Raw genomic sequence first — 229,387 nt, 5'->3', positions numbered from 1 at the left:
TGCCTCATGTTTTCTCACAGCTCTACTCAGTCTATGTACAGCTACTCTGTCCAACCCTGCAGAATTATCCTCATTTTACCTATCTTTATTTCAGTAGCCCAGACTGCAGTGATCATTATCTCCAGTTTCTGGGATTAATAGGTACAGGACCAAATTTGCTCACTGCTGAACTCCCATCCCCTTGAGGGAGAGAAGGGAAAGGTCCTATACACAGTTTCACAAAGCAACAAGCCTTATGAAGCAGTTATGGTGCCTGTAGCATTATGAAACTGTGGACAATTAATAATTCATAGAAAAAAAGATTTCCAACATTTCAGTATAGTATCATATCTTTTTAATGTGAATTAAGCTATTTAAATAATTTACAACTTTGCATATTAAATTACATTCAAAGATTAATGTACACATTTTCAACATTTAACTTGTAACAACTTGTATATAAAGTATGAGTGCTGAATCATCCATAATATTCATTTAATTTGAATATTAAAGTCATTGTTCTGTGTTTGACTCCCTTGCCAAGTCATCCTGAAAACCTGAAGTAAAAATGTTACAAGGCTGAGAAATAACTTTGAACAATTGCTTAAGATATGGCTCCAGTTTCTCCTGAATTCTATCATGTATATCCAACAGTAAAAAAAAAATGTCTCTACCATGGACTTGTAGCTCAAACATAACTCAAGTATATTAAAAATATATTAATATAATCTACTCAAGTATATATTAGTATAAATTATCACCAAAAAATAAGTTTGTCTGTAAACATTTTTATTGCAAATATTTTTAAAAGAGGATCACCATGCTTATTAAAACTACTGCAAATGAACAGTGTAATCACACAGCCTAGAAGGCTGTGCATTTAGCACTAACCCCTTTTATTAAAAAAGCAAATAAAATAAAACAAAAAAAAAATTTACCACATAATTTGTTCTAAGCATATTAAGATAACGGGAACATGGTTTCAGATGTCATACCTATAGTAGTAAAAGAAGATCAGTTCCCACTATTACATCACCACAAAAGCCCTAAGTACAATTTTCAAATCGTGATTAGGGCCTTACCAATCAGCTGTTTCTTGAAATTTTTTATTAGTTATACACGAGTCAGTCACAGCTATCTGAGGTTCATTCTGCTATTTAGTAGAGCCCTACATATCACATTAAAAGCAAGAACAGATCTGTAAAAATCTTCCTATTCAAAAACACACAGCTTCTGGTACCAGGTGTTTAACAACAGCAATTCAAAAATATAATCTGTTTTAGTCTTTCTGAAAGATAATTAAGAGACTGCAATTTATATGTGCTATGCAGCCTTCTTCAGTGAGTTGACCAACAGCCATATTCAAATGTTTACCATCCATACAAAATTCTGGAGTTCTATGATATAAAAAACAATCCCAAGAATCCTAAAAAGCAGGATCCCAGAATTAATGCTCAATGTACAGTTCTGGCATATATACAATTAGCAACACTGATGAAAAAGCCTTTGTGCAATTTCACATTTCAATTATATTTAATAAAGAAAACAATCTAGGGAGACTGCAGGTCATAAGGTAGCAGACTTGAAACCAGTAGGCTAAAACTCACCAGAAACCAACTGGGTCTGTGCTGGCAGGTTTGCGGTGGCTGAGTATTATCCAGCAAGCTGATAAGAAAACATGGGGCAGATGAAGGAAGCGCAACCTCGTAACACTGCAGGCCACAAGGTAGCTGGGTTGGTATGGACAGGCATCAGCTCTCCAAAAACCAGCTGGGTACAGTTCAGGTCATGGGACACAGGTAGCAAGATGACAACTCCAAAGTTTGGATGCAAGACACAGGAAAGAGAGGGAGTGAGTGGACAGAGAAGAGAGGGGCATGCCTGGACATTAGATAATGTATGGGAAATTGTACCCATTTACATAGCATGGTAAAAAGCTAAAACTGACTTGGTAGTTGGGATATATCCTTAGTCAGGCCAGAATAACTGGGCAGACTGGATGAATCCATTGGCCATCTGTTGTCATTTCCTAGGTTACTTTTCTTGAAAGTCTTTTTCACTGTAAGGCAGCGTTTCCCAATCAGTGTGCTGGTGAAATCTTTCCTTAGGCCAGCCAAAGCCAGCAATAGGGAGATGAGCTGCATCGTGCAACAGTCACTGCAACTGTAAAATCTGGTCTCCCCCAACCCACCTCACCCCACCACCACCCTCACTCTCCCTGGACTGCAGAATCTCCTCCAGCCAGCAAAGGGAGGCAAGGAGGTGTGACCCAGGAAACTATAGACCAGTGAGTCTGACATCTGTGCCAGGCAACATGGTAGAAATTATCCTAAAGAACAAAATTGCTGAACATATAGATAGGCATAGTTTAATGAGACAAAGCCAACATGGATTTAGCCAAGGGAAGTCTTGCCTCACGAATTTTCAACATTTTTTTGAGGGCATAAATAAATATCTGGATAAAGGTGAGCCAGTTGATATAATAGATCTGAATTTTCAGAAAGTATCTGACAAAGTTCCTTATGAGAGACTTCTTCAGAAATTAAAATGTCATGGGGCAGTGTCCTAGTGTGGATTGCCAACTGTTAAAAGATAGAAAAGAGAGAGCAGGGCTAAACAGTAAATTTTTCCAATGGAGAAAGGTAAATAGTGGAGTGCCCCAGCCATCTGTTCTGGGTCCACTACTTTTTAAAATATATTTATAAATGATCTGGAAATGGTAACAAGTGAGGTTATCAAATTTGTCTGACACAAAATTATTCAAAATTCTTAAATCACAAGAGGACTGTGAGAAATTGCAAGAGGACATTACAAGACTGGGCATGCAAATGTCAAATGAAATTTAATGTGGACAAGTGCAAAGTGATGCACTTAGGGAAAATAACAACCCAAAATATAGCTACAAAATGCAAGGTTTGACAGTGCACTGTGGCAGGATGATCTACTTTGGCTGCTCTGAAGCCTTGAGAATGCAGAGACATTTGTCCACAGGTAGAATGGTCATACTCTGGATCTAGGCAATGTTAACATTCTGAGAGGGACATCACTTCAGGAAAAGGATCTAGGGGTCATTGTTAATATGTTGAAATCTTCTGCTCAGTATGCAGCAGCAGCAGCCAAGAAATCAAATAGAATACTAGGGATTATTAGGAAAGGAATAGAGAATAACAGAATATCATAATGGCTATGTATCACTCCATGGTGCAACCTCATCTTGAGTATTGTGTGCAGTTTTGGTCACCACATCTCAAAAAAAGATATAGCAGAATTAGAAAACTTGCAGAGAAGGGTGACCAAAATGATTCCCCTATGAGGAAAGGTTAAAGAGGTTAGGACTTCTTGGAGAAGAAAAACAGCTGAAGGAAGATATGATAGAGGTTTATAAAATAATGAGTAGAGTGGAAAGTGTAAATGTTAATCAGTGTTTACTCTTTCAAAAAGTACAAAGACTAGAGGGACACACAATGAAGTTACTATGTAATACATTTAAAACTAATAAGAGAAAATCTGTTTTTGCTCAATGCATAATTAAGCTCTGGAATTCATTGCCAGAGGATGTGGTGAAAGCTATTAGTGTAGCTGTGTTTAAAATCGGTTTGGACAAGTTCCTGGAGGAAAAGTCCATAAACCATTAATAAGATGGAGCTGCAGATTTCCACTGCTTATTCTTGGGATAAGCAGCTTGGAATCTATCGATCCTGTCACATACTTGTGATCTAGATTGTAAACAGGATATTGGGCTTGATGGACCCTGGGGCTGTTTGGCATGCTCTTAGGCCTTCTCCTCTGCTGGGGTTCTGCCTGCCTCCAATTGTAGAATGAAGTCAATAGTAGAAGAATCAGTGGCAGCAGGTAAAGGCTGCTCCTGATTTCCCTTGGTGGTTGAAGGATATCATAGGGAGAGGAAGAAGGATGAAGGGACAAGATTACCCAGGGGGAAGGGGGGGGAGGGGAAGTGCTTTGGAAAGTGATTTGCCAAGGTGATAATTATGCCAGGAATAAAACTTTTGAGGCACTTCCTGCGACCGTGGCAGTCAACTACAAGAGTTGTAATGAAAAATGTTTGAACAATGTCCTCAGGTAAATAAAACTTGTCTATAAATTATATTAAAAAAAACCCCAAAAAACAACCCCCCCCCCCAAAACCAAACAAAAACAAAACAAAAAAAAAATCATCTACAAAACTGTGTACACTAATTCTTGCAGAATGGGAAATAAAATCCAGGATCTAGAGGCAGTCATGAGAGGCTGACTTGGATGTACTGGCTGTCATGGAGATATGTTACATGGAAAACTATGACTGGGACACAGTTATGCCAGGCTATAACTATTCAGGAAAGACAGGGTAAGGAGGACTGGAGCTATATATAAAAATATTAAAGCAACAGTAGGGTTTATGAGGGATGAAAAACTGGGCATAGGTTTATGATGTGCATGTGGTGTAGTCATAGGCTGATGGTGCTTTCGCTGCAGATTCTGACACAAAGTGACTGCTGAGGTTGGGCTAGAAGAGGCGATAGGCAATATTGCTGACAAGGCCGGAACTGTGAAAGTATGACTGTAAGCAAAAAAGGTCCTTCGGGAACTTTGAGAGGGTTGGACTGCTACACTCAGTTTCTTAATTTGTCACAGAGATCAGGCCGGTCGGGTGACTTCTTGTGAACATCAACTTGGAAGCCACTAGCCATGTGCTGTCATACACTGAGCTCCAATTGAAATCAAGGAGACGCATGAAATGGAGCTGAAAAATTTGTAGCCAGAAACTTCTGCCTTCAAAAGTTGTTGTGGGTAATAAGACACTCCTTCTACAGGTTATAGAAAAGCCTACAGATTTAGAATTCATTCATGAGGATATTGCACCATTTAGAACTGTGAGCAGCAAGCATGAAGCTTTGGTAGACTTTCTTGCCAAAACTGTCTAACAGACATTTTCAGTGTAGACTCAATGACAGCTCACTGATTGGGCATGACTCTGAACCCAGAAGATTTGTGGACTCTGTATTTCTTAGTTGTAGATCAGTCGTGGATCAGACAGAGCATCCACTATCTGGAGGGAACTGAAGACTTTCAAGTGGGAGTCTTTTCCAAGAACTCTGAATATGACAAGTGTTCCACGGCAACGTATGGTGAGGTGTATCTGGAAGGAAGTTTCTCACTAGACCTAATCTGGTTCAGCAACTGGCATATCCTCAGACCTGGTGTAGTTAGTGGAACATCCTCTTCAGGGACAAGGATAGGTTCCCACATCTCAATAGGAGCTTTCTTCTTTTTGTAGAGAGAAGACGTAAAATAACCCTTTCAAGCAGCTGGCCTAGAGTGGCTTGCATACAACTGTGTAGGCAATGCAACTCGATAATTTTGGTTCAGGGCTTGGTGTAGCGAATGCTTCAATGGTGTGTACAGAGAGAATATTTTTGTCAATTCATGTATCTGTTGCATCAAAGTGATCAGCTTCGAATGGGCAACCACACTTGTTTTGTGCTGTATATCAATGGGATTTTAGGATGGCTGGTTGATGCATTGAGATGTGAGGGAGTCCATCGAGTGCATCTTGAAGCGCATCTTGGACTTCGATGCTTCCTATGTCTCAATAGCAGACTTATGATTGTTTGAGGCAGGTTCCAATGCCAGCAGCTGATGTTGAGTTTTCCTTTATTGCAGGACAGATTTATCACTCAACCTTGAGGCTTCAATTTGGGTAAATGAGAGTGTCTAAGAGGAGCTTCTGTTCAATTTATGTCCTGGAGAGGCAGCTGCCCCTACTGTTTCCTTGACAGCGTGCGTCCCAGCATCCGTTTTCTTAACCGGTGCACATCCATGAGTTAGGGAAACGGGCGCTGATAAATTCAGCATCCATTTCCGAACCTGTCTGCCCGCACCCGTGTCTGACCTGCCCTAGGCTCCCTCCTCCTGAGGAGCTTAGGGCAGGTCAGAACAAGTGAATAAATCAATATTAAAGTGTCGGGCACTTAATATTAATTTATTCACTCCTTCATTTATTGCCAATTGGTCTGTTCCTGTCACATGTCCGTGAAAGGACCAATCCTCTTTCAGGACAGAGGGAGGGAGCTTAGGGCAGGTCTGACAGCTCTTTGTCAAGGAGGGAGATTTTTTGATATTAAGTCAGAGGAAATACAGAAAAGCAGTATTTTCTGATTTTCTGTACAATTGTTTGGGGTGCTCAGAAATACATACATAAACTTAAGAACATGCCATACTGGGTCAGGCCAAGGGTCCATCAAACCCAGCATCCTGTTTCCAACAGTGGCCAATCCAGGCCATAAAAACCTGGCAAGTATCCAAAGGTATCGCAAAAGCATCTGGTGCTTTTGCGATAGCTCTCCTGAGCTACGTTTTTGCAGGAATAAAGGGGTAGTTTGCGGTTGAGGGGAGAAGCAAAGAGGCTAGATGTGGAGATTCCCCATGGAGAAAGATTTTCTAGTGCTCATAAGTTTGAAGGTGATAATGCAATATATAAGCTATTGTTTTTGCCCTGGAAGATAAATTGCCCAACAGCCAAATGTTTCTTAGCAGGGCTCAATTTCATATTCTGAGGGCTTCCTTGCATGGCAACTTTGAGCCGGTTCCTCCTTGTTTGTTTATATAAAACATTGCTATTTCATTGTCTGTCTGTATATAGACTATAGAGTGTTTCAACCATGGAGTGGAGGTAGTCTAGTGAATAGAGCTTCAGGCTGTGAATCAGGGAAGCCAGGGTTCAAAGCCTACTGCCACTCTTTTTGACCTTGAGCAAGTCACTTCACCTTCCAATGCCTCATGAACAAACAGATTGAGAGTCCTCTGGGGACACAGAAATACCTACAGTACCTGACTATAATCTGAAGTGTCTGAAAGGCAGAATATAAATTGAATACTTAAATAAATGGGTTGGAATACCTTCAGTGCCTTGAACATGGCTCTTATTATAGGAGGTTGAGATGAAGAGATGTTTCCCATTTTGTGCATACACCTTGGGAACATAAGATGTCCAGAAGGGCTCCCCATCACTGATTGGAGGCATCCATTGTTAAAACCTTTTGCACTTGAGATTAGAAAGGTAAGTCATTCATGTAAGATTTGAGGCTTGGGTCTGTCATTGTGATTCTTCTCTCACAAGACCATTACCATTTGAATTTTGTGTGATATATCTAAATTTTGATTCCATCAGAGTTCGATCATGAGACAAGCACAATGGCATGTTAAATAGGCAAAAGGGCTGATATGGATTGTAGCTGCCTTATCGCCTAATATCTTCATGAAAAACCATTGTCTCGCCATCAGCATGAAGTATGGAAACTAAATGTCTTTATTCTAGAAGGAAAGCTTTCCTTAGTACAGTGTTCAGATGTGTTCCTAAACACTCTTAACTGATGACATGGTATGAACTGGACTTTTTGTGACTAACTACAAATATCATGCATTGTAAACATTTCTAGATGTAAGGAACATTCCATCAGGCTGATCACAGGAGGTGCCTGATATGAGCCAGTTGTCCAAGTATGAAAAGAGAAAAACATTGTTCATTCTCATATGAGTTGCTAAAACCATTAAGCACTTAGTTAATACTCTTGTTGCTGCTGCCAAACTAAAAGGAAAGAATGCTCTAGTGGTAGTGATGACCATAGAGACTGAGGCAAAGATGCATCCTAGGTTTCTTGTGTATAGAAATGTGAATGTAAGCATCCTTTAAAGTTGGCGTGATCAACCAATTCTCTTAGCAAAAGTGAGAGAGATGAGTTAAGAGTTCACCATGATTCTCTTTATATATGAAATTAAGTTCTTGAGGTCTAAAATTAGACAAAGGCTGCTTGATTTATTTCTGAATTAGGAAATATTTGGAATCCTGTTCCTCTTTTCAGATGAAGAATAAGCTCAATTTGTTTTGTATGAAGTAGAGAGGTGATTTCTTGATTTAGAATTTTTAAATTGCTCTGAGGAGTGATAAAGCTTTGGACTCATCGGAGGGGTAAAGATAGGAAATTTAGATAACTATTTTAAATTATTTTTAAACCCCATTTGGCTGCAGTAGGTTTTATTTTTAACCATTAATGGTAAAAATAATAAAACCCCCCCACCAGTACTATCCATACTTTGGCATGATTAAGCATGTGGCAGTCAAAAAAAACAGTGCTTGTTTTTTTGCCAAACCTGATGAGTTTGTTTGCTGATTTTTATCCCCAAGTTTAGATCTAGGTTGCTGTTAACATGGTTGAGGTTGTGCTTGCTGAGAAATAATATGTTGCCTCTAGTAAGAATATGGTTGCTATCTCCTAACTAGATAAGTTTATCATATATATTTTGACTGATGAGAACATCTTAGAGACTGTTGCTCCACATCGCCAATGTTAAGGTTTGGAGGACATTTCCTTTTCTTATTTGGAGAAAAAATTTTCTCCAGCAGATGAAATATTCACTAGAATTTCGTGATGTCTTCTCAGAGTCTTAATGTTCTTAACCATGCTAGCCTTCAAACTCATATTAATGCAGCTGACTATCTAGAAGCTGTGTCAAGAGTTGTAAACTGAGCTTGGTAAGTGCTTCGTTCATTGCTCTTCTTCGGGCTGGAGAGATGACAATCTTGTTTGCTTTTTATCTTGAGAAACTTCATCTTCTGTAGTGTATTGAACATGAAATGTACTATTTGTAGTGGATGTACCACAATTCGGGCTCGTAGACTGGCTGTCTGGAAAAATGTTTACCTACAGAATCAAGAAGTTTGCATTCTTTCCTTGGTAGTACACTTGAATGTGTTTTAGATCTTTTTGCTTGTCTCATAGCTGATTCAGGGGAGAATGAAGGAGGAGTTTTCCACATCGTACGTTGAAGATGTAAAACTATATAAAGAGACTTTTGCTCATTTTGGTAGATATATAAAATTTCAGTACTTTCTGGACTTCTTCTGAAGTTGGAAAGCCCTCTTCAAGTTTGAAAAGCACTACCTCAGACATGTATATACATTTTAAAAAAGTTTGGTATGTCATGTTCTCTATGGATCAGTACTGCTAGGAGGCTCTGGTGACATCTGATGGTAATCCAGCTGATTTTGCCAAAGACTGATATTAATAAGAGGCCTGAGAACAAGCAAGCTCCTTAGAATCTGAAATATTCATTGGAGACTCTCTTGTAGCATGTGATGTAGGAGATTTGAAATCCTGTGACGTTTGAAGTGGGGTTAAAGGATATTCTGCTCTAATTTAGGAATAAAGTCTTTCTGGTATGGGCTCCGAGAGTCACACCTAGAGAAAGATGGAAGTTATAACATAGGTTTTAACAAAATCAGACCCCAACTTTTGAAAGAGTGGCATTCTTGAGGAGGAAGTGGAAGTGTAGACTGCACTTTCTCTCATAATAAATCTGACTCTGGGGATTGATATAGATTGAGAGGCTTTGCAGCAGCGAGTACCACAGTTGCCTGTTCCATATTGATTGGCCTTGGTGTGGATGACAACAGCATTTTCACTATTGGTGCAGTCTGCTCCATAACATCTGAAGATTTATCCCTCAGACACCATACCCAGAATGACTCTGGGCATGGTGTCTTATTCCTTTGGCACCGAGGAAAAGCGATTACATGATCTTCTCTTTTTGGCATGGTGGGAAGGGAAGGTTCTTTCCTTCTCCCCTATGGGTCTGACAAATCAGGTGCTGGTCCCTTCAGAGATGATTTCTTTTTTGGTTTAGATAATTATCCCATACTCAGTTTCATTCTGCCATAGGGACCACATTCTTCAGGGTTCTGTGATAGACCCATTTAAACATAAATCATGCTGGTCTTGATTAGCCATCTTCTGAAGACATTTGAGCACAATTTAAAATGGTTTTTCCCTGTTCTTGGTGATTTCTCAGACATTATGATGGTAGATAAAGAAAAAAAAAATCTACATTTTTTTTTTACTCTGAAGAACAAACTGGGGAGACAAACAAAATCAATCTTTTTGAAGAACTTCCAATGTTTGAAGAAAACTAAAAAATGCATGACCGAGAAAAAACCCACCATTGAAGAAGCGGACAAAACAAAACTGAGAAGACCCCTGTGAGGGCAGCAGCATGGGAAATCCTACACATGCTCACAATCTTAAAATGTGCTCCATCCTGATGCTGTGGACGCCGCCACCCACTTGTGTGGCTATTTGTCTGCTTGTCCACGAGAAGCATGGCATTAGAATGCTAAACTAAAGTCCTCAAGGGTTAAATTAAGTGGGCCTCTTCTGTGCCTGATCCACACGGAGTGCTGATCATAGTAGAGGTATGAAGAGCATAAATTAGTGTGCCAAACAATGTAGAATTTCATTATAATCTTTTGTGGCAATAAAGTTTCATAAATAAAAGCCTAAAGTTAGACCTTTTTATTGGATTAACAATGTATTTCTTGGCTAGCTTTTGGGAAATATTCCTTTCATCAGGTCAAAACAAAAAGAGGAGGTTCCCCAAATATACAACTAACCATACATTACATCACAATAGGCTAAATGGGAAAGTGAGGTAATTTTGCTGTGTTAAAGGGGCAGCAGAATTATGTCCAAAAGCAACTTAAAAACCCCAAGTCTGTTAAATCCTTATTTTTTAAGCATTTAAGCATTTTAACTTCAAACATCTTATATTCCTGGATATTTCTGAACTTCCCTTATAATACCCTGCTCATTTTGTTTTGAGCTGCCGAAAGCTAGACAAGAAATGTATTAAGTAAATCCAATAAAAACATATCATCTTATATACTTACTTTGACCTTTATTGCCACACATTCAACTATACTAACTTGGCAACCATGCTACTTTAACTGTTATAATCTTTTAAACAAAAGCCATAGAAACATGTACCATTATACAATAACAATGTTTTTAAATAGTATTTTTTTAAACATGTTAAAAAGAGCTATACAAATTCTTGATCTCTGAAGGCAGTGCAAATCAAGATAGGTAGGATTAAATTTATGCCAACTAGTTCAGACTGGTTTATATGGTTGTTTTGGTATACGAAAGGACATCGCATATACTGCATGAACTAGTTAGAAGCCACTGCATGTAAGGTCATTAGTGATACTGTTCTGAATATGGCCACCCTTAGGGATTCAAGAGAACAACGTGAAGATTTTCAGAACTAATGATTTGGCAGTAAAAATATTTTAACTGCTACAGGATGGGTATTACTGCTTACTGAAATATGACTTCTCATATTTGGGTGCCTAATGGATTTGCTATATTCAGTATATCACAGCAACATAACACTCCTAAATAGACACTTCAAAGTCTGTTGTTGATCAATTATTCTACTTGCTTATGAGGTAGAATTTTCCTTCACTTTAATGCTACTGTATGTTACTTTGAAAAAAATGATTCTGCTAGAGGAAAGGGCTCTAAAGCGTTTTCTGCATTCTTCCAGTTGTAGAAATTATCTTCATACCACTCAACTAAAATGAAACAGAGAAAACAGAGTTAAAATATGCAGATTAAAAAATAAATGGTAAGGATGACATATATTCTTCTTTTAACAAACTATGGCCTAGATTCATCAAAATATGATAATTTTTGCATGAATAATGCCCGTGATAAGGAAAAGAAGCGTGGCTATAATTCAAGAGTTACAGCACCATATCGCTTCACATAGATACTTTATCGCGCTGTGCATTAAAGTTATCATACCCTGCGATATTTGTACTTCGCATGTTGAAGTGCCCAGACAGGCATTTCTCACTTTTGGGCGAGACAGAGACTTGTTATAAGGCTCTCATAGTAGTCAACTCTTTATACTATGGGAGGGCCAGCTAGTAAATGGAGGTGATATTTTGTTGGTGGTCTAGGGTTTTGGGGCGATAAAACATTGTAGAAATCTCATCTTTGTGTGACTTTCCTCACTCCAAATCATGTCAAATCTTCACTGATGTATACTGTGCTGTTTGTACATCTCACTGTGCATGTAAAACTGACCCCAAAACCCTTGACCACCACCAAAACCTCACCTCCAGTTACTAGCCATCCCAGAGGCGCTCTCTCACTCCACTCCACCCTTCTCCCTCGCTCTTCTCCTCACCCCTGCCTGAAAATGCCCAAAACTGGATTTGTGATATCGCAAATTCCACTTCAGGCATATCGCACAGCTTAATGCCAGGAAAAAAGGTGTAGTTATTTCCGGTGTTAAAAGCGTGAATTATGCTATCGCACGGTGTGATAATGCCCCTCATTTTCATTTATCCTGCCTAAACCCCCGCCCCTTAGAATAAATTCAAAAAATTTGCATTCGTGCCACACGTTGCAATAAATATTGCATGTTTTATGGCGTTCTCGCAGGCGTTAGGGCCCTAACGCCAAAACTCATTTTGGTGAATGACCCGGTATGAATTGGATGGATTTATTTCTGTTTGTCAAAAAGACAAAAGCCTGCAGGAATATCTTAAAATAAGCCTTATTACAGTTAATGTTCAGGACTATCATGCCTGTTTTTGTCCAGACTTTTCTCCATTTTCTTACTGGTTCACAGATCCAATAGTAACACAAGCATTATAAAGAAGATAAGCAATTTTTTTATTTTTTTTTTTTTTAAGAACCCTGGTTAAAAGACAGGGAACAGAGAGTAGGATTAAATGCTCAATTTTCAGAGTGGAAAAGGGTAAACAGTGGAGTGCCTTGGACTGGTACTTTTGAATATATTTTTAAATGATCTGGAAAGGAATACGATGAGAGGTAATCAATTTTGCAGATGATACAAAATTATTGAGAGTAGTTAAATCACAAGCAAATTGTGATAAATTGCAGGAGGAGATCTTGCGAGAGTGGAAAATTGGGCATCCAAATGGCAGATTATATTTAATGTGAACAAGTGCAAGGTGATGCATATTGGGAAAAAGAACCCTATCTGTAGTTACACGATGTTAGGTTCCATATTAGGAGCTACCACCTAGGAAAGATCTAGGATAATACATTGAAATCATTGGCTCAGTGTTCTGTGGCAGTCAAAAAGCAAACAATGTTAGGAAGGGAATGGTGAATAAAGCAGAAAATGTCATAATGCCTCTATTGCTCCTTGCGGAGATTGCACCTTAAATTCTGTGTACTATTCTGATCACCACATCTCGAAAAAGATAGTTGCGATGGAGAAGGTTCAGAGAAGGGCGACCAAAATGATAAAGGGGATGGAACAGCTCCCCTATCAGGAAAGGCTAAAGAGGTTAGGGCTGTTCAGCTTGAAGAGACCGCTAAGGGGGGATATGATAGAGATCTTTAAAATCATGAGAGGTCTAGAATGGGTATATGCAAATCAATTATTTACACTTTCAGATAACAGAAGGACTAAGAGGCACTCCATGAAGTCAGTAAGTAGCACATTTAAAACTAATCGGAGAAAATTCTTTCATTCAACGCACAATTAAGCTCTGGAATTTGTTGCCAGAAGATGTGATTAGTGCAGTTAGTGTAGCTAGGTTTAAAAAAGGTTTGGATAAGTTCTTGGAGAAGTCCATTAACTGCTATTAAAGCAAGTTGACTTAGGGGTAGATTTTAAAAGCCCTGCGCGCGTAAATCCCGCTGGATTTACGTGCACCGGCGCGCCTAGTTTGCATAGGCCGCCGGCGCGCGCAAAGCCCCGGGACGCGCGTAAGTCCCAGGGCTTGCTAAAATGGGCGGTCCAGGGGGGTGTGTCTGCGGCGGTCCGGGGCATGGCCCAGTGCCCCAACACAGTGGCGCGCGCAAGCCAGCGGCAGGCGTTACTCCATCGAACAAGGTAGGGGGGGGATTTAGGTAGGGCTGGGGGGACGACAAAAAAAAAAAAGTTGATTTCGGAGCGGCCTCGGAGGGAACAGAGGCAGGCTGCGCAGCTCGGCGCACACAGGCTGCCGATTTTGCGCAGCCTTGCGCGCGCCGACCCCAGATTTTGTTTGCGCCGGTTGCGCGAACAAAAGTACACACACGCGTATTTTTTAAAAATCTGCCCCTTAGAGAATAACCACTGCTATTACTGGCATCAGTAGCATGGGATCTACTTAGGTGTTTGAGTACTTGCCAGGTACTTGTAGCCTGGATTGCTCACTGTTGGAAACAGGATGCTGTGCTTGTTGGACCCTTGGTCTGACCCAGTATGGCAACTTCTTATGTTCTTAAATTATGAGGCTGATGCAATAAGACATTATTTGGCAGGTTGGTTGTATTACCTTGGCTATTTCTTTTTTAGCTCATTGTTAATTTCTCTTTCACCTTCTCTACAATCCAAGTTGCATTATGTCCCTGTTTTATTGTAACTGCTATCTTCCTATTCTATCACATGTTAATGTTAAGTGTTTTAAGTATTTATCCTTTTGTCACACCCTGTTTATTGTAAACCGGCATGATGCGACTCCCATCGCGAATGCCGGTATATAAGAAATGCAAATAAATAAGACATGCATTGAAAATGGGCACTTGTATTGAACGCCCTTTTTCCTAACCTGTGAATAGTGACATCCCTGTTCACCCTGATGCAATATTTAAATGAGAGGCAGTGTAAAAAAAGGGGTGCACTATAGGGTAACTTTGTGTCTCTGGTGCTCAAAAGAAGTTATTGCATCGGGTGCGCAATGCGAGTGTCCATTTTGATTGTGCTTCCTTTGATTATTTTGCTAACGTGCTGATTTTAATGCTGCAGTTTATATCAGGTGCCCATTACTACGGGCATCTAAACTGTGCAGTCATAAACATGCACTTCTTTTTTGAGCACAATTTTGAGCACAATTTTTCAAACACCGCAAAAGGAAAATTAGTTCTTACCTGTTAATTTTCGTTCCTGTAGTACCACGGATCAGTCCAGACAGTGGGTTGAGCCTCCTTTCCAGCAGGTGGAGACAGACTAAAACTGAAAGGATATCCTATATGAGGACAGAGCCTATCCTGTAACCCTTCAGTATAACTATTGTCAAAGCAGAAAAAATAACAAGACCCAAATAGGATCAAGCAAGTAATCATAAAGCTCAATAGAGCAACTATAGAACAATAAGACAAACATGGTATATCTATATGCTCTTGCATATACTTGGTATGAAAAAACGACCAAGGCTTCCAGTGTAATTGCTCAGTATTTTTGCACAACACAGGGAGTAATAGAATCTGCAAACCTGTAAGAAACAAGCTTCGAGAGGACATAAAAAAGAGACAGGGAAAGGCGTCTGGACTGATCAGTGGTACTACAGGAACGAAAATTAACAGGTAAGAACTAATTTTCCTTTCCCTGTACGTACCCGGATCAGTCCAGACAGTGGGATGTACCAAAGCTTCCCTAAACCAGGTGGGACCGAGACAGTCTGGCTTGAAGCACTTGCCGCCCAAAGGAACCGAAGACCGGAGCATACACATCCAGACGGCAGTGCCGAGCAAAGGTATGCAAGGACGTCCAAGTGGCGGCCCTGCAAATCTCCTGCGGAGAGACAGATTGACTCTCCGCCGAAGAAGTAGCCTGAGAGCTCAGAGAATGAGCCTTCAGGTCCTCAGGAACCAGTCGACCTTGACAAAGATATGCCGAAGATATGGCTTCTTTCAACCTCCGTGCAATCGTGGTCTTAGAAGTCGGTTTACCTTGGTTGGGACCACTCCAAAGGATGAAGAGATGGTCCGAAATGCAAAAGTCATTGGTAACCCGGAGATAGCGAAGCAGGACTCAACATTTAGATGACTGAGATCGCCCCAAGCCGTACCCGCAATCTCCTCTGGAGAAAACGCAGGGAGTTCTACAGACTGGTTGACGTGGAAAGCGGAAACAACTTTAGGCAAGAAAGAAGGAACCATCTTGAGAGAGACCCCTGAATCAGAAAAACGCAAGAAGGGCTCCGACAAGACAACGCCTGAATCTCGGAGATCCGCCGAGCGGAAGAGATAGAGACCAGAAAGACAGTTTTAAGTGTGAGGTCCTTGAGCGTAGCGTGGTGAAGAGGTTCAAACGGAGCCGCACAGAGAGTATGAAGGACCAGGTTGAGACTCCACGACAGACACGTGGCAGGAGAGGGAGGACGGAGATGTTTAATGCCTCTCAAGAACCGAGTCATGTCCGGATGGCCCGCTAGGGAATGACCTTCCACCTGACCCAAGAGAGAGCCGAGCGCCGAGACCTGGACGCTCAGAGAACTGAAGGAGAGGCCCTTGGAGAGACCATTCTGAAGAAAAGAAAGAACCATAGAGACTGAGGCGGAGCAGGCTGGGATACCCGACTCCGCACAAACAGACTCAAAAACTTTCCAGATGCGCACGTAGGCCAGGGAAGTTGACTGTTTCCAGGTCCGCAGTAAGGTGGAGATGACCTCCTCCTTATACCCTTTATGCCTCAGGCATCGCCGTTCAAAAGCCAGGCCGCTAGACAGAAGCGATCGGCCTGGTCGAAAAATACAGGCCCCTGTCGAAGGAGATGAGGTAGATGACCGAGGCGCAGGGGTCCGTCCGTCGCCAGGTTGATGAGATCTGCAAACCACGGACTTCGCGGCCACTCGGGTGCTACCAGAATCACTGGTCCCCGGTGGAGTTCGATTCTTCTGAGAACTTTTCCCACCAGGGGCCACGGGGGAAACACATACAGGAGGACGTCCGCTGGCCAAGGCAGGGCCAGAGCATCCACACCCTCTGAGCCATGCGACCTCCAGCAGCTGAAGAACCGATTGGCTTTGGAATTGCGCAGAGTCGCCATGAGGTCTAGGTGGGGGGGACCCCACCTGTCCACTACCAGAGCCATGGTCGCAACCGAGAGTTCCCACTCCCCCAGATCGAGCGATTTTCGGCTGAGGAAGTCGGCCTGGATATTCTCCTTGCCCGCAATGTGGGAGGCCGCCAAGCACTGCAGATGTCGTTCCGCCCAGGTGAAGAGATGGCTGTCTTCCTGGGCCACCAGGGGACTGAGAGTGTCCCCTTGGCGTTTGATGTAGGCCACTGTGGTAGAGTTGTCGGAGAGGACTCCTACTGCCTTGCCGCGAAGAAGGGGGAGGAACTCCTGAAGGGCCAGGCGTACCGCCAGGGTCTCCAACCGATTGATGTGCCAGCGAGACTGAGTTGGGGCCCAGGTTCCCTGGGTGGACTGGGAGATACAAACCGCACCCCAGCCCGACAGACTGGCGTCCGTGGCCACTATCGTCCACTGCGGCACTTCGAGAGGCATCCTCTGGAGGAGATGAGGTAGCGACAGCCACCACTGCAAGTCGCCGACTGTAGAGTCCGAGAGCGGGAGAACTATGTGGAAGTGTCCGACACCGGCTGCCAGTGGGATAGCAAAGCTTTCTGTAACGGACGTATATGAGCAAAAGCCCAGGGGACGAGGTCTATGGTGGAAGCCATGGATCCCAAGACATGCAGGTAGTCCCAGGCCGTCGGGGAAGATAAGGCAATCAGGTTCTGGATCTGCCCAATTAGCTTGAGAGCGCGCGCACGCGGTAGGAAGACCTTGCCTATTCGGGTATCGAAGTGGGCTCCCTGGAACTCTAACTACTGGGAGGGCTGAAGGTTGCTCTTGGAGAAGTTCACTATCCACCTGAGGGAAGCGAGAAGAGATAATACGCGATCCACCGCCTGTTGACTGGAAGCCACCGACTTGGCCCTGATGAGCCAGTCGTCCAGGTAGGGATGGACAAGGATTCCCTCCCGGTGCAGCGCCACCGCGACCACCACCATGACCTTTGTGAAGGTGTAAGGCGCAGTCACGAGACCGAAAGGAAGTGCCCGAAACTGGAAGTCCCGATTGAGAATGTGGAAGCGAAGATACTTCTGGTAGTCGCGGTGAATGGGAATATGGAAGTACGCCTCTGCGAGATCGAGCGAAGCGAGAAACTCTCTGGGATGAACCGCCGCTATGACAGCTCGCAGGGTTTCCATGCGGAAGTGAGGAATTTTGAGGGCCCGATTGACCCTCTTGAGGTCCAGTATCGGGCGAAAGGATCCGTCCTTTTTGGGAATGATGAAGTAAATAGAATACTGGCCGGCACCAAGCTCCCTCTCCGAGACTGGAACCACCGCGCCCAGATCCAGGATTTTGGAGAGAGTTTGTTCCACCGCGTCCCTCTTGGACCGTCCGCATGGCGAGAAAGGAAAAAGATCCGGAAGGTCACGAACAATCTCGAAGGTGTACCTGTCTCTGATAATGTCGAGGACCCACTGATCAGACGTGATTTTGACCCATTCCTCGAAAAACAGGGAGAGGCGACCGCCGAGGTAAGGGACCGAGGAATGAGTCAGCTGAACTTCATTGCGTGGCAGGCTTAGGGGTGGTACGCGCGGGCTGGCCCTCACGAAAAGGCTGCCGCACATAAAAGGACTGCGACCAGGACTGAGCACGAGAAGAACCCCTCGAGGAACCACCCCACCCACGCGGAGCGTAACGACGCTGACTCCGGAAGCGAGAACGAGAGGGTGCGTAAGACCGGGTAGGTTTAGGACGGTCCTCCGGGAATTTATGGACCTTGTTGTCAGCCAAGGAATCCATAAGCTTCTCAAGGTCCTCTCCAAAAAGCATCTTACTTTTGAAAGGCAACGTGCCTAACCGAGCTTTGGAAGACTGATCGGCCGACCAATTGCGTAGCCAGAGGAGCCTCCGGGCAGACACCGCTGAAGCCATCGCCTTCGCCTGAACACAGACCAGATCGTAGAGGGTGTCTGCCCCGTAAGCGATTACTGCTGCTAGACGTTCAGCCTGCTCTGCCTCTGCAGGCGGAAGTTCTTGAGTGCAGAGTAATTGTTGAACCCACCTGGGGCCTGCCCGCAGCATGAGGCTGCTGCAGCAAGTCGCCCAGACTCCGAGAGCCAAGACTTCGAAGATGCATTTCAGGTGAGCCTCTAGCTTACGATCCTGTCCGTCCTTGAGAGCCATCGATCCCTCTACCGGAATTCGTGGTGTGCTTGGTGACCGCTGAAACATAAGAATCCACAGAGGGATACTTCAGCATTTCCAAACATTCCTCCGGGAGGGGACAGAGTTTGCCCATGGCACGCCCCACCCAGAGAGCTCCCTCGGGGGCCTCCCATTCCCACAGGATCAGGAGCTTAAGCATGGGGTGGAAGGGAAAGGCGGTAGCCGGAGCCCTGAGCCCCCACAGGACCGGATTCATATCCTTGGGCAGGGAGTCCATCAGGTTATCCAGAGTGGGACCCTCCAAGCCCAATTCCTGCAGGACGAAAGGGATGAGGGGCTCTAATTCCTCCTTACGGAACAAACGAAGGGCTCTGGGGTCATCTCCCTCCAGAGGGGGGGGGGGGGGTATCCTCCAAATCCGGGGAAACGGCGGGGTCCGGGAACTCTGGATCCCCCGGAGAGGCAGGGCACCCCCGGAACCACCCGCACACGAGCCGGCCCCTGGGGCTCCGCAGCCGGGCCAGGAGTCAATAGCGCGGAGCGAGAGATTTTTGGCGGGGGGCATGAGGAGGACGAATTCCGCAGAAAAAGGGAGCCTGGATTTCCCGCAGGTGGGGTGGGGGGAGGGGGGCGAAGGGGGTATTTCAACAAAATCCGGCCCCCCAGCCTCAGGCAGCTCCGAAAACGGAGCCGCTGAAAAATCCAAAATGGCCACCGTTCCCGGGCTTTGCCGACCCGGGAACGGCCTAGCCATGCCGGAGGAAGACTATCCCCGGGCTAGATTTTCTTGTCCTGCCGAGGAGGGGCCTTCCCCACCCGGCAGACAAGCAGAGCAGAGGCCCTGACGCGAAAAACAAGGAGAGGGCAGCCCACAAGAGAGGCAGGCTGCCTGTCGTGGCAAAGCAGAGCCACGAATGAAGAAAAAAAAGTAGAAAAAAAAGCTTTGACAGCCTGCAGGCCCGGAGTGAAGCAGGAGGGAAACCTGCTGACTCCTGCCTGTCTGGCTGCCGGTTCAAGGCCTGCTAGGACCAGAAAAGTAAAAAATACTGGTCTACTGCTGCAAATAAGTTAGAGGTAGGGGAATACCTGTAACTTATTGAAACTTTTAAATTTACCTTTTTTTTTTTTACTGAGCGCAACAGCGGGTTCTAAACCCTCTTGGCAGCCAGATGGAGGGGAGACGAGACTCGGAGAGACTCGGTCCCCACACCTGGAAGCGTTTACGGACTCAGGCTATGCAGCGCACAAGGGGCAAAGCCCCCCTGAGCCCGGCAAGAGCTGGGAGACTGAGCCGTCTCCCTCACAGAAAAAAGAAAAAAAGTCACTAACAACAAAAACTTTTTATTTTAAATAGGAAAGACGACTACAAATAAGTACTTGCTTGAGCCTAAGGAAAAGAAGAAGGAAAGGCTGCTAGCCTAAGGCAGAGAACCGAAGGGTGAGCTGCTGCACCTGCTGGAGACAGACGAATACTGAACAGGATAGGCTCTGTCCTCATATAGGATATCCTTTCAGGTTTAGTCTGTCTCCACCTGCTGGAAAGGAGGCTCAACCCACTGTCTGGACTGATTCGGGTACGTACAGGGAACAGTAAATTCAAGAGCTGGGGTAATACTAAGGAGGAAGACATTTATTGCAACAGAGGACCATATTTTATAATGTTTCTCATAAGCCCTTGACTGCAAATTAACTTTACTCCACCTCCAGGGCTGGAGTTAAATTCCCCCGTGTTAAAAAGTATGCATTGAGCGCCTAGCATGTTCCTGCATCAGGCTGTAATAGCTAACGTCCTCATCTATATGGAATTTGCATGTGTTGGGGGCACTAGAGAGTTCATGTTTGTTAGGGCATGTTTTAAGTGCACTAATCTCCTTACTGCATTGGGCGCTAGTCTTGTATGTCCAAAACAAGCACCCAACCACGAAACCCATGTGCTAGGCTAGGTGAACCTTACTGCGTCATCCTGCAAATGGGTGAAAGAAGCATCTGGACTGATCATTCAGATGCCTTAAAGATAAAAATTGAATGAGCAAGATGCATTGCTACTTTAAAAGGGCTGTAAAACCAGTAACAAGATTTCTGAAAAAAAAAAAGTTTAAAAAGTCCTTTGAAATATAGTACAAACACATGCATTAACAACAAAAAAAAGTTATCGTACTTGTTTTTTTTATTCCTTCATTCCAAGAAACCTTTGGTCTCCATCCTAAACGGTGCATTTTCTCACACTTCATGGGATATCGCATGTCATTTGAAGGTCTTGAGCAAAAACAAAAATGGAACAAAATGCAAAGAGAAAACAAATGCAAACTTGAAACACAGCCTGAAAGTTTTACAGTTCCCAATATTGTACAGGTAATTCAAGCAAAATAAGTCAATGTAGTTCCTTGTAAATTAATAGTCCCTTAATTCCTTTTTTATAAATCTCTTTAACAGATGCAGTTTTAAAGGCTTTAAGACAATTCCATTATATTATGTTGAATTTTAAAGTTTGCAAAAATCTCAATTTATAGCTGTCCTAGAGTCTCAGTGGCACACTGTGTGCTGCTGCTGCATGAAAGACTGGACCCTGCTTCCCAGACTAGGGATGTAGTAAAGTCTGCATTCACATCTTCTGCCCGGAGAGTCTTAGTTCAATGGCAACACCTGCTGGCAGGAACTAAGGTGGATATATGCCGGGGTCTAAAAAGAACCAAGGACCATCATTGCAATGGCTGGATTAGGTGGTGGTAATGCTGCTGAGCATTATAAAATAGGGGGAAATATCCCAGGTATTTACAAATGAAGATATTTGGTGCCACTGCCCAAGATCAAGCTGGAAGCCCAAAAAGAAGAGCCAACCTTATATCTAAAAAATGAATTGAATTCATGATACATAGAAAAATCTCCACTGCCTGTTCTGCAGTACATGTACTCCCCCTCCCTCAACCCCAACACACATTCCAAGACAACAGAGATAAATTTTTAGTAAGTTTTCTATAGGCTCGTGTCATGTAATACTCAAAGAAATACACCATCTGTTTTCAATTGTTTTGTGGGAAAAACCACAAACAAAAAACTAAATTTCCTTGAACACCTGGTAAATTTTATTGGGAAGAAACTATTTTATTAATGGAGAAAACACTAGGGAAAGAAAGTGCTGTTTCTTGGTCTGGTTAAGTGTTTGGTAATCCATTGTATCTTTCAGCATCTTACTCTGCACACAAAGGGCCAGATTTTCAAAGGGATATGCATGTATCCTCCGAAAACCTGGCCGAAGTACCCCCTGCGCGCGCTGAGCCTATTTTGGATAGGCTCGGTGGTGTGCGCAAGCCCCGGGACGCACGTAAGTCCCGGGGCTTTCCAGGGGGGCATGTCGTGGGCATGTCGGGGCCGATGCGACATTTGGGGCGTTCTGGGGCACTGTCCCCGGCCCGGGGGCATTTCAGGGGCATGGCCGAGGCCTCCGAAACGGCTCCTGGGCCGGGGAATCGCGCACCAGCAGCCCTTTGGTAGGCGTAACTTTTAAAACACAGGTGTTTGTGTGGGTTAGATAGGGCCGGGGGGTGGAGGGAACGTGCTTGCGCGTGCCGACCCCGGATTTTATAAGATACGAGCGGCTACGCGGATCTTATAAAATCCCGCATACTTTTGTTTGCGCCTGGTGTGCGAACAAAAGTACTCACGGGCGTAGATTTATAAAATCTACCCCAAAGTGTGAATGAAGCCTTCATAATTGTTGCTCAGGAGATACATCTCTGGTCTGAGATTTAAATAGATCCTATTATTGCAGCAGTTCTAGTAAAACGTTTTTCAGATAATGAATTTTCTTTGTGCTAACTGAATTTAACATCTGTTCTCCATTTCTCGGGATTTTAATTTCATTCCTTAGGAGATAAACAGCATACCTGTCACTGACATAATCTACCCAGTGCTCTGTCTCCGATTCTGAATCAGTCTTTTTCATCTGTCAAACAGGAAAGAAGGTGAGTTTAGGTTTCTGAAACAAGTTCCACCCTCCCCCCCCCCCAAAATACAATACACTAATTCTGTTTGAATTCGTTTTTCCTTATTGGTTTCACCATAAAAGGGAGAAAAGTGGCCACTGTCTATGCAGATGTTCTCATATTGTACTTAAAAATGGTATAGAGCCTCTGTTCCTTTCAGACATCACAACCACACAAGAGCATGCATGGTGTTAATTTTACTAACCTGGACACAGTCCCATATTGAACTAGGGGCATAAGATCAGACTGGTGGGAATGATCTCAGGAGTTAGAAATATTAGCTCCAAAGGAAATTTTCAAGGAAGCATGAACATGCAGAGCTGGGCCTGGGCAGCAGAAGAGCTATGCCTGGCGAGCAGGAGCCTAGCTGTAATTAGAGTGGGTGCAGGGAGAGCAGCTGCCATAGGCTGGCCACCAAGAAGAGGTTGGAGAGGAAAGAAGTTAAATACTAAGCAAGAAAAATAATAAAATAAGAGATCTTTTGAATTATAAAGCACAATCAATTTTTATAAAATTAAAGCATTTAGACTGAGCAGAATTCATTCATCTCCTGCCTAAATGAAAAAAATCATAGTTAATATGCTCTTATGTAAAAAGAAAACAGATATGAAACTTGTAAATGACACAAGTGGCTCCTTTGTGTCATGCCCTCACACTTGGAATATTCTAGTTTTATTAATTTAATAATTATTCAGTTTTAAGAATTAAAGTTTGCTAAATATAAAACAGACTCCTATATTAGTCTGCTTTGCATAGATACTATACACATTTTTGTACATCCTTACAACTGATGAATGTACTTATTATTATATTATTATATTATATATTATATTATATTATATTATATTATATAAGTTATTGAAACTTAATTAGTCATGATTGTTTTACTGTAAACTCCTCTAAGTTCATTTATGCTCCATTAAGCTCCTTTATGTTTCTCTGTTAATTGTTACAATGTAAGCTGCCCCCGAGGCGACAGTTTTACTTCCTTGTACACCGGTGTGATATGTATATTATACAGGAACGTCGGTTTATAAAAACTAAAAATAAACAAACAAACAAACAAATAAATAAATAAATGTTCTTTACATTTTTAGGAAAATAACTATTTTGATACATGTTTGGTTTTGCCACTGTCAGTAGGCCAAGCTCTGCACCCATGCACTATGCCATCATCATGCCCAGCAACATTACATGAAAAGCTGACCAGCAAAATAATAAAAAAAAAACAAACCAAAAAAAAAAAACAATCCCCAAACAGCATACTCTGTTTCATTCAGGAAACTTTATTGACCTGAAAAGTAGTATATATGTGTTACAAAAACAATACTTTGGGATATCAACTTTCAAAACTACAGAACTTGCAGTACACCATTTGTGCCCATAAATGGAGATGTGGAGATTTGTTAGTATTTTATAAACTGTGTGGCAGGAGCCGCAGAGTTTATAAAATACTGCATATCTGTGAGTATGCATGAATATTTCCAATTAAAAAAAAATGCATACTTTATCTTCACATTTTATAAACATATATATGTATATTTTATGCACAAAATAATGTGAAACACTCAGAATTAAACACTGAGGCAAGTGTTTTATAAAAGTGTAGATAGTGGAAGAAAAAAATAATAAAATACCTGGATTCTGGGGGCTTGGACGGTGACACATGTAGGTTAAGACACCCGTTTTTTGTTTTGTGTGGGAGGGCTAGCTGGCTGAATGGGACGGGAAAAAAAAAGCAGCTGAAACGCTGCATTTTTAAGAGTAAAGTGGCAGGTGCCGTGATGGGACCTCTGGCAGCAAGATCGTCGCGTTAGGGAGGGGCCGTGAGAGGAGCCGACGGCAGCTGAAGTGCCGTGTTGATTTTTTTTTTTTGTGAGCGGCTAGAGTACCACGCATGCAGGAGGATTCTGTGAGTGGCTCGAGCCGCGTTTAAAGTAATAGCGGCGTGACTGTCGCAGGTGAGATGGCTGCCGAGAGTGCAGCGTCTGCTGCGTGTATGAGTAGAAGGCGGCAGACATCGGGTCTGGAGCAGGGGGCTGTTTTTAGTACTGTGGCTGCTCCGGGTCGCCTGGTGCCTCCCCGGTGTGGTCTCGATGTCTTCTGACACGCGGTTATGGCCGGCCTTGGTTAAAGGTGCCGCGGGAGAATGGGGACTCCTGTCGGCACAGGAAGCAAAAAAGGTAAAAAAAGAAAAAAAAGAAAAACACATGCTGAGGGCACCCAGAGCAGACAGCAAATGGCACTGCTGCTGCTGCTTCGGGTCTCTTCTCTGCCTGCAGCCCAGAGCCGATGTAAATTAAAATTAAAAAAAAAAAAAAGAAAGTGTGCTAGTTATGAAAGATTAATTATAAAAATGAAATAAATACTCTGTGCTCTCAGTGCATGGGGAGTTAGGAAACTGGGCAATGTCATCAATGACATCGGGGGATTACTAATGTATTGCCTGAAGGTTTCTTTTTATGTAAAAAATAAAAGTTTTGGAGATATTTTAAGATTCCAAAACTTAGCGTTTTTAATATACAAAAGTTGAAGAGGCTCACATAACATTTTCATACTTGTTGGGGAAGGGGGTCAGAGAGCCTGGGTTTTAAAAGCCCTGCGCGCATAAATCTGGGCTTTTCGCGCGTGGCCAGGACTTGCATGCGCCGAGCCAATTTTCGAAGGGACGCATAAAGCCCGGTATGCACACAAGTGCTGGGCTGCCTCGAAGGGGTGGGCTGGGACAGCGCCAATATTCGCTATCCTGAAGACTCGCGTGCTGGCAGGAGCTAAAGTTGTAAAACAATGAAAATTTTAAAAAAGGTAGGGTTTAGGTGGTGAGGAGAAGAGGGAAGTAGTATGGGCAGGGAACTGGGGAAGGCTGGAATGCGTCACCGCATGGAAATTGCTAAAGTGCCTCCCCTTGCACACCACCCGCACATATGCACGTAAATTATAAAATCCGGCGCGCATGTTATAAAATCGGCATGCGCATGCACATGGATGCGCACACATTATAAATCTACCCCTCAGAGTTTTGTTAGTGGTGGTCATGAAAAGACAATTAGAATATGATTCATGTAAAAATGAGACTTTGAAAAAGTTTATTTAAAAAGTTATATTTATAAGTACTTCTGGAGTCCAGATAAAAATACAGATTCACGAGAAAAATTTGCTCTGTATTGAGAAACATCTAAGAAGTGTTAAAAAAAAAAAAAAAAAAGAAAAGCTTTTGGCTGCTTTTAAAATTGTTCTGAAGTGTTTTAAATTCAGATTTTGAATTGAAAGGGATTCTGAGGTGTTTCATGGGATTTTGAGTAAATAAGTGCTGTGGTAATGTGAGTGATGAGAGAGTGATTTGATGTGTTTATTTTGTATTTTGGGAGAAGTGACATTTTGTTTGCAAATTACAGATTTTAGTTTTATTTTAAAGTTTAGTCTCTATCACTTGGAGAGAATGAGTTCCATTATTTCAAATTTCAGAACAGCTGTGGCGGGGGAAGCTGTTACTATGGAGTCTCCTTGACAACAGAGTCTTTTTGAAAATTCTGGAAGTGAAAAGGTAGAGTAATGTTACTATTTTAAAGTCAAAGCACTTTTAAAATATTTTTATTTGTAAAGATAAACAAAACTAAAAGTAGATTAAAAATCTCTAACTTCATTGTTCACTAATGGGATGGTTAATTATTAGATACTTGTCTTTATCTCAAATGAAGAGGCAAGGAACTATTTTGTTTAGTGATAGCTTCAAGATATTATTACTCTGGATGAGAATATAGTGGTTCTCACAGGACAAGTAGGATGGTAGTCCTCACATATGGATGATGTCAGTGGACAGAGCCCTGTCACGGAAAACTTTTGTCAAATTTTCTATAAAGCTTTGACTGAGACTGGCACACTGAGTGCACAGAGTATACTCAGCCTGCAATTATCCCTGGGACCACAAGTGTCTCCCCTCAGTCTTCTTTTTTCCGCACTGCAGTTAGCATCACCGTGAGGAGCTCTGTGAAGTTCTCACAACTTTTCCTCACAGAAACACTTGCAGTTTTACTTCACAAACAATTTTTCCCTGCACCGGTCTCCCTTCGCGTACAATTAATCGATGCTCGGTGAGTACTATGCCCTGTTTTTCGGTCGGTTCCTGTCACCTCACTAACGGTTTTCCAGGCCTACCAACCTAATTGCAGTCTTCCCTCTCCCTGTCTTTTCATCCTTAGTTAGCCCCACAAAGCTTGCGAGTGTCTTCCTGCGATCCTCCACCTGCTTATTAGGGCTAGTGGGATAGGGACATCCACAGCCAGGACCGCTGTCGAATCCATGTCTCCATCGATTTCCTCGGTACCTTCGTCCGGTCGATGCCTCCATCGATACCGTCGGTACCTCCATCCATGCCGTCCTGCCTCCATCGTTGCCATCTATTCCCGCTTCAATTTTGTCAGTGCCATTGATCTCTCCATGAATTTCATCGATGCCCGGGGCTATTCCATTGACGCCCCGCGTCATTTCCACCGGTGCCACATCGATTCCATCGATACCCTATGCCGATGCTGTCGTGGTTTCCGTCAATGTTATCGTTGCTCTGCCCGGGCCATCGACATTTACATTGATGTTTCAACGATACCATCGAGGCCGCTTTCAATGCCGCCATCAATACCGTCAGTACTGACATAGCACATAATCTCAGTGCCCTCAACTAAACACAATGCTCCATACTTCGGGTTCTTAACTAAAGCCCCGTATCATCCTATAACACTACATAGTGTCAGGAGCAGTGCAGGCATGCTGACAGTTTGTCACCACTCGCCATCCAAGACAGCGAGGGCATCCACCTCGGTGATGGGGAATGACCGGGCCGAGCAACATCACTACTGCCACTGCCTCTGCTCCGTGCAGCGGTGGCAGTCCTCGGTGCTGGAGAATGACCGGGCCGAGCTCCGAGGGATTCTGCACTGGCATCAGGGTACATTGAGCCAGTTGCGAAGTGGGCCCGGGTTCATGAGTCATGGGCTCCTTTGCTCTGGAGGCGTTCCCCACCGACATCGGTGCGGGGTTCTGAGCCACCACAAAATAATGTGGAAGCGCCAGACACGCCTAGCCTGTCTCCTCTGTAGCTGCGCTACCATACCAGATTACAGAGTTGAGTCGGACATTACATCCTTCAGGCTGTCTTCGCTGTCTCCCGAAATCCACAGAGCCATCGAGATTCACAGACTCGTCCTTCTGCGATCCACCACGAAGGTCGGTAAATTCTCTAATCCCGCGTCAGCTACAATCCCATCTAGACCCGGTCACTAAATCGGACTACATGGTTTCGTAAGGGGACAGATTCTACTCCCTACACGTGTCTCAAAATGTGTTCCCATGGACGCCTTTGCTCATTCTACAGCAAAGGCCTCTCTTATATGTGTCTCTTTTGATGCCTCTTACAGCCAAAACTCATTGGGCTGCACCAGGACAGGGTTCACTGTTTCTCACACCCACGTCCTGACCGAGACCGAGACCAGAATGTTTCCCATACTTCTCAATCTATCACACCAGTAACCTATTCGCGTTCTTACAGGTCAGTCTCATATCACGGACTCACTGATGTTCTCAGGTACTGGTAGCGTCACAACAGCCTTCCACACATAAATCTTACCATTCAAAATGGCATGATTTACCACATGGTGCATGCAAAAGGGTAATACCCCCCTTTTTCTATGCCACTCTTTTTCTCTTACTCCCTCGGATTCTGGTCCCCAGACATCCTCCACATAGGTACACCTCTGTTCCAATTTGGCGTACCACTTGGGAGTGGGGATACCAGATTCACTGTTCAACCCCTTCTGAGTCAGCTTACCATGGGTCATCCATTGATTAAGCCGCCTCTATTTTCACTGGTTATGGAAAGGGGCCTACGTTTAGTGCTTATAAGACTCATACGTTTCCCGTTCGAGCCTTTCATTTCCTATCACTTAACAGTCTGGCATGGGAACTCTTTGCTCGTAGTCAACACTTCTGCCAACAAGGCCAGTTAATTCCACACCTGGTTACTTACTCACGACCCTGCGTTTCTCCATGACCACGTGATCCTACGTACTCAACCTCATATCCTTCTTAAGGTAGACGCAGCATCTCTCCTTACTCAGATTACACTGTGCCCACTTTTTACCAACCCCTCTCTCTCTCACCAGGGCGAGAGGGTTTCCACTCCTTGGACTGTAAAAGTGCACTTGCATTCTATCTAGACTGCACTACACTCCATAGGAATTACATCTAACTCTTTCCTTCTTTGGCAAAAGCCAAGCTGCGAGTTTGAGTGGGCAAACAGACCTTTTTCCTCCTGATTGGCGGTCTGTATCTCCTTTTGCTACCAACAAGCAGACATTCCGCTACAACACTGTGTGAACGCACACTCTGTTAGGGAAGCGCCAACCTCAGTAGCGCACCTACGGTCGGTGCCACTTGTTGATATTGTACGGCTGTGAACTGGAGCTTTCTCCATACCTTCGCAGCCCATTATTGCTTAGGTAAGACTGACCAGCAAGCTTCCGGGTTTGGCCGGTCTGTTTTACTCAACTTCTTTTTAGTTTACCTACCCAACATCCTTCCACCAACCCGTTAAGGGTTTCAGGATGCCCTCCTTACCAAATTCCACCCTCGTCGTTGTGCCTGTTGCATGCCTTTGGATGCATTTGGTGCACTGCTCAGGCATCCTCAGCTCGGTACTCACCCATATGTGAGGACTACCATTCTGCTTGTCCTGTGAGAAAGCAGAGTTGCTTACCTGTAACAGGTGTTCTCACAGGACAGCAGGATGTTAGTCCTCACGAAACCCATCTGCCACCCCGCGGAGTTGGGTCTACATACATTTTATTTTATTTTTCGCTTGCGCTTTTTGCTATACACGAGACTGAGAGGAGACACCTGTGGTCACAGGGATAATTGAAGGCTGAGCATGCTCAGTGCACTCAGTGTGCCAGTCTCAATCAAAGCCTTATAGAAACTTTGACAGAAAAGTTTTCCGTGACAGGGCTCCGTCCACTGACGTCACCCATATGTGAGGACTAACATCCTGCTGTCCTGTGAGAACACCTGTTACAGGTAAGCAACTCTGCTTTACAGTTTAGAATATTGGGGAATTCCTGAGCTGACAGAGAGGCCTAGTAAAAAAAAACCAAATTAAAAAAAACCCAAAACCACACACTTTTAGCTGAAGATACTTAGGAAACACATTGAGGGGCAGATTTTTAATCCTACATGCGCGGGGTACATTTGTGCGCGCTACCCGGCACGCACAAATGTACACCAGATTTTATAACATGTGCGCGCTGCCACGCACATGCTATAAAATCCAGGGCTGGCACGAGCAAGGGGGTGCACACCGAGCCCTAGGGGAGCCCCGATGGCTTTCCCCGGAGCGGCCTTGGAGGGAACTTTCCTTTCGCTCCCTTCCCCATCTAGCCCACCCCCCAGCCCTACCTAAAATCCCCCCCACCTTATTTTTTTTTTAATGCCTGTCTCTTGCAGGCGTATCTTGCGCGCGCTGGCTGGCTGCCGGCGTGCCATCCCCTGGCACAGCCACTGTGTTGGAGGACTCAGGACCGCCCCCGGACCGCTGCCCCACCCCCGGCCCCGCCCCATTTTCAAAACTCCGGGACACACGCGCATCCCGGGGCTTGTGCGCGACGCTGAGCCTATGCAAAATAGGCTCTGCGCGCGCAGGGGTAGGTTTGCGGGATTACGCGCGTAACCCTTTGAAAATCTACCCCTGAATGTTTGTGAGAGTGTGTGAACATTTGAGTATCCTGAGCTAGGAAGTTTAAAATGAACTTAAAATTGACTGACCCGTGGGAAATTTCTGTCGGTCTTGATAGTGAATGATTGTTAGAATAATTTTAAGGAAATCCACAAAGATTTAGAAAAATTTTAATTAATAAATTATAACATTGAGAAATAAAGCTGGTGTAGATAAACCAGTTTCCTAATTTAAAGGAAAGGGTAAAAAGCTAATGTAGATAAATTAGTACCTTTACTAACTTGTAACTGAATATTTAAATTTTGCCAGAGAGGAATAGTGACACCCTGATACCCAGAATCCTGACATTGAAGATCTCCTCCTCCAGGAATCAAATAATCAACAAAACATTTAGATAAGTTAGGTCACTGAAAGTGAGGGAAATATTTGTTTTTATTTTGCAATAGCTAGAATTCTAGTACACTAAGGGGTAGATTTTCAAAAGTGTTACGTGCGTAACCCTGAAAACCTGCCCCTGCGCGCGCCAAGCCTATTTTGCATAGGCTCGGCGGTGCGCGCAAGCCCCGGGACACGTGTATATCCCGGGGCTTTGAAAAAGGGGCGGGAAGGCGGTCCGGGGGCGGTCCTGAGTCCTCCGGCACAGCAGCTGTGCCGGGGGTTGGTGCGCCGGCAGCTGGCGGGCAGGCATAACTTAGAGATTTCGGAGTGGCCTCGGAAGGAACAGGGAAAGCCCTTGGGCCTCCCCTAGGGCTCGGCGCGCGCAAGGTGCACAAGTGTGCACCCCCTTGTGCGTGCTGCCGCCGGATTTTATAACATGCGCACAGCAGTGCACGCATGTTTTAAAATCGGGTGTACATTTGTGCGTGCTGGGTAGCGTGCACAAATGTACCCCGCGTGTGCTGCTTTCAAAATCTGCCCCTAAGATTCCTGAATGCATACACATAGCAAGACAGTCATCAAGAAAGAACTGGATTATGGAGACAGGGTTTCTCTTATTGATTTATTATGCAAGGATAGTAGGTAAAAGAAATCAGACTACGAGTTCAAGAGGTGCCAGACTATAAGTACCAGAATTCCAAGTTGTGTGGGTAAAGAGCTCAAGCCTGCGCTAGTCAGCATCACAAGCCCTGAATCCCTACCAGTTTACCCACAAACTGTAAACGGACAAATCTGATTTCACTTCCGTGAGTCAATTAAGAGGTGTAAAAGTGTATGAATAAGTTCAGTAATATATACATACATTTCTCTTACAAAATAGCAACTATCACACATGCATCGGAACCCCGCCCTAGAATGCCCAAAGTCTATCCCCTTCCCTTCCCCCTCTCCCCACCGATAAAACAGCAAATATATGCCTACTCTCAACATTTATAAACTAGCATATATATACGCGTACATGCCAGTTATGTACATATGTGCCATTTTTACATGTGGAAGTCCTTCGAAAATTCACTCTCAATCTCTTTGTAAAAAATGTTTTAAAAAGACAAATTTTAATCTAGGACGATCAGAACATAGCAAAAAAAACCAGCACCCCTTTCAACATGTTATAGCACAGCAACAAAGTAACCTCACCTCCTCCCTTTCATAAAAACAGAACTGAAATATATACAAGTGGATTTTCCTTTTTATGGGTTTAAATACTTAAACAGTAGGGTATAACATTCAGTATCTCTATTCTGAGAAGAGTTAGAGGATCCATACATTCCCACCACACATACCTGGCTCTAGAATCTAATATTGCTTAGATATTAATGGAGAAATTACTTACCTGATAATTTCATTTTCCTTAGTGTAGACAGATGGACTCAGGACCAATAGGTATAGTGTACTCCTGATAACAGATGGGAGACGGAGTCAGATTTCAAGCTGACGTCAGCCTACATATATCCGTGCAGGAAGATTAGCTTTTCAGTATTCTTGTCGAAAAGCAATTGTGGATATATGTGTGTTTTAATAATTTGATTAACTTGTTTAACTTGATTAACTAGGACTGGTTAAACTGATTTCCAAATTGGAGACCTCCAGTGCATTCAACCGAGAAATGCCGACACCTGGCAACTATGGGTGTTTTGAACTAGGGGTAATACCTGGCTTACCCGTGCTTGTCTTGTTCTAGGGGATTGTCATCTGAGGTTTCCGGATTTCGGGGCAGCTGTGGGCGGAATGCAGAGTCCATCTGTCTACACTAAGGAAAACAAAATTATCAGGTAAGTAATTTCTCCATTTCCTAGTGTGTAGAAGATGGACTCAGGACCAATGGGATGTACAAAAGCTACTCCAGAACCGGGCGGGAGGCTGCCCGTGGCCCACTTAGTACTGCCCTTGCAAAGGTTGTGTCCTCCCGGGCCTGGACATCCAGGCGGTAGAACCTGAAGAAGGTATGTATGGAAGACCAGGTCGCCACCTGACAGATCTCGGCAGGCAACAGCATCTTGATTTCTGCCCAGGACACTGCCTGGGCCCTTGTAGAATGGGCCTTGACTTGTAGAGGTGGAGGCTTCCCTGCCTCTACGTAGGCTGCCTTGATTACTTCTTTGATCCAACGGGCTATGGTTGCTCTTGAGGCTGCTTCCCCTTGTTTCTTCCCGCTGTGAAGGATGAATAGGTGGTCTTATCTTTCGTACGGATTCCAATCTTTCCAGGTATCGGACTAGGAGTCTGCCGATGTTTAGATGGTGAAGACGGCGTGAGTCTTCAGAGTCCTTAGGTTTGTCTGGAGATGGTAGCAATATGGTTTGGTGAAATTGAGAAACCACCTTCGGAAGAAAAGAGGGGACCGTGTGTAGCTGTATGTTTCCCGGTGTGAACCTGAGGAACGGTTCTCGACAGGATAGGGCTTGAAGCTCAGAGATGCGACAGGCTGAACATATTGTCACTAGGAATGCAGTTTTCGAGGTCAGTAACCATAGGGACAGACCGCGAGTAGGTCTGAAGGAAGCTCCTGCTAGGAAGTCTAGTACTAGATTGAGATTCCATAGGGGCACCGGCCACTTTAATGGTGGTCGGATTTGCTTGACCCCTCTCGGGTCAAGCAAACATCTGGATGGGTTGATAGACTGATGCCGTCCACTTTGGCTCTGAAGCAGGCCAGCGCGGCCACCTGAACCTTGAGGGAGTTGAGAGACAACTCAACTCCTTCTTCAAGCCGTCCTGCAGAAATTCCAGGATCATGGGATTTTTGACTGTCTGCGGAAGGATCTCGCAGTCCTCACACCAGGCTTCGTATAGTCCATATTCGTATGTAAGCTAGAGAAGTGGAGAACTTGCGTGCTCGGAGCAAGGTATCAATCACTGACTTATAGTATCCGCTCTTCTTCAGGCGAGTCCTCTCAATGGCCAGACCATAAGAGAGAATAGAGTTGGGTCTTCGTGGAGGATTGGTCCTTGCCGGAGAAGGTCCCTGTGTGGAGGTAGGCACAGAGGGTTCCCCGCAAGAAGTCTTCGCATGTCTGCGTACCATGGTCTTCTTGGCCAGTCCGGGGCCACTAGAAGTACTAACCCCCTGTGGTGTTCTATCTTGCGGATAATCCCGCCCAGTAGTGGCCATGGGGGAAAGGAGTACAGCAGGACTTCCTGTGGCCAGTTCTGGATGAGGGCATCAAATCCCCGGGATTGCGGTTCTCGTCTGCAGCTGAAGAACTTGGGCGTTGGACCGGGTTGCTAGGAGATCCATGGCTGGGGTTCCCCAGCGGTTTACTATCAATTGGAAGGCTGTGCTCGACAACGTCCATTCCCCTGGGTCTAGACTCTCTCTGCTGAGGTAGACCGCAGTGATGTTGTCTTTTCCCGCAATGTGGGAGGCTTGCAGGTTTTCTTCCGCCCACGCCATTAGGGAATCTATTTCCAGGGACACTTGTTGGCTTCTGGTTCTTCCCTGGTGGTTGATGTTGCGTTTGATACCCTGAATCATCAAATACTCTTATCAGGTTTACAATCCATAGGTATTCAATCCTCCGTTCTTTCTTGGTTTCAATCATTTCTAACTAATCGTCATTTACACATACAAGTTAATAATCACTGCTCAGACTCATACATTTCATCTACTGGTGTACCACAAGGTTCTTCGCTATCCCCGATACTTTTTAATATATACTTGCTTCCTCTCTGTCACATTCTTACAACCTTAAACGTTTACTTCTGAATTTATGCAGATGATATTCAGTTGCTTGTCCCCTATAAAAATTCATGGTCAGAAACTTTTTCCTTAATATCTCTGGTTCTCTCTACTATTAATACATGGTTAGACCACAACCGTTTAAAATTGAATCCTTCAAAAACTACCATTACTCACCTCTCATCCATCTCTGAATCCACTATAGGGCCTCCTTCTCATTTAAATTTCAAAGGTATTCTAATCCCTATTAGAACCTCTATCATCAGTCTAGGTATCACAATTAATTCTGACCTTTCTATGGCCAATCACATTTCCAATATTACAAAAAAATCCTTTTATAAATTACATTTATTGAAAAGAATTCGACCTTTCCTTTTTCTCAATGATTATCGTACTGTTTTGCAGTCTCTAATTTTTTCGGGTATGGACTATTGCAATGCCCTACTCTTAGGCTTATCTGACTCTGCTTTATACCCTTTGCAATTAATTCAGAACTCTGCTGCTTGGCTGCTCGCAGGTACCTCACGCCAAAATCATAACACACCTGTTTTACTCTCCTTTCATTGGTTGCCAATTAAATACCAAATTCAATTCAAAGTATTATCAATTATTCATTCTCTTATTTATAATACTTCATCTATCTGGCTATGCACTAATCTCCGTATATACAAACCTTCCAGACATCTCAGATATCTCTCCAAAAATCTATTAGACGTACCTACTATCAAACTGGCAAAACATGAATTAACTAGAAAAAGGGCTTTTTCAGTAGCAGGCCCTGTTTTATGGAATTCACTCCCAGATTTCCTCCGCCTTACTCCTTCTACACAACAGTTTAAAAAATCACTAAAAACCTACTTATTTCAGAAAGCCTATAGTTTATTCTCTAACTCATAAAATTAACATTCACTTATCTGCCACATTGTCACTATCTATCTTCAAACAGACAATATCCATAAGAAAAAATACTTACATTCAATCCAATTTTACTGTTTAAAGTCGTAGGGCATGAATGTTTATTGTGCTATTATTTTAATGTTAGTTTTAATTTGTCTTATTTTTTTAAGTTTATTCATTATGTATGTTTGGTTGTAAACCGTTTTGATTAATTCTTTTGAATTGTAAAGGCGGTATATAAACATTTTTAAATAAAAATAAAATAAAAATGTAGACAACTGTTGTGGCATTGTCCGACATGATAGAGATTCGCCCCAGAATCTGTGACTGAATTGCAGGCAGGGTAGTCTGACTGCTCAGGCTTCCAGTCAGTTTATGTTCCATCCCGACTCTTCCTTGTCCCATTGCCCCTGGGCCATCAGTTCCTGGCAGTGGGCTCCCCACCCTTGCAGGCTTGCATCTGTGGTGAGCAAGATCCAGGTCGGTGGGGATAGTCTTACTCCCTTGCTCAGATGGTCTTCCTGTAGCCACCATTGGAGCTGGGTCCGAACCTCTGTCGGTAGCTGGAGGCGAATGGAGTAGTTCTGGGACTTCGGGTTCCATCATGACAGTAGCGAACGTTGTAGGGGGCGCATGTGGGCCCTTGCCAATGGAACAACTTCTAGGGTTGATGGCATGAGACAGAGGACTTGGAGGTAGTCCCATACCTTGGGGTGAGCATAGTTCAACAGTTTTCACAACTGGTCCATCAGTTTCCTTCTCCTTGTGGGGGGAGGGGGGGGAGAATGACCTTGTCTTCCTTGGTGTCGAACTGGACTCCCAGGTACTCCAGCAACTGGGAGGGTTGCAGGTTGCTCTTAGCTGTGTTGATGACCCACCCGAGATTCTGCAGTAGATTCTGGACTCTGGTGGTCGCCTGGTAACTTTCCTCTGGAGATTTTGCCCTGATCAGCCAATCATCCAGATACGGATGTATGAGGATTCCTTCTTTCCTCAGTGTCACCGCCACTACCACCATGATTTTGGTGAATGTCCGAGGAGCGGTAGCTAGACCGAAGGGTAGCACCGGGAACTGGTAACGATGGTCCAGTATCGCGAAGCGCAGATTGTCGTGGTGAACCAGGATGTGGAGATAGGCTTCGGATAGATCCAGTGACGTCAGGAATTATTCCGGTTGTACTGCCCTTATGACTGAGCGTAGGGTTTCCATGCGGAAGTGCGGTACCCTCGGGTAGCGATTGACGGTCTTGAGATCCAGGATGGGCCTGAACGTTCCCTCCTTCTTGGGGACGATAAAATAGATGGAATAGTGACTGGTATTTTGTTGGTGCGTGGGCACAGAGGTTATCACCTTTAGGCTGAGTAGTTTTGTCAGTGTGGTTTCCACTGCTGTCCTCTTGGAGAGGGAGTGGCACCGTGATCTCACAAATTTGTCTGGAGGGATGCTGTGGAAGTCCAGATAGTATCCTTCTCGAATGATGGTAAGGACCCAATTGTTTGACGTTAACTCGATCCATCTTTGGTAGAAGAGGGTAAGTCTGCCCCTATGGCTTCTTCCTGTGGATGATTCTGTTGATTCTCATTGTGGGGTGTGGCCGGGGGCCTGTACCTGAGCCAGCTCCCCTCTTGTTGTGTCTATTCCAAAAGGACTGGGTGCTGCCTGCGGGCCGAGGCGATTGGTATGTGCTTTTGTATGGTCTAAAACGCTGTACTCCTCTGCCCTTGATTCTTCGGTGAGAGCAACGCTGGTTTCTTTTGTTCCTGTCCTCCGGTAACAGAGGTACTGGGGATTTGCCCCATTTGTTGGCTAACTTCTCCAGTTCGCTTCTGAACAGGAGGGATCCTTTAAAAGGTATTCTCATGAGCTTTGTCTTGGAGGTCGCGTCGGCTGACCAATTTCGGAGCCATAGTTGCCTTCTGGCTGCCACTATGGAGGAGACGCCCCTGGCTGAGGTGCGCACCAGGTCAGAGGTCGCATCCGTGAGGAAAGATATTGCCGGTTCTAATGTTTTGGCAGAGGTGGTTGAGTCCCTGGAGAGAAGCAAGCAGGCACGTGTCACAACGGCGCAGCAGGAAGCGATCTGCAGGGTTATTGCTGCGCCATCAAAAGACTGTTTAAGGATAGATTCCCGACGTCTGTCCTGGACATCCTTGAATGCAGCTCCTCCTTCGACTGGGATGGTGGTGTGCTTTGAGATAGTGCAGACCATGACGTCCACTTTGGGAACCGTAGGAGTTCTTTGGCCGTGGGTTCCAGGGGGGTATAGGGCTTCTAGGGCCCATCCTCCTTTGAAGCTGGCCTCCAGGGCATTCCATTCCAGGTCAATCAGCCGATGTACGGCCTGCAACATTGGGAAATAGAATGAGGCCTGACTGAGACCGACCAAAACTGGGTTCGTCTTTGGCTCTGCTGTGGTACTTGTGCCTGAAATGGCCAGCGTCTTCAGGGTCAGACACACGAGATCTGGTAACTTGTCTTTGGAGAAGAATTGCATCATGGTTCAGTATAGTTCCATCCCTGGAGGGATTTCCCCTTCCTCCAGGGAGTCACTCTTCCCCTGAGGTGTCAGTGTCCCCTAGGAGGCGGCTTTTGCCTGGATGGGGCATGTCTCAGGGGGTCTGAGAGGTGCTTGGAAGGTCTTGAGCTTCTGGTGGAGACTGGGGCTGTGTCGCAGGAGGTACCGATTGCGCCTGGACAAAGGTTTGCAGCCCTCTGAAGAATTTCACCCAGGAAAAGATCCCTGGGTCCATATTGAATCCAGTGGAGGCCCCCGAGGTGCCCATCTCGGTAGGGGTTGAGTCGGAGATACAGAGGTCCGGGGTACTATCATTGGTGGAGCCGGATCCCTCTATTGGCTGAGGGGGGCCTTGCTTCGGTTCCTCCTGAGTCTCTTCCCACTGCAGGCATAGGGCAGAGGCCACTTCGGGTTGCGCATCTCTCAGGTAGCAGGCTGGGCAGAGGGCTTGTCTCTTGGCCAGCAGTACCATGATTTGTGTGCGTGGAGTGGCTCAACACTCATCTGTGCGCGTAGGTGTGTGCGCCGGGAGAATTAGTTGTGCGCTCCGGGTGCGCAGTTAATGTGCGTGCAGACCGCTATTTGTGCGCTTGACGGGGATGTGCCTGGCACCGATGCGCACAGGCCTATCTGTGCACTTAGCACCGATGCACGCACGGCTCGCCGCTATGCGCATGGCTCAGTTGTGCAGACAATACATCGATCAAGGGGGGGAAATGGCGCCAATGACCAGGCGGGCAAGATGGCAACCCCCCCCCCCCCCGGAGGGTCTCCACGTGTGAGGACCCTCACACCGGATTGGAGTCTAGCCTGGACGGGGCTGCTCAACCCGATTTAACAGACACCGTAAGGACGATCTGTGTGGCTAACCGAGCCTCGGAGACCAGAGACTTTAAGAAAGTTTTCTACCTTACCTTTTCTCAGTGCTTCCTGGTCTCGTGCCGGGCAGTCTCCGGCTGCGGGGGGGGGGGGGGGGGGGGGAGGGGGGTGGGGGGAGGGGGGAGGGAGGGAGGAAAAATGCTTTCATTGCCGCGCTCGGTATTGCACCACTACCTCTCAGCCACTCTGGGGGCTATGTCCACGCTGGGAACCGGCTACCGGACCGAGGCTTACCTCTGAGGGATCTCAAAAATCACCTCAGGAATTCTCGACTGGGGGGAGGGACCCTTAGGTATCACCACAGGAGAGCGGGGCTCGTCTTCTAGAGGTAAGATTTCTTTCTTTGGTTTTGATTTTCTAACACTGTGTAAGTGTGTGTAGTGTCCCTTCTGCTTAGGAGACTGAAAAATACTGAAGAGCTAAGTTTTCTGCACGGGTATATGTAGGCTGATGTCAGCTTTAAATCTGACTCCGTCTCCCATCTGCTATCAGGAGCACACTATACCCATTGGTCCTGAGTCCATCTGCTACATGCTAGGAAAATCTATTTGATCTATCCAACTGTGGGGGAATGTATAAAGAAACTCACTAATAACACCTTAAAGGACCGGACACAGCTATCTGGCCTTCCTTAAGACCCAATCCAGCAAAGGATTCTGGGCCAGAGAGAGGATCCTGCAGCCATGGATAAGAAAGCAGGGGCCAGAACTCTGGGGAGACCCCAGAGAGAAGGCAGGAAGCCAGTCTAAGCAAGAACTATATTAAACTGTTGCGAGACTGTTGAGGTAAGCAGCTTCTGTGCAGTACTTTTGGTTTTGCTTGTAAATAAAGAGTTTGTCTGTGTGGAATCAGCTGGAGTTTGGCCTCCTTTTTGTACTCTTGGCTGTTCCTTATCTTGTGGCCTCACCCGAGAAACCACGTATGGGGAGAGAAGTAGGGTCCCTGTTCTAAACGGAAAGCACTGACATTAGCCCAAAGAGAAAAAAAAAACTTTTTTTTTCCTGGGGCCTGGCTGCAGAACCAGCTTGGGAATATGTTATAGCAGGCCAAGAGGGGGGGCTAACCCTACCTGGACCAACACGGGAATACCCAGTTAGTAATGGCTGGCAGACCAAAAAGGGTTTTTTTGTTTTCTCTCTCCTGTCCCAGAGACTTTCCAGGCTTCACAGTTTGCACAGTTGGAGAAACAGAAGATGGAGCAGGGAATATAACTCCTCGCTACAGGGCAGCAGCAGCTACAGAAATTTGTGCAAAGTTTACAATGAACAGTTCACCCAGCAACAGGGGACACTAGCACAGATTGCTGAAGCCATGCAAGCGGCCACAACTCAGGTGAATCCATTACCTCACGACTTGTTTAATGGGAGAACACAGATCTTCCTGAAAAACTTCAAAAGGCCTGCCTGCCTATCAGGTTGGCCATTTGCCAACTGGAACACGTACCTGGCAAATTTGCTCATGGGCAAAAGCCAAGCAGCCTTTCAAAATGGCCAGTTCAGATGGAAGGGCTACCTATGTGGAAGTAAAGGCCACCATCCTAGAAAGAGCTTGGCATAACTTAGAAACATACTGAGGCATCTTACAGCCTGAGGAAAGCCCCCGAAACCTGTTCCATCATCTAAAGGATGCCAGCTGGAAGTGGCTGCAGCCAGAGGCAAAGCCCAGCCTCAAGGTAGCCAAACAAGTGCTTCTAAGAACAGCTCTTAAATGGGCTTGACCAGCCCATGTGGAAGTGGGGCTGCTGCCACCCAGGGCTCACCTTGGAAAAAGCAATAGAAGTGGCAGATGCATTTCACCAGGCATAAATAATGCCCGATGTGGTACAGAGGCTAGAAAGACAGCCTGCACAGTCACCATGGTGCACTAATTAGAATGGAGGACCCCAGCAACGATCCTCCAAGGTGGACAGCCCATCTTCTGTAACCAAACCACTGGCCACAGTCTCTCCTTGATTGCTTCATCTGTGGAAGAGGAGATCATTTGGCAAGAGACTGTTATGAGGGAAGTTAAGTTATGGGCATCAGTTTAGTAATGCAGCCAACACTAGAGAGTAAAGTCCACTTGGATAAAGGCAAATCTCCAAAGCAGGGATGATTCTCAAATTGAAGGAAATAGGGAACCTCTGAGATACTGGCAAAACCCAGGAACAAGCCTACATAAACTTTTTTCTTCTATGCCCTCTGTGTGGGGAAAGGACATGAGGAAGACTGCTACCCATATGGAAAGTTGGAAAAATGAAGAGGAGGAGCGGCTAAAGCCAACAAGAAAGCCACCCCGCAGGAATGTTCTTTTTATAGGACAGAGGATCATACAGACAAAGAATGCCTATGGCTTGAAGATATGGAGTGGGAATGCAAGCTGGCAGATGAATGCAAGAAGGAGCAGGAGGTGGAGGCAGAGCCCTAGGAGGAGAATGAAAAATGGGAGCACAAATGGGTACGCACTTTTTCAAAGCTCCAAAGTTACAACTTTGTAGACATTCTTCATTCAGGACTTAAGGAGTTTGTGATCCCGGTGGAAATGGATGAAGTTCCCACCCAAGTTTTGGTGGATTCTGGGCCTAGCAAGACTCATTCATGAGGACCATAAGAGGAAAGATACTTGCCTGTATACAGCAGGCAAGCCATTATGGAAGCAGGAGTCCTTCCCAAGCTTGCATACCTGGTCGTTCTGGGATGCGATTGCCCCATTTGCTTCTCTGTGGGACCAGCTCACGGGTAGCCAGGGCAGTCCACCCAGAGGCAGGACAACCTTGAGAAAAACTTGTCCATGAATCAAGATACACAGACCATAGAGGAGGAACTGTGAATTAGGCCAGGCACGGCTGAACACCCAACCTGACGGGAAGGGATTGTGAGGGAGAGTATAAGAAATTCCTTCAAAACTCAGCTATCTGGCTCACTCCTACTTATGAGTCAACTTAGCAAGAGATTCTGGGCCAGGGAAGATCCTCGCAGTCTTGGATAGGAACGCAGGGCCCAGAAGGCTGGGGAGGCCCCAGAGAGAAAGCAGGAAGCCAGCTTAAGCAAGAACTGCATATATTGGACTATTGTGAGATTGCTAAGACTATTGTGAGACTGCCTCTGCACTGCACTTTAGGTTTTGCTTATAAATAAAGAGTTTCTGTGGAATCAGCCAGAGTTTGGCCTCATTTTGTACTCCTGGCTGTTCCAACTTCTGGCCATGCTTGAGCAACCACACCCACAAAATAGATATTTGAATGTAATTGACCTAACTACAAAAAAAAATAAAGACCACCTCCTCGGTGAATGAATATTGTTGATCCAAATTAATTTAGTGCTGAAGACATTTCTCTGATGACAAGTTGTGCATTATAGGCCACGTACTGTTTTTGCACTTCTTTGATAATTAAACATAGGGCCTGATGTAAGTTATTATAATAAAATCATTGTTTAAAATACATCTGAAATACTATTAATTTAAGCAAACATTTTTGGGTATGCAAGATTAAAGATAACTTCAGTGATCTTTAAAGAGAAGCTTAAAATAAGGATGTAGAAAACTTTGTAAATATACAGTGAAAATTTTGTATTTGCAAGGGATGAGTAAGGAGAGGTATAATTGGAATTTTAGAGTGAAAAAAAAAGCAGCTTATGTTAGATGGAAAGTGAAACATTCACCAATTCTGTGTGAGATGCTCTTACAGAAATAAAAGGAAGAAAGTATTGATATCACACTTGAAAGCAAGAGTGTGAAAAATAAATTCAAAATCAGTAGATTTTATTACATTAATGCCATATGACTAGTGATTCTGTAATGCCCTCTTTGGATAGCAAGGATCTGTCATTCACTTTTGATATCAGAGCTGGTTTTATATTAAAAATACATAATGAATAAATTCTTGCAAAGAAAAATTATAAGAATGAGCTTACCAGCTGGATTAGTTCTTTTGCCAGTTGAGCAATGGACATCTCAAAATTTGTGCCAATGTTATAGATTTCTCCAGGCTTCCCATCCTTTAGGACCATGAGGACTGCATCTACCACATCTGTGGCATAAAGGAAGTTTCTCTTCTGAAGACCTGAACCATGGATGCAACTGCAAGAAGAAAAGACCAGAAGAAAAATACCAAGTATTCTAGAGGATTTGACTGTCAAAACAGTAATGGACTGAGTTTTGACAATTCAGAGACATAACAAGTACTTAAAGTAAAAATTCCAAAGATGTATCTTTATGGGGCAAAAAAAAAAAAAAAAGGCCCAGAGACAAATTTCAGCTAACACATACATAGGCACTGTCTACTGGTGCCACGCCGCCCCTCCTCTCTGAACTCTTCTCTCCCAGTGCCATCTGTTCCTAAAGTATATCGGACTGCAGTGATCACGGGGACTAAGTTAACCCACATTCATAGAGGCCAAGTGTCCCTATTTCCTATGGTCTTCCATGCAGGAGGAAGAACCTGTGAGCGTGGGCCAAAAATCTACATACTTACTGCAGTATGATGATATTTTGGGCACGGGGAGGAGTGGTGATGGCAGCAATGGCACTGAGGGTAAGGATTCGGAGAGCTGGGGTAGGATTTAAGATCAACAGAAAAGGGGATGGGATGAAGAGAGGCAGGAACTTTTACCACCTCTAAAACGTTGCTGCCCTAAGAACAGGCCTGGTATATTCACACAGCCCAACCCAAAATGGACACCCATAGCCCTACCTTGAATTTTAGATAGAGGTTTCATATACTAACACACTAGATAAGCCAAATACAGACTACCAGGTCCAGTTTTCAAAGGCAAAGCTAATTTCAGGATGGGGGAAAGAAAGAAAATGAGAAGGCTGTCCTTGGGCTAATGGGAAAAATTGGGGTGACCACCTTGAGCTCTGCACTTTATAGTAGTGCAGCCTAATATTGACCAACAGTGCTGCAGGAGGCAGAGCAGGCGCAGCTGTGGCTCACACGGTGGATATCAGAGTGATGCTTAGCCAAGGGTTACAGGTTCTACACCCCCCCACATCATCTCAAAGAGGGACAGGAGCCCATGCCCCCCCCCCAATTAATGCTTCAATTTTTTGGAGTGGGGGGTCCACGCAGGCTGAATTGCCCAGGTCCTGCACTCTGTTACAGTTAGCCTTGGAAGCAAGTAGACAGGGTTCTTCAACCTGCTGACAGAGGAACTGATCCTTTAGCTCAGGGATAGAGTCCCTGCTCTGGAGCCAGAAGATAACCAGTTATAGTTCATATACTACAACCAAGGGGGAAAAAACCCCAGAAGCACACTAGCAGTCTTATTGATGGTGGTAGGTGGGGTTTGTGTGCTGCTAAACCATCCCTTCCTTGCAACAGTGCAAGGATACAACCATTATTGAGGAACCACCTTCCTTTGCATGGATAAATGTTACAAACAAACTTTGTTAAAATTATTAAGCACTTGTACAGAAATGAACAATCTTCCTGATCAAGACAAAAGAAATATAATGGCAATGATACAGCTAGTACAATCACGCCTACCATAAGAAAAACAACACACTTGGCATTCCTTCACCTGTCTCCCCCCAAAACAAAAACAACAAAAAAAAGACCACATACCATTTCCTGTTATGCAGCAGCAAAGAAATAAACTTTGGAATTACCTAAAATACACAAATAATTAATTTAATTTATTATTGGAGAAAACTATGAATGAATTCTCTACAAGGTCATAAGAAGGATGCATCCTGAAAACCCTGACTGTAAAGTATTAGGCCAGAGAAGGGGGAACCTACAGTTCTACAGTGTCAAATGGCTTTGTTTTTTTCAGATACCTGCAATAAGTACTTGTTTATGTTCATTTACATAAAATGCTCTTGACGATCAGCTGCTAAATTTTGTTTATCTGAAAAGCAGACCGATTGGCTGCTGTTGAGATCTTCATTGTCACTAAAGTAAGCTTTATGGATAAGTCATTTCATAGTGTGATATGTTAAAATAGGAAATGTCAAAATCAAATCACTGGCAATTTTACCTGAGATTTTTAAACAACTATTTATGGCGATTATTTGTTACACAATACAAAAGATAAGAATGTTTGTACATATGGCAAGGATACAAACTACATATTATACATTTCAAATATTTATATGACAGTCTGCTTAAACTAATCTCTTTCCCTTCTTTCATTAAACCAAATAAAAACTAATGAACTTCAGAGCATTCATTTTTGAAAAGATGAGCTCAAGCAGGGAAAATAAAAAGCATCAACCAAAATGAAAAAAAATTAAATACATGAAGTTGTCACCTGAGAGATTATTCTGGTGCTCCCGCTGCCCACTATATATCCACAACTGAATTATATTTTTCTTCACTAAAAAGTAAATGTATTCTAAAGGGGGGATATTTTAATGAACCAGATGTTTCTCCTCCCAACCTTCTCCTCTCTGCCTCAAAGAAAAGCCAACAGTCACAAAATGTGTCAATGAATGTCAGCAAAAAAAGAAGTGGACTGCTATGATTTACATATCAGAAAGAGTTCATGTTTCATTGGATTACCATATTTCACCATACACATTATTTAGTACATCCAAACATGGGAACAGACTTACTTTCTCTGGATACTGATGTGGTCCATAGACATTGCTGCTTCTTGTAATAACAACTGGAAACTACAAAAGAAGAAATTTGTTTTAAATGTAAAATGAACACACTGCAGTGAAATATCTGTTTCGGGATTTAAGCAAGGACATTGTCAGATGGTTTCTGCTTAAGAACATTTAATTTCCCAAATCGAATGTAAGCTTGGGGGGTAGCTAGCTTTCAGGGCAAGAAGAATAAGCATATATGCTTTACATTTTTTCCACGCATAGACAGTGACCATGGCATGGCTATGACACTATTTATCCCTGTGGACACTGCCACCACAGCAACAGTCTACACACTGTGCTACATTATAGGATTAAGGATTTTCTACTGGATTTTAAAAAGAAAACATTGTTTGTGTTTTATTTGTAAATAACTGATTTTTGTCATATTGCAATCCATAAATCAAATATATAAATATACGTATAAATACATTTATGGCCTAATATAGTAAGTTTTTAACCTGGGGGGGGGGGGGGGTGAAAAACTAAGTAAACCAGGTCATAAATGTTGCACTCTATTTAATGGCCTGGTTTACTAAGTTTTTTCCTCAAGGTAAAAAAAAAAAGCTTACTATATTAGAGCTATAATGCTGGTCTGACTATACTTTATTATTCGTGTGTGATAATGTGATTTGTGATATGTCTCTCTCAAGAAAGGTTTCCATTATACCTGTATGTAGTACTTACAAATCACGTAAATATTAGGACGTCCATATTCAGACAATCCAGCTAGCAAAGTTAGCCAGATAAGTTTATCTGGCTAACTTTGGAGGTATATTCAATACTGAAGCCACTCTATTGAATATAGCCGGCTAACTTTAAGATAGCAATGCTATCTAACTATAGCCTCCAAACTTTAGGACTACTTTTTGGCTCGATCAGACTTACTCAGCCGGTTAACTCAACTCCTCACAGTTAGGTCCTAGGAATGCCCCTAACTTAGCTGACTAAATTCTAGCTCCCTAACAAGTGGCTAGAATTTAGCCGGATATGTGCCCAAATATTCATTTAGCAGGCTAACCTCTGAGTTAAACCAAAATAAATCCACGTGAATCACCACTGTGCGTCAGCGATGCTAATGTAATCAAAAATAAATCAAAAGCAACATCTAGCTGCTATGTCGCTGCCAAATTATATTTCACTGTGAGTTCTCTGAGAATTATATATGTATTCAAAAAACTTCAAAAATCTGCTGGATTATCCTACATTCTGTAAAGCAAACTTTCAAAAAAAGCTTTTTCAAAAATAATGAAAAACTTAAAAAATATTATTGTGGAGAGGTAGAAGTTTCATATATAATGTAGGCAACTCTGTACCAATGCATAATTGGTTATAATCATCAGCCCCTACCGCCTCCACTCGGACAATACTTTTTTTTTTTTTAAAGAAATTTTTGTAAATGAAGATTAATAATTTCATTTACAAAAATGTCTTTAAAAAAAAAAAAAGTATTGTCCGAGTGGAGGCGGTAGGGGTTGATGATTATAACCAATTATGCAGTCTCCCTTAATCCTAGTACTATTTCAAGGCATAAATAACTGTTCTTTATTAAGTTGTTCCACATCACTCACGTCTATCTCTTTGTTCTTATCCACATTAAATTTCATCTACTATTTAGATGCTCATTTCCAGTCTGCAATTCTTTAGAACCTGCTTGTGTTGCAACTACTTTGAATAATTTTATTATTGCCAATTTGATTACCTTACTTATTCCTCCCTCAATATGTAGAACACTGCTCCCAGAACTGATCTCTGGGGCATTCTATAAATCCTCTCTCCCCACTGGGAAAATAAACCATTTAGTCTTGTTTTTTTGTTTCCTATCCTTTAACCAATTACTAGCCCAAAATTGGACATTGATCCTATGCCTCCTATCCCATGATTTTTTCATTACTACAGTGACAGTCTCATGAGGGACTTTGTCAAATGCTTTCTGAAAATTCCGATACACCATTAAATCAACTTACCCTTATCCACATGCTTATTTACATTGTCAAATAATTAATAGATATGTAAGGCATGACACTTTTACTAAATTCATATTGGCTTTTTTTCATTAAGCTATCTTTATTCATATGCCCAGTAATTTTGCCAGCAATTGTATTTACAATGGCACCCAACAGTCAAGCGAGCCTGAGTAACCCCTAGAGTCCTTTTTAAAAACTAGCATTATATTGGCTATATATGATTGCTACTGGTAATTGACTTTAATGATTGCTACTGGTAATCTGTAACATATCATATTTGAATTCCTTCAGAACTCTTGGGTTGAATACCATCAGGTCCTGTGATTTGCTATTATATAGTTTGCCGCTTTGCTCTAGCACTCTTCCAGTGTCACAGCGATTTTCTTCAGTTCTTCTGAATCATCTACAAAGAACGGTTCCAGTGTGGGTATCGCACCAACATCTTTTGTAGTAAAAACTGAAGCATCTGCTATGGCCTTAGTCTCCTGCATGCCCCTTTCATCACCTGGTTATTTAGTGGTATAAATCCCTCTCTCACAGGCTTGTTTTTGATATATTTGAAAAAGTGTTTTAGATTTTCCCTCTTTGCCAAATTTGTCTTCATTTCCTTGGCCTGCCTTTGTAGCCTTTTACATCTAAATTGCCAGGGCACATGCTCTTTACTTTCTAATGAAAAAATAGGAGAGTTGCTTAACTGTAACCAGTGTTCTCCTAGGACAGCAGGATGTTAGTCCTCGCACACAGGTGACATCATCGGATGCAGCCTGGCGCAGAAAACATATCAAATTTTCTAGAAACTTTGACTGGCACACTGAGCATGCCTAGCATGCCACTATCCATGCGAGGTCCCTCTTCAGTCTTGTAACATAGAATTACGAAAAAGTAAAACACATGAGAAACCCAACTCCACAGGGTGACAGGCGCATTTCATGAGGACCAATATCCTGCTGTCTTAGGATACCTGTTACAGGTAAGAAACTCTTTCTCCTTGGACAAGCAGGATGGTAGTCCTCACACATATGGGTGAATCTAGCTACAGGCTACTCCCAAACAATGAGACCAACAGGCACCTAACCAGGTGCCAACGGGCACAACAACACTGGTGCTTTTGGTAACAGAGGGAGATTTGCTGCCTAGGGCCCATTGTTCAGGGTGAGTTGAGTTCTACAGCTGAAAGAAATTCCAGAGGACAAACTAGCTGAATCTGCTATCGCGTTGGCCATCCCTGTCCAGACAGTAGTGAGAGGCAAAAGTGTGGAGGGAACTCCATGTCGCAGTCTTGCAGATCTCGTCCAAGGGGACCGCTCTCAAGTTGGTCACTGAAGTTGCCATGGCTCTGACAGAATGAGCCTTGACATGGCTCCCAAGTTGCAGCCCTGCCTGAGTATAGCAGAAAGAAATGCAATCTGCCAGCCAGTTGGACAGGGTCTGCTTAGCAATGGCAACCCCCAATCTATTCCTGTCAAGAGAGATGAAGAGTTGCATAGATTGCCTATGGCCTACCATTCGCTCCAAGTAAAAGGCTAAGGCTCTCTTACAATCCAGTTCAGAGCCTGTTCGCCCTGGCGCGAATGAGACTTAGGAGGAAAAAAGGGGGCAGGACAATTGACTGGTTAAGATGGAAATCTGTTACCAAAGAACAAAGAGATACCTAAGTAAAAAGGTTTGAATAGTTCAGCTCAGTTACTCACCTTGGAAAGGTGTTGAGGTAGTGTGATTGGGTTTGAATAGGTACCAATATTTGTTAATCGAGGGAGCAGTGAGTCACTCGGGCTGACTAACTGAAGTTAGACTGTTTGTATTTCCCAACCCTCCCACCCCCACCTCATCCTTTAATTTATAGGTAGGTGCCACTTTAACAAAAAAAAAAAAAAAAAAATCAACAAAAACTTTGAGAATTCGATCAGACCCCGGTAGGCCACTACCAGACACATAATGAATTCACTAATACATTTAAAGGACGTTAGACATATTCCTACTCCCATAGCAACCTAAAACTTAACTAGGAACTGATCAAAATTGAGATGAAGGGAGCATCCAGCAGCAAGAAGGGGGCTTCCCAGTCTTTTGCATCGAGTGTCACATGTATGATTTTTTACCCTCTGGTGAGAAGTTGTACATGTGCATGCGATGCATAGAGCTCCTGGCTCTCAGAGAAAGAGTCCAATCTCTGGAGGCTAGAGTGGCAGACCTGGAGGAGCTGAGGCAGACAGAGAGGTATATAGATGAGACCTTCAGGGACATAGTAGTCAAGTCCCAACTTCAGACTGGCAGCCCTGGTGCTGCCTTGGAGGAAGAAGGTCTTATTGATGAGAGAGCATCAACCAGGTGCAGCAGGAAAGGATCCTGTAGCAAGGACCTGCTCTCCAGGTGATGCATTGTCCTTTCGCACTGAGGATATCTCCCCAAGGCCTACTGCCTAGGAGGGAAGGGTTAGGTCAGCCGTCATAGTTGGTGATTCGAATATTAGGAATGTAGATAGCTGGGAGGCTGTGGGCTTGAGGATCGCCTGGTAACATGCCTACCTGGTGCGAAGGTGGCGGACCTCACGCATCACCTAGATAGGATTTTAGATGGTGCTGGGGAGGAGCTGGCTGTCGTGGTACATGTGGGCAACGACATAGGAAAATGTGGGAGGGAGGTTCTGGAAGCCAAATTTAGGCTCTTAGGTAGAAAGCTTAAATCCAGAACCTCCAGGGTAGCATTCTCAGAAATGCTCCCTGTTCCACGCGCAGGTCACCAGAGGCAGGCAGAGCTCCGGAGTCTCAATGCGTGGATGAGAAAATGGTGCAAGGAAGAGGGATTCAGTTTTGTTAGGAACTGGGGAACCTTTTGGGGAAGGGGGAGTCTCTTCCAAAGGGATGGGCACCACCTTAACTAGGGTGGAACCAGACTGCTGGCGCTAACCTTTAAAAAGGAGATAGAGCAGCTTTTAAACTAGAACAAAGGGGAAAGCTGACAGTCGCTCAGCAGCGCATGGTTCGGAGAGAGGTATCTTCAAAGGATACTAATGATGCATTAGAATTAGGGCATCCCGACAGTGAGGTTCCAATAATAAGAAAAGTAGTCCAAGTGCCTGTAACTAAAAACTCACCTGAGCTAAAAAATTCTAACTTATCCCTATCAATTAAAAAGCAGAATGAAATTACAAACAAAAAACAAACTTTGAAATGTTTGTATGCTAATGCCAGAAGTCTAAGAAGTAAGATGGGAGAATTAGAATGTACAGCAGTGAATGATGACATAGACTTAATTGGCATCTCAGAGACATGGTGGAAGGAGGATAACCAATGGGACAGTGCTATACCGGGGTACAAATTATATCGCAATGACAGAGAGGAGCACCCGGGAGGAGGTGTGGCGCTTTATGTCCGGGATGGCATAGAGTCCAACAGGATAAACATCCTGCATGAGACTAAATACAAAATTGAATCTTTATGGGTAGAAATCCCTTGTGTGTCGGGGAAGACTATAGTGATAGGAGTATACTACCGTCCACCTGGTCAAGATGGTGAGAATGACAGTGAAATGCTAAGAGAAATTAGGGAAGCTAACCAAATTGGTAGTGCAGTAATAATGGGAGACTTCAATTACCCCAATATTGACTGGGCAAATGTATCATCGGGACACGCTAGAGAGATAACGTTCCTGGATGGAATAAATGATAGCTTTATGGAGCAATTGGTTCAGGAACCAAACGAGAGAGGGAGCAATTTTAGATCTAATTCTCAGTGGAGCACAGGACTTGGTGAGAGAGGTAACGGTGGTGGGGCTGCTTGGCAATAGTGATCATAATATGATCAAATTTGATTTAATGACTGGAAGAGGAACAGTGTGCAAATCCAAGGCTCTCGTGCTAAACTTTGAAAAGGGAAACTTTGATAAAATGAGAAAAATTGTTAGAAAAAACTGAAAGGAGCAGCTACAAAAGTAAAAAATGTCCAAGAGGCGTGGTCATTGTTAAAAAATACCATTCTAGAAGCACAGTCCAGATGTATTCCACACATTAAGAAAGGTGGAAAGAAGGCAAAACGATTACCGGCATGGTTAAAAGGGGAGGTGAAAGAAGCTATTTTAGCCAAAAGATCTTCATTCAAAAATTGGAAGAAGGATCCAACAGAAGAAAATAGGCTAAAGCATAAATGTTGGCAAATTAAATGTAAGACATTGATAAGACAGGCTAAGAGAGAATTTGAAAAGAAGTTGGCTGCAGAGGCAAAAACTCACAGTAAAACTTTTTTAAATATATCCGAAGCAGAAAGCCTGTGAGGGAGTCAGTTGGACCATTAGATGGTCGAGGGGTTAAAGGGGCACTTAGAGAAGATAAGGCTATCGCAGAAAGATTAAATGATTTCTTTGCTTCGGTGTTTACTGAAGAGGATATTGGGGAGGTACCCGTAATGGAGAAGGCTTTCATGGGTAATCATTCAGATGGACTGAATCAAATCACGGTGAACCTAGAAGATGTGGTAGACCTGATTGACAAACTAGTAGTAAATCACCTGGACCGGATGGTATACACCCCAGAGTTCTGAAGGAACTACAAAATGAAATTTCAGATCTATTAGTAAAACTTTGTAACCTATCATTAAAACCATCCATTGTACCTGAAGACTGGAGGATAGCAAATGTAACCCCAATATTTAAAAAGGGCTCCAGGGGAAATCCGGGAAACTACAGACCGGTTAGCCTGACTTCAGTGCCAGGAAAAATAGTGGAAAGTGTTCTAAACATCAAAATCACAGAGCATATAGAAAGACATGGTTTAATGGAACAAAGACAGCATGGCTTTACCCAAGGCAAGTCTTGCCTCACAAATTTGTTTCACTTTTTTGAAGGAGTTAACAAACATGTGGATAAAGGTGAACCGGTAGATGTAGTATACTTGGATTTTCAGAAGGCGTTTGACAAAGTTCCTCATGAGAGGCTTCTAGGAAAAGTAAAAAGTCATGGGATAGGTGGCGATGTCCTTTCATGGATTGCAAACTGGTGAAAAGACAGGAAACAGAGAATAGGATTAAATGGACATTTTCTCAGTGGAAGGGAGTGGACAGTGGAGTGCCTCAGGGATCTGTATTGGGACCCTTTCTTTTCAATATATTTATAAATGATCTGGAAAGAAATACGATGAGTGAGATAATCAAATTTGCAGATGACACAAAATTGTGCAGAGTAGTTAAATCACAAGCAGATTGTGATAAATTGCAGGAAGACCTTGTGAGACTGGGCATCCAAATGGCAGATGAAATTTAATGTGGATAAGTGCAAGGTGAAGCATATAGGGAAAAATAACGCATGCTATAATTACACAATGTTGGGTTCCATATTAGGTGCTACAACCCAAGAAAGAGATCTAGTCGTCATAGTGGATAACACATAGAAATCGTCGGTTCAGTGTGCTGCGGCAGTCAGAAAAGCAAACAATGTTGGGAATTATTAGAAAGGGAATGGTGAATAAAACGGAAAATATCATAATGCCTCTGTATCGCTCCATGGTGAGACCACACCTTGAATACTGTGTACAATTCTGGTCGCCGCATCTCAAAAAAGATATAATTGCGATGGAGAAGGTACAGAGAAGGGCTACCAAAATGATAAAGGGAATGGAACAGCTCCCCTATGAGGAAAGACTAAAGAGGTTAGGACTTTTAAGCTTGGAGAAGAGACTGCTGAGGGGGGATATAATAGAGATGTTTAAAATCATGAGAGGTCTAGAACGGGTAGATGTGAATCGGTTATTTATTCTTTCGGATAGTAGAAAGACTAGGGGGCACTCCATGAAGTTAGCATGGGGCACATTTAAAACTAATCGGAGAAAGTTCTTTTTTACTCAACGCACAATTAAACTCTGGAATTTGTTGCCAGAGGATGTGGTTAGTGCAGTTAGTATAGCTGTGTTTAAAACAGGATTGGATAAGTTCTTGGAGGAGAAGTCCATTACCTGCTATTAAGTTCACTTAGAGAATAGCCACTGCCATTAGCAATGGTAACATGGAATAGACTTAGTTTTTGGGTACTTGCCAGGTTCTTATGGACTGGATTGGCCACTGTTGGAAACAGGATGCTGGGCTTGATGGACCCTTGGTTTGACCCTGTATGGCATTTTCTTATGTTCTTAAGAACTTAAAGTGCGTGCACAGAACCACCCTATGGAAGAATTTTGTGTAAGGTGGATACGTCTCTAGGACCTGAAGCTCGCTGACTGTGCGTGCTGAAGTGATTGTGACCAAAAAGATGACCTTCCAGGTCAGGTATTTCAAGTCACAGGTGTGCAGCAGCTCAAAAGGAGCTTTCATGAGCTGAGCCAACACCACACTGAGGTCCCAGGACACAGTGTGAGGCTTCAACTGTAGTAGACCCCACATAAAGTGACCCACTATGGTTTGTGCACAGAGATGGGAGAGCCATCCACACCCTAGTGGTAAGCACCAATGGCACTCTGGTGCACCCTAACAGAGTTGGTTTTTAAGCCAGTGTCTGAAAGGTGCAGAAGGTAGTCAAGCAGTTTCAGTGTGGAGCAGGAGAATGGGTCCAAGCCATGGTGTTCACACTACATGGAAAACCTCCTCCACTTCAGGCCATAAGCTTCCTATGGAAGACTTCCTGGAAGTACTAAGACCAGAGATACATCATCTGATAGGTCAAGGGGCTGCAGAACTAACCTTTTAAAATCCAGGCCATCAGGGACAAGGCCTGGAGGTTGGGATGGCGCAGCCTTCCCTGATCGTGTGTGATGAGGTCTGGGGAAGTTCCCAGATTGATTGGTTCCCGGAGGGAAAGATCCTGCAGAAGCGGGAACCATATCTGCCTTGGCCAACAAGGGGCTATGAGGATCATGGTCCCCTGTCCTGTCGGAGGTTCAAGAGATTCTTTGTCACTAGAGGAAGTGGATGATATGCGTACAGAAGGCAGGCAAAGGCATCTGGGGCTGGCTTGCTGGCCCCCCTGTACAGTGTCACTCGCCCACTACAAACTGGAGATACTTCTGATGACCACAGAAGATCCCGATGTGGGCAAACATGTCTTTTAGATTGAGACAACAAAGCCAGTCCCTGCTTTGCAGGAGAGGAATCAGGGTGTCCACAGATACCATCTTGAACATTTCTCTTTTTAGAAGTTTGTACAAGTCTCTCAAGTCCAAAATAGGATGGAGTCCCCCAGTTCTCTTTGGAATCAGGAAATACCGGGAGAAGAATGCCCCTGCTGCTGTGGCAGAACGGGCTCCACTGCCCTGGCCGTTATAAGGGTGGAGAGCTCCTGCAAGAGGACTTCCTGTCTGAAGACGGCGGGTCAGATGTACTGGCTAAGAGGTGTTGCAGGGTCTCATGGTGATCTTCCAACTAAGTCGCAGCATCCCTCACCTTGTCACCAAAAAGGTTTTTGCCAGTACAGGGCAGATCTGTGGGCTTCTCCTGAACCTCTGGTTGGAAATCAGAAGCCCGGAGCCAGGCCATCCTATGGGCTCCAATGCCGCCGACTCAAAATCATCATATGTGGAATGCACCTCTTGTTTACCACATTCAAGGCCCTGCTGGACGACTGTCAAAAAAGCATCCTGCTGCTGCTGAGGGAGGCACTCAAATGTTCTGGACCTGCTTCCAGAGGTTTCGAGAAAATTACGTCATGTATAGTTGGTATGAAGCAATACAGGCAATCAGCATAGTGCCCTGAAACACCTTCCTACCCAGTGTGTCCAATGTCTTGTGCTTCCGTCCCGGAGGGGCTGAAGCATAGGTGCGAGAACACTTAGCCTTAAGGGCAGACTCCATCACAACCGACTGGGGTGGGAGTTGACACTTCTCAAACCCCAAAATGTAATGGACTAAGTAAACCGCCACCTCAGCCTTCTTATTCACTGGAGGCAGAGATGAGGTGTTCCCAGATTCAAAGGAGCAGCTCCTTGAAGATCTCATGAACTGGAACAGCCATCACCTCCTTCGGGGCATCCACAAACGGGAGACCCGCCAGTATTTTGTGTCTGGCATCCTCTTCTGTCAGAAGTTGGAAAAGAATGGCTTCTGCCATGGACCGCACGAATCCAGCAAAGGTTAAGTCCTCAGGTGGGGACCGGCGCTGCTCCTCTGGAGGAAACGGGTCCAAGGGAAGGTCCCCAGAGTCATCAGAAGACAACTCAGAGGTATCATCCCCCCATGGGTCGTAAGGGGCATCATTGCTGAGATCACCCAGAGACACCGGTGGAGGCCCAGTGGCTTGGGCCTGAGGCCCCTGAAGGACCCAGAACCGGACTGGGCAACGCCAGCCACAGAACCAAGGGCCTTGAAGGTGCCGCGGGCTGCAATGGGACTTCCTCCTCGGAGGACCCCACAATGGGGAATAGCATCGGGAAGAGGCAACGGTGGCCGCTGTATCATCGATGGACCCCCAGGTAGGCTGCATGGGGAAAACAGCAAGAAGGACCTTGAGATGCTCCGGCAGCAGTGTCACCATAGAGGGTGCAGGCTCTGGCGCCGGGTGGGGCCGGCGGCTCGATGCTCTGCAGAGTTCAGATGACTGCCAGTTGCACCCTGTGTTCCAACTCCTCCTGGAAATCTGCCAAAGACAGGACAGACAGAGGAGGAGGGAGGCATCACCAGATCATCGGTGCCCAGCACCAGCATCAGTGGGGAACCCCTGGGTTTTGATGGAGGGTGGTGTCTACTCTTCGCGGGGTCACTTCTGGGGCATCACAGCAGGCACCGATGGCAACCAGAGTCTGGTATCATGTGAAGATGAAGACTGGTAGCAATGTTTCCTGGACTTCCCACAGTGCTCAGCCTAGTCTTTCCCTGGCGCCGAGGAGGAAGGAGATGATCCAGAAGTCCTTGAGCGCGAAGAGACCAACGATAGTCTAGCCCCGGCACCGCACTCCATCTAGGGCCTGGTGGAGGCCCTAGATGGAGTGAAGGCTCGGTATCCGGTGGTTTCCCTCGGCCTTTCAGAGTCGATGCCCCCAATGCCAGAGTTGAGGGGTCGGACTTCTTCAAACCAAAGAGCTTCTCCATTTTGTCCAGGCAGACGCACTAGCCCTTGGGGTCATCTGGTCAAAAAAATGACACCCCCGAACGTCATACGATATTCCAAGGCAGAGGATATACACCTCATGCAGATCTGTGAGGGACATAGTCAGAGGACACTGGGGGGCACTGAAGAAAACGAACGCCACCATAACAAAAAGACCCCGGTGCAGTGTCGATGACCGGCGGGCACCGAAGGAAAACACCACTGGGAATCGACCACATAGAAGGAAGAAAACTTACCGTGCTGGCCCAACTAACTAAGCCGGGGGAATGGAGAGGGACCCGGTGCAGGAAGAAGACTTGACTGAGAAAAAAAGCTTTCCAATACCAAAAACAGCACAAGCTCCATAACCGCGAGACAATAGCTCCACAGAGAAGAAGAGACTGAAGAGTGACCCGCATGGACAGTGGCATACTGGGCATGCTCAGTGTGCCAGTCAACGTTTCTAGAAACTTGACTAAAGTTTTTCGTGCTGGGTTCCATCTGATGATGTCACCCATGTGTAAGGACTACCATCCTGCTTGTCCAAGGAGAAAAGTGCTTTTCATTTTTTTTTTTTAAGGATCGGGGAGAATGCTAGATGTAGTATACTTTGATTTCAGCAAGGTCTTTTGACATGGTTCTAAATAGGTGATTTGTAAACAAACTGAGTGCCCTAGATATGAGCCCTAAAGTGATTAACTGGGCTAGAAACAGGTTGAGTGGGAGTCGACAAAGGGTAGTGGCAAACCTAGTTCCCTTAGAGGTAAGAGGGGTTGCCAGATGTGTACTCAGTTTGGTTCTTTTCTATGCTTTTGTAAGTGATATTGTAGAAAGGCTACTGAGAGAGGTTTGTTTTTTTGCAAATGATACCCTGTTGCAAAATTTGGTAAACACGCTGGAAGGTATGCAAAACATGAGGGATCTAGTGAAGCCTGATGAATTGTATAGAGTCTGGTAGATAAGATTTAATGCCAAAAATGCAGAGCCATGCATTTAGGCTGCAAAAAAGGGAGCAGTATAGGGAGGTGAAGTTTTTTCTGTGCATAAGAGAGGGCCACAATCTGGGGGTGATCATAAATGATCTTAAGATGGCCTAACAGATAAGGTGATGGCAAAGGCCAGAAGAATGCTTGGGAGCATAGAGAGAATAGCAAGTTCGAAAGGGGAGGAAATAGTGCCTATATACAAGTCTTTGGTGAGACTTAATTTGGAGTACTGGAGACTGTTCCCGCAAAAGGATGTAAAATCAAAAAGGTCCAGAAGGCCACTGCTAAAATGGCCAATTATCTTCATAATGGCATAATGGGGACAGAAAGTTATAAACATGTATAACCCAGAAGAAAGGAGGGAAACGGGAGATATAAGACCTTTAAATACCACAAGGAATAACTGGAAAGGAGGCTCTAGAATGAGGGGGTCGTGAGGGCGACAGGGGTAGTGTCTTAGGAGAAGTGGGCACATGGAACGGGCCCCTCTTTGTAGAGATGGTGAAGACTAGGATCTTACTGGAATTCAAAGAGGAATGGGATACGGAGGACCCCCATTGGGGGAGGAATAAAAACTATCAAGTAGAGCAGTAGATAGTAGATGGGTCATATGGGTCTATCTGCCATCATATTCTATATTTCATAGCATTTTTTTAAAGCCATGTTGGCAGTTGTTTGGTCTTCTTTTTTACCTTTTTTTCAATTTGTGGAATATATTTTACCTGGGTTGCCAATGGGATTAACAAATCACCATGCCTCATGCAAACTCCCTCACAACTGCTTTTTTCAGTTTTGTTTTAACTAATTTCTTCATCATAATCTCCCTTTTTAAAGTTACATGCTACTGCAGTAATTATATTTATTATTGACGGCATTGTGATCATTACTCACAAGTACCTCCACCATTAACCCTTATATCGAGTCCTGAATTTCACTGGGAATTAGATGGAATGAACCACCCTCCCCTATGTCTCACTAGTACAATTTATCATGCAATCTAGGCATATAATAACAATATTTTTGCACATATGGGAGAGAGAGAGAGACTTTCAAGGAGGTAAACAAACAACTAGGGCCTGAAAAACTGAGGTCCAACTGCAGTAATCAAAATAAAATTTACTCACCCTGAGATTAACAGGAATATTTATTTAGTTATTTATATTCTTTTATATACCGAAGTATAGCTGAGTGCCTTCACCCCGGTTTATAGTGAAACAACTTCATACAGAGAACGAGATATAAAACTTCATACAGTGAACGAGTTATAGGTTGAGGATAAATACAAATGATAGTAAATAACATCTCGGCAAGAGGCAGAGTAGAACAAGCTAACAGTAGGCAATATATAACTTAAATAAACAGAAAAGGCTTGTTACAGAAATCAAGAAGTGAGATAAACCAAGATTTGTCATATCAGTCTGTAAATGATTGTCTAAACATCCATGTTTTTAGTTCTTTTTTGAAGGTTTTGGGGTCTCTGATAGAGCTTAGGTGTCCTGGGATAGAGTTCCATATTATCGGTCCTGCTATCGAGAAGGCTCTATCTCTAGTGGCTGATCGTTTCGCAGATGACAGGGGTGGAATGATTAGAAGTAGTTTGTCAGAAGATCTTGAAGTATGTGGTGATTTGTGTATTGAGATCATGTTGTTCAGAGAGGAATTGTTGTCTTTGTAGATTTCATTATGGAGAATGGTTAAGGACTTGTATTTGATTCTTTGTGGAATAGGTAGCCAATGAAGATTTTTTAGGGTTGGAGAAATGTGATCAAACTTCCTTTTGCCAGTGAGTACTCATGCAGCGGCGTTTTGTAGTAATTGTAGTGGTTTTAGAGTAGCTTTGGGTAGTCCTAAGAAAATTGCGTTGCAATAATCCAGGCTTGAGAAGATGAGGGTTTGAAGAATTGTTCTGAAGTTATTTGGGTACAAAAGAGGTTTGAGGTGTTTGAGAATCTGGAGTTTATGAAATCCTTCTCTTGTTTTTAAAGCGATACAATTCTTAAAGCTCATATCATTATCTATCCAGATGCCAAGATCCTTTATTGGATTCTTCATTTGAATATTGGCGTTATCAATTTGAATATAGGGTATTTGTGAGGGTTGGCCTGAGGAATTTCTTTTTATTAGGATCCATTCAGTTTTATTCATATTTAAACATAGTTTTAAGTTGGTTTAGAAAAATTTGGATAGATTTGAGGTATTTTACTGTTAGGCAAATGGCTTCTTCAATAGTAGATGTTATAGGGATTAGTAGCTGGATGTCATCGGCATAGAGGAAGAATGAGATGCCTAGATTAGAGATGAAGTGGCAGAGTGGTAGAAGATAAATGTTAAATAGAATGGCAGACAGGGCAGATCCTTGCGGCACACCTGTTTCAAGTGGGTAGGGATCAGATGAGCAATTATTAACGGTGACTTTGAAGAATCTGTCCTTTAAAAATGAGGTGAACCAATTGAGGGTGTTTCCAGTTAGGCCTATGTTGGCAAGGCTTGATATTAGTAGATTATGGTCTACTGTATCAAAGGCAGCAGATAGATCAAGCATGACCAATAAGTGATTCAGTTTGTTATCAAATCCTCTTGTTAATTTATTAGTTAAATTTATCAGAAGGGTTTCAGTGCTGCGGTTCTTTCTGAAACCATGTTGAGCGGGGTGAAGTATGTTGTTGTTTTCAAGGTGCTCATTTAGTTGAAATAGCACAGTTTTCTCGATCAGTTTGGCTAGTAAAGGAAGGTTGGAAATTGGACGATAGTTATTTAGATCATTGGGATCAAGGTTCTTTTTCTTAGGGATCGGAGTAATGGTTTCAGTTTTCAGGATGGTTGGGAGGAAGCCTTCTTCGAGTGACTTGTTTATAATTGCGGTTAATGTAGGAGAAATAATATGAGATATTTCCTTTATAATTCGAGTGGGAATAGTATCGAGCTCATGTCGTGCTGGGTTTATTTTTTGAAGTATCTTTTCTAGTTTGAAGTTGGATATTGATTCAAATTTTGACCAGGAAGTAGATGATGATGTAGTGTGAGGAATATTAAAGGAAGAGGTGTTGTTAAGAGTTTGTGATTTTGTCTATTTTGTTTTTAAAGAACTTTGCGAGATCTTGACTTAGATTATTAGTATTGGGGGTTGATTTACTTATGCAGTTACTTTCTATTAGGTTCTTCTCTATGTTGAATAGGGAGTTTGATTTATTTGTGGCGTTTTTGATCTTTAGACTATAGTATTCGCGTTTGGCGTTTAGGATCGCTTTCTTGTATTCAGCAAGTTTTGAGCGATATCTTTGGTTGGTTATTTGGCATTTGGATTTGCGCCATTCTTTTTCCAACTTTCTGAGGTTAGATTTCAAATTCAAAAGTTCAGAGTAGAACCATGGATTGTTTTTTGCTCTCTTGTGTTTTATAATTTTTGTTTTCTCTGGATTTATATTATTAGCAGTTTGTTTTGTGAGACTGAACCAGGACTGGGTAGCATTCTGGATGTTGGATAGATCTAGGTTTGTGAGTTGTTTACTCAATTCTTGTTTGAGGGAGTTGAGTTGGAAGGGGGGTCTGTATTTGAAGGATAGAGGCGTTTTGTGTTCATAAATTTGGTTTGTGATTACTTGGGCACTACATTTAATGAGAAAGTGATCAGACCAAGGAACTGGTTTAATAGATGTTGTGAGAGTATTAAAGTAATGGTTAGTGAAAATTAGATCTAGGGTGTTACCAGCTCTGTGAGTGGAGTTGTTTATAATTTGGTTCATGTTGAGGCTGGCAAGCATGTCAAGTAGCATTTGATATTTTTGGGATTTAGGTGAGTTGTTGTTATGGAGGTTGAAGTCACCAAGTATTATAGAAGGTTTTTTAACACTGATGTTAGTTATAAGAAATTCGATCAGTGTGGAGATTTCATTGTCAAGGAGTTTTGGGGGACAATATATTAGACAGATTTGCAGAAAATCAGATTCTAGCAGTTCAATTTCGAATTTTGAGGGGAGCTTTTGAGGAATCATTTTCATATTAAAATGTTTTTTTTATAAGGAGTAGTAATCCGCCACCTCTTCGGTATTTTCGAGGAATTGAGAATAAATCATACTCATTATTAGAAAGTTGATTTGTTAGAACCGTGTCAGTTTCTTTAAGCCACGATTCAGTTATTGCAAAGAAGTCAGGGTTCTTTGTGTTTATCAAGTCTGATATGATCATTAGTTTCTTCGTTAGTGATTGAGCGTTTATCAGGAGGAAAGTGATGTATAAGAGGTTTTTGGCTTGTTTTAGCAGTGGGATATTTATTAGGTGGTTTCTTTTTGACTTTTTGTGGGAGTCGTGGTGATCCATTGTGGTTTAAGGATTTTTAATCTTAAAAACTTAGGAGCTTTTGGTGTATATCAAATTATGTAAATTATGTAAAGTGTGTTCTTTTGGAATAATTGAAGATATTTTGAAGTTACCAACAACAAGGAGTGATGTTAGGTTATGTATTATGTATTATTAGGTTATGTATTATGCGTTTGCAAATCGGAGAAAATTATAAGCATTTTCTAATACATATGATAATGTTACAAATCACTGTGTAACCATCGATGGAGCTTGTGTGTAGCTAGGAGCCACCAACAAGGCAAAATGAAGAAAAGAAACACCTCATGGTTGACACCTACCAGCATGTAAGGTGATTTCTAGTAATCAACGCCTGAGCCAGAGGTGGACATAGGGGTAAGGGAGGGAGGCAGCACTTCCCTCGTGCTGCTACTTCCACCTTCTTGCAGCCAATTGGTTATCAGTACTCATGTTAACAGCCAATGATGGGGACAGCAATGCTCAAGAAAAACATTTCCTGTCTCCAGATTCTCATAACACATTCTGGATGGAGCAACTTGCAGTTTTCTTTCTACTCATCCGTGGCAAGCGGGTGACAATTTTGTGCCCTGAATTTTTTTTCTTTTTAAACATATTCATTATAAAGTATTTTACAGTATATTTTCCCCAAAGTCTTGCTGGAATATCTGTAGAATATTAGAGATAGAGATACTTTGCAGGAATCTCAGTAACCCTTGCTATTCCTTTCTGAATCAGCCTCGACATTTTGCCTGCTATTGAGGGTAAATATTCTTTTATGAATGGTACACTATGAAAACAAGAAGTTTATTTACATATTGTCTATAGCGGTTGGGTTTTTGTTAGTCATTGTGGCATACATAGCCTTCTTAGTGTATGAGCATTAGAAAAGATTAAAAGCTGTTAGAGCCAATATGACTTAGTGTAGCTTCTGAAATCTGCATAAACTTACCTTGTACCTCTCCCAGAAAGACTGTACAAAACATTCAGCTGCTGCTTTAGATGTTGCATATGGATTTGTTGGTCGCTTGAGCGAAGCCTCATCAAATTCCTAACAAAATATGCATACTGAGCATTATTGGACTGAGACAAGGTTTCAAAAAACAAACGAGTCAATATTCAACAAAAATATGGAACTCTGTGCTTCCTCTGAAATCCCAGCTTCTGTGACTATACAAATGGCTATAATTTTTGGTGGTACAAAACAGTGGGATAAAGAGGGTGAGTAAGACTGAGGGTAGGGAGTTTGAGTGGGGGCAGGGGAGGGAAGGGGGGGTGAGTGACCGAGGGGGGGAGGAGGATGAGTGACCAAGGTGAATGAGCGAGGGGAAGGGGGAGTGAGAAGCCTGTAACAACGGGCTACATTAAAAAATATTTTTTGGTTCAGTTTTTGGAAAGGCACTCTTCTACACTTCTCACTCCCCCTTCCCCTTGCTCATTCACCTCGGTCACTCATCCTCCTCTCCCCTCGGTCACTCACCCCCTTTTCCCTCCCCTCCCCCCACTCAAACTCCCTTCCCTCAGTCTTACTCACCCTCTTTATCCCACTGCCTCTCTCCTCTCTCACTGAAACCCCCTTCTCTCACTCTCACCTCCCCCCCCCCCAGTCTCACTCCCACTCCATCCCCTTCCTTCCTCAGTCATTGCTGTGTGACTCGAGAATGTCAGTCTTCTACAATTCTTTTCCCTCATCCCCCTTCCCCTCGGTCACTCATCCCCCTTCCCCTCACTCATCTCCCTTCCCTCCCCCCACTCAAACTCCCTTTCCTCAGTCTTATTCACCCTCTTTCTCCCACTGCCTCCCTCCCCTCTCACTGAAACCCCCTTCCCTCACTCTCACCTCTCCCCCCTCAGTCACTCCCCACCCTCTCCCAATCCCATCCCTTACTCTCATTCCCTCCCATCCCCTCTCAGTCACTACTCTATGTGACTCATTCCTTCCCCTGCGGCACGGCACGTCTGTCAGAGCTCTCGACGTTCCTCCGGTCCCAACTCCCTCCCCCCCGATATTCCTTGTCCGCGCGGTAGAGCTGCTCTCTACTGCGCATTTGTGGGCCGGTCAGAGCCTATCCTCTTCCCTTTTCCTGCCATCCCCTCTCACCCCAACCACAACCCCTTCCCTTCTCCCTCAGCCCTCCTCCACTCCCTTTTTCTCTTCTCCACAACTTCTTACCCTTCCCACTTACTCACATTCTCCTCCTTTTTCCTTCCATACCCTCTCATCTTCCCTTTTCCTTCCCCTCCCACCTCCTCCACAACACCTTCCCTCTCCCTCAGCCCTCCTCCACTCACTCTTTTTATGTTCTCTAGAACGTCTTACCCTTACCACTTACGCACTCATATCCTCTTCCATTTTCTGTCCATTCTCTCTCAACTTCCCTTTCCTTCCTTCTCTCACCTCATCCACAACTCCTTCCCTCTCCCGATGTTGTCACTCCAGTGGCAGACGCAAGACGTCGGCCACTTGCCCACCACCCCAGGGTCCCATTAAGCGCGGTCCCACTGTCGCTGGATGGCGCAGACACAGAGATGGGAGGTCTCCGGGGGTCTCTCTCTCGCGTGCGCACCTCACCACTGGGCTCGTTGCTGGGCCGCCTGACGCTCGGATACCACCGCCGCCGCGCTAAGCACATATCGTCTGCCTCAGCCCGACTCCACATCACCCGGAGCCCGCAAAACGCCACGTCCGCCGCTGTGACCAACGTGCTCTCTCACCCGCGCATGAGCGGCACGTCGGGCAGAGCTCTCTGTTCCGTGCATGCTCAGTAGAGCTGCTCTCTACTGCGCATGCACGGAACATTTGCGGGACGTCAGTCAGAGGCCATTTATATTGTAGATATATATATATATATATATATGCTGAAGAGGGAAGAATGGTAGCGAGGATCACACCAGTATACAGTTGCCAATACATTCAGATTACTGAATCTTGCACAATTTTTGATGGAAATGCTCTGGATAATAATTTGAATAAAAGACTATTTCTTCCCTGCACATAACCATCTTGCAAAATTCCAAACCTACTGGGGTCAACAGTATGTAAATACACAGTTGTGTGTCAATGTTCGGTGCTGGGATTTCGAGACATGCAGTTCGGAAGGAGCCAGTTCTTTTAGCTAAAAGTACTGTGCTTCAAGTCCTTTCAGAACGCTCCAGTCTTGGAGGAAAATGTGAATTCTGTGCCGTGCACGTTGCTTTCAACAGGATGCAAGTTTACAGAAAGCATTCACCCTTTTCACAGGTCTTCTATCACACTCTTATGCTTGGATGCCTGTACCTCCCTCAATTGCTACATTAACCTTTATATTGAAGGGCAGGACAGTAGCTCACCTCATCAAGACTGCCCCCATAGACTTCATCTGTGCTAATGTAAACAAACTTTTTCACTTTGGCTTCATAGGCAGCACCAAGCAGGACACGGGTGCCATAGCTGTTCACATACATGAACTCAAAGAAATGCCAAAAGGACAGGTCTGAATAAAAACAAAATTATATTTTTAAAAGTAATACTTTTTTTCAGTAACAAAGCTCAACCTGAAAGTGTTATACTTGAGAAAACTCCAAGCAGATATTTATTTTATTAATGTAGCAATATCCAAGATGTCAAACATCAATCACAAGACAATTTCCAAACTTGTACTCAGCAATCTCTCAAGCATGCTGTTGGGAATAGCATAATATTTGCAGTACCCAGTGGATTAAATTTGAACTGTGGTATTTCCTTGCTGGAGGTGATTAGACTCTTGGATATTGTTAATATCTTGTGTCCATTAAGAATAACGTTCTCTTTGAAAAGCAAAAGGTTTCTGTAGTCAATTAATGCAAACTGTAAAATTAAAAATAAAATAGAAGATGAAAAGCAGCAGCCAGCAGGACAGTCAGTAGGCCACAATACATTTGGAGGAAGAGAGACTTGCCCTCCTTCAGACTATTTACACGACATATCTCAAAAATGTCATGGGAGGCTCCTGCAATATACATCTCCTAAGAAAAAAATACTCTGTATTATCTGTATTATGCATGGTTTTCTTTTTTGAGGAACCGTTGTAGTAATGGTGGTGGGGTGGGGGGGAGGCAGGGAGAGAGTCGAGCGTGTCAATTCTTTGGGTACAGTTTAACCCCTGTATGTGTGTGAAGTAAAAAATAAACATTTCTACAGCTTCAACATGCTTTGCGGATTGAAAAAAAAAAATAAAAAATAGATATATTCATGCAACTTAAATGAGACCTTAAAAAGAAAAACCTTCTCCTGCAGTCTCACTGGATATAGTGGTTTCTAGAAATGAAAAAAAAAATATGGGATTAAGACTGCTGTGGTAAAGAAATGTTTGACAAAAATCAAATGTAGTCATGCCACTGCAGATAAGCTGTTAGCGCAGTGCTACTTGTTAGGCGATTCTTCAGCAACTGATGCTGTACCGGGACGTCATCAGGACTGAATGTCACCATCACCAAATTACTACAACTGGTGCATCAGCACTCAGGAAGCGCTTTCAAAACATGGTAAAAATAAAAAAACTTCAGCAGACACCACACGGGAGTTGGCCAGGGAAGGGATGCACTACACTAAGGGGGGTTTGCTAATGGGCATGGTTCGACACAGTGATATGAGCCACAAACTATGAAATGCCGCTTGAAATGTCAACTGCTGGCAGGCCAGTGCTCTGCCAGATCCTAAAGAGATAGCTTTTGCATATGCAAAGAACGGTGGAGAGACATGAGGCAACAACCATAAAAAAACCCCCCCAAGAGAACAGAATTTTGAGGGCTTCAAAGACATCCTGAAATATTTTATAACTTACCTACATGGGTTTGTGCAGCAAAATGTAACACAATATCAATTTTCTCAGTTTCAAAGAGATGTTTTATAAAGTGCGAGTCACATATGTCCCCCTAAATAAAAAGCAAAAGGCTTAAAGTTATGAAGCTGTGAAAAGTCAAGTTTCAAACTGTTGAAAAAAAAAAAAAGCCATCATAAGTTATTTCACAGGTCAGATCTTAAATATGAGGTTACAAGATAAGAGCTACACATAGAAAATACACAGCACATAGATACATAGCAATATGCAAAGAGAGATTCATGAATACAAGTTTAAAAAAATCATAGATATCAGAGGTTGAAGCTTTGAGGGTAGCGTTATTGCTTAAGTGCTGCCAACTTGTGTAAATGTGACTGCCTTTCTGTGAATGAGAACTACAAGAGGAAATAATAATTATAAAATTATGCATCTTTCAGTTAATACACAATCTCTTTCCCAACTTCACTTATACACAACTCCTACTTATGTCAGGCAGTCACTTTAGCAGTAAATACTGTCAATCAAGATTCTTCAATCATGTAAAAATAAAATGACTGGGTTGAAAAAGATCAGCAAAGATCATGGTTACAGGATAATGTTCAGAATATTAAAAAAGAGAACCCCCCCCTCCCACATATGCTCCAATTTCATGGCTTTGCTCCTCTCATGGCACAAGTCAGTCATGTGAGATATTCCGAAGAGGAAGGGCAATGAAAGAATGCTCTACCATGAGACTATCTCAAGAAAATCTAAGCCTGGGTTATTAAGACTTAAGGTCAAAGGAGATTGGCTACTTGCAAGTATACAAACTGAGAACCAAAATGTTGAAGATTAGGACTATGCATTAAATGTCACTGAAAAATCCAAAGAAGAATAATTAAGTGACATATTTAAAGGATGATTCATTAAGGTGCAGGAAGCTGCATTACATTTTGAATGTGGAAAATCCCAGTCATTAATGGCAATGGGGGTTATTTCACTAATAACGCGGGTTTTCCCACATTCAAAACTTAATGCAGCTTACTACACCTTAGTGCAGGGGTGAGCAAACCTTTTGAGCTGTGGCCTCCCCTGCCATTCTTGTCAGTGGATGAGGACCCTCAAAACGGGTTAAGCAGTTGCTTACCTGTAACAGGTGTTCTCAGAGGACAGAAGGGTCCACAGGCCTCAGAGTCTTTGCTAGCCGAGGAGGAGATGACTGGATTGGCAAGAAGAGACAGTGGTGCCCCACAGGGTGTCAATTCCTCCCTGGGAACCAACATCAGCAGGGTACTGGTGCCATGCCACTGCCCTCTCAACAGCCAGCTGCAAGTGCTTCTCCAGTTCCTCCTCGAACATTGCCAATGCCAAAACAAGTTGGGACAGAGGATGTGTGACCAGAACAGAGAGAAGGATCGGAGGCTGTCATCGGGACTGATGGAGTCCATGGCGAATCCCCAGCATCAATAGAGGATTGGTTCTCCTTGCCATGCAGTCGCTTTGGGGGCATCACAGCTAAAGCTGGTGCATCCCCATGCCCAGCACCGTGCATAGACTATGACTGATGCTTCTTTGGCTTCTCTCAGTGCAGAGACCGAAGACAAGATACCCATCTTTGACCTGGAAGAGACAGACTATGGCAGGTCTCCGGAGTCCCTGTCAACTAATGAATTTGACGGAACTTGGCTCGGTGGCCATCGGTGTGGCTCAGAGATCCCTTGATGCTGATGCATCAATTGTCTCCAGTCCTAGCAAACAGATGCTCCAACTTGTTGAGCTGGATCTTGCGTCCTTTCGGTGTCATCTTGGCACACTTGCTGCAATCCTGGATGTCATGCGATGCCCCTAGGCAGATGGCACATCTATCACGGGGGTCCATGATAGACATGGCCCTTGTGCACTGGAGGCATCACTTAAAACCTGAAGTGGACATGTCATGAAATAAAAAGGATGTGAGATTGAAATCAATTCTGGTGGCCATCAGGTACCGCGGGCCTGAGGGTATTAACACTGAAAGGAACCCCCCCCCAAAAAACTTGTCACTAAATGTCGAAAAACTTCAAGTCACAAATGGGAGCACTGATGGGGGGGGGGGGGGAGGGGACCTTGTGTTCACCGTGTTGAGAAATAGACATGAAAAGACAAAGAGAGTCTTTTTTCCTGCAAGTAAGCCAAAAAATGGACAAGCTCTCACCTAACCGCGAGATGACAGGCTCCATGGAAAAGGAGACCAATGGGACCCCGCGTGGATGCATGGTGTAATGCATGCTGGGCATGCTCAGAGAGGCCAAGTCAAAGTTCTAGAAACTTTGACAGAAGTTTTCCATGCCGGGCTCCATCTGATGACGTCACCTATGTATGAGGACTATCATCCTGCTTGTCCTCAGAGATACAAATGGGGTCGATTTTAAAGGGTGCGTGCGGGTGTACATGTGCGCGTGCTACCCGGTGTGCACACATGTACGCCCAATTTTATAACATGCATGCGCATGTTATAAAATCGGGGGTCGGCACGTGCAAGGGGGTGCACAATTGTGCATCTTGTGCACGCCGAGCAGCGCTGCCTTCCCCCGTTCCTTCCCAGGCCGCTCCAAAATCGGAGCAGCCTGTGAGGGATCTTCCCTTCCCCTTAGCCTGACCTTCCCACCCCTTCCCCCAACCTTTCCCCCCCCCCAGCCCTACTCTAAACCCCCCTGACCTTTGTCTTACCTTTTACGCCGGCAGGCGCATGTTGTGTGAGCCGGCAGCCTTCCGACACAGCGACAAATGGCCGCTATGTCGGAGGCCTCTGGCCCCGCCCCCGGACCACCCCTTTTTGCAAGCCCCGGACTTATACGCGTCTCGGGGCTATAGGCCCGGTGCACGTAGGGCTTTTAAAATCTGGCCCATACTGTATGTACATATTCATGAAGGGTATTCACAAGGCAGCCACAGTGCCAATCAGTGACTCAACACTCTTATTTTGTTTCTCTTCACATTGCTGAAAGGAGTAAGCTTACACATACACGGGTACAGAAAGGTGGACATCCTGTACCCAGTCAGAGTGAAACACCGAGACAAACAAACACAGACATAGTTACCCCATACAGACAGAAACCAACAAACACACTACTCCCAGAAAGAAGATAGACACAGAGAAGCACAGACCAATACACCCCAAACAGACAAACACAGGCAGACAGACTAAAGCACACACACAAACCAATGCACACCAGACAAACACAGATAGATACTCCACAAACTGCAATGGCATGGTCTGGAAAATTAAAAAAAAAAAAAAAGCCCACACAAAAACTTCGGAGTCAGCCAAAATTTTTAGGAGCTGAGAAAAAATATCATGCTCAACATTTTTTTGATTTTGCTTTTATACTGTTTACTAATTTTTCCTCTTTTTGACATTTTTGTGTTTTAATAGTTTTCTCATCTTTTTAAGTTCTCATGCTTTCATATGCTTATTTAACTTTACACTTTTTGCCTTTATTCTCCCTTTCCTTCCACAGCTCCTCCCTCTCTCCTCTCTACCTCCTTATTCTCTAACATCTTTGCCCGTTCCTCTCTCCTAACTCACAACTTCTTTTCTCCTGGCAGGAAACAGCAGTGATCTCTCTCCATGGCAGCAGCAGGAACGTCCCCCAGGCCGAGGCTTAAGGCTGGCAAGCCTTTCTGGGTTATGACCACCACAGTGGCTGCTCCCATGTCCTGTTCTGCCCCAGAGCAAACTGCTTCCCCCTTGGGCCTGCCGCAGCAGAAGCTGATCCTCCTTAGTCCATCAAAAGAGATGCATGTCTGAGCCATGGCAAGCTGACATTCTGGCAGCTCCTTCTATCCTGAGCTTGCAGTGCCTCCCAGCACCGTATTTTTCTTCCTTGACTGGGCAGCCATTGTGCCCCCTTCAAAATTGTTGAAGCCCCCCAGTTTACTTACCCCTGCTTTAGTGAATCAGCCTCATGTACAAAATGCTTCATTTTCTACAGTTTAGACCACTCTCTTTTTATATAACACACAGCGTAAGGAAGTACTACAAGGCGTAACCTTAAGGAAAAATAGTTATTTATAGAAGACTGAGCTTCCAATCTGACCAGCATAAAGCAGCAGAACCACTTAGATTCTTCAAATTATGCACTTGCTCATTTCTCCTTTGTTGTTTTTCCTTTTCCTCTTATTCCTAGATCACCTCTAATACATATTAGCAATGTTAACAATTTTTGGAATATAAAAAAAATAAATAAATAGTATGCACCTTGTTTTATGGCTTCCCATCTGTTCATAAAAATCTCCTCTCACGTCCTTTCTCCAGCTCTTCCTGCTGTATATGTAGCAGTGTCCCCCACAGTGTGATGCCGATGAGGTTCTGATAAGAGTCAGCACATCCGCACCACAATTTACTGATCTGCTTGGGGCCATTTTTCCCTCATCTTATAAACCCAATGGTCATGCCAACCAGAACAGATTCTCACCATGGCTACTTTACTAACAAAACATGTATTTTCTTCTAAAAATAAATAAATAAATAAATCGTAATATGTAGTGCTGTAACAACTACCAGACAAGTGACACTATCAAAATTTAGAAGTGCGATCTATAACTTCATCTATAATTTGAGTATAAGAGAGCAGGCAAAGGATTTCTGCATCATGAGTGTTGTTTTCCAAAACAATGGTGGCAAAGCTATGGCTGAATGTGAAAAGTGTTTTCCGAGGGAGCAGTCCTGCCATGTTAAAAGCACAGTACCTCTTTACCACTAGGAGACCTGGGAAGGGGGACATGCCAACATGCCATTGCTGCAATGTGAACTACATCCTGCTCAGGGGTGAACAAAATCTGATTACTGGCATTCATGACTGCATCAATCCATATGGAGCACAGGAAATGGGGGTGAAAGAGACAAAACAGAAAAGCAAGAAAAAACATAAAACAAAGTATCCCCCTTCACCAAAAAATGAGTAAAAGACAAAAAATAGTAAATCCAAGCATTATAAGCAAAATAAATAAAAACATAAGCAAAAAATAAGATTCCCCTTGGTACCTGAAAAACTTTGCATGGCACTTAACTTCTCTAAATATTCCACCACCCCTTCTCTTATCCTAAGGTCTCATGGCTATTTTTAAATTATGGAACCAGCTTAGGTTTCTGGGTGTGACACTGTAAAAATGAGAAGTCCCCCTAGAGTTAGCAAATTTTAAGAAATTCATAATAATCCTTGGTGCTTTTCTTAAGAATGAACAAATAAGATGGAAAAGCCTATTTTCAACATGCAAATCTCTCCTTGCCACCAACGCATACAAGCAGCTTCAGCATAAGAACTAATCGGAGAAAAAAAAAAAGACTGCACATTAAAATGAGTCCCTCTCCTATTTGTTACCGTAGCAAAAGTTCAGTTTGGAATGGACGCCAAAACATTTCACACACCTTTAAAAATAAAACGGCTATAGTAGATTAAAAACGATTTTACAGTTTTTAACTTTATGCTAAGAAACAAGGAACTAAACCAAGAAGAGTCACATTTAAGTTAAATGTGAATAGTTTGCTGTTCTAACCAAAGTGGCAGTCACCTGTCAAGTTTAGAGATCCCTGTGCAATGCGTTAGCATTTCTGTTTTGTCAGCACACGTTTAACTGAATGAAATCAAAAGATCTCCCTTACTAGAATGCAAATGAAGACATAACTTCTTCTGTGGTAATCCAGGAGACTGTTTAATTATAAATAAAACTCAGATATCAGGGGCAAGGTCTCTCACAGCCACATAGGGTCCGTGTCTGGTCTCAAAGAGGGTCTTTGCTAACAATACACCGACTAGCAAAATGTGTTGTATTTGCTAAATCACCACTAGAAAAACAAAACCATACCTGTATAAACTTGTAGTTTGGTTTCTCAGAAATTCTATCAAGATTTTTCAGACTGGCAGAATAGTCAAGCTGCAAAGAAAAAGAAATACACATAATACTTATTCAGTTTATTGTCATCATAAACCTAAATATGGAGGAAAACTGCAGAAAATCACCACCACCTCAGGTCCTGTAGCAAAAGTCTTCCAAAAACATAGCTTTAAAACCAACAACTTAATTCATCACACTTGCTTGCCATTTATCATAATACATCTTTTTTTTTTTTTTTTAATAGATTACTTGCCTTATCCAGATTTATGATCAGATGGTCTGGGTACTTTTCTACAAGCAAGATGATCATATGGGACGCTCTGCAAAGTAAAGACAAGAACATAGACATCAACTCTTGTAACAAAATGCCACAAGTAAAAGCCAGTTAATAAACATAAAAAGATTAACCTATGGTCCAGAAAATGAATTAGTCCAATACAAAACCGTATCATTTTACATGTTTTGTTTTTATTTGTTAACCTTTTGTGAGGGAGTATACTTTAAAGGACCGGCCATAGAGATCTAGCCGGGTCTTCTTTAAGGATCAGCTCCGCAAGGGATTCTGGGTCCAGGGAGGATTCTTTCAGCTTAACGTAAATTGGCAAGGCGCAGAAGAGTTAGAGAGGCCATGGGGAGCAGAGACAGAGAGAGAGCTACAGTATGCAAGGACCTGCTATGTTTAAAGGACTGCAGTACCTGAAGTGAGCTGTACTGTTTACTTTGATGCCTGATGTGAAGGTGTGCTGCCATATTTGTTTCTGAGTTTGTTTCACTGTAAATAAAGCAGAGTTGCTTACCTGTAACAGGTGTTCTCACAGGACAGCAGGATGTTAGTCCTCACATATGGGTGACATCATCAGGATGGAGCCCAATCACGGAAAACTTTTGTCAAAGTTTCTAGAACTTTGACTGGCATCTACTGGGAATGCCCAGCATAGCACCAACCCTGCATCCAGCAGGGGTCCTCCTTCAGTCTCGTCTTATAGTAATAGTACATGTGAAAAATAAGAAAACGTAATGAACCTAACACCGCGGGCTGGCGGGCGTGAGGACTAACATCCTGCTGTCCTGTGAGAACACCTGTTACAGGTAAGCAACTCTGCTTTCTCACAGGACAAGCAGGATGGTAGTCCTCACGTATGGGTGAGTACCGAGCTGAGGATGCCCGAGCAATACACCAAATGTACCCAAAGACATGCAACAGGCACAACTACTGGGGTGGAAATTTGGTTAAAAGGGCATCCTGAACCCTGAGGGGTTGGTGGAAGGATGTTGGTACATTAATTGGCAAATAGGTTGCGTAGGACAGACTGGCCGAAAATGGAATCTTGTCTGCCAACCTTATCTAAGCAATAATGGGCTGCAAAGGTATGGAGAGAGCTCCAGGTAGCAGCCTTACAAATGTCAGCAAGTGGCACCAAGCGGAGGTGCGCTACTGAGGTCGCCATGGCCCTGATAGAGTGTGCTTAGACATGGTCTTGGAGCGGAATGCCTGCCTGCTGATAGCAAAAGGAAATACAGTCCGCCAACCAGGAGGAGAAGGTCTGCTTTCCCAGAGGTTTACCCAATTTGATGGTATCAAAAGAAACAAACAATTGAGTGGATTTCCTGTGGGCTGCTATTCGGTCTAGGTTGAAAGCTAGAGCTTGTTTACAGTCGAGAGTATGCAGAGCCTGTTCTCCTGGATTTGAATGGGGCCTGGGAAAGAAAATGGGTAGTATAATGGATTGATTAATATGAAACTCCGATACTACCTTAGGCAAAAACATAGGGTGAGTACGGAGTACTACCCTGTCAAGCAGATGTTTAGTGTAAGGTGGGTAGGTGACCAAAGCCTGTAACTCACTAATTCTGCGGGCGGATGCGATCGCCAGAAGAAAAATCACCTTCCAGGTGAGATAGCGGAGATCACAGGATTGGAGAGGCTCAAACGGTGGTTTCATGAGCCACCCCAAAACCACATTAAGGTCCCAAGAAGGGGCCGGAGGGCGCAGTGGAGGTTTTAGATAGAGTAAGCCTCTCAAAAAGCATATTACCAGGGGTTGTACCGATATGGAGACATCCCCAACACCTTTAAGGAAGGCGGTCACCGCACTGACATGCACCCTAATAGAGAAAGTTTTCAGGCCTGACTGACAGGTGCCAGAGATAGTCAAGAAACTTCGCTGTGGACAAGTGAAGGGGGGGGGGGGGGGGGGGTCGATGGACATGGAGTTACACCATACCGTAAACCTGTTCCATTTATAATAAGACTTTCTTGTGGAAGGCTTTCGTGAATCTACCAGGACATGGGAAACCGGCTCTGAAAGGTTAAGAGGTTGAAGTATTAACCTTTCAACATCCAGGCAGTCAGAGATAGGGCCTGGAGGTTGGGGTGATGTAGGCATCCATCGTTCTGAGTGATAAGAAGCGGGTCCTTCCTCAGAGTAATGTGCCGGCAAATTGATAGGTCCTGGAGTATTGGAAACCACACCTGGCGTGGCCAGTGAGGGGCTACGAGAATCATCAATCCCTTGTCCTTTCGCAACTTCATGAGTCTTTGAAATGAGTGGAAGAGGAGGGTAAGCATAAAGGAGACCGCTGGTCCTCAAGAGGGAAAAAGCGTCTCTTGGCTGCAGGTGTTGGTTGCGAGTGAGAGAGCAGAAGTTTTCTACTTTCCGGTTGTGGATTGACGCAAAGAGGTCTATGTGAGGGTAACTCCAACATTGGAATATTGAGTCCTGTACTGTGGGGTTGAGGGACCACTCGTGCGGTTGAAAAGTGCGACTCAGCTTGTCTGCCGACACATTGTCCACTCCCAGCAAGTAGGTGGCCCTGAGGCACATCGAGTGGGAAAAGGCCTCCGCCCATATCTGTGCAGCTTCCTGACACAGGAGGTAGGAGCCCATTCCCCCTTGCTTGTTGATGTACCACATGGCCACTTGGCTGTCTGTTTGAATCAGGATGACCTTGTTGGTGAGGTAAATCCTGAAAGACCCTGAGGGAATATCTGATTGCATGAAGCTCTAGGAAATTTATCTGGTATTTGGCTTCCTCTGGAGACCAGATGCCCTGAGTTTGTAGGTTTGCAACATTTGCACCCCAGCCGAGGTTGGAGGCATCTGTTGTCAAGGTTATTTGAGGTTCTGCAACCTGAAATGGAAGGCCTTGAAGAAGATTGGATTGGTTCTTCCACCAAGCTAGCGATAAGCGGAGCTGGTTGGTGATATGGACAATGGTGGACATTGGCTGAGAAGACTGAATCCACTGCGATTTTAGAGTCCACTACATTACTCTCATGGCAAGGTGGGTCATCGGAGTGACATGCATCAAAGTGGTCATATGACCTAGTAAGATTAGAAAGTGACGTGCAGTTGAGTGTTGACGAGACTGCAGTTGATGGGCCAGAGAAGCGAGAGTGAGAGCCCGATCCCGGGGTAGGAAGGCTTTCGCTTTTAAAGTGTCCAAGTCGGCCCCTATGAACTATAGGGTTTGAGATGGAACTAGCCTAGATTTCGGATAGTTTATGAGGAACCCTAGGGAGATCAGGGTGTGCAAAGTGAGACGTAGGGATGTCAGCGCAGTTTGATGAGTGGGAGCCCTGATCAACCAATCGTCGAGATAGGGGTAGATGTGGACACTGAGTCCTGAGATAGGATGCTACCATGATGAGACACTTGGTGAAGACTCGTGGGGCAGATGCCAGGCCGAATAGCAACACTTGATACTGGAAGTGCTTTGGGCCTACTAGGAACCACAGGAATCTGCGATGTGACGGAGTGATTGAGATGTACATGTAAGCTTCCTGGAGGTCTAGAGAGCAGAGCCAGTCTTCCCTTTGCAGAAGGGGAAGTAGAGAGCCCAAGGTCACCATCTTGAACTTCTCTTTGTAGGTATTTGTTTAAGGTGTGAAGGTCCAGTACTGGGCGAATGCCACCTGACTTTTTTGGGATTAGGAAATACCGGGAATAGAATCCCTGGCCCTGCTGGGAGAAGGGTACTGGTTCTATTGCCAGGGACTAGAGGAGGATGGAAACTTCCTGATCGAGAAGGTGAGAGTGGTCGAATGTTCCCCACTTCAGCTGAGGTGGGGAATCCGGTGGAATAGTGAGGAAGTTGAGGTGGTAACCTTGAGTCACTACAGCTAGTACCCACTGATCTGTCGTTATCGTGTGCCTCATGCTGGTGAAGTGGCACAATTGACCTCCTATGGATACGGAAGAAAAAGGAGGCTGGGCATTGCTCTCCAGGAAGGAGTCAAAATCCGGATGCTAGGCCCGGCTGAGGGGCTGGCTGTGTCTTTTGGGTCTGAGGTTGTCTGGATTGGCCTTTTTGGTAGGGCCTGGAGGGACGATCTCTGGAAGCCGGAGGGTAATATCTCCTTGGTTTGTACGCAGGCCTCTTGGAGTCTCTTCTGAAAGATCTCTTGGAAGAGGAAGAGTAATCAGAAGGTACTAAGGAAAGTTGGCGGAGAGTCTCATGGTGGTACTTGAGCTGCACCACTGTTTCTTTAATCTTTTCCCCGAAAAGATTATCACCAGTACAGGGTATGTCAGCTAACCTATCCTGTACTTCTGGTCTGAGGTCTGAAGACTTGAGCCAGGCCCATCTTCTTGCATGTATTCCTGCTGCAGAGACTCTAGAGGTAGTGTCGAAGATGTCATATGCAGCACAGATAACCATTTCAGTGCTCAGCCAACAAGAAACACTGGGCTCAAACAAAGAACCTATTAATACTAGTCTAGGGACTGGAACAACACGTGCAATAACCCCTGGAACACAAAGCCACCCAGGAGGACCATAGCACAATCAGTAGCCAAGGGCGAGAAGCTGGATTCATCTGACTATCTTAAAAAGGAAATTATCAGGTAAGTAGTACATTTCTCATTTCTTAGCATCTAGTCAGATGATTTGAGAACCAGTGGGATATACTCAAGCTAATCCCAATCAGGGCGGGAGGCTGCCCACAGTCCAGTCAAAATTGCATGTGCAAAGGCTGCGTCCTCTCGGGCCTGCACATCCAGTCGATAATACCTGGAAAAGGTGGGTAACGAGGACCACATCGCAGCTTGGCAAATATCGATGGGAGACAATTTAACTTCCGCCCATGACTCTGCCTGAGCCTTAGTGAAATAAGCCCTAACCTGACTAGGCAACAACTGTTCAGCATCCACGTACGCGGCCATGACCACCTCTTTAATCCAGCGAGCTATTGTAGCCCGCAAACCCGGCTCACCCTGTTTACTACCACCAAGAAAGACAAACACAGGCTATACATCTTCTGGAAAGGTTTAGAAACCTTCAGATACCTCACGATATGTCTCTGCATCTCTTTCCTTATCTAGAGACAGCAGGGAAATGGACCAATTCAAGTGAAAATCTGAGACCACGTTTGGCACAAAGGAAGGAACAGTATGCAGCTGTATCGCTTCTGGAGTCACTTGGAAGAATGGCTCCCAGCAACATAAGGCCTGAAGCTTGGAAATTCGACATACAGAACAAACCACCACAAGAAACACCGTTTTCAAGGTCAGTAACCTCAAGAAAATGTTACCCATCTGCTTAAACATAGGGCCTGCTAAGAAATCCGAAGCCAGATTAGAACTCCACAAGGGCACCTGTAACTGCAAGAGAAGATGAAGATGCTTCACTCCTTTCAAGAAACGGGCCAAATCTGGATGAGCTGACAAGGGACCACCATTAACCTGACCCCTGAAACAGGCAAGAGCTGATACTTATACCTTTAAGGAATTAAGGGCCAACCTTGTATTCAAGCCATCCTGCAAAAATTTCAAAATGAGTGGGATCTTAACTGAACGAGGAAGAACACCTCGATCTTCACACCAAGTCTCAAAACACTCACCAAACTTGCACATAGGCCAAGGAAGTGGAGAACTTTCTTGCTCGTAGCAAGGAGGCAATCACCACAGTAGAATACCCATGCTTCAGCAAGCAAGCCCTCTCAAGGGCTATACCGCAAGGCAAAATAGAGTTGGATCTTCATGAAAAACAGGTCCCTGCTGCAACAGAATCCTGTGTGCCAGAAACCGGAGGGGGAAGTCTACCAGGAGCCTTTGCAGATCCTCATACCATGCTCTCCTGGGCCAATCTGGTACCACTAGAAGCAGCAGCCCTCTGTGACCCTCTGAACCATTCTGCCCAACATGGGCCACGGAGGGAAAGGCATACAGCAGCTTGTCCTCCAACCATTCCTGCATGAGAGCATCAATATCCAAGGACTTCGGATCTCTCCTGCGAATGAAGAACAGAGAAGTCGCCAGCAGGTCTAGAAATGGAAGGCCCCAGCGATCCACTATCAGCTGAAATGCTGCATCTAAACATAACACGCCATACTGGGCCAGACCAAGGGTCCATCAAGCCCAGCATCCTGTTTCCAACAGTAGCCAATCCAGGCCATAAGAACCTTTCAAGTACCCAAAAACTAAGTCTATTCCATGTTACCGTTGCTAATGGCAGTGGCTATTCTCTAAGTGAACTTAATAGCAGGTAATGGACTTCTCCAAGAACTTATCCAATCCTTTTTTAAACAAAGCTATACTAACTGCACTAACCACATCCTCTGGCACAAATTCCAGAGTTTAATTGTCCGTTGAGTACAAAAGAACTTTCTCTGATTAGTTTTAAATGTGCCACATGCTAACTTCATGGAGTGCCCCCTAGTCTTTCTATTATCCGAAAGAGTAAATAACTGATTCACATCTACCCGTTCTAAACTTCTCATGATTTTAAACACCTCTATCATATCCCCCCCCCCCCCTCAGCCGTCTCTTCTCCAAGCTGAAAAGTCCTAACCTCTTTAGTCTTTCCTCATAGGGGAGCTGTTCCATTCCCCTTATCATTTGGTAGTCTAACTTGTTTATTCACTGCCTTACTGACTATTAAAAGCACAAACACAAAAAATAATATTCCCAAATAGTTAACTTTGCCACAATACTTTAAAAAAAGACAATGTCCCAAGCAAAAAAACTTACTGATTCCTTTCAGCCACCAGCAAGGTGATCCTCTCCTCTCAGTGCTTCCACTAGAATGTTCCCATTCTCCTGGGTCCAGACTCTCCCTGCTGAGAAAGTCTGCTCTCACATTGTCTTTTCCTGCAATGTGAGGCAGAGATCTCTTGAAGATGCACTTCTGCCCATTCTATAAGTTCGTCTCTCTCCTGTGACACTTGCTGACTCTTGGTTCTTCTCTGCCAATTGATTAAAGCCACTGTCACTGCACTGTCAGACATTATCCAGACTACTCGACCCTGAAACCTGCCGCTGAGCTGCAAGCACGCCAACCAGACTACCAGGGCTTCCAGCCAACTGATGTTCCAGAGATACTCTTCTATACTCCAGCGCCCTTGTGCTGTCAGTTCCTGACAGTGCGCTCCCCAACCCTAGAGACTCACATCTGTCGTGAGTACTAACCAGGATGATATTTTTAGGTGAACTCCGTTTCTTAGATGAGCCACTTGTAGCCACCACTGTAGTTGAGAGCAGACCTCCATTGGCAGGTGGAACCAAATCAAAATAGTCCTGTGGGCTCCAATGAGACAGCAGGGATTGCCGAAGAGGATGTATATGTGCCCTTGCCCACGGCACCACTTCCAGAGTTGCCGCCATTAGAGTACCCAAAGATAGGACCACGCTGTCAGGTGTCTAGTGTTCATCAACAGATGCACCTGCACCATCAACTTCTGAATACGAGCTTCCGGCAGGAAAACTCTGCCCTGCTCAGTGTTGAACTGAACACCGAAATACTCTAGCGACTGAGAAGGCTGAAGACTACTCTTGGCCAGGTTCACCACCCAGCCGAGCTCCTGCAACAGGGAAATCATCTTGCTGGCCATCAGGCAGCTCTCTTCCAGAGACTTGGCCTGAATCAGCCAGTTATCCAAATACGGGTGGTACCAGGATCCCATCCGCTCTCAACTCTGCCGCCATCATCACCACAGCCTTGGAAAAAGTTCTGGGTATGGTGGCCAGACCAAAAGGCAACACCTGAAACTGATAATGGCATCCCAAAACTATGAATTGCAAAAAACATTGGTGTTCTAGTTGGACTGGAATATGCAGGTACACCTTAGACAGGTCAAAGGGAGGTCAGAAATTCCCACGACTGCACGGCCACAATCACTGAGCGCAATGTTTCCATGTGAAAATAGTCACCTGCAAATGACTGTTGACCCCTTTGAGGCTCGGGATGAGACTAAAGGAGCCCTCCTTCTTGGGCACAATGAAATAAATGGAATATCGACCTGTATTTTCTTGAGATGTAGGCACTGGAACCACAGCCCTGAGACTGAGGAGCCTTGAGAATGTACAAGTCACTACCTGCTTCTTCTGTGGGGAGTGGCAGGGAGAACACCATAAACAAATCCAGAGGTACACTATGAAAATCCAGTCCATATCCCTCTCGTATCACCTCCTGGACCCACTGGTTCAATTTGATTTTGACCCACCTCTGATAAAAGAGAGAGGTACACCCCCATCTCCTGTTCCCAGGGATGGGTCAGCAAACCTTCAATGGGAGGCTCAGGGGGAGAGGGCATATACTGTCACCGCCTTACCTGGCTTCCTGCACCCGCTGCCTTTCAGCTGTTTTAACGGCTAAGTCCACGCCAGCTGAGAAAACCAGCTACTGGACCAAGGCAATCATCTGCGAGACCATGGAAATCACCTCAGGAATTCTCAAATGAGGAAGGACCATTTAGTATCACCGCAGGAGATTGGGGCGACTTAAATTTCCTTTTATTTCTCCTTCTGAAACTTGAAGCAATCCCCAAATAGGGAGATGCACGTCCACTATCTGCTGAAGATGGAGAATACTGGCAGGCTGTCACTGCAGGAGTATATGTACTATGATGTCAGCTTTGCTCCATCTCTATCTGCTAGTAGAGGTGCATAACCTACTGGTTCTGGATTCATCTGACTAGACGTTAAGAAAAGCATGATTTACCATTTCAAATACTAAAACAAAGGGTTACTCCATAAAACTAACAACTATCAGATTCAAAACAGATCATTGAAAGAGTACTTGCTTTCTTCACGCTATCAAGCTGTGGAATTTGTTGCAAGAGGATGTGATCAAGGTGACTCAATAGCGGAATTACAAGATGTTTAGACAAGTTCTTGAAGGAAAAATCCATTACACGGTATTAGCCAGGTAGCCTACAGAAAGTTATCACTATCCCCGGGAATGAGTAACAGGAATTAGATCTACTTTAGGGGATTTTCCAGGTACTTGAGACCTGGAATGGCCACTGTCTGAGATAGGATGTTGGGTTCAATGGACCTTGGTCTGACAGTGCATGTCAGTTCTTATGGCTGGTGATATACCAGAGTTTCCTAACACTCAAGGCAAAGTGTCCAATTTCTCCTTGTTTTCAGTTTCAAAGCAAAATGGATGAATTATAGTAAATTCATCTCTCTTTTCACTAAGCACTTGGAATTTGATTTTGAATAATATACTGAGTTCTCTCATTATTATAGCCAGAAAAATACATTTTATGCCGGCAATAAAAATGTAGCAAATTTGTGAGACAAGACTTCTCTTGGCTAACTCCATGTTGGCTTTGTCCCATTACACTATGCCTATCTATATGTTTAGCAGTTTTGTTCTTTATGATAGTGTCTACCATTTTGCCTGGCACAGATGTCACTTACAGGTCTGTATTTTCCTGGATCACCCCTTGATTTATGATTTACAGAGCAAAAAGAACGAACATAATATGGGCAACCAGTACCTCACTCGCTCACATCCGCCCTTTTACAAATCAATAACAACACAGACCATAGTTTGGGTTAACAGGGCCACAGCTTTAATAACACCAGGGAGGCCCGAGCCTCGCAAATAACATGCACCAATTTTCCAATGACAAAGTCCCCTGACCGTCTGCCGCTTCCCCAGCAAGAAGCCAACCCGGTGGACCCCCGCCACTAACCAGCAAGGAGCCAGGCCAATGGACCCCCGCTGCCTCCCAGCAAGGAGCCCGTACCAGACAACTGCCCCGGTTGTCAACCATCATAAAATTGTAGCAGGTAACCATCTTAACAATTACAGGCTGCAGCGGCTCGGGCCATCCAAAACAACTCCCCCCCCCCCCCCGCTGCGACAACGGCCAGCCAGCACACAACAGCTCCCTGACTCTGCCCAATCCCGGGCCGCCTAGCCCAGAGCCTAGCCACTCCCCCCATATCTTTGCCTCCCACCCCCCTCTCTGCCCTAACGCTACCCAGCCTGACCTAAAACTGACCCCCCCCCCCAGCCTACCCGCCGCGGACTCGGGCTTGCTCTCCGAGCATGCCTGGGCCCATATTACCGTGACCAACTGGACACTAAGTCCAGCCGACTTTCCAGAAGGTTGGGTGTGTGATGTCTTGTGATTATTTACAACTCAAATAAAGAAGCCCACAGAAACAGAAAGAAAAATGCTATGAGCTCAATGGGATTATACTACAGACACAGGAAATTTGTTTTTGGTAAAGTGGGGGAAGAGAAAGGAGGGAGAAGAAAAGTTTTGCTGACATACTAATTTTAAAAAGGTGTACTATAAAATAAAACAAAAAAAACTTGGGAACACCAAGAACAGATAAGAACTTCATGTTAAATTATTTTGGTGTGCCTGCCTTTTATTTTATATCACTTACTCAGAAGAGACACACACATGCCACTAATGGCAACATTAACAGAACGGCCCTCATCATGTTGACTAGATTTTAACCTGTTACTATATAATCTTGAAAATAGAAAATTATAGTTGCCTACTTTGTGTTGCTTTATCATTCACAACACTATTTCATTGCTCAAGGCTATGGCAAGTCTCTTTTCCTAATGCCACAAACTCTGGTAACTTCTTGTAATATAGAATGCCAAGCTGAAAACTTTACATATTCTCTCTGAAGATCTTTCTGAACATACCAGGTGTGAGAACACTTGACTACTCCCCAATCCAGACTTACTGCTCATGCACGATACAACACAAAAAGGCATTCATAGTAAAAAGTCATTGCAAGAAGCACATGGCACGAGCATTCCAAGCTCCGGTCATAAGCTTCACTCTTATCACAGGATCCCCAGCCCTGGGGGCTAGCACAGCTCTATTTGTGGCAAGTTTCTTCATATAACAGAGGACACACTGTCAATAAATTAGAAATGAAAGCTTCTGTAAGGTTCTCAATCTGCAAAACATTAAGATCATAAAAAGATGTGTGAACTCTTTGAAAAGAGAAATGAAACTGTGCAATATGAAAATCAGGAAAATTCTGTATTCTAGCTGAGGAAAGTAGCTAGCTAGCTCGGAAACAGCTAGCTCGGAAACAGAAAAACAGAAAGACATTCACCAAGCAAGATATATAAAAAGGCTGCACAGTCTCAAGTGGCAGGCTGGGCAAAGGAAGGGTCCCTTGGCCTTCTTGGATGGTGGTGCCATTGTTGTGTGCGCGTGTAGGGTTTAAAAATTTGTCCGTGCGAGAGTCATGCGCGCGGATGCCCTTAATTGTGCTCGTTGAGAGTGCAGAAGTTATGTGCAGTACTTGTGCACAAGTTGTGCGTGCAGGCGTCGGGCTTCGCGCGCGGGGCACAGTTATGCACGTCGCTGAGCGTACGGTCTAGTTGTGTACGCCGCTGTGCACACAACTCAGATGTGCGTGCAATTCAGTGTGTATCCCTATGGACGCGCTCAAGTTAGGTGCCTCGGGCTTCTGGCCTGCTCCGCATGTACCAAGGGCGAGTGGGGGTGGGGGGGGAGATGGCGCCGCCAACCCCCAGCAGCAAGATGGTGACCCCCCCGGATCGGGGCCTAGCCAGAGGGAGGCTCCTCAACCCGATTTAAAACCTTGTCGGAGGAAGGCTGGTATAGCTATTCGAGCCTTGGAGCCCGGAGACTTAGAAGTAAAGGTTTCTACCTTACCTGGTCTCGGCGCTTACAGGTCGCTTTCCGGGCAGTCTCCAGCTGCAGGGGGAAAGGGGAATACCTTCACCGCCGCGCTCGAATCTGCACCCACTGCCTTGCAGCCACCCTGGGGGCTACGTGCACGCCGGGAATCGGCTGGCGGACAAAGGCTCACCTCTGAGGGATATCGAATCACCTTAGGCAAGTCTTGACTGTGGGAGGGACCATTAGGTTTCACCGCAGGAGAAGCGGGGCTCTCTTCTTATCAGGTAAATTTTCTCTCTTAGTAGTTGTAAATGTTACACTATTCTCTTTTGGATAGTGTCCGCATCTGCTATGGGAGATGGAGAAATACTAAAGAACTAAGCATGCTGCACGGGTATATGTAGGTTGACGTCAGTTTTGAAATCTGACTCCGTCTCCCATCTGCTAACAGGAGAGCACAATACCATCGGTCCTGAATTCATCTGGCTACACGCTAGGAAATCTCCTTTTGCAATTTCTCACAATGTTCTTATGATTTAACAACTTTGAATAATTTTGTGTCATCTGCAAATTTGATCACCTTGTTGTTCCCATTTCCAAGTCCCAGAATAGATCCCTAGGGTCCTCCACTGTTTTTCCATTGGGAAAATTTATCATTTAGCCCTACTCTGTTTTCTATCTTTGAACCAGTTGGCAATCCATAATAGGACACTGCCCCCATCCCATGACTTTAATTTCCTAAGAAGTCTCTAATGAGGGACTTTGTCAAATGCTTTCTGGAAATCCAGACACTATATAAACTAGCTCACTTTTATCCACATGTTTATTTATGCCCTCAAAAAAAAAAAAAAATGCAGCAGATTGGTGAAGCGAGACTTCCCTTGGCTAAATCCATGTTGGCTTTGTCCCCTTAAACCAGGGGTGGGCAATTCCGGTTCTCGAGGGCTGCAAACCAGTCGGGTTTTCAGAATATCCTTAATGAATATGCATGAGAGAGACCTGCATACACACTGCCTCAGTTGTATGCAAATCTATTTCATGCATATTCATTAGGGGTATCCTGAAAACCCGACTGGTTTGCAGCCCTCGAGGACCGGATTTGACCACCCCTGCCTTAAACTATGCTTATCTATATGTTCGGCAGATTTTGTTCTCTTTGATAATTTCTACCATTTGGCCTGGCTCAGACACCAGATTCACTGGTCTGTAGTTTCCTGGATCACCATTTGATCGCTTTTTTAAATGTTGGCCTTACATTGGCAACCCTCCAATCTTCAGATGATGTTACTGCTAAGTGTAAAAGTTTCTCATACCAGATCCACAATTTCATTTCTCAGTTCTTTCAGCACTCTGGGATGTATACCATCTGGTCCAGGGATTTGCCAGTCTAGTTTGTCAATTTGCTCTAGTACATCTTCCAGGCTAATTGAGATTTGTTTCAGTTCCTCTGAATCATCACCTTTGAATTTTCATTTCTGGCATGAGTATACCTCTTACACCTTCCTCAGTGAATACTGAAGCAAAGAATTAATTTAATCTCTCTGCTATGGCTTTGACATCCCTAGGTGTTGTGTACGGCCTCGAAAGGCCTTGCATTCTGTTGTGTAATGGGGTGTTTTAGTGTGCCCTTGGGCCTCAGCCCGAGCCCAGACCTTCAGGGCCGAGCCGAGGGTTGACGGCATGTCCCACGATGGCAGACTGTCTTACCCTCTGCCAGGCCTGCAGGCTCCCAAGGCCAACAACAAGATGATGTTGGAAGTTGAATGGTTCTCCGACCATTCCGAGCCCTTTCGGACCTGCTGCGTGGAACAGCATGGAGCAGCAGGCCTGGCCTGAGGTTGAGGGCAGATGGGCCTTGACACGTAGACAGGACTATGGTCGATGCGACGGCATCACGGACGAAGACACTTGGGTTGATGCGACGGCATCGCGGATGAAGACACTTGGAACTTGACAACATCTGGGAGGAAGGACATTTGCACTGTCTCTCAGGGCGCCCTACTCAGGCCACCCGCAGGACTGAGTCGCGGACCACCCTGTCCCACTGCGCGCCCTACACAGCCCTTGGAGGCTGGTCACGGACCACGAGGAGAGCGGGACAAGCGCAGGGAAGATCCAGGTGAGGAGGAACTCCAATGACGGAGCCGATGTCAACCAAAGCTCCACCTATGACTGGCGGAAACAGAGGCTCAGGAGCACAGGGACCAATCCCACCTGCAGACCACTCCATTCTCGGGCACACATCATCTGAGAAGCATGGCTCTACAGGAACAGAAGGCTCAGGAGCTGCAGACGAATATGCAGGGAAGAACATCCGGACAGGCAGGCACATCAGGATGTGGAAGATCATGACGAGACATCAGGACATGGACAGGGACCTCAGGCAAGACACCAAGATGTGGTACGAAGGCAGACGAGACGAGGAGCTCCACGAAGGACAGTAGACCTTACAAAGCTCTGGCAGGCAGAAGCCTCCAGAGGGATGTCACTCCGATGCAAGGCAACGACAGACTGACGGAGCAGCCCTTTTATAGGGCTAAAGCAGGAAGTCCACTTAAAGGTGGGGCCAGAACACTTCCTGTGTCTGGCCCTTTAAATCTGGCAGAGGGGCGCGCGCCAGCGCCTGCGCCTGCGGAGCAGGAAGCAGGGCTGTGCAGGACCATGGACAGCAGCCTGCACAGCGTCTGTGCGTACAGACGCAGGTTGGGCCTGAGGAGCAGGCCCTGACGTCGGCAGAGGCTCCAGCCGCTGCAGGGAGCCCCGGGGGCGGCTCCAGCTGCCGGATGGGACCAGGGCTTGCGGCCTAGCGCTGCGAAGATGGCAATGGCGTCGGGGGTGGACCCGGCCCCGCAGTTGGCAAAAATCGGAAGCGGCACCGTGTCGCGAAGGAGGACATCCAGGGCGGCATCTGGGCCGCGTGGGCAGAGACAGTCCGCGGCTCCAGCTGCGCAGGAAGCCCGACGGCGGCATCCTGCCATGTCAGGTGAAGAAAAGCCACACGGTGAGTGAGCCTGCTCATGGGGGGACCCACGGGCAGCGGAGTTCATAACACTAGGTGCCCCCCTTTTACTCCTTGATCTAACGGTTCAACTTATTCCCTCAGTCTTTTTACCTCAAATGTACCTGAAATTTATTATGTGTTTTTGCTTCCATGACAAGATTCTTTTCAAATTCTCTTTGCCTTCCCTATCAATGCTTTGCATCTGACTTGCCAGTCCTTATGCTATTTCCCATTTTCTTCATTTTGATCCCTTTTCCATTTCTTGAAAAATGTTTTTAGATATTATAGCCTCTCTTACCTCACCTTTTAACCCTGATGGTAGTTTAGCCTTCCTTCCATCTTTTCTAATGCATGGACTACATAAAATCTGAGCTTCCAACATGGTATTTTTAAAAAAATGTCCATGTCTGAGCTAACCTTTGCAGTTGCTCCTTTCAGTTTTTCCTAACCATGTTCATTTTATCAGTGTCACCTTTTTGAAAGTTAAATGCTGACATTTAGATTCTTTTTTTTGCACTCCCTCCAGTCATTACGTCAAATTTGATCATGTTGTGATCACTATTGCCAAGTGGCTCCAACCTCTCGCACTAAACCCTGTGTTCCACTAAGGACTAGGTCTAAGATAGTTTCCCCTTGTACCAATTGCTCCTTGAAGCAGTCATTTATTTCATGTAGGAACTTTACTTCTGTAGAATGTCCTGATAAAACATTCACCCAGTCAGTACTGGGATAATTAAAGTCACCCATTATTGCCGTGCTGCTGATTTTGTTAGCTTCCCTAATTTCTTTTAGCATTTTGTTTTGTTAGTTCATTCTAGCCAGATGGGCAGTAATATACCCAATCTACTATTTTTTCCCCCCTTTCACCTAGAATTTCTATCCATGCATTTTGTTTCCTGCAGAACTTTTATCCTGTTTGACTCAATGCTCTCTTAACATATAGTGCCAGCCCTCCACCAATTTGATTCATCCTATCATTTTGATATAATTTGAACTTTGGCATTACAGTGTCCCATTGGTTATCCTCCTTCCACTAGGTCTCTGAGATGCCAATTATATCTACTTCTTCATCCAGTGCTATATGCTCTAACTCTCCCATATTTGTTAGACTTCTAGCATTTATATGCAGACATTTCAAAGTATTTTATTTTTATGGTTTATAACATGATAGGAATCGTAGGTCTCCGCAAAGTCCTTTTTTTATTCAGTTCCAAAGCGTCTGATTATTTTAACTTCAAAAGTCTTGCTTTCCTGCATGTTTTTAAAATTTCCTTTGGATGGTCATTGATGTAGTGGTCGGGTTCTGGAAAGTGCTTGTATTGTGCTGCATCTAGGCACTTCATAGAGTACTGCCTGAATAAGCCGGGAAACTCAAGGAACTAGGCCTGATGGGAGAGGCCATTCTAGATCATCCCTGCACCAACTCGTACCAGTACATCTCTTTCTTGGGGACATTCTCATACACGCTTTGGTCCATCATTACCGGATACAGACAGTCCCTTTGGATACTCCACTCAAATCTTGCCCATATATGGAGGATCTTTGTCTGGACACATGAGAGCCACTGTACCCGTCACCATGTACAGATTGATTCTGAATAGCGAGCAAATCAGTCTGTGTTACTCAAAGCAGTCCATGCTGTTATCCTGGACCTACCGTGGTTCTGCTACATCAGCTCCACAGTGAGTAGGCCACATTACAGATCACGAAATAAAGCTCTAGCAGTCATGAGCAATGCCTTGTCAAAGGTTCAGACTGTTACTTCACAGCTTCCAGATCTACCGCCACAATATACATAGTTTGCATATACATAGTTTGCAGATTTTCAGCAAACACCGGGCGGGGTTCCTGCCACCCCTTCACTCTTACGACCGTGCCATTGACTTGGTCCCTGGCAAGGTTCCACTCAGAGGCAGGATATTCCCACTCTCTGCCTCTGAAACAGAGGCTATGTCCAACTATATTAAAGACAATTTAGATAGAGGCTTCATTCACATTCATCACTTGCCGGAGCTGGATTCTTTTCTTTAGGGAAGGACAGGTGGTCTCAACTCCATTACTAAGAACAACAGCTATCCTTTTCCTTTGTTCTCCAAGCTCTTTGATCACTTCCGGGGCACGCAACCTGATCAGGATCTGAGAAGGCGATGAATGGAAGACTGCCTTTAACACACGTTACAGACACTATGAGTACCTAGTGATGCCCTTCGAGTTTTGCAATGCCCCTGCAGTCTTCCAATTTATGGTCAATGAGATCATCTGGGACCTTCTCTACTCCCATGTGGTAATTTAGCTGGATGATATCTAGTCTTTTCTAAGTCTTTGCTGGAGTATCGATGTCATGTGAAACAGAACATCTAGAGATTCCGTGAGCATCACCTCTACGTCAAATTAGAGAAGTGTACCTTTTGAACAGGAAGAACTCCCCTTTTTGGGATATATTATCTCCTGCCAAGGCCTACATATGGACCCAGGAAAATTAAAGGCCATACTGGAGTGGCCCTGGTCCATGGGCCTCAAGGTGCTGCAGCACTTTCTGGGGTTCACAAATTACTATAGGCAATTTATTCACAATTATTCCTCCTCGGCAGCTCCCCTTATAGCCCTAACCAAAAAGGGTACAGACACTAAAAACTGGACCATAGATGCATTCTAAGCTTTTGAGCGTCTCAAAGAGGAGGAGTTCACCTTTGATCAGTGTACATACAACCCAGAACAGTTCAAGCCATTCATTCTGGAGGTAGATGCGTCTACCCTTGGGGTAGGCACTGTCTTGCTGCAGCATAAGCACAATGGTACTCGTGACCTGCTCCTATTTCTCGAAAAAATTCTCTCCTGCAGAGAACTATACCATTGGTGATTGTGAGCTGCTAGCAGTCAAGCAGGCCTTAGTTGAATGGTGACAACTGTTGGTTACTGGGTGCTTAGCTCCTTCCATATATATGGATCATAAAAACCTAGAACGCCTAGCACAGGGACAGAGGCTGAATCCCTGGTAAGCCTGCTGGTCATTGTTCTTTTTAATCAGTTTGACTTCAAGTTGTGGTACCATCTTGCAGGGAAGAATGGATGAGCTGATGTCCTCTCATGCTCCTTTGATATTGAGGGCTCTATGGAGTCTCCACATCATATCATTGACCCTGCGAAGACTGTAATCGCTGCCACATTCACAGTCCCTCTTGAGAAAACCATGGCTCCCCAGCATCTGTGTCAAAATATTCTTCAGTGGGTTCATGACTCCTGCCTAGCGGGCCACCCAGATATCACCCGGACCTTAGTATTAGTCTTCTGAAAGTACTGGTGGCCCCAGATGAAAACTGACAAAGCATTATGTGAAGTCCTGTCCCACACGTGCCATGAATAAAAAAAAGTGTGCGAGCTCGACTTTGGGGGTTGTTACAGCTGCTGCCAGCCCCAAGGAACCCTGGACCCGCTTGGCCATTGAATTTGTCACTGACTTTCCCCTGTCTGGTGGCACTACCACCATATGGGTGGTAGTGAATAGATTTTGTAAGATGGGAGCATTTAACACTCCTTCCGTGCCTCCCATCAGCACCAGAACTGACTAAACTCTTTGTCCAGCATATCTTCCCCTTGCACAGACTGCCCCTTTATATTTTCTCAGACCAGGAAGTAAGTTCACAGCTCGCTTCTGGAAAAGCTTGTACAGGAAGTTTGGAATTACGTTGAATTCACTTCAGCTTACCACACCCTTTATCTACATTTTTCTCTTAATGGATAGACAAAGTGAGACAATTTTCTCTTAATGGATAGACAAAGTGAGTACATCAGATTCAAGGCCTTTCCATGAGCCTATGTGAATCAATGGCAGGATAACTAGGCCTCCCTTTTCCCATGGGCCGAATTCTGCCATAACCACCACTTAAATAGTTCCACTGGCTCATCACCCTTTTATGTAGTGTTTGGACATCATCCCTATACATCAAGACAAGCTCCAATTTCAGTCACTTGCCCAGCAGCTAACCTGATGGGGCACAAACTCCAGGAACTTTGGCAGAAGACACACAGACTCATAGAACAAGCAGCAGAGCAGTTTTGTCACCCAGTGCCTCAAACTTTGCCCGAGAAGCTTGGTTTGGCTCAGCACTAAAAACCTGGAGGTTGAAAATGCCTTTGTTGAAATTTGCTCCGATTTGTGGGTCCATTCTCCATTGAACGACAAATTGGTCCAGTAGCCTACAAATCTAAATTACCTCCATCTTTGCACATCCATGATGTTTTCCCACATCTCTCTGTTTAAAATCTACAATTTTCTCTTAGCGCTTCTGAAGTTTCTACAGAAGAGGAATCCCAATATGAAGTCTTGGATTCCTGACTGATCCAAAATCAGTTGCAGTATCTGATCTCATAGAATTGTGGATCAGAGGTAAATTCTGGGGAGCCAGAGTCCAGCCTCCAACGCAACCAACTACTTTGTTAATTCCACTCGAGATTCCCCAGGAACCCCAAGCCCAGAAGACTGGAGAGGGGGCTTTGGAGAGGAATTTTACATTTGGCAGCTCATGGGAAGGCCCTGCGAGCTGCTTCACTCACCCCCAATGTAGCCGGATCCATCCTGAGGACAGTGCACAGCTCTGTCCCAAACACTGTCCACTGTGGCCTGAAAAACTGCCAGCTGCTGCACCTCACTGCATTCCCCTTAGGCACCCATTATATAGGCCCTATGGCGGGGCACACTGAGTAGCACCTTCAGATGATGTCAGGCCAACCAGCCTATTTAAGCAAGGGCTTTGCAGATTTATCTTGCATGTTGCCTTCGAGTTCCTGGTTCCTAATTCCTCATCCAATGTCTTTCGTGTGTCATTGTCCACCCTTGGCCTGACTTCCAGATTCTGATTTCTTGCTTGGACCTACCAAGCATGTCTGCCGCCTGGACTTGACCTCTTGCCTGAACCCAAATACCCTTGTCTGCCGCCTGCCCTAACCTTGGCCTGTCTCAGTTAGTTTGCTGCCTGTCCTAACTTCAGTGTGCCATTGGACTCTTGCTCTAGTCACCACCCTAGGGACCTGCTAAGCTCTGCTGGCCAAAAGAATCTAATGGCTTAACTTGCAGGCAGGGTGGCTTGTATAGGTGAAGCTCCAGTCTATCCTTTACAAGACTGCTGGCATAAGCCTATGAGGATGTGTCAACTATGCCACAGCACAAAGGGCTCACATCCATGCCATCCTTTGCACATTTAGCGGGAATTTTATTTTTGATTTGGATAGTTTCACTTGAGTTTGATTAAATATTTGTAAGGTTACAAATAAAACATTCATATATTTATGAATTACACATAAATCACAAAAACAAAATAAAATCATAATTCCCCCCCCCCCCCCTCTCAAGGGAAGATAACATCTTTCCTTGGATTTTTGTTTCTGGGGAGAAAGCCCATGGTGTTTTTTTCCCCTTTAAAAACCGGAGTCCCTAAAATCATTTTAAGAATCTATAGCAGTCTGCTGCATCACTTATTTTTTTGTTGGAGAAGCAGTGCGTGTCAACTAGGCCAGCCAGCATGCAGGTACCCTTCAGGTACTGAAGCAAAGAGGAATAAATGACTCTCTGGCACTATAATGAGAGAGCAGTGAGGAAGAGGGAAGCCAGAGAATTCAAGCAAGCCTCAAATCAAAATTCCAAAACAACCACCAAGCCATTAATCTTGAAAATAAAATTATTCAACCTTTACGGACATCTTTTGACACTGTATCCAAACTTGAAACAAACTAATTATCAAGACGAAACCAGCAACTCACTCCCTTGATCCGATTCTAGCTACTACTCTAAAAAAGGTTGATTCCTTAACGCCAATTATAACCCAATCATTATCACAAGGAAAAGTTCCCTTGATGACTAAGCAAGCTATTGTTAAACCTACTTTAAAAAATAAAGCTGTAAGAACTGATGACTGGGACAACTAAAGACCTCTCTCAAACTTACCATTCACTGCAAAAAGTCTTGAAAAGGCTACTTTAACTCAGCTAGAAAACTTCCTTGATGAAAACAATATCCTATACTCAAACCAATTGTTTCAGGGAAAAAAAACTCTTCAACTGAAAAACTAATAATTTCCTTAATGACAACATTCTAAAAGGATTTGATAATAATGAATCTTATTTTCTAATGCTTCTTGACCTAAAAGCTGCTTTTGACACAGTTGACCATACTCTCCTATGCAAACAAATAAAGAAAATTGGAATTGGTGGAAATGTATACAAATGGTTCTCTACCTTCCTAGAAAATAGATCTTTCCAAGTCAAATTGGGCAATCAAATCTATGATCCCTTTAATATTAACACAGGTGTTCCTCAAGGCTCAGCACTATCAGCAACATTGTTCAATATCTACCTTCCTATTTGCACTCTATTAACAAATCTAAACATCAAATTCTTCATATATGCTGATATACAATTTTACATCCCCTTTGAAGAAACCTTTGAAAAAACCACTGCAACACTAACTATATGAAATCTATACAAAAAGAACACTCTACTGAAATTGACCCTCAAACTAATAAAACCGAAATAATTTGGCTAAGAAAAATAAACATGTCCCCAAAACTGCCTATTCTTAACATTTAAATTGCTAAAATTTCACTTTCAGATGAAGTTCGTGACCTAGGAATCCAAATTGATGAAAATATCAATATGAAAAAACATATCAAAGATAATCAAATCTGGCTATGCTAAACTCAGAATACTACACCACATAAAACCATTATTTGCCAAGACGTCCGCACAGTTCTGCAACTTAGACTATTGCAACTCCCTATTGCTTGGACTCCAGACATAATTAAATCCCTGCAACTCCTCCAAAATGCTTCAGCCAGACTTCTTACCGGAACAAGAAAATTTGATCATATAACGCCCACTCTGACAGACCTTCACTGGCTTCCAGTATCCTTCAGAATCCAGTACAAAGTATTATCATTTATTTTCAACACTGTCAACAATATTGACCCATCCCCTCCAGGAATTTCAATTCAACTCTACAATCCATTAAGAAAATTAAGATATCAAAATAAACGCATTCTCTCTATTCCTCCCAATAATAATTACACACCTATCACAGATTAGAGATCATATGTTTACTATTGCTGGACCTGAACTTTGGAACTCTTTACCTAGTATTTTAAGACTTTCAACCAAAAAAAAGAAATTCAAATGATCTTAAAACTTGGCTCTTTAAAAAAGCCTATAAACTTAATTAAAATTAATCTGATAAAATTAATCTGATAAAATCAATCTGATAAAATCAATCTGATAAAATCAAGAAAACAGATCATACCCTTACCTTTTTCTAAATTGATTTCAACTATTTGAATTATCTCGAACTTTTTAATCCACTGTTGACGCAATTACTATTTTTCCTATATTTGTTACTTTCTCACTTATTCTAATGCTGTTTGAATTTTTCTATAACCTTATTTCAATGTAACTCAATGCTAAATATGTAAACCATTGCGATATACCTTTGGAACGATGGTATATAAAAAGCATAAATAAAAATATTTTATTTTTGTTTAAAAGTATTTATTACCCGCCCTTAAAAGTTTGGGGCAGGGTACATTGAAGATCGGAGAATCTGGTATTTGGAGTAGAGACAGGAATCCCTAGAGCCCATGGCTCAAGAAATTCCTGCTGTTAAGATCACAGGATTTAAAAACGAACAACTTGGAGATTTGTAACTTTATTGAAAGTAATTACTCACCCAAAAAATGTATACTGTCAAAATATCACTAGAGCAAGTTTTAAACTGGTAAAACATTTACTGGAACCTTAACTCTAGTTACTCAAAGCTCTCTCAGTACATCATAGTCCTGTTTCTTAAGACAGTGTTTTCCCAACTCTCTCCTGGAGGCACAGCTAATAAGTTGGGTTTTCAGGATTGCCACAACAAATATGCATGAGATAGATTAGAATATCCTGGGTTTCCGATATATGCAAATAGATCTCATGCATATTCATCATGGATAACCTGAAAACCCAACTGGTTACATGTGTCTCTCCTGTCTTAAAGGCTCCGAAGACCTTGTGTTCCTCACCCCTGCTTAGGACAGACCAGGGACTGGGATTCAGCAGCAAGGTCTCATTATCTCAGTGTGCCCCCACTCCCCGTAATGAACGCCATTCAGTTACTGGTATTGGTTCATCATACAGCACCTTGCTTAATGAGTTTTTGGGGGTTTTTTTAATCACAGGTATAACAAAAATGGAAAATAAAACAATGTGGGTTTTATCTACATCACAACAAATATGCATGAAATATTCTCGAGAGATGATCATAATCTGGAGGCAGATATTCAATAGGAATATCCCAAGGATCAAGATATCCTGCAGGACCAGCCTAAGAACCACTGAACCAGAGGAAACAAATGTTTCTCATAACAGAGGAGAAAAAGATGTCTGCATGAACGATTTTCCTTCCTTTTGCCTCTGCCATTTTTTCTTGCTGATCTCTCAAATTGAAAATTTCTCATGCCTTCTAAACGGAAGGGTTGAGTTTGGGTCTATCACAGAGAAGGTCTCCCCAACCCTGAAGTTGTGCAGGCATGTACCACCATTGCCAAGGCAGGAGCAGGAGATCCTTCTTCGGCTGGGGAAGGAGAATCATTGAACCTGCTAGACTATCATCTGCCCCCCCCCCCCAGAGAGCATGGTCTTGGTAACGCTGATGTCTCCAAAGCACTCAATGACCTCATCGGGAGTGTTTTGGTGGAGGAAGTTGCTGGTGCTAGAAATCTTACTGCGACAGGAGAGAGCTGCAAAAAATGCCCAGGTTATGGTATATCAGAGCAAGCACTCTCCCATTTTGAACGTGTGTACATGTGTGTGTGCGTGTACACGTGCATGTGTATGTGTAAAATCTCAATACTAAACTGGTTGCTGGTGTTTCTGCGGCTTCTGGTGAGTCAGCACGGGGTAAGAAGGTTATCTTACCCCCTAAACCAGCTGTTGTTACTCTGGATGCATTGTGGGACTTGACTGTTAGCCTTTCTTCTGAATGTTATGCTAAGGTGGACTTTAGCTCAAGAATTGGGGTCCCTTGCTCAGCACTGGAGCATTCAGAGAAAACTGGAGTCTTTGAAGCTGTTTCCAAATTGGAGTCTGTGAATGCTATTATGATTTAAGAGCGTGGGGTTATATCCCCCAGAGTGGAACTGTGTGAAAATCATTTGAGGTCTGGCAATTTGTGATTTACCAGTTTCCCTAGCGTAATAGGTGAATGACTCTCAGGAAATATTTTCTGGACATTTTCTATCTCCCGGTTGTAATTAATAGAATATATTTCCTTACATTTAAGAAAATTCCTAGCCTGGGGGAAGCCCTCAGGCTTCCTTGGATAGGTCCAGTTTAACTCAGTTTCTTGAATCCACCTCTATTGAGGTAACTGAGAGGGCTACATTATTAGTTTCTTTTATTATGAAAAGTTACTTTAAAAATATATTAGACTTTTTTTTGGGCATCTGGTCAGGATTTATCCTGACCTGGCTAGGGTAACACAAGAAAGGTGTAGGAATTTCCTGGCCTTATGTTTGGAGGTTCAGGGTTTGGGGCTTCTTTTCTACTTAGATATCCCTATAAACATATCAAAAAATTTGGAAAAGATTCTTAGATATTTTTTGTCCAGAACAGCTTACATTTTTTATTGATGGGAAGAAAATAGCTGTTTCCCCAGGGCCTACTTGATACAAGTTTTGACTTTTCTATGTGAGAAATAGGTTTAGGTCATGTCAGTCTGATTTCCAATTCGTTTTTTCTTTATTTTGCATCTCCTGCGTTTCTCTCCTGCCCCCCCCCCCTTTTTTTTTTTTTTACACAGTTGAGACGGTCTAAAGTCTGAGATTATATTTATGAGGAATTTTGACTGCTGGTTGCCTGCTGGCTTTCCTCTGGGGATTTTGCTCTGATCAGCCAATCGTCCAGGTATGGATGTGCGAGGATTCCTTCTTTCCTCAGTGTTGCCGCCACTACAACCATGATTTTGGTGAACGGTCGGGGCGCTGTGGCTAGCCCAAAGGGTAGTGCCAGGAACTGGTAGTGGTGGTCCAGGATCGCGAAGTGTAGAAAACGCTGATGCCCGTGGTGGACCAGGATGTGCAGGTAGGCTTCTGGCAGATCCAGGGATGTGAGGAATTTTCCCGGCTGTATCGTTCTTATGACCGAGCGTAAGGTTTCCATGCGGAAGCGAGGGACCTTCAGGTGACAATTGATGGACTTGAGATCCAGGATGGGTCGGAACATACCCTCTTTCTTGGGAACGATAAAATAGATGGAATAGTGCCCAGTATTTTGCTGTTGCATGGGCACTGGTGTTATGGCCTTCAAGGTTAGCAATTTGGTCAGTATGGTTTCCACTGCCCTCCTTTTGGAGAGGTTGTGGCAGGGAGATTTCACAAATTTGTCTGGAGGGATGTTGTGGAAGTACAAATAATATCCCTCTCGAATGATGGTTAGGACCTATTTGTCCGAAGTTATCTCGACCCATCTTTGGTAGAATAGGGCAAGCCTGCCCCCTATGGCTTCTTCCTGTGGATGGGCCGGCTGATTTTCATTGTGGGGTGTGGCTTGGGCCTGGGCCAGACCCGACTCCCCTTCTGCTGTTTGTTCCGAAAGGACTGGCCCCTGCCTGCTGGGCGAGATGCTTGATATGTATTTTTGTATGGTTTGAAGCGCTGTGATCCCCTGCCCTTAGGTGATTGGAGAGAGGGGCGCTGGCTTCTCTTGTTATTGTCCTTCGGTAGCTGCGGTACTGGGGATTCGCCTCATTTGTTGGCTAACTTTCCAGTTTGCTTCTGAACAGGAGTGTTCCTTTAAAGGGCATTCTCGTGAGTCTCATCTTGGAAGTCACGTCAGCTGACCAGCTTCGGAGCCAGAGTTGCCCTCTGGCTGCCACCACGGACCAGACGCCTCTGGCTGCCGTGCGCACCAGGTCGGAGGGCACATCTGTGAGAAATTATACTCCTGGTTCTAGTGCTTCGACGGGTGTGGTGGCGTTCCTGATCTTTGATAAACAGGCGCGTGTCACCATGGTGCAGCAGGCCGCAATCTGTAGCGACATAAGTGATACGAATGACTGAGGATGGATTCCAGATGTCTGTCCTGGGCATCTTTGAGTGCCGCTCCTCCCTTGACTGGAATGGTAGTGCGCTTAGTGACCGCGCAGACCATAGCATCCACTTTGGGGAATGCCAAGAGATCTTTTGCCGCGGGGTCCAGGGAGTACGAGCCTGCCAGGGTCCGTCCCCCTTTGAATGTGGCCTCCGGAGAGTCCCATTCCAGGTTCCCCTGTAGCACTTGTGCCTGGGATAGCGAGCTCTTTCAAGCTGTCTGCCACGAGGTCTGAAAGCTCGTCTTTGGTGAAGAACCGCCTCATGGTTTGGTAGGGTTCTATTCCTGGAGGGATTTCTCCTTCCTCCAGGGAGTTTTGACTCTCATCCAAGGTGTCTGTTTCCTCAAGGCTGGGGTTTTTGGGCGGTCAAAGCACTTCTCTGGTTTTAGAGGGTCCTGGGACGTTAGGGTCCACTGGGGGAGGCTGTGGCTGTGTCATCGTAGGCACCAGTTGCATGTGGACGAAGGTATGTAGGCCTTTGAAGAATTCTACCCAGGAGAAAGATGCTGGGTCTAAATTGAGAGGCACTGCGTCCCCGGGAAGCCCCGTTTGAAGGAGGCTCCCACTGGGAGTAGTAGTGAGGTCCGGTGTTCTGTCGGTGGAACTGGATCCCCGTATCAGTTGGGGAGGACCTTGGGCTGGATAACCCAGGGCCTCCTCGCACTGTATACACAAGGCTGTGGCCTCTTTGTGTTGCACAGCTCTAATGTGGCATGCTGGGCAGAGGCCATGGGCCTTAAGCTTCTTGTCCAGTGATGCCATGATTTGAAAGAAACTCCTGTTTGTGCGTTCAAGCGTACGCCAGGAGGCTGAGATACACACTCCGGGTGCGCCGAAGTTGTGCGTGTAAGTCAGATGCGCGTTTAGAGAGATTGCGCACGGGGATTTTACTTATGCGCCCGGCACAGTTGGGTGCGTGGCTGTGCACCTGATGCCCATGCGTGCGTCGCTGAACTTATGCACGCGCCGTGTGCTCACGGCTCACCTCTGTGTACACAGAACGAATCTGCGGACAGGGCGGCGTTCAAATGGAAATGGTGACTGCGACCAAGCGGCAATATGGCGACCACCTCAGAGGGTCTCCACGTGGGAGGGCCCTCGCACCTCTGCGCTCGAATTTGCACCCGCTGCCTCGGGCTAAGTCCACGCTGGGAACCGGCTGCCGGACCGAGGCCTACCTCTGAGGGATCGCGGAAATCACCTCAGGAATCTCGACTGGGGGAGGGACCCGTAAGTATCACTGCAGGAGAGCGGGGCTCGTCTGTAGAGGTAAGATTTCTCTTTAATTTGGGTTTCTTCTGTAAAATTTTACTCTAATGCTGTGCTAGCGTGCATAGAGTCCTGAACTGCTATGGAGACGGAAAATACTAAAGAGCATGGCGTCCTGCAGGGGTATATGTTCTAAGGCTGACGTCAGATTGAAATCTGATCCGTCTCCAACTGCTAACAGGAGCACACTATACCCATTGGTCCTGAGTCCATCTGCTACATGCTAGGAAATGTTAATTTCCAGTACTTCAGATGGATATAGATATATTTGTAACCATTCGTTACTTTGTACATTTTTATTGTATGCCACTCTGGGCCTTTTGCTGAGAAAGCAGATCAAATGTAATAAACCAGAAACAAAATATTCAGGTCAGGTTAAACTGTGCTGCCCAACACTTATGTGACCTGTGCCTACTAATTAGAAGCTCAAAACCTAAAAAGGAGTAAATCATAAATATTTGGTAATACAGAAAACGTGTCTTAAAAGCTTTGGCAATTTTGGCCAAAGCCTTCTTTGCATTGCAGAACTCTTCTACCCCCAGCCTCAATACCATAGTGACGCCTAGGAACAATAACAAATCACTTATGTTTTCACAGAGCTCAGAATGACTAGTGAATCTTCAAAAATGAAATGTAACTCCTGCCCAAATTTACCTCCATTTGATGGTTTTCCCAAGTCTTTCCATTCACTTTTACAAAATAACTCTTACCAGTTTCTCTCCAAGTTCAAATATGAAGTAAATTGGCAACATAACAAAACATCTGTACACCTCCCTTCCAGTTTCTTTCCTGCTTTAGCCTTCATTTCAATCCAATTAAAAAAAAAAAAAAAAAAGGGAAAGCAGCCTGAGCCACAAGCACCACCTAGAGGCATTCTCCTCAAAATTTCTCAATCACCAATTCTGCACAAGAAACCAGAGAGAAAATGCTTTTCTGTTATCAGGCATGTTACTAAAAAAGTTATGAAGCACCTGGTTTTTCAAGAATCTGTCCTATGGGCAGAAAATAGGCGTAACTCTGGAATCAAATTTAAATGCTGCATACCAATGCATTGATACCTAATGTTTATCAGGTTAGGAGCTATGCAGCTGTTCTCTTTAAAAAAAACAAACAAACAAAAAAAAAACTTGGGCTAGGGTGGGGCGATTAGCACACAGTGCCCCCTAAGCTTGTCAGGGGTGGGGGGAGGAGGGTTGGGAGATCAAGGCCCCTTCAACTTTGTGGTGAGGAAGTGGTGGCACTGGGCAGTGTAAGTGCTAGAATGCCTGGCCAAGCAGTTGTTACATTTTAAGCCAATGTTTCCCAACCTTTTCAAGCCCAAGGCATACCTACTTTAATAAAAATGTGTGGCACACCAGCCTCCATGGGATATGCAATGCAGATATGGAGAGGACTCCTAGGGACAAAAGGAAAGCTAAGAAAGCTCTGAAAACCTCAAAAGTTCCTCTTTCAATTTGTTTTTAAACAGAGGAGAGAGGGGGGTGGAGAGACACATACACAAACTCCATCATGAAGGACCTGTTCCTTCTACATACAAATACAAGAAAAGAGAGAAATCTGTGTGGTGCAGACTGCTGGCTCAGTTCGTTTCCTTGGTATTAACATGTGGCTAACAGAGCTCCTTCACTGCTGCTGCTCCCAATACTTGGAACAAGTCATGCTGTCCCTGTCTCACTCAGCCTAGGGATAAGACACAAACTGGAAGGTCTCAAATGAAGAGGTGGTGCTGTGTGCAATGTGTGTTCTTCATAAAGCAAGGCCGAGCTATCCATGCCCTGCATGCTGAACATTAAATTACGACACTCCTGGGCTCATGCTGAGGCTAGGGAGAGGCGTGCAATCATGCATGTCTCTTTCTAGCTACATGTCTCACAAAGGAGCACCTACATGCTTAACAGCCACCACTGGTGGTGTTAACACCCTGAGGTGTTAAGATTTATTTATTTATTAGCTTTTCTATACCAACATTCGAGGGTACATCATATCGGTTTACATAAAACTGAAGGAAAATACAATATAACAAGGGAGGGGGAAGGGGAGCAGGGAGAAACAAAGATGCTCTGTGGAAGGAGGGTGAAAAAAGGACAGACGGTAACTAACAACTCGACAGAACATACAGAGCAGAGGAAGTGATATAGTAATGCGCATAATATACAAATTTACAATAAAGGAGATAAACAATACTATATATAGGTTGCACTAATTACAAACTCGCAGAGGATGCAATAATAACAGGGTGGGGGGGTGGAGACGGGGAGGGAAAGGGGAGGGCAGACATGAGAGATATATCAAGGAATACAAATGAAGCAATGAAACTCAAGGCAAAAATGGGAAAGGGAGGGGCGGTAGGGTAAAATGCAAAATACAAGTGAAGCAATGTAAATCATGGCAAAAAAAATGGGAGGGGAGGGTATAATGCAAAAAGGAGAAGGGAGGGAGGAACGAAGTGAGCAAGAAGGGACTAAGCGGGGTCCAGGTCCTAGAATGCTTGTTTAAAGAGCCAAGTCTTTAGCCCTTTTTTGAATTTTTGGGTGCAGGCTTCCAATCGGAGCTCTAGGGGCATAGAGTTCCAGAGAGTAGGGCCCACAACAGAGATGGCTCGCTCCCTAGTGGAGGTGAGGTGTGCAATTTTGAGGGTGGGGGTGTAGAAGGTAGCTTTGTGAGCTGTTCTAGTCGGACGGATGGATGGACGAAAGCGTGGGGCATCATCAAGCCAGGTGAGATTGTGGTTGTAAAGGGAGTTGTGGATGATCGTGAGGGTTTTATGTATGATGCGGGCAGCTTTATGGGTATTAGTAAGGATTCTGGCCATTGCGTTTTGCAACATTTGTAGGGGAGGCCTAGGAGTAAGGACTTGCAATAGTTCATTTTGGAGAGAAGCGTCACTTGTAAGACTGTACGGAAGTCTTGGATATGGAGGAGTGGTTTGAGTTTTTTTGAGTATATGGAGCTTGAAGAAACCTTCTTTTAGGGTTCTATTAATTTGCTTTTTTAAGTTTAATTGGTTGTCTATAGTGACTCCAAGATCTCGTGCAAAGACTGTGAAGGAGGGAGGGATCGCTGGGAGTGAGCGGTGTGTAGTTGTGGTGGTTAGAGATGAGGAGGAGTTCGGTTTTTGAGGTGTTTAAGGCCAAGTGGAGGTTGGTGAGAAGCGAGTTTATGGAGGCAAGGCAATTTTCCCAAAAGGGATTTGGGGATGGATTCTTGAATAGAGATGAGGATTTGGACATCGTCGGCATATAGAAAAAACTTGAGGCCAAGATTGGAGAGGAGATGGCAGAGGGGCAATAAGTAAATGTTAAAGAGGGTGGAAGATAAGGAGGAGTCCTGGTGGACACCTTGGTTAAGGGGGATAAAGGGCAGATTCAGAGTTTGCAATTTTTACAGTGCATGCATCGCTTCTCAAAAAGCGTGTCAGACACTCATGTTAATATTTCAGAATAATAGTCTATTCAAATAGGAGGTAAACCAAAGTAGGGCAGAGCCTGTGATGCCAATTTCCAGTAAGCGGGAAAGGAGGATCTCATGGCTAATGGTGTCAAAGGCAGAGGAGATATCAAGGAGGGCAAAGGAAGGGAAAAGGAAGTACACAGTGAGTTTTCCCGTCGGGTCTCACTCCAAATGGCTGTCTGTGTAAAAATGTATATAGTGATGTTACAAACATGTTTTAATCCTTGACAAACAATCTTTTTACATTGTATTCAATTAGTATAGATTTAACTGTGACACAGATCCTCAACATTAACATCTCCCCTGCCAGTCCATGCATCGTTAAAGATATATATTTAGTAGTAATCTGATACACTGTGTAAATTACTTTTCAGGTTCTGAAATATTACCATGTGTGTCTGACAGTTTTTGAGAAGCGATACATGCACTGACACTTGGCTAATAACATATAGTGCTTTTTTGGACACAGATTTATGAGATTGAATGCATGGACTTTTGAAGGTAAAAAAAAAACACTTGCATTTATATCCTTTTTTCCCCGTTTGAGATGTGAGTGGCAACGGTTCACTTTCTACCTACGGCTTGCACATTTAATTTTTAATCTTTTATTTACATGAAGTTTTAGTTGTAATATTTTTATTGATATTTTTATTTTCTTCATTGCCTATTTTACCGCACACCTTAATTTATTTATTTTAATCTTAAGGTATGTACACACTCCATCTTCACACTAGGTTTCTCTTTTAGCACTGGCTCAGCATTTTTGTGATGATTCCAATTGAAGGAGTTTGATCATAAGAACTCATCAGTACAGGTACCCTGTTACGATCATATGTTTCTTCCTATCTCCCTTTTTTCTACATCCACCGTGTTGTTCATACACAGGTAGACACAATGCAGATTTGGAAATTAAATAATACAGAAGTAAGCCAATCTATTGTCTACAGTAGCTAATTATAGAATTTTGTAGTGATGCTTTCATATTTTAGTGTGGTCTATTTAGGAGGTTTTTTTTATGTCAAATACTTTTAAATCAAGTGTACACTTTATTTATTTATTTATTATTTTTGTTATACCGAGTTTCATGACTAGCATCACATCAACCCGGTTTACAGATAACAATGTGTGTAAAGCATAGCGTAACGTAATAAACAATATTCCCAATAGAAACTTTAAACTTAAATACAGTAAATCAGTTAAAGGATGTGAGAAAGTTACAATAAAACAGGGAAAATTAACTTGGAACTGGAAGAGGGGAGAGATTGAACAAAGCAATATTTACATTTTACACTTGTATTTGAATGTTTTTATTTTGTTAGTCACAGTTCGTACATACATTTATGTTGTTGTATTTTTATATGTACGTTTATTTTGATTTCATTTCAATTTTAATTTTGTCTGTTGTAGCCCCTGAGGCAGCTCTTACGAGAGCGAAACTCGGCCAGAGTCGGGCACATTTCTAATAAAGAATCCCTTTGACACCGATCATTTTCTTCGCTATTCAGCAATATTGATCGGCTTCCGCTTTGTTTCTTGGGTCCTGCCTCGTTTGCTAAATCTGGGGGTACCTTCCGTAGTAAAACGGTTTTTAGTTCTTATTGTTGCTTTTCTCTTTGTATTTTATTATACGTTTTTAGATTTTGTTATACACCAGGGGTCGGGAACCCATGGCTCGCGAGCCAGATATGGCTCTTTTGAGGGCTGCATCTGGCTCGCAGACAAGTGTCGCCATACTTCGCGGTTCCCCGCTGACCCAGCTGCTCCCCGGTCCTCCGCCACCCGGGCTTAAAATGCTGTCAGCCCGGGCGGAACGCGGCAGGACAGCTGGAGTCAGCGGCACCGGCGTGCTCTCTTCTCCCCCCCCCCCCCCCGCGGCCCGGAAGAGGAAGTGGAGAGCATCGGGTGCCTGCGCGGGAAGAAGAGACCACACTAGCGTGGTCTCTTCTTCCGCGCAGGCACCCGATGCTCACCACTTCCTCTTCCGGGCCGCGGGGGGGAGGAGAAGAGAGCACGCCGACTGGAGTCATCCGGGTGCCTGCGCGGGAGTCATCGGGTGTCAGCCGGGTGCCAGCGCTGGAGTCATCGGGTGCCTGCGCGGGTCTTCCCGCGCAGGCACCCGATGCTCTCCACTTCCTCTTCCGGGCCGCGGGAAGAAGAGAGCACGCCGGTGCTCTCTTCTTCCCGCGGCCCGGAAGAGGAAGTGGAGAGCATCGGGTGCCTGCGCGGGAAGAAGACTGCAGCGCGGCTCGGAGGAAAATGAAAATCTTCAACCGCGGCCGATGGGACTCCGCCTTCGCCTCCGCGAGGGCTGAAAATGCAGGAGGTTAGCGTTGGGAGGTGGCTGCTGCTGCCGCGAGTTCCCGGGGGGGGGGGGGGGGAGAGAGAGAGTGAATGAATGAGCGAGCAAGCATGTGTGTTTGAGATCCTGTGTGTGTGAGTGAGAGATTGCATGTATGTGAATGATTGAGAGCCTGTATATGTGAAAGAGAGTATGTCTGTGATTGAGATCCTGCCTGTGAGAGAGAGAGCATGAATGTAAGTTTACCATTGGGAACCTGTATGTATAAGTTTGTAATTGAAAACCTGTTTGTTTGAAAGAGTATGTGTGTATGATTGAGATCCTTTGTGTGTGAGAGAGATCATGTGTATGTATGATTAAGAGCCTGTGTGTATAAGTAAGAGAGAGATCATGTGTGTCTGTGTCTGATTGACAACTGGTTTAGGTGATGGAGCATGTGAGTATGTGATTGAGAGCCTGTGTTTAAATGAGAGAGAGAGACCATGTGTGTCTGTGTGATTGAGAGCTGATTTAGGTGAGGGAGCATGTGAGTATGTGATTGAGAGCCTGTGTTTAAATGAGAGAGAGAGACCATGTGTGTATGTGTGTGATTGAGAGCTGATTTAGGTGAGGGAGCATGTGAGTATGTGATTGAGAGCCTGTGTGTAAATGAGAGAAAGAGAGGACATGTTTGTAAGCATGTGAATGAGAGTCTGTGTGTGAGAGAAAAAGACAGCATGTATTTATGTGATTGAAAGCCTGTGTGTGTGTAAGCGTGAAAAGATAGACAGCATGTGTGTAAATGTGTAATTAAGAGCCTATATAAGTGAGAGAGAAAAAACATTTGTATATGTGAGTGACTGAGAGCATGTGTGTATAGGTGTGTCATTGAGAGCCAGTGTGAGAGAGAGCGCTGGTATGTGACAGAGAGGAGAAAGTTCCAAGCAAACCACCCCACCTCCTGCTAATTCAGAACAATCTCAGGACACCTGGATATCAAACGTTCCCAGGTATGCAGAGCAAAAAAATTTTGTATCCTTATTATTTTTCATTACTGGATCTTTGTGTCTGCTATTTTGAAATATTTTGTTGGTATCTGGAAATGTTTTATATGAGTTTTTAATTATTGGATATTCCACTCATCAGCTGTTTCGAAATATGTTCTTTTTGTTAGTACAGTTTTACTGCTGATGATTTTATATTTCTTGATTTGTTTTATAAGGATGTGTGATGTTTCTTTTTTCCTTTGTTACACTGCATACAGAGACTCTGGCTTGTTGCAGTTTCCAATTCAGTTTTTGTCTGCATGCTTCTTGTTATGCGTTTTGGTCTCTTTATTCTATGTTAGGTGAGGGACAGCACGTGATTCAGGTGAGGTTTTCTGCTGGCGTGTAGTTTCTGTGTAGGACTCTATAGCAGCCTGACTTGGTCCGTTTTCCTAATAGGAGATGTATTGGTGTCTTAAGGCCTGGTGTAATATTTTCAGAGACTTATTGTACTTTAAAAGTGTGATCTTACATAAAATGCACACATTTACTTGTATTTAGTTTTAAACATATTGTATGGCTCTCATGGAATTACATTTTAAAATATGTGGCGTTTATGGCTCTCTCAGCCAAAAAGGTTCCTGACCCCTGTTATACACTATTAGTTTGCTTTTATTATGAGAGTAATGTTGTGTGGAAAGCATCAAGGCTCATTAATTAAGGGTAGTAATCCTATGCCTTCTGTTAAGGGTAGTAACTGCTGCTCCTTGCAGGTTACCCTCCCCCCCCCCCCTCCCCACTTATCAGTTCTCTATACCATAAAAGTCGGAGCCCTAGTTGGTTATTGTCTGAATCAAATTCCCCTTTTCGCATGGGATCTCTGCCTCTCTGTGCCTGTGAGGTTACGCCTTTCAGAAACTTGAAGAGATACAGGAAGGAGGCATCGAGTGGTGAATACCCTTCAAGTATGAATATCTAGTAACCCATCCTGGCGGGGCGGAGGGGGCAACCAATTTGCCTGAATGGAAAGGGGGCGTGGCTCAAAGTTTGCTCGTCCCTGATAGTCACCAATGTCTTCCAAAGTTAAGCCAGATGTTACATCACACCGTACGAAAGTATCCAAATCTATGAAAAGCTTTCTGCACATCTCTAGAAGGCAGAGTAGTTGGATGAGTAGCCGGCTCCGCATTCTAACTGCAGGAGGGCCTAAGCCAAGGCAGCGCAGCACTTACATGAAACCCGCACCCCCAGTCACCAGCACGCGCCTCCCGAGAGCACCGGAGCGACCCTCCGTCCTCACTGGCGTCATTCCCAGCTTCACACGCTTCCACCACGAACGCCAAAACCCGGCGTGCCGACTAGACAGTAGCGCTATGCTGCCAAGCACTTCCAGCCAAGAGAAGATTCTTCCCCCACCGCAGCCAAAAATACGCCAACGCACCCAATCCAGATCAACAGCTGGAGCGCCGGAGCCTCTCAGATAGAAACCAGAACCGAGTGCCTGGTCTATGCACAATTTAGGCACCTGCGTCGTAAACGGAGCATTTACGCCCCTTCTCGTCGCTTTACGATAATCGGCGGACACGTAGCAAGTAGAGGAAGAGCTCGCAGGGCTCTGATTAGCCCTGGCGGCCTTTGGAAAGTGGCAGCTCGGTCGGACCACGGATTGGCTGTTCGTTTCATGCGCTGCCCTGCGCCTTGCCCTCATTGGTTCTTGCGCCCGGCTGATGACGTTTCGGAGAGAGCCCAGAGCCGGGCGCGAGCTCCGGGTTGGCGGCGGCGCTGGGAGATGCTGCGCTCGGTGGCGGTAGGGCTGGCGCTGCTGAGCTTGGCGGGGCTGGCGTGCTCTAGAACGGTGGTGGGGGTTTTCCAGAGCTCCGTGGCCCAGAAAAGCAGCGGCCAGCCTCTCCTGAGCTTTGTGTTCCACGGTAGGTGCGGCAGGCGAACGTAAAGGGCGCGGGTTTAAACAGCCGAGTGTAGTGACCGCGTCCTTCTGCTAGTCCCCAGGTGCTACTGCTCTTCTATTCCTCTCCCCTTGCCCCCGGCTTTGTGACACACTAGTCTGTAGAAAAGCCGAGATTTCCGTATGGTATTACGGCTGCAAGTTTGCTGTCTTCCATCCTTCCTGCTCAGATCATGCAGAAAGCCCTCTCCCCCCTTTTAACTGGTAGCCTGAAATCCCTCTACTGCCGATGCAGTACAGTGCGCTCAGCTGGCATGGGTTGAATAGGCGCTAATCAATCCCCTAATGTAATAAGGGGATTATTTCCTATTGAACACGCGTCCAACGCCGAGTGAATCTAATAGCGCTCATCACATGCAGATGCATGTGAATGAAGCTATTAGGCATTCACTCTGAAGCAAAAAGAAAGTGGGTCTCCGACACACATTTAGGGACCAATGCAATAAATTTGTGTAGAAAGCGGGAGCCATGCAATATTTAAATTAGGGGGTCACATTAGTAAGGAGGTGCTAGGGTTGCGCCCCTAGCACTTCCTTGCTAAAGCGAATCCAGTTGGCGATGGAGGTCCGCTGGTTAGGAAAACCGACACAGAGTTTATCAGCGTCGGTGGATCAGTGGGTGTTACTCTTGGATTTCCTCTGATAGGATATTGTAGGGACACTTGAGTGGACAGTTGTAAGAGTTTACGAATTTCCACCCAAGAATGTCTCATTGTTGTAACCAAAAACGACTCAATACCAAAGAGATGGAGTTCCCTATTAGACAAATGTAGTGCTAATTTGGGATCTACGGGAGTACAGATATCAGAGATCAATTCATACTCGGTGTATTCAGATGTTCCATTCGACCAATTTCCTAAGAATTGAAGATTAGCCGCCCAAGAGTACATTTTAAAATCTGTTAGATTCAAGCCTCCTTTTTGCCTTTGGAGCAAGCAAGGTGGTATATGCCAACCGAGCTCTTTTCACTTTCCATAGAAAAGTAATGATACTGCACTGTATAATTTTCAAATCCTTGCTTGATAGGATTATGGGGAGCATAATGAGAAGGTATAGTATTTTTGGAGCAATAATCATTTTTATAACTGCTACTCGACCTTGTAAAGATAAAGGAAATTGCTTCCACACTTCCAGCTTGGATTTGATCTTGTCAATTAGGGGGGAAACATTTATGCAGTACCATTTTTGAGGGTCTTTATGAATTAAAATTCCCAAATATTTGATCTTATCTCCTGCCCATTTAACTAGGAAAGAGGGCCACTTGGTTTCCAAATGTTCAGTAATGTCCAAAGCTTCGGTCTTATCCAGATTTAGTTTAAAGCCAGACGCCTCTTGATACACATTGCCTCATAAATGTCTCTCAAGGCTACCGGGACATCTTGAATTAACACTTTGTAAAAAAGGGAGTCTATTCTATCGGGTCCCGGTGCCTTTAGCGCAGGTAGAGATCTGATGGCCTCTACCACCTCCTCCAGTTTTATATCTAGATTCAATTTCATCCTCATTTCTTCAGTTATCTAGAAATTTCACTATGCAGTTAGGATCTGCCTCCTTGAAGGAGTAAAGCTCTCTATAGTACTGGAAAGAATTTGTGCTATGTCCGCAGAGGCTGTCTTCAATTCTCCCTTTCGATTTTTTTTTTATTGCTGATATGAATTTATGAGGTTTCTGAAATTTTGAGGAGGCGTGCTAACATTTATTTGCATGGTGAAACATGCGGTATTTGTACTGCTGTAAAGAATGTGCTGCCCTGTCATGTAGCATATTGTTAATTGCCACCTGAGTGGCTTTGTAATATTCTAAATGGGGGTCAGACAGGGCTCCAGTTAAGAACATAAGAAATTGCCATGCTGGGTCAGACCAAGGGTCCATCAAGCCCAGCATCCTGTTTCCAACAGAGGCCAAAACCAGGCCACAAGAACCTGGCAATTACCCAAACTCTAAGAAGAACCCATGCTACTGATGCAATTAATAGCAGTGGCTATTCCCTAAGTATAATTGATTAATAGCCATTAATGGACTTCTCCTCCAAGAACTTATCCAAACCTTTTTTGAACCCAGCTACACTAACTGCACTAACCACCTCCTCTGGCAACAAATTCCAGAGCTTTATTGTGCGTTGAGTGAAAAATAATTTTCTCCGATTAGTCTTAAATGTGCTACTTGCTAATTTCTTGGAATGCCCCCTAGTCCTTCTATTATTCGAAAGTGTAAATAACCGAGTCACATCTACTCGTTTACTCTTCAATTCCAATAATAGTTTTTCAAGGTGTATGATTTCACGATTCATTTTTTTCCATTTATGGCTGATATAACTAATAATGTTTCCCCACAGCACTGCTTTTGCGGCTTCCCAGAACAAAATAGGTTGAGTAGCATGTTGACCATTAAATTCTACCTATTCTTCCGTAAAAAGGCCGGAAAGTCAGGGTCTGAATTAACTCAACGGCAACTGCCACTGGATACCTCCGGGAGGTTCTGCTATTTCCATATGTGCGAGTACGGGGCAATGATCAGAAACTATTAAGTCTTCTATAGAAATTTTCAAGAACCTGGGAAGCAAAAGTTCAGAGATCAATAGGTAGTCAATCCTAGAACATGAGGAGTGGGCACGGGCCATATGGGTATATTCCTGCACCCCTGGTTGAAGTGTCCTTCACAGATCTAACAGTTTCAATTGTTTGCATAAAAATGGTGAGCCCTTGTTGTCACTCCTGGGGTGCCCTCCTTTACATGGTTTCCTGTCCAGCACAGGGTCTACGATGCAATTTAGATCCCCTCCTAAAATAATTGGGTGGTCTTCTAATTGTGATATTTGCGTCACCAATTCCACAAAGAAAGAATGCTCGTACTTATTTGGTGTATACACTGAGATTGTCGGTGTATGCATGGGGCCCCTAAGGGGGGCGCCATGCAATATTAAAATTAGGGGGTCATGTTAATAGCTGAGTGCATTTAAAACAAGTACAGAAAAGCAGAAAAAAACTGCTTTTCTGTACTTCCTCCTGCAATATTAAGTAGGAGGAAAAACTTAAAGAAACAAGTTTAAAAAAAACCCCCAAAACACTTGACAGTCGGGTGCAGGAAATGGACACTCAACTGACAAGCGTCCATTTCCTGAACCTCTGGTGTCGGTTTTCCTAACCGGCGGACAGCCGAGTTAGGCAAACTGATGCCGTTAAACTCTGTGTCGGTTTTCGTGACTTGGCCGTCAACCGGTAAGGAAAACTGACGCCGATAAACTTGGCATGGGTTTTTCTTGCCGGCGGACGGCCGAGTCACGAAAACTGATTGGGTTCTCATTAGCAGGGAGGTGCTAGGGGCGCGCAAGCGACCCTAGCGCCTCCTTGCTAACGCGACCCCTAATTTAAATATTGCATGGGTGCACTGTTTGCATCGGCCCCTGTGATTTGTGTAGATTGAGTTAATGCCAGTCATGCGTGACTGGGAAAAATCTTTCGGCTATAGTGCAAGAAGGGATCCATCCCGTTTTCTCTTGGTAGTTGAAATGTAAAAACAGGATCCTTTATGCTGTTGAATGTTAATTGGGCTGAATTGGAACAGAGGTTTTTCCAACTCGGTATTTTAGAATTAAATGAGATATAGTGGAATTTCATAAATTCTTGTGCATCATCTAAATTCCTTCCCCCCTCCCCCCCCCCAGCTCAGTCTGTACTGTACTGTTTAGAGGCTAAGTACAACTAAGTACTCTGCTTTGGGTGGCATCTTGCATTAAAAGAAGGAAAAATGGTTCATAAATATGATGAATTTTCATCCATTCTGTAGCAGCCCTTGTTGAAAGGGACCAGTAACAATCAAGGAAGAACTAATCTGGCATATACATGGATTTTAACACTTTTTTTTTTCAACTTTTTGCCCCATGGAAAATGATCTCACCCTTTATCAGGTCAAAGTAGTTTTCGGTAGGGTAGATATTGTGCCTGTGATTAATCTCCCACACTTAACCCTCTCCTAATTTCACCCTGATCGGTCCACTGACAGGTTATTGTACCTCCATCTGAACAAAGGGTCTGCCTTACTGAGTCGGACCAAAAGTCCATCAAGCCCAGTATCCAGTTTCCAGCAGTGTCCATACAGGTCACAAGTACCTGGCAGAATAGTTTCCTTGCTGCTTATTACAGGGAATAGCAGCGGATTTCTCCAAGTCCACATTAATAATGGTTTATGGATTTTCTTCCAGGAGCTTGTCAAAACCCTTTTTTAAACTCAGCTACACTAACAGCTTTTACCACATTCTCTGGCAACTAATTTTAGAGTTTAATTATGTGTTGAGTAAAATATTTTCTCCTGATTGTCTTAAATGTATTGCTTAGAAACCTTATTGAATATCCCCTAATCTTTGTACTTTTTGATAGAGATGTGCAGTCGTTTTTAACCAGTTACAAAATAGTCTATTTTGGCCTGTTTCGATAAGGCCGCAAAATGGAAAAAAAAAAAATTTCATAAAAATTGGTATTTTGTGTTAGTGCACACTAATGGGGCTTGGTGACCACTAACTAAAAAGGTATCAATTGGAGGAGCAGATCATTAGCTAGAGGTTTGATTTTTATTTCCATTGACTGTCTTCTTTAGTTACAGTGGCTTGCAAAAGTATTTGACCCCCTCAAAAGTCAGCAGATTTGTGTGGATTTTAAATGAGCCCCTGAGGCAGCTCTCTGAGCGAAACTCGGCCAGAGTCGGGCATGCTTGAATAAACTCTTGTTTACTCCGATCCATCTACTCGTTTTCATTGCCAGTAGTAAACTGAAGCCGGTTTCTTGCAGTATCTCCCTGTATGTTGCACCATCCATCCGTCCTTCAATTTTAACAAGAAGCCCAGTCGTGGCTGAGGAGAAGCATCCCCACGATCGATGCTGCCACCCCCGTACTTTACTGTTGGGGCAGTGTTGGGTTTGAGCCACACATAGCATTTTGAATTTTGGCCAAAAAGTTCCATTTTTGTTTTGTATGATCACACAACCTTATCCCACATTTTAGCTGGGTCACTCTGATGCTTTCTGGCAAACTCCAAAGGTGCTTTGATGTGGTTTTTTTCTTCAGTAATGGCTTCTTTATTGCCACCCTCTCATGCAGGCCAGTTGTATGCAGAACTCTTGATATAGTTGACTGGTGCACCTCTACTCCAGCCTCAGCAACTGAACTCTGTAGCTCCTTCAAAGTGATTGTTGGCCTCTGTGACTTCCAAGTCTCCTTCTTGCTCTGATTCTGAGTTTTGAGGGACAGTCTTGTCTAGGCAGTGTCTGGGTGGTATGATGCAGCTTCCATTTCCTCACAATTGATCCAATAGTGCTCACTGGGATATCCAACACTTGGATATTATTTTATAGCCTTTTCCTATCTTGTGCATGTCTAAATGTATCTTTATTTTCCTTAGAAAGCTCTTTGGTCTTTATTTTCACAGCTTTTCTTCAGATTCACAGTCTGACCAATGGTACTAGTATAGTCCTTCTTTAGCATACGAGTCTGGTACGGAGGGGAACATAAAGTTATTTTTAAGTTCTTCAGAGCAGGGACCCTGGCTAGCTTTTACTTCTCCCATCCCAAGGTGTAGGTCCTTCGGACTAGGGATGGAAAAGAGCCCTCTCTGGTCCTAGTACAGGGTGACTAGTGAACTGTGTTGGAACGCCCTCATTCTGCTGTGAGCTGTGTGTTGTGTGCCATTAAACCACACTCGGACAGTGTAGGCAATGGCCAAAATACTGCTCTACTGATATAGTTTCGTTGAATGGCACAATTAAATATGGTAAATCACACACCACAGTCTCTACAGTTTCTCTCAGAATTACAGATCTTTTCTATTTGTGCATTAGCCTTTATTAGGCCAGGAATGTATCCACACTTCTGGATTAGATTGGGCAGTGGTCCCTTTGGGGTAGGCCCCCAGGGATGTATGGGAAACCCTTCCTGATGGCACAAAAATCTAACTTAGCACAACGTTTGTCTCTGTCCCTCAGGGCTTTGGTAGATGCCTGATGGGCATCCTCCCTTTGAATTGGATTTTTACGCACAGTTAGTTGATATAATCTTCTGGTGGGATCCCTGGTGGTAGGAATCCTTGTGGACTGCAGTTCTTGCCAGTCCCCTTGATGGGCAGGAAGAGGGGCAGAAAACGCTTCCTTACAGATGTCTGAAACAAAATTCCCAGCTCAGATAAGGAAAACCTCTGGAGCAGGTCATCACCTTTGTTGGGCAGGTCTTCCTTAAACACTGGGCATCTTCAGCTCAGGGTTCCTCAGTCCCTGGCTTCAGAAATGCCCTGGCCTCCTGCAGGGCTCCTCTCAAATAAGGATCAAAATCCCAAAATAGTCCCAGAGTAGCCACTCTGTATCTTGGGAGAATACAGCAGTGGAGTCCCCTTGGCCTATCCTGGAGGGGTCTCTGAGGGTTTCTGAGGCTCCAGGTAGGCTCAAAATCCAACTTAGGAAAATATAGTGTCTCACTCTCAGTCTCAGTGTAGAATACTCCCAGAGCTTATTGTAGAGCTCTGGTATAAAACCTCAGGAACCAGAGGTATCCATTACAGCTCCGCCAGTGGGAGGACTGTCCATGAATAGATACTCTCCTAATTAAGAAATTAAGAACATGTCATACTGGGTCAGACCAAGGGTCCATCAAACCCAGCATCCTGTTTCCAACAGTGGCCAATCCAGGCCATAAGAACCTGGCAAGTACCCAAAAGCTAAGTCTATTCCATGCTACTGTTGCTAGTAATAGCAGTGGCTATTTTCTAAGTCAATTAATAGCAGGTAATGGACTTCTCCAAGAACTTATCCAATCCTTTTTTAAACACAGCTACACTAACTGCTCTAACCACATCATCTGGCAACAAATTCCAGGGTTTAATTGTGCATTGAGTGAAAAAGAACTTTCTCCGATTAGTTTGAAATGTGCCACATGCTAACTTCATGGAGTGCCCCCTAGTCTTTCTGTTATCCGAAAGAGTAATTAACCTATTCACATCTACCCGTTCTAGACCTCTCATGATTTTAAACACCCCTATCGTATTCCCTCTCAGCTGTTTCTTCTCCAAGATGAAAAGTCCTAACCTCTTTAATTTTTCCTCATAGGGGAGCTGTTCCATTCCCTTTATCATTTTGGTTGCCCTTCTCTGTACCTTCTCCATCACAACTACATATTTTTTGAGATGCAGCGACCAGAATTGTACACAGTATTCAAGGTGCGGTCTCACCCTGGAGCAATACAGAGGCATTATGACATTTTCCGTTTTATTCCCCAGTCCCTTTCTTCCCAACATTCTGTTTGCTTTTTTGACTGCCGCAGCACACTGAACTGATTATTTCAATGTGTTATCTACTAGGACGCCTAGATCTTTCTTGGCTGGTAGCTCCTAATATGAAACCTAACATTGTGTAACTATAGCATGGGTTATTTTTCCCTATATGCATCACCTTGCACTTATCCACAAATTTCATCTGCCATTTGGATGCCAAATTTTCCAGTCTCAGAAGGTCTTCCTGTGCAATTTATCACAATCTGCTTGTGATTTAACTACTCTGAGCAATTTTGTATCATCTGCAAATTTGATTACCTCACTCGTCGTATTTCTTTCCAGATCATGTGGTACATGTGGGCACCAATGACTAAGGAAGACGTGGGAGGGAGGTTCTGGAAGCCAAATTTAGGCTCTTAGTAGAAAGCTTAAATCCAGAACCTCCAGGATAGCATTCTCTGAAATGCTCCCTGTTCCACGCGCAGGTCCCCAGAAGCAGGCAGAACTCCGGAGTCTCAATGCTTGGATGAGACGATGTGCAAGGAAGACGGATTCAGTTTTGTAAGGAATTGGGGAACCTTTTGGGGAAGGGGGAGTCTCTATTCCGAAGGGATGGGCTCCACCTTACCAGGGTGGAACCAGGCTGCTGGCGCTAACCTTTAAAAAGGAGATAGAGCAGCTTTTAAACTAGAACAAAGGGGAAAGCCGACAGTTGCTCAGCAGCACATGGTTCGGAAGGAGGTATCTTCAAAGGATGCTAATGATGCATTAGAATTAGGGCATCCTGACAGTTGAGGTTCCAATAATAAGAAAAGTAGTCCAAGTGCCTGTAACTAAAAACTCACCTGAGCTAAAAAAATTCTAACTTATCCCTATCAATTAAAAAGCAGAATGAAAATACAAACAAAAAAACAAATTTTGAAATGTTTGTATGCTAATGCCAGAAGTCTAAGAAGTAAGATGGGTGAATTAGAATGTATAGCAGTGAATGATGACATAGACTTAATTGGCATCTCAGAGACATGGTGGAAGGAGGATAACCAATCGGACAGTGCAATGACAGAGAGGAGCACCCAGGAGGCGGTGTAGCACTTTATGGCCGGGATGGCATAGAGTCCAACAGGATAAACATCCTTCATGAGACTAAATGCAGAATCGAATCTTTATGGGTAGAAATCCCTTGTGTGTTGGGAAAGGCTATAGTGATAGGAGTATACTACCGTCCACCTGGTCAAGATGGTGAGACGGACTGTGAAATGCTAAAAGAAATTAGGAAAGCTAACCAAATTGGTAGTGCAGTAATGGAAATTTCAATTACCCCAATATTGACCGGGTAAATGTATCATCGGGACACGCTAGAGAGAGAAAGTTCCTGGATGGAATAAATGACAATTTTATGGAGCAATTGGTTCAGGAACAGACAAGAGAGGGAGCAATTTTAGATCTAATTCTCTGTGGAGCTCAAGATTTGGTGAGAGAAGTAGCAGTGGTGGGGCCACTTAGCAATAGTGATCATAATATGATCAAATTTGAATTAATGACTGCAAGGGAGATAGTAAGCTAATCCACGGCTCTCGTGCTAAACTTTCAAAAGGGAAACTTTGATAAAATGAGAAAAATAGAAAAAAACTGAAAGGAGCAGCTACAAAAGTAAAAAGTGTGCAAGAGGCATGGACATTGTTTAAAAAAAAAAAAAAGCCATCCTAGAAGCACAGTCCAGATGTATTCAACACATTAAGAAAGGTGAAAGGAAGGCAAAATGATTACTGGCATGGTTAAAAGGGGAGATGACAGAAGCTATTTTAGCCAAAGGATCTTCATTCAAAAATTGGAAGAAGTATCCAACAAAAGAAAATACTATAATGCATAAGCATTGGCAAGTCAAATGTAAGACATTGATAAGACAGGCTAAGAGAGAATTTGAAAAGAATTTGGCCATAGAGACACAAATTCACAGTAAAAACTTTTAAAGATATATCCGAAGCAGAAAGCTTGCAAGGGAGTCAGTTGGACCGTTAGATGATCGAGGGGTTAAAGGGGCACTTAGAGAAGATAAGGCCATCACAGAAAGATTAAATTTATTTCTTTGCTTCAGTGTTTACTGAAGAGGATGTTGGGAGAGATACCCGTACCGAAGAAGGGTTTCATGGCTAATAATTCAGATGGACTGAACCAAATCACGGTGAACATAGAAGATGTGGTAGGCCTGATTGACCAGCTGAAGAGTAGTAAATCACCTGGACTGGATGGTATACACCCCTGGGTTCTGAAGGAACTAAAAAATTAAATTTCAGACCTATTAGTAAAAATTTGTAACTTATCATTAAAATCATCCATTGTACCTGAAGACTGGGGGGTGGCTAATGTAACCCCAATATTTAAAAAGGGCTCCAGGGGCGATTCAGGAAACTACAGACCAGTTAGCCTGACTTCATGCCAGGAAAAATAGTAGAAAGTGCTCTAAACATCAAAATCACAGAACATATAGAAAGACATGGTTTAATTGAACAAAGTCAGCATGGCTTTACCCAAGGCAAGTCTTGCCTCACAAATCTGCTTCACTTTTTTGAAGGCGTTAATAAACATGTAGATAAGGGTGAACCAGTAGATGTAGTGTATTTGGATTTTCAGAAGGTGTTTGACAAAGTTCATCATGCGAGGCTTCTAGGAAAAGTAAAAAGTCATGGGATAGGTGGCGATGTCCTCTCGTGGATTACAAACTGGTTAAAAGACAGGAAACAGAGTAGGATTAAATGGACAATTTTCTCAGTGGAGGGGGGTAGGCAGTGGAGTGCCTCAGGGATCTGAACTGGGACCCTTGCTTTTCAATATATTTATAAATGATCTGGAAAGGAATAAGACGAGTGAAGTAATAAAATTTGCAGATGATACAAAATTATTCAGAGTAGTTAAATCACACGCAGATTGTGATAAATTGCAAGAGGACCTTTGCAGACTGGAAGATTGGGCATCCAAATGGCAGATGAAATTTAATGTGGTTAAATGCAAGGTGATGCATATAGGGAAAAATAACCCATGCTATAGTTACACAATGTTAGGTTCCATATTAGGAGCTACCACCCAAGAAAGAGATCTGGGCGTCCTAGTGGATGACACATTGAAATCATCGGCTCAGTGTGCTGCAGCAGTCAGAATGATGGGAATTATTAGAAAGGGAATGGTGAATAAAACGGAAAATGTCAAACTCTGTACTGCTCCATGGTGAGACCGCACCTTGAATATTGTGTACAATTTTGGCCGCCGCATCTCAAAAAAGATATAGTTGCGAGGGAGAAGGTACAGAGAAGGGCGACCAAAATGATAAAGGGAATGAAACAGCTTCCCTATGAGGAAAGACTAAAGAGGTTAGGAATTTTCAGCTTGGAGAAGAGATGGCTGAGGGGGGATATGATAGAGGTGTTTAAAATCATGAGAGGTCTAGAACGGGTTAATGTGAATCGGTTGTTTACTCTTTCAGATAATAGGACTAGGGGGCACTCCATGAAGTTAGCATGTGGCACATTTAAAACTAATTGGAGAAAGTTCTTTTTCACTCAACGCACAATTAATCTCTGGAATTTGTTGCCAGGGGATGTGGTTAGTTCATTTAGTATAGCTGTGTTTAAAAAAGGACTGGATAAGTTCTTGGAGGAGAAGTCCATTAACTGCTATTAATTAAGTTGACTTAGAAAATAGCCATTGCTATTAGTAGCAATAGTAACATGGAATAGACTTAGTTTTTTGTTACTTGCCAGGTTCTTATGACCTGGATTGGCCACTGTTGGAAACAGGATGCTGGGCTTGGTGGACCCTTGGTCTTACCCAGTATGGCATGTTCTTATGTTCCTACCTGTTCTAGACCTCTCACAATTTTTAAAACCTCTATCATATCCCTCCTCAGCTGTCTGGTCGGGAGCTGTTCCTCCGGTTGACTCCAGGAATGTTAAAGCTTCACACCGTTCCTTCTTTCTTGCCAAAAGTAGTCTCGGAGTTTCACCTGAACCAGACCATTTCTTACCGTCCCTAGATGGACTGAAGGAAGACTACTGCCTCCTAGGCCACTTAAACATCAATAGGCTTTTAGTACGGTATGTGGAACATTCAGAATTGGTGCGCAAGTCGGACTACTTGTTCTTCACTGTGAAAGGAAACAAGGCGAAGCAGCTTCGTGAGATACCATAGTTTGCTTGATGAAGGAAGTGATCACGGAAGCTTATGTAGAGGCAGGGAAGCCTTTACCCCTTCAGGTTAAAGCTCATTCCACTAGGGTCCAGGCAGTATCCTGGGCGGAAGCTAAGCTACTGTCTCCCATCGACATCTGCTGAGTAGTGATGTAGACTTCATTGCACACCTTCTCCAGGTTCTGTCGCCCGAGAGGACGTAGCCTTTGTGAGGGCGGTGCTAACCAGACAGCGAGCAGCCTCCTGCCCCTTTCGGGAGTAGCTTTTGTACGTCCTGCATCCATCTGGCTACATGCTAGGAAATGGAGAAATTACTTATCCGTTAATTTTGTTTTCCTTAGTGTAGACAGATGGACTCAGCATTCCGCACACTGTTGCCCATGAACGGTGCCAAGGAATTGCCCATGAAGTGAATCTCCATTCCGAGAGGTTACGGGTAAGCCGTTGCCCTATCCCTAGATCAGGGCATCTATAATATTGCTGGGATCCAGCACTTATGTTTGTTTGAGTACAGTTACGGTCATCAGTTTTTTTTAATCAAGTTATTAAGTTGTATTCAGATTTTATTCAAGTTTTTCAATAGTATGTCGACAGTGACTTTTGAAGAGAATACTGAAGGGTTGAGGTCACTGCAGGGGTGTATCTAAGGTGACGTCTGCTTTGAAACCTGACTCCATCTCCATCTGCTAGCAGGGGAGCAAATAACCCATTGGTCCTGAGTCCATCTGCCTACACTAAGGAAAACAAAATTATTAGGTAATTAATTTCTCCATTTTTAATGATTCACAGGTAGAGGCCAGTTGTTAGGGCAATATCTTTCATTTGTGTAAACCTGCAGCTTCCACAGCACAAGGGTTGAATCATTATGCAAGCAGCATTTTTCAGTTTTTAACTGCATTTTATAAAGAAAAAATGCAGAGAAATAATGAATTGTGACTTTGAAAATTTACTTCAAGAGCATATTGGTTTGCAATAAACATACTGTCTGGAACAATCTGTGCGTCATTTGTAATCCACACACAGCTGACTTTTTAGGGGGCTGAATTCTTTTGCAAGGTGGTGTTTGGGGGGGGGGGGGGGGGGTGATGGCCAGTGTCTGGTAACAAGTGAAAACAAAAAAGTGATATAATACCATCAAGTAATCATGTAATAAATGTATATTTTGAATTTGCCAGTCCCTATGTATTTTAGGTAAGGGGTCCTGGCATTGGGATGTGCTTACTTTTAATTCCTCTGGTGGGTGTGGAGGGGACTGGTAAGAGGGTGAGTGACTGGGTAGACTGTATGGGGTGACAGGTGGGAGAGAGCCTGGTTAAGGTGATGACTAGTGAGAGGGACAGCCTTGTGTGTGAGGGGTGACTGGTAAGAGGAAGTGTGACTAGGATTGACAAATGGGAGAGAGACTGATGAGAGATGCAACCTGGTATGTGTGGGATGACTGGTGAAGGGGGTGTGACAGATGGGAGACTGGTTGGGGTGGTGACTGGTGAAAGAGAGGCAGCTTGGTATATGGGAGTGACTGGTGAAAGGGGGTGTGACAAGTGGGGGAGAGAAAGGCACCCTGGGTGTGTATGTATGTGGGGGGGGGGTGACCTGTCACCCCCCACCCCCACAGTAACCCCCCCTCACACATCCCAAGCTGCTTCTCTCTCACCAGTTACCCCCCACACACACATACCAGGGGAACTCAAATTAAGGATATCCCAAAATGCCAGGGCAACTTTCCTAAAATACAAAGGGATTGGGAATTCAAAATATGCATTTGCATTACTCGCTTTTGCTAATTAGAACTTGATGCTATTATTTATTACATCACTTGTTTGTTTACATTTGTTACCAGGCACTGGGCATCCCCCAACAAATACTACCTTGCAACTTTGGCAACACAAACAAGTAACTAAGGAGACAGCCAATGGGAATAGAGATTCTAGCTAACGACCTGCTCCCCTGATTAACACTAACGCACTAACTCTGAAATTAGGGAAACCTGAAATAAATACCCCCAAATCATTTTAAAAATGAAATCAGATATGACCTGAAACAAAAATGGCACACAAAAAAAAGCACACCCCTTCTTTTTGAAAGAGTAAACTGATTTGCATTTATCCATTCCACTCCTCATTTTATAGACCTCTCTCATGTCTCCCCTCATCCATCTCTTCTCCAAGCTGAAGAGCCCTAATCTCTTTAGCCTTTCCTCAGAATGGAATCGTTCCATGTCCCTTTATCATTCTTGTCACCATTCTCTGTATCTTTTCTAATTCTACTAGATCTTTCTTGAGATGCAGTGACCAGAATTACACACAATATTCAAGGTGCATTCGCACTGTGGAGTGATACAGAGGTATCTGGAAATATGTACCCACCATCTGGGGTTGGAAAAACAATGAAAAGTTTTACTGATGCTAAAATGTTATTTAAACAGTAATTTGATGTTCATCTTTTTAAAGTTATGTAAGAAATGGTAAATTTCAGACCTGAAACACGTATGCCATTGGGATGTATCTAATGGTAGTTTATGACCCCCGATATTAAATGGACTTTGAGTAAACTATGTAGAAATCCATAGGCCCAAGATAACACCATAGAAAAGAGGAAGGGGACACTCCTTATCCTGTTTTGTCAAGGGTGATATGTAGCTAACACTTTAAATTGAAAAGTGCTCTTTTGTCAACAGAAGGCAATAATTGAATCTTTTTTTAATTGCTTTAATTACAGAGAGCTTTGTACTTTCCTAAGTGGGTTTAAACCATGCTGTATATTATTGCTTTTAAAATCAGGACTATAATATTTATGCTTTTTCTTTCTTCCTTTTTTTTTTTTTTTGTCTCTTGCTAAGGTGAGCTTGCAGTCCTATTGCTCAGGATCAGCAATATAGCAACCGCCATCGGAAAGGAAGCCAGACTTTACCTGTATGAAGAGCAGGAATGGACCAATCTGCAGGAAAGCCCGGCTGGCTACAGCTGCACAGAAAAGTTAGCCAAAGCTCGTCTGTCAAGTGAGAGTTTGTTCTACGTTCTAGAGGTTTCTGGAGTAATACTTTTTAAGTACTTTCTCGTTGCAAAGAGTTTGCGATACTTAAGAGAAAATAAATACCAGAGGGGAAAACTGGCACAAAGGAAAACTGAGAGAGTGTGTTTGTGGTATTAACAGCTGCTGTGGGCAGGTGAGGTGTTATAGGAGATACCACACCCTGCTGTCTTCCTCCCATTCTCCCATCTACATCCGCTGGTAAAGTTGGACAGTGCAATTGGCTGCCAGGGGAGCAGTGTCTGGGCAGGCGGAGACAGCAAAAGGGCCGCAGGCTGCTCTGATCTTCAGCTGGTGGAGCCTCATGACGCTGGTTCCTCTTCTTTCTTTCCTGAGTGCTTGTGGTTTTGTTTTGTTCACCTGCCTGCCTGTCACGTCAGTGTTTTAAAGAGAGATGGACAGACAAAAAGTGAAACTATAAGTGCTTTTTTTTGTTTTATAAAAACTTACAAAATGTTGTTTGATTGCCAAGTGTCAATCACAAATCAAGTTGGTTGGTTGCCAACGAAGTTTAAATGTGGTTTTGTGAACAAAAATGAATCTTCATTTTTGGTTACATTTTGGTGCTCTCGTTTTCGTTATCCCCCCCCCACCATGCTACGATGAGTGTGAATGCATGTGGACAGGGTAGGTCCAAACTGCATTTACTCAGAAGTGGGCTGATGAGAACGATGTAGGAACTGGGAGGAGTTTGAGGGGGGCACTTGTGGGTAGGGTTCAGATGCTTGTGCAGTGAGAAGGGCTCTCCCTATGAGGATCTGTTGGGTGCTTCCGGGTGACCTGGATTGGATCTGTTGGGTGCTTCCGGGTGACCTGGATTGGATGCTGAGCTTGATGGCTCATTGGTCTGACTCTGTGTGCCCCACTCTCTTCTGATGTGCTCCAGCTGTTCCCTGAGCCTCTTTTTTTCCAGTTGTATTTCAGTGGCGTGGGAGAGCGTAAAAGGGAAGACATTGCATGGACTGGCTCCTAAGACTTTCCATGGGAGGAAAAGAAAAACAAATTCTTTCCTGCCATAGGGAATGGAAGCTACGTGGGCAAAAGGGAGGTTACCAGGACTTGGGGGTAAAGAGGTTTGGGAAGTAAATAAAAGCCATGTATCTAGGAGGGTGAATAACTCTTGTAGGTGGGAGCAGAGGTGGAGCTGAGCATATAGATGGGTTCCACCACCTGTGCACGCCAGGTACTTTTTCTTGGGCTCTTGCAAATAGTTTTGAATGTATTCAAAACCACACACATACTGACCAAATATCTCTATTTATATATTTGAAAATTCCCAGTATTTGGTGGCTGTTTGTCCAGTCAAACATTAGTTTACTGCATTGGGAGTTAAAAAAATAAAAAAAATAAATAAAAAAAACAATATATATATCTATATATATTTACCTGTGAGTTAGAAAACTGTGCACTGAACTGCTCAGGTTTCTGCATCAGCCTGCCAGACTTGGAGGCAAAGCATAAACTGTGACTCTTCTGAGAATCATCTGCTGTCTAAAAGACACTGGTGATCCTCTAGCACAGTGGTTTTCAACCGGTGTCGCCAAGCACACTCAGGTGTGTTACTACACTTCCCAGTGCCCCGCTGACCCAGCTGCTTCCCCTGCCCCAGCGAAATAGGAACTCCTCCGCCTGGGCGGAATGCAGCAGGAGAGCTGGAGTCGGCAGCACCAGCATGGTCTCTTACCGCTGCCTCGAAGAGGAAGTGGTATACAATGGCTGTGCGTGCGGGAAGAAGAGACCATGCTAGTGTGTGCAGCATCGGCCTGAAGAAGATCAGCGTGGTGCAGAACACAAGAGGAGCAACATCAGCCCCCGCGGCCGATGGGACTCCTTTTTCAAGGCCGCAAGGGCTGGAAGTGGAGGAAACTGCTGCTGATGCTAGTTCGGTGGAGGGGAGAGTGAGTGAGCGAGCAAGCATATGTGTTTAAGGTCCCGCATGAGAGGCTTCTAAGAAAACTAAAAAGTCATGGGATAGGAGGTGATGTTCTTTGTGGATTGCAAGTTGGTTAAAAGTCAGGAAACAGAGTAGGATTAAATGGTCAGTTTTCACAGTGGAAAAAGGTAAAAGTGGAGTGCCTCAGTGATTTGTACTTGGACCGGTGCTTTGTGCTTTTTTAATATATTTATATATGATCTGGAAAGAGGTACAAGGAGTGAGGTGCTCAGATTTGTGGATGACATAAAATTATGCAGAGTAGTTAAATCTCAAGCAGATTGTGATGAATTGCAGGAAGATCTTGCAAGACTGGAAGATTGGGCTTCCCAATGGCAGATGAAATTTAACATGGACAAGTGCAAAGTGATGCATATAGGGAAGAATAACCTTTGCTGTAGTTACACAATCGGGCCGATACAGTAAAGTCCGCGGGAGAGCAGACGAACGCCCGCTCTCCCGGCGCACGCACCGGCCCTTCGCCAGTGCGTGCGATTCTCTATTTAAATTAGGTGACGTGGTAGATCCGGGTAAAAGGAGGCGCTAGGGACGCATTAGTGTCCCTAGCGCCTCCTTTTTGACAGGAGCGGCGGCTGTTAGTGAGTTTGACAGCCGACGCTCAATTTTGCCGGCGTCTGTTCTCGAGCCCGCTGACAGCCACAGGATCGGAAACCAGCCGCCGGCAAAGTTGATCGTCTGGTTTTTGGCCCGACAGCCGCGGGCCGAACTCAAAATTTTTTTTTTTTTTACTTTTCGGGACCTCCGACTTAATATCGCTATGATATTAAGTCGGAGGGTGCACAGAAAAGCAGTTTTTACTGCTTTTCTGTGCACTTTCCCGGCGCCGGAAGAAATTAACGCCGACCTTTGGGTCAGTGCTAATTTCTGAAAGTAAAATGTGCGGCTTGGCTGCACATTTTACTTTCTGTATCCCGCGCGCATACCTAATAGGGCCATCAACATGCATTTGCATGTTGAGGGCGCTATTAGGTGCCGCGGGTTGGACACGCGTTTTCCTCCCCTTACTGAATAAGGGGTAAGGGAAAACGCGCATCCCAGAGCAGTTAGACTGCTCTGGGACGCTCCATCGGAGCGCACTATACTGTATCGGCCTGAATGTTAGGTTCTGTCTTAAGAGTTACCATCCAGGAAAGAAATTTAGATGTCATAGTGGATAATACATTGAAATCGTCGGCCCAGTGTGCTGTGGCAATCAAAAAAGCAAACAGAATGTTAGGATTTATTAAGAAGAGAATGGAAAATAAAATGGAGGCTGTCAAAATGTCTCTGTATCGCTCCATGGTGAGACCCCACCTTGAATACTGTGTGCAGTTTTGGTCACTGTATATCAAAAAGGATATAGCTGCAGCAGAGAAAGGCGACCAAAATGATAAGGGGCATGGAATGGCTACCCTATGAATAAAGGCTAAAGAAGTTAGGACTGTTCAGTTTGGAGAAGAGACAACTGAGGGGGGATATGATAGAAGTCTACAAAATCATGAAATAACTTGAACAAGTTAATGCAAATCGTTTATTTACTCAGATAATAGAAGAACCAGGGGGCACCCATGAAGTTATTAAGTAGCTCATTTAAAACAAATCAAAGAAAATTCTTTTTCATTGAGTGCATAGTTAAGCTCTGGAATTCATTGCCAGAGGATGTGGTTACAGCAGTTAAGGTAATTGGGTTTAAAAAAGGTTTGGATAAGTTCCTAGAGGATAAATCCATAAACTGCTATGATGGTAATTAATAAGCAGTAGTAGCTTGAGTTTTTTATTTAATGTTTGGGTACTTGCCATGTCGAAGTGACTTGAATTGGCCACTGTTGGACTTGATAGACTCTTGGTCTGATCCAGTATGGAATATCTTATGTTAACTTCTGAGGTTTAATCAATGTCTGTTTGGCCTATGGCTTCTCTTTTTGTCTGACTTTTTTTTCAAGAAATAAGTGTGTGTAACTTAAAAAAAAAACAAAAACCCTTCTATACAGCTGATCTTACTATTATGAACAGAAGTAATTGCTTGGGCTACCATGCATACAGATTGACACTTTTAATAAACAGGAGGTGTGACTGCAATTTAATATGCATGCCACTTATTGCAAAAGGCTGCAAAAAGATAATATATTTAGAAACCTTAATTTTTTGTTTTGTATTTTATTTTCTTCAAAACTTTATCAGCATTTTATTTATATTTCGCTTTTCAGTACTTCAAAGCGGATTACATTCTGTACTGTAGGTTTATTATAATATGAAAAACAGGAGAAAATCAATGGGGAAGAGTGTAAATTAGTTGCCCGTCCCCGGGATGATGGACCCTCTGGTCTGGGGCAGGCTCAGTGTAACCTTGAACCAGTGGGTTTTCTCCATCGTCCGCCGGGTGTACCAAATTAAACATATTGGGCGTCCCGCCAAATTGCCCTCCATACCCTTTTTGGTGGCCTGAAGTGCATCAGGAGGTACTACAGATGGCTGTACTCGCTCTTAACTGCCAGAGCCTGTGCGTACAGGTCAAAGAGAGCAGGGATTCTACTCCAGGTACTTCCTGATTCCAAAGAGAGCAGAAGGACTCTGTCCCATCCTAGACCTGAGGGCCTTAAACAAGTTTCTAAGAAAAGAAAGAGTTCAAAATGGTTTCCTTGGGCACCTTGATACCCCCACTTTTGCAAAAAGGGGTCTTGGCTGTGCTCCCTTGACCTGAAGGACGCATACACCCACATCGAGATTTTCCCCGGTTATAGGAAGTATCTCTGATTTGTAATTTGGAAACAGCACTTCCAGTTCCAGGTGTTGCCATTCAGGCTTGCGTCCGCCCCTTGAGTCTTCATGAAATGCCTAGCCGTGGTGACAGCACACCTCCCATACCTGGACGATTTAGCTGGTCAATAGCATGTCCCAGGCAGTTCCGGTCCATGTGCTTGACCATCTGGGTGTTGGAGTTACTAGGGTTAGTTCTCAACTACCCAAAGTCACAACTCATCCCGTCACCTCCATTCGACCTCATCAGAGCCCTGCTAGACTCAGCTCAAGCCAGGGACTTCCTGCCATGCCAGAGGGCCATCGCTCTAGAGACCATTGCTACAGAGGTACAACAGAGCCAGCAGGTTTCAGCTTGGTACATGTTGAGACTACTGGGCCACGTGGCCCCCACCATCCATTTCACTCCCTTGGTAAGATTAGATATGCACAGAACCCAGTGGACCCTGAGGTGGCAGCTGGTACCAGGCTACTCGGAGCCTCCAGGATTGCATCTGAGTCACCCCATCTGTTTAGGACTCTTTTGTCCTGGTGGGTGGGTACTATCCAATCTGGAACGAGGGATTTCCTCTCGGAGTCTCCCTGCTCAAATTGTACTAACCATGGATGTGTGCACCCTGGGGTAGATGTAGTTGAGCTCGGCACCCAGGGACTGTGGTCCGCCCAGGAACATTCTTATTAGATCAACATCCTGGAGCTTCTGGCAATCAGGTACATGCTGTGGGCTTTCAGAGCTCTGTTATCTAACAAAATTGTTTTGAATCGGACAACCAACCAAGTAGCCATGTGATATGTCAACAAGTAGTTGACGTATCACATGGCCCAAATCTGGACTCAGGGCTGTGAACCTGACCAGAATGGAGAGCGTGGTGGCAGACAGGCTGAGTTGAGCCTTCAGACTCCACGAGGGTAGCGAATTGGATTGTCCATTCTTGGGGGAGTCTAGATATGGATCTGTTCGCATCCCCCTGCAACTAAAAGGTGCCTCTGTTCTGCTCCCTGTCCAGCTCAGATGGCAAACCAGCCTCGGGCACCCTTGCCCGTAATTGGGGCAAGAGTCTTCTGTATGCGTATCCTCCAATTCCCTTAATGGCGAAGCCTCTCTTGAAGCTTCATGAGGACAGAGGGACTATGATCCTCATAGCTTCTCATTGACCGAGACAGGTCTGGTTTCCGCTCCCATGGGAGTTGACCATCCAGAAACAGATCAGTTTGGGAACTTCCCCAAATCTCATCATGCAAGATTAGGGCAAGCTGGGCATCCCAACCTCCAAGGCCCTATTGCTCACAGCCTGGATGTTGAGAGGTTAATCCTGCAGGCGCTTGATCTTTCTGACGATGTGTCTTGGCTCCTGATGGCTTCCAGAAAGCCCTCGGACTGAAATGGAGGAGGTTTTGCGTGTGGTGTGAGCAGAAGGCCCTAGACCCATTCTCTTGCTTCATGCAAAAACTACTTGACTACCTACCACACCTGTCGGAGGCTGGTTTAAAAACCAGCTTTGTTAGGGTTCATCTTGTGCGATTGGCGCATACCACCACGGTGTAGATGGTACATCCATCTCTGTACAGCCTATAGTTGTATGTTTCATGCAGGGCCTGCTTCAGTTGAAGCCTCCCCAAAAGCTTCCCGCTGTGCCTTGGGACCTTCAAAGTAAAATTTCTTTAACGAATCACATCCATTTGATCTCCACAATGGAGTCCCTCAGGGATCCTCTCTGTCCTCAACCCTTTTTAATATTTATATGCTTCCATTACACAGAATTCTATCAGGCCTCAGTCTAACACATTTAGGGGCGGATTTTCAGAGCCCTGCTCGCGTAAATCCGCCCAAAACCGGGCGGATTTACGCGAGCAGGGCCCTGCGCGCCGGGAAGCCTATTTTACATAGGCCTCCCGGCGCGCGCAGAGCCCCGGGACTCGCGTAAGTCCCGGGGTTCTCGGAGGGGGGCGTGTCGGGGGCGTGTCGGGGGGCGGGCCCGGTCGTCGCGGCGTTTCGGGGGCGTGTCGGCAGCGTTTTGGGGGCGGGTACGGGGGCGTGGCTACGGCCCGGGGGCGTGGCCGCGCCCTCCGTACCCGCCCCCAGGTCGCGGCCCGGCGCGCAGGAGTCCCGCTCGCGCGCGGGGATTTACGCCTCCCTCCGGGAGGCGTAAATCCCCCGACAAAGGTAGGGGGGGGGTTTAGACAGGGCCGGGCGGGTGGGTTAGGTAGGGGAAGGGAGGGGAAGGTGAGGGGAGGGCAAAGGAAAGTTCCCTTCTAGGCCGCTCCGATTTCGGAGCGGCCTAGGAGGGAACGGGGGTAGGCTGCGCGGCTCGGCGCGCGCAGGCTATACGAAATCGATAGCCTTGCGCGCGCCGATCCAGGATTTTAGCCGATACGCGCGACTACGCGCGTATCTACTAAAATCCAGCGTACTTTTGTTTGCGCCTGGAGCGCAAACAAAAGTAGGCTATTCGCGCTCGTCTGAAAATCTACCCCTTTATCTTTGCTGACGACATTCAGATTTTAATACCGATCCAAAAATCTATCGACCAAACTCTTAAGCTCTGGGATATATGCCAATCCGCCATTGAAAAGGTATTAACCCAAATGAATCTTTCCCTAAATACTAATAAAACTGAAATTCTATACATCTCACCTAAACTAAACAAGACAAAAGAGCTTGAAATTCAAGAAGCAGCTAAAAATGACCCCATCTCCCTAGAAATACGAGATCTAGGCATCCTCATAGATTGCGAATTCTCAATGAAATCATGCGTTAAAAAAATCATAAGCCATGGTTATTTTAAATTAAATATCCTCAAAAGATTAAAACCCCTACTATTCCCAAAAGATTTCAGAACTGTCTTGCAGGCACTTATCTTGTCGAGATTAGACTACTGCAATTCACTATTTTTAGGCCTACCCGCAAATATTACAAGACCATTGCAACTTCTGCAGAACTCAGCAGCTAGACTTTTGACAGGAACTAAAAGAACTGAACATATCACCCCAATAGAACTCCTCATCATCACTCCACAAAACATTTCTTTTAACACTAACCTACATTCACCATCTGACACTCTCAATTTACAGCAAGTCCGCAGCCTCGGCGTTATCATTGACAATCATTTCTCCTTAAAGAAATTTATCACTTCCACTATCAAAAATGGATTCTTTAAGCTACATACTCTAAAAAGAATTAAACCTCTCGTACATCCACATGACTTCCGGAAAGTCTTACAAGCTACAATATTGTCAAAACTGGACTACTGCAATTCCATCCTACTAGGTCTCCCTAAAAATTCTCTACAACCATTACAGATGCTACAAAATGCCGCTGCATGCTTACTCATCAATACTCACCGCCATGAACACATTACACCAGCTCTCCAATTCCTTCACTGGCTTCCTGTAGCATCTAGGATATTATTCAAAGTACTCACCCTCATTCATAAGTCTATCTATAACCAAGATATGCAATGGTTCTCTGATCAGTTTACTTTCCGCACATCAAAGAGACCAATAAGAAAAATGCACCAAGCCAAACTTGTTTCTTCATCACTTAAACACATCAAACACGCCGCTACGAGAGACCGCTCATTCACGATTGCCGGAACCAACATCTGGAACAAAATGCCTACAGACCTGCGACTAGAGCCCTGCCATAGGAAATTTAAACAGAACCTTAAAACCTGGCTGTTCAAACAAGCTTACACTCAATAATCATCTCCTATTCAGAAATGCTGATCGCTTGTTCCACTCAAAATTCTTTATCTGCCTTCAAATAGAAATCTTGCCATAAATCCTGCTCATCTATTGTATCTAAATGTCCTCTCTACACCCACCCTTTGTAAAGTCTGTTTTTCGGATCCATATCCACACTCCATATTAATGAATTGCTCGTTTTATTGTACCTGTTTCTGATCTCCCTTCCTTATTAGGCATGCCTCAACTGTAGAATATGATTATCATTGGTTTAATAGTTTTGTTTTATGTGGTATTTATATGTGGTATTTATAATGATTCCTCTTAATTTCATTTAATTGTAAAGCCTGTTGCTGATTTATTGTTCATTGTAAACCAAGGTGATGTTTTTAACGTGCCACGGTATATAAAAAATTTCTAAATAATAAAAAAATTTTTGAAAGAACTTCACTGGCTACCGGTCAAATACAGGGCCCAACATAAAATCTTGTCCCTAATTCATAAAACCCTCTACAATGAAAAAATTGAATGGCTAACTACATCCCTTCCAGAATTACTAGATCAACCGGAACAGGGATGTTGCCAATTCCTTCCCCTAAAATTGCGCATCTAAATAATGTAAGAGAAAGAAAGAACTATCTCTATTGCTGGACCCCAACTATGGAACTCTATTCCACAGGAATTATGATTAGAAGGAGACGTCAAATTATTTAAAAAGGGCATTAAAACTTGGCTTTTTAAACAAGCCTTCCAAGAGCTGTTAACATAATGATTTCAAACTACTGATTTTATACCAAGGTAATGTATATATTTTTGATTTTATTAACTCTACTCTTACTATACTGCCTCTCTAATTTTTTAAATTTTAAGATTTAGCCTACTATTTTAGTTTACTATTTTATTTATTTACATTATGAAACTATATCTACTTCCTTTCTTTTGGAAATGCAAATATTTTTAAATGAATATTTGCTAACTACTGTAAACCGATTTGATATGCTTGCATGAAAAGTCAATATATAAAAATCCTACCTAATAAACGAAGGATGACCGACGTGCCGCAAATGCGCGGTAGAGACCAGCTCTACCGCGCATGTGCGGGCGAACACGTCGGTCTGAGCCAGAAAAAAAAGAAAAAAAATGGCGGCGTCCAGTGGCAGCGGCGGCGTCGGGAGGCAGTGGCGGCGGCGGCGTTGAGTGGCAGCGGCGGCGGCGTCCGGTGGTGGCGGCGGAGGGTGGCAGCAGCGGCGTCCGGTGGTGGCGGCGGCGGAGGGTGGCAGCAGCGGCGTCCGGTGGTAGCGGCGTTGAGTGGCAGCGGCGGCGGCGTCCGGTTGGTAGCGCGGCGGCGGGTGGCAGCGGAGGCGTCCGGTGGTAGCGGCGGCGGGTGGCGGCGGCGGCGGCAACGAGGGAGGAGAGAGAGAGGGAGGGACTGACAGAGAGAGGGAGGGACTGAGTGAGAGGGGAGGAGAGGGGAGGAGAGGGAGGGAGTGGGACTGAGTGAGAGGGAGGGAGGGAGTGGGACTGAGTGAGGGGGGAGGGAGAGGGAGTGGGACTGAGGGGGAGGGAGTGGGACTGAGGGGGAGGGAGGGGGACTGAGGTAGAGGGGGAGGGAGTGGGGGAGGGAGGGACTGAGTGGGAGGGAGGGAGGTAGGGGGTGGTGAAGAGGGGGTGAGAGACAGAGGGATGTAGCCCGTTTTAACGGGCTTAACGGCTTGTTATTAAATAAAATAAACATGGTGCTAGCTCAGCTGACGAAAGCTCCTTTTGAGCCGCTGTGCACCTGTGACCAGAAGTACCTGACCTGGAAGCTCACATTTTTGGTGGTGGTTTCTTCTGCACACAGGGTCAGCGAACTCCAGGCCTTAGTGACTTATCCACCTTATGCTAAGTTCTTTCGTGACAAGGTGGTCTTGTGTACTTCTTAACCAGTCAATCATCCTGCCAATATTCTTTCCCAGGCCCCATTCGCACCAAGGCAAATGAGCATTGCACAGTTTGGACTGCAAACGAGCCTTAGCCTTCTACCTGAAGCTGACAGAAGCCCATAGACCATCCACCCAACTTTTTATTTCTTTTGATAACAATAGTTTGGTGTAGCCATTGCCAAACGGACAATATCCAATTGGCTAGGAGATTGCATCTCCTTGTTGTGCCCAGGCGGGACTGTATCTTGGGGGTTATGTCAAGGCTCATTCAGTCAGAGCCATGGCAGCGTCAGTGGCCCACTTGCAAGCATTTCCCATGGAGGAGATATGCAAGGCTCCAATGTGGCATTCTCTTCACACGATCACATCCCATTACTGTCTGGATAGGGATGGCCGATGCGATAGTAAGTTCAGCCAGTCTGTCCTCCGGAACCTTTTTGAGGTGTAGAACCCGACTTTCCCAACCTAGGTCCTGTTGTTTGGGTTCAGGCTGTTAACAGACCAGTGTGGTTGTGCCCTTTGGCACCTGGTTAGGTGACTGTTGTTTGTCCTGTCCTGTGTTCGGGATTAGCCCATAGCTAGGGATTCACCCATATGAGAGGACTACCATCCTGCTTGTCCTTGGAGAAATCAGAGTTGCTTACCTGTAGCAGGTGTTCTCAGAGGACGGCAGAATGTTAGTCCTCACGAAACCCGCCTGCCACCCCACGGAGTTGGGTTTCTCCTAATTTTTGTTTTATCATGATTCTGTTAAGAGACTGAAGACGGACTCCACGTGGATGCGTTGTATAGGGCAATGCTGAGCATGCTCAGTGTACCTAGTCAAAGTGTACCTTGATGCATCTTTCCCAAGCATGTTTAAGTTGTCTTGGCTTTGGTTGCTGCTACTTCTGCTGGTGAGCTAATTCGTGCATCTATCGCCCTTTTACTGAAGAATAGGAGGCCAAGCAGGCCTAGTGCCTGCTTGGCAAAAGTAATATGGTGTCAGGCTCATGAGGTAGCTGGCCTGAAGTTAGTATTTGTGGAGGGAGGGGGAGCTACAAGAGAGTGGGGATAGGTAGGGAGCAGTGCTCCCTATGAATGTTAGCAAAACAGAAGGGAGGGGGGGCTTAGAGCGGGGACAGTTTTAGTCTATCATCCCCCTCTGTGCACTTTGAATTTAAAAGCAGGGAGCCCATTGGCTTTGAGGGCTAGGATGATTGAAAGAGGTGGAGTCTGGGGGGGGGGGGGGGGGGGTATTGGCGGCAACGGCGCAAATGTTTTCATTTGTGCCTCTTTGCTGCAGTGGCTGCTTCCCTCCCGCCCGCTCTTCTGATTGTTGATTGTAAACTGGGTTGGGGCAATGCCGGGTTGCCCAAGCCTTTAGGGTGCAATGTTATTATTTCTGCGGAGTTAACTTTGTTCAAGTTGTAATTGATGAGGAGAGCTGGATGCAGTTGTCAGCCTCAGGGGGGTCTTCCTGAGTTGGGCTCCTTGCTGGGAGGTGGCGGGGGCCGGAATAATAAGTTCAAGGACGGAGGAACTTGCTGGTCGGTTGGCTAGTAGTGATCATCTTGCTGGGAGGTGGTGGATGGTCATTTGAGTTCCTAAATTGGGGCATTGAGGGCTCAGGCACCTATTGTACAATAAAGCTGAGGCCTGTTTGATTCCAATTCTGTGTCTTTCTGAGGGGGAGAGGGGTGGAGGGGGGTGTGTGTGTGTAGGGGGGTTGTTGCTATTGTAAAAGGGCGATGGCGGAAGGAGTGTAAGTCCTGGCTATCCATATTAGTATTTTCTCAAGCTTTCTCTGAACCTTCTTCTCTCTCTTAACCTGCTCTTGTAGCGGGAGTTTTAAAAGATTTTGCTACATTTATGTCCCGAGCCACATAGTACTTGCTGCTACTTTTCGCTTCTATAGCGCTACTTTATGTACTGTGTGCTGTGCACAAATGTATAAAGAGACTGTCCCTGCTCAGAGCTTGCAGTCTAATCCAGATGCACAAATGTTCAAATGTCTGAGAGATTTTGGTCTTGGCATTTTTTTTTTTGCCTGTGTTTAAGAACAAGATTCATATAGCAGCATTCAACATGGTAGCACTGCCACTATAAATCAGGACATCAACGAAGAAAGAAATGTAACACATCAAGAATTTTTATTCTTAAGAAAATAAATAAATAAAATACCTCTTTACTACAGCCAAGGTTGGCAAGGGAGTCTGTCTTACCTTTCCAGCCAGGGAGTTCAAGGTGTGTTACAGAAATATAGTAGAAGATACGTATAGAAGCTTGCGATGATTACATAATAGGTGTGAGGGTACAATGGATACATAATGTTAGGTATAATATATATAAGAACATAAGAAAATGCCATACTGGGTCAGACCAAGGGTCCATCAAGCCCAGCATCCTGTTTCCAATAGTGGCCAATCCAGGCCATAAGAACCTGGCAAGTGCACAAAAACTAAGTCTATTCCATGTAACCATTGCTAATGGCAGTGGCTATTCTCTAAGTGAACTCAATATGACAGGGTACAGTGGATATAGAACTATCTAAGGCATAAAAAATAAATTGTGCAGTATGTTTTAGGTACCGATTGGTACAGGAGCTCTATACAAAGCTTTAGTGTATAAGCAGACAAGGTGTAGGAGCTGCAGTATAGTTTATGGCTATGTAGTGTTTGTCATTGGTTGATTGCAAAAGCTTCCAGGAGCCAAGTTTTGACTGGTTTCCTGAAGCACAGGAGATCTGGGGCTCGACTGTGTGGTGGCAGGGAGTTCATAATGTGGGAACAGAGCCTATGAAAGTTGACTTCCTTGGGTGCCTGTGTGGTGCACAGTTTTGGATAAAGGTGCCATTAGATTTGCTTGAGATTGCAAGCCTAGGAGAGAGGTTAGGGGGTGAGTCACCCCCTACCCCCGAGGTAGGCTAGAGTCATGTCTTTCTGTTTATTTCCACACATAACCTATTCTTTTTTTTTTTGTTCCTTTCAAAAATTTGATGCATAGGGTGTAATATACAGTGTTGGTATATACTGCCATGCAAAGATAAAAGCAGAGTTATTCTGGGCCGGACTTCTGAGAGAGAGTTTTCTGTGGTCGCCAGAAGTTGTCCCTGCAAAGTCAGCTTTCATGGTCAATATTCAGTTCCTGCACCTAGAACATATTACTACTTTGTCTGAAAGAGAGCAGGATGTTGTGTTTTTGTTCTGTACTCTGGCCTTAGCTTTGCAGAATTCAAAAGTACGCACAAAATAATGCACTGAAATAAATGTTCTTGGGACGGAGTTGTATATCCTCCTAAACTGGCCTATAAATGGTGTATTAAAGTATGAGAGATTTTCTGAAGACATCCAGAAAATTTCCCCAATAGGCATGGAGACACTTGAATTTTCATTATATATATATTTTTTTACCCAGATCAGGATTGCCTCATTTTTTGTTGTGGTATGTTATGGGAGTCTCTGTTTAGTGGACCCTTGGGCCAACCTGCTGGAGACTGGGAAAGTTGGTCAATGTCTCTAATGAATAGCAGGCCGGGAGGCAGATGTTCAGGCAGGACGTAGATGCTCTTCACCCGGGAAGCTGGTGCTCCCCCGGGAGGAGCCCGTAGGAGCCCAACCGCTGGGACTTAGGTGGCTTCACCCTTGGAAGCCGAAGCCCCCCCCCCGGGAGGAGCCCGGCAGCTGGGACTTAGGCGGGTTGTAGATCAGGACAGGTAACTGGGACCAGACTAGGACAGTAGCAATACTGTAACTGGGCTCGGGTTCTGGAACCAGGCAGGAACTGTAGCAGGATTCGGGTACTGGAACCAGGCAGGAACTGTAGCAGGACTCGGGTACTGGAACCAAGCAGGTACTATGGCAAGCAGGCAGGAACCAGGCAGGTACTGTAGCAGGAACGGAGTGACGAAGCAAAGCGAGTCACTCCGGGGCACAGCGCAACAGGAAACCGGGAGGCTAACCCGTTGCAAGGCAAAGACTGGATGACCGCGGCCGGCTTCTCAAGGCCGCAGCGTCTGATGTCAGGAGTTGGGCAGAGTCACCACTGGCGGGAAACGGCCTAGAAAAGCGCCCAGGAGCTGGGCGTCCATGGGAGACCTCGCAGTGGCGCAGCCCCAGCGGGGACGCTGCCAAACAGGCCGCAAACCAGGCCTCTGGAAGCGGGGGCAGGTCTGGGAGCCCGGAGGTAAGGACCTGGCCGCGGTGCTCGCGGCCAGAACCGCAACAGTATGTAACTTCAGATAGGGGGCTAAAAGCTAACAGACTAGATGGGATCAGAGAGCACTAACAACAAATGCTCTTTAAAGTTGTTTGCTCTGTAGTTGCACCAAGAAGATATGGTTCACCTTTAATGAGAAACTTGCAGAACTGAAGCAGGCTGTGCTAATTCTAACTACATCAAAAAGCATTGGAGTGCCCTGTTATTGAGATCTACAAGATAAGTACTTGTGTGTGACAGCCAGAAGGATAAATAGTTAACATGCGGAGCAGCTTCCAGGGATTGAGTCTGTTTAGCTCTTCAATGTTGATGGTGTTAATGGTTCCTTGCAAAATTGTTTTATGCCACTTCCTTCATACAATTTATGAACTATATTAATTCCTGTTTTCGATTTTGCAGTTGGCAATGAAGCACTGAGATTCTGTAATTCAGGTGGTAGTTGTTTGAAATGATTGCACCAGCCTAAAATTATTGAGGCTGGTTTTCTCTTTTGTTTCTTAGATAAATTGTCTACACTGGTGGTCACGAGAAGCTAGTCTCCTCTCCCCCCCCCCCCCCCCCCCCCCCCCCAAATAAAAAAATAGTCTACTGAAATAGCCTTTGTTTAAAGGCTTGTATCACGTTCCTGGAATGGAAATATGACTGCCTTTGATGTAGTAGGCATTTCAATTCCTTTTTTTCAGGGAGGTTTGCTCAAATAAGGCTTCATTTATGAGTTGGTCCTGCAAGGTACAGCATACAAGTAGGGACCCTCCGAATTCATCACTCCGCTGCTTTGACTAAATTATGACTGTAAATTGCAGAGCCTGTGCTGAGTGCATTATATGGTCCATAACCTTACTGAGTCAGAGATGGAGCCTGAGAAATATGGTGTTTTAATTGAAGTACTCCTCACAGATCTCATTTCTGTTCTGAAGATATTCCACTTTAAAAGATTGCTTATTAATGTTTTAATGCAGGGGTAGGAAACACGGGTTCTCGAATGCCATAAACGTGTTGGGTTTTCAAGAAATCCACAATAAATATGCATGAGATGCATTTGTATTCACTACCAGAGTTGCCCTTCCTCCATGTAAAACTAAAGCCTTTTTATAAGAATGTTATGCTTGCAAGATAAAGCGCTTTGTATTTGTCAAGCCACAAAAAGAGAATATAAATTACAAATTAAATGTAATATACTTCTTACAAAAGGAGAGGGATTTATTATGCAAAACATACTAATTACTGTTTTTAGTGTAGTATAAACAATACAAATGGGATAGATAGAAAATTATGATTTGGATACCAGTCGCAAACCTTACTTTTAATTAGGGCTCCTGAGCCTAGGTCTTTATAGATTGCAAGTTTTTTTTTCAGGCAATTAGCTATATTTGGTGGGTACTAAAAATAGCTGATTATTGATGTTTTAACGTACTGTTGTGGGTCAATCAGAATAAACAGTTCATACCGGTAGCTTAAGAAAGATCTTAATTTAGGTAAAGTATGGAATATTGGAATATTCAGGAGAGGCAATTCAGAAGCAGTCTGAGTATTGTTTACACAATATGTTAAATCAAATTTACAGATCAATGAGTGTTTCTTTTCATAATAGTATCCTAATTGGTTGGCATTAACACAACATCCTCTTACTAGGTTAGTATTATAATTTTATCTCATATTTTAATGAGCTGGGATTCTTGTAAGTCATGGGTTTCTCCATCTGCCAGAATGGGATCCTGAGGAGCCGGTTCACCCAGTCCCCCAGCGCTGTCCTCCACCACAAGGGCTAAGACTGGAGGGGATCCCTCCTCCCTTGAGCCTTGGCATGAAGACCCTCCCCCCCCCCCCCCCCCCCCCCCCCCCCCCGTCCCAGGGGAAGGGCTCAGGGCCCGACAAACTCTCCATCCCTAAGAAGGATAAGGGAGGGAAAAAACAAAAACTAAATTCTGCCTTCGCGCCCACATGCCTGACAGAGCGCGGAGAGAAAGTGAGGGCCCCTTGAAAAAAACCGCGCAGCCACACGGCCCAGGAGCTGAGGGTAGGAACGGAAAAAATAGAAAAAAATGGTGCGCTACTGGCGGTCCAATATCTGCCAAGCGCGATGAGCCATACCAAAAACTGGCCGGCGAAGAAAACACTTACCCCGTCCCTTCAGTGCAACCCGGGAGTAGAGGGAAAGGGGACCGGAGGGCTGCCAAACATCCCGGAGTGCCTGCAAGGCTGGCTGCCCCAATCAGACTCCTTACCTCAGCTCAAAACCAGAGGAAGTCTCACTCAGTTTTACTTTTTTTTTTTTTTTTTTTAAACTTTACTGAGTCTTGTAGAGCAGAGAGGGTCGAATGAGCAGCTTTGGGGGAGCAGCCACGGAGGTGAGTAACCAGGAGCCCCTGGTGATGATGGACGAAACCCAGACGGAGGTAACCAACCCCCCGGACATCTGGCTTCGACTGAGGGATGGCCCACAAAGGTGCCCAACACCTCAGGAAGCAATCCTGAAGAAAAAACCTGGAGAAAAAAATCTAACTAACTAAACTGAAAAATTAACTAAGACTGCAGGTGCCTCCCTTCCAGCTGCGGGAGTCAGAGAAATACTGAGGGACTGCAGGTGGCACTCTCGTTATGTAGCAGTGCCCAAAGTTCTAATTGTTCTCTGACTCCACCTGCTGGTAGGGATACACAACCCACTTCTCTGGACTGATCCTTGTACGTATAGGGAACAAAAAGTATACAGAGTTTAGTCTTAAGTTTCGTTACTACCAGTGGTGCCGCCTTGGAGGGCGCTCGTTTGGAGGCGGGCATCGCATATGTAGCAGATGCGCTTTACGACCTAGTGCAAACTTCAGTGCGCAGCATGGTTTCTGTAGTGACTGTGTGCCGACTGCTGTGGCTGTGCAGTTGGTCAGCGGATTTGTCTTCAAAATCTCAGCTGTGTAACCTCCCGTTTAAGGGGTAAGCTCCTGTTCGGTGAGGAACTGGAGCAGTTGGTAAAGCTACTTGGAAAATCTAAGGGGCATAAGTTGCCGGAAGATAAAAGGCCCACCAGAAAGGTGTTTCCTTCGCGGCTGCATTTTCGGGATTCACGCCCATTTCGTTCCGGCAGGTATTTCTCCCCTTCCACGTCTAAGCAGACCTCAGGACGGCAAAAGTCCTTTCGAGGGGGTCGTCGTCCCAGCCGGGATTCTGGACACCTCAGGACAGGAGGTAGTAAACCCTCCCAGTGAAGCCACAAGTCCCCATTCCGTCGTTGAAGCTGTCGGGGGAAGATTGTCCAGTTTTTACACGGAATGGGCAAAGATCACCTCAGATCGTTGGGTCCTGGAGGTGATCAGAGAAGGCTATGCTCCTAGAGTTTTCACGTCCCATGCAGGAGGTGTTCGTGGAATCTCGCGTGGCTTCGCGCAGCAAGCAGGAAGCAGTACGGGAGACTCTGCAGCGCCTGATCCAGCTACAGGCCATTGTCCCGGTTCTGGAGGCAGAAGAGGGTCGGGGATGTTACTCTGTTTACTTTGTGGTTCCCAAAAAGGAGGGCACGTTTCGTCCCATCCTAGACCTACAGAAGGTGAACTGTTGCCTCCGAATCTCTCGTTTTCGCATGGAAACCCTGCGGACAGTACTGGCTGCCGTTCAGACGGGAGAGTTCCTTGCGTCCCTGGATCTTATGGAGGCTTATCTGCATATTCCGATACGGCTATGTCTCCAGCGGTTTCTATGCTTCAAGGTCTTGGGACAACACTTCAGTTTCAGGCCCTTCCATTTGGTCTGGCGACGGCTCCTCGAACTTTCACCAAAGTCGTGGTGGTGGTAGCACTTTTCTTCACAAGCAGGGGATCCTGGTCCATCCATACCTGGACGACTGGCTGATTTGTGCCAAGACCAGGGAAGACTGCGAAAGATCGGTTCACATGGTGATGTTTACCTTGAGATCGCTCGGATGGGTCATCAGTCTTCAGAAGAGTCACCTGGAACCCATCGAAGAGCTGACCTATTTGGGAGCCCGTTTCGATACCTTGTGAGGCAGAGTCTTTCTGGCGTCGGACCGGGTAGCCAGGTTGCAGAGCCAGATACAGGCGCTTCTTCTCAGACATACACCCACTGTGTGGCATCATCTGCAAGTGCTGGGATCCATGGTGTCCACCTTTTAGACTTGGTTCCATGGGCGTTCACCCACTTATGTCCGCTACAGTGTGCGCTGTTGTCACGGTGGAGTCCGGTGTCTGAGCAGTTCCACCTACCCTTGTCTCTGCTTCCAGAGTCCAGAGCCAGTCTGTCATGGTGGCTTTCGCGCGACACTCTGGAGAAGGGGGTGGATTTGAACCCACCGAATTGGCTGATAGTCTCCACCGATGCAAGTCTGTCAGGTTGGGGAGCTGTGTGTGATACCAGATCCGCCGAAGGGCTTTGGTCTCCAACAGAGGGCTCATGGTCCATCAGTCTTCTCGAGACGAGCGGTACGTCTTGCCCTACAAGCGTTTCTACCCTGATTCAGGGATGCATGGTTTGAGTGTTCTCAGACAATGCGACGACGGTGGCCTACATCAACCGACAGGGCAGGACAAGAAGTCCCGCGGTGGCACTCGAAGCACGTCTTCTGTTTGCTTGGGCGGAGCATCATCTTGGGAGAATTGCCACGTCACATGTCGCAGGCGTGGACAATGTGCAGGCGGATTTTCTCAGCAGGTGACGACTCGACCTGGGAAAGTGGGAACTGTCTCCCGAAGCATGGAACCGCATTTGTGCCAGATGGGGGGGGGGGGGTGTCCCCCCCACAGTTGGATCTGATGGCAACGTGGGAGAATGCGAAGACAGAACGCTTCTTCAGCTGTCAAGAACAAGGCTCAGTCGGTCTTGACGCTCTGGTGTGCCCCAGGCCAACGGGTATTCTGTTGTATGCCTTTCCCCCCCTGGTCTCTCATCGGTCAGTTGCTCCATCGCATAGAACTCCAGCCTGGAAGGGTGGTGCTGGTGGCTCCAGAGTAGCCACACCGCCCATGGTTCGCGGATCTGATTCGCTTGGCCCTAGAGAGTCCTTTGCAGCTGGCTCATCTACCGCATCTACTTCGTCAAGGTCCCATCTTTTCGGATCGGGAGGATCGCTTCTCTCTCGCGGCTTGGCTTTTGAGAGGCGACGTTTACGATTGAGTGGTTATTCTGAACAAGTTATTTCCACTCTATTGCAGGCAAGACGTCCGTCCACTTCCCTGGCCTACGTGAGGGTATGGAGGCTCTTTGAGACCTGGTGTCATCAGCGCTCTTGCGATCCTTTAACGGTTGAGATCTCTCTGGTACTGGATTTTCTGCAACAGGGGCTCAAGAAGGATTTGGTGTTCAATTTTCTTCGGGTCCAGGTAGCGGCCTTGGGAGCCTTGCGGGAAAAGTGTGCCAGTTTTTCGCTCTCAGCACACCCTGACATTGTTCGATTTCTCAAAGGGGTCAAACATTTACGACCTCCCTTCCGTGCAGTGTGTCCAGATTGGAGTTTAAATCTTGTATTGTGTGTGCTCTCTGGCGCTCCTTTCGAACCTCTATGCACCGCTTCCCTGAAAGATCTAACCTTGAAGACTGTTCTTGGTGGCCATTTGCTCAGCGTGTCGGATTTCTGAATTGCAGGCCCTGTCATGCCATGACCCTTTTTTGCGGATTCACGACTATAGGGTGACGTTGCGCACGGTTCCTTCCTTTGTTCTAAGGTGGTTTCGGCCTTTCATGTTAATCAGACAGTGGAGCTTCCAGGGTTCCCGCAGGGTTCCAAGGGGTCGCCTCAGGGCAAGGATCTTCTTCTTTTGGATGTGCGTCGGGTCTTATTGTGTTATCTAAAGGTTACCAATGACTTCAGATGCTCCGATCATTTGTTCATTCTTTTCGCGTGACAAAGAAAGGGGACAAGGCGTCTAAATCGACCATTTCTCGATGGATTAAAGAGACTATTACTTCAGCATACTTGGTCCGTGGCCGCCAAGTGCCTTTGGGTCTCCGAGCTCATTCCACCAGGGCTCAGGCTACTTCCTGGGTGGATTGTCAGTTGCTATCACCTCTGGAGATCTGCCAGGTGGCGGTGTGGTCCTCTTTGCACACATTTACTAAGCATTATCGCTTGGACGTTAAGGCCTAGGATGAGGCGTCCTTCGGTGCAAGTGTTCTACTCGCGGTTCTTTCGGGTTCCCACCCAGTGTGGGGTGGCTTGGGGACATCCCACTTCTCTGAACTGATCCTTGTATGTATAGGAAGAAAATTGGTTCCTACCTGCTAATTTTTGTTCCTATAGTACCAAGGATCAGTCCAGAGGCCCACCCCTTACTTCAGTTACCGAAAGACTGTGTTGGCTACAATTTGCCTTGTTTTTTCATAGAGCTCCTTTTTTTGTAGAATACGATTGTTGGAGCAGTTTTTTTCTAACGGTTTATTTACTCATGTTTCCTTGGGGCGAAGTGGGGGACAGTGGTTTTTGGTCGCCCCTTTGCCCGTTAGTGTTGGTTGTTTGGCTTGGGTACAGGTCAATACTGAGGGACTGCAGGTGGCACACTCGTTATGTAGCAGTGCCCAAAGTTCTAATTGTTCTGACTCCACCTGCTGGAAGGGATACACAACCCACTTCTCTGGACTGATCCTTGGTACTATAGGAACGAAAATTAGCAGGTAAGAACCAATTTTCTTATTTTTGGCTTACATTCTAGCGTTTCTGCATATCTTAGCATGTCGGAAATTTTCAATAATTCTACAAGTCTAATCAATGCAAAGTCACAATGCAGTAATAATAACTTTATAGGAAAAATCTTTTCAAAGCATCATAATAGTACAAACTAGAATTTTTGGCACATTTTTTTTTGTAAATTCAATTTAATAAGGCATAAATCAGTTTATTTTCAAATTTTCACATGCCTTAAATGTATGTGGCTGAATAGGAGTTGGGACAGGAGTTAGTTCTGGGGGAATTCTGCACTACTGCAGAGCGCAGAATTTGCGCAGAAAATGGCAGAAACCCCAGCATGCTGTGAACAGAGCGCGTGAAGATGAAGGCCCTGGCATGCCATTTGTGGGGAAGATGAAGGCCCCAGTCTGCCGCGAACAGAGTGTGTTCCGCTTGTAGTGAAGATGAAGGCCCCGGTGAGAGAGAGAGAGAGAGAGTGTGTGTGTGTGTGTGTGGAAGGGTGAGAGCATGGGAGGTGAGGAGTGAGGGTGGGGGGTGGGAATGATGCTTGAGTGTGGGTGCCGGAGAAGAGGAGCCTATATGAGGTGATTGTGAAGGTGTGTGTGTGTGTGTGTGAGAGATTGGGAGCTTGTGTGTGTGAAAAAGGATCGTGTGTTTGTGAGGGTGCTAGCCTGTGTGAAGGGATTGTGTATGCATGAGAGAGAGATAGGTAGCCTGTGTGAGAGAGAAAGGGAGCTTGTGTGGGTTATGCAAGAGAGAGGGACCCTGTATGAGGGGATGTGTGTATGCGAGAGAGTGAGGGAGCCTGTATGAGGGTGTGTGTATATGCACTAGAGAGAGGGAGCCTGTGTGAGGGGCAGTATTGAGAATGGGGTCAAACTCTGGGACTGGTGACAGAGTGGAAGGGGTTGATCCTAGTGGTGGAGGGGAGAGATACTGGCAGGTGGAGGAGTTGGGGCCTGAGAGGGCAAAGTGGCCAGGGGAGTAGGGAGAGTGAGTGGAAGGGACACTCTTACAGTGAATTTCTAGGGAAATTCTGTTCAAAATATTTAAAATTCTGCATCTCTAAATTTTTTCTGTATTAATTTTAAATGTAATTACTGTCATGTAAATTATTTTGACCAATATAAAGTTTTCAGAACTTAAAATGTTTTTGTGCAGAACTCCCCCAGGAGTAAGGAGTAGGGGTGTGCATTCGTTTTGAACGCATATGTAAAACGCAACTTATATTTTTAAAAGAGAAAATAAAGGTTTGAGGAGAAGCTCGCCAAAAGTTCCGGTTGGGTCCAACGGGGGTCCGGGAGCGGAGGCGCAGAGGAGCACGTGACGTCGGCGTCACGTGCTCCTCTGCGCCTCCGCCCCCGGACCCCCGTTGGACCCCCTTGGGCCTCCTGACCCCCCCAAGCTGGCCAAAAGTTCCGGTTGGGTCCAACGGGGGTCCCGGAGCGACCTCCTGCCACATGACCTACCTGTCACGTGGTAGGAGTACAAGATGGCACCGGTGACCATGTGACAGGGGCTGACCAATGGCACGGCAGCCCCTGTGACACAGGCTATCGGCGCCATGAGGAAATCGCAGACGAGTGCAGGGATGGCTTCCTAACTCCCCGCTGGACCACCAGGGAGTTTTGGTAAGTCTTGGGGGGGGGATTAAGGAGGGTGAGGGGTTTAAATTTTTATTTAGGGAACCGGTGAACGTATGGACAGACCCTCAACTTATGGAATTCTCCATATGTCCATATTGAACGAAATCGACCCTCAACTTCATCAACTTATCAACGAAAACTTTTTGTCTGCACATCCCTAGTAAGGAGTACATGTGGCTGAGGAGCAGTGCCAATGGCATGGGGATGGGTACATGTGACTAGGGTTGTGGCTGTGTGTGGCTTCCCTCTGCACTCCCTCCTTCCTGCTCCATTCCTTTCTCTATATTCAGTTCCCTCTTCCCTTTTCACTCGCTTCTTCTCATTGACATATTCCTCCATGGCATCTCTTCTTGGGCCGACAGGACTGGGCTCCCTGCTAGCCTGCTCCATTTATATTATTCGGCCGCTGTTCTCCTTGCCTTGGGGGGGAGAGGCGGATGACATCGGAGCTCCACCAGGATATAAATGGTTTCAAAGAACCTATTATCGGGGTTCTTTGAAAAACCCAATTTTTATCAGGCTTTTTATGCTCAAACCAAAATCCATAAAAATCCGTGAATTTACCTCCAGGGCACAGTTTATTGATAAAGACCTGTAATTATAGTGAAATGATCTAAAAAATCAAATGAAAAATGTTTCTTGACTTGTTATCCCTGCCCCCCCCCCCCCCCCCCAACTTCTGTTCATTTGTAGATTTAGGTCCAGTCTCGGGTCCTGATCAGTAAATGCAGTCTGACCGTAAATAACTGGCTTATGGCCAGGGTTTACACTCGTAGCTCCAGATCATCAGCAGTGGTATTCTGTAGGGCACAGAGGTTAGCAGAGAGGAGCTGGCTCTCTACAGGCGGGTCCTCCCCATGCTTTTACATTGCAGAAGGAAACTTTTTTGCCCAGAATCTCAGCAGCTATCTCCAAGCAGTACTCCTTCCACTTATTCACGAGAGCATGTGGTAGCTTCGACCCAGTATAGACCTGGCTCTTACATTCCCTTCCCTATTGAGCCAGTGAGAGCAGAGCTGGATCCTGGGAGCTCTGGGAGGCCACCCAGGCAAACAGGAGTAGTTGGAGCTGTCAGAAAGCGTTTTTGATGACTATCAGCCTAGATCTAGATAGAATGAGCGAGGCAAACAAGCAGGCGTTGTCATGTGGGCAATTTTGGAAATAGTCCATGTGTTTGCAGAGTATGCAGGCACTTTTTTTGCCATGTGCATTTGCAGTTAGCTTTCAAAAAGAAAATTAGCTGAGTAGTTTGTGTCTGAAAATGAGCTAGCATAAATGCATGTGCGCAGAAAACACAAGGGGAGTTTTGCACCCACTATTCATGTGAGCAACCGAAGGTAGAACAGGGCACACGCTTTGGAGAATACCCAAGTGCATTCAGTGTTTTACTCCCCTGACCTCTGCACGCCCCCCAGGATTGCCCTTTCTACCCAGCTGGAAGACCTCGTGTTGCGGGAGCTGGCTTGAGTGAGCAGACAGGCCACGCTTCCTGGGCATGACGTTCAGAAAATTGTCCTCCACGTTACAGGGCTGGGCTCTGAATGGGGGAGAACAATTTGCAAAGGAATTTGCTTGAGTAATTAAGTGAATGCTTGGGTCAATTCCCTTTGCAGCAGAGTTCCACAAAGGGATGGGGGAGGAAGGGGCAAGGTGGGGGAGGGAAAGTGTGCATAGGGGATTTCATTTTGAATGGGATAACCTGCATGGAGCAGCAGTACTAGCCCAAACAACTTGCTGGGCTGACTGGATGGACTACTTGGGTCTTTTTCTGCTGGCATTTGCTATGTTACTGTGAAAGGAAATCACGTAGGTCTGCAGTCCGCAAACTTTGAGCCTAGTAAATAGCTTGATATTGAGATGCATTTGACCTATGGCTTACCCCTCCCCCATGCTACTTAATAGGTGCTCATGCCGACTTAGGGGATCATTTGATTTAGTCCTTGCATAACTTTTTTGCACACCTCAGAAATCGGCAGAAGAGAGGTCACTGTTTTAAAGGCCACCTTACTTCCTACTATAGCGGGCAGTGCAGAATGGGGTAACTGTGCTCACCTGCTCTGACTGGTGTGCTGGTCTCCGAGCAGCTCAGGAGTTGGTTGATTTGTGGGTGGGGTGGAGGCCAGTCAGCGAGTCATCCAAATTCTTTCCCTTCCAACAGTACATCCTTCTGTCCTTGGTGGGCTCAAGAGAGGCCCAGCCATAAGTTTTATCAATTAAACTCTGGAAGCAGATGCAGTCAGCTGAACTAGAAATTGCAAAAAATGAATTATTTCAAAACGTTTTGATCTAGTTACACCGAGATTCAAAGAGACTCCTTCATGCACAGATTTGGCTTTTTCTTACCCAAGTATTGTCACAAATGGTTCATGTGTCTTTCAGTGAACTAGATTCATTTCTGTTTTCTGCCTTATGTTTGAAATGCATTTCTTGGTCTCTGTGATCCTGGGAAATGCTGTCTCTCGCCGTTTTGGCAGCTCTCAGGTGTTCCAAATACAGCCGAGAGCAACACCTTTGAAAATTTAGATGAAACACCTTTGAAAATTTAGATGAAAGATATATCATAGCAATTTTCAAAAGCCATTTATGTGAGTAGATCCTATCGATGGTTGAATGCCATGTATTGTTGCAACTTTCAAAAGCCCACTTACATGGGTAAAGTGTATTTACATGTGTAAATCCTTTTGAAAATTCCCCCCTACAATGAATTATTACATATGTGGGACAGGTAATTTCTGTGTGGTTAGCAAGTTCCACAAGTTATTGCAAGCTCACTGTTTTTACTCCTATTACATGCGTAATCATTTGGTTTCTACTGTCTTCTTGCAGTGCCTCTGAACAGCACCGAACTCAATCAGACCATGTCTCAGATTCCTTACCCACAGACCTGGTACATCTTGTATGCAGACAAATACACGTGTGAGAGAAACGAGGACCAACTGCATTCTCAGGATGTGGAGTTTGAAATGGTGCTGTTAAATCCAGATGCTGCAGGCAACCCACTTGATCACTTTGGTGCAGAGGAATCTGGTAACGATCTATTTTCTTCTGAAACTTAATTACACTATAAGCAAAGGTCTGATTGCATATGCTCACCTGGCTATCATTTCTGGAGGTGATAGAGGAATAGAATATGCAATGCACACACTAAGATGGCATTTTGAAAACAATCATTCTGTGTAGATGTTTGGTCTCTGGTGTGTGTGTTTTGGGGATTCATTCATTAAAATAATTATGGATAAAGGACAGGCCAGTTGGAATCTGCTTGGTCTTACAAGCTGCTGGTCTGTTCTTGTGTTTTGGAGCATGTTCCATATAGTGAGGCTGTATGTACCAGGACAGCCTGATTAGGCAGGTTACATTTTGCAGTGTGTATAGCCCCGCCTCCTGAATAATTTTTCCGTTCACTCAAGGTGTGCAGTGAGCCATTGGGGTATGGTGAAAGAAGCAGCAGTGGCTGAATTCACACTGAGCCCCAGATATTTTCATTGGGAAAAGAATAAATGCACAGTAAGGTAAGGAGAGTTTCAAGAAACAGGCTCGCTCAGCCTGTGGCTGAGCACACACCTGGATTCCCTGCATCGCTGTGCGGTGCCGCTGCCCCCCCACTGGTTGGCCAGTAGGTGGCGCAGCTGCACAACATCCAAAGCTCTCTTCCCGGGTCAGCCCACGGTCTCTACAACCCCCTCACCCCAGTAGTGCAGGGATCTGTTTGAGGCATCAAACCCTAGGTGACTGGTTGGCACTGGCCACCAGCTGCTAAAGGAAAATGCATTTGGATGCAAATTTTCAAAGTGATTTTTTTTTTTTTGTAATACATAAACTTTATTTAACATAGCATACCATTCAAATAAGATAAAGCAAGAATAACAATGCAAAATAAGGGAGCTTTCATAGCTGAGTACAAACAAGGCCATAATAACAGGTAAATGAAATACAAAGCTAATACATAAGTACTCCTCGGTAGAAAATACTACATTGCTAATGTATAATGCTATGTCAGAAATTGGTTCGAAACCATCCTAAGTATTTATTTTCTATATAATGCGTAACTCCCCATTCCTCCCTCCCTACCTTTCCAGTTGTTCGCTTAAGTTATATAACATTTGTAATGGAGGTGCCAGAGTAAAGATTAATAAAATGTTGTGAAAATAAAAGCTGAAAATTACTTTTATCCGGCTCTGTATTCTTTGTCTACTAGTGATGGAAGAATAGCAAGTCATTATGGTATGCAGTACTTACTATGCCTCTATTGTCTAACAATGGGTTAGACTATTAGACTATTAGACTATTGTCCGCAATGGGTTTCAAACAACAAATCAACAAACCCACTCACAAAGCAGGACACACACTCGACCTCTTCTTTACAAATGCCGGCATTTCCCAAACAAATCAACCTGACTGTCAACAAGTCCCATGGTCAGACCACTCCTTAATCTCCACCAGCTTTTCCCTACTACAACCAGATTCCAAGCCTGACTCAAGACCTTCTTTCCTCTACAAAAAAACATGTAACTCTGATCTCCTCAGCAAACTTCTAGCCCCAGAATTACCATCCATCGATGTTTCTACACCTAACAGCGCTCTTCAATCATGGTCCAAAATAACAAAATCAGTAGCAAACACACTTTGCCCACTGACCACCAAAAAACACTCTTCAAAGGCATCCAAAAGACAACCCTGGTTTAATGATGAACTGAGAAATCTCAAACAACTACTTCGGCAGAAAGAAAAAAATGGCGTAAAGCCCCTTCACCAGCCTCACTCTCAGACTACAAACGCACGCTCCACCAATACAAAAGCAGTACACAGAAAACAAAAAGAGACTACTATGCCCGTCAGGTTCATCACCTCATCTTTGACTCAAAAGCCCTATTCGCCTTCGTTTCCAATCTCACTAAACCGATCACTCCTGATATACCACCCGAATTCTCTCAGACCAAAGCAGACGAACTGGCTCTTCATTTCAGCAAAAAAATCTCTGACCTCCTCAATCAACTATCACTAACCACTAGCTCCCAAGACAACACATACCTTCTCCCTAACAAAGATATACAGCTTAAAGCATTCGAACCCATCACTCTCACAGAGATACAATCAGTGCTGAAGAAAATGAAACCTTCATCACACCCTTTTGATCAAATTCCTTCCAAAATGCTACTTCTCATTCCTGATACTATATCAAAATCCCTTGCCGAAATTATAAACTGTTCCCTCTCCCAGGGTATCTACCCAGATGATCTAAAAACAGCTTCAATCAAACCCCTCCTAAAAAAATCGAATCTAAATCCAAGTGATCCCAACAACTTCCGCCCTATTTCCAACCTTCCATTCATAGCCAAAATAATGGAAAAATTGGTGAACACCCAACTTTCCAACTACTTGGAAGACCACGGCATTCTGTCTCCAAACCAATATGGTTTTCGAAAAGCTGCAAGCACAGAAACACTACTTCTTGCACTTTCAGACTTCCTCCTCGCCGGCATCGATAAAGGCAAAGCATTTTTACTAATCCTCCTCGACTTCTCGGCGGCCTTTGACACCGTCAACCATTACCTCCTCTTAAAACAACTAGCAAATATTGGAGTGACAGCTACTTCACTAACATGGTTCAAAACCTTCCTGGAAAACAGAGGATATAGGGTCAAAATTCACAATACAGAATCCCAATATCACCACTCCACCAGAGGGGTGCCACAAGGTTCATCCCTCTCACCCACCCTATTTAATGTATACCTCCTACCACTCTGTCAACTACTCACAAAACTATGCCTTAAACACTTCCTCTTCGCGGACGACGTACAGATTGTGATCCCTATAAAAGATTCAATCTCGTCAACAATGGAATATTGGGATAGTTGTTTACTAGAAATCAAACACCTCCTTACCAGCTTAAACCTAGTCCTTAATGCGTCGAAAACGGAATATCTCCTTATAGCACCTGAAAACAACATCACGCTCTCAAAGCCACCTACCCTCCTACAAACCACCCATGTAAGAGATCTAGGAGCCATCCTAGATAACCGTCTTAACCTCAAACCATTCATAAACCGAACTACAAAAGACTGCTTCCACAAATTACATATTCTGAAAAGAATAAAGCCACTTTTCCACGCGCAAGATTTTAGATCAATCCTGCAAGCAATAATCTTCTCCAAACTAGATTATTGCAATTCTCTACTACTAGGCCTCCCAGCTTCTTACACCAAGCCTTTACAAATGGTACAGAACACAGCAGCTAGAATACTTACAAACTCCAGGAAAATCGACCATATCTCCCCCATCCTCAAAAACCTTCATTGGTTACCGATCCACTTCAGAATTATGTACAAAACCATCATGATTATCTACAAGAACATCCATCAACACACTCAACTTGACTTACAAATCCCTTTTAAAAAATACACAGCCGCCAGACCCATCAGGGAACATTACAAAGAATCACTTCAGGTACCTCATGCCAAAACTTACCAACATAAATCCTACAGTTCAAGAGCTCTTTCATCAGCAGGTCCAATCCTCTGGAACTCCATCCCACCGGACTTAAGAAAAGAACCATGCGCCCCAACTTTTAGGAAGAGACTAAAAACGTGGCTTTTTAAAAAAGCGTTCCCAGAACTGGATTAAATTCCCCACCCATCAGCACAAACACAAAGTTAGTGAACTGTAATAAACCCACTAACTTCATACGCAGTCACAGCATCTTATTATTATAATTCACAACAGCATCATATTTGATCATTTTTGCTACTCATCTATATTTTTATACTATACATATTTATTAATTGATACAGTTGGATAAAATGTTAATATTCTTCCTTCAATTTCCTCCCCTTTCAGATCCTAGTTATTTTTCCCTGTTTTTTGTAACTTTCTCACATCCTAAATATTGTTATTATACCTGTTAAGTTTCATTCTATATGTGACGTTGAATTGGGAAATGTTTTACTATGTTACTCTCTGCCTTTACTCACATTGTTAATTGTAAACCGGGTTGATGTGATTCCATCATGAAACTCGGTATAATAAAAATAATAAATAAATAAAAATAAATAACTACCGATCTCCAAGGTGGGTGTTCCCTGGGTATGTAGCCAGGTGATCATAGGGTGCCAGATGGCTTTAAAAGACTTCATAGTATCGTTTTTCACAGCAGTGAGATGGGACATATGGTATTGATCATGTAATCTATGGAGTACTACTGCCATTGATGGAGTATCTAGCGATTTCCAAGCCTTGGCCAATTCAGCTCTAGCTGCTATACATACTTGATTACAGAATTTATTGGTCTGAGATGGAAGGCCTTCCAGAGGGATATTAAGTAAAGCACACTTAAATCCGTGATGCCTGGAATTACACCAACTAGCCACTCATGGACCTGTTTCCAAAATATCATCACTTGTGGACATTGCCACCATATATGAATAGAAGTAGCCACTTGGTCACACCCTCTCCAACAAACCTTAGAAATTGCAGGCATCATTCTATGTAGTTTCTCCGGGGTCAAGTGCCATCTATAAAGGACTTTATAGCATTGCTCTTGTACAGTGGCAGACTGAAAGAACACTATATCCCAAACTTCCTGTTCAATATCTTCCTCCAAGTCCCTGTGCCAGGCCTGGATGTGAGCTGCAGAGTATGGTGAGTGATTATTTAGCAACTTATAGGTTTTGGAGAGAATACCCCTTATTTGGCCTGAATGCTCACAGTAGGTTTCAAAAAGGGTTTTGGTCAGGTGCACCTTATTAGCGTGTGTCAGTGACATTAAAAAGTGTCATATCTGTGCAAATTCAAACACCTGAGAGAGGCCAGGCGGGTCCAGCATTGGTAAGGTGTCATAGGGCCGTATGCTGGTACCTGTAAGAAGATGTCCAAAAGATACGATCCCTGTTCTTTCCCAGGCCCTAAAGAGGGAATTCTCCCAACCCTCCTTGAAAGGAGTGTTGTGAAACAAATGAGATAGCTGATGATAATCAGAGGGCCCCACCAATTTAGCTTTCCATGTCTTCCAGATACGGAAAGTGGTACCCAAAGCAAGTAGCACATGAAACAATGGTCTCCGGGGGGGGCGTTCCTAAGATGGCGACATAGACGGTTTGTGCTGCCGCAGCTCCCGACTTGCTATCTCTTTTCTATTTCTATTATATTTTGATTGTTTCTTGACTTTTGGAATCGACATGCCGCATAAACGCAAGGGCAAGATCAGGGTATTCCCGGCGGACCCTGGCCAGGCAGCGGAGCAGCGATTAATAACTCAGTACACAGCCGTCCCGCAGAAGCAACCGGCGACGAGCCCCTTTGGCGGATCGCAGAGAGAAGCTACGATATCGCCTGGGGAAGTCACCTTAAGTCCACCGAATTCAAAGCAACCTCTTATTGCTTCCTCACCGAAATCAGCCACTTCTGCACAGACACCGACGGAGGGAGAAAACTCTAATGGAATGCCTGTGCCCGCGGGAAGAATTGGCGATGGTTCGGGAAATCTCCTTACCTACACTCGGCAGAGACCGCTGGATCCCCTGGAGGCAGGGGCAGTTGGAGGTGCGACCTCTATGGTTGGAGAGGAACGCGGCCTAGCGGAGGAGTTTGGATCGGACAGCTTGGAGGTAGAGGATTTGATTAAACCTGAGGTTGTCTCTTTAGATTCCCTTTGGGGAATGATGGCAGGTATATCCAAGCTAATTAAGGAACAAACCTCTTAAATTGTAAATCTGGGGAGGAAATTGGATCTGGTGTCCGGAGATAGCTTACGTGCACTACAAGAACAGGCGCAAGCAACTGAGGCACTAAATCAGGATATGAAAAAATTACAGGACATATCTGCAAATCTAGTGTGAGACTCCCTGATTTCTTCAAGGCGTTTAGAAGCCGTGGAAAATTTCCTCAGACATTTGAATATCAGACTTCTAAATTTTTCTAAGATATTGGGTGAGTTACCGATTGTGACCTTTAAAAAAATATCTTCAAGAGATCTTAAAGATTCCATCTGATCAAATACCTCCTGTGAAGAAAATCAGTTTTTTAACTGAAAGAACTCTTAATGTTTCATTAAGAGAAGAGAATAGGCCTGATATTGCGAATTTCACCCAGTACCTAGAAAACTCTGAAGTAGAATTAATAGAGAGAGCTGTTTTGTTTATATCATTATATTCGGAACAGGACTTCAGTATGATAATGAGAGCTTATTTCAAGAATATGAAAGAAATGTACTTAGGTCAACCGATCCGTGTATTTCCTGATTTATCTCGGCCGACTCAATTGCGAAGAAAAGTTTTCTTAACTATGAGAGCGGAAGTGTTGGCACTAGGAGCGAGTTTCCATCTTCGCTATCCTTGCAGATGTGTAGTAAAAATTTCTAATAATGTGTGTGTTTTCTTTAACCCAGACCATTTGAGAGAATTCCTGATTAGCAAAAGTCAACCTCCTTCTACTTTAGAATAAAGAAGTAATCTGTGTAGGAACTATGTCCATGTTTTCCTTGATAGTGACCTAGGAATTCTTCTCAATTATAGTAAATACGCCCCCCCCCCCCCCAAGGTTACCTGTTTAGATTTAATTGAAATATAAAATATGAGAAGGATTATGTTTATAGTTACATATCATGTGATTATATGAGTATGATTTTTCCTGATATTATTCAGTTTGCTTGTATCTCATGAAATTGTTTCAGACAAAGACATACTTTGTGTATTTGTTTAAAAATTGATAAATAAAGAATTAAAAAAAAACCCAATGGTCTCCATGTAGATTTAGGTTGCCACGGTAAAGCTTGTATAGGCATAGCCCCCACCTGGACTTGCTCCAATTGAACCCATTGTTTAGGGTTGGCTCTATTGTATAAATCCACTAGATACCGTAATTGGACAGCTACATAGTACCAAATGATATTTGGCGCCCCTAAACCCCCTGCCTGTTTTGGTAAAAACAAGGTCGTTCTGGCTACCCTAAGTGGCTGCTTTTGCCAGATGAAACTATAAATTTTATTTATTTATTTATTTAGCATTTTTATATACCGACGTTCTCGATACAAATATCAAATCAGGTCGGTTTACATAAAACAAAACAATCGTGGTGAGGCGTTACAATAAACGGAGTTTCAGAACATGAGAATAAATATTAAATAAACAAATTTTAGTCTGCCATTGCTTTAAGAGAGCGGTTGAAATGAAAATGGGAATAGTGGAAAATAAATATAATAATCGGGGTAGAATTACCATTTTAATAATCGCCAGTCTTCCCAACCAAAAGTGATATTCCCTATACCATTTCAGCAAATCTTTATCTATTTTTTTCCATAATGGGTTATAGTTAAGTGAGAACAATTGAGAATTATGCACACCAATTTGCACTCCTAAATATTTGATAGATGTACGTGCCCAGCGAAACAGAAATGTTTTAGTGATGTTCAAAACCACCTGATTGGGCAAATTAAGGTTCAAAAGCTCAGACTTTTCCAAATTCACTATAAAACCAGACACCCTATGAAATTGTTCCAAGGCAGCTGTAACTCCCTGAAGGGATATCTGAGTCAGTGAGTGTAAAAAAGATGTCATACGCAAATAGGGATAATTTAAAGTGTAAATGATCAAGCTGGACCCCAGAAATATTCTAAGTCTGTCTTAACGTCTCAGCAAAGGGTTCTAGGAAGAGGGCAAAAAGCATAGGTGACAGGGGGCAACGTGGTCTGGTTCCCCTTTGAATGTCCAGTAGTGGGCCATATCCTCCATTAACATTTACTCTAGCTTGAGGTAATTCATATTAACTTTTTAATCCATTTTTGAAAGGGTTCACCAAAACTCATCTTATTAAGGACTTTGGAACAAGAAAGGCCAATGTACAAGGTTGAAAGCCTTTTCAGCATCTATAGCTAAGAGTGCAGCTGGAGTCTTATGCTGGTGGACCCAATCAATCAGGTCTATGACTTTCCTAATATTATCACTAGCCATTCGAGAAGAGATAAATCCCACTTGATCATTGTGCACTAAGGAGGGGATAATGCCTTTTTAGACGTTCTGCCAAAATCCGGGCCAGGATCTTTAGATCTAAATTGATAAGTGATATCTGTCAATACGACCCACAATGGATTGGGTCTCGGCCTGGTTTTGCGAGAACTGTAATTCTCACTACATTCGCGTGTGTGGCTAAGGTGTCTGTGCCCCTTAAGGAGTTCAGCATCTCAGTTAAAGGTTCTGCTATAATATGTAATAGTTTTTTGTAATAACTACCGGTAAGGCCATCTAGTCCTGGGGATTTCCCTGGTTTCAGAGCTTTAATCGCCCTTTGTACCTCATCGAGTAAAATTGGGGCATCTAGATACTGCTGTTGGTCATTTGTAATCGTGTGCAATGGCAAATCCTTTAAATAGTGTTCAATGTCTATATCCACAATGTCTGAATCGCGACTGTATAACCGTCCATAAAAATCAGTAAAGCATTGCCTGATCCCCTCTGAGGAAGTTACAAGATTTCCCCCCTATCCTTTATCTTAGTAATATTATTCTGCGCGAGAACCACTTTTAAGTGTCTAGCTAGTAAACGACTACTTTATTCCCCCCCTCAAAATATTGCTGTTTAATTATATCCATTTGAAAAGCGAGTGTCTCTGCATCAAGTGTCTTGAGAGCATCCCTGATCCTATTCATTTTCTGAAGTAGGATAGGGCCCTGTGATTGCATATGTTGCTGGGATAGCTGGGCAAGGTTCCTCGTAAGTGATTTTCCCTGTGTCTCTTTCTCACGTTTGCGAAAAGAGGCATGAGAGATAAGAATACCCTGGGCGACTGCCTTGGAACATTCCCAGATAGTGGGCTTAGGAGTGGGATCATTAACATGATTATGGAAGTACTCTGATAATTTAGCACCCAAGGACTGGACAAATGAGGTATCTTTAAGAAGCCCTTCATTCAGTCGCCAGAACATTTGTCCCCCATCCTGATTATGGAAGTTTAACTTTATCCAGACTGGCGAGTGATCCAACCACACAATGGGTTCAATTCCAGCGTCATTTACCCAATTTTGTGTTTGCTTATCAACCAGAAAGTAATCTAGTCGAGAATAGGATTGATGGGCATTAGAAAAGTAAGTATATCTGCGAGAGTGCATGTTTCTCTGTCGCCAAACATCCCCAGTTTGAGACCAAATTCGCTAATCGCATCCAAACAGCCCTGGGGATGGTAGAAGTCTGAGCGGAATTATCCATAGTGGGGCTGTGCTTCACATTAAAGTCCCCGCCCATAATAATTGCACCTTCGGCATGTTTAAGTAATATCTCATTTAATTTAGCAAAGAAAACATCTTGACTAGTATTAGGGGAATAAATGCTGTTCAGAGTAGCTACTTGCTTCCCCTCCCTAAGCTTTAATAAAATATATCACCCTAAGGGGTCACGTATAATCTCCAAGATCTCATGTATGAAGTCCTTAATTATCAAGATACCCACACCTGCATATTTGGAGTTCTTTGTACTAGCAGCAAGATATGTATGTGGGTATTGTTTAAATGAAAGAACCCTTTCATGGTGCTTCCGTAATTGTCTCTTGTATCATTGCAATAGAAATGTGATTTGTTTGAAGCTCATGATTGAGGAAAAACCACTTACGGTAATGGTTGAGGCCTTTTACATTAAGTGATAAAATACACTCTCTTGGGTTCAGTCTCTGGGTAAATAAGTCAATCTAGACATATTGTGATTTTCATAGCAAAATGACATCTACTATAACAAAGAATACAGTAAAAATAACCTGCGTTCTCTGGAAAGGATAACCCCATAATACCCCATAAACTTGTATCACCCCTCCAATACATGTGGGTGATGGAACTCCTCTCTCGAGAGTCACCCCTTTACCGGCATGATTACCCCCTCTCCCTTTCCTCCCGGATCACTGAAATAACTTGATAAAACCCAACTGATAAATCGTTGAACATGTAACAAGAAGCTGGCTCACGACAGGAATGAGTGTGGGCTTCAGTCTGTCCAGCATGGATACTGTCACCGGAGATCTTCTACGTAGATAAACGGAGAGAAGCAGAAACTTGCTTCAATAAAATGTCCTGCTGGTATAGTCAATAGCCAAGACAACAAAGTCCCAAGATGAAAAAAGTCAGCCTTGATCAGATAACGCAGACAGAGAGTCCTCAGAGTGGCGGTGCAGCCGGCTCCCGCCTTTTCCTACCCTGCGCCATTTTGGGTGGTCATCCATCTGCGTATTCTGGAGGGTTTCTTCGGTGCCGCTCCCAGTGTCCAGTTCTTCTAAAAAAAAAAAAAATATCCCCTCAGGATGCCCAGTGGTTTTGCTGCCCTCGGAAGGGGCAGTATTTGCGGCAGGTTTGCTTTTGTTTTGGTTTGTTTTTATGAAGATGGCGATCCTGTACAATAGTGGGACACACGTTGCTGCAGGGACACCTTGTCATTATAGGTTACCTGTGGTATTTACAAAGCTGCAGAACCAATTAGCACAGCTTTGTGAATCCCATGGTATACTTCCCTGCAAGAAGAAAAATACCGCAGTTTTGTAAGTAGACCTTTTAGATTATAATCCATCTGAGGTCAGGGAAATATCTACCGGACCTGATTGTAAAGCGATTTGAAGTGGCTGACCAGTTGCAAAAGGCAAAATATTAAAAAACAAATACAATAAATTAAAATAAAACCCAGTATGAGTGTTTTTCACAGCGCATATACTTTTATATGTGTGGAAAAGGGTTGCTGGGTGGGAGCAGACGTGCCAAGGGCAGTCAGGGGGGGTTAAAACGCTCGTGGAGATTTGATTTTCAGGTCTCAGTTGCTCTTTTCCCTACAGATTCAACCCACACATAGCAGGTGTAGAGCTCATGGGAGCTTTGAAAACTGGACCTGCAAAGTCTGAAGGTCCAAAAGGGAAGCTCCACTTTGAAATTGAATTTGCAGACCCATGAGTCATTTTTGTACCTGTGAGCTCCGTGGAAATTTAAAAAAAAAAAAAATTGTCCCCAATGTGATATATTTCAAATGGGAGATCATCTTCTATATTTCCAATTAGAAAATGGCGCAGACATCACTAAACTTAAAATACTCTCTTATCTGACTGTTTAAACCACCCAAATGATTTATTTTCTGTTCACAAGTAAGTTGATACTGAACATGAGCTGCAAAATATTATTCAGCTCTCGGCACAAGAGTTTACAGATAGATGTATTGAAAAGCTGGAAGCCTTGGTCAGTTCATCTAAAAAAATATATATATCTCAATGTGGGTGAGTTCCAAGTTATCAGCAGTCAGGATCGGGTTTTCTCCAGTTTTGTATCCAAATGGAAGTTGGGATAGGTTTTGAATTAGTAGGACAAAAAGAAATTGAAGAGCATTTTGACTATTCTTAAGAGTTCATTTTGTGACCTTGACCCATGCCCTTTTTCTGTTTGTTTTTAAAGGATAAATTCCTAGGGTATTGTAACAAGGTTATGTAATCAGTCCCTAGATCAATTTGGCTTCAGTTTGTCTTGTTTTTAAGAAAAACAATTTGGCAGGACGCACTAAATTATAGACCATTTTCTAAATGGATTACCTCTGGGAGATTGTTGGAAAAAGTAGCAATACACAGTTTACTGAATTCTTGCTTAACCATAACATACTACCTCGCTTCCAGTGTGGTTTCAGGGGGAAACATAGCAGAGAAACCTTATTAGTTTCAATACGAGACTTTGTGCTCTGTCAACTGGATAAGAATTGTTCCGTGATAGCTGTATATTTAGATATAACGGCAGCTTATGAGCCAGTATCATGGAATTCTTTTAATGTGATTAGAACAAGTAGGAATTAGTGGGTCTCTCCTCTGGGTTAGCGTTAGAGTTAGTAAGGCTTGGGTGGACCCTTGGACACCTGTGGCAGCTGACCACGCCCACGGGGGGAAGTCCCGTGAGGGGCCACAGGTCAGGCTCAGCTCTGGACACACAAACACAGTTTGAGAAGCCACCAGAGGTGGCAGTAGTGAGTAGAAGATGTAGCCCGCCTGGGCTAGTATTCCCAGGACGCTGGAACAGCGGTTCCTCCGGTAGCAGTGCTGTAGTGGAGAGAACTGAGAGAATGAGTACAATAGAACATTCAGAGTCCCAAATATGGAGAAGCCCCAAGATAGGGAGAGCTGGCCCTCGGGGAGTGAGTACCTGGTTCCAGGGAGACAGCTCTGAGGAGTGGATGATAGTAGTACCCACTGATGGTGTCTGTAGCGAATTCTTCCAATTAGAAGAGGAGATAGATGCAGGCAGCGAGTCAGGGAACATGGGCCCTCGAGGAGCGAGTACCGGTTACCTGATAGTGACCTGAAAGAAGCAAAGAGGCCCCCGAGGAGCAGGTACCCCGTTAGCAGAAAGAGTCCAATGGAAGTTGGAAGGCAGAGTAGCTGGGTACGGAGAGCGAATCCCATCCGTAAGATCACCCTTGCTAACTCCACAGCTAGCAATAAACTGTAGGCTTAAATATCCGGGTAGCGTGATGTCATCACAGGGGGATGCCCATGAGGGCCGCGCAGCACGCGCGCCCTAAGGTACCTGAAGAGCATGGTGGGAGGCAGCACTCAAGCCAGTCCAGGGACGCCGGAGAGGATGGCAGGCGGACGCTGCGGCAGCCAGGTGTCCGTGAAGAGCAGGAGGAGTCTCAAAAAAGGAAAGGTAGGCGGAGTGAAGCAGTCGGGAAGTGACGGTCGCAACAGTTAGGTCTTATTACATTTCAAGGAAGCAATTCTGATGGGAGTGAGCCTTCTGGTGATGTCCCTCAGGATTTAGGTTTGTCGGCAGTCCTTTTTAATTTGTATCTGCTCTCACTATGTGTTTTGATTGAGAAGTTTTAGGAGTTGAGTTTAGGATACGTGTTGACGATTTGCAGTTATATTTTCCTGTCCATGATGTTGGCCCGGTTATAGCAGAGAAGGTGTCTAAATGCCTCACAACTATAAACACTTGATGGAGGAGAACAACCTGTTTTTAAAGGGATCTAAGTCTGAAGTGTTATGTTTCACACACAGGAAGGAAACTCCCCCCAGTTTTTGTCAATGTCCTATAACAGTTAAAGGTACTGCGATTCCTGTTCCTATCGTTAGGAACCTGGGGGTTCTATTTGACTCTCATTTAATCTAGTCATCTCAGTCCAGTCCATTTTATCAGCAGGATTCTGTAATTTGCGTACATTACAACATGTACACTATTTTCTTGATAGAGATGGTATTCAAACACTAGTGCGGTCATTTGTGTTGACATCAGTAGATTACTGTAATGCTTTATATATAGGATTACCAAGTTCTAGTATTGGAACTTTAAGTGTTACAGAATTTTGCTGCTGGACTTATTTGACACTGTGCACCCTGGACCATATTACACCCATGTTGTGTGAATTGTACTGGTTGCCCTCTTTATTACGTATCCAGTTTAAACTGCTGCTTTTAATGTTTAAAGATACCAAAATGGATGGACCTCATTATTTGTCCAAACTCCTGAGATCAGATATACCCAGAGGAACTCTTCGTTCCCAGGGTAAGGAAAATTCTTTTTCACTCATCGCACAATTAAGTTATGGAATTTGCCAGAGGATATGGTTAGTGCAGTTAAGTAGCTGGGTTTAAAAAAGGTTTGGATAAGTTCTTGGAGGAGAACTCCATTAACTGTTGTTAATCAAGTTGACTTAGAAAATACCCACTGCTATTATTAGTATCAGTAGTGTGGGATATACTTAGGGGCCAATGCAATACAGTGCGCTCAGCCGAGTGCACTGTATAACCCGCAGTTGGACGCGGGTTAAATAGGCGCTAATCCACCCCCCTAATGCAATAGCGGGATTAGCGCCTAATTAACACACGTCCGACGCGGAGTGAATGGGATAGCGCTCATCACATGCAAATGCATGTGAATAAGGCTATTACTCATTCACTCCAAATGTAAAAAAATAAATGTGCATCTCACTCAGCTATTAACGCCTGCCTGGAGCAGGCGTTAATAGCTGAGTGTACTGAAAAAAAGTACAGGAAAGCAGAAAAAACTGCTTTTCTGTACTTCTTTAAAAGAAAAAAAATAACCTCAGCCGGCCGCATTGAAGACAGACGCCGACATGCTTGGCATCGGTTTTCATAACCAGCTGTTCCCTGTACGTACCAGGATCATTCCAGACGGTGGGTTATGTCCCCCGTCCAGCAGATGGAGTCAGAACAAAAAATTCCCAGAGGAGGGCCCTTATAGCCACGCCTCCCCTGGCTCAATCCTCAGTATAGTTCTGACTCCAGCAGATGTTGAGCAGGGGACACTGCGGTCCCCAGCATCAAGCCTTAGGGTTTTCTAATTTATTTTATTTTGCTGTGAGGGATCAAGTTGCTTACTACTAAATTTATTTTAACTATTTAGTTTTAGATAAAGCAATTTCTTTTTGTTCCTCAGAGAACAATTTTTCTTGCTGACAGGCTGTATTTCTGTCTTATTTCTTTCTTTCCTACCTCTTCCCTTTTTTTATCACAGGGTTGGAGGTAAGTGTTTAATTTTTTGTTTTAGGGCGTCATTTATTTGAGGAAAGAAAGAACTACTACGGGGCTTTTAGGTCCGAGGGAGCACATCGGTGGTGCCGATCCCTCCCCTTTTGCCCGAAGCCGCTTGTACCCGCCCCACCCTTGAGGTGGACGGCAGTCTGAAATTTTTTCTTCCCGACCCGCGGCCCCGCAACATAATATTCCCCGGGGCCGCCTGCCGTCGAGAGGTCACATTCCTCGACGGTTTTTCTCGGGTCGGTGGGTGGGTAACCGGGCCGGACCTTCAGTCTCTCTGTAAAGTTTGACTGCTTAAATTTTTTTTTTTTTTTTTTTTTTGCGCGCGCGTGCTGCCCCTCCTCCTCCCTCCTGTCAGGTTTCAGTTTCTTACCTGCTCCGACCGAAAATATTTTCTGTCAGTATGTCTTCAGAAGGGGAAGACAGCCCTCCTGCGAGGGAGGTCGAGCGTCTTCAGGACCGGGGGGAACGAAAGAGACACGCTCCGTTTCCGTCGTCCGCGGCAACAGCGGCCATTTTGTCCTCAGCTACAAACGACGGTTTCTCTGAGGAGAATACAGACGCTCAATTTTCTACTACCCTGCCTATCTCTGCTGCCGGAGTTCAGCCTGTGTCTCGGCCTGGGACATCTTCTCATGATTTTTTCTCTCCTGAGTTTGTAGTTCTAATGCACAGAGCATTTGTATGCAGCAGAGACAGCTTTCTGGGGGGAGGGGGTCCTCCTCCAGCTAAGCTGCCTTGTACGATACCTTCCCTGGGAAGTCTCTTTCCCCAAGGTGACATCTCTCCTCCGAAGGGACGCCCAGGAATTTCTGGGTGTTCCCTGCCCACTCCAGCAGCTCCGCAGCCAGTAGGGGGTGGAGATCCCTCTCTGGATACACTCTCTGATGATCCTTCCCTGGTGGCTCATGTCGAGGGAGATGATCCCAGGGTTCTCAGAATTTTTCAAGCTGGAGAGCTAGAGGAACTTATACCACACATCCTACAGGAGATGGATATTGACCCTCCTCCGGACCCAGTGGCTCCAGATCCTAATATTAAAAAGGGGGATCCTCTTTTAGCAGGTCTTCGTCCACTAGCAAAGGCTTTTCCTACGCATCATTCTATTCTACAGCTAATTTCCAGAGAATGGGACACTCCTGAGGCTAACCTTAGGGTTGGTAGAGCTATGGACAAATTATATCCTTTGCCAGCGGATTTTTTGGAACTTCTTAAGGTTCCTGCTGTGGATTCGGCTGTTTCTGCTGTGACTAAACACACCACCATTCCTGTCACTGGCGGAACAGCATTGAAAGATATTCAGGATAGGAAATTGGAAGTCTTCCTGAAGAGAGTTTTCGAGGTTTCAGCTCTGGGTATGCGAGCTGCTATTTGTAGTTCGTTAGCACAGCGGGCAGGACTCCGATGGGTGCAACAGCTGCTTACTTCTCAGGCTCTTCCAGATTCTGAGGCTCAACAGGCTGAAAGATTGGAGGCAGTAGTAGCTTATGGGGCTGATGCTCTCTATGACCTTATTAGGGTTCAAGCTAGAGCCATGGTTGCAGCGGTGTCGGCGCGCCGCCTCCTTTGGTTAAGGAATTGGTCCGCGGATGCTTCATCCAAGACGCGTCTTGGGTCTCTTCCCTTTAAGGGCAAGTACCTGTTTGGTGAGGACCTGGATCAGATTATTAAATCCCTTAATGAGAATACAGTTCACAAGTTACCAGAGGATCGGCCACGCTCGTACAGGTCTTTTAATACTAACAGAGGCCGATATCGTAATCAACGCAGAGGGCGTCCCACCAGACAACAACCACCTCGACCTCCTTCATCTCGTTCACACACTTGGAATCGGTCCTTTCGAGGCCGTCGACCCGGTAAGGATGGTCAAGGTGCGGGCACCTCGACTAAGTCGTCTCAATGATGCCAGGCGGACCCACGAGTCGATTCCCCGGCTGGGGGGTCGACTTGCGCTCTTCTACAAGGCGTGGGTCCAAATAACCTCAGACCAATGGGTTCTAAGTATTCTAAGACATGGCTACGCGTTAGATTTTGTACGCGCTCCACCAAACAGATTCCTCTTCTCACCTTGCGGATCTCTTCTCAAGCGCCAGGCAGTTCGACAGACCTTAAATCGTCTACTTGCCTTGGGGGCAATTGTGCCGGTGCCGGTCTCCGAACTGGGACGGGGTCACTATTCCATCTATTTCATAGTGCCCAAGAAGGAAGGTACGTTTCGTCCAATCTTGGATCTCAAAACAGTCAACAACTCCCTCCGCGTTCCTCGATTTCGCATGGAGACGCTGCGTTCGGTCTTGGCGGCTGTACATCCGGGAGAATTCTTGGCCTCCTTGGATCTGACGGAGGCATACCTACATATTCCGATTCTTCCTTCCCATCAACGTTATCTTCGCTTCAAGATTTTAGACCAGCATTTTCAGTTCCGGGCTTTACCTTTTGGCCTAGCCATGGCACCTCGAGTTTTCACAAAGATAATGATCGTAGTTGCAGCGGCGCTCAGGAGGGAAGGAATTCTGGTACACCCTTACCTGGACGATTGGCTCATCAGGGCAAAATCACAGTCACAGGGAATTCAGGCGGTCGACAGGGTAATTCAGCTTCTCCAGACCCTGGGGTGGATAGTCAATTTTACAAAAAGCAAGCTTCAACCTTCTCAGACTTTGAACTTTCTGGGTGCCCACTTCGACACAAGAGCTGCCATGGTGTTCCTCACCCAAGAGAGGGCGCAGGCTCTGCGCGAGCAGATCATCAGGTTCTTGGCTCTCGAGTTCCGTAGGGCGTGGGACTATCTTCAGGTTCTAGGAACCATGGCCTCCACCATCGACCTAGTGCCATGGGCGTTTGCTCATCTACGACCACTTCAGAGGGCATTGCTTTCCCGTTGGAAGCCAGTGTCCCGGGAATACCAGGTGATCCTTCCAATTCCAGACTTTGCAAGACGCAGTCTTGTGTGGTGGATGGACCCCTTGAATCTAGCTCAAGGTGTTTCCCTGCATTCTCCAGACTGGATCATAGTGACCACAGATGCCAGTCTCTCGGGCTGGGGTGCGGTCTGTCAGGACAGTGCGATACAGGGAAAGTGGTCGAAGGAACAATCGTCTTGGCCCATAAACCGTTTAGAGGCAAGAGCAGCTCGTCTTGCCCTGCGGGGTTTCCTACACCTTCTACGTCTCAGAGCAGTTCGAGTTCTATCGGACAACACTACCACGGTAGCGTACATCAACCATCAAGGAGGCACAAGGAGTCGGTTGGTGTCATTAGAGATCGACCGACTAATGGATTGGGCGGAGCGTCATCTTCTCCGTCTAGCAGCCTCCCATATAGCAGGCGTCGAAAACGTACAGGCGGATTTTCTCAGCCGACAACACCTGGATCCGGGAGAATGGGAACTCTCGGAGGAAGCGATGGCTCTGATCATCGAACGCTGGGGAGTTCCTCGCCTGGACCTCATGGCAACGGCCAGGAATGCAAAGGCAGCTCGCTTCTTCAGCCGAAGAAGGGAGCACGGTGCAGAAGGAGTCGATGCACTGGTACTTCCTTGGCCTCGACAGTCCCTTCTGTATGTCTTTCCACCGTGGCCTCTGGTGGGAAAGGTCATTCGAAGAATAGAAGCTCATCAGGGTCCAGTGATACTCGTTGCACCGGAATGGCCTCGACGCCCGTGGTTCGCGGATCTCCTCCAGTTGGCGATGGAGAATCCTCTTCGACTGGGGCACCTCCCGCGGTTACTACGCCAGGGTCCAATATTTTTTCCAGAGGCAGATCGCTTCTGTCTTGCAGCCTGGCTTTTGAGAGGCGCAGGTTAAGACGTTGCGGTTACCCTGAACCAGTTATTTCCACTATGTTACGGGCACGAAAGACTTCCACGTCGGTTACCTATGTCCGGGTTTGGAAAGTCTTCGAAGAATGGTGTGTCTCCAAGCACATTCAGGCTCCACAGGCTTCAGTGGTACAGATTCTTTCCTTCTTGCAGGCGGGATTGGATCTCGGGCTAGCCTATAATTCTCTCCGGGTTCAGGTGGCGGCCTTGGCGGCTTTTCTTCAGGGGACAGACGGCAGTCTTCTGTCTTCTCATCCAGATATTATGCGCTTCCTTAGAGGGGTCAAGCACTTGAAGCCTCCAATCCGATCACCTTGTCCTTCGTGGAACTTGAACCTGGTGCTTCGAGCTCTCTGCTCCTCTCCCTTTGAACCTTTGCGTTCGGCTACCCTTAAGGATGTCACTCTTAAGACAGTTTTCCTGGTGGCAATTAGTTCTGCACGACGAATTTCGGAGTTGCAGGCTCTCTCCTGCCGAGAGCCATATCTTCGTTTTTCGCCTGATGGGGTTTCCTTGCGTATTGTTCCTTCCTTCTTGCCTAAGGTGGTCTCCAGTTTCCATCTCAATCAGTCGGTGGACCTTCCTTCCTTTTCTTCCTCAGAACTGGCTGATCTTCGCAAGCTGGATGTAAAGCGAGTCCTATTGCACTATCTGGAGATAACCAATGAGTTCCGGCTCTCAGATCATTTATTTGTTCTTTGGTCGGGACCTCGGAAGGGATGTATGGCTTCGAAGCAGTCCATTGCTCGCTGGTTAAAGGGAGCGATCATAGCGGCATATCTTGGAGTAGGTAAGTCTCCGCCGTTGGTGATTAAGGCTCACTCTCTACGAGGCCAAGCGACCTCCTGGGCTGAGAGTTCTTCTGTACCTATTCAGGAGATCTGTAGAGCGGCCACTTGGAAGTCAATTCACACTTTTACCAGACATTATCGTCTGGACGTCCGAGCTTCCTCTCTCGGACAACTGGGAGACAGGGTTCTTCAGGCAGGGCTGTCCGCGGCCCACCCATGATGGGAAAGCTTTGGTACATCCCACCGTCTGGAATGATCCTGGTACGTACAGGGAAAAGAAAATTATTCCTTACCTGCTAATTTTCGTTCCTGTAGTACCATGGATCATTCCAGACACCCTCCCTTAATTTGGGGGTTTCGTGTTATTGGGGTCATCCCTGCTTACCTGTCTCTAGTTTCAGTCTTTTCTATATTTCTGGTACTTCAGACTGTACTTTTATCTCAATACTGTTTGCAAGTTTTACAGTTTTCGGTTTTTTAGTTACAAACTAGTTTCCAATTTTTAGCCAGTTGGCTTTTTGTTTGGTTCACTTGATCCCTCTGTTTGTATTATCTCTTCTCTATTGGCTTTGATAGTCTGTTACTGAGGATTGAGCCAGGGGAGGCGTGGCTATAAGGGACCTCCCCTGGGAATTTTTTGTTCTGACTCCATCTGCTGGACGGGGGACATAACCCACCGTCTGGAATGATCCATGGTACTACAGGAACGAAAATTAGCAGGTAAGGAATAATTTTCTTATTACAGTTATGAAAACAGATGCCGAGTTTATCGGCATCTGTGTTCATAACCGGCAGACCGCCAGTAACCGCGGGGTCACGTTAGCAAGGAGGTCACGTTAGCAAGGAGGTCACGTTAGCAAGGAGGTGCTAAGGTCACGCAAATGACCCTAGCACCTCCTTGCTAGCGTGATCCCCTAATTTGTTTATTGCATGATGCCCCCTTGCGGGCGCCATGTGTATGCTAAGTGGGTGCTGAAAAGTCAGCACCCGCTTTCTGCGTATAATATTGCATTTTTTCCCCAATCTAGCTCATGCCTTTTCCCTTGGTAGATGAAGAGGAGTTACCTTCAGATACAGGATGTATTTTCCTGTCATCTCCCCCCCGGAGGCCTTACAATCTATTAGCCACCTTTCTGGTGTTCAGATTAGCACTTTCAGGGAAGTGTCTCAAAAACTAGCTCAGTTTAAATAGCCCCCATCAGTGTATACAGGTAAAATTCTGTATAGCCACCATGTCCCTTTGTGCCTCCAGGACTCTGTTTGCAATTGATCTGGTTTTCCTAGTCAACAAATTAAGAAACAGAACCAAACAAATATGTTTTTTTAATATAAGTGATACACATAACGCACATCCATCCCATGTAGTACATATCAACTTGACTGATTAGAGTAGGTCGTGTTGGCATGAATGGTAGGAGCGGGAACAGTAATGGGGAGCCATCACTAGAGGTGGGCCCAAGCCAGAGGGTGAGAGGATGCCATGCTGACACCGGTGTCAGATTGCACGCATCATCCGAGGAGGACTTCCCCTGGCTGCTCAAGATGCCATTAAACATTTGCCAGCAGTCCTGTCTGTAATGCACTGTGTGTGTGATTTATTTTTTTTTCCCCCTCCCATCCCGAAGATTATGCAGAGTGCTGCACCCAGGTGCTGGTGCTTAGGACAGGGCTTCAGTTTATATGGGGCAACAGTGACACCTAATGGATAGACGGTGCACAGCAAGCTTAGGGTCTCATTTACTAAGCATTTTTTCCATAATGGGAGAAAAGCCTTAGTAAATCAGGCCTTTACTTTGGTTTATTCGATTTCTTTTTCCTCTTCCCTTCTTTCACAAAGTACATTTTATGCATTTGAATCAAATGAAGTCTGTGATTTTCTGAAGTCTTTTGTGAATGCACACTGTTTATTTGCAGATGTTTGCTTGTTTTATCATTTCTAGCATGTCAGAAGTTACTGTTTGTTGTGCCAGTGCTCTTGACCTCTGCTAACACTTAAACCTGTTCTCTCAGGTCTTAGCCTTAGACTTTCTTATAAATTTTGAATATAACCAGAGTATATATTATAACACAGTTTTAATTCAAAATTAGAGAATGGTTTATAGTTTTGCCAAATGCTAATATCTCCTGACTGAAAGGATTCAGATATTCATTGTGCTTCCAGTAATAAAAGTACTTTAAAGACATTAGTATGTCTGTTGTGCATTGATTTCTGTGTCTGGATCTCTTAAAAATATGACCAGAGAATACACATATGAACAGCCTGTGGAGTAGTAGAGCAGGCAAACTGTTATTAGGAATGGTACACTCTTTTCTGTTTCATGGGGTTTTTTTGTGTGTGTTTTTTTTCCTTTTCAAATAAACAATACCATGTCTGGCCTTGTCAGAAGGAACTCTCCCCCTTTCTGTCCCAGAATCCTCTTCTTATATTTTAGTTTCTTTACGGAGCTGGAATAATCCCCAGTCACTCCTGCCTCGTCAGTGATATGCTTAAATATGGTGCTGGCAGACTAAGGCCGGTGCCATTTTGTATGGAAGAAATTAACAATGGCACCGGCCTTGGTCTGTCAGTGCTATTTAAAAGCACCCTACAGGCAGGGCAGGAGTGAATGGGGATCATTTCTGCCATGGGAAGAAACCAAAAAATATGGTAAGAGGGGATGGAAAGAAACTGGTGGGAACCCAGGAATGAATTTTTTTTTTCTATCAGTGACAGCAGTGAAAAATGTTTTAAAACAAAATGAAGAACAATTAATCAAATTTAATTTGCTTTTCTTTCATTAGCTCTCCATCAATAAGCAGGACTGAATTAGCCATGACACATGGGTGACATCATTCAACGACACTGAACAGGTCCTTCTCTCCTAGCTCATAGAACTTCTTGCTCTACTGAGCATGTGCAGGAGTTCCCGCATGAGCATTGCCCGGTGAGCTTCTTGGTCTTTTTTTTTTCATCCATGCATCAGCATAGATGTGTATGCTCTTTCTGTTTTTATTTGTGTGATCTATTGGTATTTTTTTTTGTTTTCTAACATTTTTCTATTATGTTGCCTCGCTACTTAGGCAGACCTTCCACCAAACAGCACTTCTAAGTACTATTTAAAAAAAAAATAAAATTAAAACTTCTTGACAGAAAATATCTGGCAGTAAGAAGCCCACCATCAATGGCTTCAAAGATTACATGTGTGGTACGATGTCCATTACTGATGGCCATGACATTTGTTATTGGTGCCTAGGACTTAACCATGACCTATCTAACTGCTACTGCTGCAAACAGATATTTCCATACTCTTGGAAGTCCAGATTCAGGAAGATGGAGGAACTGTGTAACTCTCTGAAGAGTCGCAGTGGTTCCTCCTTCTGTAGTGAAGCCTCTTCTAGCTCTCCAGGTACCGAGTTGAGCAGGAGTTCCTCATTGGAGCAGGCTTGGGCTCCCCTCACCTCATCAGGATTAAGTAAGCAACAAAAGCACCATTCTCTAGTGTTGACGACGAGCCCTTCGAATGCACTATAGGGCTGGGGTCCGAGTAATAAGAAAAAAGCACCATTTCTCAGAGATGGCGGCACCAAAGCAGTGTACTGGTGGTGCAGTCAATGCATTCACTGGCATATCAAGCCCTGGCGCCATCAATGCATCGAGCCTCGACACAGATTATGCCTGAAGCCTTGGAGTGTGGATCGGCACTGTCAGCGCAGCTGTGTCTCAAATTGCTTGTCCCTTCGACCCAATTAGGGAAGATGGGAGGTGTGGAGAAAGATGCTCCACTTATGTCCTCCTGTTTCAAGGGCTGTTTCCCCATCAAGGCTACTTGAGCAAGACCTTAATCTAGAAACACCAGATCCCATTTGCTTGGTGGTACCCTTAATTTGTAATCATCCCCTCCCCACACACATTGGAAAGTCCAGAAGGTTTTCAAGAAGACTCCATTTTGATTTCTGAAGAGGATGTTTCATCCCCCTCTCACCCATAATGCCTGGCCAGAGGGCATGGCAGCACTTGGACTAAGTGGCAGAGTAGATAAACCCTTTGCCTCCTTAGTAGCTAAGGGCAAGGAGGGCACTGTTCAACTTCACTTGTCCAGGATATTGGATTTCCTCCCTCAAGAACATCTTTTATCTCTGACCCAAGTGGAACTCCATCAGAACCCCCATGGGGGTTCCAAGTCCTCACCACTCTCTCGCAGCAGAGTCCAGCCAGTTGGAAAATGTTCCCCCAGGAATACTCCTCTCCAAGGCAGCTGAGGACCCCTCTTCAGTTGCCTACATCATCATTGTGGTCCTGGATCAGTGTCCTTTTCCCTCTTGGATCAGAGGAAAGATAGACTGAATTAGACTGAACTACCCTTCAATCTCCTACAGAGCCTCCGGAACACCTGTCTCCACCTGAGGACCTTTCTTCTAACAGATTTCTGGAAGTTAATGTCCATAAGCGAAGGACCTTCACATGAAAGTCTTCAGTCTTTAGATTTTGGAAACCCTAGCTGAGTCAGCAGCTATTCTGATCCATTCAATCCTGCAAGAATTACAGACAAGAATGTGGCCAGGAAATTAGATCTAAAGTATAGAGTCCAGAAAACCCTGGGATTTGGGGTGGCACAGCTGCCTTACCAATCAATCATGGTGGAGTCTGTGCTGAAGTGAGCAAAGAAAACAAGAATATTCTTTAGCACTCCACCACGGAAAGATCCCAGACTGCTAGACAACTTTTGGGGGAAAAAATTGTAGAGTTCAATTTTTAATACTGGAATTTCTCACCAGTTCTACATGGTGCAGTACTTACATGATTGCATTCAGAAACTGAAACCATTCCTTGTTTCATTTGAGGGGAACTCTGCATACTCACAGCTGCTCCCAGATGCAGAAGAATGCATACGCATTCTTGTTTGGATAGAATATGAAGCTTTTGACTCAACAATCCACTTGTCACCTGCCTCTTTGGAGCACACCGACTGACTTAGTTAAGGGCCAGCAGTTTGCGTGATAATGACTACGATAAATTAGCAGATGTTCCTTGTCTAGGAGATCATCTCTTTGGAACCAAACACATGGACTGCCACGTTGCTCAAATCAAAGAGCAACACATGGCAGCCCAATTGCTCTCAACCAGCTCGGAACAGCAGTCAATTTTAAAGTGGACCTACTTTGCTTTTAAGCATTCATATTTTCAAAAGATGCCCTTTCCAGCAATTCTAGTGCTACCATGCTCCTCCTCTGCTTCCACAATAGCAACCATTACCGGCTCAAGACTGGCAGTGCGAGAGGTGCCACCAAATGTGGTCCATCCAAAATGTGGAGCACGTTTTTGACCAGTCTCAAAATCCAGCACTCACTTTCTTCAGTAGGAAGAAGAATTCATCTCTGCCTAGAGGAGTGGCACAAAATCACCAAGGATCACCGGGTGCTCAAGAATGTGAAATCTGATTATCTCTTGTGTTTCTCCTAAATTCTATGCTGCTTCACTGCTCAGCCTTCAGTGCAGATCAGTCATATTCAGCACAACTCCACCTGGAGGTGGAGTCATGCCTTTAAGCTTAACCTGGCCAGGAGTTCTACTTCACTATTTCCTTATCCCCAAGAAATCTGGGCAGTTGAGACTTACCTATACTGGATTTAAGAAGTCTGAATAAGAATCTATTATGGGAAAAATTCAGGATGAACTCCCTCTACACTATTCTGCCATTCATCCAACTGGGGGACTGGATCTGAAAGATGCATATACCCACATACCCATCCATCCTTCCCACTGGCACTATCTGTGATTAATGGTAGAATCCTCTCATTACCAGTACTAGGTACTCCCCTTCGGTCTTTCAGCAGCACCAAAGATCTTTACCAGATGCTTAGCTGTAGTGGCAGCGTATCTATATTTTCCCTTACATGGGTGACTGGCTAGCTACAGAGCCTTCCCAGGAAGCATTGACCTCCTTGCAGATCACAATTCACCTCCAGCAGTCCTTAATTTTTCTAGTAAATTTCAAAAAATCGACCCTGATCCTATCTTAGAAAATCAGTTTCATTGTGGCTTGCATAAACTCTACAGGAAAGCGTGTGTTTCTTTCACCAGATCGAACAGATGTTCTTTGGTCCCTAACTCGTCGCTTGGTGAGCACAGACCAGACTAGGGAAGTGCTAGTGTTCTGGGCCACATAGTGGTAGTGGTGGTTCATGTGGTCACTCTAACCCACCTTCACATGCCAGCCCTGCAGTGGGGCCTTCCTTCCCAATGGTACCATTTAACTGTACCCTTAACAACTCTGATGAATATCTCGCAAGAATGAAGAGTTCCACTGGTGGTTAGACCTGGATATTATATGGGAGGGTGCCTCCTCTGTCTTCTTGCCCATTAGTTAACCTTAGTAATAAATGCTTCCATCAAGGGATGGAGAACATATACGGGTTCCCTCCAAACTCAAGGAACTTGGTTGACAGTAGAATGACAGTTTCAAATCAACTTACTGGATCTCCAAGCAATCAGATACGCTAAGAGTGTCTTCTCACAACTCCTTAGGGAAAAGAGAATTCTCATCCAAACTGATAACCAAATAGCCATGTTTGTCAACAAACAAGGAGGCACATGATCCTAGACTTTGTCAACAGGCAATAAAGATCTAGGAATGTGTGTGCAACCATTAAGCTGTTTTGCAAGTGACCTACCTTCTGGAGATTGCCATTACATTGACAGATCACCACAGCAGGGTGTTTCACTCTTATACATGGTCCCTACATTTGTTAATAGCCAACAAATTGTTTGACTTTTGGGGGCATCCCTCAACCGACCTCTTGGCATCAGAGGAAAACAGAACACTGGAAAGATTTTGTTCCATTTCTTCCAAGCAAACTCAGGTCTGCTCAGAATGTTTTTCTGCTCACCTGGAATGCAGATCTTATGTATGCTTTTCACTTATTTTGCTAATAGCCAAGATATGCAAAAAGTGCTCAAAGACCATGCCTACCTGATACTTATTGCACCAGCATGCCCCAGAGAGGTATGGCTCTCAAACCTAGTGTAACTGTCCATAAGCCCCCTGATCTGTCTGTATTAACTCAAGAAGAGGGTCATCTCTCTTAGCCAAGCCTTCTTGCTCTCAGCTTGACGGCCTGGATGTTGAGCACTCACCAATCACATCACTTTCCTTACTCAAGGAAATTGAAAACATGCTAGTATCCACCAGGAAGCCCTTTAGAAAGGCTTACAGCTTTAAATGGAAACTGCTGTTGTCCTAGTGTCAATGAAAATCCATGGATCCATTTGCATGTGAATTGCAGGAGCTCCTTCAGTACATATGTTCTTCCTCCTCAGGACTTAGTACCTTGACAGTCAAGATGCAGCTCAGTGCCATAGCAGCCTACCTTGTTCAGGTAGAGGATAAACTGATTTCCACGCATCCTTTACTGTCAAAGTTTATTAAAGGTCTGTGACATAGTAAACCTCCAGTGGTCAAACATCCTGTTTCAGGGGATTTGGTACAACTTATAAAGCCACCCATTGAGCCATTGGAGTTGTCCTCTTTTTGAATTTTCTCCCATGGAAAGTTTTATTCCTTGCGGCAATCACGCCAGCCAAAAGAGCCAGTGAACTTCAAGCATTGACTCATTACTCTCCTTATATGCAATTCTTTCACAATTGAGTGGTGCTCCTTACCCACCCAAAGTTCCTACCAGAAATGGTGTCAGCTTTTTGTGTAAATTAAGCTATCATGTTATCCATGTTCTTTCCAAGGCCACATTCACATGAAGGTGAAAAAGCCTTTTGTTTCTTAGACTAGCATTTCCCAACAAGTGTGCTGTGGCTGCATTCTCCTTTTCTCTTTCCCTCCTAGCCTGTAGGATGTCCTTCTGCCAGCAGGGAGTGTGTGAGAGCAGCTGTTCCTGCTTTCCCCTCTGCTGGCTCTCCTCTGCAACAGAAAATGCACGGGGTCCTGTAGACTCATGAAAACAGATTGCAGAGGGAAGCTGGCAAAGGGGGAAGAAACAGCTCTCACTAAGCCTGCTCCCAGACTTCTGCTGTTCAAGGATTGGGGGTGGGCAGGGGTGGGGAAAGGGACAGCTGAATGGGCCTCCCGGTGTGGGGGAGAAGGTGATGATGTTAGGAGATAGTGGATAGAGAAATGGTGATGCCAGGAGTTGGGGTGGAGGGAAAGGGAAGATGATGCTTCAAAGGAGTAGGAAAGGAAGGTGGAAGGGTGATGACAATACAAGGGAAGGGTAAGAGATGGTAGGAGAGGGAAAACGATATCAATGGGATGGGGGGAGAGGAAAGAGAAAGTGATGATAAGGAAGTGACCTGGGTGCCAGGTGTACCACAAAACAAGAAAGGTTGGGATCCACTGCCTTAGACTGTAAGAGAGCCTTGGCTTACTACCAAAAGAGGACTCTGCCACATCATTAGGCCTTACAACTTTTTCCTCACTATGATCCCTAGCTAGCAAACCGTATCACCCATTATCATGCGCTCGCTGGCCTCCAGATTACAGACTCAGTTAAGGCTCATCACTGAGAGCCATTTCTGCAACAGTTGCTCCTCTGTGAGCTGTGCCTATCAAAGACATCTGCAAAGCTGCAACTTGGTCGTAGGTGCACACCTTCACGTCCCATTGACTGGACAGTCTATCAAGAAGTGACAGTAAAATCGGATAAGCAATTCTGTGTAGCCTGTTCACCCAGTAGTCTTCTCTCCACGGTGATATGGGTTGCTTTTTTCAGGAAGGGCTCTGCACATGTTATGGCTAATTCAGCCCTGCATGTCAATGGAGAAAGCAAGTTTGCTTACCGTAAATGGGGTTTTCCCCATAGACAACAGAATGAATGAATTATCCATGCCGAAAACCTGCCTGCCTCCCTGGAGAGTTGACTATATAGATAAACTTGGCTCTAAAACCGAATGAAGGGCTCTGGAAGAGACACCTGCATGGTAACCCCCCGCATATGCTCAATGGAGCAAAAAAACTCTCGGAGCTTAGAGAGAGGGATCTGTTCAGTGCCATCGGAGAACATCACCCACGTGGCAGGGTTAATTCATCCTGCTGTCTACGGAGAACAGTTTACGGTAAGCAAACTTGCTATTTTGAAAACAAATGGAAACATTTTGTTAATTTCCCATTTCGTTTTAGACAAATGCACATCCCTAACTGTTATCTTACAAAAATTACTTTCAGTACAATAATCTGCATTTTTAGTTTAGTCTTTTCTTTTTTTTATTTTGAAGATTTGTTGGCTGTTATAAATTTGGTATAAGATAAGATGGTTGTTTTAATTCAGTGATGATAGACATTTTTTGTATCCCTTTGACTGATAGCCTGAACTGTGTTTCTTCTCTTCTCATAGGGTTGCATGAATTCTTTTTCCTGCTGGTACTTGCTTATTTTGTAGTGGCTTGCATATACATTCAAGCTCTCTGGCAAACTATTAAGAAAGGGGGTCCTATGCGGACAGTCTTGAAGGTTTTGTCGACAGCATTGCTGTTCCAGGCAGTCTCTGCCTTTGCCAACTACTTGCATTTCTCAAGGTAAGTCGGCTTGGGACTGCCATGTGACTGTCTGCTATCTTAACACTGCACCCTGTCCAGAAACTTATCGCCAGGTTTCACTGGGACTTCATTAGACCAATACCACCACTTTTATTTTCTATTAGGTATTCTAAAGACGGAACAGGAGTACCTTTAATAGGAAGTTTGGCTGAGTGTGAGTATAAAAAATCAGTTGGATTAAAAAACAAAAGTTAAGTATTAAGTATCCTGAAACATGCCAATGTGCCTATGATTTTTTTTTTTAACTACTTCAGTGTCTGAAATGAGAAGTAACAACTAGTGAGCAAACTATTACAGAGTTAAAATTAGACTTGAAGTATTTCTAAATGCTGCTGAAAAGGCTACCCTGTATTTTCTTGCAAGGGTAATGAGTTATGTTTTGATAAAGGAAACTATACTTAGAATTTCTAACGTTGCAAATGACATTAAGTGTTAATGTTGCAGGAGTACCGTGCTTTAAAATTCTGAAGACATGCCTGTTTAAAGTATTTTCATGCCTCTGCCTCATCTGACCTATGCAAAAACCCTGTGCACATACCCTGAAGAGGGTTATTTAAGTGCGTGGCAGTAGCAGCATGTCAGCAAGTTTACATGCAAAGGTCCTCATGATGCTGTGTGGAAACCCTGCAGAGCAGGCACTGTGGAGGGAACCTGAAGGCGCTGCAGAAGCTTATCGCGGTGGGGGCAAGATGCTGCCATGTTCTGTCCTTTTCTCCTGTCACCTGATCCACACCATGGGTTTCTATGGAAGCTTGCTCAGGGGGTCTCCACTGGACCTGTAAAAATGTAGGGTTGCTGTTGTCGATGCATGGGACACGCCACCATATGATTCTGTGGAAGTCGGCAGGTGTGATAGGGAGTCCTAGAGATCTGCCCACAGGGAAAGGGGCGGAGGCCATGGTGAACAGCAAAAGAAGAGGAAGGATAAGATTGGGCAGGAATAACGGAGGAGGGAGGGGAAAGAGACTGATGCAAGGGAAGATAGAAGGGAAACAAACAGGAGAGATGAAAAAAATAAGTAAAGCTGAAGAGAACGGGGAAGAATGATGAGGGGGAAAGGGGAGACACAAGGTTAACTAGAGAAACGCTGAAAGCTGGAGAGATGCTGCGCGCTCGCTCCATTTGCTTATAACGGCCTTGGCTTTGCTCGCAGGCTTTGTGCATCTGCTTGAAACCCACATCACCACTTGCAAACTCACCCCTTGCCAACTGGCACTTGGGTACTACTGTGTCCCCAGAAAGAAAGCGTGTACCCAAGTAGTACCCAAGTGCCAACTGGCACTTGGGTACTACTGTGTACCCAGAAAGAGCAGGTCACGATGGCGGTCAGCCATCGTGACCTGCTCTTGTGGCCTTTACATTAACTGTTGTCCTTTTTTCTCTGTAGTATGTGATATAGTATCGCAAGTTCAGATGTTGTACCTGCTGTTGAGCTTGTGTATGGGCTGGACGCTTAGCAGAATGAAGAAATCTCCTAGCAGACCCCTGCAGTGGGATTCCACCCCCACATCCACTGGAATTGCTACAGCAGCGGTTACAATAATGGTCTGTTCTTATTTTTTTCCTCCTTCGACTACACAGAATCTAAGAGAGCTACATTAAGAAAATGAGTGACATGAATGACAAAACTAAAATCTAACATCCCCTCCCCTCCCCTCCCCACCGCACCAATTTGTATATATCTGTAAGAGTATATTCTTATCAAGTTATACAGGTTAATCTTCTTCACACCTATGTTCTTTATCTAGAATTATTCGGTATCTCCTCCTTTTATTTTATATTTATCTCTGTAAAGTTAGAGTTCTTTGTACTTCTTTTTCCCAAATTGTTCCATGTAAACCGATGTGATGTCCTTCGAATGTCGGTATAAAAAAGTGTCAAATAAATAACATGGGACGGTACATAAGCTTCTTGGAGTACCTTGTTTATCATTGTGCATCCCAAATGGTTCACAGTTGGTCCCTGAGCCTTTGGATAATTGGGGTGGACGATATTCAGCTGACTCACTTTAGAATGGGGCTTGGGCGCTCACTCTTTGTCATTTTGAAAGCTTGCTTTTCCAAATTTAAATGTAGTGAATTATAAAGCTTGAGAGAGGTTGGTGGTAGCCACCGTAAAACGGTTGGGTCATCCACACTACATTTCCTGTGCCCTGATATGCTGGCCAGAACGTTTTACCTCAGCCTAGAATGTCTCCTTGCCCCACACACCTTTCCTTGTGTTTCGTAGCACTGGCTGAAATGTGGCACTGTGCAGTCTACCAGTTATGAGTTTGGGGGGGTGGGGGTTGGGTTAAAAAAAAAAAAAAGCTTAGAAGGGAGTGCAGAATATAAGATTTTCAAATAAATCGAAATTGATAATACGCTGGGGTTATGTGCCTTTCAAATATAAACAAAGTGAGGGTAGGGTTGCTGTATAAGAAAAATACAAGAGCAAAAACTAAAAACAGTCTCCCCTCCTTAAGGTGTTCCCTATATTGCCCTTTTTCCTTTTTTTGGATGCTAGAGGAGAGCTGTGTTTCGGCCAGGCTGTCAGTGCTACATGTAAATCCCCCGGCAGAGCCTATGGTGTGACGCTCATACAGACCGATACAGTAAAAGTCCTGTGCGCGCGATTCAGTAAAAAAAAAAAATTCAAATTAGGGCCCACGGTAAAAAGAGGCGCTAGGGACACTAGCGCGTCCCTAGCGCCTCTTTTTTTGACAGGAGCGGCGGCTGTCAGCGAGTTTGACAGCAGACGCTCAATTTTGCCGGTGTCTGTTCTCAAACCCGCTGACAGCCACGGGTTTGGAAACCGGACACTGGCAAAACTGAGTGTCCGGTTTTCAAGCCGCGGACTGATTAAAATTTTTTTTTATTTTTAATTTAACTTTTGGGACCTCAGACTTAATATTGCCATGATATTAAGTTGGAGGGTGCACTTTCCCGGTGCCAGCAGAAATTAGCGCCTACCTTTTGGGTAGGCGCTAATTTCTGAAAGTAAAATGTGCGGCTTGGCTGCACATTTTACTTACTGAATCCCTCGGGAATAATAATAGGGCCATCAACATGCATTTGCATGTTGTGGGCGCTATTAGTTTCGGGGGGTTGGACGCGCGTTTTCGACGCGCTATTACCCCTTACTGAATAAGGGGTATAGCTAGCACGTTGAAAACATGAATCCAACCACGGGTAGAGACTCTGCTCGGGGTAGGATTTTCCTCTGACCCCCTACTGTGTTGCTTGTCTTTTGCCAGGTGATTTTGCTGCTCTGGGAGCAGTTGGAAGACACGGATCATCATAGCTACCATTTCCATCACGGTTTACCAGCAAGCCTGCTGGTCGGATGGAGAGTCCTCCTGGCATTGTTACTGGTGTGTGGTCTCTTCCAGATGATCATCGTGGAAAGGAATACACTCAAAAGAGAGTTCTACATTATGTTCGCCAAAGTACGGTTTACCCCATGGAATTGTATCTTTGTATATAAACAGTACATAGTTTTAGTTCTTACTTATTGGAATATTCTTTTTGTGAGGCACAAACTTTCATTTCAAGGGGTTTACTTGATGTACTGCATAGCAACATTTAATATAACAAACATGATGACCAAAAAATGACTAAATTGACCCATCCGGTCTGCCCAGTTGAGATTCTTCCAATTGGGGATAAATTCCCATATGCAGCCTAATAATGCCTCCCCTCCTACAATCCATTGTGTCTTGTTTTTTTTTTGTTTTTTTTTACCTGACTTCTCAACCCTTTTCCCACATGGCCCTCCTGTATCTGTCTCAAGCGTGCCCAGAATCTGTGAGTACCGACTCCCTTCATTTTCACTTTAGGCCACTTTCCTTTTTATCTTCCTCGGTGGTTCTTTCAAGACCAACACTAAATCCAACACAAATGGCCCTTAGCATGTCTTATTACCAAGTTTTCTACTAATCCGCAGAGCTATTGTCCAAAACATTTGATCTCCTCATGTTTGTTAAATTTTGGGGTTTAACCATGGTCACTCCATAGAGGTTACCCCAATCCTTCTTGGAAGCCTGCTGTCATGCTGCCTCTGCTATTTGGGATATAACCACCGCTCTATACAGGTTATCCCATATTGGTCGTGGTGTCACCAAGTCATACTTCTGTTATCCCTTCACTTCTTGCAAGTGAGGATCCTCCTATCTATTCCATAACTTTTAAAAAAAATATATTACCATTTTAACCTCTGCCACTTGTTCCAGGAAGAAGTTCTAGGCATCCACCACCCTTTCCATTAAATATTTACTGACATTCTTTATTTTATTAATTAGTTTTAACGAAGTAATGCTGACGTGTAACCCCTGCTGGGCTATCAGATGGCACTGCAGAATAGTCTTGGAGGAGACTTCTGTCCAGCTCTTGAAGCCAGTGAGGACATCTGAACCTCCCAGGCATGCCATCTGGGCTGGAGATTTCTAAATGAGTAGAAATAAGAAAGGGAGGTGGAAGATGGAATTAGATGCTGCATATTACTAATTTGTGAGATTGATTGCCATATTGGAGTGGCAGGAAATCAGAGGCTTTCTTAGGTTTATAATTATTTGATTTAGATTCTGAAAATGAACATCTGTTGGGCTTAAAGCATAAAGAGCCTTCACTCGCAACGACTCAGGATCTTTCCTATTACGCAATGCCTCTCCCATTTCAGCAACAGTTCTTGACCAGGGTCCACTGCTCCTTCCAGAACCCAGCACATGTTGCACCCCGATTCTAGCTATTAGCTGTCACAATTGTGCAGTAATTCAGATTCCCTTCTCTCAGTGCATTACCGACCCAGCTGATGTCAGTTCCTGGGACAGCATCTGTGCTCTGTGGGGCCCAGAGACCTTCCCCTACCAATATGGTGGTTGTCACCAGTTCCGAGGAGAAGGAAGCTCCACCGAGGCCAGCAGAGACGTCGAGGCCTGCCACCCCCCCATCTAGTTTTATCGGTGTCTGCACCTGTGGACGAAGGCTGAGCACCTAGAGACCCATCATCCCCTGTGGCTTACAGTAAGGATGAGGAATTCTATGGCCCCTGGGGGGATGACATTTCAGAGTCTTATGACGAGGCTCTGAGAGTCTCCCTTCAGACCATTCTCCTCCCAGAGGAGCAAAGGACGTCTCTGCCTGAGGACTTAAGCTTCGTAGGTTTTGTGAAGGTGATGGCGGAAGCCATCCCTTTTCAGTTATTAATGGTGGAGGATGCCAGTTAAAAAAAAAAAAAAAAAAAAAAAAAAGCTTGAGATTCTCTAGTTCAAGGAGATTGTGGTGGTCCCAGTATATGAGAATCCTTAAAGAGTTGAGGCTGAGGATTTGGGAACACCCCCTCACAGTGCCTCCTGATATTAAGGCGGACAGGGTCTATCTCATCCAGAAGGCTGCCGGATTCAATGAGCGTCAGCTGCCTCACTAGTTGTGGTGGTCGTCGAATCCACCCTCAAGAGGGCCAAGCGCTCTCAAACTCATTCCTCGGCGCCCTCCGGGAAGGACCATAGAACAATGGATGTTCTGGGAAGGAAGGTATTTCAAGACACCATACTCATTGCCCACGTTGCTGCCTACCACCTCTACACGAGCCAGAACTCGCGGGACATCTGGAAGCAGGTGCAGGAGGTGGCTGAGCACCTGCTCCAGAGCAGCAAGACACCCTCGTGTTGCTGGTGCTTAAGAACATAGAGTACAGAATACACGAGGTCCATATGACCTACATTGTTTTTGAGACAGCATCGAGAGTCTTTACAGTGGGAATCAGTGCGTGCAGAATGGCATGGCTGTGGGCCTCTGATCACCAATGAGAGGTACAAGAACGACTCGCTTACATGCCATGTAGGGTGAGGGATACTGTGGCCCAACTTTGGGACTACCATGAAACCAAAAACTCTCTGCCAGCACTTCGGACTCGTTGTACTCTTCTAGGAGGCCGGTGAGACTGGGGCTAAGGAAATACTATCCTCTGCCCTCTCGCTCCCATCAACACCATCAGGGCTCCTGTGGCTGTCCTATGCAGTAGAGAACACTCAAGCCCCAGCCAGCCCCTCAGTCAATTCCGGGGATGTGGTTTTGACTGGGTCGAAGGGGACTGTAGGGCAGTTGCCCGTACCTGGGACGATGGACCCTCTAGTCAAGGGCAGGCTGCGGTTGTTTGTGAGCCAATGGGTTCTGTCCATCGTCCGTCAAGGGTACCAATTTAATCTATTGGGTGTCTTACCAAATTGCCCTCCATGCCCATCTTGGGGGCCGTTAGTACATCAGGAGGTACTACTAGCAGAGCTCTCCTCCCTCTTAATGACCAGAGTGGTCAAACCCATATCACCAGGGCAAAGAGGGCGGTGATTCTACTCCAGGTATTTCCTGATTCCAAAGACAACAGGACTCCATCCCATCCTAGACCTAAGGGTCTTGAACAAGTTTCTAAGAAAAGTTCAATAAGGTTTTCCTAGGCACCTTGATTTCGCCCCCCCCCCCCCCCCCACACACACACACACATTTTGCAAAAAGGGGATTGGCTATGCTCCCTGATCTAAAGGGCAGATACTTCCTGTGACTGGGGAAGGCCTTGATATGAGTGTATCTCAGATTTATGGTGGGAAAACAGCACTTCAGTACCAGGTCTTGCCGTTTGGGCTCTCATCAGCCCCACTGGTCTTCACAAAGTGACTGGCCGTGGTGGTGGCACCACACCTCCAGAGGCTGGGAGTGCATGTTTTCCTGTATCTGGATGATTGGCTGCTCAAGAATGCATCTCGGGTATGAGCAGGTCCATGCACTTGACCATCTGGGTGTTGGAATCACTAGGGTTTGTTCTCAACTACTCCAAAGTCCCATCTCAGCCAGTCACTTCATTTGGACTTCATAGGAGCCCTGCTAGACACGGCTCAGGCCACCTTGACTACCATCATGGTAGAGATCCAACAGAGCCAGCAGGCGTCAGCTTTGCACATGTTGAAGCTGTTGGGCCATATGGCCACAACAGTCCAAGTCACTTCCTTGGCACATTTACATATACACAAAACCCAATGGACCCTGAGGTCGCAGTGGCGGCATGCCACTCAGAGCCTCCAGGATTGCATCAGAGTCACCCTGTCTCTCTGGGACTCATTGTCCTGATGGCAAATAATTTCAAATCTGGGAGATCTCTTTTCAAAGTCTCCCTACCCAAATTGTCCTAACTACTGATACATTCATGCTGAAGTGGGGAGCTCATGTAGATGGCCTCAGCACCCAGGGTTTCTGGTCCACTCAGGTACATTCTTGTCAAATCCAACTTCCTGCAGCTTCGGGCGATCAGGTACATGCTATGGGTTTTGAGATCGGTTGTCCAACAAAGTTGTCCTGATCCAAACTGACAAGTAAGTATATGGAATGTCAAGCAGGGAGGTACGGGATCGTACCTCCTGTGTCAGGGAGTGGTCCAGAGCTGGTCATGGGCCCTGTCCCACAGGATGGTACTCTGGGCCATGTACATGGCTGAGACAGAAAACATGGTAGCAGACAAGCTGAGTCGAGCCTTCAGACTCCATGAGTGGTCCATGGACCAGGGGATAGCGAATCAGATATTCCGCCTCTGGGGGAGCCCAGACATGGATCTGTTTGCATCCCCATGCAACAGGGAGGTGCCTCGGTTCTGGTCCCTTTACAGGTAAGACAGCAAACCAGCCTCTGACACCCTTGCCAGTCAGTGAGGCAAGGGTCTTCTGTATGTGCAACTAAGGGAATCAGAGGATACGAAGTCTCTCTTGAAGCTTTGCGAGGACAGGGATACTGATCTCATTGGCCAAGACAGGTCTGGTTTCCACTCCTCTTTGGGAGTTGTCCATCCGGAGACCGATCAGTCTGGTGACTTCCCCAGATCTCATCACGCAAGATCAGGAAAGGCTGTGGCATCCCAACCTCCAGGTCCTGTCGCTCACAGCCTGGATGCTGAGAGGTTAATACTGCAACTTGATCTTTCAGAGGATGTGTCTCAGGTCCTGATGGCTTCCATAAAGCCTTCCACTAGAAAGTCCTGTGGATTGAAGTGGAGGAAGTTTTCCATGTGGTGTGAGCAGAAGGCCCTAGATCCATTCTCCTGCCCCACACAAATAATGCTTGACTACCTTATATACCTATCAGAAGCCGGCTTAAAGACCAACTCTGTTAGAGTTCATCTCAGTGCAATTGGTGCATACCACTAAGGTGTAGATGATATGCCTATCTCTGTACAGCCTATAGTTGTATGTTTCATGCAGGGCCTACTTCAAATGAAGCCTCCTCTAAGGCCTCCCACTGTGTCTTGGAAACTCAATGTGGTGTTAGCTCAGCTGACGAAAGCTCCTTTTGAGCTGCTGTCCACCTGTGACCTAAAGTACCTGACCTGGAAGGTCATGTTTTTGGTGGCGGTCACTTCTGCACACAGGGTCAGCGAGCTCCAGGCTTTAGTGACTTTCTACCTTACACTATTTATCATGATGGAGTGGTCTTGTGTACAAACCCTAAGTTCCTGCCTAAGGTGGTGACAGACTTCCATCTTAACCAGTCAGTCATCCTGCCAACATTCTTTCTCAGGCCCCATTCTCGCCAAAGTGAACAAGTACTGCACAATTTGGACTGCAAGCGAGCCTTAGCCTTCTACCTGGAGCTGACAGAAGCCCATAGACAATCCACCCAACTTTTTATTTCTTTTGATAGGAATAGGTTGGGTGTTGCTGTTGCCAAACAGACACTATCCAATTGGCTAGCAGATCGCATCTCCTTCTGTCATGCCCAGGCAGGACTGCATCTTGGGAGTCATGTCAAGACCCGTTGTTTGAATTCAGGCTGTCTCCCTTTCGGTTACCAACAATGTCTGTGGTTTTGTGCCCATTGACACCTGATTGGGTGTTTGGTCCCCTTTTTGTGTTGGGGAGCAGCCTGTAGCTAAGGGTGCACCCATATGTGAGGACTACTATCCTGCTTGTTCGCTGAGAAAGCAGAGTTGCTTACCTATAACAGGTGTTCTCGGGGAAAACTCGCCCACCACACTGCAGAGTTTGGTTTCTCCTATTTTTTATTTTAATTATAATTCTGTTACGATACTGGAGAGGGACCCCACGTGGTCTTGTGGTATAGTACATGTTTGGGCATGCTCAGTGTGCCTAGTCAAAGTTCTAGAAACTTTCTCAAAAGTTTTCCTCATCAAGGCTCCATCTGATGATGTCACCCATGTGTGAGGACTACCATCCTGCTGTCCTCAGAGAACACCTGTTACAGGTAAGCAACTCTGCTCTCTATCATATCTCCCTTCTGCTGTCTCTCCAAGCTGAAGAGCCCAAACCTCTTTAGCCTCCCCTAATAGGGGAGCTGTTCCAACCCCTTTATTATTATGGTCCCTCTTTTCTGTACCTTTTCTAGTTCCACTATATCTTTTTGACATGCAATGACCAGAATTGTACACAATATGCTAGGTGCAGTCGCACTATGGAGCAATACGGAGCTTTTTGATATTCTGTTTCATTTTTTATTCCTTTCCTAATAATTCCTAAAATTGTTTGTTTGCTTTATTGACAAGGCTTTCAATGAATTGTTGACGATGGTGCCTAGATCATTTTCCTGGGTGGTGACTCCTAAAATGGAACTACAGTTTGAATTTTTTTTCTCAACATCACTTTTGCACTTGTCCTCATTAAATTTCATCTGCCATTTAGATGCCCAGTTTTACAAGTCGTCTTGCAAATTCTCACAATTTGCTCAGAATAATTTTGTGTCTGCAAATTTGATCTCCCTCATTGTTCCCTTTTCCATATCATTTATAAATGTTAAGCACAGATTTCAGTACAGATCCCTGAGGCACTCAACTATTTACCTTCCTGCATATAGAAAACTATTTAGTCTTACTTTGTTTCCTGTCTTTTAACCAATTCGCAATTCCCTAGAGGATACTGCCTCCTTTCCCATGACTTTTTTTTTTTTTTGAAAATTTTCTTGAGTCTCATGAGAGATTTTGTCAGATGCCTTGGTTTTTAATGCAACCTGTGAGTGTAGGTTTTTACTTGATCGTTTAAAATAGTGTGCATCTTGTAAATATAGCTCTCAATACAAATGTTGGTTAATTTATAGAAAAACATAGAAACTGATGTGCTTCTATTTTCCATTTCAGGGTTGCTGCTTGTGGTTCCTATGCCACCCAACATTTGCATTAGTTTCTTTAATATTTAGAGAATATCAGAGAGAAAAGGTATGTCTGAAGCAATTATACTGTAACAGTTCTTTGATATTATATACAGATAAATTTATATATTGTTACATGTCAACACTGTACTTGTTAATTCTGGCTATGCCCAATCTGTTGATGTAATCATTTTTAATATACTGAACACAGAAGGGTCCATATTCAATGGCATTTAGCTGGATAACTTGTGAGTTATTCAACTAAATGTCAACTTTTAAATATTTCTGCCATTTATCTGACTAAAGTTTAGCGAGATGACTCACATCCAGCTAAAATTTAGTCGATAACTTGGGGGCATTCTGGGTTGTTAAGTTAGCTGAATAAGTTATCCAGCTAACTCTGATATTCAGTTAGCCCCAGCTAACTCTGTTCGTGCCGTGGAATAGTCTTAAATTTAGCCTTATAAACTTTAAAATAGTTGTATTTAGTGGTGCAGCTGTACTGTGGGATATTTTTATCTGGCTAACTTTGTAAGCTGTCAGTTGGCTGTGTTGGAGGTGCTAGTAAACACTGAATACAAACAGCCAGTAAGAGAAACACCTTTAATCTTCTTTTATAAGATTTCTCACAGGACAAGCAGGATGGTTGTCCTCACAAATGGGTGACATCGAGGATGGAGCCCACCACGGAAAACTTCTGTCAAAGTTTAAACAGAACTTTGACTGGCCCCTACTGGGCATGCCCAGCAAGGCACTGACCCTGCAGCCAGCAGGGGTCTCCCTCCAGTCTTCTTTTTTCCGCGCAGCAGCTGCCACGCGGTGAAAGGAGCTCTCTTACCACGTTCCTGACAGGAATTCGGTTTTTTCTTTCCGAAGAAAATTTGCCCCTCAGGGGTCTCCCTTCGACAAATTTTTGTCACCTTCGCGGAATCCGGTAAGTTTTTTGCCGTTTTTCATCGACTGCCGTCGATTTTGGCCCTTGAGGCCTGTTGGCACTTACCGATCCCGCGGCTAAATTTGGCCCTAGGCCATGGCGACGGGGTTCCGTCGTTGTCCGGATTGCACCCGGACTATGTCCATCACAGACCCCCATAGGGTCTGTGTTCTGTGTTTGGGAAGTGAGCATGATGTCCTGACTTGCACTAAATGTGCCCTAATGACACCTAAGGGTCGTAAAGCCAGGATGGAGAAGATGGGGCTCCTCTTCCATGCACCCACCCCAACGCCATTGATAGCATCGACGTCATTGGAACCGGCACCGTCGAAGTTGCACCACCACCGTCAACCCTCTGGTGACCGTCCACCACCGATGACTTCTCGGCCGTCGACTCCTGTCCCCTCCCCGGATGGGCGAGGAGATCGGAAGGACAAGCATCGCCATCGGCGGCACAAGTCTCGGCCCGTCGAGGATCCACAGCCATCGACCTCTGAACAGGCCGAGCCACCGACAAAAAAGCCTCGGTCAGACCTGGCACCGTCCACGTCTCGTTCGCAGGCATCGAGGAAACCCTCACCCTCTCGGGGTGTGGGAGCCGTGATCCCACCGGTTACGGTGGTCCCTCCGGCTCTGCCTCAGCCTCCCTCTCCCGTCGAGCCGGGTATCATTACCCCTGGTCTCCGGGCAGAACTGGACCGGCTGGTCCAGGAGGCCATCGAGAAAGCGATGCAAAGGTTCCAGCCTCCACCGGCACCGTCTCCGGCACCGATTCTGGCACCGCCTCAGGCACCGACCTCGGCACCGACTCTGCCACCGAGGAGGGAACTGACCACCGAGCCTCTAGTGGAAGCGCTGGCACCGCTACTGAATCGTATGGAGGCACTCATGCGGGCCCTTCCATCGGTGATTCCAGTAGCACCGACTACACCATCGTCTCCGGCAGGATTCTCATCGGCAGGAGAAACACCGTTTCGGATTCCCCCGTCCGGAGTAGTCCCATCGGTGCCTTCGCATACCTCTCCACCGATTTATCCCTCGGCTCCATCGATTCCAAGACCGGCACCGATTCCATCGGCAGCCCCGAAGCCCTCGATGCCGTTTACAGTTCCGCTTGCAGCACCGATTCCATCCAGATTTCCATCGATGCCTTTGGATTCTCAACCAGGTCCTTCAGGTCTGCAAGCCCCACATGATCCTTATGATACCTGGGGTGATGATACATCTTCTGATACAGATTTGCCATCCCCACCATCTCCTACAGAGAGTAGAAAACGATCTCCTCCTGAAGATCTCTCCTTTATTAATTTTGTAAAGGAGATGTCAGAAATTGTACCTTTTCAGTTGCAATCTGAGACCGATGACAGGCACCAAATGATGGAACTGCTCCAATTTCTGGATGCCCCAAAAATCATCGCTTCCATCCCCATTCACCAGGTATTTCTGGATCTTTTAAAGAAAAACTGGGAATCTCCTTCATCTGTGTCACCAGTTAATAAGAAAGCTGACTCCACATACCTTGTTCAGTCAGCACCGGGATTTCAGAAGCCTCAACTGGATCATCGCTCTGTTGTAGTTGAGTCTGCACAAAAGAAGGCCAAGCGCCTAAAACCACACTCTTCCACTCCCCCTATCAAGGACAACAAATTCCTAGATAGTGTGGGACGGAAAGTGTATCATGGGGCCATGTTGATATCTCGCATAGCTTCATACCAACTTTACATGACTCAATACAACAGAGCCATCCTTAAACAGATGCAGGACTACGCTGACACGTTACCGGACCAATACCAGCCACAGCTTCAAGCCCTTCTTCACAAAGGATTTGAGGCTGGGAAGCACGAGATCAGAACGGCCTACGATATCTTCGATGCTTCCACAAAAGTCTCAGCTACTGCCATCTCAGCCAGACGTTGGGCTTGGTTAAAGTCATCTAACCTTCGCCCAGAGGTCCAGGATCGTCTAGCCGATTTACCCTGCTTAGGGGACAATCTGTTTGGAGAACAGATTCAACAAATTGTGGCAGAATTGAAGGATCACCACGAGACGTTGAAGCAACTTTCGTCTGTTCCATCTGAGGTATCCTCCAAACCACCACCTAAGAAGGACTCTAAAAAGTCTTTCTTTCGGCCACGTCGTTGTTATCCTCCGTCGGCTAGGCCTCGTCTGGCTCGATCCTCCACTAGACCTCAGCCACGCCAACCTCGAAAACAAAGACCTGCTGTGGCCCCACCTCCTGGGCCTGCGGCAGGCCTTTGACTTCCCGGTACGGAGCACATGCCACATCCCACTTCCCGACATCCCTGTGGGGGGTCGTCTGTGCCACTTTTTACAGCATTGGATACAGATTACCTCAGATCAGTGGGTGCTGGCAATTATCACACAGGGTTACCACCTCAACTTCATAACTCTTCCGGCAGACTCCCCGCCTCTTCAAGCATGGAGTCTATCCAGCCACTTGACTCAATTACATCAGGAAGTATCCCTTCTTTTGCAATCAAATGCTATAGAACCCGTCCCTCCCTCTCAACGAGGCAAGGGATTCTACTCCAGGTACTTCCTAATTCCAAAGAAGTCAGGGGGGCTACGTCCCATTTTGGACCTTCGGGCCCTCAACAAGTACCTTCAAAAAGAAAAGTTCAAGATGGTAACCCTGGGTGCGCTACTCCCTCTGCTGCAAAGGGGGGATTGGCTGTGCTCCCTCGACCTAAAGGATGCTTATACCCACATTGCGATAACACAATCCCATCGCAAGTATCTGCGGTTTCTGGTAGGCCGCGACCATTATCAATACCGAGTACTACCTTTCGGTCTGGCATCTGCTCCACGAGTCTTCACCAAATGCCTCGTAGTGGTAGCAGCATTCCTCAGGAAGGAAGGTGTCCACGTCTACCCCTATCTGGACGATTGGCTAATCAGGGCCTCCACCCCTCAGATTGCCCACTCCTCCCTACAATTGACAATCAACACACTCCTTTCCTTAGGGTTTCTTGTCAATTACGAGAAATCTTGCTTAGTCCCATCTCAAACCTTATCTTTCATTGGGGCAGACTTGGACACCTTACAGGCAAAGGCTTACCTTCCGCTGCAGCGGGTCCAAACTCTCATGTCCCTAGCTTGCCAGCTCCAGTCTCAGGACACGGCCACGGCTCGCCAATTCCTTATTCTCCTAGGACACATGGCATCCTCAGTTCAAGTCACTCCCATGACCCGACTAGCCATGAGAGTAACACAATGGACTCTGCGACACCAATGGATTCAAGCTTCTCAGCGCCTGTCCTCCATAGTCGCAGTTACACAAGCGCTTCGCCTGTCTTTAACCTGGTGGACGACTCAAATCAATCTCCTTCAGGGCTTACCTTTTCTCCTACCAGATCCACAAGTAATCCTGACCACCGACGCTTCCCACATCGGTTGGGGAGCTCATGTGGACGATTTCCAAACCCAAGGGTTATGGTCACCAGACGAAGCCGAACACCAGATAAATTTTTTGGAACTTCGAGCAATCCGTTACGCGCTCAGAACGTTCAAAGATCGTCTTTCGAATCAGATAATCTTAATCCAGACAGACAACCAAGTGGCCATGTGGTACATAAACAAGCAGGGAGGCACAGGCTCTTTCCTTCTGTGTCAGGAAGCTGCGCAGATTTGGGCAGAAGCCCTCTCCCACTCCATGTACCTCAGGGCCACTTACCTGCCGGGAGTAGACAATGTATTGGCAGATCAGCTGAGCCGGATCTTCCAACCACACGAGTGGTCACTCGATCCTCTGGTAGCGACCTCTCTATTTCACAAGTGGGGTTCTCCCCACATAGATCTCTTTGCGTCCCCTCAGAACCACAAAGTAGACAATTACTGCTCTCTCATTCGGAGCCACCACTCTCGGCCGAGGGATGCCTTCTCCCTCAAGTGGACATCAGGTCTGCTCTATGCATTCCCTCCACTTCCTCTTCTGTCAAGGACTCTCGTGAAGCTTCGCCAGGACGGAGGAACCATGATCCTGATAGCACCCCACTGGCCACGCCAGGTGTGGTTTCCCATTCTTCAGGATCTCTCCATCCGCAGGCACATCCCTCTGGGAACGGATCCGCATCTGCTCACTCAGAACGACGGATGCCTCCTCCATCCCAACCTCCAAGCCTTGTCCCTGACGGCATGGATGTTGAAAGGTTAGTCCTTCAGCCTTTTAACCTTTCGGATTCGGTTTCTCGTGTCCTGATAGCTTCACGAAAGCCCTCCACCAGAAGATCCTATTCGTATAAATGGAAAAGGTACACATCTTGGTGCACTTCCCAGTCCCTTGATCCCCTTTCCTGTCCAATCTCTAAGTTCTTGGACTATTTATGGCATCTATCGGAATCGGGTCTTAAAACCTCTTCCATTAGGATGCATGTCAGTGCAGTAGCCGCTTTCCATAAAGGCATACAGGGTGTCCCTATTTCAGTACAACCCCTGGTAACACGCTTTCTCAAAGGCTTGCTCCATCTGAAGCCACCCTTACGTCCTCCGGCCCCATCTTGGGACCTTAATCTGGTTCTTGGTCGGCTAATGAAACCACCTTTCGAACCTCTACACTCCTGTGAATTAAAGTATCTCACATGGAAGGTATTATTCCTTTTAGCTGTCACTTCAGCTCGCAGGGTTAGTGAGTTACAGGCCTTAGTCACCTATCTGCCTTACACTAAACTCCTGCAGGACCGGGCGGTACTCCGCACTCACCCTAAATTTTTACCTAAGGTAGTTTCTGAGTTTCATATTAATCAATCCATCATACTACCTATCTTTTTTCCCAGGCCCCACTCCAACTCCGGGGAACAGACTCTGCATACCCTAGACTGTAAACGGGCTCTAGCTTTTTATCTAGACCGTACAGTTTCTCACAGGAAGAGCACTCAATTATTCGTCTCTTTCCATCCTAACAAGTTAGGACAACCTGTGGGTAAGCAGGCTCTTTCCTCCTGGTTGGCGGACTGCATTTCTTTTTGCTATCAGCAAGCTGGCATTCCTTTTCAAGACCGTGTAAAAGCACACTCTGTGAGGGCCATGGCGACTTCGGTGGCACACCTTCGATCGGTGCCGCTTCCTGACATCTGCAAAGCTGCAACCTGGAGTTCTCTCCATACTTTTGCAGCCCACTATTGTTTGGACAAAGCTGGAAGACAGGACTCCATCTTCGGCCAATCTGTCTTGCGTAACCTTTTTCCAACATGATGTACCAACACCCTTCCACCCCAGTTGTTGTGCCTCTTGCACGTCGTTGGGTGCATTTGGTGCAAGTCGGGACATCCTCAGCTCGGTACTCACCCATTTGTGAGGACAACCATCCTGCTTGTCCTGTGAGAAAGCAAATGTTGCTTACCTGATGTAACAGGTGTTCTCACAGGACAGCAGGATGTTAGTCCTCACGAAACCCGCCCGCCATCCCGCAGTGTTGGGTTCGTTTTGTTTTTAATTTTTAGGCACTGCCTGTAGCTTTGAAAATCAGACTGGAGGGAGACCCCTGCTGGCTGCAGGGTCAGTGCCTTGCTGGGCATGCCCAGTAGGGGCCAGTCAAAGTTCTGTTTAAACTTTGACAGAAGTTTTCTGTGGTGGGCTCCATCCTCGATGTCACCCATTTGTGAGGACTAACATCCTGCTGTCCTGTGAGAACACCTGTTACATCAGGTAAGCAACATTTGCTATCTCATAATAGCAATGCTGCTTACCAAACAATGTAGAGAAATGTCAGCTCAGTTCTTCTGAGCTGTTACACTCAGTTAAATATGGATGTATATGGGGCTAGTCATTGAGGTTGTATTTGTCTATAAAAAGTTCCTTTGTTTTAAATTTCATATGTTTTGATTATGTATGGTTTTTACCTTGTAGTCCATGCTGAGCATGTACTGGACATTGCGGAAAATAAGATTTTTAAATAAAAAATAAATGTACATACCAATGAATGAATTTGCATTTTCCAACTGGTTGGCATTTATAATGCCAATCTCATATTTGTTAATAAGACTGGATTCTTGTAAGTCATATGATTTCTTGTAAATATGAGCCCAGAACGCAGAAATGAAACTTAATACTGACCTTTAATATACTTTTTAGCATTTCAGCAGCCTCGTCTGTTCCTACAAGTCTGATTAGTATAATCTCTATGTGCTGTAATATATCTTTTTCTTCTCCGCCACCAAATTAGTCTGGCTTCATAGAAAATCTTTTTGAAGCAACCTTACAGCTGAATATTTCCTGCATAGTGTTTTCCCCTCTCCATTCCTCCCCTCCCCCCCCCTCCCCCCCCCCAGTTTGAAACAAAGGACCTGTGCTGATTGAGCATGTATATCTAAAGCTATGGAAGCAATCCTAGCTACTTGGAAGCATCCTGTAAAGAATTGCCCATGTGGGCTGTGTTTGCTGCACATTTTTATTTATTTATTTAGTGATTTTTGTATACCAGCATTCATGTTGATACATATCACGTCGATTTACAGCATAAATCAAATGTTGGTTAGTACATATGCGTATAAAAGAAGGGTAACTTTTAAAATGGTTCATCTAAAATATAAAATCTGTCTCAACATAAGCTAAAATATAATAACAAATGGATCCAAGTACATCTTAAAATACAAATAAAACTATAGATCAAAACACATCTTAAAATGCAAAATGTAACATTAAAAGTATATCACTAAAAATTATCAATAAAAGAAATCGGTCCTTGTTGTCCTTTGAAACTAGGTCCTTTGAAAACCACATCTTCAGTATGTGTGCTGCACATGCATTTTTCCAAGGGATGTTCTGAGATCGGCTGCAGTTGCTCCTATACTTTGACAGCTGCAGTGTGCTGGGTGTATACATTTTATTTATTTATTTATTTTTAATTTTTATAGACCGAAGTTCTTGTAGGAACTACAAATCAATCCGGTTTACATACAACTTTTAAATGCCCAAAAAGAGTAGTGGGCTTTACATAGAACAGTTGAACAATAAAACAGGTAACAATAGAACAATAACAATAATGATGGAACAGATAGAGTAGATAACCAATTAAACATAGTAATATAGTAATAAATATTATATACGAAATAAATATAAAAGAGATAGAGTAAATGGAGTGTGAGTACAGTATAAATACAAAAGATGAAAGAGCTCAAAAATTAAGATACAGTTGAAAAAAATCGTAATAGGAAAAACAGTGAGATAACCCATGATTTGGGTTAAAAGACTTGATTAGGTAGCATTAGATGTCTGGGAAGGCTTGACGGAAAAGCCATGTTTTTAGCTTTTTTTTGAACTCCTGATGACTTGGTTCTAGTCTTGGTTCTAGTCTTATCCATCTCAATTGATGCAGAGGATGGCCATGGGGTTTTTTACCACCTTTGAATCTTTCTGTCCCTTTATGGCATTCATATCAAGTCTTTTGGTGCAGACACATTCCTACTCCCATAGCAACTTAAAACTTAACTAGGAACAGAACACATTTGAGATGAAGGCAGCAGTCCAGCAGCAAGAGGGGGGCTTCCCAGACTTTTGCATAGAGTGTCACATGTATGATTTTTTTCCCTCCGGTGAGAAATTGTGCATGCGATGCAGAGCTCCTGTCTCTCAGAGAACGAGTCTGATCTCTGGAGGATAGAGTAGCAGACCTGGAGGAGCTGAGGCAGACAGAGAGGTATATAGATGAGACCTTCAGGGACATAGTAGCCAAGTCCCAACTTCAGACTGGCAGCCCTGGTGCTGCCTTGGAGGAAGAAGGTCTTATGATCGGAGAGTATCAGCCTGGTGCAGCAGGAAAAAGGATCCTGTAGCAAGGACCTGCTCTCCAGGTGGTGCATTGTCCTTTCGCACCAGGGATAAAGATTTAGGAGCTGCATCCACTATATATCCAGAAGGGGGAAAGGGGAAGCACCAGAACAATAAAGCTTTTCAAGTTATACACATACACAAGATCTTCATTCAAGAAATTGGAAGAAGGATCCAACAGAAGAAAATAGGATAATGCATAAGTGTTCGCAAGTTAAATATAAGACATTGATAAAACAGGCTAAGAGACAATTTGAAAAGAAGTTGGCCGTAGAGGCAAAAGCTCACAGTAAAAACTTTAAAATATATCCAAAGCAGAATGCCTGTGAGGAGTCAGTTGGATCGTAGATGATCGAGGGGTTAAAGGGGCACTTAGAGAAGATAAAGCCATCACGGAAAGATTAAATTATTTCTTTGCTTCGGTGTTTACTGAAGAGGATGTTGGGGAGGTACCTGTACTGGAGAAGGTTTTCATGGGTAATGATTCAGATGGACTGAACCAAATCACAGTGAACCTAGAAGATGTGGTAGGCCTGATTGACAAACTGAAGAGTAGTAAATCACCTGGACTGGGTGGTATACAGATCAGAGTTCTGAAGGAACTAAAAAATGAAATTTCAGACCTATTAGTAAAAATTTGTAACCTATCATTAAAATCATCCATTGTACCCGAAGACTGGAGGATAGATAATATAACCCCAATATTTAAAAAGGGCTCCAAGGGCGATCCGGGAAACTACAGACCAGTTAGCCTGACTTCAGTGCCAGGAAAAATAGTGGAAAGTGTTCTAAACATCAAAATCACAGAACATATAGAAAGACATGGATTAATGGAACAAAGTCAGCATGGCTTTACCCAAGGCAAGTCTTGCCTCACGAATCTGCTTCACTTTTTTGAAGGAATTAATAAACATGTGGATAAAGGTGAACCGGTAGATGTACTATACTTGGATTTTCAGAAGGCGTTTGACAAAGTTTCTCAAGAGAGGCTTCTAAGAAAAGTAAAAAGTCATGGGATAGGTGGCGATGTCCTTTCATGGATTACAAACTGGCTAAAAGACAGGAAACGAGAGTAGGATTAAATGGACAATTTTCTCAGTGGAAGGGAGTGGGCAGTGGAGTGCCTCAGGGATCTGTATTGGGACCCTTACTTTTCAATATATTTATAAATGATCTGGAAAGAAATAAGACGAGTGAGATAATCAAATTTGCAGATGACACAAAATTGTTCAGAGTAGTTATTTATCACAATCTGCTTGTGATTTTGCAGGAAGATCTTGTGAGACTGTAAAATTGGGCATCCAAATAGCAGATGAAATTTAATGTGGATAAGTGCAAGGTGATGCATATAGGGAAAAATAACCCATGCTATAGTTACACAATGATAGGTTCCATATTAGGTGCTACCACCCAAGAAAGAGATCTAGGTGTCATAGTGGATAACACATTGAAATCGCGGTTCAGTGTGCTGCGGCAGTCAAAAAAAAGCAAACAATGTTGGGAATTATTAGAAAGGGAATGGTGAATAAAACGGAAAATGTCATAATGCTTTGTATCGCTCCATGGTGAGACCGCACCTTGAATATTGTGAACAATTCTGGTTGCCGCATCTCAAAAAAGATATAACTGCGATGGAGAAGGTACAGAGAAGGGCGATCAAAATAAGGGGAATGGAACAGCTCCCCTATGAGGAAAGACTAAAGAGGTTAGGACTTTTCAGCTTGGAGAAGACACGGCTGAGGGGGGGATATGATAGAGGTGGTTAAAATCATGAGAGGTCTAGAACGGATAGATGTGAATAGGTTAATTACTCTTTCAGATAATAGACTAGGGGGCACTCCATGAAGTTAGCGTGTGGCACATTTAAAACTAATCGGAGAAAGTTCTTTTTCAGTCAACGCACAATTAAACTCTGGAATTTGTTGCCAGAGGATGTGTTTACTGCAGTTAGTGTTGCTATGTTTAAAAAAGGATTGGATACGTTCTTGGAGGAGAACTCCATTACCTGCTATTAATTAAGTTGACTTAGAAAATAGCCACTGCTCTTACTAGCAACAGTAGCATGGAATAGACTTAGTTTTTGTGCACTTGCCAGGTTCTTATGGCCTGGGTTGGCCACTGTTGGAAACAGGATGCTGGGCTTGATGGACCCTTGGTCTGACCCAGTATGGCATGTTCTTAAGACAGGACCCTGACTCTCCAGAAGGATGGCCTTACTGCAGAGGATATTTAGAGAGCAGAGAGTGTCTTCGTGACATTTTATGCACTCCTAAATTAATACTTTTGAGCTGGGTAGTTTACTGGCAATGTATTTGAGATGTACAAGCTAACTTTGAGTTAGACAAAGGGGTTTTCATAACTGTAACAAGAGCGACTTACTCTTTTAAACCAGAAGTTTAATATCTACCGTATATAAAAACCATAGCATAATTTCTGCTGCTATAATAAAACTTATTACCTATAAAAGGTGTAGAAATTCTGCTCCCTTTACATGAACTTGAGATGCTTTCAATCTAATTTAAATAAGTCAGATAATCCATTACTGTAAGAAAATTCTTACAGATCTAGGAGGGTAGAGTGCTGTGCACTGCCAGCTATGGGGATGAGCATAGGTGAGAATGCACATCTTTACTGCCATACAGTGCATCTTGTAATCCAGGAGCACTAGTAAGAACATAAGAACATGCCATACTGGGTCAGACCCCAAGGGTCAATCAAGCCCAGCATCCTGTTTCCAACAGTGGGCAATCCAGGCCATAAGAACCTGGCAAGACCCAAACACTAAGTCTATTCCATGCTACTGTTGGTAGTAAGAGCAGTGGCTATTTTCTAAGTCAACTTAATTAATAGCAGGTAATGGAGTTCTCCTCCAAGAACTTATCCAATCCTTTTTTAAACACAGCAACACTAACTGCAGTAAACACATCCTCTGGCAACAAATTCCAGAGTTTAATTGTGTGTTGAGTGAAAAAGAACTTTCTCCGATTAGTTTTAAATGTGCCACATGCTAACTTCATGGAGTGCCCCCTAGTCTATTATCTGAAAGAGTAATTAACCTATTCACATCTACCCGTTCTAGACCTCTCATGATTTTAACCACCTCTATCATATCCCCCCTCAGCCGTGTCTTCTCCAAGCTGAAAAGTCCTAACCTCTTTAGTCTTTCCTCATAGGGGAGCTGTTCCATTCCCCTTATTTTGATCGCCCTTCTCTGTACCTTCTCCATCGCAGTTATATCTTTTTTTGAGATGCGGCAACCAGAATTGTTCACAATATTCAAGGTGCGGTCTCACCACGGAGCGATACAGAGGCATTATGACATTTTCCGTTTTATTCACCATTCCCTTTTTAATAATTACCAACATTCTGTTTGCTTTCTTGACTGCCGCAGCACACTGAACCGATGATTTCAATGTGTTATCCACTATGACACCCAGATCTCTATCTTGGGTGGTAGCTCCTAATATGGAACCCAACATTGTGTAACTATAGCATGGGTTATTTTTCCCTATATGCATCACCTTGCACTTATCCACATTAAATTTCATCTGCCATTTGGATGCCCAATTTTCCAGTCTCGCAAGGTCTTCCTGCAATTTATCACAATCTGCTTGTGATTTAACTACTCTGAACAATTTTGTGTCATCTGCAAATTTGATTATCTCACTCATCGTATTTCTTTCCAGATCATTTATAAATATATTGAAAAGTAAGGGTCCCAATACAGATCTCTGAGGCACTCCACTGCCCACACCCTTCACTGAGAAAATTGTCCATTTAATCCTACTCTTTTTTTCCTGTCTTTTAGCCAGTTTGCAATCCACGAAAGGACATCACCACCTATCCCATGACTTTTTACTTTTCCTAGAAGCCTCTCATGAGGAACTTTGTCAAACGCCTTCTGAAAATCCAAGTATACTACATCTACCGATTCACCTTTATTCACATTAACTCCTTCAAAAAAGTGAAGCAGATTTGTGAGGCAAGACTTACCCTGGGTAAAGCCATGCTGACTTTGTTCCATTAAACCATGTCTTTCTATATGTTCTGTGATTTTGATGTTTAGAACACTTTCCACTATTTTTCCTGGCACTGAAGTCAGGCTAACCGGTCTGTAGTTTCCTGGATCGCCCCTGGAGCCCTTTTTAAATATTGGGGTTACATTTGCTATCCTCCAGTCTTCAGTCAGTCAGAGACAAAGCAGTTGGGAAACTATTAGGATATTTGAGTGTATATAAGAACATGATTAATAGAGGGAAGTAATAATACCTCTCTCTATAGGTCTCTGAGACCCTTTCTTGAGTACTGTACAGTTCTGGTTGACCATATCTGTAAAATGATATGGATGAAATGGTTACACTTCAAAAGAGGGCCACCAAAATAGTGCATGGTATGCACTGTACACCATACTTGGAGAGACTTAAGGAGCTAACGATATACTTCCTGGAAGAAAAGGGGAGATATGGTACAAACATTTAAATATTGAGCAGGCTTCACTAAGGTACTAGAAGGTAGCATTTTCCATAGAATGAATAGAGCAATGGATTTCATATGAAGCTGAGGTGGGAGGAAAGCTCAAAAGGAATGTGAGAAAATACTTTTTCTCCAAAAGAGTGATAAATATCTAGAACAGACTTCCAGCAGAGGTGGTAGAGTTCAAGCTGCATGGGATAGACAAAAGGTCCTTGGTGATGGAGACAGAGAGAAGACCACAGATTGAGTAAAATTTGAGACAACATAGTAGGCAGATGCACATGGACAGACTGGGTGGGCATGGAAAGGATTTCTGAGGGTGTCCAGGACAATCATGGTGCCTTTTTAGAGCTCGTGGGGCTTGCAGTTCCTCACAGGAGGAAATGTTCAGTTGCCATTCTACACAAAGACTATCTGACTTCAATACTTGACCACCACAAACCAATCTGGTTTTCATGATATACTGTATATGATGAGCATACATAAGATTTGTTTGCACGGCCTCAATGGGATGCAGATATATTTTATGTACCGTATATTCATTCAGGATATCCTGAAAACCTCACTGGTCTGCAGCTCTTGTGGCTTGCAGTTTGACATCCGTGTTTTATATATGAGTATTTAAGAGTATACATTACAGTTTTGCAGTATCCCACAAGGTGTCAACAGAGGACTGTAAAATCAGTCTGGAAAGCGATAACCATTGAAATGTGTGTTTCTGTGCAGTATACTTAGTTGTTTACTTTTCAGGTCTCTGTGCTCTTTCATTGCTGTAACATTGAATTTTCAGGTCAGCATCCCAAGCAGGCAGACTAAAATACAGGAAAAAACTCACCAAACCAAATGTTTGGAATTGGAGTTAAAACTTCAGTTAATAAACAGAAAAATTATAAAATTATTTGGATGTATTGAGCTAGGCTACTGTTTGGGAGCTAATAATGTGAAGGTTACCCCTCACCATTTTCCTCTGTATATTTGAATGCATTATATATTGTTTTAATTGAAAACAATGAAATAAATTAAAATATCAAGTTCCCTCTAAGCTGAGTATGTGAGTGATCACTCATATTTTTCAGAGCATCTCTCACAGGTTTTACATGGTCGCTCACAAATTTATTTTCTTTGTGATAGATACAGAAATGCAACGCTGATAAAATTATTTTTTTTCGGTTTTTTTTTTTGCTTTCTGATTATTCTGATAAGAAAAATGTTTTGATGAAAATTCAAAAGTTAAGTTGTAATGTGTTGACATTATTATAAATAAAATTAACTAAAATAAAATTGCACAAACTTCAGAGATGGAGCAGATCCTTCAACTAAGCTTTGATTAGTTTCTCCCCATGATGGAGAGCTTCATTAGCTAAACAAGGGTTGGCCATCTTGTTTTCTCTTTCTGTGAGGGAGGAAGTTTTGTTTGAATGTAGTGACATCTAAATTGGACTGATGTAGGGCTGCATTCAGACCTATTTTTGTCATATCACTTTACACCCAATCGGATTAGACTTTCAAAGTGCAAGGTTTCACCAAGATGAGGAAATTGATAGGCCCTGACTCTATTTTTTCACATAAAGTACCCCAGAGACCAGTAATTTCTTTATTGAATTATATATGGCCTGCAGAGTGGGTAGTAATTTACCTTTGAAGTTGCATTCCTTGATTCTGGCTGCCTAAATGAAAGGGGAAAACCCACATGCATGGGGTGAAATATACTTCAAACAAATATTAGGAATGATGACTTTTAAATTGTAATTTTTTTTTTAAGTTTTCAAACATTTTACTTTTTCGTTTTATTTTTAAAGTATTTTATAAAATGTACCAAGACTGTTGTCTATCCTGAAGGGTGCTCGATATGTGCTGCTGTATAAAGTAAACTGACAAGTTGGAGCACAGAACTGCAAATCTTGAAACTCTGATCATATTCCTCTGGCCACTGCATAATGTGAGAGTACTCTTCTGTACATAATCTGAAAGTTAAGGATTGTGGGTGCTTTTTACCCTCAGATTTCCACTGGTTTTTAAAGGGGGAAAGTTCCCTTTTAAAAATTGAATTAAGAACATAAGAAAATGCCATACTGGGTCAGACCAAGGGTCCATCAAGCCCACCATCCTGTTTCCAACAGTGGCCAATCCAGGCCATAAGAACCTGGCAAGTACCCAAAAACTAAGTCTATTCCATGTTACTGTTGCTAATGGCAGTGGCTATTCTCTAAGTGAACTTAATAGCAGGTAATGGACTTCTCCTCCAAGAACTTAGCCAATCCTTTTTTAAACACAGCTATACTAACTGCACTAACCACATCCTCTGGCAACAAATTCCAGAGTTTAATTGTGTGTTGAGTAAAAAGAACTTTCTCCGATTAGTTTTAAATGTGCCCCATGCTAACTTCATGGAGTGCCCCCTAGTCTTTCTACTATCCGAAAGAGTAAATAACCGATTCACATCTACCCGTTCTAGACCTCTCATGATTTTAAACATCTCTATCATATCCCCCCTCAGCCGTCTCTTCTCCAAGCTGAAAAGTCCTAACCTCTTTAGTCTTTCCTCATAGGGGAGCTGTTCCATTCCCCTTATCAATTGGATAAAGAATGAGCACCTGGTATTTGTGTAGGTACTTTTTCCTCAGAAAATTATAGGCCTGGTTTTCAAAAGCATTTACTCACTTAACATATGAGTTACACGTGTAAATGCATTTTACACTTTACTACAATGTATGCCATTGAATTGTCCATAGGATTTGCCCATGTAAGTGCACTTGACATGCGTAAATGACTTTTGAAAATTGCTATGATAGTAGTTACATTTACATGTGTAAATCATTTTGAAAAGTATTCCCTTAATGACTGAGGGTTTGTTTTTTTTAAAGAATCAAAAAGTGCACATGTAAGTGCTTACCTCATCCAGATACCACACACTCTACGGGTAAAAATATATATGTAGTGGCACTGTGTATACCTTTACCCACAGATAAGGTAGGCAATTTTCAAAGCCCACCCATTTGTGCAGGTATAGCACGGTTTTACCTGAGGAAATGCCTTTTAAAATTGCCTTCTTTGTTACCTTGAACAAGTCATTTAACCATTCCATGCTCAGACTAACTGTTTGGGGCATTGTAACCCCATGACTGATCTTGTGCAGTGTTCTATAAACCAGGGCTTCCCAAACCTGTCCTTGGACTCCCATAGTCAGTCGGGTTCTCAGGATAACCAGACACATACATGAGAAGATTTTGTACATGCTAGATTTCCAGTGCATGCATTTCTGTCCTGCATATTCATTTTGAATATTCTGATAACTTGACAGACTGTGTAGCCTCAGGACAGGTATGGAAAATTCTATATAGTGCTATGGCATACACCAAATAACAAATATGATATGATTTTTAATTGTTAGCATTCTCATGTGTTAAATATGTTTTCCCTCAGATTATTACCATCGGTGTGATCTTATGCCAGTCAGCCTCTATGATTCTCCTCTACAGACTTTTTCTGTCTCACAGCCTGTACTGGGAGGTGTCATCGCTCTCCTCTGTGACCCTGCCGCTGACTGTATCATCGGGACACAGAAGTCGCTATTACTCTCAGTAGTGTTTGTCAGAGATACCACAGGTGCAAGCGATGAATGTGCAATAGTGATCCTTTCCCAGATGCTGCGGCTGCTGTCTGTTGTTACGTTTCTCCACATCCACCTCTTTGGGGAAATGAAAAGTAGATTCCTGGGCCGCTGCACTGGGTGCGAGTACCAAAAAGTGAAGGGGCAACAGCAAAATGTCACTGGCATGAAAGCAGATTTCAGGCCGTGGTCATTGTTAGCAGAAACTGTCAGGTGAACAGTCCTATTAAACTTCTTTGCAAAATACACTTTGAAAGCTCTAATCTTGTAGAGGAATAACAGATGTCATTGATAATGGCAATATTATTTATTTAGAATTATATATTGGAAAGGACCCCATGGGGATAATTTAGTCTGCCCCCCATCTCCAGGCAGGATCTACTGTACTCTTATCCCTGGAAAATGTTGGTCTAATCTGCTCTTAAAAGCTTCCAGTAATGGAGATTCTAGCACTTCTCTCTGTATTTGTGTTTTTTTTTCCTCATTGCTTAGCTGCTCTTATTGGAAAGTTCCTGTTTCTTAAGCTAAATCTCTCTCCCGCTGGGCCCTGCCCTCCGTGGAGGCGCAGCTGATTGCTGTCCCCGTCGTTACCCCATCTTTGTGTTTGAGTGACTTGGCAGCAATCTTCATCAGTGTTCTCTCTTCCAAGCTTCATAAACCCAGATCCTTCAGCCTGTGCTTGTAGGTCGAATGATCTCAGTCTCTTATTGTGTGGCCCTGCAGTTCCTCCAAGGCCACCTTAAAGTATGGGGCCCAAAGCTGGTCCCAGCACTCCAGCAGAGACCTCTCGAATGTTGACCAGAGTGGGATAAATACTTTACCTGTTCTATATGTAATGCTTCTGTTAATATTCTCTCAGAATAATGTTAGGGGGTTGTTTTATTTTTGGTTTTTTTTTTTTTTTTTTTAATACATTACATTACGGATCCATGTAGATTTTCTGGTATGTTATAATCCCTCAAGTCCCTTTCTGCCTTACCGCTGCCAAGCAGCCAGTCCCCATTTTAGATGTGACTTTTCCTCCCTAAGTGTAATATTATGCTTTTGGCCATGTAGAATTGTTTTATTTTCTTTACTTCTGATCATTTCTCCAAAATGTAATCCTGTCCAATGTGCTTGCAACTCCTGATCCGAAATGTCAACAAAAGCACTACTGGACCCAGGATGTAACCCCTGCGGAATATGCCCTCCCATGCTAATCTGTTCCGAGTCTGTTTTTCCTCCTAACATACCTGTGGATCTCCACCCTCTTTATAGTGTGTGTTCTGTCTGGCCCTGCCCCTATGGTAATATATAGTAGTTAATTATCACTAGAACTGTACAGATAAGGAGGAACAGCACAGCCCAATCCCGCTGATACCTGCTCTTACAGGAGTCACAAATGTGTATGAGGGGAAGACAGGAAAGATTTGTGTAGCATTTTAAGCTTCACATCATTGATCAATTAACTGGTGGCTTGGGAAGAAAGTCGCCAGTTGAGGCTGGAAAGAGAGAGTAAAGATGTACCACTGGGTGTGGGCAACAGAGACCGAAGCCCCTGATTGCTCAGTCTAGAGTGGGGGAAGAGAGACAGACTCCACTGGATCCAACACAGTATTCCCAACTCGCTCATCCCCATACTTCCCTTACCCTCTGCCAAGCAGTGTTCTTTCTTCTTGCCCACAATGCCCAGCATCCTCCTCCTCTCTCCCCCCTAGCATCATCATCTTTCTCTCTCTCTCCTCTGTTGTGCCCAGCAGCTTCCTCCTCTCTCTCGCCTCCCTTCCTCACTGCTGGCTGACCTTTCATCTACCACCACAGAAGCCTCCTTCCTCCACACAGTTGCAGAGTCTCCTGCTTGCACACCTCATATGGAGAGTGCGGGAGAGAGGGGTCAATGATGCCCTTTTGAGTATGGTGCCCTCTGTGGCCACCCAGGTTTCATAGCAGTGGGACTCTAAGCATTTGGGGCTGTGTATCAGTGTGGCTCTGAGTGCATGTTTCATCAGATCTTTGGTTGTCTATTTGGAGGGATGCGTGTGAATGGGGCTTTGCCTGACTGTATAAATGTGAGTGGTAGTACAGTAATTGGGGGTATGTGTATAATTCTGTTGCTGGGGGGAGGGAGATCTTTGGCTGTGCAAGTGAGTGGTATCACTTTTTGAGTGAATGGAGGCCTAGGGAGGGTTGGCTCTGGCTGTGCATAGAGAGGTATGTGGGAAATGTAGGAACAGGGTGATGCATTTGTATATGTCACTTTGACCAAAGTTTGTCTTTATAGGTATACATTTGTAAGAGAGACTGAAGGGAACAGAAATATGTAAACAAAAGAGAGAGAGGCTGCTGAATGGTAAATAAATGAGAATGCATTGGAAGTTTGTGAAACTTTAAAAACACTTGCATTTTTGCATGCAGTAGGTTTTGTGCCTTTTGGCACTCCTCTAGCTAAAACATGGTTTGATTTGGCTGCATTTGCAGCATCTCAAAGTTGAGTGTGACCCTCAATGATACAAGCTAGTAGGATGACCCTCCGATGATGAACGTTAACTATCTTTGACTTAGAACATGAATTTTTTTTAAGGAATGCACTTAAAACCTGTAGAGTGACACTCGTATGTACTACAAAGATACAGTGCAAGGTTAGCAACCATTTTGAACTAAAATCTATATTTGACGAGCAGTCACTGCAATGTTTAAAATCTTAAGTTGTAGCAACTCATTGCTGTTATAGGGCTGGTTTCGTTGGTATTGTATAACCCCAATAGAGTAATGTGGTGTTTTTCATGCTTTTTTGACATTTCTAGTTCTGACACCTGTACCACTTGTATTTCTCACTGTTGATCCAACTTGTAAAGTGGCAATTACTTCCAAATTATGCTTTTACGTAATCTGGTTGGCTCCAAGAACAAACAGAATTGTTAAGATTCTTCTCTTTGGTTTTGGTTTGTCTTTCTTTCCTGGGGCGAAACATCTGTGAGAAGTCTGACAGCTTCTGCTGGACCACTCCCACCATGATGAGTATCACCAGAAACAGAGGCAGCAGGCTGTAAGGGAAGAGAATATTTAAAATGAGGTGTGGCCATAACAAAAAAGTCTAACCAGACATACAGAAATAAAAACCAAACCATTTCTCTGTGTAAGTTGAAAGAGACCCAAGCCTTGGACAGAAAGATACAGGACCAAGAAGCTATCAAGCTGATATGTTGAGATGTCAGGGGGTAACAATTGTGTGAAAGTCTGTGCAAAAAAGTAGAAAAATGATTTACCAGGAAATGTTGGTAGTAAAATTATGGAACTTTTGACATGCACAGTGAGTACAAGGTTTTTTTTTGCTTGTTTACTGCTTTGTTAAAGGTGCATATTATAATTTTAAGTACTTGAATTGCTAGAATACTCCAGGAAACTGATAGGAAAAAAATGTTTACAAGATACAGCAGTTCTCATGCAGTAGATGTGCAAACAGAAATTATTAACCATGCCTGCCAGCAGTGTTGGCATTGCTTCAAGTTTTTTGTTTTTTGGGGGGGGGGTTTTGCTCAATTATAAGCAGTGCTGCCTTATTCACATTAATTTTTATAATCAATATTGTTCCATAAGAGATGATGTCTAAAAGTAATAATCAGTGCGAGGTGAAAAAAAGTGTCAATATTGGCATAGCCTTGCACCTTTAAAAGAAAAAAAAGGAAGATACAAAAAAAGAGAATGGAATGTGTGATGCCATGCTAGAATTTTAATCCTGCTCTAATTCATTTCCCGTGCATTGAATCCTCAATCATAATTAAGCCATATACACAGATTGAATTAAGAGAAGCATTTCACATAAAATGTTGGTTTCGGTCATCAGCTACTCATGAATTGCTGCCCAAGGATACTTAATCAGGATTAAATTTTCTATGAATAATTGAAAAACACAATACTCGCTGGATTTGTTATAATCCATGTTGGCACTGGGGCCTAAGTAGTTGCCATCTTGAATCCATTGTGATAAAACCATTTTTCTTTGTAATGCTCCTTCAATCAGAAGTCAGTGCAAATATGTACTGTACTGCAGTGCCTATTGAGAGGGTGGTTAAATAATATGGCCAGTGTAGGAGTATTCCTTTAAATAAGTCAGACATATATGTGTATGTATGTGGTAGGAAGGGTGTTTATTAAATTGTTATTGCACTTGTCAGATTTTCAAGCTTGTATTTTCCATTTCATGTATAAATGAGTGTATGTATATATTTGTGTATTCCTATGAATTGATTTTGTTTGTAAAATATTTGACTTCTATAAAAATAATTTAAAATGAAATGTATGATTTAATTTATTTCACTGTAACATGTTGATTATGGTGCTATGTTACATTGTTTGGAAGACTCCCCTTCTATTGTTTTTTTGCCAGATAATTTCTCATGGCTTGTGGTTGATATCCTGAGCAGAAATCTAGGTCAAAGCCAATACCTCTTGCAATAGCACCTTCTGCCAAGGAAATTATCACTTGTAGAAAATAGAATTTGAAAAGATAAAAAGCCTCCCAAAACAAGTATGGTTTGTTGTCTTTTTTTTATTTTGTGTTTTGTTTTTTTTCTAAATGCTGCTTCAGCTGTGACGGTCCAGCAGTTTTTCACTTATCAGAGCTCTCTGCAACTCTCCAGATTTCATTTCTAGTCCATATTGTTCAGCCTGGCTATGCCCTGTCTGCTTACATAAACAGTAGTTCACCAATTCCAGTTTACTTACCTCAGGAATGGTTAATTCTGCTGTCGTCAGTTTTTAAAACCTGGAAAGTTTTTTTTTTTTTTTTTGTTTTTGTTTTGTTTTTTTGACCCAGGTGTCATCCTGCTCCTTTGGGCCTTCAACTCAAATCGATCCTTCATTTGGATATAGGTAGGGTTTTTTCCCCCCCCTATTCTATATCCTTCAGTCCAGTCATTGCAGTAACAGTCTTTGGTCTGGGGCCAATTACTGGAACTCTGCAATTACAGGCCCTAACTTGGGCCATCAGATGTTGCTCTTGCGAGATGACTGACTACTTCCACTTCACCCCCTTTCCCCCCTCAATCTTTTTGCCGTGAATACTTTCTTCACAGCATTTCCAGCCCTGGTTGCATCTGGGTCCTTGAACCTGGGCCCTTCAGCATGTCAGTATGCAGTGCTCCGTACTGAGCCACTGGGTCGGCTCTAAAAACCTAGAATTTACCATTTTGTGTTTGGGGATAAATATGAAGTGCACATTAGACTCCTGTGTTTTGCTCATAAAAACAACCCCTAAATTTCATGAGTCAGCAATAGGAGTAGAAAACTGTGCCATGTACTAATGCTTAAATGATTAGTTACCGCATCTTGCAGAACATCACAGCAATAAAGTATTCAGTAAATAATCGGACAGGCAGCGTGCCTTAAATGTGCTTTACCTCTGAATCAGCCCATCCCATTGAGTGATTCACAGGTTCATGCCCCATGTTTGGTGGCTGGCCACTTACTGCTGGATGAGGCAGAGTAGCTTTTTGTCAGTTGGAACTGTACTCTTGTTGCCATTTTCAATCGTTAACGTCTCATCAGAAGTGCAGCTCTCTAAAAATGGTGTGTTGGCAAGTCCCATCACAGACTAAACAAGTAGTCTTCTGTTAGTTAATATAAAATGTATCTTTATATGGTGAAATGATTGTACACTTTTCAATGTAATGTGAAAACAAAGGTTTAATTTTTAAGATGACATAAATCATTTGTTTCTTCTATTGCTTAAGATATGAAGCCACTACAAGTTCTGTGTAGAATTTTTTTTGTTGATCCAATAAAATATCCCAACCTGTAAAGTATCGTTTGGTATGCAACAGAAAGAATGTCTTTGAACAGCTGTGATGTCAGCTTTGTCAATTTTAAGGCTACTATATAGGGCATCTTAGCACCTTTCTTCCCCCTGTGACCCCAGATGGATAGGTGCTAGCAAGGTGGGGAAAGGTGAGAGAGCTTTGCTTCTAGTCCAGGGCTTCCCAAACCTGTCCTGGGAACCCCACAGCCAGTCGGGTTTTCAGGATATCCACAATGAATACGCAAGAGTAACAGTTTCATATACAGAGTAATCATGGTATGCAAATGCATCTCATGCATATTCATTGTGGATATCCTGAAAAGCCGGCTGGCTGTGGGGTCCCCAGGACGGGTTCAGGAAGCCCTGTTCTAGTCTGTATGCAAAGCTTTTGAAATCAATACGGCGGGGGGTTAAGCAGAGATTAGATTGGGAGTAGGTGAAATTAAGGAGTGGTATCGGGGAAACAAACATAACTTTCGCTGAGCAAGACCTACATTATCATACTTCCTTTTGAGATAGTAAACATTTTTTTTGGGGAGGGGGGTGGGATTTGGACTGCAGTGGAGTTATGCTGAGGCGGGCAGAAACTCATACTTCAGCACAGTTTTTATAGCAGGAGACTCTCCATCCCTTAAGCCTTGTGCTGGTCAAAAGTTATTGAGTTTGTAAAGGCATTGAAGGGTGAGGGTGGAGAAAGCGATTTCTAAGTTAAACCAGGCTTGCTATGGCTAGTGGAAATTGGTTATTTATTTGTTGGCTGAGCTTAGTGGGGCTAGTCACAAGTCAGGACATATGCTGCCTCCATCTCAGTCATAGTAATATGTATCTCTGGCTAACACTGGCCTCATGTTGCTCCTGAACACAACTGCTAGCTTGGGCAACTATGGAAAAAAATGATTACAGCTTTATTAACATTACAAAAAGGACATTTTTACAAAATAAAGTATTAATTCTAATGGTCTTTATTTCCAAATAGGTACATCCAGTTGCTCATGTTAAGTGACCATAGAAAACTTGAGTTTCACACTCATGGAATTGCTTTTGTTGAAATAAAAACAAAACCTATTAATAGTTTGAGTACATTTCTAAACAAAACTAGGGCTCTAAGAGCCTGTGAAAGTGCATGGTTAATAGCAGATGTTAAAGAAAGTGGCAGGGAAAATTGAGGAAATAAAAAATAAATGGTAAAGGTGGTGTAATTATCTGAACAAATTTAATCCAGAAAAACTACTAAAGGATCCAATGTCAAAAAACAGTAATTTTTTTAAACAACCTGTGTAACTTATATATCCATAATTCATAATAATTTTCAAAGGAAACTTGTGCACATAAATTCACTTTGTGCATATGCTTAAGGAGAATCTTCAAACTAACTCTCTCACAGTTACACTAGTTTTTTGGGGGTTTTTTTGCAGGGCATAACTTGTGTAGATTATGTATGTATGTTTTAAAAGCAGAAGTGCATTTCCTCTTCATCCAGGCAAGCTAGGCCACATGCCAACCAGCAGATGGAGACAGAGTAAGAGACTTGCTGATGGTCACTTCATACTCCTGTACTGACATCATCCTGCCAATATTCTCCTTCTCCAGCAAATGGTGGCCATTTGCTGGAGACCCTAGGTCGCTCAGGTTTGGGATGGGCCTGGACACTCCTGAGGTGATAACTGTCTCCCTTGTTCAGTTGAGCTATTTCCAGTTTCAGAGGCCTTTTGCTGGGAAGGTTTCAGGAGGTGAAGGTAGGGTCCCTCGCCCTCTGAAAGGAGCTAGACAGGATTCCAGCAGGGTAAAGTAGCCTTGATCTTTCTTCTATTCCAACTGCACAGAAAACGTAAAGCAATACACTCAGAGCAATACACGCCCTGACATGCTGAAACGTGACTAAGTTTTCTGTGCCCGATTGAGTGGAACAATAAAGTAAGAAAAGGGGGGGCAGCATTGACCATGCAGCTGCACGGAGCTCTTTTGGAGAGGTAGATCTGTGCCAGTGATTGCAGCTCTCAGGTGTTTGCTGTGGTGGGGTCAGTCAGGGAGCAAGAGAGGAAAGTTCTGCCAGCATTTTGTGCATCAGGCTTGATTGTATGGTAAGGAATGCAGGAGGACAAGATGGCGCTGGACAGTCAGTGCAGGAAAATAGCTCTAGCTGTATTCTGCCTGTAGCATGAGGTGTGTACAGCCAGGTATCTCTCTCTGTGCAAAGTGTTCCTCAGTGTGGGAGGAAGTTTCAACCAAGGACTTTGCCTTGGTGCGGGGTCCACATTCCCAGTCTGGGAAGCTGGAACAAGATTCACCTAATAGGGAAGGAGAGAGGCTAGGGGCTTCCATGGAAGGAAAAAAGCTGGTACCACCTCCCCTGTTTGCTATCCTTGGTGGAAGTGTGTGTGTGTGTAGCATTGCCTGTACCAATGGTGCTTGGGATGGATTTGCCTGCTCTTTTGTGGGTTGAATTCTTTAAAGGCCTGCAGATTTTTTGTATGGTCAGGAAATCCTGCATTCAAGGTCTATAGCCCACCCTCATCAGTCACCTCCTTTCTCCTGGGCATGAGGCAGTGTTCCCCTCCGGCACATGTCAGACAGCCAAAGAGGAGACATAGAGATGAGGAGGATGACCTGGATTACTTGGAGGATTCTTTAGATGATCTTAAGAACCCCCCCCCCCCCCGGAGGATTCTGGGACCTGTGTGTAGAAGAGGGTAAGATTCTCCCTGAGGTAGAGCTACACAAGTCAATGCTGCAAATCTTCCATGGGGATGAGTTATCTGGTGTGATCTGTTGCTCCATGTGCTGCAGATGGAGGTGGAGACTGTTTCCCCCAACACTCCAAAGAAAGACTCTAAAATGGTCAGTTTAATGAAGACAATCTGTTTTTTTCCTCTACATGAGGCAGTGCAAGATCTCATTGACTCATAGGAATGGGGAGTGCCTGAGGCAACATTTAAGGGGGGGGGGCAAGTCCTTGGCAGACCTGTACCCTTTAGATCCTTGGACAAAAGAGCTATTTTGTTTTCCAAAAAAATGGATGCTCTGGTGTGTTCAGTTACTAAGGACTACCATTCCAGTGGATGATGAAGCTGCCCTCAAAGATGCTCAAGATCGGAGAATAGAGTCTATATTTAAAACAGGCTTTTGAAGTGATTATCATGAATCTGAAAATCTCTGCTTGCTGCTGCATTATGGCAAACGTGGGTTTGTTTCTCAGGAGGCACAAAAGGAGAGAATTGTTCTTCCCTAGAACCAAGGGTAGCCTTTTTGGCAGATCCAGATTATGATTTGGCACATACTGTGGCTAGGACTGTAACCTTTGTGGTGGCGGTGCAATGTCTGCTTTGGTTGCACAACATAGTGGCTAACATGATTCCCAAGTCAAATTTGACAAACCTGCCCTCAAAGGGGTGTGTTTTGAGTAAGAGTTTGAGAAGATAGTTTACTGAAGAGGATGATGGGGAGGTACCAGTACTGGAGAAGATTTTCATGGGTAATGATTCAGATGGACTGAACCAAATCACGATGAAGCTAGAAGATGTGGTAGGCCTGATTGACAAACTGAAGAGTAGTAAATCATCTGGACCAGATGGTATACCCCCAGAATTCTGAAGGAACTCAAAAATGAAATTTCAGACCTATTAGTAAAAATTTGTAACTTATTAAAATCATCCATTGTTCCTGAAGACTGGGGGATAACTAATGTAACCCCAATATTTAAAAAGGCTCTAGGGGCAATCCGGGAAACTACAGACTGGTTAACCTGACTTCAGTGCCAGGAAAAATAGTGGATAGTGTTCTAAACATCAAAATTACAGCACATACAGAAAGACATGGTTTAATGGAACAAAGTCAGCATGGCTTTACCCAAGGCAAGTCTTGCCGCACAAATCTGCTTCACTTTTTTGAAAGAGTTAATAAACGTGGATAAAGGTGAACTGGTAGATGTAGTGTACTTGGATTTTCAGAAGGTGTTTGACAAAGTTCCTCATGAGAGGCTTCTAGGAAAAGTAAAAAGTCATGGGATAGGTGGCGATGTCCTTTCGTGAATTACAAACTGGCTAAAAGACAGGAAACAGAGTAGGATTAAATGGACAATTTTCTCAGTGGAAGGGAGTGGGCAGTGGAGTGCCTCAGGGATCTGTATTGGGACCCTTACTTTTCAATATATTTATAAATGATCTGGAAAGAAATACGACAAGTGCGGTAATCAAATTTGCAGATGATACAAAATTGTTCAGAGTAGTTAAATCACGAGCAGATTGTGATAAATTGCAGGAAGACCTTGTGTGACTGGAAAATTGGGCATCGAAATGACAGATGCACTTATCCACATTAAATTTCAAGGTGATGCATATAGGGAAAAATAATCCATGCTATAGTTACACAATGTTAGGTTCCATATTTGGTGCTACCACCCAAGAAAGAGATCTAGGTGTCATAGTGGATAACACATTGAAATCATCAGTTCAGTGTGCTGTGGCAGTCAAAAAAGCAAACAGAATGTTGGGAATTATTAGAAATGGAATGGTGAATAAAACAGAAAATGTCATAATGCCTCTGTATCGCTCCATGGTGAGACCGCACCTTGAATACTGTGTGCAATTCTGGTCGCCGCATCTCAAAAAAGATATAATTGCAATGGAGAAGGTACAGAGAAGAGCAATGAAAATAAGGGGAATGGAACAGCTTCCCTATGAGGAAAGACTAAAGAGGTTAGGACTTTTCAGCTTGGAGAAGAGACAGCTGAGGGGTGTTATGATAGAGATGTTTAAAATCATGAGAGGTCTAGAATGGGTAGATGTGAATCGGTTATTTACACTTTCAGATAATAGAAAGACTAGTGGACACTCCAAGAAGTTAGCATGTAGCACATTTAAAACTAATTGGAAAAGATCTTTTTCACTCAACGCACAATTAAACTCTGGAATTTGTTGCCAGAGAATGTGGTTAGTGCAGTTAGTATAGGTGTGTTTAAAAAAAGATTGTATAAGTTCTTGGAGAAGTCCATCACCTGCTATTAATTAAGTTGATTTAGAAAATAGCCATTGCTATTACTAGCAACAGTAACATAGAATAGACTTAGTTTTTGGGTACTTGCCAGGTTCCTATGGCCTGAATTGGCAATTGTTGGAAATAGGATGCTGGGCTTGATGGACCCTTGGTCTGACCTAATATGGCATGTTCTTATAGCGAATAAGTGGAGAGATTCAAAGATCCCTAGCCTACCAAAAGACAGAAAGTTATCTTCACGGTTCTTTGAGGGGCTGTTTTAAAGGCTACAGGAGGTTTTGCCAGAACAGAAGTTCAGACAGTCCGAGGTCTTGATCCTATCGGTCTAAGAAGCTGGGTAAGGAGGGAAGCTCCAGGACAGGAGCTTCCTGTTCCTTGCAATGAAGTTTTGAGGGTCCACCTGCAGGTGCCAAAGATAGGTGGACGTCTCCTGCTTCTATCAGAGGTGTCCTAAGTTGCATCCAATCAGTGGGTGTTCAACCTGGTTAAGTTTGGTTATGCCCTGGAGTGAGTGTGCCTGGTTTCCAATGTTTTTCTGGTTTCTCTATGTCACTCTGACAAAAAGAAGGCTGCCTTATTGGCCATGTTGCAACGTGATTCCAGTACCAAAGGATCTGTAAGGAACGGGCCAGTATTCCATTTATTTTGTGGTTCCGAAAAAGGAAGGATCCGTTTGCCAATATTGGACCTGAAGTGGGTCAATAAGTTTCTATGAGTGACCTATTTCCGGATGGAAACCTTGCAATCCGTAATTATGGCAGTACAAAATGGAAAGTTTCTCGCTTTGTTAGATCTAATGGAAGCTTATCTATATATTCCAATTCAGGAGGAGCAGCAGTGGTTCCTATGCTTTGCAGTACTTGGTCATCATTTCCAGTTTCAGGCTTTGCTATTCGGTTTGGCTATGGCATCAAGAAAAATTTTCGAAGATCATGGTGGTGATAGCGGCAGCACTTTAATATGAAGACACTAGTTCATCTGTATCTGGACGATTGGCTGTTAAGGGCAAAGTCCAGAGACAAGAGTCGAACGGAGTCTTGCAGGGTGGTTCAGTTGCTGCAAGAGCTTGACTGGATAGTCAATATGTGCAAGAGCAGTTTGGAACCCACTCGGGATGCTGGAGTATTTGGGAGCTTGCTTCAATACAGCTCAAGGTAAGATGTTTCGGCCAGAACAGCATATCCAGAAACTGTGGGGAAAAATTTGAGCTTTGCATTCAACAAGCTACCCTTCTATGTGGGCATACCTGCAGACCTTAGATTTGATGGCAGCCACTTTAGAGCTGGTCTTGTGGGCCAGGACGCATACGTGTCCGCTGTCGAGGATGTTATCTCGGGGGAGTCCTCAGTCTCACGAATATGGGATTCAGCTGTTTCTCCTTGCAGTGATGAAGTAGGACCTCTGGTGGCTGAAGAGGGAACATCTGATCAAGGGAATGGACTTAAGAGGTTCCCAACTGAATAGCAAGTCTTCAAGGATGGGGAGTTCACTGTCAGGAGCTGGTGGCACAAGATCAGTGGTCTCCCAATGAGATGGATTAGGCTACCAATCTACTGGAGGATTGAGTGATTTGGTTGGCATTTCTGAAGTTTACGAGCAGGTTAATAGGAAGAGCAGCGAGAGTGATGTCTGACAATGCCACGGCGGTGGCTTACATAAATCATCAGGAAGGAACTGTGAGTCAGCAGGTTTTGCTGGAAATGGATCTGCTTCTGCCATGGGCAGAACGGTATCTTCAGGCACTATTAGTGGCTCACATTGCAGGCATCAACAATGTTCAGGAAGATTTTCTCAGTTGCTGCATTCTAGATCTGAGGGAATGGGAACTGGCAAATGTTTTCCAACTCATTGTCTCCCGATGGGGGTGGCTTATGTTGAACTTGATGGCAAACAGTGGGAATGTGAAAGTTCATCACTTTTACAGTTGCAAATGAGATATACAGGCGAACAGGGTCAATGTGCTATTACAACTGTGGTCATAGGATGGAGTATTATACGTGTTTCCTCTGTAGTCAATGATAGGAAGAGTACTACAGAAGAAAGCTTATCCCCCAGGCTTGATTCTGCTGGTGGCTCTGGATTGGCTTCTGAGGCCTTGTAAAGTGGATCTTCAGTGGCTGTTGATAGAGTGGTGGTTACTGATGTGTGAGGATTTGGTACGTCATGATCTGATCTTCCACGAGAATCTTGATCAGTTTTGTCTTACGGTTTGGCCCTTTGAAGAGCACAACTGTTGGAAGTGGGGTTATTCCGTAGCAGTGGTGAGCACCTTGTTGCGAGCCTGGAGGTTTTCTAGATCCTTGGCCTATGTATGAGTCTGGAGAATTTTTTGAGAATCTGTGCTTTTAGCAGTTGTCATCCTACTCTAGCATCTATTCCTCTCTTTCTGGAATTTTTGCAAGAAGGTTTCTTTAAGGGGTTGGCACTTAATACTATGAACATGCAAGTAGAGGCTTTGGCTTGCTATAGGGGATGTGTTCAGAATCATACTCTGTCTTCCCACTGCCTGCTTCTAGGTTTTGAAGGGAGTCAAATATATTTGACTACCTTTGAGGCTAGCAGTTCCCCTTTGGCATCTTATTTTGGTATTGGCATTTTTATCAGGACCTATCTTTCTTCCCTTCAAGCAAAGTTTCTTGAGTTTCTTGACAATGAAAATGGTATTTCTAGTAGTCATATGGTCAGCATGGCAGATTTCAAAGTTGCAGGCACTCACTTGTTGAGAATTCTTTCTCCTGATTATTCTGAATAGAATGCAGATAAAAATGGTACCTTCCTTTTTACCAAAGGTTGTGTTAGAATTTCACTTGAATTAGCTCATACCATTACCATCCCTGGATAGGGATATGGATGAGCAGGGGTTTGCTTAGTTAAGTGCTTTGGACTTGAGGAGTCATCTTTTCCATTACCTTCAGGTTACTAAAAAGATTGGGAGAGCAGATCATCTTTGTTCTTCATGGGCACATGAAGAAGAGTGAAGCAGCTTCTCATGGCATATTGGATTAAGGGAATAATAACAGCAGCCTACATGGATGCGGATATGCCATTGCCGAGACAGATCATATTCGACAAGAGTGCAGGCTGAGTCTTGGGCGGAGTTGCAGCTGCTATCTCTGAGATCTGTAGGGCAGTGATGTGGTCTTGCATTTCAGGTGGATGTTAGGGTGTGGGAGGATGTGTCTTTTGGGAGGGCAGTGTTACACATGCTCAGGCAGCCTCCCACCCGCAGAGGAAGTAGGTTTGGTACATATCAGTTGTGTGGATTGGCTTGCCTGGATGAAGAGGAAGGTGAAATTTAATTCCTACCAGATAATTTCCTCCAAGACAGGCAGGCCAGTCACACTCACGCCCTGGGCTGCTATGCTGAATGTACAGTGTTATTGGACCCTTTCCCAGGGTTCTTTTCAGATCTGGGGTGGAGTCAATTAAGAATCTGGTAAGTGGGGCCTTCTGTTCCCCTCAAAAGTCCCTTCTTTTGTTAAGTGCTTCTCGTTCTACTGGAAGTTGAAAAAAAATATTTGCAGGCACAAGGAAAGTGATTGATCGTTAGTTTGTTGAGTTGTCGTTAGCTTTTCCAGGAATACTGGCAGGTTGAGGTCAGTGCAGGAATATATGGAGGTTGATGTAATGTATCTGGATTTCCAGAAAGCATTCGACAAAGTCCCTCATGACTTAGGAAATTAAAAAGTCATGGGAAAGGGGGTAGTGGCCTATTGTGGATTGGCAACTGGATTTAAAAAAAGGTAGAAAACAGAGGGTAGGGCTAAATGGTAAACTTTCCCAATGGAGACAGGTGAATAGTGGAGTGCCCCAAGGATCTGTTCTGGGACCACTGCTTTTCAATATATTTATAAATGATTTGGCAATGGGAATGAATGAAGTGATCAGATGTGCTGATGACATAAGAAAATGCCATACTGGGTCAGACCAAGGGTCTATCAAGCCCAGCATCCTGTTTCCAACAGTGGCCAATCCAGGCCATAAGAACCTGCCAAGTAAGTTGTTAAATCACAAGTGGATTGTGAGCAATTGCAAGAGGACCCTTGCAACACTGGGAGATTGAACATGCACGTGGCACATGAAATTTCATGTGGACAAGTGCAAACTGATGCACTTAGGGAAGAGTAACCTAAATTATAGCTACACAATGCAAGGTTCCACATTTGGAATCACCATTCAGGAAAAGGATCTAGTTGTCATTGTTAATATGTTGACATCTTCTGCTCAGTGTGTAGCAGCAGCCAAGAAAGCAAACTGAATACTAGGTATTATTAGGGAAGAAATTGAGAATAAAACAGAGAATATCATAATGCCACTATATTGCTCCATGGTGTGTATAATTCTAGTCACCACATCTCAAAAAAGATAGAGCAGAATTAGATAAGGTACAGAGAAGGACTACCACAATGATGAAGGGGTTGAAATGATTCTTCTATGAAGAAAGGGTAAAGTGGTTAGGAATCTTCAGCTTGGAGACGAGATGGCTGAGGGGGCGATGTGATAGAGGTCTATAAATTGAGTGTAATGATTAACTGTTAAATCAGTTGTTTACACTTTCAGAGTACACATGACTAGATGATACATTTAAAACTAATAACATTTTTTTACTCTGCATAATTAAGCTCTGGAATTCATTGCCAGAGATTGTGGTGAAAGCTACAGTAGTAGTGTAGCTGCGTTTAAAAAGGTTTTGGACAAGTTCCTGGAGAGGAAGTCCATAAACCATTATTAAGATGGAGTTGTAGAACTTCACTTCTTGTCACTGTGCTAAGCAGCTTGGAATCTCTCTACCCCTTGGGATTCTGCCAGGTTCTTGTGACCTGGATTGGCCACTGTTGGAAACAGGATAATAAGCTTGATGGATCTTTGGTCTGACCCAGTATGGCAAGTCTTCTGTACTTAGGTGACATCGCGTCTGTTACTCTCCATCTGCTGGTTGGTTTGCATAAACCCAGTTGTGTGGACTAGCCTGCCTATCCTAGAAGAAAGGAAATTATCAGGAAAGAATTAATTTCACTGTAATTACCAACTCCATAATGTCCTCCCCCCCCCCTTCAGAATGCCTATCTTTTGTGCACATAGAAGTATGCACATAACTCCCATGCAATTTTATAACCATTTATGTGCTTTGTACCTATAGTTTTATAATTTGTATTTAATTATTATTTTTATGATTTATTTTTGTAACATGTAAGTACCTTTTTATGTTTTTAAATTTTTTTTTTATTTATTTTTTATTTATTTATTTGTGTTTTTCTATACCGGCATTCACGGGAGTACGTATCATGTCGGTTTACATAAAACAAGGGGTGATCAATACATTATAACTACATAACTAAAACATAAGAGTATACATTACAGGCGTATAAACAAGTGCACGGAAGAGAAAGTTACAATAAAACAGGGGTTATTCTAACTGGGATTAGAGTTAAAGGAAAGATAAACAAGTTTAACAAGAAGTAAAACATTGTAGTGATTGGTTTGTAGTGTCTGATTCAGTTAGAAGAGAATGTTCAATTAAATATATATTAAATATACATGTATATTAAATGTTTAATATACATGTCTTATAATTATAGAAGTCCCTGAAGCAGCTCGGCTACAAGTGCAAAACTCAGCCAGAGTCAGGCCTTACTGTTTTCTGCATAGTGTGATGATAATGAATCTTTGGCTTTTACTGATCTTCTACTTCTGGTTGCTACTTTCCCATATTGGACTGGCTTCCGTTGTGTTTCCTGGGACCATCACTGGTGGAATGCATTAGCTAATTTTCTTATGCATGATCCTGATTATCCTTTTTAGGACATATAGAGTTGTTCATGTGATGTTTGTTATAGAAATAGGCAGGGAAATCATACTGAGCCCACTTGGACTTGGGCTGTGATGGTAGGGCACAAAGCCAAAACCAGCTGCACATACATCTATCTCTGCACTACTACATTTGCATACTTTTTCCAACATTCATTCAACCCGGCTTCATACGGATCAAGGAGGGAAACACTAGCACTCGCATATGGAAAAAAATCTACTGACAACAAACCATCAATTTAGTGGAGAAAGATGGCTCACTGGGAAACCTGTGACGAGCAGGTTCCAATAGTCTAAGTAGGATGAGATGAGAAAGTGGATAAGGGTTCCACTAGTGTGTTCAGAAAGGAAGGGATGGATTTCTTCATAGAGAGGATGGTGGATGCCTGGAATGCCCGTCCGGAGGAAGAGATGAAGACCAAACCTGTGAAGGATTTCAAAGGGGTGTGGGATAAACACTGTGTATCCATAAAGCCTGGAGGATGGGAATGAAGAGAAGAGGTATGGGGGTGGCTTGCAGAAATGACGGCTACTACCTGGTGATTAATACCCTTATTCAATAAACGTTCACACTGTTAATGCGACTCCAACATTGCTCTATGCTTCAATGGCAAGAGGAAATGTGGAAAAGAGGAATTGCATTCAGGCAACAACCAACAATGTAGCACAGTCTGGGTAAACAAATAAGCGTGGGAATAGCTTGCTTGTTGCGGCGGTTACTACCCCGAACCAATTAAGCCTGTTACTTCACTTGGAAAGCATATCCAGCGCAGGTCACTGCTTCAACAGGGGGAATGAAGAAAAGAGGATTTACATTCAGACAACAACCAGCAAGGACCGAATTGCACAGTCTGGGTAAAGAAATAAGCGCGGGAGTAGCTTGCTTATTGCGGTGGTTACAACCCCTAACAAATTAAGCCTGATCACTTTGAATGCATATCCAGTACAGCTCACTGCTTCAACGGCAGGGGGAGGGAATGAAGAAATAGGATTTACATCCAGACAACATCTAACAAGGCATTGAGCTGAGCAGTATGAATATACAAACATTGGGGTAACTTGCTCGATATGACAGTTACTACCCTCAAACATTAAGCCTTATACTTCACTTTGATGCAGCTCCAACACTGCTCTCTACATCAATGGCAGGGGTGGAAGGAAATTAGAATAAAAAAGTTACCAATAAGGGCCCTGAACTCAGCGGTCGGAGTAACAGATAAGTATGAGAAAATAAGTGTGAAAGCTTGCCGGGCAGACTGGATGGGCCTATTGGTCTTTTTCTGCCGTCATTTCTATGTTTCTATGATTTTATTGATGTTCTAGAGAAAGAAATTACATTTTAGCAGAATTTTAGATATGTGTAGAGAAGGCGAGAGAGGAGTTGAAGATGACTCCTATGTTATGGGCTGAGGGGACTGGGAGGATGACCGTGTTATTTATATATATATATATTTTTTTAGTTTTATTTTTATTGAAATTTCAATTATATAACAGAACATAGTGTTCAGAGAAAACAGTTATAGCCAATATTTGTACATAAGATAATAATACTTTAAACACAGTAATTATATACTTCTCACAGGACAAGCAGGATGGTAGTCCTCACATATGGGTGACATCACAGGATGGAGCCCAATCACGGAAAACTTCTGTCAAAGTTTCCAGAACTTTGACTGGCCTCTCCTGAGCATGCCCAGCATGGCACCCTGCAGCCAGCAGGGGTCCCCCTTCAGTCTTCTTTTTTCCACGCAGCAGTAGCCTCGCAGTTAAGGAGCTCTGAAGAGATTCCTGACAGGAATTTTCCTCATGGAATTACTAAAAGTTAAATTGCCCCACAGGGGTCCCTCTACCTTTTCTTAGTCCGCAGTACTTCGGTAAGTTTTTACCCGTTTCCCGTCGATTACCATCGAGTTTGGCTCTCACGGCCTACTAGCCGTCGACTGTACCTCGGCTCGATTTTTTACATGGCCATGGAATCTGGGTTTCGTCGGTGCCCGGACTGTACCTGCACCATGTCGATCACAGACCCCCATAAAGTCTGTGTAATGTGTCTAGGACGCGAGCACGATGTCTTGACTTGCACCAAATGTGTCCTAATGACGCCGAAGGGTCGCAAGGCCAGAATGGAGAAGATGGAACTTCTCTTCCATGCTCAAACCCCGACTCCGTCCATTGCATAGACGTCATCAGAACTGGCACCGTCAACTTTGCGCCATCATCGACCACCGACCAATGCCTTCGATGCCTGCACCGACCGATGCCTGCACCGGTGCCTCCAATAATTCCTCTGATTCCTTCGGAACCTAGACCGGGTCCTTCAGGTATACAACCAACCTGTCCCCCTCTAGTTCCTAGAGGGAAGGCTGTGGATGACTTCTCGGCCATCGACACCCTATACTCCCCCTCAGGATCGAGGGGATCGCAGGGAAAAACATCGCCATTGACACCGTAAGACTTGGACCTTCGAGGGAGCGAAATCATCGACCTCACCATCATCCGAGTTCTGTTGAAAAAACCCTGTCCAGGAAAGGCACCGACCATTCCTCCGACCGGGTCACCGAGGCAACCCTCACCCGATCGGGAGCCGCAACTCCGCCTTTAACGGTGGTCCCTCCGGCTATGCCTCTGCCTCCTCCTTCTGTTCTGGAGCTGGGGCTCCTTGCTCCAGGTCTCCAAGAAGAACTGGGCCAGATGGTTCAGGAGGCCATCGACAAGGCGATGCAACGTCTTCTGGTTCCTCTGGCACCGACACCGGCACCGCCTCTGGAACCGACCATTGACCCGATTCCAGCACCGCTGCTATCCAGGATGGAAGCGCTTATGGCCGCTTTTCCACCGATGGATTCCGGGTCTCCGATGCCCTCCCCACTGACAGCATCATCGGGAGGAGAAACACCGTTTCGCATTCCTCCATCAGGGGTTCTGCCTCAGCCATCGATGCCAATACGTCCCTCGCCACCGACCCATCCATCGGCGCCACCAAGTCAACCATTGATGCCTTCGATGCCTGCACCGGTGCCTCCGATAATTCCTCTGATTCCTTCGGAACCTAGACCGGATTCTTCAGGTATACAACCAACCTGTCCCCCTCTAGTTCCTAGAGGGAAGGCTGCGGATCCTTATGATACCTGGGGTGATGATACCTCAACAGACACTGATGATTTACCTTCACCTACTGAGAGTAGAAAGCGTTCTCCCCTAGGGGACCTTTCTTTTATAAATTTTGTGAAGGAAATGTCTGAATTGGTTCCTTTCCAATTACAGACAGAACAGGATGATAGGCACCAGATGATGGAGTTGTTCCAATTCCTGGATGCCCCTAAGGTAATCACCTCTATGCCCATTCATCAGGTCCTTCTTGATCTCCTTAAGAAGAATTGGGAACATCCTGGATCAATTGCTCCAGTACATAGGAAAGCTGACACTACCTATTTGGTACAGTCAGCCCCAGGTTTTCAAAAATCACAGCTTGATCACCACTCGGTTGTGGTAGAGTCTGCACAAAAGAGGGTGAAAAGGTCAAAGCCTCACTCGTCTGTTCCTCCTGGAAAGGAACAGAAGTTCCTAGATAACATTGGTCGCCGAGTATTCCAAGGTGCCATGCTCATCTCCCGAATTGCTGCCTATCAGCTTTATATGACCCAATATAACAGGGTCATTTTTAAGTAGATACAGGACTTCTCAGACTCCTTGCCTCAACAATTTCAAGAACAATTGCAAACCCTAGTAAACAAGGGGTTTGAGGCAGGCAAGCATGAGATTAGAACATCTTATGACATTTTTGACACCTCTACTAGAGTGTCTGCAGCTGCTATTTTGGTGAGACGGTGGGCCTGGCTCAAGTCTTCTGACCTACGCCCAGAAGTACAAGACCGGTTATCTGACCTGCCTTGTATTGGAGATAATCTGTTCGGTGAACAGATTCAATGGACAGTGGCAGAATTAAAGGATCATCATGAGACCCTAAGACAGCTCTCTTTGATGCCTTCCGACTTCTCCTCAAAACAGCCCTTTAGAAAAGACTCTAAGAAGTCTTTCTTCCGCCCGAAGAAGTCTTACCCACAACCAACCAGATCCCGTGCTGCGAGACCTTATCAAAAACTGCAGTCTCGTCAAGCCCATAAACAAAAACCACAGGCAGCTCCTCAACTAGGACCTGCTTCCGGTTTTTGACTTCCACTTAGAGAGCAGCAGCCAGATTCTTTTGTCGCACATCCCAGTGGGAGGTAGATTGTGCCATTTCCACAACATGTGGCATTCAATCACATCCGACCAATGGGTATTGGCAATCATTGCTCAGGGTTACCCTCTCAACTTTCTCGCCCTGCCACCAGACTCCCCACCTCTACAGACATGGAGAACAGCCGATCACTCCATTCTTCTGGATCAAGAGGTTTCCCTCCTTCTCCAGTCAAGAGCAATAGAACCCATACCATATTCTCAGCAAGGCTTAGGGTTCTATTCCCGGTACTTACTAATCCCCAAAAAATCGGGAGGCGTCCGACCTAGTCTGGACCTACGGGCCCTCAACAAGTATCTCCAGCGAGAAAAGTTCAAGATGGTCACCTTGGGATCGCTTCTACCTCTTTTACAAAGAGGAGACTGGCTCTGCTCTCTGGACCTCCAGGACGCATACACCCACATTGCGATAACGCCAGCTCATCGCAAGTACCTGAGGTTTCTGGTAGGCCCCAAGCACTATCAGTATCAAGTGCTTCCATTCGGCCTAGCATCTGCACCACAAGTCTTTACAAAATGCCTTGTAGTCGTCGCAGACTTCCTCAGGACCCAAGGTGTTCATATCTACCCCTATCTGGACGATTGGTTAATAAGGGCTCCCACTCAGCAAACTGCTCTGTCGTCCCTCAATCTAACCTTAAACACGCTAATTTCGTTAGGGTTTCTCGTCAATTACAACAAATCCTATTTATTCCCATCTCAAACCTTATTGTTCATTGGGGCAGACTTGGACACCTTACAGACAAAGGCTTTCCTGCCTCGACAACGAGCACTAACTCTCATGTCTTTTGCTCACCAGCTGCAGTCTCAGCACTCCGCTACTGCACGCCAATTTCTTGTCCTTCTAGGATACATGGTGTCCTCAGTCCATGTCACACCAATGACCCGTTTGGCCATGAGACTCATGCACTGGACTCTAAAGTCACAATGGACTCAAGCTATTCAGCCTCTGTCGACCGTTGTCCACGTCAGTGACTCACTCCGTCTGACTCTCGCCTGGTGCAAAAATCAGACCAATCTCCTCTAAGGCTTGCCCTTCCAGGTACCAAATCCTCAAATCACTCTCACCACCGATGCTTCCAATCTCGGTTGGGGAGCCCACGTAGCCAGTCTGCAGACGCAAGGATCTTGGTCTCCAGAGGAAGCCAAACACCAAATAAATTTCCTGGAGCTTCGAGCAATCAGATATGCTCTAAGGGCTTTTCAGGATCGCCTCTCAGATCAAGTCATCCTGATCCAGACGGACAACCAGGTGGCAATGTGGTACATCAACAAGCAGGGAGGCACAGTCTCCTTCCTTCTGTGTCAGGAAGTTGTGCAGATTTGGGAGGAAGCTGTCTCCCATTCGATGTACCTCATGGCCACCTGGTTGCCGGGAGTGGACAATGTGCTGGCAGACAAGCTGAGTCGCGTCTTTCAACCGCATGAGTGGTCTCTCAACCCCTCTGTAACGAACTCCATCTTTCAACAATGGGGATATCCTCGGATAGACCTCTTTGTGCCCCCACAAAACCACAAAGTGGAGAACTACTGCTCTCTCATTCGCAGCACACTCTCTCAACCCAGAGACACATTCTCCCTCTCATGGGCAACCGGTCTGCTCTATGCATTCCCTCCACTTCCATTTTCTCAAAGACTCTTGTGAAGTTACGTCAGGACAAGGGAACCATGATCCTGATAGCACCTCACTGGCCGTGCCAAGTGTGGTTTCCAATAGTTCAGGATCTTCATCCTTTCCCATGGGAAAGGACCCACTTCTGATCACTCAGAACGACGGGAGCCTACGCCATCCCAATCTTTACACTTTATCCCTGACAGCATGGATGTTGAAAGGTTAATCCTTCAACCACTTAACCTTTCTGAACCAGTTTCCCATGTCTTGATTGCTTCACAGAAGCCTTCCACGAGAAAAGCCTACTCTTACAAATGGAACAGGTTTAAGTCATGGTGCTCTTCTCAGTCCCTTTACCCCTTTACCTGTCCAGTTACCAAGTTTTTAGACTATCTCTGGCATTTATCAGAGTCGGGTCTAAAAACTTCTTCCATCAGAATGCATGTCAGTGCGGTAGCCGCCTTCCATAAAGGTGTCGGGGATGTCCCTATATCAGTACAACACCTTGTAACATGCTTTTTGAAGGGCTTGCTCCATATCAAGCCTCCACTGCGTCCTCCGGCCCCATCTTGGGACCTTAATCTGGTTCTTGGTTGGCTCATGAAACCGCCTTTCGAGCTCTTCACTCTTGTGAACTTCGATATCTCACATGGAAAATGATTTTTCTTTTGGCTATCACTTCAGCTCACAGAGTTAGTGAATTGCAGGCTCTAGTTACCTATCCGCCTTACACTAAACATCTGCAGGACCGAGCAGTACTCCGCACTCACCCTAAGTTCCTGCCCAAGGTAGTATCAGAGTTTCACATTAATCAATCCATTATACTATCTACCTTTTTTCCCAGGCCAACCCAGGAGAACAGGCTCTGCATACCCTTGACTGTAAACGGGCTCTAGCGTTTTACCTAGACCGTACAGCTGCCCACAGGGAAAACACTCAATTGTTTGTTTCTTTCCACGCTAACAAGTTGGGGAAGCCTGTGGGTAAGCAGACTCTCTCCTCCTGGTTGGCGGAGTGCATATCCTTCTGCTATCAGCAAGTGGGCATTCCATTTCAAGACCATGTTAAAGCACACTCTGTGAGGGCCATGGCAACTTCAGTAGCACACCTACGATTGGTGCTGCTTCCTGACATTTGCAGGGCTGCAACCTGGAGTTCTCTCCACACCTTTGCAGCCTACTATTGCTTGGACAAAGCCGGAAGACAAGATTCCATCTTCGGCCAGTCTGTCCTTCATAACCTATTTACAACGTGACGTACCAACACCCTTCCGCCTGCCTGGTGGGGTTCAGAATGCCGTCTACTAAATTCCACTCCAGTTGTTGTGCCTGATGCACGCCTTTGGGTACATTTGGTGCATGTTTGGACATCCTCAGCTCGGTACTCACCCATATGTGAGGACTACCATCCTGCTTGTCCTGTGAGAAAGTAAATGTTGCTTACCTGTAACAGGTGTTCTCACAGGACAGCAGGATGGTAGTCCTCACGAAACCCGCCCGCCGCCCCACAGTGTTGGGTTCGTAACATTTTGTTATTTTATTTTTCGGCACTGCCTGTAGCTTTCAAATAAGACTGAAGGGGGACCCCTGCTGGCTGCAGGGTTAGTGCCATGCTGGGCATGCCCAGTAGGGGCCAGTCAAAGTTCTGGAAACTTTGACAAAAGTTTTCCGTGATTGGGCTCCATCCTGTGATGTCACCCATATGTGAGGACTAACATCCTGCTGTCCTGTGAGAACACCTGTTACAGGAAAGCAACATTTGCTTTATCTGATAATTATAAGTAATGGGAGAGTCCAAGATACTATAAGCAGAATAAGAAATATTATACACTAATAATAAACATTAGCCGTATAAAGTGTATCCTATGTTTTAACCCTCTAATTACTGAAACCCTGAGGTTTCCTCAGGAATGTGAATTTAAGTATACACTTAGTTGTTCAGGTTAAAAAAAATGTATCTGGTATCTTGATAAATTACAATACAAATGTATAAATAAATATATATAAATAAAATACAATACAAGGGAAACGTAAAATAAATTTTGCCCCCCTAGACACAACCTCAGACCTCATCTGTAAAAATTTTCTTCTTTTATCTTGAGTAACTTTAGTTACTTCCGGATAAACCCAGACTCTATGACCATGAAAACAACGATCTTGATTGCAAAAGAAAAATCTTTAAACTGCATCTCTCGCCGTAATAAACACAAATGATACTAATAAGGTATAATATATCTTATATTTTTATTTTATCACACATTTATTTTATCACACTTAAGTATTAAGTTAAAGAATTACAGTATACCGCATCTATGGTTAGCCCATAAAGGGAATTTTAATACACTTTACATATAGCTTATAATATTGAATCATGTATCTGAACAACTGCGGCACCCTCTGGTTAAAGTACAATCCATCTCGAATTTATTTATGTGTCTATTTGTAAACTGTTGTGATGGTATATCACTAAACGACGGTATAGAAATATTTTTAAATAAATAAATAAATATCAATAACTGTCTCTAACGTCAAGCAAAGTAAAGCAGAAACATTCAATGATGATACTTGTTGTTGTTGTTGTAGTTCCTTTCTTTCTTTGAATCTAGGTATGTAGTAAATCTTGGAGATAGCAGGTATCCCCTCTTCAGGAAAATTCAAAATGTCCTTTAAATAACTTTTGAACATATTGCTTGGGGATACTGCTTTCATCCTAGGAAAATGTATTATTCTCAGATTAGCTCTTCTATTTTCATTTTCCAATTTCTCCATTCTATTAAAGCAGATTGTCTCTGATTTAATAAGATTATACTGCACTTCCTCAGATTTTTCCACTTTTTGTTGGATCTCTTTCACTGAATTTTCTAGTGCTAGTATCTTAGAATCTAATTGTTTGGTATTTTGTAAA

At 44.4% G+C, this 229,387-nt stretch overlaps 2 protein-coding genes across 3 annotated transcripts; one reads left to right on the top strand and one right to left on the bottom strand.

Moving 5' to 3' along the window:
* Nucleotides 1-7,267: 7,267 nt before the first annotated feature.
* Nucleotides 7,268-108,051, bottom strand: TGDS (TDP-glucose 4,6-dehydratase). 2 transcript variants are annotated; one of them, XM_029604740.1, is made up of 12 exons: nt 107,556-108,051; nt 72,620-72,686; nt 72,337-72,405; nt 66,514-66,604; nt 65,042-65,184; nt 62,664-62,762; nt 45,409-45,468; nt 44,417-44,460; nt 42,765-42,930; nt 22,644-22,702; nt 20,918-21,015; nt 7,268-11,386 (listed from the first exon to the last, which is right to left on the bottom strand). In XM_029604740.1, the coding sequence occupies exons 1-12, from the start codon at nt 108,029-108,031 to the stop codon at nt 11,295-11,297; spliced, it is 1,464 nt and encodes a 487-aa protein (XP_029460600.1). In that variant the 5' UTR covers nt 108,032-108,051; the 3' UTR covers nt 7,268-11,294. The 2 variants fall into 2 exon arrangements, with proteins under 2 accessions (XP_029460600.1, XP_029460601.1); XM_029604741.1 differs by having other exon boundaries at nt 107,765-107,893.
* On the top strand, nt 107,974-208,563 carry GPR180 (G protein-coupled receptor 180). The gene is made up of 9 exons (XM_029604742.1): nt 107,974-108,251; nt 122,558-122,716; nt 148,342-148,542; nt 176,938-177,118; nt 177,244-177,293; nt 178,527-178,684; nt 180,375-180,566; nt 187,244-187,321; nt 203,870-208,563. The coding sequence occupies exons 1-9, from the start codon at nt 108,005-108,007 to the stop codon at nt 204,029-204,031; spliced, it is 1,428 nt and encodes a 475-aa protein (XP_029460602.1). The 5' UTR covers nt 107,974-108,004; the 3' UTR covers nt 204,032-208,563.
* The last annotated feature ends 20,824 nt before the right edge of the window (nt 208,564-229,387 follow it).

This window comes from Rhinatrema bivittatum, chromosome 5 (genome assembly GCF_901001135.1).
Source record: "Rhinatrema bivittatum chromosome 5, aRhiBiv1.1, whole genome shotgun sequence".
Taxonomy (NCBI): domain Eukaryota; kingdom Metazoa; phylum Chordata; class Amphibia; order Gymnophiona; family Rhinatrematidae; genus Rhinatrema; species Rhinatrema bivittatum.
Note: the sequence above shows the minus strand (reverse complement) of the source record. Positions and strands in the feature narration are given on the sequence as shown.

What these genes read in the sequence shown, in the direction of transcription:
- GPR180 (XM_029604742.1), top strand. Translation starts at nt 108,005, where the DNA reads ATGCGCTGCCCTGCGCCTTGCCCTCATTGGTTCTTGCGCCCGGCTGAT. An exon ending in CAGCAGCGGTTACAATAATG is followed by an intron (nt 178,685 to 180,374) that starts GTCTGTTCTTAT and finishes GTCTTTTGCCAG; the next exon opens with GTGATTTTGCTGCTCTGGGA. An exon ending in TCTACATTATGTTCGCCAAA is followed by an intron (nt 180,567 to 187,243) that starts GTACGGTTTACC and finishes TTTCCATTTCAG; the next exon opens with GGTTGCTGCTTGTGGTTCCT.
- TGDS (XM_029604740.1), bottom strand. Translation starts at nt 108,031, where the DNA reads ATGAGGGCAAGGCGCAGGGCAGCGCATGAAACGAACAGCCAATCCGTG. An exon ending in TGATCATAAATCTGGATAAG is followed by an intron (nt 72,406 to 72,619) that starts GCAAGTAATCTA and finishes TTTTCTTTGCAG; the next exon opens with CTTGACTATTCTGCCAGTCT. An exon ending in CAAACTACAAGTTTATACAG is followed by an intron (nt 66,605 to 72,336) that starts GTATGGTTTTGT and finishes CTTTTTATTTAG; the next exon opens with GGGGACATATGTGACTCGCA.